The 288358-nt window shown below is 40.4% G+C and overlaps 2 protein-coding genes and 10 long non-coding RNA genes across 22 annotated transcripts; 5 read left to right on the top strand and 7 right to left on the bottom strand.

The window, feature by feature from the left end:
* Positions 1 to 22916: 22916 nt before the first annotated feature.
* LOC135279485 (uncharacterized) lies at positions 22917 to 23682 on the bottom strand. Its single transcript, XR_010346717.1, has 3 exons — positions 23587 to 23682; positions 23165 to 23226; positions 22917 to 23072 (listed from the first exon to the last, which is right to left on the bottom strand). It is a non-coding gene; the product is annotated as an uncharacterized LOC135279485 (long non-coding RNA).
* A 928-nt stretch (positions 23683 to 24610) lies between these two features.
* On the top strand, positions 24611 to 27026 carry LOC135279678 (uncharacterized). The gene is made up of 3 exons (XR_010346899.1): positions 24611 to 25215; positions 26156 to 26279; positions 26967 to 27026. It is a non-coding gene; the product is annotated as an uncharacterized LOC135279678 (long non-coding RNA).
* LOC135279677 (uncharacterized) lies at positions 25278 to 34804 on the bottom strand. The gene is made up of 3 exons (XR_010346898.1): positions 34409 to 34804; positions 28131 to 29801; positions 25278 to 27065 (listed from the first exon to the last, which is right to left on the bottom strand). It is a non-coding gene; the product is annotated as an uncharacterized LOC135279677 (long non-coding RNA).
* LOC135279676 (uncharacterized) lies at positions 28220 to 30542 on the top strand. Its single transcript, XR_010346897.1, has 3 exons — positions 28220 to 28373; positions 29766 to 30112; positions 30379 to 30542. It is a non-coding gene; the product is annotated as an uncharacterized LOC135279676 (long non-coding RNA).
* Positions 34805 to 43594: 8790 nt separating the features above from the next.
* Positions 43595 to 57124, bottom strand: LOC135279432 (uncharacterized). Of its 2 annotated transcripts, none has more exons than XR_010346673.1 (4): positions 56950 to 57124; positions 52458 to 52633; positions 46966 to 47073; positions 43595 to 43747 (listed from the first exon to the last, which is right to left on the bottom strand). It is a non-coding gene; the product is annotated as an uncharacterized LOC135279432 (long non-coding RNA). The 2 variants fall into 2 exon arrangements; XR_010346674.1 differs by having other exon boundaries at positions 52497 to 52633.
* A 14872-nt stretch (positions 57125 to 71996) lies between these two features.
* Positions 71997 to 88230, bottom strand: LOC135279429 (uncharacterized). Of its 2 annotated transcripts, none has more exons than XR_010346669.1 (3): positions 88112 to 88230; positions 74968 to 79225; positions 71997 to 73750 (listed from the first exon to the last, which is right to left on the bottom strand). It is a non-coding gene; the product is annotated as an uncharacterized LOC135279429 (long non-coding RNA). The 2 variants fall into 2 exon arrangements; XR_010346668.1 differs by lacking the exon at positions 88112 to 88230 and adding an exon at positions 86748 to 86874.
* Positions 86194 to 91246, top strand: LOC135279431 (uncharacterized). Of its 2 annotated transcripts, XR_010346672.1 has the most exons (3): positions 86194 to 86290; positions 88274 to 88404; positions 89448 to 91246. It is a non-coding gene; the product is annotated as an uncharacterized LOC135279431 (long non-coding RNA). The 2 variants fall into 2 exon arrangements; XR_010346671.1 differs by lacking the exon at positions 86194 to 86290 and having other exon boundaries at positions 87004 to 88404.
* Positions 91247 to 94276: 3030 nt separating this feature from the next.
* Positions 94277 to 97507, bottom strand: LOC135279430 (uncharacterized). Its single transcript, XR_010346670.1, has 2 exons — positions 96967 to 97507; positions 94277 to 95186 (listed from the first exon to the last, which is right to left on the bottom strand). It is a non-coding gene; the product is annotated as an uncharacterized LOC135279430 (long non-coding RNA).
* Positions 97508 to 99443: 1936 nt separating this feature from the next.
* LOC135279428 (uncharacterized) lies at positions 99444 to 114530 on the top strand. Its single transcript, XR_010346667.1, has 3 exons — positions 99444 to 99576; positions 113303 to 113395; positions 113923 to 114530. It is a non-coding gene; the product is annotated as an uncharacterized LOC135279428 (long non-coding RNA).
* Positions 104528 to 106299, bottom strand: LOC135279426 (peptidyl-prolyl cis-trans isomerase-like 4). The gene is given in 7 exon segments (XM_064386822.1): positions 104528 to 105179; positions 105181 to 105251; positions 105253 to 105298; positions 105300 to 105475; positions 105477 to 105631; positions 105634 to 106215; positions 106218 to 106299. Coding segments are annotated over 7 exon segments (1185 nt in total). The 5' UTR covers positions 106276 to 106299; the 3' UTR covers positions 104528 to 105082.
* Positions 114531 to 121078: 6548 nt separating the features above from the next.
* LOC135279427 (uncharacterized) lies at positions 121079 to 126710 on the bottom strand. 4 transcript variants are annotated; one of them, XR_010346666.1, is made up of 3 exons: positions 126583 to 126710; positions 125367 to 125461; positions 121079 to 125055 (listed from the first exon to the last, which is right to left on the bottom strand). It is a non-coding gene; the product is annotated as an uncharacterized LOC135279427 (long non-coding RNA). The 4 variants fall into 4 exon arrangements; XR_010346664.1 differs by lacking the exon at positions 126583 to 126710 and adding an exon at positions 126013 to 126417; XR_010346663.1 differs by having other exon boundaries at positions 121079 to 125461.
* CDH8 (cadherin 8) lies at positions 126657 to 282803 on the top strand. 5 transcript variants are annotated; one of them, XM_064386817.1, is made up of 12 exons: positions 126659 to 127005; positions 142265 to 142711; positions 183028 to 183322; positions 200197 to 200316; positions 214661 to 214828; positions 218561 to 218748; positions 221444 to 221697; positions 229119 to 229255; positions 247548 to 247669; positions 254639 to 254756; positions 278580 to 278831; positions 280742 to 282803. In XM_064386817.1, exons 2-12 carry the CDS (start codon positions 142460 to 142462, stop codon positions 281233 to 281235), a joined length of 2400 nt encoding a protein of 799 aa, XP_064242887.1. In that variant the 5' UTR covers positions 126659 to 127005; positions 142265 to 142459; the 3' UTR covers positions 281236 to 282803. The 5 variants fall into 5 exon arrangements, with proteins under 5 accessions (XP_064242888.1, XP_064242890.1, XP_064242889.1 ...); XM_064386818.1 differs by lacking the exon at positions 200197 to 200316 and having other exon boundaries at positions 126657 to 127005; XM_064386820.1 differs by lacking the exons at positions 278580 to 278831; positions 280742 to 282803 and adding an exon at positions 262602 to 263728 and having other exon boundaries at positions 126657 to 127005.
* Positions 282804 to 288358: the final 5555 nt, after the last annotated feature.

The following is a 288358-nucleotide window of genomic DNA, read 5'->3' as shown; positions in this document are numbered from 1 at the left end:
ATTATATCCAATCTTTTAAGCTGTCAATATTCCTTAAGAGAAGTTTCTCCTTTATCTATTGCTATGTCAGTTCTCTGCTGAGCTTTTGGAAATGGATCATGTGAAGGAAAACTTTAAAATAATCCTCTGAATCTGCCTGGCCCTGCAGTTCCTTTAAAAATGGATCCATACAGTTGAGTTCCCTTTGTGCAAATTTATTTGATTTATCAATTTGGTTATATTTTTTGCTCCTCATTTAGATTTATGCAAATTTACTTAGCAAAGGGGTCAGCATTTCTCATTTGTCCTCATGAAATCACTGTCCCATCACTGTCCCATTTTAAACATAGATATTGTACTTACCACCCTCTGCTCAGTTGGTGAAGAAGATTATTCAACAGATTACACATCATCCTCAGAGTCCAGCAAATTCGTATTTAATTACACTAGAACTTTTAGGTGAATAATTTCTTCAATTGTCAACTTGTGATGACTGGTTTTCACTTCCTGAAACCTTTTTTTTTAAATTAGCATTTAAAACTGAGGCATCTCCAGAACTCGTAATTTTTAAAGAATTATTTAATTGCTGCATATAGGTAAAACCTTAAAAAGGGAAGGCCTTGTAAAATCATGGCCCAGGCCAGCTACTCTGGTTAAGGAGGAAAGGACTGTGGGGAAGTGAGTCAGCTGAATCAGAGGTAGAAAAACAAGTTATGTCACCATTACATGTTCACATGGTGGTGTGTGGTTGAATTCTGTTTGTGTCTCAGGTTGCAAATGCAAGATGTGGCTGGGTGTGTGCTCTGTCACCATCTGTCAGAGCTGGGGCAGTTCTCTCCTGTTCATGGGGCAGTTTTTTCCATCTCTCCCACAGCCAATCCTCCCTCCAGGAGATCTCTGCTGTCCATGGCCACTGAGTGTCCCTGCAGGGCTGATCAAATTCCAGCATCCCATGGGGAGATGCTCCGCCCAGGGCAGGAGCCAAGCATTCCTACCTGGATCCAATCTGAGCCTGGAACAGCACAGCAGCCTTTGCCCCCTGCATTCCCAGAGGAGCAGCTTTCTCCTGCCCTGCATTCCCAGAGGAAGAGCAGGCCCATCTCCAGCAGCCCTGGAGCTGCAGAGGAAAACTGCAGCCTTGTGCAGGATCCCTGCTCCAGCAGAAGCACAGCTAGCACTGCAGGAGGGCTGAGCCCCCATGGGATGGGACTGTGCCACCACCCTGACCCACAGGGGGCCAGGGCAGGTTCTGACTCTGGCTGTGGTTTGTTTTTGCACTACTGCATTTGTATTTTTAATTTTCCTAATAAAGAATTGTCATTCCTATTCCCATATCTTTGCCTGAGAGCCCCTTAATTTCAGAATTATAATAATTCAGAGGGAGGGGTTTACATTTTGCATTTCAGGGCAGGCTTCTGCCTTCCTTAGCAGACACCTGTCTTTCCAAACCAAGACCGTTTGTCATGATTCAAAACTTTGTAATTGATAAAGGCCTAGCTGTTTATTAAGGCCTGTTTTTTGCAATGAAGCAGCTCTCCTTTGCACTGCCTAGGGACTCTGCATTGTTCTGCTACCTACATTTAATGAATCTCCCAAACCTTCACAGGAAGCACTGGTGAAAGGAGTCTGTTTAGCTTTTTTGTTGTGCTCTGAATTTCCTTGAATTCTCTTTTCATTCCTTGATAATCTGTCAGCCCTACGAACTCTGGCATGGCTTTAAGGTCCCTTCCAACCCAAAACACTCTAGGATTCTGATTCTCTGGTTGATTACAGGATCTCTTCCAGCTTATGGCTGCTGAGACATAGTCGCTTCTTTTTATTCCACTTGCAGATGTTCTATAGGGACTGGAAAGCATTCATATGATAATTAAGTAAGTTGAGATTGTTGGAATATGAATAAACAAGTTTGTAAATACCAATTATATGCATTTATTGAGCGTGAGATGAACAAATGTTTCTAAATGCTGTATTTGAGAAAGGAAGTTCAGTTACAAACCAAGCCTTAGAAACCTCTGCCTTGGGACTTTGTAAGTAAAAGAGAAAGAAATAGTTCATACATTGCATCCACACAATCTCCTTTTCTCATAGCTTTCTGTGTCCCAGAAATCATATTTGGAGTGCCACTATTGCAGAGATACAGCTCCTTTTGGGTGGAATAAGCTTTCATGCATCACAGCAGCAACAAAACTAAAATTTGATTTTTTCCAGATACATTTTTTATGATATGTCAAGCACTGCTGAAAACTTTGGGGATGCTTCATGTGACAAGGTGAACTGTAACATCAAAATATTCTGAGCTTTCAAGCTGAACCTCGCAGTCCTTTGTTCACTGCTCAGTTCAGAGCTGCACATCTGTGCACGTTGTCACTCTGAGGTACACAACATGCAGCTGGTAGGGCTTGGGGAAATGGAAGTGCCCAGGCTGCCAAACTGATCCTTCCTCCACAGGGAAGGGTCTCCATCACTCATTCATCACTTTGTCTCTCCCAGTTTTTCATGTGGTTCCAAGTCCATTTGTATTCATCCAAGAGGAGGAGTCAGGAAATGCGAGGCACTGTCAGATTTGTGTGCAGTCCCACTTGGTCCTTCTAATGTCCTGCTGTGTTTCACTGAAGCTCTTCATCATGAGACAAGCAGCTGTTGTCTTCTGCAGGTGGATTTTTCAGATTCTTAGAACTGATCCATGGGTCTGATGAGTATGGGAGTTTCTTGGAGAAATTCTGTTAAAGAAAACTACCAAAAACAAGTACTTTTTTTCATCACAAATTTTCTGCATTTAGAACGGGCATCAAGTTTATTTCTGACTAAAAAGTTAATATGAAAAACTTCCTGACATCTAGAAAGAATTAAGGAAATCATACCAAGCACTTTCTTATTCAGGTAGTTCCCACGTAAGATATTTTAATTTTGAAGTCTTATTATCTCATAAATGCCAATTCCTCAAATGAAGCCAAAGCGTTCACAAACCCTTTTCCTTCCAGGGATTCCCATACTGGTATCCCACATCTCCTGAGTATTTCAGGAGTCATTGTGCTTCACTGCCTTTTACTGGAAACTGAGTTGGAGGAGTATGATTGGTACTGAATAAGTAGCTAAGACGTACACAGTGAAGGTGAACACTTGATCCAGCAGCCAATCTCATGTTCTAGACCAGATCTTTTAATTTATGAAAAAGAAACTTAACCTTGAAAAACAAAACCAAACAAACATAAGCAAAAAACCCCAACCTGAAACCTGTGCAGTTGACACTGCAGTTTTGTAATCATCTGCTGAAAAAAGGAGTGCCAAAAGTACACAAATTTCAGATTATGTTTAATTTCCTTGGTTTAGGACTTTAACTGTCAGGTCACAAAGTTTAAGAGAAGTTTAACAATCATCTTTTTGGATGATTCAGAAGTGCATTGGGTTAATCATCTTTATCTTGTAATTTTTCAAGAAATATGCACACATAGATTATGATTATTAACAAAGAGAAATTTGATTATAATCAAAAAAGTGGTTAGTAACGAAGAGAATACTGAGTTTCTGTAAAAAACAAGTAAATCCATATAACTTCTTTTACTTCAATCTGATTATATACAGAGTGCTAAGACCATCTAATGTAAGAAAAAGCTGTTTTGTTGTTTTTTTTTTTTTTTTTTTTCCCTGTGGTTATGAATGCTTTAAATGCTGCCATTTTTAGGATGCTTTTTGCTTCAAAAGTGGCAGAAAAACTATTTTAAGAATTTGGAACTGAGCACATAGATCTCTAGTGGGGAAGAAATCAACATAAGACATTGCAAAAGTTTAATTTCTGAGCCAGTATATATAAAATCCCAAATTTTTTGGATTTTAGTCTTTTTTCTTTTTCCTCCCTCTTTCCCCCTTTCAAGAGAGTTTGGACACATGTGCTCAGATCATAAATGAGTCCTTTAAAAATCTAAACTTACTGCAGCCTGTCATTCCAGCGTGTCTGGCATCTTCAGATCTCTGGCAGGAAGAAGGTGACATTAATCTGCCAGTCCTCCTTCACAAGTTTGTGACTTTTTCGAGGGCCTGAGGCAAACACATGTGCCCAGTCACTAAAGCATTTGCTAATGCTCCTGCAGAGCAGCGAGTCTCTACCCCAGCAGCTGTTGTTTAGTGATAGATCACTGAAGCAAAAAATTATGCTGGTATAAAAAATAGATCTTGAACCACAGCTCTCATTCTTATGCCTTTGTTGTGCATTAGTGGCAAACCTCTGGGATTTATTTAGCTGTAATCATTCGTTACTGAGGGGCAGAGTGTCTTTCAGACACTGTGATGGAGTCACCTTTGAAACAAGTGCAAATGAGTCCAAATCATTCAGCAATCCATCCTCCCCGGGTTACATTTTAGAACTGGCACATCCTTCAAGAGCCTGTTCAGCATGTATAACACTAACAGCAGTATAAAGAAAGACATTTTACTTTTTTATCCTATATTTCTGAGACAGTCTAATTAGTTTACCGTCTGGATTTGTACTCTTTAATTGAACAATGGCAGCTATGCACAGCAAGCACCAGGGGGCAAATGCTGCTCCTGTTTACACTGAGGGTGAAAAAAACCTGTGGAGTGTCTGGTCAAAGCTCAGTGGGGCCAAGAATAGTGGTCAGTAATTTGGGATTAACAGCAGAATTGTCACCAGAGTATTGGTTTTTTGAGGTTGGGATTGAAGGCACTTGATATGGTAGTTCATGTTCGGACTTAGGCATTTATTATTTATTAGTGAAACAGTCTCACAACTATGAGTTAGGCAGCTTTTCTTCAGTAAGGCACAAAATGGCTAACTATCTCTTGTTATAAGGTATTTTAAGACTAAACTATCTAATTAGGAAAGGACACTTAGATTGTTTTCTCTTTTAACTCAATAACTGATTTCTTGAAGCCCGCAATGTGAATTTTTGTCTAATTACAAAACATTGCCTAAACTTATGAAGAAGAAGGAAGAAGAAGGTGAAGAAGAACAATTTGTTTTCACCCTAAAACTTCTATTTTGCTTCATATTTATTTTTATATTTTAAAACTCTAAACTCTAAGTTTTCTACTTGGTGATATTACACACTTCTAACTAACTATACATCTGTAATCCCAGTGCTGTCAATCAATTTTGGAAGTCTTCTCTACAGCTTTAGGTCAAATGTAGTGTTCTCTTGTGGGTCTGTGCTTTTAAGCACAGAAAGTTGAAAATTCTTAGCATCTAGGATTCCAACACCAGAGGACGCTCAGAGCTGCTTGGGTTGGGGTTGTTACTTCAACTGCCTTTTCATGCTCATTCATTCCCAAAATCAAGGGAGAAAATTCAAGTTTTAACATAGAATTTAGTTTGCAGTTCAGAGATGAAGATGAGAAAGCTCCTAAGACAGCTGTGAGAGCACTTGAGGCACTACCTGTCCCAAATATCTCATCAGAGTGGGGAATTGAATGCATAGGTTTTGAAGTTTTCATACTGAATAAAAACATTTCCACTTGTGTATAAAAAATTAAACCATCCCCAAAAAGTTGTTGGTTTTCGTTTTAAGTTTTTGTTCTGTTTTGTTTTCAGAAAATTATTTGATGCACTCCGAATAATTCAGATAATGTTTATAGTTTGGGAATGATAGCTAATATATGGATCCTTGCAACTACCAATCTCATACTATAGTTACTAATTTAAAAAAAACAAAACAAAAAAATCCCCTAAAACCAGGATAAACTGCACATGAAAAACAGATCTGTTTTTAAGGAGACAAAGACAGCTTCTGAAATTTTCAATTTTAATCTCTCTATATCCTATTTTTTCCCTTTTGGTTGTAGATTCTCAGCTTTCTTTTTAAAGTCCAAAGTGTTGTCACTGTGCACTAGCCTGAAAACACCCTGTTCTGAGCAGAATCACAGCTTTTCCCCTCTGATTTTCTTGGGAGGGCTTGATCCTGCCTCACTTTTTGAGCAGTTTTCTAAATAACATTTATGAGTGAACAAGTTTTTCTGTTGAATTAAAAGAGCTAAAAAGAAAATATAGGGATGCTTTCATTTAGCAGTCGAATAATTAAAACAGTCCCAGGAAACTTTTCACTTCTGTTTCCACCTGAAGTAAATCATGGCCAATTTCCACAAAGCAGGTTCCAATGACTATTCCAAGGCAGGAATTCTCAATTCCTTCACCTTGGGTGCAAAGGAGCTGACTGCTTCAGCCACACAGGACTTTCTGGTTCCATTTTTACTGCTTGGATCATTTTTCCCAGTACTAGTTTCAAGTGAAATACAGTCAGTAGTAAGTGGGAAAGCATCTTTTATATTCTCACTTAGCTAATATTTAACTTAACCAAACTGAGCTTAACAATTATGCCTCTGTCACTCTCCCTCACACACACATATATATATATAACTGTTATATATAGTACCTTCCTCAAGCTTAAATATATCAGCACTTTGCATAATTATCATAATAGACAACTCACATTTAGTCTGTCATTTAACACAAAATAACCTAGCAAAATCTGTGAACACTGAGTTCTATTTATTGTCAATAATTCCCCCAGAACTGCTGCATTTGAAACACCGGAGCTGCTTGGTAACATCTAAATATCAAAGTGCAAGCCAACTTTTCCTGTGATTTTAAGGATCAGTGAAAGGCAGGTGTGTATCCTACACTATTGTCTTGGTTTGGAAAGACAGGTGTCTGCTAAGGAAGGCAGCAGCCTCCCCTGAACTGCAAAATGTAAACTCCCTCCCTCTGAATTATTATAACTTTGAAATTAAGGGGCAAAGATATGGGAGTAAAAATAACAGTTCTTTATTAGGAGAAAAAAGTAAAAGAAAATATATTTAAAAACATGCAGTAATAGTAAACAACACTGTCAGAGTCAGAACATGCCCTGGCCCCCTGTGGGTCAGGGTGGTGGCACAGCCCCATCCCATGGGGGCTCAGCCCTCCTGCAGTGCCAGCTGTGCTTCTGCTGGAGCAGGGATCCTGCACAAGGCTGGAGTTTTCCTCTGCAGCTCCAGGGCTGCTGGAGATGGGCCTGCTCTTCCCCTGGGAATGCAGGGCAGGAGAAAGCTGCTCCTCTGGGAATGCAGTGGCAAAGGCTGCTGTGCTGTTCCAGGCTCAGATTGTATCCAGGTAGGAATGCTTGGCTCCTGCCCTGGGCGGAGCATCTCCCCATGGGATGCTGGAATTGGATCAGCCCTGCAGGGACACTCAGTGGCCATGGACAGCAGAGATCTCCTGGAGGGAGGATTGGCTGTGGGAGATAAAGAAAACTACCAATGAACAGGAGAGAACTGCCCCAGCTCTGTCAGATGGTGACAGAGCACACAGCCAGCCACATCTTGCATTTGCAATCTATGACAACCATGGAAATGCTTATCCAGTGTCATTCCAAGCACTGATGGAGACACTTTATTTATGTGAATGAGCTGGGATTTCCTGAGGTAAAGACACTTTTCCTTGCAGGCTGTATTTTGGATTTTTCCTGAGCACAGGGTTGATGACTCAGGGGTGTTTTTGTTATTGCTGAGCAGGGCTCACACAGAGCCCAGGCATTTCCTGCCTCTCTGCCCTCCCCAGCAGCCCGGGGGCTGAGGGGTCACAAGCAGCTGGGAGGGGACACAGCCTGGACAGCTGACAACTGACCCAAGGGCTGTTCCACACCATGAAATGTCAGGCTCAAGGTTTAAAACTAGGGAAAATAAGGAGGAGGGGCATTTGGAATGATGATGTTTGTTTGTCAAAGTCACTGCTCTGAGTGATGGAGTCCTGTTCTCCTGGAGATGGTGAACACCTACCTGCCCATGAGAAATGTGGAATTAATTCCTTTTGCTTTGCTTGACTGTGAGAATTTTGCTTTACTAATTAAACTTTCTTTATTTCAGCCCACAAGTTTTAGAATCATGGAACCATAGAGTGCTTTGGGCTGAAAGGGATGTTAAAGCTCATCCAGTGCCACCCCTGCCATGTGCAGGGACTCCTTCCATTGTCCCAGGGTGCTCCAAGCCCTGTCCAACCTGGCCTTGGGCACTGCCAGGGAAGGAGCTTTTCCCACTTTTACATTTCAGTTCTCTCTCCTATATTGGTGGTAGAGAAGTGAGTGAGTGGCTCTGTGGGGCTTGGTTCCCATCTGGGGTTAAACCATGATGCCAATCATGAGCTTTTAACCCATTTTTCTCCTTCCTCACATCTCTTAAATTCAGTTCTGGTATGTTTATGTCAGTTGGTTGTTGTGAAAACTGTAACCTTACCAAGGCAGTAATTTAAAATTCTTTGGCTTTTTCCTTTTAGACGTAGAGTAACAGATTTTAATGAGTTGCTAGTGGTTTTAACTTAAGGGTTTAGAACTGCATTTATGAAGCTGCCTCCTTTTTAAACATGACTGATAATGAACCAGGCAAGGTAGGAAACAACAAATAATTTGAACATGTAGTGGAATCAAGCTTTGCTATTTGACTGTATGATTTCTCCCAGAAAGAAACACACTTCTCATCTCTTAAAAATATCATTAAAGAGAGAGAAAATTTAATTCTACCAAGAACATGAAAAGAGACTGAGAATAAAATTAATGCTTTATATGAAACTTACTATTATTCATCATGTAGTACTGAGAAGATTGCTAATAATCAAATTACAAATAAACACCAGCATCAGTAACTGTTACCATGTGAATAAAGGTAATTTTCTAAATCCTGTTTTTTTTGGTTTTTTTTTTGTCCCTGGGCTAAACTAAATAATGACTTACAGAATTGTAACTTCTCTTCTCCTGTAGTATAGCAGCATAATCTTTCAGCTGACTGTTTGCCAGAGTCAAGTGAGAAATACTGTTTTACTAGGAAGCACTGAGCCCTGGAAAAAGGTGTGACCTGGCTCCTTCCTCCAATTTCTCTCTTGTATCATGAGGCAAAATGTTGTCTTAAAAATTCCCTTTCTAAACTTAGGGAAGTGGGGAAAAATCTCAAGCGTATTCCAGGTACTTCCCATCTTCTGCTTGAAAGCAGGGAAAGGAGAGGACACAATGCATTTGTGTACCTCAGTGCTTTACCTTGTTAGTCTGAGACACCAAGAATAACACATTTTTCACTGTACTGAGCATATTTTTCCTGGGCTTGAGCAAGCCTTAAGCAGCTGCCTGTTGGGGAGTGCATGTCCCATTTACTCTTTGAAGCTTTCCTACTTCAGAAGGAAGTGAATACACATCCTGCTGTCTGGAGGAGCAGGGCTGAGGCAAGGAGGCTTGACCTGTGAAGTGTTTGTTAGTTTGGGGTCTGCTCTAACTGTTAGCCAGGCCTGCTTTCATTTGGAATAGACAAAAATCTTAACAACTGTTGTCAGGAGAGGTTGAATGAATCTGCAGGAGTACCTGCACAAGGAAAAAATGTTATAGATTTTGTGAGCGGGAAGGATCTTGAAGCCACAGTTCTTTGTGGGAACAACAAATGCAGAGTTCTGGTACCAGATTGATTCAGTGGTCACGCAAAAGTCCAACAATGGGGAGAATTGTTCCATCCCAGCCCTGGAGTGCACAGACCAGTGATTTCCAGGAACTGGGAGAGTAAAAGCAGCTTTTATACCAGGCATAAACACCCTTCAAACATGGGCAACATTACATTTTATATAGCATTAAATGTTATATGTCTGGAACATTAAAACATCACATTTCACTGAACATTTATAATATTAAAGATATGTTTTATCAGCTTCGTAATTCATAATACTCATCACCATTTTTAAGTGTGCAGAATTCATGAAAATTTTATTTCCTAAGAGTATTAACTGCTGTCTATATTTTGTTGTTGAAATATAAAGAAAAATTGTGAACACAATTCCTTGTTTTGCATGGTTATTTCTTTTATTAGTCCAAGTGAGAAAATTCTTCCATGTTCCATTAATCTTATTTGATTTTTTTTTACTCTTTGCATTAATGCTCAATTATAACATTTTGTGTTTCCTTTGACTCTTTGCTATCTAGTACAGAATCAAAAAAACACTATTAATAGTGGGTTCAATCAATTTCTAAGTGCACACATTTCCTCTAGGTACTGATCTAATTGCAATCATAGGAGACATTAAAGAAACATGCTCTAAAAATGGGAAAATTGTCTAAGTACCAGTGCTGTATACAATGAGTAAACATGTACATGATTCTTCTAAGTGCTTCTGGAGTGAAACTTTATTAATTCACATAAATAATCAAATACATAATTCAAGCTGCCTCCCAAACTGTGATTTATACACTTGACCTAAAAGACAGCAAACACTTGAGCAACCATTTCTGTATTTCAGAGAGGATGGCTCAATTTTACCCCAGCTCTGCCTCTTTCCAGGTGGATTTTTTGTGTCGGGATCTCAAGTGCTCAAAGGTGACCCTGAAGAGCTGCACTGGGGCTCTCACCCAGTGTGCCCTGTGGGGTTTGGGCTCTGTGTAAGCTCAGCCCCCAGTCTTTAGTCCTCACTTGAGGCACCTCTCAGGTGTCCTTGTCCTGTCTCTGGTGGTGTACATCTGATTTCCCATTTGCTTGGAGGGTGGCTCAATGACTCCTCACAAGCACATTTGTACCTGGAGCTGCCTTTGGCCACATCTGCCCAGTCACTTGGACCTGTGTCACAGCCCTGCTGTCACTTGTCTCAGCCCCAAACACTTGTGCTTCTGTCTGGACTTTCTGTTTGGGCCCTGTTCCTGTTTCACCACTTGAATTATCTGAGACAGCCTTGGGACCTTGCCCCAGCAGCAGCCCTTGTGTGCTGTGCTCAGACCCAGCACATCACCCTGGCTCCCTCCCCATCCCCAGGGAGCAGCTGGCCCTGGCTGATTCCTCACGTGGAAAATACTGTGTCTGCCTTGGATGGTGTGGTTTCCATCCTGGGAAAGCTATTGCATCTCCCCAGAAGCAATCTCAGCAGGGCAATGACAGAAACAAAAGGCAGGTTGTTGGGAGCACCCAAATTACAGCTCCTGGGGATGGAATGGCAGGTGAATACTATTCAATGTCAAGCTAAAACAAAGAGACTTGAACTTCTGAGCTGGAAACTCTGCATTTTTCCCTATCACACAAGAGCTTTGCATTTCAGTTTCAATTTTAGTGCAGTTTCAATTCTAGTGCTCTGCAATACATCATTTTCTAGTGAAAAGAAATATAATATGAAATAGTTTGGGTTTTTTTTTTCCTGTATCAGCCTTGATCTCTGAATTATGAACTATATTTCAACCAAACAACTTGGTATTGAAGAGGTCTAATTTCTTGCAATTTGAAATCACTGATTCATATGCCAGTACTAATTAAAATTGGGAACATGATACCCTGTCCTTACCACCTGTCTGCTCTCCAAGTGATAGAAGGCTGGGAGAAATACTCCAGTAAGAACCAGAACAGAAATTTTTGCTATAAAAATAAGTAATATTTAGATGAGATAGTATTCTTCAGCTCTGGCACCATTCTAGATCACAGTATTTATGTATACAGACCTCAGGCAATTGCATTAGAAGGGATTGCTGTAGTGCTGAAAATAGTATTTCATGCAAAATAAAGAAATGTAGGGAGGGGAAACTGGCTTTCTATCTTACCAGATTTTAGTGATCTAATTAGAAAGATCCAACTGCACTTCTAGATAAATATAAAATTATATAATGCTTACTTATGTCCTAATGCTTACTTTTAAACTGGTAGAAATGAGCTTTGGTGTTTGACAGGATCTCATGAATGCAGCTAAAGTAGAAATAGCAAATTTTCGTAGAAGATTTTTCTTCCTGTGAGCTGTTTTCCATGGTTTTAACCTCAATCAAAGTACCCTGATGTTGACTTTCAAGGTCTGTGTAGTAGCTGTTTAATGTTTTATTCTCCTAATGATACCTGGGTTTGTACTGAAGTTTATCAAATGTATTGTTTAGGCATGTATTTTCAGTTTGGCTCTTTTATGCTTGCTCAGGGTAAAATATTTCTCCAAGACAGGAGTGAACTGTAGCTTCTAGTCTGGGGTGAGATCTGTGTGTAGCACAGAGAGGTGTTTGTGTGTGGTTCTGTAAAGTAAATACTGAGGAGGTAAAGTGTCAGTGGTGGCTGAAGACACAGTCCACCCAAACACAGTGCAGAAAGAAAAAAGGTCCATATTCACAGAATCACAGAACTGTCAGGGTTGGAAGGGAGCTTTGGAGATCATCCCCCTGCCAGGGCAGGTCACCTGGAGCAGGTGGCACAGGGACATGCCCAGCTGGGCTGGGATGTGTCCAGAGAGGGAGAGTCCAGGCCCTCCCTGGGCACCTGATCCAGGCTCTGCCACCCTCCATGGAAAGGAATTCTCCCCCACTCTGGTGTGGAACTCGGTGGGGCTTTGTTTGTGTCCACGGCTCCTTGTCCTGTCACTGGGCACCCCTGGGAGGAGGCTGGCACCATCCTCTGCCAGCCCTTGGGATATTGGTGAGGATTAATGACATCCCTCTCAGGCTGTTCTCCTGCAGGCTGAGCACGCCCAGCTCCCACAGCCTCTGCTCATCCCAGAGATGCTGCAGACCCCCGATCACCCCTGTGCTCTCTGCTGGACCCGCTCCAGCAGCTCCTTGTCTTGATCCCTTGAGCCCAGAATTGAACCCAGCACTCCAGCTGTGCCTCAGTGGCTGAGTATTGTGGAAAATTTAGGATTCTTGTATAACTGATGAATATGATTAACTAGAAGTTGTTTATTGTTTATATTACACACACTTTTATAGATTTTACAAACTGTTGAGTACACTTTTCTTGATTGGTGTTTTTGTCTTGCTCTCTCGATTTCTGCTTTTATTTCTTAGTATCTGTGATCAGTTACAGTTTAGATGTTTTACAGTCTTTTGTTACTTAATTTTTGTGGTTCTGATATTTGGTTTTTCAGTTTCTTCATTCTTATCTTAGGACAGTTTATGTCTTAGTAACCTTGATGAATTCCACAGCACCCTGAGACAATCTGATAAGAGCAGTTACCAGCGGTGTGCCCTGAGTTGTTCAGATGCATTGCTACAGCTGGGCAGAGGGGCAGGCTCCCCTGCCCAGCCTGCTGGAAAAGTTCTTCCTGCTACTCCCAGGGTCCCTTTGGCCCTCCTGGCTGCAAGGACCATGAGTCCACTTGAGTCCAAGTCTAACACTTGTCCCCACTCCACCAGGAGCCCGGGTCTTTCCCCAGAGAGCTGCTCCAGCAGGGCAGTCCAGCCTGGGCCTTGTGGGGCAGCTCCTCCCAGGCTCTCTCATCCCTCTGACTGGCTTTGGAGCTCTGAGCTGGCATCTCCTTGCCTTCCGACCTGCTGCTCAGGAGAACTGGTGGTGAAGAGGGGGATCATTCAGCCCTCACACTAATACAGTTTAATCCCATCAGCACTCAAGTGAAAGCCAAGGGCTCTGGGCTCCAGCTGTGTGAATTTATCAGAGCAGGGAGCCCTGGGCAGAGCTTGACTAAGCAACTCTTTCCAACCTGTGGCATGGCTGACCTTGAAATTCCTGTCAATCTTTATTTATGTGGAAGAACAGCTCATTGTGGGAACAATATACATGACACAAGACTGGAAATAATTTTAAATCTTAAAATATTATTTCTCAATTGACATACCTTCATTTTTTTTCCAGCAACAAGGCTCTGGTAATGTAAACCTTTGGTTACGTGGTGTATTTGTGCACTATTAATTATGCCAAAATTAAGAGGTTTAAACAGAGCAGTTCTTCATTGTAGTTGTCAGTATTTTATATAAAATCTGAGCAGGATTAGTCAGCAACAGAATAAATCAAGCCTCTGTATCAGAACTATATTAGTGTTCATGGTGTTGCTGCTGTTGACTAAATGCTGGAAAGTGTTCAGCAGACCAATAGAAACCATTTGATATCCTCAGAATGATAGTGCAAAATTAACTACAATTAAAATGGCTTTAAATAGTTTTAAAAAACATTTTAAATAATAATACATTACTTCTTGTGTATTAATAGAATGTATGAATGTAAGTGTTCTGCATTTACTTATTCCTTTAAAAAGATAGTACTACTACTACCAAAAAAAAAAAAATTGCTTATTATACATTTGAACTCATATCTAACTCTCTACTAGCCAGGAATAAGTTTACAGAAACCCACACAAAATATCCAGAAATATTCTGACCTTTCTGAATAATTGAAGATGGCTTTGCATTTTTACCAGCATCTCCATAAACTCAGTATGGCATCAATGAGAGTTCACCACAACCTCAGCCATAGAGTAGCATTTACAAACATATTTAGAGAGCTTTACTGTAAGTAATGAAGTTATTAGAGAGCAACTAGGACAAATATATCTGAATGTTAAAACGTGCTTTATGAGCTCAATAATTCTCATGGTAAACATATTTATTGTGAAGCCCTGGTGGCTAAGAGCTAGACTTTGTGCAATTGTGAAGTGGGTGGGTGACGAAATTGCTGTTTTTCTGTTTTTTTCCTGCCTGAGATTGTAGTCTACATAAAGAAAAACTGATAATATATTTCTGGGAAATGTTTTAGTCGTGGCTATTTTCTTTCTTTCTTTTTTTTTTAATAGAATCATAGACGCCTTGTCTTCACCCACTGAACTTCTGCATTTTCCTCAACTGTTGTTGCTATTCATATTGAAAAGCATTTTCATTGTCTGAACCTGACCTAGTAGAGGAGGAGTAAACTCTCAGAACTTGAAATATGTGACTCAATGGAGAACATCCATTTTTATGAGTTAATTGGGAGCTGAGGCAGGTCTAAGGCAAAATTACTGCAAGATTTTCTTTTGTGAGTCAACCCTTCTGATTTGTCATTTAGTTTTTTTATTGTTCTCACACCCATCCTCCAAAAAACTAAAACCAAAAACCCAGATACACTTCTACCTTTTCTAAATTTAGTTTTGCTGTTATCAGAGGAGAAAAAACTGCAAAAATCTGCTCTTCCACCTCTTCAGCTGGAAGCGAGGTGGTCACCTTTCTTCTTGGAAGAGAACCTAAATTTTATGTGTGAAGAAGCATTTGTGATATTGAAAATTGTTAGTTAATCACAGCCCTTTTTGGGAACAGAACTAAACATAATGCAAGTATCAATAGGGGTCGAGCTAAAAAATGAATGTTAAATATCAATACCAACAACTGAACTGTTCCAGGGTTAGAGCAATTAGCATCTAAGTTAGTTGTCTCCAAGTACTCCTAAGTGCTTAATTTGGAAAACCACCACTCTCCTTGTGGTTTAGACTCTTTTATATTCACATATAATCCCCATTTTTTCAGCACTCAGATGCCAAAGCTCCTGAAATTTTATGTTCATCAACATAGGATGAGCTGCTTGGAAATCCCTGTAATATCTGAATTTTCTGACAAGAGGTGTCTGTGTGTCACAGTACCCAAAAAGCTTCAGATTGGTCTCAGGACTGAGGCACTGCTCAGTTAGATTGAAATGAACTCTGCACTTCTGGATGTCCAGCACCCCTCTGTGAGTGGATGCTGATTATGACATTTTCCATTCTTTATCATAACTCTGGGATGCAGGAGAGTGTTCTCATCTTCACGGAAGTGTCAGCACCTGTGCAGTTCCTGTGTGTGGAGAAACAGTTATTGGCTTAGACAATTAACAAAGTAATTGAGATACTTTCCTTGCTGCCAGTGCAGTGGCACAAGACTGGAAATCAGGAGATATTGTGCTCAAGATTCCCTCCCAAGAAGCTGATTTTCCTGCCTCTATGAACACATCATTTGTTTAAAGTCAGCAAATATGTTTTCCCCTCTTGTTTTTTTCTTTCTTTTCCCACATCATTGATGAAACAGTTAACACACTGAGGGCAGAAAATGCTTGGAGAACACAAATACGACTTCAAGAACTCTCTTGGTTTTATTTTAGGAGTGGGTTGTGCAAAGGAGTGTCAGGATAAGGTTATTTAAAACACTCACTTGTCCTTGATTTCTTCAATGGCCATATTTAAACAATCCAAGTGGAATTTCTAAATTGTATTCAAAATCTCAAATTACTTAAATGTTTAGGCAACTGCTTTATATTTTTTGATTCTGGTCGTTATATCACAACAAAGCTGGACCAGTACAGACCATGTGTAGATGTGGGAAGATCTACTTTACTCAGGGAGACTAAACTGTTTACAAAATAGAGAAAAATTAATTCTTTCATTTCCTTTTGTACTCATTGAGAAATTGTATAAATTCAAGGTACCATTGATTTCTGATTCATACTGCAATAATTTAATTTTTACTTTTACTTGTCACATCAGTAGAAGTTTAAAAAAATTGCCATTTACATTTATCACATCAGATGAAATACTTTTAGTCTGAAAACTTTTCTACTTTAAATTTAGTTTGAATTTGAGAGTGAGAAATTCTTTTTACTATTGTAACAGTGCAAAGCAGGCAATACCTTTCTGATTAAGCCCTTTGAATTGAGCACATGGAGATGAATCCCCATGGTTTGTCTCAGTGTAAAGTGCTCTTTATTCCATATGGAATGGCTTCCAATAATCATTCTTCTGGAACACAGAAATCCTTTTGTTCCCCTTTCAAACGTGCTTATCTTTCTTTCTTAGAAAACTGTGAAACAGAAGTGATCAAGAGAGAGCATTGATTCCAGAGAGGGTGATCTGAACCCAAACTGGGACACCATAAAGGGGTAGGAGGATTTTGATGCCTGTTTCCCTGGGCCATGGGAGAGATTGTGGGTTTTGTATCATATTGCATATGTATCATATTCAGGTGGATGAAGAGAACATTGCTCTAGGAATGAAAGGAGTGAGAGCCAAGAGAGTGAAACTTCCTCTGGTGGAATGAGATACAGAGTCTACTCCAAATATCAACAGAAAGGAATCTACTGTATGTGACATATTTCCATGAATTCAGCCTAGAGAACAGATGGTTGTGATCCCCTCCTGGTGAACTCTGCCCTGCTGCCACTGCAGATGTGTCTCCTGTTAAGTGTGTAGCAACAAAAAAAGGAAAAAGGGTCACCAATTTTCCTTGCTGGGGTATGGCCTTAGTCTGAGGTGCATTCTTTATAACTGAGGCCTTGCAGGGCCTGAAGGAGCTGCAGCAAAGATGGAGAGAGACAATTGCCAAGGGCTGGAGGGACAGGACACAGGGAATGGCTCCCAGTGCCAGAGGGCAGGGCTGGATGGGAGATTGGGAATGAGGAATTGTTCCCTGTGAGGGTGGGCAGGCCCTGGCACAGGGTGCCCAGAGCAGCTGTGGCTGCCCCTGGATCCCTGGCAGTGGCCAAGGCCAGGCTGGACACTGGGGCTGGGAGCAGCCTGGGACAGTGCAAGGTGTCCCTGCCATGGCTGGGGTGGGATGGGATGAGCTTTATGTTCCCTCCCAGCCTAAACCATTCCATGATTCTACAATGTAGAAAGGCTTGGAAACACAAGAACTCTTTTGCAAGGCCTGGGAATAAGTGTTCTACTGCAATTTGGAAGTAAAAGGCACTCCAGTACTCTGTGCCATTTTTTTCATGTCACATGACCCAGCTGCAGCCTGTATTCCTAAATCTTTCATGATAGCAAAATCTAAGGCAAGCCCTGTCTTTATAAAATTATATAAACACCCCCAAATACTTCTAAAATAATTGTTTTTATAGATCCCCTGCACTTTTTCATTCCCTCTGCATTATTGTGGATGCTGTGAGGATGTATTTTCTTGTGCACTCAGTAGCCTGGATGTGTGAAGTCTTGCAGAATTTCCTTGGTGGGCTCTGCCATCTGCTGTGGATCAAAGGTCAGCAAGTCTCTGAATAGTAAACACCACACAGCAAAATTTCATAGGAAGAAGCTTCAAATTAAATTAGTTTGAAGATTTAATTTAAATACATTAATGAAATAAGCAAAAAGAAAATGTGTCTGTCACAATAGTTCTGAATGCCAACTCTGCTGCTTATGAAAAGTACTTTATTACCAAGCTTGAAAGAGAATATTATCTCTTAGTTATTCCATTGTTTAGAAGTTAAAAGTTCACACAGTTAGAATGCTCAGGTCAGATTTGGATCATCTTCCTGCCACATTCATGAGTTCAACAGTAATTCGATAAACAGCTTAATTTTTTGCTCATAAGCTGGGATTCCAGTTAGAGGATTTAATTACAAAGCCTATTTTAGGCTCTTTTTTAATACTGTGGTGTGGTGGCAGGACACTAATGCTATGTTTTGTGATCCAACATGTGCAGAATAAAGTGTGTCTAGTATGTAGGAGTGGGATACTAATCAGAAGAAATGACAAAAAAAGACATAATTCATTTATACATTGTTTCAATGAAAAATTGTGCTGCATTGCAAAAATGTAGAAAGGCAGGATGCAGACTTGTTTAATGCAGTTTATACACGTATACTCTTTTCAGCTTTCTAAACAGGAAATTAAAATTTACAGGAATGTGATTTCTATGTTTTGAAAGGTATTCTTTCTGAAGGAAAGCAGACTGTCAGTGCAGGTAGCTGTATATTGATTTTTAGGTTTTGGTTGAGAAGCCAAACTAAGAACATAAAAGGCATATTTGATATTATGATAAAGAAATGTGAATTCTGCCTCCTATGCAGAACAGACCAGGAGTGTCTGTCAGTTCTGTGCCTCCTGTGCTGGAATCTCATAACTAAGCAAAGATTTCAACTGGAGAAATGTTTTCAAAGTGTGTTCTAATTAACCAGGCTTTACTCCCACTGATATTATTGAGCATCCTGGGAATGCTACCTAGGCAATTTTCCTACCCAGGAAAACTGAAGACACTTGGTTCCAACTCTTCCCATGGTCAGCTGGAAGATGGATAGACATTTCTTGGTCTTTTTGAAAAAAACAGCTGCAGTTTAATTGGAGATGTCTAAATTTAGTCTTACAAACTGGTTTTCCTGATGCAGGAGAAGATTGAGGTCAGATAATTTTGTTTCCTTGTAGAGTTTCCTTGGGCGATATAATTCCTAATGAACACAACATGTCCAGGCTGAGTCCACCTATGGCAAGGGTGTGTCAGACCCAGGGGCTGAATTTAATAAATGGAGTAGTAATTAAGGGAGTTACTCTTTTTAATCTGTATTATGTAAGTGTGGTTTTGTGTTTTGCCATTTTAAAATTTTTGTCTTGTGTATAAAAGGATAATTTTTCCCCCTCTGTCAAAATATCATTGTAAGGATTATATGACATTGACTATTCTGACCATAAGGACTTCTTTCTGTATTTTCCTGCTTCAGAAATCAGTAAAATAATAGTACTATGACAATTGACAAAGACAGCTTTCCATTCAAAATGATGGTGAGTCCTGTTACAATAATCAAGGCTACCCTATATTCACTGCCTGCTGCCATCTTGTTGCAAAGCTTTCATACCTTCTTGGTGATTTTTCATGAGCAGCTCCTCACAGGACCAACCCCTTCTCCCCAGCACAGCCAACAAACTCCATCTTACTTATAGCACTCTTCTTGGTTACAGCTGTGGCTTGTTCTTAATCGTTGGTACAGCTGCAACTTCTCAGGGGTAAGATTACCTTATAGTCTATCGCCCCACAATTCCCCCTTTTTCTTTTAATTACAGAGTTGCAGCCTCTCACATTACATATTATCAGAAACCCTTATATTTATACTTCTGAAATATTTACCCAGACCTACATTACATATCATTACTCAAATTTACATTATATATAATCAGTAACCTTTACTTTTTCACACTATAACTTCCCTCTGAACACCCCTTCTAACTTTTCATTTTGGGCTGGGAAGATGTCAGAGAAATGAGTCAACGAATGTGACAGATCATCAGAGTACATATAATAATATTGGATTTGTATTTCCTTTTCCCCACCCAGTGAACCTTTTCATAGTTTCATGCAGAAAAATGAAGCCCCACCCTGCCCAGTCAGGATCTGATTTTAGTGTCACCTGCTGGAGCGTGGAGGTGGCACCACATGATCCATTGCTGTCCCCTCCAGCCTGACCCATTCTGGATTCTCTGATTCCTCTGTGATCCCACTGATTCCATTTCTTGTTCTGCTTTTGTGTTTTTGCTGTGATTCTTGTCCTACTCAAGCTATTGAATTCCTTTGAGGAAGTTGTGACCAGTGTGTTTCTCATTGGACAAACTTGGGTCAATAGTTGCTGTGGTGCAGGAAGTAATTAAAGAATGCTGCAAAATGTTAATTTATATTAAAAAAAATAGTTTTAAAGATGCTGTATTTATTTTAACATTAAAATAGGATTTTCCTTGATTTAAGTGAATATGTTTAAGTGAATATATTTGATTGCTGCAATAACTATATTGGTTTCTCTGAGATTTTTCTGTTCCACTTTTTTGAACTCTTTCTTTTTCACTAAATGAGCTCTTTTAGTTCATTTTTCCACATGGTCTTGCTGTCTTTGGGAATTTATGCCCATACAGCAAGCAATTTCCAGATATCAAACTCATTTTTACTATTTCTTCTGTCCTTCTCCTTTAAGAAAATGTATCACTCAACTTTATTAGTGATTCGTGTTGGTTTTCTAATTTTCAAATTTTTCAGAGTAAATCTGTGTCTTTATTTGCATGATTCTTCTCATTGAGGTAATAGTGCTATTTGCAAAATAAATTTAATTTGAAAGCAAAACCCCCCAGTTTTAAAACAAATGCTTTCAAAATTTTATGTCAATGGATTTTCAGAAAATGCAGTTTAGAGGTTTTCTCTTTCTCCTTTCAGAATTTATCTGCTTCACCTCTCCAATTTTGTGTAGTCCACTTCTGACTAAGCAGGTAAAGGCAGAGGATATTCTTGCAATTCCTAACACAATGTGCCTGGTTCTGAAACTTAAAATAAATTTTAAATGTTGTTTGTTTCAATAATGCATCTCAGATTTTCATGAATACTTGTTAGGAAAAAAAAAGTAAATATTTTCACAGCTACAGATCATTACATATTCACTGCAAAATGTGCAGAAATTATTTATGGAAGCACAAGTTTTCATTATTTATGTTCATTTGTTGTGTGAACAAAATAGTTCACAGAAGAACACAGATCTGGAAAAGCCATTTCTAGAGTCTGTTTCAGGAAAATACCATTTTAGTGCTCTTAATTTACATCATTTAGCTCAGACACTGCGTTCTGATACCTGGAGGGGAAGGAAATGTAAGAAATGTTCAAAATGAGTGCTGGGATATTTTGGTGTGTTCTGTCTGAGAGATTTGGCACTGCTGGCTTTTATGATTCCTCTTAAATGACTGTACATGCATTTCAAGCACAGATTGCTTTCTCTCATCCTGGATATTTTGCTTATAATTAAAATCAGTTCAATGGGCATAAAACTAATGTTGCACCAACAATGCAATGTTGTAGTCTCCTTGATTCTTTTAGTGCTTCATTTGTAGACATTTCATTTCCCCACTAAGATGATTTTGTTCAGTGCTTCCTATACCCTTTTAAACTGAAATTATCAGCTATTATTCTCAACTAGAAAATAGTACTTTAAAACAAATTTTATGGGGAAGATCAGAGGAAGAGAAATGAAGCAGAGCAGCTTGACATGATGGTAGAAGCAAACAGGAATAGCCAGAGTGATTAACTCTTCCTTTGAGCAACAGCAGAAGCACTGAGAAGATTAAGAGCCTCTTCTAGAAAAGGGATGAGTTTGGATTCAGAGGAGAGAAATGTGTGATAACCCCCACCTCTCTTCTTGGATTTGAATCAGTAGAGATTACATGAAATTCCTTGTGGCTGAAACACTATTGCAGAGTGGCTGTGCTTGCTTTTCCCAGACTGCAGAGGGGAATGCAAAAAAGTAATATCCAACTTTAGGAGCAGAATTAGGAGCAGGTAGAAACAACAGAACTCCTAAAAAATACCAGATGCCATGAACCTGAATTATTTTTCATTCGTGTCTAGAGTTTGTCTAATATGTGTATATATACACAAATATATATTTAATTGGTTATTTTCAGAAATTAATACAAGATTTAGGCAAAATCCTTGCTTTCTTCTTAGTGCTACCTGAAAGAACTTTTAGCCTTCAAAAATACATTCAATATCCCAGCAATTATGGGAAAATTAAAGCTCAGTGGTCAACATGGTGGAAGAGGATGATTTGATTTTGATAACTGAAGAAGTGCAAAATAAACATAGAACTTGGGAACAAGAATCCAAACTAATAAAAGTTTGAAAGTACATGAGGAAAAGCATGAAAATTAATGTAAAAGGAAAGAATTAGTAGCTGGGTTTATACTGTCTCATTCTGTCTTCTTTTAATACCATTAATTAATTTAACTCATTTTAGTATATGTGTATTTTTATGAAATTATAAGTCAAGGTCAATGAGCAGGTCTGAATGGAGAAGTGTCTCTGAATGCTAACTTGGATTTTAAGGCTTTACTGAGCTTGAGGAAGTGCTATAAAAGTTTTTGGTATTTCTACTTATGGTAATTCAGCTTTCTGAGCCTTGGTTACAAGGAAGCCGAGTTGAATTTGGTGGCAAATTCAAGAAATACTTTTTGTATAAAACATTACATGGCTTCTGCAGCCCTTTGGGACTCTTCTGTTTTCCCTGTCTACTTTTTTGGGCTTGGTTTTAGAGCAGGGTTAAACCATTGGAATTCCAGGCTCCAACACCAGGCATTTCATATTTCTATTATCATAAGAGGCTGTGTGGCATCATGAGAGAAATTACTGTTTTATGGACAATGGCACAGGTGAGAACAGCTCTGGCACTGCAGGCTGGGAGCTGAGGATACACAGAAACCCTCGGAGCTCTGGTGCCCAAAGCAGGACAGCAGGTTACACAAACAGCAGCTCTGCAGCCCTGGGCTGTTCCTTAAAGAAAACTGGAGGTGTAACATTCCTTTTGGGGTTTGAAGGACTTGCAGTGACTGGGAAGAGATAGTGAAGGACAGGAGGTGAAGAATGAGTCACACAACAGCTCCAGCTGAGAGCAAAAGTCTGAGTAGAGGGAAGAAGGAGACAGATCAAAGCTTAACAAGTGAATCACTTCTTAATTAAATTTAAAAAAAACCCCAAAACATTGGACATCTGAACTGATTGTAAAAGTGCCAGGACAAAAGTGGCTGTTGTAGCCACAAAATGGATTCTATTTTAACATTTCTGTTTATCTTCAGAACATTGCACAGGAGCATCATAAGTGATGGGAATGAAGGTTGTTTAGTGCTGCTGACATCTGTTCCAAACCAACAATGAATCTCCCTGAGAGAGAAATGAATGAAAGAAATGGAGAGGCAATATAAGACAGGGCATTAGCAGTCAGCATCAGGTTACTCATATTGATTTTTACTTACAATTTACTTTGTTATGAAGGCAAGTTTGGAAATTTCTTCCACATGAGAAATGATTTCATTCACTGTGAAGTCAGTAAAACAAACCATTGATTTCCATATGACAAATACTAAAAAAATTCTAGCAGTGCATTTACTATGAAGATATTTCAACCAATATTACCTAAAATACTTTACTTTAGCAGATACAGGAGCTGCTTCCTAGAAGAAAAGATATGCTGATATTCCTTTAGTTTTCATTATGATAATCATTAACATTGTTAAAAATCACCTAAATTCCAGTGCTTGGTATTTACACAATGCTTTTCCTATATGTATATGTTAAAAAATATTAACTAATGGATATTTAAATCAAAGGCTAATGCTGTAAAGTTTCTGATACAGCTGCAGGGATTCCCTTAAATTAGATATTCCAAAATACTCACTGCAATTTGACAGCTTTATGTCCTTGGCTGATAGCTGCTTGGACTGGAACATCAGTGAGTTAATCAGATTCTCCTCACTGGTGCACATTTGCTTTAATTACCCTGTCAGCCGAGCCCTGGTTAGATAATGTACAGATTATATAGATGTGTGTGACCCAAGGAGGTTCTACAGAGCAGCCCTTTGGGGTGGGAATGGCAGAGAGCAAACCCTGCAGTTTGCAGTCCTGGATTTGTGAGGAAATGAGTCTCTGATTCAGCCAGCACTTGGAGGATTCCCCCTCTTCTCCAGCTTCTGTGCTTGCAGCTTTTGAAATACACAGCAGAGGGATTAAAAAGCCCCATAATATGAATAGTGGTGAGATTTTTCTGACCAAGAAGATCTTCAGAGCATTTTGCCTTTCCCTGCTGGCACAGTCCCAGCTGGCAGAGATTGCCTGCTGGGTTTGTCTGTGGCAAGCAGGTCACATCTGCTGGGAGCCACCGAGAGAAACGTCACCTCTTGCCTGGAAAGCATCTCAGCAATTCCACATATCCCCGTGTGTTTATTTCTGCAGGAAATTCCCCTATCCCAGAAGCACCATGAGTGCTATGGTTTGCAGAGATAGCCACGTGAAATGCAGAGTTTTCAGAGAACAAATGAAGCAGCAGCTGCTTCTAGCAAAGGATTGTTATATTTTTGTTGCTGCACTTCTGCCTTAGGACTTCAATTTACATATATATTAATACATATATATATACACACACACAGACTATATAAAAATATATTCATATATACACACACACATATATTTTAATAAACACTTCAAACATAAAATATGCATAAATATGCATGCACTTATATGCATATATATTTATATGCATATTATCTACTGAGGTAAACTAGCTGTAAAAAATACAAAATAAATGGTTTTGGTTTTTGGGTTTTTTTTTAAAGTGTCTTTGGGCCTGCATTTTCCATCTCTGAAAGTCTGAGTTCCCTATTTGTGAACATAAAGGAAATATTGGCTCCCCTGAGTCACACAAAGTCATGTTTGAAGCTAAAATTCTGCCTCATAAATGAGCCTAAGGAGGGTTTACACCAGTTTGGTAGAAGTGTTGGTGGAGTACTGCAGTAACTACAGCTGAGGGGGATAATCACTGTACAGCTGGAGGGGATGGTAGCCTGGTGTGCACCTGAGGGAGAGTTATTCATGCAAGAACAAAGAGAATTTGAACCCATTCTTGTCTTACTCATGGTAGGGAGATTATGAATATTCGAGCTCAACATTCAGAGCCACAATAAAAATTAATTCAACAATAATTACAGCAACCACAGAAGGAATTCAAACCACAGGAATGGTGTATTTCCAATACCCCCAAAGACTGCACTCTAAGCCACAGCTTCTTTTTCTTTAGGAAAACGAGGAATTGGATTGCAGCTGGCTTGGCAGAACCTTAGATGTTTTCAACAGCCATAAACATACCCACTACTGCTCTCCTACAGAAATGAGTACTTCATTCTGCTCCTTCTGCCATTAAAGGAGCACTTGAATACAATTTTCTGTCACAATCACACTGCTCAGTCAAGCTAGTGCTTGTAAAATGTCAGTGTTTGCAATAACTCTCATTTTGCTAATTAATCTTACCCTGGTAAGGAAACTGAGACAAAGATTCAAGTTAAAATTTTCTGATACTTTTATTTGCAGTGTAGTTATCGAACTTCACTATTTTTCTGGAGTTTAATGTGACACCCAGACTGGATTTTTTTTTTCCAAAAACCTCAGAATCCAATTTCACCAACATGACAAGCAGAAGTTCTACTCATGAAAAGAAATACTCAGCAGCAAGATATCTGCCTGTTCTTAAAAATTATTCTATGCAAAAGCATCAAATATTTTATGAATCTGTGGGCTTTTGATATACTTATAACCCTGGATTAATTTTTTTCCCCTTTTTTCCCTATTACTTTGTTACCTGAATAACAAGATATTATGTTACTGGTTTTTCTGGTGTGATTGAATAGGTCAGTCTATTTTTCTACAAAATCAGATTTAGAAAATATTTAGCTGTGATAAAACTAAAGAAGCTGCTTTCTCTCACTCTGCTCAAAACTTGATTTTTGAAGGAAGGTGGAAATAAAAGCAAGTACTAATTGAATTTTGGCTGATATTACATCTGATTCCAATTTAGCTGATCTTAATTTCAGGAAGGTTTCATACACAAAAAAAATGACTGATGGCTGTTTATGCTGTCACTTTATACTCAGGGCTGCATAATGATGCATCTAACTGTGAATATTCATGCTCAGGTATAACAGGTATTAGGTGTAATATTGCACTGCTCAGTAGAATTCATGATACTTCAGACAAACATGATACTTAAGGAATGACTATTTTTCATAGGGACTGTCATCTTTTTTTCCTGTTAATGTCATAGAATTAGAACAAAAATTCTGAATTGCAATAGCAGCTTCTAACTATCTGTTTAATACCAGAATTTTATCATACTTCCTTCATAGAAGAAAATATTTCATAAGAAGAAAAAGTAGAATTCATTTTCATTTCTGCTCTTATCTATTCTGTACTTTCAGCACCTTACACTGAAAGGACATGTTCATTGAAAAAGAAGCAAGCAGAGAGGAAACCTGGGAAAACAAAGAAAGAGAAATTATGTTTGGTGCATATTATGCCACAGAAGACACAAAACAGACAGAGGTTTGGTGTCCAACAATTGAACAGTTTGTTACTCATACTCTACATTGCACAAACAATTATCTCCACTACTCTAAGCTCTTCAGTACTCTTGGATCTTCTTTATTCAGAGGGGTAACTTGAACAACAGGTTTCCTTCTTCATGTCTTCTCTGAGGAATATCTCAGCTTTGGAACAATTTCTGAAGGCATTAGACAAAGACTATTTGAACAGAACGAGTACAAAGAATGCTGGTGTCCTTGCAATCAGGAGCTGCTGTAAATACCTGGTGTAAACCAAAGCTTTTATGACCAAGATGTTGATTGATAAGTTTATAGAAATTAAGTTTGTAGGACTGACTCTAATAAATTAACTTGGGAGTGGAGATTTATCTGTTACATCATTTTCAATGAAAATAACTAAAGAGTGTTTTTCACATGCTAATAAAGCAGGTGAAGCCTGGGGATGGTGAACTATTTACTCCCCAAGAAATGGAGTTTTAGGGTATCTGGGACTCCTCACATTTTTGTAAAAGTGTCACACCAAGGTGCTTGGGAGCTTTCTGTTCACCTCCCAACTTACAGATGCAAGAAATTCCACTCATGTCTTTTGAACTTCCCTTTCCTCTTGGCAGCATGTCCTCATCATCTGCTAATTTTCCTGTCATAGGCCTTTGGGTGAATAATTTCTGCTCTGTTCTGCTCATTCCAGTGTCAAAGTGAGACATTGGCTCCATCACCAGGTGGTTGGGACAACTTCCTTAGAACTGGGACCAAGGTGAGAGGTTTTGGCTTCCAATCTGCTTTTTTCCTGATACAAAACAAAATTTTCAGATGGGTGGTTTATACACACGTGACCTCTGTTATAGTAATATTGTATACAGGTGATGGGGAAGAAAAAATAGAATTGAGGAATTTTATCTAGAAGTTTTTTGTCCCGAAACAAAACACACCCTTTAGAGCCCATGTTTATTAGATGTTACACAAATGTACTGATGGAAAAAAAACCCCAAGATTTATTGGGACCTAACTTGGTCCAACTAATTTCCTTTTTGTTCCCTTTGTTCAGCTATCAAACTAAAGAGCAGTCTTCATTCAGCTCTGGAAACTACTGTGTTTTGACAAAGTCCAAAATTTTCTTTTATTTTTCAGATTGACTACAGTTTCTTCTTTTGCAACAGCTGGAAGTAATTATGTTTTATCATTTAGCTGGATAAATGGTTATTGTTCAAGCAGTCTCTAAAGGAAGTAAAGTTTTAATGGAACAAACTAAAAACCCCAACAATATATGAATATATATTAGGTTTAACTTGTTCCCAGTGTTTGCATAGTCATGGAAGGAAGTAGAAAAAAATTGAGGATATCTCATTTCCATGATACAACAGAGTTTGAGGCTCCCTTTGAGCTTGGAGTGTGCTGATCCTTAATTGCTTGAAATTTAAGTCAGTTTGAGGGTTTAGGAACACACCAAGAAAGGGAGCACAAAGCTCATCCATCCCACCCCTGCCATGGCAGGGACACCTTGCACTGACCCAGGCTGCTCCCAGCCCCAGTGTCCAGCCTGGCCTTGGCCACTGCCAGGGATCCAGGGGCAGCCACAGCTGCTCTGGGCACCCTGGGCCAGGGCCTGCCCACCCTCACAGGGAACAATTCCTCATTCCCAATCTCCCATCTATTTTGAGGCCATCACTCCTTGTCCTGTCCCTGCAGTTCCTGAGGAATTGTCCCTCTCTGGGTTCCCTGCAGCCCCTCAGACCCTGGAAGGTTCTGTGATGTCTCCACACAGCTTCTCCTCTCCAGGCTGAGCTGTCCCAGCTCTCACCAACTCCAGCAGAAGGCCACTACATAAAGTAGCATTAAAGAGTGAGTCATTTACCTTTTTCTCCTAATGAGATGAATCATGAGGAAAAAGCCAGGTTAATGTTCCAAGGAGCTTAATTAGAATCAGGTGAGAGCTTGAAAAGGCAACTAAGGTGCTTTCAGGCAGTGCTTAGAGGAAAAGGCTTAATTAAGAAGACTGATGGCCTTTTACTTAAGTCTCTTCAAGAGTGTAGAGAGTCTTGTTTAACTCCTCCAGATCTAGCAGCAAACCAGATTTGAAATTCCAACATTTTTCTTAGTAAGTAAAGCAAAACTGTATCTTTGTGGCTGCAGTGGGCTGTGCTGCAGTCTCTTTTCCCTGGGGTGCTAACAGAAGTGCAGTGTCATGAGGGGCACAGGGGAAAGTACAATTAAATAGGAATTAAATAAAAAGTTTACTGGTAATTGAAGCATTCATACAATTGCAAATATTTCAGTACAACTGCAGTGCAAACAATTGAATGGTAGATTACAAAAGTATTTTATAGCTAAGACTGCTGTGATTTTTTTTTGCTTGCAATACACAGATCTCACACAGAATTCATTTAGTCATCTTAAAATTCACACAAGCTTTAAATTTATCACTTTAGTCAAGGGTTTTTTTCTTTCCTTTTTTTTTACTCTGAAAGAACAATAAGGTATATGAGGTATTTTAGCTGCAGGGTGCATATTTGGAGAAAGTGCTTCCTGCAGAGTTCTTCTGCCTTTCTTGTAAATTAGCTGCAGAAACCCCGGTCATGTTACAGTATGACATTTAGTTTTCTAATCTGTTTAATGCCATGGTTTGCACATGATGTGTTCTGATGTGCTTTTATGTTTTTGATAGTAAAAAACCACATTAGAGTTGCAGTAGGGATTCTTTGCACAGACAATATAACTTGTAACAAATTGCATATTTCAGAAGAAATATAACAAAAGGCCTAACCTTTTATCATGTTCATTATTCTAGAAATACAGCCCACATCTTATCTCTCTGTTCCTTGGTATAATTTAAGAGCACCGTGTTGGACACATATCAATGCTGCAACCATATCAGTTCCATTCATGCATATTTCAGTGACTTCAGACTGAAAAAACCCCAAACTTAGCATTTGGCTGGGCTCAAATAGTCACTTGAGATAATTTGTAATCAATAATTACATGCTTTTGTGTACCTGTGAGTTTACACACAAACATACACACACTGCAACTCTTCCAGGGTGGAAGAATTGTCTTATATTTCAGGTGTACTAAGTTACAAGTTAATTATCATCTTTTTGCAGTTATTCATACAAAAGAGTTTGTAAAAGGAAAATAATGACTTGTACTCATTCAAGCTTTCACACTGCTCTTACTTCAGTTTGGTTGAAGCTGCACCAGAAATACACCATTTGTATTTCAGAATAGTGCTAAAGATTATTTTTCCAAAGGAAATAGGCATTTTCCCTGCAAAGATTGTTATCTTCTTTCCCTTTACTTAGCAGAATTTCAAAATATAAATATATGTAATGGGAAAGAGTCTGAGGTTAAGAGGGGAGCAAGATAGGAGAACTGAAAGACTTGAAATTATTCAGAACAAAAGCTAAAGGCTTTTTCTTTTAATGTGACCTTCACCTTCTCTCTTCTCTTCCTCCTCCCTTACTTTTGTTTCAATCTATTTCTGTAATCGCAGCCTTGGAAATTCTCCGTTCTTTAACTTCAGTGAGTCCTGTAAGCACAAGGAAAAAAAGAATCCAGATGAATGTGCAGGAGGATCCAATCCCAGCAATTTGTTGGGAAAATGAGCTACAAGAGTACTGTCATCATCAAATGAATTATTCACTGAAGAATACTCAGCTGGAAGTTTTACTTTTGTGTTCCTATCCAGAACAAAATGATTCAGATTGTTATCCCAGTTCCCAAAATCTCCATGCACAACAAACCACCATCATCTTGACACCTACTAATTACTCTGCACAACAGTTGCACCTAATTGTGTGTTCACCAGTAGATGATGAAGAGCTATGCCTAAATTCCAAGGTTTGTTTGTCTACTTGAGGCTCCGTAAATTAAAATGTTCTGCATGAGGTGGATGGGGTTTGTCAAAAAGCCACAGGAAGCTACAGATGTGGACTGTTCATTTTTATATCCTGTGTTGAGAAAAATAGACAGTGGAAGGAGACTCCTCCAGATCAGTGTTAGACAAACTGATTTCTAAGGGAGAAATACTAAGGAAAAATGTTGATGTTCTTTTTTTGGGTGTGGTTTTTTTTTTTTTTTTTTTTTCTTTTTTTTTTTTTTCTTAGCTTGCAAGAGTCCATCATGTGTGAAAGGTGCCTAATGACTGGAAAATTGTAAACATGCCAGGCAAGGATGGGGATGTGGGAAATACAGGCTGGGCAGACTGGAAATATAACTTAGAGAGGAATGCAAAGCCTTGGGACAAAATGAGCCCAGGTGTAGGCACACAGTTTGGGGTCACTGGGATGGGGCTGTGTGTGGCACACACAGTTTGGGGTCACTGGGATGGGGCTGTGTGTGGCACACACAGTTTGGGGTCGCTGGGATGGGGCTGTGCTGTAGGCACACACAGTTTGGGGTCGCTGGGATGGGGCTGTGCTGTAGGCACACACAGTTTGGGGTCGCTGGGATGGGGCTGTGCTGTAGGCACACACAGTTTGGGGTCACTGGGTTGGGGCTGTGTGTGGCACACACAGTTTGGGGTCGCTGGGATGGGGCTGTGCTGTAGGCACACACAGTTTGGGGTCGCTGGGATGGGGCTGTGCTGTAGGCACACACAGTTTGGGGTCACTGGGTTGGGGCTGTGTGTGGCACACACAGTTTGGGGCCATTGGGATGGGGCTGTGCTGTAGGCACACACAGTTTGGGGTCGCTGGGATGGGGCTGTGCTGTAGGCACACACAGTTTGGGGTCACTGGGTTGGGGCTGTGTGTGGCACACACAGTTTGGAGCCATTGGGATGGGGCTGTGCTGTAGGCACACACAGTTTGGGGTCACTGGGATGGGGCTGTGCTGTAGGCACACACAGTTTGGGGTCATTGGGATGGGGCTGTGCTGTAGGCACACACAGTTTGGGGTCACTGGGATGAGGCTGTGTGTGGCACACACAGTTTGGGGTCACTGGGATGGGGCTGTGCTGTAGGCACACACAGTTTGGGGTCATTGGGATGGGGCTGTGCTGTAGGCACACACAGTTTGGGGTCATTGGGATGGGGCTGTGCTGTAGGCACACACAGTTTGGGGTCACTGGGATGGGGCTGTGCTGTAGGCACACACAGTTTGGGGTCACTGGGATGGGGCTGTGTGTGGCACACACAGTTTGGGGTCACTGGGATGGGGCTGGCCCAGCCTCATCCCCAGTGGGTGCAGCTGTGAGCAGCACTGGCAGCAAGGAGCCATGGAGTGCCCAGGGGCACTGACCAGCCACAAAGGGGACAGAGGGACACAGGTGCAGGGCATCAACATGAGGGGATAAAAGGTTGGGCTGAAGAAGCAGAAGGGAGCTGCTTGCAGCCTCCTGAAGTGCCCTGGTGTTATCTGTGTGGGCAGTGCTTGAGGCCTCCTGAGGAGGTAAGGTGTCACTCTGTGTGGGAATGCTTAGAGCCTGCTGGGGTTGTGTGGTGATGCTCTGTGTTTTGTGAATGTTTAAAGCCAGCTGGGATTGTGTGGTGATGCTCTGTGTGTCGTGGCTGCCTCAGCTGTGACATGTGCTGAGACACCCAGGGACCTGAGCTGCTCCTGCCTGGTGAGGGGTTTACTATCTCACCATCCGTAGGGATCAACGTGGGGTGAAGGGTCAGCAGTGAAGGCTTCTCTCTCCCAGGCACTTCATGGACAGGTTTACTGTCCTAGAGAAAAGGGGGTTGCCCTGTTCCTATCAATTTTAGGGAACCCTCTTGAGTTCTAGTTTTGGGCTCATGTGGTTATGAGCAATCCCCAAGGTGTGGAGGGGCTGAGGGAGGAGGAGGGAGCTGTGTTTGTGCAGCTGGGAGAAGAGGATGCTGAGAAGAAGGGAATCTCATTGCAGTATTCCAGGTCAACAGACACACAGTTTATTCAATTATTTTTACTATTGTTATATGAAGTGGTTTGGGATTTATTTGTTGTATAAATATGGAGCTTTCCTTACAGTATAAACTATATACTGATATTCTCTTGACAGTATAAGTTTAGGATTGAAACCTTTAGATTTCTTAATACTTTGTCTACTGCACATTCTTTCTATCCCTGCCAGTTGCTTTTCATGTGTCTGGAGTATTCAAGGTAAATTCTGTGTTGTCTTTGCAATCTACTATCTCAAGATAAAAATAGTATATCTCCTTAATCTATAACTTCCACAATTGTAATCTGAGTCAGTGTGGGACAATTCCAAGAGAGAAGCTTAAATTAGAAGCAGTGGACTAAATTTAGAGGTGTTAGGCAGCAGAAGTCCTGGTTTAGGGCACAGTGAAGCCCTGGGTGTGTACCTGAGGTGCTGAGCCCTGCACAGACTCGCTCAGGCACTGCTGGGTTGCAGAGTCCTTCCCCAGGGCCCCTGGCAGCTCACCCAGGTGTCAAGAGCACCTTCACAGCATTTCCTCTGGAAGTTTTCTACATTCATTTGTCCTATGGTGTTTCAAAGAAACGCAAAAAAAATGTAGCACTTGGAGAACATTGTTTGGGGAAAGAAAATGTCAGTTCTGATGCTTTTTTCCTGTTATCATAAAAAAATTGTGGAAGCGGCATAGACAATAGAAATAGAGTAAACAAAATCTGAACTGTTGGAGGAAAGCACTATGTGTGCAAGCTCTCCCAAAATTCCTGACAGGAAAAACAATTTAAATCCAGCAGTTCCTACTGGGATGCACAGACTCCTTCTAATGAGCAGAACTGCAACATTAAGAGCCCTGACATTAAAAGCAAAAAGCATATTGAGGCAGCTAAGGTTTAACTTAATTATTATTTACTGAGCAAAGAATGACTGGTTTTGTAGGACAATGGGGATTAAAGCCAATACTGTGTGAAATGGTCATTTTGCAGGGTTTTTTTTCTATATGTAAAGAATTTTCCATAACTTTTCAGTTCCTAAATCACTGCTCAGCAAAACTCTTTCTCCAAGAGTCCCCCTAAATCAAGATAAATATTAGTCAGCTCTCACTTAGTGTAAAAACCCTGTTCTGTGTGTGCCTTTTGAAATTTGTCATGGCTGTGTCTTACCTTGGCACTGCCCTTTTCCAAGGGGCTGGCCAAAGTGCTGCTTGTGCCAGAGGCACAGCCTTGTCCAGACTAATTCTGGATAACTGAAAGGTCAGAGCCACAAAGAAACAGCAGGTGCAATTACTGCCAGGATGGAAGGGTGCAGCAAATACAGAGTTCACTATTGTCTCTTGCACTGGTGTTCACAGAGTCCTGGTCTTGGGAACGGAATGGAAAGCAATAATTAAGGTCTTTGATTTATCCCTGAAATGTTAAAAGAAGTCTGACAGAGTAAACATCAGTTGTGACAAAAAGAGCAGGAGTCGTGTGTTTATGGAAAAGATGGAGGTTTACAGGGAGTTATTCTTTCACTGCTGGGCAGAAGTCCCGTTGACAACTCCAAGGGATATTATTATTTCCTCCCTTTTTGTCTCAGACTTGTGGGAGAAATAAACACATGTTCTTTGGGTGACTGATTCTGGTAATTAGCAGAGAACCTGAGTCTGCTAATAAAGCATTAGCAGAATGTGATCTTTTTTCCAGCAGTTTCATTTTTAATTCTCTATGAAGAGACATAACTGGCTGTACTGATTTAATTCAGATAGCTTTTTTCTTTTCCTGACCTGCCATGTCACATAGGGTGTAAAAATGTGCCCAAAGAAAATGTAATGCTGGGTTGCAGAACAAGGTTTTTCTTCAAACAAAGTTTCAAAACCTCAGAAGTGGAAAAATTTATGCTTGTACCATTAAGGTCTTTTTTTTTTTCCAAAATATCTCATCACCATCTTGTTAGAGTAAAAATAACCTCATCTCCTTTACCAGCAGAGTTCAGAGAATATTTCAGTTTAGAAGAAGCTTTTGAAATTTTGCCAGTTTATTTTTCTATGTAAGACAAAGAATTTGATTGTTTTTGCAAAAACAATCCAAATCGTTTTTGCAAAAACAAAATTGCCAAAGTGTCAGTGTTCTATTTAAAGCCTGATATTTGATTTGAGAAGATTTGTCACGTTTGAAAATGGTGACAGTAGGACACAGTATGTCCTTTCTAAAATTTGGGCTGGTTGTGAGTAATTGCTCATCTGTGGAAAGCTGAAGAATTGGATCCAGGTTTTTCCATCCATTCCAGTGGGACACTCCTACCTTTTGCACAAAACTTCCTCTGGGATGTTCATTCTGCATTCTGTTGACTCTGTTCACCTTACTAAAGGATAAATCAGATGCCTTAATTTCTTTACACATTAAGCACAATGACATTGAGAAAGTCAATTATCTCTGTTACGTGTTTTCTTAACAAGGATTTGCTCTTGTCTCCTTGATCAGGACAGGCTGCAGCTATCTCCTGTGTCTGGGGGTTTTGGGTTAATTTTGGCTGGCCCCAGCTCAGGGTGGCACAGATCAGCATGGGGGGCACTCCCTGCTCAGGGGGTCCCAGGGCATGGGATTCACATTCTCTGAACCTGAGAGAAGCAGAGACAAGAATGATCAATTCTTATCTCAGTTGCTGCTCCTGTGTTGAGCCAAAGTAGAATGCAGTATGGAGATTGTTTACCCTGAGTGAGGGTGCTTTGTTTCCTTGGCCTGGCAGGCCCAAGCGCGTGTCCAGACTGTCGGTCAGCACACAGGCACCAGATTTTGTGCAGCTGAGTGCTTGTGGAGTTTCAGTTTAGATGTAGTAGTAATATAGTATAGAATAATATAGTACAGTAATTAATTAGCCTTCTGGTATCATGGAGTCAGATGCATCATTCCTCCCAGATAAGGGGTCACTGCTTTTACAATACCAGGGCCTGCAGTGTCTCAGAAGGGCTCAGGATGGGTCTTCTGTGACATTTTCACTCCTGGGAAAGACCCAGGAGGGGCTGAGGCAGCTGGAAAGGGGCTCAGCCTGGAGAAATGGAGGCTCGGGGGGCCCTTCTGGCTCTGCACAACTCCCTGCCAGGAGGGGACAGCCGGGGGTCGGGCTGTGCTCCCAGGAACAGGCACAGGAGCAGAGGGAACGGCCTCAGGCTGGGCCAGGGCAGGCTCAGGGTGGGCTCCAGCAGGAATTTCCCCATGGAAAGGCTGCTCAGGCCTTGGCAGGGGCTGCCCAGGGAGCTTGGCAGTGCCCATCCCTGCAGGTGTCCCAGGAAGGGCTGGAGGTGGCACTCAGGGCTCTGGGCTGGGGACAAGGTGGGCATCGAGCACAGCTGGGACTCCATGGGCTGGGAGGGATTTTCCAACCTTAATGACTGTGGGATTCTGTGATATGAATACTGTTATAGTCAGTGCCTGAGTCGTCATAAAGTCTTCCTTAGAAAATAGAATATTCTTAGGGTGCTGTAAGGAACCAAACTAAAATCCAAGGAAAGATTGACTTGTAAAACAAAATTTCACTGCTTTTTCTTGCTTTTCATTCCAACTGTGCAGTGTTTCCTTAGTATATAAAAATACAAGAAAAAGCAATTTAAAATTTTTAGGATTTTTTTTTTTTGCAAGGTGCATGACTGGAAAATTACTATAACAATTTATGATTTTTTTCTCTCCTTCACCTCAGTGTAACAGGGAAGAAGGAGCTGAATGAAACCTTTGAAGATTAGGTTTTTGTTGTTTAAAATTTAAAGAGAAAAAAAAAATCAGGACTGCTTTTGAGAAATCCTGTTAAAATAAATAGTAGTTTGGATCTTCTTAATGTTGGACTTCTTTTTGTTCTAATTGGCTTGCCAAAAAAAAAATCCAAAAAAAACAAACCCAAAAAAACCGCACAAACCAAAAACCAAACCCTAAAAGCCCAAACCAAAACCAGCTTTCCATTATAAACTTCAGAAAAAGGCAAAATTTTACCTGTACTTGTCTACAGAAACTTGGTTGAGATGACAGAATAATTAGAATTAATTAGTTTAAACTGATGTAGCAAACAATATATAATCCCTAATTGTGAGATAAAAGTGGCTACTTGTGACACTTAATGTATTCCAGGCTCCTAAAGTGGAGCTATAATGGCTCTTTTTAATGTTGCTGTGTTTTCACTATGCTGGATATGTCACTTTATGGCCTCCTTGCAGCTTTTAGACAATGAAAGCCCCAGTGTTAATGTAGCCAGCAGCCCTTGCAGACTAGTTAAGCTCAATATGCAATTGTTGGTCTTAATGTGGCCTAAGAGAAGGTGCCTATTGAGACCTGCCCCAGCTGCAGTGCCAGTCAAAGGGAAACACTGCAATTTACAGATTTTGCATATCCACACCTTCCAAACTTGGTACAGTGGCTTTCCAAGGTGGAAAATAACAAAATGCTGCAAGTTAAGGCATTGTTTAGAAATCAGGTCACTAAAAGTGGAATGCAAACCAGCCAGGAGATTGGTGCTGTCTCTGAACCCCTGCCCTGTGGGATGGATTCACTGCCAGCAGTGTATTTGTTAATTGCTGCTGTTGTGATCCAAGAAGCTTCTCAGAGCTTGACACTAATATTGAACATCTAAATTAAATTCCCTCTTGATGATGCAAAGGTACCTCGGAACAGCTTTCTGCATTACCTCATGGAAATTTTCCGTTCCAAAGGTCTGCAGCAAATTTTCTCCTCCTGCCATTAATCTCTCTGCAATGTACTGTCTATCCAGCTAGCAATAACATTTTACTAACTATCAAACTGCTTTCCAAATTAATTTCTGTCATTATTAGAACATGGTGGTTTATAAATTTGTCTGTTAGTATAGAGTAAGTCAATTTTTATTCACTTAAAAAATAGCAAGTCGAATGTTAAGATATATTTTGGATATCAATAAGTTAACTTACATCCAGGGTTTTATTTCAGCTGAATGAGATAATATTTTCCTTTAATATTTAATTGTGTTAGCTATGTGAAAACTCACTAGGTCTCTCTGGACATGGCTTAATAAATCACACAAGGTTGAGAGTAACGACCTACAAACATGACCCAGCTGAGGTTGCTTGGAGTCACAGCACCTGCTTCTCCCCACTGTGTTAATGTGTGTTTATTACTGTGTTTAAAGCCATGAGGTGAAAGCAAAACACCTAGAGAAGGGTCCAGATTGAATTTCTGCCAGATAGATAAGCTTTACAACAGAGAGAAATCTGCCTTTTCTGTTCCACATCTGTCTGCAGGGCGTTGAGCAGGGTTAGCTTAGCTGACAGCAGTCAGGTCCAATGTCATTCCATGCCTGGAGAGGAAATACCTGGAGTTGGTGTCACCTAGACTTTGTAGGAACATCCTAAACTTGAGTTACAGTGTTGTATGCCTCAAGCACAAATGAGGTGTGCTGGTAGAGTTTACAAGAAATGCCTCTCAGACATTTTTGGGAGCTCCAGATGTCAAGATGACATGGGCACATGGTAATGGCTCACAGTTGCTCACACAAAAGGCAGTACAAATCCAAACTTTCATCCTGGCACTGCTGGATTTGCCTCAAACCATTCACCAGCGTGGTTTTATATTTTAGGTAGAAAATCTTTATTTAGGAGGTGATTCCTGGCTGTGAGGGTGGTGAGGAGCTGTGGCTGCCCCTCAGCTCAGAGGAGTGAGCAGGGCACTGGGATCAGCTGTGCTCCCCCAGCGAGGGTTTTACAGCTTTTCCTCACAGCCTCCCTTTTCCCACAGCTCCAATCCAAGATTAGGAGCAGCACTGCACCACAGCTGGTTCTGGAGACAGGCAGTGAAAGTTCTCCAGGGGGAGGAGGTGCTGCAGAATCCCCGCACCTCGTTCCAAGCCCTGACAGCAATGGCTGTGGACACTAATGAGGATTCAGTTGTAATTAGTATAATCTGATCGGAACATTTTTTATGTAATTGAGACTATTGGCTTCAGGTGTAATAATTTTCAAGCTCTTATGAGAAAGGCTATCACCTTGTCTGGCAAAAGGTAGTTTTAGTTTCCCACTTTTCAGAGATAAAACAATTCATTCCATAAAATTTGTTATTTTAACCTTTTAATTTCAAACTACTGCTTTTGAAGTAATGAATGCTAGGAATCTTGTGAGGACTCAGAGTTAGTGTCTATTGCTCAATAATAAGTGCAGTTAGATTTTTAAGATTTTTCAATTGCTATATAAAATGTGATTTTTTTTCTTCTAGAGAAATTAAGTTTGCTACTATAAAAGGCTTTCACAAAAAAACCTCCGATATCTAGTGGGCTCCTGTACCCATCAAACTGAACGAGTTTCTTCAATATGGCTTATGGGGGAGAAATTACATTTTTTTATCCTGTTCTTTCCATATTTATATACCTTTTTGTCCTCCTTGTATCAGGTTTTCCATTCAGATCAGAGTAGTAGAAAAGTATTTCACTACAACTTACTTGTTGTGTTATGATTCTCAACTTTTACCATACCAAGCAAATTTATTATTTATGTGAATTATTTAAACGTGTGACTGGACTTTGTCATCATGAATCAGTTCTCTCACATGAGAACTGAAATTGTTTTCTGAACATCACATTTTTTAAAATTTGCTTCCATCTCTGGTTTAGCACCACTTCTGAACATTCATGTGTTTTAGCCATGCTGTTCCCATTCTGTTCCAGCTGGAAACTGGTAGAGGACAAGGGGGAATGGCTCCCAGTGCCAGAGGGCAGGGCTGGATGGGAGATTGGGAATGAGGAATTGTTCCCTGTGAGGGTGGGCAGGCCCTGGCACAGGGTGCCCAGAGCAGCTGTGGCTGCCCCTGGATCCCTGGCAGTGGCCAAGGCCAGGCTGGACACTGGGGCTGGGAGCAGCCTGGGACAGTGCAAGGTGTCCCTGCCATGGCAGGGGTGGCACTGGATGGGCTTTGAGGCTTCTCCCCACCCAAACCATTCTGGGATTCCATGATTAAATTTGAATGATACTTAATCCTGTGTATTTCCCCAGTTTCACACCACCTTACGAACAAAACAGGAATTTCTGGTAATTCAAGGAGACTTCCACCCTGCCCCACAGTTATTGCCAGGTACCCAGGGCTCCCAGAGCTTGGACCCTTGGCCAGAACATTTCAGGAATTCTTCCTTTCCAGATCCTAGTGGAGTTTGTAGAATCATGAAGTTTAGGTTGGAAAAGACCTTTTGCATCATGGAGTACAACCATTAGCTCAGCACTGCCAACCCCACCACTCGCCAAGGTCCCCAGTGCCATGTCTACACATTTTTAAATCCCTCCAGGAATGGTGACTCTACCACGCCCCTGTGCCAGGCCTGGGCTGTGATGGTTGTAATCAGCCAGTACACTGATAAACCTGGAGATTTCTTCAACTGGAATCCTTCTGTATCTTGAGGATTCATTTAAGACAGCACTGAAACTAGACTTAGGAATGTCTTCAGATAGGTAGGAGTAGTACTGAGAAAAATAATTATCTTATCCATCAAAATTACATGGGAAACTTACGTTGCTTTCCATTATTTTCACTGTCATTCCAAATGCCAAATTTTCTGTGAAATTTGGAGATTACTTTCTTGAACAAGTCACAGAGAACTCCAACATCACAAGTCAAATAAATAGGAAAATCAATTCTTATAACTGAGGCAAATGCTATGAACAAGTAATTGTAATAGCATTTTTTCTTGCAGCCTCACATCAACATATTGTACACTGACATAAAAATAGATTACAGTATCTCTGAAATTAAAAATGGATCTGTGTATCTATATTTCCCAAGACATTCTCATATTGTGTAGTATTTGATCAATTCTCACCCTCTTTCATAACTATTGATGGAACAACAAATTATTCAGAAATAACTGATCAGTGTTGGAATCCATTCCTGGACGTCTTATTGTATCCATATATTATTTTCTAATTTATGATTGTGTTTTCTTATTTATTGTTTCAAAGCATAGGCATATTTATATCTCAAACTCATCAAGAAGTTCTGTAGACAGAATTTTTCTGTAAAACCCTGAAGTGAACTTATATCAACAGGTTATTTTTCCCTAAATGCAACTCAATGGTTTAGTATAGAATTTGTAGAGAAAGGCTCTGTTGAAAAACATTCTGTGTCATCTGTAAAAGTATGCCCTGGTGGAGGTTTGTGCTTATCAAAAGGTTCGTTTTGCTCTTTTTAAGTAAATAAAAATTCTTTTTCTCATTTTACCGCAGATGTTTTTTGCAGGCTTAATAAACTTTACCATAGAATACCAGTAATTGCTAGATGGACCTAAATCAGCTAGTTTAAGCTTCTGCTAACTGGTCTGGGGAGCAAAATAGGCAAGATATTGGCCATTATTCCAATCACTGAGATCTGTTCAGAACTGCAGATGTCTTTTGACAAATCTGCTCTACCATGAGTTTTTGCAGTTGAGAAAATATTTGCAACTTTGAGTTCTTCAGGCTGCTCTGCATCAATACTTCCTCTAAATTTCTGTTACTACCCCCAAACAGTTTCCAGGCTGATGAATTTGCATGCATTAAATCCTAGTTAAAATTCTGGTTTGGTGTTCATGTAGATTCACTTGCCTGATTTTTGATAATCCTGCAACAATTTAAATCCAGAATATGCATGAAAGCAACAAAGACTGTTGAACAGAAAAGCTGTATCTATCTTAGGAAGAGTTAAGCTGAGACCTAAATTTACAGTTTATTATGTCAGTTTATAAGGCCAGACCAAGTGGCAAGGCCATAATGAAATGGGTCCAAAAGAAATAAAATAGAAGAATAAAAGAAATAGGTGATGAAAGAAACACAGAGCACAGCAGAAAAATTAGCAAAAGCATGAAACAAAGTCTGTGATAAGAAAATATTACTACAAGTGTTACATTATCAGTCAGAGAGTGGGATAAAATTTACTTAGACATTCAGGACCTCCTGACTGCATTGAAAATGTCAGTCAGAGCAACTAATTCTGCGCTTTACAGGAAATTTCCCGAAGAACTGACAAGGGTGTCTCTGAACAGTACGCCAGAAAGAATAGGAGCAGATGAAAAACTGGAATACAGATGGCTCTCTTTAGCAAGAGCAGAAAAATCACAATAATCCATATTAAGATAGCATAATACGTGTGCTACACAGGGCTGGAAAGCACTGGGGAAATTGGATTCAACTCCTTTTTGCTTCAGTAGAGAAATAATAGTGAGTCATTCTATTAATTCTAATGACAGGTTTAGGAAGTGAGGTTCAATATCTGCAGGTACTGCCAGGAGGGCTGTTGGGGTTGCCTGTTCTGGGCTGGGTGGTGGATGCCAGGCACTGATCCCAGTGGGCTGCACGAGCGTTTCCTGCAAGCCAGAGGCTTCTGGGGCTCCTGGAGTCCAGAGAACAAACAATATTTAACCACAGGAATACAATGAAATACAACTTTGGGAATTGCAAGTATTACACGCAGACATGCTAAACTCATTAAGTGATCAAGAAGCAAAGCATGCTAAATTACCACGGCTTATTAGCAAATATTTAGAGGCAAATACATTCATTCATACAAATTTCAAACTGGGTAAGACTGTCAGCTTAAAATTGCACAACAATTTCAGAAATAGAGCAGTCAGTTGTTTACACTTTGGAAGACAATGCTGAGCTTTTTAATTACCTTCAGCGACATTTTCTAGCATGCCTATTAACATTTTAATCTATACATTCCTAAATCATCATATTAATTGATTTAGTTAATTATGAGGATATGATATTCATATAGAGTCCACAAAAATGTTACAGTTATATCTATGATTATTTTTTATCTGTGTCATTTTAAAAGAGGATGTTAAAGATTACTTACTTGAAACTTTGAGATCCTTTTGCCACACTGTCATGCTCAGCCTCATAGAAGGTTTTCTAGCAAAAAAATGCAAAAGCATCATCAGTGATCTCAAGTCACCATTCACAGTTGAGGCTTGTCTTGGGTAGAAACCATCATTTTGTTCTTTTAAATCATTCTCAGCTGTGGTTTATGATTCTCTGGCTTTAGTTCTGTGCCAGGCAGAAGAACTTTTCTATCATAGGGAGGAAAGATAAACCTTTCCAAGACTTTTCACTGTGATCTACACCAACAAAGAGATTCCATCACTTGAACTGTGCTCAGATTGTTTTCCTAACTCAGCAGTAGAGCTCTGGCTAATTTTACTTATTATGCCTTAGAACTTTTGGAAATGCAGCAATGAGTGGAGCATCATAAATGTTAAAAGATATTGTTCATAAAGATTTATCCATTTCCAAGTGGAGTTTAATTCAAACCAGATTGTTGATATTAACATTAATGTTTTCTTTGGATTTATGCTAAAGAAAATCCATTAATTTGAATATTGACCAAAACAGGCTTTTGCTGTAATTACAACAGTCATGAAAAAAAAATTGCTTTGGGCATCATAAAAATGATTTGGCTTAAATTTCTTAAACTATCAAGTATTTTATTAAGTCCCAAGATAAAAGAATGCAGTGTGACTCAGCTGCTTATACAGCTCAATTTGAATTGTGAATATTCTCAGTGAAGAAATTTGAGTCAGCTGGGATGGAAGTTATGTCTACAAAATATTCCTCACATGATAAACAAAATCCTTCAGTGAAGACCTGAAATATGTCTACAGACAGAACTCTGAAGGGCATTCTCTGCTGAAAACACTTTTCCTATCAGTATTTAGTCCATATCTGCCCGTGAGCAGCTTGAACTTGTATATTCCAATGAAGTCATCAGTCTATAGGGGTAAGAGTTATGTTTGACCAGCCAAATTTGGATATTCTGCACTGAAATCAATTTGACCCAGGCTTGTAAGTGCCTCATATTTTGTATTATTTTCTGCTGTCTTAGTTACACGGTGAGAGAGAAGAGCAAAAGGACAAACAAACATGCCAATAAAAGGAGACAAGTAAGCTATTATCCATCCTTTGACTGTTTACACTGAATAAAATGGGAATTAGTATTCCAGGCTTGTGGCTCTACCTCTTGGCTTTCAGACTTTTAAATGCAGTTGCTAATAATCCCCATGCATTCCTGCTGCTGACAGATATGCCACAATACTTTAATCAGCACTGGCTACAAGGCTAATAAAGGTTACTAATAAAATAAAATTCTGTAGGGGCTTCCTCTTTACAGGCAATATCAAGCCCTATGAACTTTTAATGCCTCTTCTCTCCATTTAGATAGTCATGGCTCAAAGCCCATATTAAAAATAGCAAGGAATGCTTATTCTGAAGTGTTTGAAAATATTGCAAATTACACTGCAGGATTGGCTTACTCCAACTAATCTTATCCCTTACTGACCTTTGCAGAAACATTTCTCTTTCCTTTGGCAGCTTCATTTCCCTCCTTTCCTTCTGTCTTATTCCCCTGTCCTTTTACCTGTGGTTTATTTAGTCATCAGGAATTGGGGAGATGGGGCTGCTGATTTTAACTATGTAGCTGATAGGTTTGTTGCGCTCACCCAGAAGCAAATACCTATTTCTCATTCCATTTCCATTGCAGCTTCATTTTCATCTCAATATTGTATTCCACAGCAGCTGCACAATACATTTCTTCTGAGGAAAGCAATGAATGTATTTACTCTTTTCTTTGCCTCTGAATGGGGTACTGTGGATTTTTCCATCCTTTATATTCCTGTTCATTTTATTAAAAAAAAAAAAAAAAAATTTATTAGCAGGATGCTAAAAAATGCAACAGAAATAAGCATTTGAAATAAAGGTCTTGTTTTTAGCATTATTTATTAAAAAAGAGTAGAATACAATACAAAAAGTGCAAAAATTAATAAGCCCAGTGGAAAGCTAAAATCTTCTTACAGTGAAAAATGGATATATCTCATACTTTTTAAGATCACAAAGCTTCTATCAGGTCTAATTCTACCCTGATAGTTGATATAATTTTCCAGACTTCATAGTGGAAATTGGATCTTTTTACAGTCATGAAGGAAAAATTGAAGCTGGAGTGGTCTTGACAGAATGAGTACATTTAACTATGGAGCCCCTATTTCTTTTCAAACCACATAAAGTAAAATACCCAGACACTGATCTGCACCTTGGAGTTGTTTCAGTTCAGTCTCTGCTCACAGCACGGGAGATATTGGATTTTTGTTTCCAGGCTCCATCCCAATCCAGCAGTCAATGGGCTTCCCATAATAGTAGATCCTATAAATCTGTGGCAGAAGCAGCCTGGCACTGAGGTGCCCATCACAGCCACGGCTGTTGAGGTGGCCTGTGGGCTTGTAGATCATCAGGAGTGGCATTGTCATTGTGTTCTGAACACAGTGAGATGTTCCAGTTGAGCCAGAGCCATTGCCAGCACACACAGATTTTGCCAGTGCTCTTCAGAAGGAATCTCATAATCCTGTAGTGTTGGAAGCCTGGTTGGTGAGAATTTTAGACTTTCTGTGCTGAGAGGCACTGACCCCCCAAGAGAACACTGCATTTGACCTGAGGCCATGGAGAAGGCTTCCAAAATTGAGTGCTAGAACTGGGATTGTGGGTGTGGAGTTTGAATAGAGGTGTGTAATATCACATGGTGGAAAACATAGAGTTTAAGGGTTTAGCATATATATATATATAAAGCAAGATGAAGGTTTTAGGATGGAGACTGGTCCTTCTTCTTCACCTTCTTCTTTTTCACCATCTTCTTCGCACATTTGCATTGTTTTGTGTAATTGGATAAAAAGTCCCCATTGTGGAGCACAGGTAGTTATTGGGTTTAAGGTGAAAATAACTGAGGTGTCATTTCTTAACTGGACAGTTTATCCTTGAAAGGCCTTGTAGAGAGAGAGAGATGGGGCTCCATTTTTTAGTTTGTTGGAGTGAGGTGCTATAGAACTCACAGCTGGTGGGACTGTAACATGGACAAGAACTAACAAACATTGTTTGAGTCTGAACATGAAATACCGTGCATTCATTCCTGACCTTGGCAGAAAAGAAGCAGAGACTCCATTACTGTAGCACATCATTCTTTTGTGCTCCAGGCATGTCCAGTTTCTAGGGATGAGCTCTCCATGCTGGCAGAGTCCTGGCTGTATTGACTGCCAGTGTGTTTTGGGAGCTCCTCCTTTGCCTGGACCGTGCTCAGCAAGGTGGTTTAGGGGGCTGAGGCTCATTGATGGTCTCATCCATACCCACAGCTTGCCTGGATCACCCTCCATCCTCAAGGATGACATTCAAGGAGCCTGGGAACAGAGTTCCCAAGTGGCTCTGTGGCACAGGTACCCCCAGGAGTTGGGTGGGATCAAAAAAGAGATGATTGATCTGTTCCTGCTCATGAGGTGAGGATGGAGAGGGGCCCAGAGTCACCCCAGGAGCACAGAACTAAGGAAGGCACTCCTGCTTCCTTTTCAGGAGCCCATAGGTCTCAGATAAAGTTTTAGAGCTTGCTGGAAGATTTCACTCAGGCTCAGAGGCAGGGAGGATTCTGTACCCACTGAAATGTCTGACAAAGCTTCTTCTCTTTCTGATGAGTTCTCTCTTCCCTCACATGACACAAAATACAGTACAGGGGCGTGCTGCTCCACTGGAGCCTTCTTCAAACTGCTCTCACATCCTGAACTTCCCCCTTGGCATTTCAGACAGGGTTTTCTGAAAATGTGCCAGAGATGCTCTGGGGGTCAGGGAGCCCAGAGCACCCTGGGCTGACCATCCTGCAGGGCTGGACACCCTGCCCTGGTAGCCAGGGAGATCTGTGCCTTCGCCATGCTGACAAGGATCAAACAGTTCCAGGAATGTCAGCACTGTAAGCTGGAAGACTAAACACTAAAAAAACCCCTAAAAAACAAACAAAAAAACCCCCCAACCAAACAAATCCCTGAACAAAACCAGCAGAAAAAAAATTACAAATCAGGTCTTAATTTGCTATGTACTTGGGATCTACTTCTTGCTCTTTCTGCATGCATCTTAATTTTCACCCCTTCAGCCACTGTGCTTTCCTATAGGCCAGAGGTAATGGATAATCACATCTAAGCAATACATCTCAAAATTATAAAGCCAAAACAAGACTAACAAGCCACAAACCAAATACTTATGTTAAGTATGTCATCAAGATGCTTTAAAGTTTAAATCTATGCTGTATTCAAAGATTTCTGAGAGAAAAACAAGACAAAATTTCTTGATTACAGTATTTTTTCAGACTTTGTGTAAGTTAAAAACTAATTCTCTTCCTTTCATTTAAGATAAGGAACAAAAAATTGGAATAAATGATTTTTTGTGAGGAGGACCAACAAAGTGACTATTCTGCTTATTTTCAGGGCTAAAGAAGGAATAAAATGGTGTTTAAGTTTTTTGTGAAATTAATAACAGAGGTATGAGGATTTTTTTGGCAAAATAGGACAATTAAAAAAAATGTTATTTCCATATCCATGTATTACAGATGTTTAAAGATATTTCTGGAAGGACTACTTGCAAAAACAAGGTTAAATACTTTTTTCCCCCCATTTCTGGCTGTTTTTAAAATGCTTCATTTTTTTTTTTCCTAATAGCTTTTACATTCTGTTCATAAAAGAAAGTCAAATACAATCAGTTAGCTGTACAGAGAAAACCTTATATTTTGTAATAATATGCCCAATTTGCTGTACTATTTTTGTAATCCTGCCAGTGTTTAAGACTTCACTATTCATCACAAAGTCAAAGCCAATTTTTTCAGTGCTTGATTTCTTCACTAGTACTACAATTAGCATGTCCTCTGTCCTGTTCTTCCTTTTTATCAACAACTGGCCAGCCTACAGCATTTGTGGTACTCCAGTGCTGCAAACATTTACAGCAAAGGATTTTAGGCACACACAGGTGAAAATTCTGGATGCAGAAATAGAACAATTCCTCCTTACTGCAACACTGGCCTTTTGTTCTTACTTGACTTCAACACAGGTTTTTCCACTGAGGAATCTTGTTTGGAATTCCTGCTTTCCCAGCTGCTGGTGCAAAGTGCAAGAGTTCTGCTTGGGCCTCTTCTGAAGTGACCTGTGAGGTTTGCAGAGTAAATATAAAACTAGATTATATCAGTCCTGGAATGCAATATTTGTTAAAAAACAAAGCTATCATTTTTTCCTTGCTTGTATTGTAAAAAGCAGCATTTTCACCATCTAGTTACCAATGATTTTCTATTCTGGATCCAGTGGCATCATTCTCAACAAGCTTTATGATTAAAATTTGGTCACAGTTCAACAAACAACTTCACCTTCTTTCTGAAAAGACAATGTTGGTGTGTGGACTGACCTATATATCCTACTTTTCCATTTAGGACATGTCTGTGGCCCATCATCCCATGTGAATTCACATTTGGGATTTGCAATGAGTTGACCTGGAACTCTCTGCCACTGAATACCCTATGGCATGGGGGTTGTGTGGTGTTTCTAAAATAGTCTTGTATCTTCTTTTTTATGGTCTCCAGGTACTAGTGAACTACAACTAAGCAACAAAAACAAAGCAGTTACAGTTCTAGGTCTGAAAAAAAACTTTGCCATTTTCCAGCTGTCAGGAAGCTCATGGACGGTTTCTGTGCAGCAGCTGTGTGGTTGCTCAAACAGCAAAAAAATGAATGTTTTGCATATTTCTAAAAGTTAATATAGTTTCAAAGTCATAGCTGATCCTACTCATGTAAGTTAGTCATCAAGAAAAGTGTTAAAGTCCTTGACTGTTATGTTAAAAAATATGTAGTAATTTATTTCTCATCTTTTTTCCCCTCAGTGTCCATTGCTTGAAAATTATTTTGATGCAATGTAACAGTATATCTTTTATTACAACCCTTTTATTTTTTCTGTACTTTTGCTCCTGCTTTCAGATTTGCTTTCCCTTTTTGATGCACAGGAGTAGCCACATGTTTTCTATACCTACAATGTCAAGTGGTGTGACATAAGACCATGTCTGTAAAGCCAAATGGTTGGTGTTAAGCCCTTACCTACATTAGGGGAATTTCAAGGCTTATTTCAGACCAGTTTTCATTTGGTCTTATGGAATAAATATTCATTAGTGGCTGCATCTAACGCAGTGCAGTGATGCCTCAGGTTTTAGCTTTTATATTTTTCAGATTTTGTGCTGCTTTAGTGTGTGGGTCTGGGCTTCGTATTAGGGGATGGTGAGCTCTCTGCACAGAGCAGGGAGACAATAATTCCTTCTCTAACTGGGGACCAAGGACAAATGATCCAAATCTCAGGCCCAAGAGCATAAACAACGTGGACTGAAGAGAGAAAAACAAGAAGGATGGAACTGCATAACCTAAAGCTGTAATTGGACAATGAACTGCAAGATGCAAATGGAGCAGAACTGATCACAGTGAGAGACCCCGTGAGCGGTTGTGCATTTTGTGACCATTTTGGTTCATCTTGGGTGCAGCCCTGGCTGGGCTCTTGTGCTGCCCAAGGTGGATCCATTGAGGCCTTTTAGTAAATCTCTACTTTGTTCTTTGGCTCTGTCTAGCCTCTGTTCTAGGGCAGCCTCTCAAGGCATCAGCAGGAGCTCAGCTGCAAGGAATCCAGTGTGTGCTGTGCCGTGGTGGGTGGCAGAGCCAGAGCTGGGTTTGGCAGAGGTGCTGTGATGGAAACCAGAGCAGGGGGGCAGTGACACAGAGTACTGAGCACACAGGGTGGTGCTTGGGGGTTGCTGGGCAGGTTTGGAATGCAGTTTGAGCTTTCTGTGCCTCTACAAATTTACCCCTCTGCACCCTAAGGCACTGAGAGGAGCCAGCTCTCCAGTCAGGCTCTGGGGTAGCAGAGGAGCACCCAGGAGGGTTGGAAGAGAAGGAACAGCTCCCTAAATGTTTTTCCTTCCATTACCCTGAGCAGATGCTGCCAAGTCCATGCCTTCACTGATCCCCTCAGCCTGGCAGGGGGGTGATCAGGCTCTAACAGGATGGGCTCTGTCAGGCTGCTGGTACCAGGCCAGGGGCTCCAAGCTCTGTCTCATGCAGAGAAGCTCAAAAGAGGCAGAAGAAAAGGCAGCAGCAATCATGTCAGCCTGTCAGAGCCCAGCCTTCACACAAAACAACAAGATCCAAGATGGTCAAAGCTGAGTGACCCAAAAAACTCTGCCTGAAATTGTTGTACAGAGCCTGACAGTTATGGACAAGGCCTGCTTTAATGGAATAAAACCACTACAGAGGGGAGAATGAAATGAAGAGAAAATTACCATGTGAAGAACTTATATCTGATTCTGACACTTTCTTTTTCCATGTAATTATTAACATGTTTTTTAAAAGTCCATTAAAATTCCATTCAGATTAAGATGAACGATAAGAACAGGAATAAGGGTAATGCATTGAAAGAGCCTGTGTTGACAATCAGTTTTAGGCAGTAACCTTAATCAAGGTTAATGCCATTTCAGTGCCTCATCTTGGGTCCTCATTTTGTGCCTTAGGCAAGCCTGGAAATTTTTATTTTTATTTTTTTTTTTTTCTCCAAGTAATCTGTTTATTTGTGATATGTGCTCCAGACTAATTATTCAGGCTTATCCAATGTTTAAATAACTTCTCTGGTGAAACTTCATAAAATATTTATTGAAAAATGTGAAGTACCCAAGATCTAAAAATATTTTTGCATGGTTTTATTTCAAAGCAACAACTATTTATGTGGGCCTTCATATCAAGTTCTCAGTAATTTAAGTACTTGATTGTTTTCTTCTTGCTATAGAAAAGTCTAAGGGAAGTTAATTCTATTTCTGGGAATCACAACAATTGTTCAATTTTATTTTTTTTAAAAATCTCTGCAAGCTCCCATTATGCTGTGCATGTGTACATTACCCTGTATTAATTCTGGCTCATTAAATGGAGTTTATTACAGCATGGTTTCCACCATAAGCCCCCTGGTTCAGCTGCATAATACATCCTGCTTAGATAATCCATTTGCCTGTACCACTGCTGTGCCCTCCTGACATTATTTAGCCTCATATCTTTAGTATTTTTAGCTGGCCACTGATACTCCCCCAAATGCAGACATAACCCCAATATTTGTGGTTGAATCTTTTGGAGGGGGAGGAAGGAGAGGGTGGATGGGAGAGTTCTCAAAGTTTGGAGCTGTCAAAGATTAGGGTGTGAAATCTGCAAAGTCCTTCCTTTTCTGGCAAAAATTCAAATCCTGCCTTCAAAATGCTGATCTGACAAACTTTGTTAGATGATTCATCCTAATTAGGTAAGTGACCTCACCGGCTGTGTTACATTGCTTTGCAATTTAAGGAAAGATTAAAAGATTTGGTCATTAGGAGGGGGGATAAAAATTGCTGCACTTAATTGAAAATGCAGAGAACACCAGAATGATAGAATGGTGTAGCTTTTGTACCTAAAGCAGACCCTGAGAAAATTAATGTGTTATTCACCATATTTTCTATGAGTAAAGTTTGGATTTCATATACTCATGTTCACAATGTCATTTTTATTTTAGTAACAGCACCGTCAATTGGATGGAAAGACAGAGTTAGGTCACTTTTAACTCCATTTCCAGAGCTAGTCAAAATAAAAGAAATGGTTGTCTTTGCTTTAATATAGGCAAAAGATTATTCTCAGCCAGAAGAATAAACAATGAGTCTTCTGTACAAATACAATTAACATTAATATATATATATAATTAGCATTATACTTCCATGTCACTCTGAATTTACAGCAATTTCCCAGGTTCTGTGTTGGATAGGAAGGCCTGGGGACTGGCCAGGTTTTATCAGCTGTGCTTGACCTGACCAGGGCAGTGAGTTCCAGGGGGACTCTCAGGGAACTGTAGGAAGGTTTCCCCTGGTGCAAGACGGGATTTTCCAAGGTGAGGTGCTGTGGGTGAAAGGCACCTTCCATCTCCCTTTAGTGATTCCTTTTATGCCTGGCTGTTAGTACTGATCAGCCTCCTTGGAGCTGCATGTTCTGTGGAATGGAAGTCACCCCTCCAGGCTGACAGGGGATGTGTTCCTAGGTTGGGAATAAGATTTTTTGGGGGCCTCAAGCCAGTGTGGGAGTGATGTGCGAGGCAAAAATATACAGATGGTCATAATCTCCTACATCCATCTGATTCATTCTTTTTTTAATCACAGTACATTCTGATTATAGCTTTGACTTTGCTCTGCCTTTGCTACTGTTTTCCACTGCATATCAAAAAACTTTTGTCTGCTCTAAAAAATATTAAGCAATGGTCTAAGCTGCTCATCTGCTAAAAGCTACCCATATTTATCCACCTCTGTTGTTTACTGTCATTAATAGCAATTGCATTTCACAACCTGACCTTGAAATGACAGTTTATGTGCATAAATTCTCTCTCCCTCTAACACACATAAACACAGAGTATTCATGAACACAAACATTACATCAAAAATCTCTAATTTCAAACTAGAAAAATGCAAGTGTGAAGAAAGAATACCTAACAGTATTTGAAACATTAATATAAAAATGTTTTTCATTAAATATATTTTTTTAAAATATCTGCATCCTTTCAATCCTTCCCAGCAGAAAAAACATCAAAAGCAACTGAACAGTTGGAATAGAGGTTGTGGTGCTGTTCCAGAAAGGAGTAATAGCATAAACACCAGGAATTCTGTTTTCTAATAAAAGTGAATAAGCAGTTGGCTCGCTGTAAAAAATTATTTGATGTACCCATAGGAAATATCTGGAGACCATTTGATGCAAAACTGTTGTGCCTGCCACTTGGTAGTTAATTTTAGGAATATCTTCTCTGTGTTCAGCTGAGAACCTGCTCTCTGTTTTCCTTCTCCCCTGTGAGCATAGAGAGAGTCACAGCCCTGAGGATGGAAAAAGGAAGCTTTGTCCATCCTGCAGGTAGCTATGATTTTAGGGATGAGAGAGTGTTGCCCAGGGACACTTATTAAAACACCTAGGGATCCTTCAAGGGAAAAGGCACCATAGATTAACTTCTGTTAGAATTCTGTCCCACACCTAAATGTTCATTTTCTGGGGAGGATTGATAGTGTTTCTCATTACAGTAATCACATTAGATCTCCCTGCCTTATATCCAGGCACTGATGGAAAGGAAACACAGCTTAGAAGTGCTTAGAATCTCTTTTGGCAGCTCTCTCTAGGGGGACATGGATTTTCCTTACCATAATGAGGACCATAAAGAAGAGAAATGGTGTGGCCTGGTATAGATAGGGAGTCACATTACAGTAACTTTTCACCAGAATTACAGTAGTTAGAGACTACTATATCACAGCAGTGCTTGGTAACTCTTCTACTCTTAAGAGCCAACTGTCAACATTTCTGTTATAAACCCCATTTTTCAGGAGTTTACAACTCCTCTGAAAATTCCACTCATGGTGAAGCTTACTTTGGAAAGACTAAGTAAAGGACTGATCCTTTGAAAATGAAATAGAAGGGAAAATGAAACCTGAAATCCATGCATTTCCCATTCTGTTTCTTTTACCTTAGTCCAGTTGCTTTGGGTTTAGTAGAAGGGACTTACAAATAGAGTTTTCAAAAGCAGTTCAGTGCTGACACAGAAGTTATTACTGTACAGTCAGAATCCAACCTCAGCTCCAATGAACAGCTTCCAAAGAGCCTCTAAATGTGTGCAGAAAGGGCTGACTCCTCTGGGACAGTCTGGGAACAAGAAAAAAACAAAATACAATCAAAGCAGTGCAAAATGAGATGATGGATTGTTCCCTGTGAGGGTGGGCAGGCCCTGGCACAGGGGGCCCAGAGCAGCTGTGGCTGCCCCTGGATCCCTGGCAGTGCCCAAGGCCAGGCTGGACACTGGGGCTGGGAGCAGCCTGGGACAGTGCAAGGTGTCCCTGCCATGGCAGGGCATTGGAATAAGGTGATCCTTCAGGTCCCTTCAAACCCAGACCAGTCTTTTGTGATTTAGTGATTTTTAAGTCTGAAGAAGGTCCTGCTTTTCCAACAGGGTGTTAAACTAATAACCTCCTTTAGGCACTGGAGTTTTTGTGGATCTTCCAAGTAGCCTCAGTGGCACAGCCAAATTTCCTAAGTTGTTAGTACTTAGAGTGAGTGAACAGGGCAAAAATAATGCTGAGTTTTAATTCAAATTTGTAAGAAAATTTATGGCTGTTTTTCATGACCTTTTTGAATACATCTCTAGAATCATCCTTGTATTCAAACTTTATTAGAATGCCCCTTAAATATCAAACTTTAATGTTTTGCAAGATTTCATTTCTACTTGCAGTGCATCTTCTGGTGTAATTTGCAGAATATCAGAATAGTTTTGGTTGGAAAGATCCTTAAAGATCATCTAGTTCCAACCCTGTGTCATGGGCAGTGAAAATGATCCACTATTGGTAACTTCATGATCTTAGAGGTCTTTTCCAATGATAATGATTCTATGGTTCTGTGATTCAAGGGTGTTGTAATGTAGTATGACACCTTTAAGTAATCAGCAGGGTAATTATAAAAGAAATATAGAAATCAAGAAATGTAGGGGGAAAGGCTACATATTTAATCCATGTGCAAAATTAAAATTATGGGAAAGGTACCTCCAGGCTGTTTGTCTCTCTTGTGCTATTGAGCATTCCTGATCCATTGCTTTTGAATTTGGATTTCTGTCTTCTTAATAGTAACATGTCTTTATCACCAGCAGTGTTGGTGAATATTGGGATCACGTGTGATTCACTGAATCAAGCTGCTGGTGCCTTTCACTGAGGCTGAAACGGCTGATTGGATTTTGTGTCTGTACTTCTGACTGCTGCAGATGAGAGCTTCCAGTGCAGGATGATGAAAGTCCCTGACAGGAGCTGGTAGCCAGGTGGGGGTCAGGCTCTTCTCCCAGTAACAACTGTGATAGGACAAGAGGAAATGGACTCAGGCTGGCCAGGAGGTTTAGTTTGGGTATCTGGAAAAACTCCTTCACCAAAAGACACCAAGGACTGGCAGAGGTTGCCCAGGAATTGTTGGAGTCCATGGAGGGATTCAAAGACACGTAGGTGTGGCTCCTGGGGGCATGGGAAGTGATGGGGAACAGCTGGACTTGACCTCAGAGGTTTTCAGCCTGAAGGGTTCTGTAATTCTTTAACATTACATATTGATATTTTACATACACATGTATATACACACTACACACACACACCCCCCAAGAATAGCAAGGTCTCATAAAAGATTTCCATTTCTTCTATAATCTTCCATCTTCTGGAACAGGATGATGTTCCTGCAGCCTGGCTTCCCACAATCTCTGCCTCATGTCAGACATTTTCTTGTGGGCCCATCTGTTTCTCTCAGTGTGTAAAAGCCATACCTACAACACCTTCCTTTTGCAGCCATTTCTCTGCCATTCCTGCAAATGAACTTTCCTCATTCCACTGTATGAACCAGAAAATTTTTATGCATTTTATATTTAATTAAATTACAGGGAAAATTAATGCAAGGCAAAAAAGAACATGCACCAACAAGAAGAGCAATAATTCTCCTTGTGCTGTTTTACTCATATTTTATATTGTTGCCTGGCACTCATTGATTGTGCCTTGAGTCAAGAAACAGATGAATCCTCATCTCACGTTTTTCCTCTCCTTATTTTTTATGATTCTCTGTTCTTTCCAGGACAATAAGTAGGAATAATTAATTGCTCAATTTCTTTGCTGGATATTCAAATAATTACTCACTGTATATGTGGCAGAACAAATACCTCATCATTAGTACATTTTTTAAACTTGCTTTTGGGGTGTGTGTGCTCATTGTCAAGATAGACATGAAAGGTCAAAGGGTTTATTTTATTTTATTTTTTACCCCCATCTTGACTTTCATACAAAAAAAAAAAGATTGTGAAAAACAGGGGCAGATTATTTTCTCTGAGAGCTAGGGAGCTAATGACATTTTATGATTTTCAAAGTCAAATTTTCTTGCTTCCATGGTGTTATGACAACACAAGATAATTGTGACTTGTTATTCAAGGGCCAGAATGCACTTACAATCTCTTCCCTGCATTTCCTCCATAAACTAAAACTCTTCTTTTCTGAAACAGCCACTTGAGAATTTTGATTATTGCTGATACCTTACCAATTGAACCAGAATAAAAATCAAAATTGCCATTAGTACAGTAATTTCAGCCTCTTTTACAATAAGCATTTTTAGTGCTCCAGTTCTGACAAATAAAAACAGCAGCACAGGTGGATAAAAGCTTTTGCTACAACTCGTCTCACAAAGGGAGATGTTTTTGAACACACTTTTAATCAAACCAGAATCAACAATAATTGTTTTAATGACTTTGTGGTTTGAGTATATATCAAAGTACGTAAAACAATACTAATCTCTGACATGAGTAATAACAGTCACTTTAGGGAGGATAATTTACATTCTTTTGGGGAATGTGTAAATCCAGGTGGAAAAATCTACAGAAAAATTAACCAAACAGGTTGTTCTAGCATGTTAGAAAGTCTGTATGAATGAAGTGCCTGCTTTCAAAGATAATCATGTCTATAAAGAAAAAAAAAGCTTTTTTTAAAATTTATGATAGAGTGATACTCCTTGTTGAATGCTAAGAGCAGACTTATGTCTGTGAGAACATGTTTAAATGCATACTACAATTCCAGGCTGAAACCTTGTATTTTTCAGTTGGGAGCCTGAGACACTGGCAAACAAAAGGATTGAAATAAGTTTTATTTTCTATTTCTGCTACTCCTGAATGGGGTAACGTTGTCAGCAGAGATAATAGCACCTTTAAATGAGTTGGAATTTATTTGGTTCACAAAATCAGACGGGAAGATTGACAGCATCTCAAACAGTAGCAGTCAGGGAGGATGTGGCTGCAGTATTGACAGAAGTGATTTTTCAAGTAATGACTTCTGTGATTAAGTTCCCTGAAGCACACCCTGCCTGCCATGGGCACTTACTGGATATTGTCACCCTTCTGTGGCACACAAGAGATTCCCTTTTTCCAGAAGCAGGATCAATAGGATTAGGGGATTTGTGCTCAAAGCTCGCCTGTGGCTCCTTGTTAAGCAGGTCGTGTGCTTTATAGCTGCCTTTGACTGGCTCCCTGCACTGTGCCATGGTATTAATCACCTCAATCATATTCCTCCAGCCTGCTGGCTTGGGCAGGGTTTTTAGTAGTCTAAAAAATATCGTATTTAAAAAAGAGTCAGAAGTCAGACTCTGAAACTCATGTTTAGAATTTTAAATAGCCTGCTCCTCAGGATTTCTGAGCCCTCTCAACTTTCCTGGAAGCTGGAGATGCTCACAATTACTTATTTTCTTATTAGAAATAAATTGATTGTCAGAGTTCTGCAGAGGAGCTGCTGCCTCTGTGTGTCAGTCAGGGCCAGAGGGTGTCCCAGCCAGGCAGAGCCCTCCAGGAATGTCCTGGCAGCTCCTCCAGCACCCATCCCACCCAACACTCCTTGGGCAAGCCAGGTCTGCTTTGCAAGACACGATTTGCATGAGCTGGTAAAGCCTGACTTGTGTGCTCCAGTTTAATGGGCTTCCACTGAAGTGTGGAGCTTGGAATTTTATCCCTGCTCGTTGTTCTTGCTGGTCCCATGGGCTGGGATGAAGCCACACAAAAAAAAGTGATTATGGAGGGAGCTGAGGAATCAAGTCCTCTGCAGAGCCCTCCACGAGGCACATAAAATGCCAGCTTTGAATGATGGCACATAACATTTCACTGCCCCATTCAACAGCTAGCAAAGAATACTGCTGTTTATCCTGCCCACTGAAATCTAATTTATAACTCCTGTTCCATGTGTGCCCCTGTTTGGAGAGAGAGACACACAGCTCCATCATCCTACACATGGAGGATGTGGAAGGGCAGGGCAGGGGACCAGCTACACCTGGGTGTGACACACCAGGACAGCCCCATCCCTATGGAAGGGAAAAGAGGGGGAAAAGGTCATTTTGTTACTTGTGAGGGAAATTTTTCAAAGGTTTCCTGTTGAGGAGTTACAAAAAAAAGAAAAAAGAAAAAAGCAGCTTACCTGTAGCTTTGCAATTGAGTAGTTCATTACAGAGCTAATTAGATTAAGTGCTTGATCAGTGATGGGTAAAATATGTCAGAACTTATCTGAGCACTGGTTTAAGAATAGGCTTATCCTTCTCCTCCAGTGGAACAGAAATAGACTCCAAAGCAGAATGAGCTGTTTCTCAGGAGAATTTGGCTTCAGAAGCTCGCTATTAAGGAAAGAAATTGAACTCAAGTTTATTGTTTTGGAGCTGCATTAGTGGACATGAATTAAGCTTTGCCATGCTACCCATGGAAAGGAAAAGGCACATAAAGGAGCCCAGGAGGACAAAACTGCAGAGGACAGTTTTGTTGGAACCCAGGGTGTGTAGATTTGAATAGCTGGGACTTGAACAGAGTCAGGTAATAGTGGCTGAAATTGCAATAGGAATGGACATTGGTGCTAGCTCAGTGAAAATAAATGTACTGGAAAAACTGGGCATGAGAAAAATCCTGGGTATATATACATCCTCAGCTATTTTATAGAGGACAAAAGGACAGAGGAGCCATTGAGAGCAGTGAGTTATCTGTCTGCTAAAGGATTAAACTTTCCCTGATGTTCCTTGTCCAGCAAACTGCAATGACTTTTGCAGTGATACTGTTCAACTGCAAAAATGGTCAGCTGAAGAGAGGAAAAACATTTTTCCTAAAATTGTCATGGGGATATTTAATGAGAATCTGTAAGGTTACTTTCTAAAGGACACCATCAACCATTTTGGAAATGCGAGACCATTTTGGGAAAAAATTAAAGAATTTTATATTCACAATTGAGTACAGATATTCATCCAGGAAATTACACAGAATAGATTACAGATTGCAAATACTTGTCTAATTAATTCTTTATTAATTACCTGATGCCCAAGTTGACTGGATGACTTCAGTTGTGCTACAATACCAGCAGTGATGGTCAAATTAAAATTTAGCACCATGAAATAAATAGTATTGATTGGAACATGTAAACAGGCAGTAACACTGATAATAATCAAGTATTTTTAAAGTGATTATTATCTTTGATTGGGGAAAAAATATTGGTATAAATATTGGAGAAAAAGAAAAACTTGTGGAGCACATGTATGGCTTGACCTGATTCAAAAGCTATTCCTAGATCCAGATGTGAATGAATAGAGATATAAAATTTCACTGCATAAATTAGGAGGAAAAATAAGGAGAATATTCATTTTTTTAATATAAGAGTATTAACTAAGAAAGCTTAAACTTGGATGCAGCAAAGAAATTTTGAGTTTGGATACAAAAAGTCATAGCCATGTTTATCAGCTATGATAATAAGAAAATCTGTGGAACTTATTATTTGATTATGGATCATCTGGATCCATATATCAAAGAGAAATCACTGCAAAATATTTTATAAATTCTTCTTTTGAAGAGCATTGAGTGGGAAATCCCTCACTGAAATTTACCAGGGCATTTATGAAATCACTTTCTATACACAATGAAAATATTTGAAAGATTACTCTCATTCAGCCCAAAAATACAGAGGACAAATCAGTGAGTTATAAATTGTGAGCAGCTCTGGATCCCAGTGACAGAGGGCAAATATGTGCAGGAATACTTTGGGAATTAGAGGTGTAAATGCAGGTGCAGGGAAGTTCAGGTTCCCTGATTTCCATGAGGAACTATTTGAAAGCAGAAATGTGCTGTGAGGCAAAGAAATACAGTGAGGAAAAAAATCCCAGGCAGGGTGGTCAATGCCGAGGGCAGGACGGGAACAACAACCTTCCAGAGAGAAGGTCATGTCCCACTTTATTCATAAATAATGTTGAAAAAGTCAATGTTTTAGTTGAGAGAAGCCTGGAAAAGTTCAGGTGATAGGGCAAAAAGGAACCTAAATATGAATGTCTGCAAAACTTCTCTGGAAATGTAAAAAGCAAACCTTCCTGTGAATTTAATGGGCATTTTTATTTTCTGCCATAAAGGGTTTTTTAGCTCATAACTAGAAAATAACTCTTCTTTTTGAAATATAATATCTGTCTAAAATAGGGAAATGTTTGAAGGGTGTGAATCAAAACCAGGAATTTTTATTCTTTAAACTTGAAAACCCATTCTCTGAGTTATGGTTGTTGCATTAAAGTATAAGTAACAAAACTAATTCAGAGAAGAAAAATAGATCTCATCTGAGTATAGATTTTTGCCTATCATTAATCTTTATTTAGTTTATTAATATATTTTTACAGAAATAAACATCATTACACTTCTGAGAAGTACTATTTATGTTATTGGGGAAAAGGAGTTAAAAGTAATAAATCGATAGAAGATAAACTAAAGTAAAAAATGAAAAGTCCTCCTGAAAGTGAACGTAAAATGTAGTAGCACCAACTTTTTTTTACTCTCAGATTTTTTCTGTGGGTTGAAGTCACTGATCATTACACACATGTAACAAAAGGGACAGATGTGGTTCAAATCCCTATTTGAAGCCAATAATTTACAAATGTATTCAGTGCCACTTTCTTGGTAAATCCAAACACAAAGAGCATGAGGGAAGGTTAATATTGATTTGCCATTTATTGTTCTCAGATGAACTTCCTCTCTCTTTCCTTAGAAAGTCCCATTCCTGTGAAGTTTGTTTTTTTTTAAAACTGGAATTTTTCCCCCATAGTGTCCTGACAGACGTGTAGGGAAGCAAAAAAGAAATTTCACCTGAGACCCTTCTGTCTCCTGTGTTGAGGAGCAGAAATACAGCCCTGAAAAGGTTTTCTCCCATTGTTGCACCATTTAATGAAAAATTTTAATACATAAACAGAGAGATTAACAAAAGAAAAGAAACCTTGTGATGAGTCTTCTTAGAGTAATAATCTTCTGAGTTTCCAGGTCTTTTCTATTTAACATTTGAACAGGGACACTCCAAACTGCTTTTTTGTTACTTCCCTACATTTTGCATTTATTTTCCATAGCTGTCACCATTTCTTCCACTAGTTCTACTACATTCTCACATGTGCTAATGCTTGTGTCCATGGAAATGGCTGTAAAATATTAAAGGTGGTTTTCTCCTAACAAAATAAGATTATATTTTTTCTTAGAAGAATATTGTCTCTCTGTCAATTTCATTTACTTATCTTAATGACTCCAGAATGTTCTAAAATCTCAGACACCATTTCACATTGCAAAAGCAATTTGTGCTCCTCAGAGACCATCCTGAAGGAACTTGAGGAATGGAAAACAACCAACTCAAGCATTAATTCAGTTCCTTCAAAATCCAGTCTTGAAATTCCAGATATTTTTCTCCATCCTTTCATTAGCAAACAGAGTTCACACAACAGTTGAGTAGGCAGCTTTTGCCTGTAGACATTTTACAGCTTTAAATGTGCATGTTATGAAAGCTCCTTCAATTAATTACTATATTAATTAATTAATTAATTATTAGGATGTTCAAGCTAGATTTTAGTATCCAAATCATTTAAGAACTTTTTCATCCACTTCCACTTAAAGGTTTTTAAATCTAGGACTTGTCAGCTTTGTCCCCAGTCATTTTACTAAAATTCCTTATCTAAATCTTATTATTAATATTTCTACAGGTTGTTTTCTGTCATCCTAAATACATTTTCTCAACATAGTCATCACTTTTTTCAGCATTGCTGGGACACATCTTAAGCACTGAGGATGTACCACTGTGAAGGTTTTGCTCACATTTTCCCGGGAAGTTGTGCTCAACATCAAACAGGAAAAAAAATATTTCTAATTACCAAGGAAGAGTTGTATGTACTTTGCTTATAAATTGCAATTCCATGCTTTTAAGGACTTCTGGTTCTAGGTGGGGATGGGAGCCTTAGAACTTGTAAAATCATAATTTTATTAGAAATTCTGAAAGTTACTTCTGTTTGATAAGACACCCTTATATTGGATTTGAATTGCTTTTTGTGGAGGTTAGTACTAAAAATATGCAAACAAACAAGCAATATCTCCTACCTTTCATATTATTTTGTAATTATTTTTGGAGCAACAACAAATAACAGGCTTTATTTTTTTTCCCCTCACAAAAAATCATTGCATTAATCATGGTGTAGAAATTCCTACAAGGTGTAGCAATTGTGAGGAAGATGGGAAATGCAGCAGCAGCTGTGCACAAACCCCCAAAGCCTGTAGGAATTATGCTCTGTTATAAAATACATAAATCTTTGAGTACATAAACACCATTTTTTCTCAGACAAAAGCATTTCTGTGATCCTGCATTTGCCATACACCTGAGTTTCAGAGTAGCAGTGGAAGAGAAGAAATAAATCACCACAACAACCTTTTGCTGAGACAATTAGCAGGCTGGGCATGACTCATTGAATAGTGTGAGATAATTAATTTTTATTAGAGGCAGGGGACTTCATACAAAATAAGAATAACATTGCAGCTGAATGGATGGACTCAGGGTGTTTCTATAGCTCATACAAAAGTGATTTTTAAATACTTTTAAAAATGTATATAAGGAAAAGGAGCACAGGCAGAGGGAAGAACATGGAATTGTGGAGTTTGGAATGAACCTCTTTGATCACACCCTTCCAGTCCCCTGTTGTGGGCAGGGACAATTTTCCCTGCATCAGGTTGCTCAGAGCTTCATCCAGCCTGCCCTTGAACCCTTCCAGGAGTCCATGGTACTTCTTCATTTTATACACATCCAAATATGTATAAATAAATAAATATATATATATATATATATATATATGGGGAGAGAGAGAGAGAAATATATATATATATATATGTACACATAGACACACACACACATATATCTATATCTATATCTATATATATGTGCATGTGCAAAAGCATTAACAGATACCTGTGGAATTAAATATCACAGGGTTCATGGCCTGACTGACCCCCGGGCAGAAATCCCCTGAGGTTTTTTGGGTTTTTTTTTGAGCTACAGGATTTCACTGCAGCAATATAATTCTTTCAAATTGCATTTGATTTTTACTTTTGTGCTTTGCCTCCTTACTCAACGCAGTAAAAGTGCAACAGAAAGATGAAGCACCAAAAATCACCTTTTGCTCTAACATCAGAGAGTCAGAGATTTTGTTCAGATGTGTCACAAAAAACAAATTCCATCCCCTCCCAGGTCTCAGAAATGGTTCTGGAAGAGCACACACAGTGTTTTGGAGCTTTCCCACACTTTCCAAGTGGGCCTGGCCCTAGTAAAATACACAGCATTTTAGCAGAACTTAAAAGAATTTTAGTTTGAAGCAGACTCCATTAATGTTACCTACTAGTTTGAAAGATATGCTTTTAGTCTTATCATCAAGGGCTCTTCCCAACTGGTTTTGTATTTCTACCAGGGAAAATGTGATTGTCATAGTAATTATGGCATAAAATCTTTAAAATAGATGTATTTTTACTACTTTTATAATCATCTAAAAGGACATTTTCTTCAAGCCAAAGCAGAGTCAAATCTTACCATGTAAATATTCTGGGATAGACCTTTATGCTCCAGGGTTGTGGGGTTTGTTTGTTAGTTTGTTTTTTGTTTGTTTGTTTGTGGTTTTGTGGTTTTTTTCATAGTTACTTTAATATAAAAAAATTAAAATAATGCTCTTTGGGATATGTCAAAAAATAATTTAAAAGCCCTACTGAAATTGAACAGAGTTATAGAATAATTTATGGGAAAGGGAGTAGCTACCAGGCTCTTATGCATCTGAGTAGTTAATTACTAGTTATCTGTAAAATTGGGAAACACTTTTTTATTTGAAATTATTTAACTTTATGAAATTATGTTCTTAAATAACATCAAAAGTAGAACTTGTCCATGTTTTTTCACTGTATTTAATCTCTGCATATCTGTGCAGTGGTCAGAGCTACAGATAAGACTTTCCTGTAGGGAATTAATGCAGCTTCACAAACAGACATTTATCTATACCATATGTTAGACAAATAGGAAAATGCTGCTATATTTCCATTTCTTTCCCAAGGGTAGCCATTTTAAAGATTTATTCCCCACCACCTACTTATTTTATTGTGTTCATGCTAAAAAGAAAAACTTCTTGCTTCTTCTTCTGACTGTGTTCAACCCAATCAGTGGTAGTACATCCATACAATAAGATCTCAAAAACTGTATGGGATGGACAGAATATAATTTATATCTTAGTTAAGATAATAGAAAAACTTAAATATTCAAACATTAATATCAAGTCTTAATTATTTAGAGGGAGAAGTTTGAAAAATACCTCTTTACTTCCATCTAAATATTCCCCCCTTGAATATGACAAAGGATTCTGAAAGCTTTATAAATAATAACAAAGGAAATGGAATATACAGGGCTTGTGCATGGTTTACACGCAGTAATTGCTACAGCTAATTAATCAAATCACATTAGCAGAACAGTTGCATATTTCCTCCTAAGGTTGTGGTGAGTGTTCCCCTGGCTGCAGGAGTGCATTTGGCAGGGCACTCAGCAGCCAGGGAATGCAGCTCCTGTGTCACAGCTCATCCCTCTGATGCTGTGGAGGGTGACCTGGGGAAGCTGCTCTCAATTCTCACAAGGAGAAGAGGGAAACACCCCCCAGAAAATCTAAAGCCAGAGAGATCCCTGATCATTACCTTCACAGGCAAAGCAGCCTCACAGAGTGTTAATTTATTATTAATTAAAGGAGATTTAGGTGGTGAGAAACAGAGGCAAACCCAAAACCAGCTCCCCCCACCTTCTTTTCCCAGGTTCTATTTCAGTCCTTCATTCCCAGCTCCTCCAGGCCATTGCCTCAGAGGGGTCTGGTCTCTCCATGGCTGCTGCTGCTTCCTCCTGTGCCTTCCCCAGCTCCAGCACAGATCCTTCTGTGTGCTGCAGTCCTCCAGGACAAACCTGCTCTGGTTTGGGGCTGCAGCTCCTCCAGGACACATCACTTCCCTGGGATGCAGTGTGGGGGAATCTCCAGTGACCCTTTCCACAGGCAGCAGGTAAATGTTGTGCCACGACAATCCTCTGCCCAGGCTGCAGGAATGTCCACTCCAGCACTGGGAGCATTCCCTCCTGCACCCAACTCCCACCTCAGTGCCCACAAGATTGTTTATTTCCTTGCTTTTCAACTGCTTTTTCACTTTTCCTGGCTGGATTTTCCCAGAGACATCACTGCCTTTGTTCCTGTCCCATCTGTGACACCTCTCTGGTGTCATCAGATGGATGCCATAGATGGTGTCATTTCTCCTGAGAATACTGGGGGGTTTAAATATTTTGGGGAAGCTTAAAATTCCTCTGGTACATCAGATCAAATCACCTGGAGCTCCGAGGTTTTTGAAGGCTATAACTTGTGGTTTAAAAAGGAAAAAAATGATCTTTGATTCTTGTGTAATTGTAGTGATTTGAGTCTGTGTTGGTGCTGGTCTTTCCTGCTGTAGATTTGATTAACAGGAAGAAGTAGGGTTTATTTTATAAGTGGTACTTCATGATTTTATCAATTCACATCTTTTCAATTTCCAAAGGCTTGAAAGCAACACTGTATTGTAGCCTCTTATTAAATTGTAGTCCCTTAGCAATGCTTTTATACGAATGTTGATTTCACCTAAGAGCTAAAGGCAGGACCGGTAGCCAGGAGTCAGTAATGAGTAGATTCAGGGGTGGGAAAGCTTTGTTACACAACTTCTCACTTGAGGAGGGGTCTGGGCTGCCAAGTAACATCATGGTTGAAGCATTTGCTTATCTGGTTTTAAGAGAGAATATACTTTCTTGGGACCAAAAATGATTTTTAAAAAATTATTTTTATTCTTCATTGGCTGTTTCAGTAATAATGCTGTTTTCCACATAACATTTGCCTTGCTATTCTCTTCCCCCCTCACAAAATTTCCCAGCAGTGTCCCTAATTGCCTCCTGACTTTCCTGGTGTGGCCCTTCACACACTCCTATAGACAGCATGGCTCATGGAGCTTAATGAGACTAAGTTCATTGAATTAATCCTAGTAATTAACAAACTTGCTGCTTACTTCTCAGTTGTCTCATTTGTGACACTCTTGGCAATTGGTTTCCACTGGAAGCAGAATTGCATCGAAAAAACCAATAAAAGTGAAAAATAAATTCATCTTCATTAGATTTATAGCATTGAATTTAAAGCCTTTTGCTGATGCCTATTGACTTAGAAATGTGGGGGTTTTTTCCCCCCAAGGAAAAGAAACCAATAAGGAGAGAGTTCACTACAGGAGCTTTTCTTCCTATACATCTGTGTCTGGAATAGGTTTTGGATTTTCTCCAGCTCCCTGAGTCCTTCTGAGCCATTAGAATACACCTTGGGCTCTGTGGGAAGTCCAAGTGAAGAGGGTGGGAACCAATCCATAACTGCATCAGCAGCCTGGTCACTCCTGAAGGTAGCAGTGAATCTCAATCCTGTCACATCCAGAGCTGAACTGAACTTGTCCCGGACTGAGCTTTCTCCTCAAAGTAAATGCTGGGAAAACACCTGAAAAAATTCCCCATTTTCTTTCTCCTCTCACACCATACATGTAATATTGCAGTGGTGGGGCTGGCTGTTGCTAAAGCCAATTTTTGCTGCTAAACTGCAGCTCCTGACCCTGAAATATCCAAATGTCTGTTCTGTGAGCTGTGGACCCCACCTACAATCACCTGGGGTGCTCTGACCAGCTGCTTCTGAAAAGCTGGGACTGTGCAGCAGGGATAAATCCACGGAATAGGAAAGCAGTGGGGACCAGGAGTGCACTGCTGAAGGAGCTGATGATGCAGGAACAGGATGGCCTGTCCAGGGCACCAGGCAGGATGAGCAGTTGTGATAATTGCACTTTCTATGGACACCTAGCACTAAAAAATCCCCAAAACAAAAACAACAACAACAACAACCCCCCCAGAAAAAAACAAACCCCAACAAACAAACAAAAATACCCAAAAACCAACAACAAAAAAACCAAAAAAAACACAAAAAAGAGAGAAACATAAAAAAACCCAAAACCAACAAAAACCCACAAAAAAACCCAAACAAAAACCAACCAACCAACCAAAAAAAACCAAACACAAAAAAACCAAAAACAAAAACCTCAAAAAACCCCACAAAAACCAAAAACCCAACCCACTATGTTGTTAAATGAAGTTCAGCTTATAATAACTTCTCTAAAGTTTAGGTTGTTTAAGTGTAAGGTGTTTTTGTCCAATGTCCTGCTCCCAAAATAAAATATAGTTTTAACTGCAGAATAAGCAAAGCTAAGGAGATTTGTCTGATTATACAATGGCAGAGAAGTTAGGGTGATATCTACTCTTGCAGATGAGAATTTAGTTTTAATTTTCCTGTTGGGTGAATGAATGATTAACCATTTTGAATGTCCTAGCATTATTACAATTAGTGTTTGTCCATGGAAGAGATTCATGGTGCTTTTAGGCAGGTGGTCTAAATCACCTGATCTAAAATCTTTAGAAGTGGCCATATCTGCCTGGGTTTTCAGCTTTATGGGTTTGCAAATCACTGGCCTGCACGTGAAGGGAGAGAGTGGTTTTGCTTTTTGGGTTTTTTTTTTGAACCTGATTTAATTCAGCTTTCCCAGGGGATTGTGCTAATGATGATCTAATTCAAACCAGGATGCCTGGCTCTAAGGCAGGCTGTATTTCTTCTTAAAAACCAGCAGAAGGGAATGCTCTAAGAGAGGCAGAGAGAGGCTGCATGCAGCATAGATCACACTTAAAACAGAAAACTTCTAGAAGGAAACATTTCTTCCTAAGATCATTGAAAAACTATATTTAATCACAAGATCATTTGGGTGGAAGAGACCTCCAAGGTCATCCAGCCCGATGCCCACCTTGTGCCCAGCCCAGAGCCCTGAGTGCCACCTCCAGCCCTTCCTGGGACACCTGCAGGGATGGGCACTGCAAACCTCCCTGGGCAGCCCCTGCCAAGGCCTGAGCAGCCTTTCCATACAGAAATTTTTCCTGAAATTAAAAAAAAAAATTAAATAAATTTCTAAAAAAAAGTTTGTTTTTTTTTTTTTTTAAATCTGAAACATGTAACCAGCTGCCTCCTTTTTCTCAAATAAAGTTTGTAAAGTCCCACAACCTCACTTGTTTGTGCTGCCTGGAGCTGCTGGTCTGTGAGAACTCAAAATGTGGTTCAGACTGTTGTATTATGGGATCTTCTGCTTCCATCTGGTTTTTATGGCTTTTGATTTCACTAGTTGAGAGGCATCACACCTTTCCAATTTCCTTGATTAGCTGCAGTTAGAAGGTTCTGAATGTGTGTCTATTTGTAATCTTCTATGATTGACTTCAGGCAAAATGTTTATTTTTAGTGTGCGAGTAACTGAGATCAAAATTATTCTTCCATTGTTTGCACTCATCCAGGTGCTTTCTTTAATTTAAAATAATGAAGTGGTTCAAAAAAAGAACTCAGACCCTTTGTGTGTGAGCATGTGCTGCATTTCTGATTTCCTACTTTAGAAAAATCCAGAAGCAATCCTCACATTTAAAGACTTTGAAACACCTGTTGAAATTTTGCAGCTAGAAAAATCCAGAAGGAATCCTCTCATTTAAAGATTTGGAAACCCCTGTTGAAATTTTGCAGCTAAGATTTACCTAAGTAGTTTTGAGAATGTTCCTAGGCATTAAACTTTGCAAATTTGCAATTTCTAGGATTCACAATTCTTTTTTTTTAAATTTGTTTCTTTCTAAATTTATAAGTGCTGAGGAAAAGCAGTAAATAGAGGGGTAAATGTAAGGGGAATTGAGAAGTAATGGTAATGGAAGCATTTCAGACCCAACTTCAGTTATGTCAGTAGTAGAAATTGATAAAAGTTTGTGTAAGTTTTCTAGGCAATTTTGCAAGGAAGTGTTGTAATTTAAATGGTCTGGATCTGCTTGGTACAAACTCTGTTTATGAATCAAAATTCAGATTTTCTATGCAAAGTAAAGAAATCACTGCAGGGACAATAGAAAAGTTAATACTTAATGGTATTTGGTGAAACGTGGTTTCAGTTTTGAGTGATATTTGGAAGCAAATAAAAAATGTTTGGGGAGCAAATAAATGAGAATAAAATTACAAATAAAGGAAATTATAATATCCTTGGCAAACTGTGAAGTATCTAGTCCAGGTGGATAAATGCCTTTCTGCAGGGTGGCTGGATGGAGACACCAAGAGTGGGAAGGGCAGTCTCTGTGCTCTCCTGGACAATCTGGTTTGCAGTGCAGGGACTGGGCTCAGCTCTGCACAGTGGCAATGCAAACCCGTGCTGACAGCAGCACAGCCAGGGAAAGGACGAGCTTGAAATGCTTTTAATTAGAATGCAAGAATTAATTTGCCAGTAGAGGGTCTGTGGAATTTTGCTGTGATCACTGTGCAAGAAAGAAAGAACTGCTGAGGGAGGCTCCTATTTAGGAAAGCAGAGCAATGTTGGATCTGCTCTGAAAAGTGAAGTGTCTGTGTTTCCTTTTACCCTATTTTTGTGGCTATTATGTTTTGATAGAACTGATATCTTAATAACTGGTGAATAAACCATGATAACTGTTAAATAGAAGAGTGAAATTAGCATCAGCCTTTTAATCTGGATGATTGGTTTAAGACTAAGTCATTAAAATCATAGTTGGTAAAAGTAATTTATTCTGTAGTGACTTATGTAATCAATAACAATAAGGGATTTTGTGAAGTCATTATTTTCCTGAGTAAAAGGTGTTTAAATCCATTTTTAAAAATTATTATTTAAGATCTATTTATTGCTATTCATGTTCCTTATCCTTGTACCAAGTCCCCACTTTGTGCAAGCTCACAAACAAGAATCCTGTCCTCAGTTAAGTGGCAGATTTAGTAGTCAGGGGAATAAAGCTTGTGACTCCAGAATCACATTTCCTTTAATAATTTACTCATCATTCTGAACAACTTATTTTAAAAAAACCAACAAAAAACCCAAAACACACTACCTCTTATGTTGCAATTAATTTGCCTTCTATGAAGCAAAAATATATGGATTGTATTTTCAAGATGAAAGGATTACTTACTGAAATAATTGGGCATATTACTCTCAATTTAAAATAAGTATGTGTTCAATAAGCCTGAAATGCAACAGGTTCTTGTTCTAGAGAATATGGAACAGAGCCAGGAATTTCCTGAAGGCTGTGTTGGAATATGATTGGGTAATGATGATCAGTATTGATCTAAATGCCGAAACAGCTTTATATTTTTTTTTTCAGTGACATGAAGACAGTTTTGATACTGAGGAGAAGGAAGAATTGGAACTGTACAGGTGATATGGTGTCTTCTCAGTAAATTAGCAGATAGTTTTGAGTTTTCTATTAGCAGAGCTGTACATATCCTGAAAGCTCTTTCAGGTGGGAAGAAAATAATTCAGCTGAGTCTTTTTTCTGTTACGTGTTTGTCCCACAAGACCTTTGGCTTCATGTAAAATGAGAGCTGCAGGTCATGCACAGAGCTGCAGGTCATGCACAGAGCTGCATGCTGACCTGAGATAATTGTCCCTGCCATGCTTGATATTTGCTGCTATCAAATGCAAAAAATATAAGCCAACTTGGTGTAGACAGAGTAGTTCACTTCAGACCAAACTGAGCTGATTTCGTGTTTGCTTGGTGTAGGTCAAGAGCAGAGACACAGCTGTCCTGGTGGTGAGAAGCATATCATCCATGGTCCTGGAGCACATTTCAGTGCAGTATCATTTGGCACTTTATGAATTGCAGAGTTCCACAGGTCTTGGCATTTTGAAGTCATTGCTTTGATGGCCAAACAAAAAGAAATAGTGAAAGATGGATGTTGTATTTTGTGGTAAAGGTCTGGTAGCAGCTTGTGTGCTGCCGTGGTGCAAGGGGTGATGAGAAACACAGAACCAAAAAACAACCATTGCTGACCCTTTCCTTTTGGGTAGAGCTCACAGAATCATAGAATGGGTTGGGCAGCAAAGGACCTTAAAGCTCATCCAGTGCCACCCCTGCCATGGCAGGGACACCTTGCACTGTCCCAGGTCCTCCCAGCCCCAGTGTCCAGCCTGGCCTTGGGCACTGCCAGGGATCCAGGGGCAGCCACAGCTGCTCTGGGCACCCTGTGCCAGGGCCTGCCCACCCTCACAGGGAACAATTCCCAATTCCCAATCCCCATCCAGCCCTGCCCTCTGGCACTGGGAGCCATTCCCTGTGTGCTGTCCCTCCAGCCCTTGTCCCAGGTTCCTCTCCAGCTCTCTTGGAGCCCCTTTAGGCCCTGCAAAGCAACTCTGAGGTCTCCCAGGAGCCTTCTCTTGTCCAGATTGTCTTTTCCAGTTGTAAATTTGGAGTAATGCATGAAGTTATCATACACTTTCTTAGTGGTTGAGAAGCAGGAATTTATTTCCTATCTCTTATATATCTAACCACTTTCCAAGATACCCCTTTATACTATGTGTGTTTTTTCAGTGCCATGATTCCTAAATCCTGATATTTTTTTGTACAGTGACCAAGTCACATATACTGGGAGTTCCACTTCTCTCAGTTTAGTACTACAAAACACAGTCTCTTTTATGCTTTAAAGCAACAGAACCTGGAAATTTTCTCTTTGTGTTTAAAGTTTTTCTTGCTCCTTTAAAGAAAAGAAATGTTGGTCACAATACTGTAATGTCTTGGTAGCCTTTGTGTTTTCTGTTGTATCTTGAAACCTCACATGCTCAGCTTTTCCTAGGAAAATTAAACGATGCCTCAGGTTTAGCTTTTCTATTTTTCAGATTCTGTGATGCTTAACTGTATAATTCTGAGCTTAATATTAGGGGATGGTGAGCTCTCTGCACAGAGAAGGGAGACAAAACAATTCCTGCTCCAGCTGGGGACCAAGGACAAATGATCCAAATCTCAGGCCCAAGAGCATAAACAATGTGGGATGAAGAGAGAAAAACAAGAAGGATGGGACTGCATGGGCTAAAGCTGGAACTGGACAATGAACTGCAATCTGCACATGGAGCAGAACTGATCACAGTGAGAGACCCCGTGAGCAGTCGTGCATTTTGGGACCATTTTGGTTCATCTTGGGTGCAGCCCTGGCTGGGCTCTTGTGCTGCCCAAGCTGGATCCATTGAGGCCTTTTAGTAAATCCCTACTTTATTCTTTATCTCTGTCCAGCCTCTGTTCTAGGTCAGCCTTCAAAGGCATCAATAATAATACTGCAATGTTCCCCAGTTGTCAAACCCAGACATTTTTTCATTATTCAGATTTTGTGCATGTGTGGACATTGAAAATATGATCTGTCATTCCACACCTTTGTTTATACTGATCCTGTCTTGAAACATGTTAAGCCTTGTTGGTTTAATCCTGTGTTCTTCTTTTCCAATGGACTTAGATAAAACATGAAAGGTAAAATGGTGATGAGAAGTGACAAAAAGCCTGAATTTCTCCTGATTTCTATATTTGTGCTTTTTTCTGTGCCAAATTTCAGGTTAAGGCATGTTGTACCAGCCTTTCATCCCTCTGAGTGTTAAATGGAAGATCTCCATTATGTGCTGTCATAAAAACTTTTTTTAAAGGCAAATCTTTCAACATATTTGAGATGGGGAAGAGGATAAAACAGTACAAAAAACTCTCCAAGTCGTAAATGAACCTACCTGCCAAAACAAAGCTGATGACAAAACGGAAGCATTTAAAAAGACAAGGAGCATTGAAAATAACATAAAGCTTCCTCAGAAGGTGAAGGTATTTTTAGTTTGGCATGGTGGGGTAGAGACAGCCTTTGGGAAAAGGTTCCAATCTGTGGAAAATATTCTACTGAGTTTTGTGCATATTAAACAGCTGCTTACAGGAAATGGACAACATGAGCATGTGCTTTTCTTTTCTGCTTGTGGATATTTTCAAGATTTGTTGGGATTTTTGGGTTTTATGATCACTTGGGAGTGATTGAGTTCATGGTTTGATTTCCACCCTCTGCCAGCAGACTAGTTTGTACAGGTTTTGAATCTCCAAACAACTTTCTGTAGCTACTCCATGGGGCTCAGAGTAATTTACCTCATGGCTCAGTCTTGACATATGAATGCTCATGTGATTTGCTGACCTTTATCTCATACCTCAGTGACAGACCCTTTTTTCCCCCTTATCTTGCTTCATGTCTCTGTGGAGTGAATATTTTTTGGTAAGGTGAATAAGGCTCTGTAGTGCTAAAACACAGTAAGATTGCAGTGTGTTCTCTTTTCCCAATAATGTTTTCTCTTTGTATATATTTGTATTTTTATATGAAAAAGGCACATAGAGAAAGTATCTTTTATTTTTTGCATTAAAGAATGAACAAAGCAAACAAGTGGAAAAGAAAGTGAGATATAGCCAAGCATTTTGTTACTCCTTTCTCTTGTTTACTGAATTGGTGTTTGCTCTGAGAGAAGATGTTTCCCTGCAGAGTCCAGTGCCTGTCTCCAAGTTTGAAAAGTTTGAGGAAAATGAGTGGGTTTTTCTTTTGCTTTTGCTTCTTACACAAAGGCAATAACTAATTTAGTTAATCAATGTGTGCTAGCCTTTCAGAAGGGCTAGGAGATGACATTTTTAGATACATTTTAATGTAAAGGTTTGCACAATTCTTTCTTTATTTTTTTTTTATTTTAATAATGAAAATAGTGCAGGTGAGTTTAAGCAGACTTCATAAGTGCATGGTGAGGCTAGAGGTGTTCCAGGTAGATCTCAGCTTTTGGAGATACTCTTTTCAAAATTAGCTTTCACATACTTGAAACCTTTGATTGTGAACATTTAGTAGTGATACAATTATTTCAGAATGAGGTTCACAAGGTGCTTGTACATAAGCTTCGGTTTGGAAGATGACCTTGCAATGTGACATAAGAATAGAATATCTCTGTTCTGCGCTCTGAAGCTCAGAAGATTGCAGATACTTTTAAATGGTTGTTACTTAATGATAGCTGTTGACTTACAGGAACAATAGACTTACAGTCAGCTGTAGAATTAAATATAAGTTCCTGCATCCTGGAACGCTGTAACTTGTACACTAAGGAGTTGTTGCCTCTGTCGTTTTTAGCTGCTCATTTGTTTGAATGGTCTCTCGCTGGTCTGTAACCAATTTCTTCATCTCTTAATGCAGAATGGAAGCAGTAACAGTAATGTTCATGTGATACTTGGGGATAAATTGAAAGAGTAGTGCCAGCAGGAGCTACTCTCTAATCCACTGGTACTCTTTCAGACCCAGAATGTGACAATTTCTTTGTCCTAGATTGCATTTCCAGCAAGAGAGATTACTCCAGCTCTGTGGTATCGTTTCCTCTCTCCGAAGAATGTGTGTCCTACCCTGTTTGTGTCTGAGGGGGATGTGATTTATGCAACCAGCAGTTGGTTTCAGCACCACAGAACAACTCTTTTAGAGTGAGTCAGATTATTTACGTGTTGTGGTAGCATTGCTTATATCTCTGCCTGGTGACTTCTGCTTCGATTTATGTCACTGCAGAAAGCATCTGGTTGTTCTTTCAGTTCCCTGACAGTTCAGGTTTGGGTTTCACACTCTGCTTGCACTGTTTTCACATTTCTGCTTTCTCTGGCTGACTGTTGTTATAAATCAACGTTTGGTCAATTTGTCTCCCACTCTGTCTCAGGGCTCCCCTAGATGCATGTTGACAGTCCAAAATGGTTTCTTCAGGCTGACCCAAATGGTTGCTGCTTGCATGTAAAACAAATTAACTTCTGCCTCCCCAGGATGAGAAAGGATTGAATGGACAAATTAAACCCAGGCTATATTTAGCAAATAAGCGCTGCAGGAATTTCCTGCTTTCCTTGCAGTGGTTTAGTAGCTCCCTGTGCTTCACTGAACCCCAAAGTCCCTGGTGGCTGTCACAGTGGAAAGTGTCACCACGATGGTTTTGCCAAAGGAATGGTTGCTTCATTTAAAAGTTTTGGATCAGGAAACAAAGTCAGCTCTCTGGAGAAGAACAAATAAGGTACAAATGTCAGAATGACCATTTCTTAGAGAATAACAGGTTGTGCAACTCCAGAACTACTTGGGAATTTGAGACTTCCCCTATGGAGCCAGGCTGGAAGAACTGGGTCTGCTCAGCCTGGAGAAGAGAAGTTGTGTGCAGACATCACAGCACCTTCTAGGGTCTGAGAGGCTGCAGGGAAACCAGAGAGGGACAATTCCTCAGGAACTTCAGTGACAGGACACAGGGAATGGCTCCCAGTGCCAGAGGGCAGGGCTGGATGGGAGATTGGGAATGAGGAATTGTTCCCTGTGAGGGTGGGCAGGCCCTGGCACAGGGTGCCCAGAACAGCTGTGGCTGTCCCTGGATCCCTGGCAGTGGCCAAGGCCAGGCTGGACACTGGGGCTGGGAGCAGCCTGGGACACTGCAAGGTGTCCCTGCCATGGCTAGGGTGGCACTGGATGATCTCTAAGGTCCTCTCCAACCCACACCATTCCATGATTCTATGACAGATTTTTAATAATGGTGAAATGGTTTGTGAGTTCTTATTTTAAGGAAAAAGGTGCAGAAACACTTTTGAGCCCTACAACCTCTCATGAAGAAAATAAAGCCTGTGAATGCAATTTGCAAGCAAGTGAATTCCCTGCTTTGCCAAAAGATGTGCTCTCAGTCAAGTGTTGTGTATTTACTCTCAAGTAAAACCAATGCTTTCATCTGGCATGTTGAACCTATTTTCACTGCTCTGGCAGTACAAACTCTGTAAGTTGTTTTTAAGTCTGCATAGGGAAAAGTGGGCAAAATTCACCACAGTTTTGATGAAATCAAATTAAAAATTCATGGAAGTAAAGCACTGTTCTGCCTGATCCAGTAAGAGACAAGTTTGGGAAATAAAAAAGCATTAGGAGATGCAGAAGCCTCTGGTGCGTTATTTTATTTAATTTTAAATGTAACTTGTCTATTTTGCGGTGATATTATCACTTGCCTCTTGAATACAGTAATTCTCAGAGGAATAATCTTCCCTCCTACGCTGCTGATGTAGGAATGTGCTGTATTTGATGATCAACAAGAGTATATTCCATAAAGGGCTTTAAGCCAGTAGTGCTTGGAGGAAAGAGAGCTTGTATCAGTAGCAAATCAATACCTTCCTTTTATATTTGTGGAACATACATATTTGTGCTAGATAAATACAGCACTGCCTAGCTCTCTTTAGTTTGCTTACCTGCACAAATTCCAGAGACCACATCTGCATTTTTGTCATTATCATCTCACAAGTCTATTCACAGCAGACAGCCACAATACTAGGGTGGGGGTTTTAACATTCACTTTTGCATGTTGCAAAAAGGCATGGTCTGGAAAAGAATTGAGAACTAACAGTAAAACTTGGTTAAATTAGCAGTGGAATTAGCAAGGAAAGTTAAATATCCCTCGCAGAAAGAATTTAGCTTTTTCAGTGGGATACCTCATGTATGTCTGCTTTAAGCCAGAACAAGGCAGGAGCACTATGAGACTAATTTGCAGCATAGGAACTCAATTAAAATGAGAAAAAATACAACAGTATGAAAATGGAATGGTGTGATGAACAAGTGCAAATTGTATCTCCAGTTTCATGCATTTTGATAATTACAGTTTCTTGACAAAGTCTCTGTACTTCCAGCAGTGTGTCAGGCAATTTACAGCAGGAGAGAAGGTCAAGTTCACTGAAAGTCCAAGTGTGGTCTCACATCATTCCAGCAGAAATAAATCAAGCTCCCAAGAAGTTTGGGTCTGCCCAAAGGCATACTGAAGTTTGCAAATGAGAACTGCTCATTAGATGGGCAATATTTTGGGAACTGGGCACCTTGGTATGAGATTTGCAAGCAGCAGATGCCCTGAGCAGGGAGCTGGGGGGGCAGGAACGTGACCAGGAGTGCTGGGCATGGAGGACTGGCCCTGGCTCAGTCCCAGTTCAGGGCCCCTGGGCTGCAGGGAGGAGAGGAGAGGTTTTGGTCACACAGCACAGGGGTCCAGGGTCTGGTGCTTTGCTCTGTCCGTGCTCAGCAGTGCCAACATTTTCATAAAACACACCTGGGATCCGGGACTCCTCTCTTGGAGTGGCTGTCTAAGCAACAGGAGACTTGCAAACTTTGAATTAAAACAGTAACCACCACTCCAAAGAGCCATCAGTGGGGAGAGGGGATTCACTGCTGCTGCAGAAGGGCACAGAAGGAGGGTGCTGTGGCCTTCTGTGAGTGCAGATTGTTTCAGTTGATTCAGTTCTATGTCCCACGTTAAATATTAATGATCTCCATGCAAATGCTTGATATGGCTGTAATTCCTAGGATGTAAATGGTAGCCTAAAGGAATAGATTTTATAAAGTACTGGGAAATTGCTCTGCTTTATGTTCAGAGGAGCATTATGTAATGGAAGCAGTACTTTAAAAATTGTGCTTTCCTCTCAAGACAGAGAAATGTTGGGAAACCTTTATTGTCTAAAGTGTTTAGTGCCTGAGAATTCCACAGAATATCCATTCTAGATCTTGTAATAAACATTGTCCTAGTCTGCCATGGGAATGTGGCAACTTCAGCTATAGTAAATGAAGAGCATTGTCTGAGTGCTGTAAGTGGATTGGATTTAAAATGGTTAGATTGTGGCTTTGTCAGGGAGAGAAAAAGGACAGCTTCTCACTGAGATAGCTGTTGAACTGAATAGTCCTTTAGAGATAAGGCATCAATAACTTTCTCCTAATCTTAGTTGAGCTTAATCAAACACCTCACTTATCAGACTTAGCTGCTCTCAGGTAAAAGCCTCCTTATCTGGCATTCACAGGGTTTTATAGGAAGTTAGTTAACATCAAAAAGCGCAGATTTTGAGCATGACAAAGTCACCTCTACTCCCCAGAATACAAGCAATCACACTGCTCCCCACCAGGAAAAGCAGCTCAATCTAAAATCTTAAAAGGTTCCAGTCACAATTGGAAAATTTTTCTTTATTAATAATGATAATGGCTGGGATTTTTGTTCTTTGGACTGTTGTGCTCCTGAACAGAATAGCACCAGGTTATATGAGCAAAGAGGGTTGTAAGCCTTCTTGCTTGGGAAAATAAAAATTCTACAGGACAGGGAAAAAGACATAAATTTACATTGTTGAAGATGTAAATGTACATATTACATTATATTTATAATAATGCAGTACACCAGTGGGTGATACTAGAGGGCCTGCATTGCCAAGTTAAGTTCTATGTAGCAAACAAGCTGTTAATTGTGTTTGATGTACTTCTATCTCTGTATTTTCACTTATTGCACATGCCAGCCCATGAAGCAGATGAGAGCTGCCTTTGTTCTGATTCTGCTAATTTTGGTTAGAACAGTGTCCTTTTTTTTGTGAGTAAATACCCTGAGAAGATCCAGAGACAGGATGTTGTTTGCTAAATGGCAAAAGAGATATGAGAGGAAAGATGAAATCCAGAAGGGGAATTGACTTGGCACTGATGTAAAGTAATAGGGGTGATATGAAAGTCTAAGGGAAATGTTTCATTTCAAAAGATAAAAAGCATTATGAAGATTTCAAAGGCCTAGACTGCTACTGAACTCTATCTGGTGCGAGAAGAGTGTGAAATATTAAGCATTTGAAATGTTTTGTTCATATGGGAATTCATTTGAAATTGTTGTTGATTTTATTATGCAGTTCATGTTAATGGATATTTGACTGTAAGGTTGATTATTAATGAAGGACAAATGAAATCTATGCTTAATGTTATGCCATAGTATGTCACCTTGAAACTTTAATTGTAAAAATTCAGTAGGGCCAGACTTGATCAGTATTTCAATTGAGAGCCACGAGACAGATGCAGTAGTGCTGTGACAGGGCCCTGAACAGTTCATTGCAATTCCTGCCACCTTTAGAGACAGGGGTAGAATGGCTACAGCCATTAATAGATGAGAGTATATTATATTAATATGAAGAAGAAAGTAACCAAACCAACCCACAAACCACTTTGGAAGGCTTTGGTTGGCCACCAATCAACAAAACCTGTGTGACACTTTCTAGAATAAATGGGTTTTTTGCAGTCCTGCTGGCTGCAATATTTATTTCAGACCATTCTGAGAATGCTGAATGGTTGTTTTGTTTCATTCCATGATCTACAAGTACAAATTCTTCAGAATTCGAAGGGTCTCAGAAAATATTTTGCAGTGGTACAGAAATACTCATTGGAGTGGGCCAGGATTTTGTGTATGTCCATGGGGCTGTTGAGGGTGGAGCTCTTTGAAAATTTGTTTTTTATTTTCAGATAGAAAGTATTGGTTTGTCAGAAGCGTTTCACTGAATACAAAATATTAGCTCTAGGATGGGGTTATTTTAAGAGCCAAGGAAAAGCAGCCATTATTCCCTTTCCACAGTCCCAAAGCACAGCTGCTGTCAGTCACCCAGCACTGGGATTGCCCCCTTGTTCCCACAGGCATTCCTGCAAAGTGGGAGCCCAGGAGCCTCTGGAGTGGGATCCACGCTTGGAGGGGATGGGGATGGGGCGTTCTGCAGAGCTGCAGAACGCCCCAGCTGCTTTAGGGGCCCCGTCCCCCAGCCCGGGTGCTGTTTGGGGGCTGTGTCCGGAGCCTGGCTGCAGGGAAATAAACCCAGGTTTGCAGCTGGAATGTCACAGTGCCACGCTGTGGTGGTTTGCAAGATCGATCATAGGCAGGAAACTCAGCTGAGGAGCCCTAAAACCAGGGGACAGGGCTCTGGACCTCGCTAATCGCTGCTGCGACAGCTCTCTGCACAAGGCTGATACCTGGGAATTTTACCAGCATGGCTCTTTGCCTCCTGCTTTTCTTCTGCATTTCACTGAAACCAGCACTTGGCTTTGGGAGGGTTTTATAGTGAGTAACTTGCTCTCAAGTCAGCAGAGGGGAATATCAGGAGAAACAACATAAACTCAGTAGTCTTCAGTTTGGTTTTAATTTTTTTCTAAAGAAAAATAACTGTTAGTATCCAGTTGCTTTAGTCAGGCTTTAGATGCAACCTGTATATTTAATATAATCTAGTATTCATTAAACAATTCTTCAGGTTGATTGTTCAAAAATGTGTCTGTCATTAGGGCATCAGATGGATTCTCCTAGGTGATCCCTGTGTTCATCCTAGAAATCCCTTTCTGATCTCATCTGCCTCTCCTCTCAATGGGCTTGTGAAATTAAAACCCTGCACAAAATCAAAGAAATAAGCAGGGAGGGAAGGACAAACCACTCCCTTAAAGCTTCTGCTTTCCTCCTCTGTGCCTCTGAAACAGCACAGGGCTCACCCTGGAAAAAGCAAGAGAAGTCATACTAAAGCAATTATCAATCGATTTCAACTTCTGTATCTCCAGTCTGATTTCTTCAGATGCACGTAGGGAGCAGTGGGAAGCAAGTGCAGCCACTTGCATCTTATGTTGTTTCTGCAACAGGTCCTTGGATGCTGGGCACACAAATTTCAAATCTTTTGAATTATGGCAGTTTGCAGAGTTCTAAAAGGTAGAAAGCAAAAGAAACACAGTCAGGAGTATACAGTGGCTAAAGCAGAGCTAGAAAGAGAATTAGGAGTTTAGTCTTCCACTCCTACACGTGAGAAGAGATTTCTTTAATGATGTCAGGTCTCAATATTTTTCCATGAGTTGAGAAGAACAATTTAAATTCATTGAAATTTTAAATAAGTTTTTTAATGAACAAATCAATGCTCCTTTGTGACACGGGCTAATACTACAACCTTCAGAGCTGAGATATATGGCCTTAACACAGGTTAGACAACCTGCTTATAATTGAGATCATAGAAGCCTTCTCAAGTTGTAATTACAGCGCAGTGTTTCAGGCACTGTTGTTTTTCTTGCATTCCCTGCTACCAGCAGCACATATGTGACTTGCCATTTAACCATGTGCATTGTTCACATTATATCACATTAATAAGGTCAATGCACCTGAGGTGGAAGGAGCTCTTGCACAGATTTCCCCCTCTCTGCTCCTGCCCGTGTCACAGCAAAGGCTCCACAGGTCTCTGTGCTGGTGTCTCTGGGCTTTCTTCTGCCAGATGGTTGGGTTGTAAGTGTGAGGTCTCGTTTCTCATTCTTTTATTTTTTCCCCCTACTTTGGTACATCTTTAATTCTGGAGAGTTTGTTAAATCTGAGTGCAGCAGGTATAATTTTCTCATTAAATCAAAGGACAAGGTCATTATATGTTAAAAGGAGGAAATAACTAGTTCACACATGTTATCTTCACAAAAATATGAGCTGAGCAATTCTGTACTGACCTTTCAATATCATTCAAAATTAAACTCCATATGCACTCTGCTGCAGTCTTCTGCTGCTATGATGCTGGAATGGCTTTTAGAAAAAATAGAAATGGGAACTGTTTCTTTATAACTATTCCATTGCAGTCACTTGGCCCTGATTTTTATTTGTCCATATTTAGCATTTTAATGCAACTCACACATGGTCTCACTGTACCGATCATGGCAGCATCAGGTATTTTCTAACTGCAATACAAAACACTGTGATCTTATGCATGCACTTCTGTCTCCAGAAATACAGCCTTGATATGCTTAAGAGTAACAAGTGGAAGGACTTGCATCATTAAATACTGTAGAAAAGACATTAATATAGATTTGTAGTCATAAAATGAATTGGTCTGTCTCGGTGGCAGGAAGCAATTTCTGCAGGGTGTAATTCCAAACACAAAAGAACATTGCTACAAAGGTGCTGTGAAGACACAGAGCAGTAACAGATAAGCCCCCAGAGTACACATTTACTAGAGGAATATTAGAGTGATTTGAGAATGAAGAAATGGAATAGTAACACTCAGGGCTGCAGTGTTCACATTTGTGAATATGCTTAATTGTTTTATTGCAGCACTTTGAATGTGGTGCCTGACAAATAGGTCTCTGTAAGACGCCTCCCTATCCTGAGGCCTTAGGATGGAGGTGTTTCTGTTTGCTAGCAGGAGTGTCCTGTGTGAGCCATTAATTTATGAAAAGGCTTGGAAACTGCTAAGGGAGGCAGGTACTTTGTGAGGAAAGCTTTGTCTGGCTCTGCTTTCAGAACCCGGCAGAGCTGGCTTGTAATAGCTCCTGTGGTCCTGGAAAACAGCAGAGCATTGATAAATATTTGGGGTTTGAGTAGGGATAATGATGACTATAAACTTTCTGTGCCTAAAATGGAAGCATTGAGGCCAGAGAGTGTGTTGGATAAGTGGGTAATATTTTATTGAAGCTTCTTGACCGAGACTTGTTCTGATGGTGATGAAATTAGAGATGGGTAAAAAAGTGTTTCATCTTAATGTGGGTTGGCTTTGGAAATTCCAAACAAAAGGTCTTTACAGGAGGAGAACAAACTTTGCTAAGGTTGAGGGCAAAATATTAAAGAGCAACAGGAGTGCCATGTTCAGATGGTTTTGCTCTGTTCCAGATTAATGTCCTGACCTTTGTATTTTATTAGTCTGGGATATCACCATATCTTTCTGGGTTTGACCAGAGACCTTTTCCAGCACAGTGCTGTAGTTGATCTGTTCTCAGCCTTTTGTCTATTGTGGCTAAAAATAGTTGAGTTGAGCTAGTCAGGAGTTTGGCTCTTTCAAATACAGACAGAGAGGGTGACTTGCCAAACTGGAGGGAGCACAATGAAATGGTTTCAGTTTGAAGTTGAGTTCATCCCTTTGCTTTAAGATAAGAAATTCCTGAACTGAGAAGGCAAATACAACTTCCACTTTAAGAAAGGACACAAGGAAAGGTCAAAACAATTTAGAAGAGATTTGTCTCTTCAAATAAGGCAAGTAGTTATGTTGTTTTAAAAAAGGAAATGAAACCGTCATTGTGGAGGACTTATTCATGTAAAACAGATTAAAATATGCATTCATAATATGTAAATATAGAGTCAATTAATATGGAGCTTTTTTACAGTATAAGTGATTGTAACCTGCCAGCGTCCTCTGGGACGACTTTGAAACTGAAATGCTTCTTCTCTATAGTCCCAGTTAACAACAATCAATAAACAGTAAACATAAAGCAGTCTGTTGCCAAGTGAGAGTGTCTGAATAGGGCAGTTTAATTTTCAACAGATGAGCAGAATTCACCAGGAGCAGATAGACTCAGGAGCCTGGTATGCATTCCAGGACCAATTCCAGTAGGCAACAGAAAGAGTAAAATTCAGAAAGGATTAAAATTTCTGGGTTCGGGCTAACTCCTGTCTGGTTTCTCTCAGATTTCATCACTTACACCCCTGTGAAGTCAAGATGAAGAGGGCATAAAAACTCTGAAGCATTTATTTCCCACTTCCAGTTTGATCTTTTCTTTGATCCTTGAAAGATTCTGTCAAAGCAGGACAGCTGGAATCTGTCAGGAGGCCTATTGGTGAAGGAGGTCGTGGTGTGTCAATTTAGCAAAGGTGACATCTCTCCCCTGCAAAAGATGGTTCTGCTCACAGCCTGGGAGAGAGGTGCAAAGGGAAGAGGCCAAATTCATTGTAGCTCTCACTGTTGCCACAGCTCCCTGTAAGCCTGGTGCTGTCAGGAATGCTCAAGTCATAGAGGTAACATTATTTACACTTCAAATTATACAAGGGGATGTCTGAATATTTTTCCCTTGAACAGGTGCAGTAGTTACTTGATAATTAAATGATGCCATGTGACAGTGTTTTAAGCTGTCATGCTCTACTCCCCTTTCTAAAATTTAGCCTTTTGGAAGTCATAGAATCATAGAATAGCCTCAGTTTGGAGGCACCACAGGGATCACTGACCCAGCTCCTGTCCCTGCAGACCCTCCAGCAATCCCCCTGTGCATCCCTGGCAGTGCTGTCCAAAGGCTCCTGGAGCTCTGGCAGCCTCGGGGCTGTGCCCATCCCTGGGAGCCTGGGCAGTGCCAGCACCTCTGGGGAAGCAGAACCTTTCCCTGCTCTCCAGCCTGAGCCTTCTCTGCCCAGCTCCAGCTGTTCCCTCTGGCCCTGTTTCCAGTGACAGGATCCAAGGGAACAGCACAAAGCTGTGTCTCCCATATGAAGTCTCCTAATAGGAACACAGGTAAGAAGGTATTTGGCCATTTTCACCTGTGGTCTGGTTGTGTACAATGCTCTGTTCATTTCTCTGATTTTCACTTGGCACATGCTCCTTGGGGTATTCATTGCTGCATCTTTAATTGCATTAATCCAAGTTGCAAATGGATGCACGTTTCTGGTGGTGCAGAGGTTGGCTCAACTAAGTACAAAACTCTTAATTTTAAGTAGATTGCAAAGGGTTTTGCACATTTGGTATGTTCAGCTTTTGAAAGCAGTTTCTGCTGAAAGTCTGGCTACTTAAAATTCAAGCACTCTGCAACTAAGGAACTCCAAAAAGAGGTAATGAACCATAAATTATTGCCGTTAGATATTTAATACTCAATCAGTATGTGCTCTCTCATGCATATCCCACTGGCATTGCATTTATTCTGACAGTGTGGTACTGGTTCAATTACTTTGCTCATTTACAATAAAAGATTAATGAAAAGAGGTATATTTTAGTTCACAGAGATTAATTGCATCCCTTACTTTCCCTACTCTAGAAATATTCAACACATAATCCTGATAGCTTTTTCGTCAACAAGTACATGGAAAATTAATAGACTTCCTTCTGCTGGAATCCTCAGTAGGCTTGCAGATACAAACATCCAGGGAAAAGCTGACTGAAAGTTGGCTTTCTGGTATGGAGGAATTAATTTACTTCCTCTCCCTCATTCTTTCTCTTTCGTTTGCTCTTTAATCCATTCTGATGACACTTTGAATTAGCCAGAAGAAAAACAGGTTTGTGCAGTAAGTGTTGAAAGCAGCATGTCCTTTGTCTTCTGCCATCCAACTAGAACTTGTGGTGTCATTCATTTCTGATGTGTGCCCGAAGACCATTGTGAGGGGAGATGGACGTTCCAAGAACTTACTAGGGTGTTAATGCCTTTTAAAATTTAACAGCCTCTATATTTGCAGAGCACCAGCCAAGGTTACTAGTAAAATTGATTTTTAATCTTGCTATGAATGTAATTGGTACTTGTTTAAAAAAAAAGTGTGCTGTTGACATGTAGGAAGAGGAAAATATTTTGCTTTATTTTAGAGGACTTTTGTTTACATTAAGAAGAAAGGGAATCTAAGAAAAGGCAGTAAGTGCAATAGCACAAAAAAAATACACCAGTGGCTATCATTTACAAAATGTGATTTACATGCAAGCTTCAGAACCTTAAGGTAGATCTTCAGCACTAAAATTATAGCAGGGCAGGTTTTAGAAGGGATTGCTTTGAGTTCAGCTTAGATAACCATCCAGAAGTTCAGAACTTATCACAAATTTCTAAACCCGCTAACCTTACAAAATTAAAGGGGAAATCTGATTAAAGGAATAATTCTTGCAATGTTATGGCAATTGTGGATCTACCCTTTACTGGAAACTATTGGTGGGGGGAAAAGGGATAAAATAAATATTTTAAACCTTAGACAGTGGTATAAAAATAGATGTACAGTTTGAATTTGTATTTAGCACATGCACATATTTGTCTCTCCATGGTCATATAGAAAAGGCTCTTGGAACTACTTTTGAAAATTCTTCCTGGATATCCTTCTCTAAAGCTACAGTAAAATATGTAACAGCTAGCTAAAAGTCTACATCCAGCTCAACCTCAAAATGCAGTTTTATGTATTATGATCCTTTTTAATCTGTACTATTTTCCATCTTATTAAAGTTCAGCATTAATTCAGAGTGAGCCCCACAGAATTAGGGAGTAGAACAGAAGCTGAACTGGTTTTTGATGGGGTAGCACAACTTCTGGGGCAGTTTGGGCTGAGGTGAATGAAGAAGCACAACTTCAGGGAGTCCACATCCTCTGTGGTCACTGCACAGCCAGACTTGCCTCTTCCAAGGGCTGAACAAAGACATGGATAAAATACTCAGCTTTGAATTGTTCTTATCTTACTAATGAGGACTTCAGAGGTCTGTAGAATCCATCTGGAGTGGGGCCTACCTTTTCAACCTTGTCTCACTAGCACTGGGCAGGATCAGGAATTCTGAGTCCTGAGCTTGAAAAGGAGGGTTAAACCACACACATGTGCAAGTTCTGAAGAACTGAGTGGAGACAATATTGCTTAATCCACTGTGCTCTCATTCTATAGATGCTATTGTCAATTTTTCTCCTATTGCTAGGCATGGGGATCTTTCTAGAAATGGCTTCACTGGGAGATAAATGTTCTTTGGCTGCTCTTCAGGCCAGGCTGGGTTTATCTCTTAGTTTGTTTTAATGAGAGCTGAATAGTTTGCTAGTGGCTAGATCTGATTTAGAAAGCTGCAGCAAAACACTACTGTTGTATATAATTCTTCCTGTGTGAAAACTGTTTTAAATCTGAATAATTTAGCTTATTACATGTCTGTCTATGCACACTTTTTCTTTGAATGTTGGATGATTCTATATTTAATTTCTGATCTTTCTACTAGCAGATTTTTTAATTTAATAATACAATAATGTGCTTTAGAGCTGCCTGTAATTACTTGGAAGATATGAGTTCTCTTTGTGTAAGTTATATGTCTGTAATTAAAAGAAGATCTGGCACATATATCTCCAGTTAATAATACTCATGATAATAGAAAACTTGTGTCGATTTTAATAGGAAACAACTTTTTAATTTGCTTTTATTGAATCCCGTGTAAATTGACACAAAACTATTTCCCTCCCATTGCACAGTATTTCTTAAGGAGAAAATTTGATAAAAAAAGACAGTTTTAAGTTCTGCATAGTCCTACTTTAAGCACCTTCACAGAATGTCCCAGCGAGCTATGCCCAGCCATTGGATTTCTCTGCAGGAAGATAATACAGCGTCTGAAATCAGAAGCTGGTTGAGTGTTTCTGCTCAAGTCAAAACTTGTAATGCTGAAGAATCACTTGTTGCTTAACCTTGTAGACACTAGAGCTGCACATACAGCTCAAATTTTGACCTGCAACCTTTTGCACAGAGGTGGAATTTCAGATGTTTGTTATCAGTGTGTCCCTCTCCACAGCCTGAGCAATGAGCTGGGAGCCTGAGAGTAAGAGCCAGTGGATTTAAATCTCCTGTGGCAGAGAACAGACCTGAGATAAGGACAGAGTTCCGAGTCCAGTGTGACAGCAGAAACTGCAAGAGGGAAAGCAGATTGTAGAGACTTTTCTACAGCATCATTCATTTTCCCAACAACTATCATAAAATCATAGAGTGGCCTTGCTTGGAAGAGACTGTATACATCAACTTCCAATCCCCTGCCATGGCAGGGACACCCTGCACTGTCCCAGGCTGCTCCCAGCCCCAGTGTCCAGCCTGGCCTTGGCCACTGCCAGGGATCCAGGGGCAGCCACAGCTCCTCTGGGCACCCTGTGCCAGGGCCTGCCCACCCTCACAGGGAACAATTCCTCATTCCCAATCTCCCATCCAGCCCTGCCCTCTGGCACTGGGAGCCATTCCCTGTGTCCTGTCCCTCCAGCCCTTGGCAATTGTCTCTCTCCATCTTTGCTGCAGCTCCTTCAGGCCCTGCAGGGCCACCCTGAGCTCAGCCCAAAGCTTCTCCTGTGCAGGTGAACAATCCCAGCTGTGCCAGCCTTTCCTGCCAGCAGAGCTGCTCCATCCTCTGCTGATGCTGGAGCCTCCTCTGGGCTCTCTGAGCAGCTCCAGGTCCCTCCTGTGCTGCCCGGGCTGGGGCAGCTCTGCAGCTGGGCTCTGGCTGAGGGCCAGGGGGGCAGAATCCCCTCCCCTGCTGCCCACGCTGGGCCCAGCCCAGGGCAGGGCTTGGGGCTCGCAGCTCTCGGGGCCGGGCAGGGCCAGCTCTGCCCCACAGCTCCCCCAGGGCTCTCCCGGGGCTGCCCCGGCTGCTCAGCCCGCCCCGGATGGATCCGGGGCTGCCTCGGCCTAGGTGCACCCCCGGCACTCGGCCTTGTCCGACCTCAGCAGATTCCCAGGGAATTCCCACTCCTGGAGCTTGGCCAGGTCCCTCAGGAGTGTCCCTGCCCCCTCAGCTCTGTGTCACCTGCAAACCTGCTGAGAGTGCCCTTGATCTCCTCATCTTTTCTGCCTTTAAGCCTGCAGGACCATGAGAAGAGAATATTTTGATGAAAATCCTTTTTGTGGCTCCTGCACTACCAGACAGTGAGGAGTTCCCCACAGCAGTGTCTCCAGTGAAACTCCAGCTCCTTTGGCTGTAGTTGCCCCTTTCTCACTGCTGGAGAGTGGAATGAGTGCACCTTGGACTGGTCTAACTCTGCACTTCTGTTCTGCTGCCTCAGTCTGATCCCCAGCTGGTTGTTAATATTCTGTGTGAATATTTATATCTCTGTGCCTCTGTTTCATACCAGAGAAGGACTTGGTGGTCTCTAATTTGCAAATGTATTCTTCAAGCAGTGGTCTTGCAGAGACACCCCTTAAACTAAATTTATCAAGTCTTACATGCTTGTACAGTTGCACCCCAAGTCCCGAACCAATTAATTCAGTGTGGTATTAAAAGACAAGAACAAAGGATATTTGAGGGTGCAAGACATGTTTTTTCACTGGGTTTGGTGATCTTTTCTCACTTTTTCTCTACTCTGTCTTTTGCCTTCTATCAGAGACCACATCTTAAATGGTAATATTTTATATCTCCTTGAAACTCTTCCAAAACTGCTGCAAAACTCTGTATTTTTCTTCATCTTAAATCTTAACTAAGTCTTTATCTAAAATTTTGGGCAGATAATTTTCCACAGTGCTCATAGAATAAATCAAAGCATCTGTTTCTTTAGCATTTGATTTTCTTTCTGTTGCAGTCAGGGATGGACCAGCCAAGGGAGAATAGAAGAGCATTGATCTCTTTTCTTCCCCTTGGCTGAGTAAGATCTCTGGTGATGTTTGTTTCTAGGACATAATTCAAAAGTTCAGGAAAATCAAAAGTCTTCCCATTTGCTTCAGAAACCTTTGAATATGGCTTATAAAAGACAATCACATTTATTTTTTGTGCATGTATATAAATATTAAAGCCAGGATAATATCTGTATGGAACCACCTTGCTTAATTAAAATTTGGCTTATACAGATATTGATTCTTTAGCTCAGCAAAAGCAAAAACAATGCCAAGAGTGAAATGATGACAGGTCTTGGGGGTGAATATTCTAGCAGAGCACGTTAATATCAAGCAAGTAAAAAGTAATGTGGAATAAGAAAAAGGGCCTGATGTGCTGAGTTCTTTTAATGAACTAGAATGCTGACTCAGATCGTACAGAATCTTAATTATTTTTTAGAGGGGGAGGAAGATCAGCTTAGTACTACAATGTGTAATCATATGCAGCTCTGCTCTACCTTTAAGAAAGTAAGACAAGATAAATTTTAGTCATATTACTTAAAATTGAATTCTGTTGAAACTTAGTGTCTTACCTTTATTAGTGTAATATTTTAAGTCAGAGGCACTCTCTGAATGACTTTGTGAGGCAGAACAAGCAGAAATCAATCACTGAATTAATAGTTGTGTATAAGAGTGGTTCTTGGTGTCTTAGAACTGTCCTCCTTTAACAATGTCTTTTTTTTTTTCTCCTGGAGTGAACAAGGAAAGACTTGCTTGAGTACATCTGCATCAAATATATTTGAACATTTTACTAAATCTGTCAGATCCTCATCCTGCTCCCTCCATACTCTGACACTGTCCAACTCCATGACAATAAATGAACTAGGTAAGGTTATAGAAGGGTTTTATGATGGAGGCTGTTGGATCCTCAGGAAATTCTGTCCTGAGAGGGAAGTGCAGGCACAGTCTGAGCTGTAAAGCTTAAATTACTTATGCGTTATAAATCATACAGGGGTGAGGAAAAGATCTAGAAGCTTAAAAGGTAATATGGGTTAAGCTTAGGTAGCTTGTTCTAAAATCGGGCTGCAGTGCTTCCATGATCAGCCTTTCCATGGATGCAATCCTGGAGTTCTCAAAATTGGTCTTATTTGGATTTTATCCAGTTTCTTGACTTTTTACTATTGTTTTTTATCCTCCAAAACTAATAGCTAAGGATGGTAAAATTGATTACCATTGGGAAATTCACAGATGCTTCATTAAATGGATTCTCTTTTACACACAAACAATGCATCTGAATCTCCATATCTTTAGAGATTTTCTTGTGTTCTGTTTCAACTCCTTGTGAGGAAAAGATGGAGTTTCGCTGCCTGAATCTTCTGTATAAAAATGTTACTGGAAAAGCAGCATGTACTGATACTGGCTGTTCAACTACCTGTTGTGTATTGCTTTTTATTACCAAAACTGTTGGAAACCATGAGCTTAAAAAACTTACATGAGACAAAATCCCAAAAATATCCCCAAAACAAACAAAAAACCTCCAAATTTTTGTGAGATAATGTTTATTAGCTGAAGAGTAGGCATGGTTACTGAGATACTAAGCAAGTTGTTATTGGTCATAATCTTAACAAAAATATAATCAGGTGAGAAAGATGATCAGGGTTCAATATCTTTTGCCTTTTATCACAAATTATTTAGTATTTAATTCTATTTGATTATGTGAAAAAAGCTTAACATCATTTATTAGCTGAACCTTCTGGAAAGAAAGCCGAACCCAACAATACTGTTTGGATAACTTTCTCTACAGAATAGCAATTCTTTGTGGATAAATTTAATTATATCTAAAGAGCTGTCATTAACTAGGTGATGATTTCAAGGAAAAGTACATAGCCATCCATGGGGACTTATATATTTTGTTTGTTTTTCTTGCAGCAATAAGAAACACCAAAATATATTAAATCAAGCTCTACAAGCAGTTCTTTGTGGTATGCTTTGCCCTGCTATTGCTCTCAAGCTCTGGCATGTCTGAGAGCCCAAACACTGACTCAAATGCTCATTTGGGAACATTTTCCTTATGAAGCTAACATGGATATGATTAGCAGTTCAGCTGGACCCCTCGTTTGTTGTTCAAATAAATAAAAGGACAAAGAAGAGTGTGTTTGAGGGGACCCTTTTATAAAAGGTGTCTTTTGTGTACCCCACTGCAGCTAAGGCCAATGTTGGTGCTGCAAAGGTGACTTGAATGGAACTTCGTTTGAATAATAAGGACTAAACAAAACAATTTACTGTAAACCCAAGGTATTTGGTAAAAGTGGTGGTTCTGTTAGGTGAACAGGAGAAAAGCAAAGCTCTTGGAGCTCCTTTTTTTTGGTTTGGTCTTTGTCAGAATATTATTTAACTCAATATCTGTTAAATGGCCATTAAATAGCCATCAGGTTTTGCACTTAGTCAGCTGCTCAGGTGTCCTACTCAGTCTCTGTCCCCACTGACTCTCTTCTTGATCTTCTCAGCACCTATGTGTGGAAGACAATGCTTTGGAAAACTTGTTGTGTCTTCCTCTAAAGGAGTTCTGTACTGTAATTTATAGTCATTAGGATTACACTTAGAGGGTAAAACCCCCCAAAGTTCCTGAAGTAACACTCGCATGAATTTGTTCTGTGGCTCTGGGGAGGAGTTAACTGCCAGACTAGCTAGTCCTGCTTTGAAGCACGAGAATAAAAGCAGCCCGGAGGTGCAGAGGCTTTCTCCTAAAAAATAAATAAATAAAAAAAAAAGCTGGGGAGTACACAAGAGAGTAGGGGGGTCTGGAGAGAGGAGAGTCAGGTCATTGTAAATGGGGGATGTGCTTCTGGGCAGTGGTCAGAGTCACACCTGGACAGAGACAAGACAATTCTATGAAAGCTAATGACACTACTGAGTTACCAAATGTATTTCAGCATAGGACTTGATGTGAATACAGCTGAAATGATCAGCTGGTGCATTTATAATCTCTGAACCTTTTGGGTTTATCCTCTTCCAAACTCTAGTGATTTCCCTTCTCTGAATTGTTTTTTCTTTGCAATCTCTATCTCACTCTAGGGTTCTCTATTCAAAGCATAAAATGAAAGAGTGGAAAAAAGGAAACTGAACCATTTCACAAGAAATTTATTGCAGATAGCAATTTAGTAGACTCATTATCCCAGTGTGAGGAAAATATAGTAGAATCCTAAGAAAACCAACACAATAGAAATGCAGTGAATATACCCAGGGATTGAATAGACAATTTCATAATTTCTCAGTTCAGGTTAATAAAGATCGTAATTCATTTTGCTCTAACAGAATGTATTAAGTAAATGTTAAGTGCTAATTAGTATCCTGCTATCGAAAAAGCAAGAAATATATCACAAGAGATAAGTTCAAACTGGTAGAAATTGTTAAGTTTCTGGGTAATTGGGAATGGTATAATGAAGGTCTTGGCAGAAGCCTCAGTAGGAAAAAGGTTAAAAATGCTTGCAAGAATTTTTCAAGCAAGTCTAGTTACAAAATATATCCATTGCTGAGAGAAAGATGGAGAAAGGATGGTTTTACATTTTCAATATATATTTTAAGACAGCAGCAAACAAACAAGAAAGGCAGTTTCAGCATTGCCAGTGCTATTAACACAGCTTTCTTGATTGCAGCAGTTTAATGTATGCTGTTTCCTGATGGGTCCTTCCCTATATCCCCAATAAACACTTGTTTTGAAATGCAAAGACACTCTTGTAAGTGGAGTCAACAGAGCTGGTCAAAACCAGTGAAAAGAGAGTCATTTTGTTGGACATATTCTGAGGCTATGAAATCAATAACACTTCAGAGAGTGCATTTATATATTTGCTTATCTCTGTGGTATATCTCAGGTTTTGGCTCAATGGGAGGGATTTCTGCCATGGATGTGCAGGTCATGCAGTAAACTCTGGTGTCCTGAAGTGGATTGTGTTTGTCAGGCAGCTTTGACAGCCTAAACTGTGCTCTCCCAAATCTGTGCTCTTTCCCCATTGCAGAAGCAGCAATTCTAATTTACCAGGTGAAGGGATCAGCACAGCATCAATTTATTCTTAAAGGACACTTTTCACAGAATCATAGAATGGTTTGGTTTGAAAGAGATCTTAAAATAAGCTCATTCCATCCCCTGCCATGGCAGGGACACCTTGCAGTGTCCCAGGCTGCTCCAGCCCCAGTGTCCAGCCTGGCCTTGGGCACTGCCAGGGATCCAGGGGCAGCCACAGCTGCTCTGGGCACCCTGTGCCAGGGCCTGCCCACCCTCACAGGGAACAATTCCTCATTCCCAATCTCCCATCCAGCCCTGCCCTCTGGCACTGGGAGCCATTCCCTGTGTCCTGTCCCTCCAGCCCTTGGCAATTGTCTCTCTCCATCTTTGCTGCAGCTCCTTCAGGCCCTGCAGGGCCGCCCTGAGCTCAGCCCAAAGCTTCTCCTGTGCAGGTGAACAATCCCAGCTGTGCCAGCCTTTCCTGCCAGCAGAGCTGCTCCATCTCTCTGATCACCATTTCAAGCTGCTATCCATGCTACAGCAATTATGAACTGTATGTGCTTTTAAATTTACCTTTTACTTTAGGAGTTTCTGTTCACCAAAGTAAAATATCTTCATTTCTAGTTCCCCAGCTCCTCTGCCACTGTTCCATGTTCATGTGATCATTGCCCTAAACCCTTTCCTGTCACTTATTCTGACTTATAGCCTAAAAACGTGGGCATTTGATGTTTCCTGATGGTTACTACCTGCAAATCTAATTTCAGGCTTCTAGTGAGCAAGGGACTCTTCCGATTCCTTCAAGGATTTCACTTTAGTGCTTGGCAGGCTACATCCATGCAATTGTTTGCTTAAACTCTGGGTTTGACTGACCTTTTTCAGCCTGTGGATGGTCTGGAGAGTGTTGAATAGAAAACTTAGTGACACAGAAAGCAAACTGTAGGAGTGCAGTCTGATGTCTCATAAAACTGACAAAATAGGCAAAAAGCAGATGCTCTTCCTCAGTTCATTCTCAAAAAAAAAAAAAAGAATAGATGGCCTTAATCCTTCCTCTGTCTAGAAGAAAAATGTGTTCTTATAGTTAGTTATGTTAACTACTTACCAGAGTCACTTTGTACCATCCAAAGACCTTGTAAACCTTTTCTAAACTGAGCTATTGAAATAGACTTTTAGATAGACTTCCTGTAAATGGATTTGTATTTGTACTGCTGATGCATTCAAGAGAAGTTATTGAGTCCTTCAGTGCCTCTTTACCCATTCACTCAAACGCTGCCATAGAATGGGTTTTCCAGGGCTAATGCTGTATTTTCTGTGAATAAATTTTTATAAACTCATTAAAATTACTTTTTATGTAAAGAGTGCTCCTCTTTGGGGATGAGATTTTAAAAAGTCTTCTGCTTGAGAACAGTAGGGAAAAAATAAAGACCATTTAACATTGCACCAGATTTGGCTCTTTTCTGTAAAATAAAGCATTACAGCAATGAGGAAAACTTGTACCAAATCAGGTGCTTCAGCATGTGAGATGGGGTTCTGTATGTGACACAAATGTGGGGAAACTTACTGTTGTTGCTGTGCTGCTGCAGAATTAAGGATCTAATTTTAATTGAGTTTCCATGTAATGATGACTTCAACAGTAATTTACTAACTTTAATTAAAATACTTTCCAGCTAATCTTTGGACATTATCCCTTTAATTATAAAAGGCATCTGTTATATTAATAGCCTTGGAGACTGCCTTATTTGCTTTAAAATGTAGGTGCATGTACAATTAAACTTTTGCCATGTTTCACTGTGTTCTGGGCAGGATCAGTGACCATTATGCATTACAAGGTTTACAGAGCTGTGATAATGAAGCAAATTTGTGCTGAAAACCTGTACTTCAAGGGAGTATTAAAGCTCATTAATTTCATTAGCTGAATGTATCTTTTTCAACATAATTTTAAAGAAATCTTGCAACCCATGTGAGAATACCCTGGCACTGCAGAATGGACCAATTTGTTTAATAGCTCTGACTTCATGGCAAATAAACATTTTCACATGATTAGTCTAATAGCGTGCTAAGATGGAATTTTCTTTCAAAGTTTGGCATTTTCTCTTTTGCATATTTCTTAACTGCATTCAGCAGTGACATGTTATATTCCACATCATTAGGAACCAGTAGAATCTCAAGAAATGATATTGCTTGGTACAGAACAAATGAAGCTCAGAGTTGCACAGAGCAGACTGGAGCACAGCTGTAATCCAGGATGGGAGGAGAAATCAAACTGATGGCCGAGGAGACTGGAGTTGGCTGCTTCCAGCTCAGCTCCTGTGTTACCCCTGCAGCTTCAGTTGTTGCATTTACCATGGATATGAATTGGAAAACTAGTCTCATGGAACTGCTGTTCTAGTCCAACATCTTTCTTCTGACCTCTGGTGTTTCTTATAAAGACCACAGATCTTTACACGATTTTTTGGTTGTGTTTTTTTTTTCTTCCTGCAGCTGGGAAGGATATACAGCATGGAGAAAAGAAAGCAAAGCTGTTTCTTTTGCAGAGAGTGTTGGTTGAAGAGAATTTGAAGGTGCACAATCATAGGCCAGGGGATATTGAGGGTGTCAGAGGATTTTGTGATCAGGGAGGGGAATTTCAGGAGTGAAGTGAACTGAGCAAGGATGGCCTGAGGTGTCTCTGCCTCTGTTCAGTGTGAGGTGATGCAAACAGTATAGTAAAAACAGGATGCCCCTCACAAAGGAAATTATTGTCATCTGACTCCATTGATTCAGATGTTGAACAATTGCTTTATTAAACTATACTATGTACTATGTACATTAATGCTATACTGTAACTATATGACAAAGAATACTAAAGAATACTAAAGAAAAACTCATGACTGTCTCCCGACAGTCAGGACACAGCTTCAAGTGATTGGCTAAGGAAACAAAACAATCCTCAGCAGAATCCAATTGACAAATCCCTTCAGGTAAACATTCTTCCTAACACATTCCACATGTGCAAAGACAACAGGAGCAGCAGCAGCAAGTAGAGATAAGAACTGTTTTCTCTTCTTCTCTCTGTGCTTTTCCAGGAAGAAACCCTCAGAGAGAGATTTATGTCTCTCTCTGTTCAGAGAATGTGAATGCCACAAACAGGACCCAGAGTCCTTGGAAGGAGAAGGATCTTCCCTTCCACTGTTGGGGTGGGTAGAGGACAGGGTCACTCATACCTCTTTGGGTCAGCTCTAAGTACCTTTCTGAGCATTGTTTTGGGAGACCACCTACTAGATACCCACTCAAAAGACAAATTTCTCTTTTTCTAATGAACCCATTTCCACACAAGTACAATGGAATTCCTAGAATGCCAGTTTAGAAGAGATTTCAAGGATCATCTGGTCCAACCTTTCCTGGCAAAAGTTGCTTTGTGTTTTTGAGGGTGCTGTCTTCTGTACTATGGGGGTGGCTTTGTCCAGCTGCCACACGGGAGGATCTCAGAGCTGACTCCTCTTGAAGGTTGTCTCCAGATTTAGGTGGGTGTCTGTTAGGCTTTCCTTTATCTTCTCAAGAGTTTTGTGTCAACAATGAAAGATGGTTTTCTAAAGGATGAGGTTCTGGCATCTGCTCTGGAAGGAGCAGCAGCCCAGTCTCCAGTGCTGGGTTCAGCATCCCACTGAAGGTGTGGTATCGTCAGGAAGCTGAGAAAAGATATCAGAATTCACCCTGCGTCAGTCTCCCAGAGATTGTACAGCCTTAGCCACTTAAGAAGTTCTGTTTCTTTACTGTTATTCCAAGAAATACTTGTTTTACTAAAATAACATTCTATTGGTGAGATTAAGTGCTGCAATTAAGGACTGAAAGTGTCTAAATATCCTTTCTTTGACAATGCACTATTACATAAATATTTTCCCTTCTTTTTTTCTTTAATGCAAGTGAGATCTAAGTGTTTGGTGCTCTAAATTAAAAAAAATCTTTATAACCCAGCTGTGTAGCTGAAAGTACTTATTAGAAATTGTTGCCTTCATATCTCCCACATCTTAATTGTTTATTTACATTAAGAGCTAAAACCAAAGAAACCCCTCCTGTTAAAGTCATGACAGATTAGTCTGAAATAGATGAATCTTGCAGTGATAATATAGTCCAAATAAGAAGTGCTTTGCTGTGAGCTGAAGAACTCTATCCACTCACTTACTAAAAATGTACTCCCCACAAATAAATACAACTCTTTACTTTTAGACAAGTCCCATATTTGTTTCGGTATTTGAGGAAGCAATTTAAATAACAACTTGATCATTATAATGATCATAATTCATCCTAAGATTGGTTTAGCTAATATTAACTCTAAGCCTCCTTCCATAGCTGTTCATCTGGAGTAAGACCCTTCTGTACTGTCTGAATTCTGGTTCAGTTTCTGACAGATCATTCTCCCTGCTGGCTCTGAGGTTTGGTACTTTGGATTGCCAGAGAAGTCCCTTTCTTTTCTGCATAGTCTTTCTTTTTTTCTCAATAGGCAGAAGATACAACAAAAAATCATGACAGCTTAAAAGTTTCAATTGTTTCTAAAACAGGGTAAAAGTTTGGTTTGCAAGTATGAAAAATAAGTTTAAACTTGATCCCAAATTTAATCCTATCAAATAATGGCAGTATATTTTCTCATAAAAATATAGAACTGTTACTGCTTTTATCTTAAGAGGACAACTGAAGGAGTTAGGCTTGGGAAACTGCGGCCCATAATATTTCCCTTAGTGTTGATAATTTCCAAGATCTTTGCATTCATCCCACACACACAGCAGAGCACCAGTTACAGAAAAGACAAACACCTTGACACAAGGTGTAAGGAGCAGCCAAAACTGAGATGAGTGAGGAAAGCCTTAATCCAGAGCTGCACTGGCATCTCCTGGTGCTCACCCAGAAGACTTCTGAAATTTTGCTTCTTTTCTTAATGGGTATCTTGTGACTCCAAGGGTTTTGTGTAAATCCTGTATCCTGGCTGAGAAAGGTTTGCATTCCAACATCTTTTCCCTGAACTGCATTGTTTACCTGTTTTTGTCGGAATGTAGGTGTGGTTGGGTTTTTTTCTCTTCTTTTCCGAATTTGTCTGCTGTAAGCTACAACACAGCATTTCCCCTGATTTACACGGCCAGGAGAAATCCTCAACCAGAAAGCAATTGTTGTTAATTAGTATCACACTGCCTTAAAGAAGAGTTGTTGAGTCTTTTAATTTTGCATAGTTGATTTTATTTTAATGTCCCTGCAGACTGCTTTCTCCATGAAGTTTAATGATGTTAATGATAATAAAGTCATTTGCAATTACTGTGATACAACTTTGGTTAAGACAAGCTAAAAGGAGAATTGAACTAGAAATTGGTGATCTTCTCCTTATTCAGTAGTTGCTTTTATTAACTAATTTAGTTGCAGGGTATTTATGAATGAGATGGGGTGGTAAGTTTGGATGTTTACCTAAAATTAATCAATCACCTGAACTTTCTGACACAGACAATATTTCACAGTGGTAAAGCTGTGGGCCAGGCTCTCTGCTTCACTTAACTTCATTTGACCTCACTAGAGTCCATTAGTTCTGCTGCTTCAAAGTGACTTCAAGTCCAATTATCTTCCATGGAAACATTCATCCACGTCCTGATCTGTTTGGAATAGAAACCCATTTGGCAGAAGAAAGATCATGTGCCACCCTCTCCTTCATGTTTTCTTAATTTTGTTTTTGAAAATCTTAACATTGCTTCTATTGCAGTATTCCAAATTTTTTATTATGAATAGTCTGTACTTTGAAAGGGGGTAAAGGTGAAAATACAAGGCAGCATGTTATATTTGCATTTTTTTAATATTCAGTTTTTTTCTGGCTACAAAATGAAATGACAGGCTTTCAGCACACTGTGGATATTTGTAGAAGTAATGTTGTCTACACTTACTATGATAGAAAACCAGATAAAACAGCTCTCTGGAGTTGTTGAAGACTAAAATAGAAGATTTTTTCAATCTAACTGCAAGGTCTTGCTGATGTCCTTACCCATGATTATACTGTTTCTTCTACAATGCTGATATTAAACTTGGAGTTGTGTGGTATCTCACTAACTTCTAATTGCTGTATCTTTAATGGAGTGTTACTTATTAGGTCTTCCTCTTGATCTTTTCAAAATTATCTGTTTAAACCATCTCAAATGCAGTTCTTTTCAAGACTGAAATAGAAGAGGACAGATTTATCCTATTAATGCTTAACTCTTGCACACTACCTCCAGTTGGTGACACGGCTGATTAAACATCATGCATTTTCTAGTGGGAATGACTCCTCAATCTCTGAATGTCTTGTTCTCCCTGTCACCACCTCCAACTTGCTGATACTCAGCACTGTGAAGCTGCTTTTTTCTACCTCTTTTTTAATTTTTTTTTTTTTGTTTAAACCATAGTCTAACCAGAGGTAACAATGAAGCAGTGTTATTTGTGTAAAAGGCTCATGCCCATAAGAATTCAGAAATTCTGACTGTTTCTGATATATAAATGTGTTTTGTGATAGTCATCTTGTCTTCAGTATTTCCAGAGGTTTTGGTTTTATAAAAATCAATCATGTAGTAGACATTTTTATATCAGACTTAGCTGAATTATCATTCGTTGTTTCAAAAATCATGGAATCATATGAGGATTTGGGTTGGAAGCATCCTTAAAATCATCAAGTTTCATTCCCCTGCCTTAGGCAGGGACACCTTCCACTATCCCGGGCTGCTGCAAGCCCCATCTAACCTGGCCTTGGACATTTCCAGGGATGGAGAAACCACAGAGCACTTCCTGTGAATTTGGTGTAGTCTGGCCTGGACCAAGGGATTCGTAAAAAGGCCCATTCATTCAACAGCTGACTGAATAAAGTATGGAATTTATTTTATTTTTAGCCTGCATGTATCTTAATTTGAAAATCTTTCTGGTTCTTTCAGCCTTGGCAAGGTTAAAGAGTTTTGAACAAACTGCATTGGTATCTTCCTAATTTAGAAATATTATACACCACATATTTTTGAATTACTGTGGGTTTTGATAGGCAATCCTGCAGTGTCTTTTAATTAAAAAAAAAAGTTTTTATTTTGTCACTGGGGGCCACTTTGATAATCCACACCCATCGGATGGGATCAGCTGGACAGCACAGCACTTTTGTATTCTGCTGCAGGTATATGTGGGATGGAGGCCTAAAGCAGAAAAAACAAATGCTGGATATTCAAGGAACAGGTCATAGCATGGGAAGTGAGAAGGGGACACTGGACGCTTAGAATTAGGTGAGATTTTAGGAGAAATAAACCCAGAAGCTAAAGGACCTTGATTAAGAACAAGCAGTGTGAAGAGATTTCAAGATTATTCTAAGACAAATATCTCTTGAATATCCTGTGACACTTCTATATGATGCTTTTTCTTTGAATTAGCTTCCTGATCCAACCACTTTTTCCTTCCAAAGGTCCAGCAAGGCATCTGAAATCATTTGCACTCAACTATTCTGAGTTGTATAAATATTTGATGACATGAGCTCCTGTGGGCACTGCAATAATTATACAAATTGTAATGCTAATCCGTGGTATCAATAATGCCTTTGGAGAAAATAGCATTATATACTTCAGTCCCAGAGAATAATAACAATATTAACGCAGCACTGACACTTGGCAGCACTGCCTCTCCAGCCTGTGTTCACTTGGCAATTGGAATTGCAAAGAAGCAGGGAAAGCAGACATTTCTGGCTGCAGTTCTGCTTCCAGAGTGGCAGAAAGAATTTGGCATTTAATGATATGCAAAGTGTTGTTCCTGTTTTATTGTAGTATACTATACATGCCTTGGAGCATGACTTAGAGTAATTTAACAACTGGAATAACAGGCATTTGGGAAGAAACTAATTTCATAGGAAGGCAGATCACAGACACTAGGCTTGTTCATAAAAATGTTGCCTTGTCATGCTTTGTGACGTTGCACCTCAAGCTAGCATGAGGATGTGGGGAGCAGCATCCCTCAGTTCAGACTGGATGATCCACATGAGAAAACACCATCATTAGTGGATGTAAACATGGTCCCTAACCTTTACAGACCGATATCAAGGATCAAAAGGTTGCATTTTTTCTTAATTTTTCTCTGGCTGTCAGTTTGGATTGCTGCACAGGCTTCCCTGTGGCTGCCCCATCCCTGGGGGTGCCCGAGGCCAGGCTAGGTGGACTCTGAGTGACCCAAGATACTGGAAGGTGTCCCTGCACATGGCAGGGGGTGGGATGGGGTGGCTTTGAGGAGGTCCCTTCCAACCCAAACCCTTCTGTGAGATCCCAGGATGGGGGAGGCTGGAGGGGCCCACGGGGCTGCTCTGGTGCCACCTCCCTGCTCCAGCAGGGCCATCCCAGAGCACAGGGCACAGCAGAGTGTCCCTGTGGCTCTGCAATGTCCCCAGGGAGGAGCCTGCACAGCCTCTCTGCCCCATATGCTCAGGGCTGGCACTGCCCAGGGCAGCAGTTCTGCCTCCTGGGCAGGGGCAGCTCCTGGGCTCAGGCCCTGCCCATGGCTCTGGGGCCGTGGCTGGGCCCGGAGCAGAGCCTGGGCCTGCTCTGCCCCTCCTGCAGGATGGACACTGCCAGGGGAATCCCATCTGGCCCTGTGGGTGTCTAACTGGTCATTAACCATTGTGCCCTGTGTTATGGGGGCTGGAACAAGACAATTTTTAACAAATTTAAACAACCCTGGCTGTTCTGTGATTCCACGGGGGCTTCACTCAGTCACCAAGTTCCAGCTCTGGGATCTGGGATCCTGAGTTTTGGCATTAAAGAGTGAGGCAAGCAAGGCATGAAGCAGCTCAGCCTTTCCCTCATCCCATGACACTGTCCTGCCCTCTGCATTCAGCAAAGGATGGAGTCTCTCCCGAGCCTTCCTTTATACAAATCTTTGTTCATTACCTTTACCTGTAGTGGCCAAATTAAGACCCAGTTTGGCTTTGGCCCTTTCAGTTTTCTCCTTCCATAACCTCTCAACATTCTTTTAATCCCTCCAAGGTACTTCCCCTCCTCCAAAGATGATAGATCCTCTTTTCTTTCCCCGAGTTCCAGCCTGAATTTTCTGTTTAAGGAGTTTCCAGTCCTGCAATCACAGGCAGTCTTTTTCCTTGACAAAATTTAGAGCTCCATAATATTATGGAGCTCTAAATGATCATATAAAATGCCTTTCTGTGAGATGTTTTTGTATCCTTATTTAATGAATAGGATGACCATATAATATAAGGGGAAAATAATTTGGAAGAAATCTATATAACCAGCCTTCAATCATTGGATTTAGTAATGTCTTGATATGAATATCTGGCTTTAAAAAAACCCTACATATTTCCTAAATCAAGTAAGAAATCAAGACTGAAAGTGGTATATTCTTGCCATTTCTGTGTTACTACGAAGACTTCAGGGTGTCTGACAATGTAATAGAAAAAATGCAGTAGGAGATGGGTGTTATATCCTATTCTGAATTTTGTTACAGTTGCCATTTTTAGTGAATATTAATTCAGTTCTATGTGACACCTCTCCTGAAACATTAGATATAATGAAATTCAGAGTAGAACATGCCAATGCTCATTTGAGGCCTGTTTATCATATTCCAGTCAGTTGAATAAAAGAGATCACTTAGGAGATGTTTTAGGTGAAAGTATGGATTAGTTTTCTATGTGTTCATGCTAAAAGTTGGGTTCAATTTCAGCTGTGGTGGCCTACAAATTTGGTATTTTAGAGGCTTTTTTCCACTGTAGTTCTTAAATTTTATTGTGTATTATTAAGTGATCCTTTTTGCTGCATTTTTAGCAAGTAATCTCTGATCAAAGGAATATAAAAACCGAAACATCAAAAGTGCTTCTTAAGGGTTTACAAATCTCTGCATTCTTCTATATCACAGAATGTGGTGGATAGTTTGGAGTATGCTGCATATGCTTTTGGGGATGGAAGCCTTCAATCACTTAAAGAGTAGAATCTACTGGTGATTTTCATTATTCTGTGTGATATTAGCTTTTCCATTTTTTCATCAGAGCCATCTGGAAGGTAGAAAGCAATAAAGACATTGACTAGAATGATAGTAATTCAGACCCAAAAAAAGAAAAAAAAAACATTGTTAAAAATTCTAGTATACTAGAAAAAAATTCTAGCAACTTTCAATTTCTGAAAAAGAAAAGCAGGACAACTGACTTAAAAAAACAAGTGGAGCAGAGAAGTCAGATAAACATCAGTGCTGGATGCTGGGCATCTCTCTGGTCCTGGCAGTAACTGAACATATCCATGCAGCAAAATTTTACACAATTTATTTTTCAATAAATCACACATAGATATTTTATATCCATTAGTGTTCCTCTCTTTGGAAATTTTACTGTAGTGAGAAAATCTGAACATCCCCAAATGATGGAACATTTATTAAAGCTGTAGGTGTGAAGGAGCATGGCAGCAGTCTGGGGTTGTGTGTTTGAATGTGTGGCTTCATGGGGAAAGCACTGGGATCCTCAGGAGTGCTGCCCTACCAATGAGGGAGTGTTTGTCAGGGCAAAACCTGGCTAAATCATAGAAACATGGAATCTCAGAAGGGTTTGGTTGGAAGGAACCTTAAAAATCATCCAGTGCCACCCCTGCCATGGCAGGGACGCCTTCCACTGTCCCAGGCTGCGCCAAATCCCAATGTCCAACCTGGCCTTGGGCACTGCCAGGGATCCAGGGGCAGCCTCAGCCAGGGAACAACTCACACAGAATCACTGGGTTGGAAGAGACCTTCAAGATCATGGAGTCCAACCCAGCCCCAACACCCCAACTAAACCCTGGCACCCAGTGCCACATCCAGGCTTTGTTAAACACACCCAGGGATGGTGACTGCACCACCTCCCCGGGCAGCCATTCCAGAACTTTATCACTCTTTCTGTAAAAAACTTTTTCCTGATATCCAACCTATATTTCCCTTGGTGCAGCTTGAGAATGTGTCCTCTGGTTCTGTCAGTGCTGCCTGGAGAAAGAGCCCAACCCCAGCTGAGCACAGGCACCTTTCAGGAGCTGTAGAGAGTGATAAGGATTCCAATTCCTTCCCAATATCCCATCTAACCCTGCCCTCTGGCAGTGGGGAACCATTCCCCCTTGCCCTGGTACTGCATCCCTTCCAAATAGCCTCTGTCCATCTTTCCTGTAGCTCCTTCAGGTAAATCCTAGGGTCAGTTGTTTATTGTACATGCACTGCTTTCACTGTTATAATCTCCAACAGATCTCAAAAGAGTTTTCAGTCAGCTCTGCTTTCTGAAGTTTTTCAATGAAAATCCCCTAAAATCCTCCATTTGCTGCCAAATTTACTGTATTATGATGATTTCTCATGTACTTTGCCATGACACTGCTTCTCTGAAAGCATATCTAATCAAAAAGCTACCATGCATGGAAAAGAACACCTACTTTACAGGCCAGGTGAGATCTCAAGGTCTGTTAGACCTCTGATCTCCTCTCCCTTTTGACAAAATTCAGGTGTGGTCTCTGTACTGATTCCTTTGACTTTTCTGCTCTTTTTAACTCTTTCCTTGCTTGCTTCCCACTGGACACAATCCATCATGTCATCCTATTATTAACCACTGCTGGTCCTTTCAGATTGTCATAAAATCATAGAGTATCCTGAGTTGGAAGGAACCCAGAAGGATCATTGAGTACAACTCCTGACCCTGCACAGGACATGTCATTTTTCTTCCTTTCTCACCTAATTTACAAGATTTCCACTTTTTTTCCCTTTTCCCCTCTTCCTGCTAGAGATTCATCCTAGTGTCGTGGTTACTGAGTTTTTAATTTACTCTGTATTTGTCAATTTTAACTTTTGGATGCCTTTTTTTCCCCTCTGCTCTCCTGCCATAGTGACACAAGCATAGGGAAGAGTGAGCTGCACCCCTGGGGGTTTGCAAAGCTTTGGTAAGTGGTGGGAGAGCTGTGTTGTCTCCACTTGCAGTAACATTTCGTTCAGGAGAAACATGGTTTAAACCAAACTGTGACAGGCCATCACTTCACACTCATGGTGAAATATCAGGTTTTCTGCTGGGCTGTTGGGGTCCAGTCTGGCTAGGACCCTTGCCCACACGATATTTCATAGACAAAGGTAAAAGATTGAGAAGTGCTCTTCTCCACATGGGAAACATTGTCCTTTATTCCAAGAGACACATCAGGTGGACAAATCCATGGGAGAGAGAGGGCGTTCCCTCATGGAAGGGGACTTTTATACCCCAGGATGGGGACAGAGGGAGAGGTCCACAGCCATTGAGATGCCAGTGAGGAGTGTGAGGGGAGGGGTAACCCAGGGGAGAGAGCACCAGGGGGCATTGGGATGGGTGAGGGAAAGACCATGAGATGGGGGAAAGGGATAAGAAACCACATAACATAAGCTATACAGTGCAATATAAAACTATTCTGTGCCAATTTCCAATCACCCAGTGCAAGAGAACAACTAAAACTAGTGCACCACAACATCATGGGAAAATAAAGGAGATAGCAACAATGTCTGGGGAGAGGATCTGCTGCCAAGCCCTTCTGAGGAAGGTTTGTGACCCTTCTGAGGTGGTCTGTGACCACCTGCCATCAGCTCCTGTGAAACACAGGGGTCCCACACTGTGTGGGGTGGCCCAGATGTACCAGGTACAGATTTTCAGGAGGTCTGTGGTTTCCCCATAATTATCCAAGGTCATGGCATGGAATTCTGCACAAAGTAACTACATGGCTTTTCCCTTCCGGTTGCTCCTGTCCTGGAAAATGATGTTAAACTCCTCATTGATCTGTGTGGGAGCTCAGCTGGACTAGCTCCAAAATGCTTTTGAAAGTCCGACTGGTTCTCCCCACGCTTTGATTTATCCAGTCTATTCTAAAGGGCAATTTCAATCCCTAATGGAAGCCATCGGTATTTTCAAATGAGGCACCTTTTAAAATGTGGAAATAGCTTGGAGAATAATTCCTGGTAAAGTAAATGTTGAGTGTTAGCTTTTTGTTGTTGCTGTGCAGAAAAATACAGTTTTGCTTGGGGTCGATAAGAGATTGAAAAGTGTGGGTAATAATAAAAGCTGAAGTGGGAGTTACTTTAATAATGGGATGTCATGTGTAAGCCTATAAAATAAACAGTAATTATCACATTTGAGAAACGACTCTGTTAGAATTCACATTGCTCTTGACAGCTTCATCTGTACATCAAGCCTTTCTGGAATATGCACTTTCTTGTTCCTAATGAGCAAACAAATGAAACAGCAATTCTTACCCTGATAGAAGGTGTTGATTTCAACAAAACCTAAACAAAAAACTAGATAAAAGAGAGCAGGAGCAGCAGACTGGAGGATTAGTTCTTGCTAACACATTTTGCTTTTACAGAGCAAGATAAAAAACAGAGCTGTAGTTTTATTATTTATGGTTTTCCTCCATCTTTTATATGGCACATGTTGAAGGAAATGGGCTTTATGTATTGCAGCAGAAAATCAGACATTTAAAGAGCAGTAGTGAATTCAGAATAAACTTTGTAGATTTTGCAAAGACACGGTAACATCTCTTGATTGTGAATCATAAACTTGGGTGCCATAGACAGGTAAAAGAATTATGAAAGAAAGTTAAATTTATTATTTTAGCTCCTCTCTGTCTTTTCCTTGTCCTTCATCTGTACTTATCTTTTTGTTTGCAGTGTAATCTCTCTCCTGAGAATGGCTACGGCTCTGTGTCTTTCTTCTCATCCTTGGTTCTCTCCCTACAGCATTCTTCATGGTTTTGGTCAGAATCCCTAGATTTTTTTGGTTCTCTTGTCATCATCTTCAGAGTGGTGGTGCTTTTTCTTCTGTTTTTTTAGCCAAGTGCGACTGACTTGTGTGAGACTCTTCTACATCCTCATCCAGCACAAGGTCATATTTGGCATCTTGCTTTGGTTTTACCTTTTCTTTCAGAGCAAATTTTGAAAGTTTGTCACATTCCTTCTCATAGTCCTTGAAATCTTCCTTGGTACATGTCCTTCCATCCACATTTTCCCTTCCATTTAATCTTTGCAACAGACTGGCTAAAATCCACATATATCCATCTGTCATCTACCAGTACATTGACTATTTTGAGGTAGGCTTTCTCACAATCTTCCTCTTTTTCAAACTCAGTGAAAGTATAGCAAAAAGATTCACCAGACTCCAGTCTTCACAACTTTTAATGGAACCATATCATGAAAGTATTATCTGCAGGTCTTCACCTGTGGTCACAGGATTCAGTTTACGAACAAACAGCACATTTTCTGGTGGTTTGATGTCTGCCTCTGGTAAGTCTCCCATTTCTAGAAGAATGACACAAATTTTTGCTTCTTTTTCTGCCTGAACTTCTTCTATTTCATCTGCAGACCATCCTTTCATGTCATCAATTTCTTCATCTGCTCCTATTCTGCCACTGTTGAGCTGTTACTTTGTAGGTTCTGGTAAGTGATAAGGAACACACAAGGCAGATGGATCATCAAAGGGATCATCTAAAATTGCTGTATGATTTATCCTGATATCTTGATATGGGATAAAATCCTTATCTGCAAAGGTTTCATTAATTGTCTTCAGTACATCCATGCCTTCTGCCACTTCTCCAAATACTGTATGTACACCACCAAGGTAATCCAGGTTTTCTCCTGTGATAATGAGGAACTGTGATCCATGCTGATCCCTGTCATTGTTCACCATTGACACAGTTCCCTTCTTCTTGTGCTTGATTCTGGGCACCTTTCTTGCCTCAAAAACCTGGCTTGATCACCATACAGCTGACAAAATATGGATTCCCTTCCACGGCCAGTTCCCATGCAGTCACCAGTTTGTGTAATAAAATCCCTCTGTACATTATAAATAAGACAATAGTTGTAGTCCTTTACTTTGCAGAGCTTCAGGAAATTCAGACGAGTGCAGGGGTGCTCCTCCATGTAGAGGTTGCCCACCATGGTCTCCAGCAGCACCACCACGGCCACATGCACCCAGCCCATGGCTCTCTCCTTCTCCCAAGATTATTTGATTGTTATAAATTTTGAGTTCTTAGCTAAGTCTATAACCTTGAATTTTATCTGCAGCAGTTCTTGAAAGTTTAGAAATAATTAGCTCATGAGAAAAAATATTACTGCTCAAGCAAAGTTGTTTTAATCATGCACCTGGTTTATTGCCACAGCTCTAGAAATTTATATATCTATAAGTGTTTGCACTGAGTAATCTTTAATCATTTGTTACACCTGAATCTACATTGCATAAATTTATAATGGATTTGTCACACCCTTTTTAATCCCTCCAGAAAAATAATGCTGTTCACAGATTGTCTGCAGTTTTGTTGTTAATAAGATTAAGCAAAGGTCCAGTATTGGAAGATTTGAGTAATACTAAGATATGTTTTGTTAATTTGATTAAGGATGAGTTCTATTCAGTTGATTTGGTTAAGTTGATCTCTGTTAAGTTTGAGTGTTACTGAGTTCAGACAATGTCCCGTTTAATTGTTCTTCTCTTTAAGCTATTTCCTGCTCTATTCCAGTTTTACTGAGATTTATTTTCAGTTCTGTTCTGTTTTTATTTAGTGCAAATTAAGTGTTGGTAAAATTATGTTAAGCATCAGTATTGTTAGATTTGAAGTAATGTTAAATTAAATTCTATTAATTTGATATCCTTTTAGGGCTGAGTCCTATTAAGTACATTTTGTTCTGTCAAAATTAATTTCTACCAAGTTTGAGTGTTGTTTAATCTGAGTTATTGTAGATTTTGTTAATGTTTTGTTTTGAAAGACTAAGGAAGAGCAGGTAGGGCACACACACACGGATGGAGTCACTACGCCAGGTGTTCTTAATTGTTTTTGTTTGTTGAGGAAATATATCTTCAATAAAAGTGAGTTCAGTGCACTGACTTCACTCACAGGGATGTTAATGGCAAAGCCATTGATTTGGACATCAGCAGGATTACAGACTTCTCTGCAGTTTGTCTGAATTCAGCCCTGGGCATGCCCTGGTGCCAAGGAAAAGGGGAGATGTGCTGTCCAACAGGCAGAAAAGGGGCTCAGTGTTCAGAGAGCAGAAAAAAGCAGGAGCAGCACTGGCTGAGCCCTGCACGGTGCTGGGGGCAGAGGGCAGCCCTGGCACACCCCGAGTGCCACCCATGGCAGGGCTGATACCGATGTCCTGCCACAGTACCTGGGGATGTGGCAGCAGCACACCTTGGTTCCCAAGCCTGTTTGTCACCCTGCTCAGCACAAAAGGATGTCAAATTAGTCCCAGCGACAGCCTGGTGGTGGCAGGCTGGGCTGTTCCTGGTGTCACCCCCGGGCAGGGGTCTCAGAGCCTCCAGGAAGCCCTAGGGCTGCTCTGGCAGCACTGAGGGAGCAGCAATATTGCAAAGACTCCTCAATTCCCTGGCAATTGTCACCCTGATGTTTTAAGATTTTCTGAGCCTTCTGATGTTTACATTCTTGTAACAAACTTTCTCACACACTTTCTGTAAATAACTTATTGTTTTGCATTCTTTTATGGAGGAGGAGAAATTTGATGAACAGTTGGTTCATCCAGTGTCATTGGAGAGGTGGCATTTCCACCTTCCAATCCAGTGTCACTGTTGGAAATCTATAAATGTTGGAGTCAGAAAATAAACTATCCTTTTTTACCTCGAGAACAGCAGCATGTTCACATCGTGTTTTTTTGTGTTTTATAATGACAATTACACCACAGACTGAAGCCTTGCCACAGTAGGGATCCTTTTTGGATAAGGATAGTGTTTGAGCTAAACTCTGACGTGGAACTGGCACAAGAGGTGTTTCCTTGAAGCAGCAGGGCACAGGTGCCAGCAGGGCAGGCTGCAGCTCCACCAGCTGCAATCTGAGTGCAGCACCTCAGACCTTCATTCCCCAGTTCCAGAGAGGGAGGTGCAGTCAGGTGTTCCCACTCCTGGAATGTGGCACTGAGTGCTGAGGGAGGGGACCAGGGCCAAGCAGTGCAGATGGCACGAGGGGCTGTAAAACCCCAGGGGCATCTTGCTGGGCAGGGTTTGAGCAATAGGTCTCAGGAGGGAAGAGCCATATCTGAAATCTCAGGAATCTGGGAAGTTTATCTTCAGCTGTGCTTGGCTATTCAGTGAGCAGCCAGGGAATGTGCAGCTGGAGCACTGTGGCAGGTGACTGGTTCGGGTTTTCTGCTGGTGCTGACACAGCTCCCAGGCACTGGAACGTGGTCTGCAGCTCCCTGGGTGTGTTTCCCCCAGTGAAGAGTTTGAACCGCTTTGATGGTGCCTTCATACAGCATTATTTTTTAATGGAGGTTTTCTTTGTGATGATGATGCAAAAGAAAAACACCTTAAAGCCAGGGCAGGTTACACACACAAGGAATACGTGGCTGTAGGAGATTGATGTGCTGTGGAAGCTTGGAAGGAAAAATCACACAGGACTAAAACACTCTCTTGAACCTATTGAGCTCATGGATTTTTTTTTTGGTGGTTTTTGTCAACCTCCATCCCTACTCAAAGCTGTTTTATGTTCCAGAGAGCTAAATACAAAGGCAGAAAGGAGAAGAAAATCAAGGGGACAAATTAGGTGTGGTTTTGAAAGGGTGAAATGAGGAAACAGAACGAATGCTAGGCCCGTATGATACACCAGGAATTGTGTCCAATTCTTGCGTCCAAGTTCAACTCTCTTAGCCTCAAAAATCTTCATAAAGGCAGAAATCTCACCTGACTGTGGGCTGGAAGGAGCCTGTAATTTGTGTTCACTTTGTGCTGATTCATTGTTGCACATAAGTGTTTGCACTTTAGCCATGAAACAAAATCTCATCAAAAATAGTTGCGATAAATCAGTAGCAGAAGACAGGACAGCACTAAACCCTAAGATTAGGAATATCTTGGCTACTCCACACCATGTCAGGCAGTCAGGCCTGGGCTCTGGTTGTGCATTCTTTTCACAGGTTCCATTCTCACTCCAGTCTAGAGTTAACTGGATCACAAAATTGGGGAAACTCTGGTATTTTCTGTAGGAAATATCGAAGGCACATCTACAGGTGGGGTTGCGAAGTGACTGAGAGCAGTCCTGGGGAGAAAAGAACAGGGAGCATGGGAGATTGGGAATGAGGAATTGTTCCCTGTGAGGGTGGGCAGGCCCTGGCACAGGGTGCCCAGAGCAGCTGTGGCTGCCCCTGGATCCCTGGCAGTGGCCAAGACCAGGCTGGACACTGGGGCTGGGAGCAGCCTGGCACAGTGCAAGGTGTCCCTGCCATGGCTGGGGTGGGATGGTCTCTTCCAAACCATTCTGAGATTCTGTGATTGTAATTCCAGTGGAAGACATTTATTTTCCAAATGTCTTCTTTTCAGCTGTTCACAGATAATGAAAGCAACTGTCTCTGGTGTTTGCATTTCTTTTCAGTCAATGTAATACCAATTATTTGCTTCCTCCTTTTTTAAAGCAAGGATCATCCCATATGTGGTGGTGCTATAGCTCTGCGCAAATTTTACCAGAATTCACAAACCCATGGGTGTTAGTTTGCATTTGAGGGAGAGATGCTAGTTTTTCCTTTTAAAAATTAACATTCAGAGCTGTAAATCTTATTTACCAGTGTCCTGCTGTGTTGAGAATAACATTAATATATGACATAGCTTTAACTAAGCCAAGATTTCTATCTGGTAATTATTTTTTTCCCACCTGAATTTTTCTGTCCCTCACAGAGAAAATGCTTTGTATTATACAATGGAGTTTTAAAAGCCACAAACCGATTTAGATTTGTGGTGCATAATTTCTAGTAATTTTTATGTATATTAATGTTAAATCATGTTCTTTATTTCCATAAATGACCCACATAACATGCCAAATTTCTTCCACGTTTTAAACAGCCCTGGGTTTTGATGAACAAAAATTGATAGGTATGAGATGAACAAAAGAATACTGATGACACATAATATAAGCCTTGATCTAAAGTTGTGAACTTGTCAGATGATCTGCCAAAAATGGATTATTTTCTAAAAGTTTGAAATATGGCTGAGAAGCCTGCTGGCCATTATTCAAAGCCTTTAATTTATTACATTGATGCTGTTAGACAAGTGATAATCATAGGCTTTAATTTCCTGCAGAATTGGGCATAGGTGTAGAATGCTTTATACCATTTAATATGCAAAAAAACCCTCAGATCAGAGAATGGAATTTCTATCTGTGTCACTACAGGTTGTCTAAGCTGACACAGATTGGTATTAATACGCTACATAAAACTGGAATTTTCCTAGACCTCTGGTATTTCTTTGCATTCTTGATGTTCACACTTTTAAAAAATGTGCAAGTTCACGTCCATCCTCAGTATTATACAAACTGTAGTCATTTGCTGCATTAAATGCCCTATAATTTTCCTCTGCATTCAAAATTCTCTTGTTATTTACTCGAGCTGGATTGTTGAGATCTGTGGTGGGTTGCACCAATCATAAACTTGTTGATTCTCTTGTCTCTTTCTGCAGTTAATGGTAACCCAGAGCACTGTTCCCAACGTGACACTCATCCAGCACAGATAATTGGTTTTTTGCTATAGGATTTTAGATTCTGTTTGTGCAGTTTTGTCTTCTTTTTCAAGAGATAAAAAGACACTTGGTCCCCAGGGCATGGCTCCCCTGGCCCTGTTGAGTGCCTGAGCAGCTGAATGGAACTGATAATCTTTGGCATTTAGCAATAGGTTAATTTTACTCAGCTACATATGGGGCTCCAAGAACAATAAGTTTCCAAACATTTGAATTTTTTGAAGGCTTTTGTGAAAAGTATTTAATGCAAATTGTTTTAAGCTTAGCAGCTTACTTCAAAGCATCTTTTCCCCTCTGCAGGTTTACAGAAAACTTTCCATTTCCTTTCTGTGTGCTTTTTCTCTTTTTAAAATTTATTATTTTTATTAAATACTCTTCAAAACATGGAGAACATACTAAAAGTATTTAACAAAAAGTGTCAATTCAGCCTGGAAAAGAGGTGGTTTCTTAATTGTGGTCCCTGAAGAACCTACAGGAAAGATGGAGAGAGACAATTGACAAGGGATGGAGTGCCAAGACAAGGGGGAATGGCTCCCACTGCCAGAGGGCAGGGTTACGTTGGATTTTGGGAAGGAATTCCTCCCTGTGAGAGATTCCATGATCGTAACAATTTCATTGTCTTTAATTTATATTACTCAAGAATCTAAAGAATCTAACACAGTATCCTAGCAAGGGAAACATTTTTCTATTTGATGTGTTTTTTGGTGGACTAAGAGTATAAAAGGATCTGACTTCACGTTGTAGCATAGAACAGGCTATGTCTGTTTGTAAGTAAAAGCTAATGTTTTGCATTTTAACAGGGAAGGAAATGAACAGTGGCACTAAAACCACATCTGCCAGAGCAGAGCCTAGTGGCAAAAGTTACCTCTTGTTACAGTGATGACAGTATCCAGATGTCACACAGTTAGGGGCATTTGCTAAAATCTTTTTGAAGTAGGAACACCTGTGACCGTCAAAAGTGATAAATATTAGATAATAAAATGCATTCCTGGTAGGTGCACAGTGTAACCAACACAGTCAGGGATAGAGCAATCACATTTCCTCCACCTCCCTTCAAAAAGCTTGCCTGCCTCTGTTTCTATTCTATTTACATTGTGCTGAATCTTTCAGGGCCTCCTACTTTGGTTTTTTTGCAGCTGTTTTATATATAACATGCACTATTGCATAGTTTCTCATGTGCTTTCCTGGGGCATTTTGGGGGGCCTTGGGGGGGAGTTTTGCATCTGGATTTTTTTGTTGTTGTTGTTTGGTTGTTTCTATTGTTCTTAGACTGATATTCTGCAGGAATAAAGTTCAAATGTCTGGAGTTTCAGATTGGGGTAACCACTGGGAACTGAGGGTGTGTTTTTCTGTGCAGCTGCACGTTTGCTTGGGGCCTGCTGGGTGTTGCCCCATTAAAAGTAATGAAATGGGATGCACACATTGCCATGAGCTACATTTAAGCACTTTAAACACTTGAAATGTCATTTTGAGAGCGGCTTTGCTCTCCTCACTTTCAGTGAATCTGAAGCAGTTTGAGGCTATTGTGGAAACAGAGCCTACAGCATGCCTGAGTTCTTTATTCATTTGAAGGTGGCCTCACCTACAGCAAAAAAATCCCAAAACAGCACAACAAATCCCTTTGTTTTGCAGTGGCCCATAAAAGCTTGCCCTGTTGCAATCCCTCCTTCTGGAGAGTTAACTGGAGCCATTCCTAGCTCGGATTTGCTTTGCTCCCTCCTTACAGCTTTGAAGCTGCTGGTAACTCCCTCTGTTCTCCAAAACGACAAAGAGGGCAGTACAACACTGTCCTCTTGCATGGAGGAGCATGTTGTCTGCTATAACTGCACTGCTTTTAAACATGCATGTTCAATTCCAAGAGAATATTTAAGGTATCCTCTGAGTATCTGTGTTTAAATGGAAATGGATGCAATCCTGCATTTCAGGGGAAAAAAATATGATTACACTTTTAGTTTTTGAATAAAAATGAAATTACTTAAGTCCTTGCAGTATCAAAATCCACTGTTTCTGTTTGATGCATCGATAGTGACCTCTGGGGTTGCTGTTCTGCTTCTCAAGGGGATTTTGTCTCTGCTCTTTTGGCTGGACTCCAGGTTTGGATGACAATTTCAAGGTTACAGTTTGTTTATTTTTTTATCCAGAGACGGGAGATCAATCCTAATCTATAGAGAGACTGAATCTCAAATGCCACAGTGCCAGAGGCTTGACCCTCAGAAGTGCTGAGCACTCGGAGCTGGCGGGCTGTGTGGCACCTCAGGGGTCACTCCTGCCCCTGCCACCCTCTGCTGTGCCCTGGGAACTGAATTAGTCTCACTTTGCTTTCAGAGCAGAGGATTTTCTTCCAATAGACTCAGTTGAATCCTGTCTTTCCAAGTAAAGTGGATACTGGCATTCATGAGTTTCTCTTCATTCTCAAAGGTAATGTTTGAGACTTACTGGCTGTTTTCCTTTTATTCTTAGACTGTTTGCCACTAGTCTGTTCTGCTCTTGCATGCTGTGATCCTTTGTTTTCTATGTTAGCTCTGAAATATAGGAAAACCAGGCTACTGGTTCAGGCAGCAGCTCCTTTTTTAGGAACTAACCTTTGGTCTTTGGTGGACTTGAGGCAGTGCTGAAGAGCAGAAGGCACTGCTGCTCTGGGTGTTGTCAGCACCAGTAAAGAGAAACACAGACAAACTGATTCATTTCTTCCTGCTTCAGATTAATCCTGGAAACATTTTCCTGTGGTCACCCAAGTGGGGTCTCCCTCCACCTCCCTGGTGCTCGGTGACCTTTAGCAGTCCCAAAAGGAGGCTCAGTACTGGTGACAGTTGGGAGATGCCAGCAGAACCTGAGTGAAAATATCCCAGCACAGCACTTCTCCAGGATGACTGAAATCCTATTTTTGGAGACGATAACATCATAACCTTTTAATTTTCCTTTCTATTTTTTTTTCTGGGTGACAGATTGACAAGCCTAGAGGATGAGGCTGTCTATTCATAGAGCAGGTTTGGCGTGGGCAGCAGCCCCCACTGTTCCCCTCGCTGTCCTGCTGGTGTCAGCCCTGACCTCGGGAGCTGCTCGGAGCCCAGGGCTGCAGCCCTTCCAGAGCCCTTCTCCAGGTGACTGATGCTCAGTGCCAGAGCAGAAGTGGCTCTGCAGAGCCAACAGCTCCTCCCAGACATTGCATTCATCACTCACCAGCCGAGCTGCTCTGAGCTTGCACTTCCAAACAACCATCTGAATTCCTGCCCCAGCCAATCTTTTTCATTCTGTCTCGTCTTTCATTCTCTTAACCACTGCTCACTTCAGATGGCATAATTAAAATCTAGGAGCAAAATATGGGTCTTCTCTCGTGCAAAATTATTTTAAGTATTACTAGTATAGTCAAAGAAATAAGAAAATAAAATTTTACAAGTTGTTGTTTATTTAATGTTTCCTTAATATAGACAGCAGGTTAACACAGGGTAAAAAAAGGAAGTGCCATAAATTAACCTTTGCAGTTTATTTTTCTCTTACAGAATCACAGAATAATGAGGTTGGAGGAGACCTCTAAGGTCATCGAGTCCAACCTATGCCCTAACACCTCAACTGGATTATAGCACCAAGTGCCATGTCCAGTCTTTTTTTAAACACATCCAGAGATGGTGGTTCTACCACCTCCCTGGGAAGAGCTTTCCAGCACTTTATTATTCTTTTGGTGAAATTTTTTTTCCTAATATCTAACCTATACCTTCCCTGATGTAGCTTGAGACTGTGTCCTCTTGTTCTGTCAGTCGCTGCCTGGTGGAAGAGACTGACCCCACCTGTCTACAACCTCCCTTCAGGAAGTTGTAGAGAGCAATAGGGTCATCTCTAAGCCCCCTCTTCTCCAGACTGAACACCCCCAGCTCCCTCAGTCATTCCTCACAGGATTTGTGTTCCCAGCCCCTCTCCAGCCTCGTTGCCTCCTCTGGATGTGCTCAAGCATCCCAAGGTCCTTCCCAAACTGAGGGGCCAGAGCTGGACACAGCACTCGAGGTGTGGCCTCACCAGTGCCCAGTGCAGGGGCAGGATGGCCTCCCTGCTCCTGCTGGCCACACCATTCCTAATGCAGGCCTGGAATTGCACTGCCTTCTTGGCCACCAGGGCACACTGGTGGCTCATGTTCAGTCAGCTGTCAACCAGCACCCCCAGGTCAATTTCTGCCTGAACACTGTCCAGCCACACTGTCCCCAGCTTGTAACGTTGTAGGGGATTTTTGTGGCCAAAAACTACTACTTTGATCAGTAGTTCCCCTTCTCTAATCCTTATTTTCAGTGCTGATGTTTGCACCATCTCCATTTGTTGTATGTGAAAGATAACGCTTCTTGATAATGAAGATATTAGTCAGACAATTACCAGAATTGCTGCTTCTGAGTGTTTTATAATGGAAGTGTCGGGGAGGGGGGCTTGCAGCAAGAGATTGTGCACAAGGAGAGTGATTCTGCTGTCCCTGCTCTTGCTGGTGGGGATTCTCATCCGCTGCCTCTGAGAATGAACAGCAATAAAGAATATCCAGAATCAAGACAGGATAATATCTAATCATTTCCTGAATGGACAAAGAAAGTTTTAGGGCGAATTTAGAAGGGTATTACTATCTCAGCTTTAATGACACAATACTTTATATTAATTTTAAATTCCTCAACTTCAAAATATTCTTGTGGCCTCCACTCTCAGCCCACACAAAGCTGCTAAGACAAGGTACCTTTCCAGGCTAGAAAGAGCCATCAGTCAGCAGCACACAATAGATATCAAAGACATCCCACTTCTGAAGGTATCATTAATACCAGTGCAGAACAAAGTGCACTGCAGCTTTTCATACCTCATCTGAAAGAAAACCACAGTCAATCCCACCTTGCCTAGCTGAGAAGGAGGAAGGGATGTATGCTTTCTAAGGTTTCTCAAGGATGAGCACAAATTATGTCTGTTCAGGCAGTGCTACTTGGCTTTCTATTTGCTTATGGATCACTCCAGTTATTCCTTTAGGAAATAAAGCATTATACTGTCAGTCTTCAAAAATATGTATTGTTAACATTAGCTTCACTTTACATTAAACATTTAAATTATATATGAGACAGCTCAGGGTAAGGGTGTGCAGTGAGCTGTGGCGTGGAGACTGAAAGTCTGTGTGAAGGCACTTTCAGAGAGCTTTGTGTGAAGGCCCTACACCTGGCTGAGCACGGCTGGGCTCAAGCACAAAGGAAATGATAAACCCTGTCTTAGTCCCAGTGACAGCAGAAGGAAGGTTTGCAAACCTCCCACTGAGCCCTCTGTGGGTATGGTTTGGGAGGACAGAGCCTGGGATGGTGCTGGGAGCCACCCAGCCACCCTGAAGTGAGAAGGAAAGGCAGAGCTGCCATGGGGAAGCTCCCTCAGCTGGGTGCTCCAGCCCTCCTGTCCCTGCTGGCAGCATCTTCACATTTTCCCTGTCAGCCCAAACACACAGAGGGTAAGGCAGGGGCCCTCAGAACTGGCTGAGGTAGATCCCTGAAGCACACCCTGCTGAAATCTTGGTGGGGGCACAGCTGGAAGTGGTTGCCACAGAATTTTCCCCATTCCCTTCCCCTTGCTGGGCTGTAGCTGTGCCCAGGCAGACTGCTTTACTCCACATTTCAGTGGTGAGCCATTTGGACCCACAGTATGTCTTTTAGTCCTCCTTTGTTCTGCAGATTAAGCTTTTTATTTGTGAGCATAGTGTCACTTTTCACTATTCTGTACCCTGCCTGCCAGGCAGAAACAGGTGCCTTATTTGTGGAAACTTTAAAGCACAGTAATACATAACACTAGTGGAAGCTCTCATGTTATTCCTACAGCCTCTTGAGCCTTAGTTAAGTGAAGTGATAGGATATGACACTGCTTTTTGTTTGTTTGGTAGGTTGTTTTTTGGTAACTTTCCCAAATAAATTTCCTGGAAATAAGGCATGACATTATTAGGCAGGTACTGAAGTGAAAGCTCAGTGCTTGTTTGCTTTGTAGCATTGTTTTACTTGTGCAGAGAAAAGAAAAGAATACTGTGGCAATGTGAGTGGCAGCTACACATAATGGAATATGTGTTTATCCCTGTTTATGTTTGCAGCATCAGGAGTGTTAATTAGAAGATTCTATCTCCTGTGCAGTCCTAGCTGCCATATGTAAATAAATGTTACCTAGTTTGAGGTGAGTTATCCCATGTGTAAACAAGCAAACCAGACTTAGTTCAAACTTTTTGATAATTCACAAGATTATTCTTTCACTAAGACTTGATTTGTATGATTCTTTAATATTCAGCACAGTATTTGGACTGCATAATGGCAGCACTCCTGCCAGCAACCCTATGCATCTGTCTATCAAAAAATAACATTTCTGTAATTACAGGATGGGTGATGATGGGTACAGGGGAGGGAAATGCTGAGGGACAGCAGGAAGACAAACACAGCAACAAAACACACAATCTACAGAAATCAGGGGAATATTACAAAAAAAAAAACCAAAAAAAACAACTTGTGGGAATTAGATCAGAGTGAGTATTACTGTGGTAAACAGAGAGAATTGTTTAACTGCAAAAAGCACAGTAACTAAACAGAGAGGGCCTCAGAATTTTGTGTGCTTGCAAATGAAGAGAATTTCCACTAAAGCATCATTAAACTGTAGCTTCTGATAAATCTGAAACGCTGATGAGTTGGATTTGATTTGTCACTGTTTGCCATTTGATTTTAATCAGTGTTTGTGCCAGTGCATGCGAAACCTGGCTTTTTAGGGAAAAGCTGAGACAGGCAGACTCCCTGGCTGTGGGGTTTGTGTGCACAGCCAAGGCAGAAATGGGGATGGGAACACACTGAAGGAACAGAAATGCTGCTTTGAAGTGCCAGATCTAGAGGGGAATATTAACAGTTTTGGAGGTGTGCTAGGAAAAGAAACTGCTTTCTGGTAGGAGTGTAACGTTGTGGGATGAATTTGGGTCAATTCAGAAGCTTTTTGCTTTAACTCTTCTGCTGTTTGTAGAAGAATTGGAAAACTCTAGAGACATGAGGTGAACTGAATTAATGTTGAGAAAAGAATCTGTGACATCTCCAGTGGGATGATGGAGGGATTGTACCCCTTGTACCCCCCAATCCTTTGCTATCCAATTGACCCTTTCTGCTTGCAAGGTGTGGATTTCCTGAGGATTCCCTGGAAGTTCCCAAGTGCTGCTTTCACCCCTGTGTCCTGTCAGGGATGAGTTAGATGCTCAATGGAACAAACACGGACAGAGACAAGGTTTATTTGTGCTGGATTAACTCAAGTTCATCAGCATAGCAAGAGCCAAGCTAGACCTAAAAAAGAGGAGAATAATTGAAGAAAAATGCTTAACAAAGACACAGCCCCTTACCAGTCCATTCAGGGAGCTGAGGCTCGTGGAAGTTCTCTTGTTCTCTCCTGAAAGCTGACCTTGAGCTGAAGAGGTAACATGGCTCTTTTCTCACTTTCTCCGTATTTTCATGGCTAAAAAAAAAAAAAAAATAAGCCCTTCCTTTTTTTCCCCCCATTATCTTAAAGGCATTTTACTAATGTAATAGATAGAAAAGAAATATTTTAAATAAAAACATTTATTAGAGGACATAATTTTAAATATTTAATGATATAATTAAGTCTTATTAATGTAATGGTCTTTATTCTTCAGTTTAAAAATTCACAAGGTTAATTTCCCTTTCATCTTTATTATGCAATGTTTGCCACAATTATTTGTTATATATTCTTATAAATATTTGATGAATATTAGAGATTTTAATTTAAATAAAAATATAGGTCATGTTTTACCATAGTGTTATTCTGGTGTTAGGCTGGAATTAGAGAAATTAGCAAAATTAGCACAGGAGTGAGTCAGGCCCTGCTATTCCTCCCTATTATTCCAGAGTTGGCTTCTTTGGCTGGAGTGATCCATGGAAAACACAGCTTTTATTACTCTCTCCTCACTTTTAAAGGCTTGCAAAGAAGCTGAGGGTCACCAAGCTGTGGATCGGTCACATCATTCCCATGTTGTCTCCTCTGGGGGACATTATTTGTATCATCTCAGTCTCAGATACTTATTCACTTGATTTTACTGCATTTGACAATAAAAACCACCTGTCACCATTGGTAAATTAATTTAGAATATATTTCAGTATATATTTGCTTGATTCATTAAATTACTGGCATTAAAACCAGTTGTTTTGAGTAACATGATTCTCCCTCTATATGCTCTGCCTGTTTAGCTCCTTATGAAGAAGGAAAGTCCTTCAGCATGGAGTCCTGTGCATTTAAATGATTGATATTCTCCTTCATTAGCAGTATTTCTTCCATATGCACCAGAAATATTTTTAGGGGAAATGGATGCTTTATTTTACCACAGCATTACGATTTTTTTTTAAGATCAGTCTGCCAAACTACAATGTCAGCAGCTGCTGAAAAAATCACTTTATGGGCAATATGTTGACTTACCTTCTTAATTAAATAAAAAAAAACAAAGCAGAACTCTCAAAGGAGAAAAGTACTTTGAAATAAGCATATACTCCTAATCTGTCACTGCATTCAGAATGGAAAACTACCATTTGAGGTAGCAGCCAAATTTCAGCTTGTGCTGCTATTAGTTTTGGGTCATGAGGTGTGCAAAGTACCTTTTGGTGAATTTCTTCAGGTGGCCCATGCTGGGAATCTGGGCTTGTGCTACTTTTGTGTTTGTGCTTGTGCTACTTTCCCTAGTGTTAGTAACCACGGCTCCCTTTGGATCACTTGCCTGCTGTAATTGTCACCTCTCAGGGAGCCAAGGTCTGCTGGTCTCCTCCAGACAGGGGAGGCACTTCATGGAGAGCTGGGCTGACCTGAAGGGATTTATTGTCTTCAGGACAGGGGTGGCAGAGTGCTGTCCATTTTTAAGGTATCATTTTAGAAGCTGCCCTTGCCACTGACTGGCTTTTCCCTTCCCTGCTGCTCTCCAGGTGTATTTGCTGCTACTGTTCCCTCTCATCCCTGTAGTGATGAGGGCTGGACACACCTGGGGAAGTTGACTCAAATCTGATGGAAATGAAGGTAGTTTATTGGCCTAGATCCCGGCCAAGACCTGTCTGACCCTGATGTACTTTAGCTTTCAGTTATGAGAGCATCTATTCCAGTTATTCTGGAGTAACTCTTGTTGCGTTGCTGGCAGCACGGTGCCTGGGTGCAGTGGGGCTGTTAAAACAGGCCATTGTGTGTTAGAAAACCATGTATTGGCCAAGTGTGGTGCTTTGCTCTGTCCTGTCTGCCTCCTATGGATGCTAAACTGCACCAGAACTGTGTGTTCTCTGCAGAATGCACAAGCCACAGTCAAGGAACAAAAATTAACCTTCAGCAGAGCCAAGCTGGCAAACGGGAAACAATCCTGTGGGCTTCTCTCAGCACCTCACTTGGAAACCACAACTCTGCCACCACAGCCCAGCTCAGAGGTAGTGATGATGACTCTTTCCACTTATAGGAAGTCCTACTGATTTTACAACTCATAAAAGATTCAATTCTCTCACCCTGTGCAGCATATCCCTATTATAGGCAACCATTTCAGCTCTCCTGGGATCCACCCATCCCTCTTACCTCAGCTTTCAGAAGTCCATTAAAAATCTGTTTTGTTTAGAGTATGCTTAGGCTTGCTATTATCTTGGAATTTTATGGTAAATCCTGCCTGAAAGTGAATATTTGGCTTTGAGGTCAGGGCACAGTGAAATGAACAATGAGGAAACACTCTTCAATGGTTTCCCCCAAAATGAACTCATTTGTGCAGTGGAGAAAGTTATGTGGGGACCTTAAGTGTTAAGCCTGCATTTTAAATGCAGGGGAACCCTTAGAAATAAGCTTAAATAAGTTAAACTTATTTAAAGTTATTGTTAAAACTTATTTACAAGTTAAAATCCCCCTTGCTTCCTCCGAGTTTTTAATTCTTTGTTCTTGGAGCTGCAGCTGGTAATTTTACCTCTCCACACTTTTCTCTCCCAACATTTTCTCACTTCTCCTCCTGTCACTGTTTGGTGTCAGGCAGCTGCTGCACAGAGCCTGCTCTCACTGACATCCACCACTGGGTTTGTCCAAACAGGAGATGTCAGAATTTTGAGGGAGAACCTCAGCATCACAGGACAGATGAGAACGCACAGAACTTGTTACATGTGTGCCCCAGTAATTATTCTGTTTATATTCATGTAGGCTTGCCTGTTTTCTAAACTGCAGACAAAGAGTACTTTTAAAAGACCCTGGAAGCATAATTAGTGGGTTTGTTAGTCGTGTTCTAGGGTCATGTTTTGTTGATGAATATGGTAATTTCCTTTTGCAGATAGAAAACTATTGGTTTGGATCTGATAACACCAAAAACTGTTTGTACTTTGACATTTTCATAACGCCCAAAAGAATTATCAGGCTTTATTTAACTTATACCTCTGAGAATAAAAATCTGACAGCAACAGAAGTGATTTGATTTTGCAAGGAGGAGATAATTCATTTATAGCCACACAATTAATGCAGTGAACATTGAATTTCTCTTTCTCCTCGAAGAAAAGCAGTGTTACATATTACGTTGGGATTTAGGAGAGTAGCTATTAGGAAAAAAAAGGAGAAAAAACTTATTTTAACCTGCTTAATTACTGCACACTAGAGGGCACTTGAGGTAGAGCAAACAATATTTGCACAGCTCCTGCGACTGAGCCAGCTCCTGATGCTCACAAGGCAGAGTGAAAACCCAAAGCAAAAGATTAACTTCCCAAATTGCATCCTGTACAACTTGCACTAAAAAAAAAAAAGTAATGGTTGAATGCCTTGCTGGATATAATTTCCTTTCGTCTTTCTCCTAGTGTTTGATGTACTAAAGGAATAATTGTTTTTCTAACAGCCAACCTGACAGCAACTAGTCAAAATTGCAAACAGTGCCTGAGGAATAATAAAACCTGATAATGCATTGTTATTTTTATGTACTCCCTAATATCACTGGTGCAAAAGGTACACAAATTAGTAGTTGGGGGGTTATATTTTATAATCTCTGGAGAGTGGAAGTGGCTCAGGGCTAGTTGTGTTTTATAGTGCTAAATGAAGTGCTTGGGGATGGCAAAGGATGTTCTGAGTGCCCACGAGCCCAGGGCTGCTGCTGGGTTAAACTTTTGTTTCTGTCTGACAGAACAGACTTTTCCTTGGGCTGGAGGAGGAATTTAAATGGTTATAGGAATATGTTTGTCCAGTCAAACTTCAAAATCAATGCATTTTCCCCTCACATCTCAAGTAACAAAGGAATGGTGTTGGATTAGATGCCATTCTCAGAAGGCCCAGAGTCAAAAGCAAGGATTTTGGGGTGGTTGAGAATCACTTCTGTCACTTATGGCTGCTGCTGCTGCTCATTTTTCAGTAGGGCCTTCCAAGCTCTCTGTTCCAGTGCTGGATATTGAATTTTAACCATGTGTGATCTCTGAAGGAATCTGGCATTCCTTTGCAAATCCCTCACTTCAGTCCCTCAGGGTTTCTAGCCTTGCCTGTTAAAATATAAACACGAATTTCTTTCAGAGGGAAAAAAAGTGAAACCAAACCTACCTCAACACTTTACCTTTATCTCAGAGGCTGCTTGTATCATTCCCCTTGTTTTAATCTATAGGATCACTTGTAAGCATTATATAATGGATTTTTTTTTTCAAGTTACAGATGTCTTCAGTGACTTCCCAAACACAGGAGATCATTATTTTTCCTGATAACCAACTTGTGATAACTGTATGCAAGCAGGTTTTAAAGGTTGCAAGACAGTGATAAGAACCTATGTTCTAAAGGTAATTATGTTTGTGTGCTGGCACAGGGAGCTGATAAAAGTGCATATTTTATTCAGAAATGTCCTGGACTTAAGATAAACCTTCTTGTTTCTTCTTACTTTATGGAATGTCAATCCTAGCATACAAAGAAAATTAAATTAAGGAATAATCCCTCATGTAATTGGAGCAAGAGGTGCCAATGATGTAGAGTGGACACTGCCTAGGAAAACTACATTTAATGCTGCTACTTAAAGCTTTAATGCAACAATGGCAGGTGATGCCACTAGTCCATAAACTTGCTCTAGTAACTTTCAAATCAGTTATTAATTTCTTATTACTTTGAAGTGGCATTTTAGTGGCAATCCCTGTAAGCAAGAGTAGCTTGCAGTAAAGTCATTTATCTTGATCAAGCAATTCACTCTGGACTCATTAATTGCATGTAATTTTGGATCCATTTTACGTATTAAAAACTGAAATCAGCTACTGATGCTTTGAGGGAAATATCTCACTGGTAGGTGATCTGATGGGAATAAAATGTGAATATGAGGAATTAGCACAGTAGTTTCTTTTCCCCTCTCAAGCCCTGATTTTGGCATTTTTATTTAAATGACATGACCCCAAACACTGACTGCAGCAGTAACCCTGGCAAGGCTGTGCTGTGACTGAGTTGCCCCTGAAGAGCTCATTTCGAGCCACTCCTACTGGATATTTGTAAGCAGTAAGGTCTAAACCCTCCGTCTTCAGGAAACAGTTGATTGCACTGCTGAGGAACAAAGAATTAAATGATAATCAACAACTGTTTCCACAAAAACGTGAAAGTGAGAGAAGATGGTGGAATTCCATTATGCCACATATTTTAGGTGACAGATACTTCCTGTCTGTATGTGTATGGGAACTCACATTGGGGTTTTAATCCTTCTTACTCATAAAAGAAAAGCAATATAGAAGTAAATCTCACAGTTCTCTTCCAAGCTGAGGTTAATTTTTTCTCAATTCTCCATCATGACCAGTCAAAAAACCAAATAAAAAAACCTCCAAAAAATGAAAACCCATCTAAAAGAAAAAAACAAACACCGCCCCCCCCCAAAAAAAAAACCCAAACAAACAACCAAGCAAAAAAAGTAACCAAAAGATACTGCAAATCCAAGATGAAAAATAACCCCACAATAACAAAACCAACAACCAACTCATACCACAAGCCAATATGTTTTGTAAGTAGTCTGGTTTGTTGTTTGGTTTTTTTTTTCCACTGATCCCAAAATTTAATATGAAAAATTGCATTCCAGTTTGATCCAGGGTGGGATTCAATCACATGCATTTTGCAGATGACTTCCTTCTTCAGTAGTCATTAAACTAAAAATCCTCATCCCATTGCAACTGGAGGCAGAGCTGCTTTTTGCTTAAAAAATGAAATGGCCATTTAGAAGATAGAGGAATAATCTTCCTTATAATATTTATTTAAGAGGAAACAATTTCTAGCAGCATATTCATCAGTGTAATGCAGTAGTGTGTATATATATATCTCACTCTGATAAATATCATTAAATCATTTCATCTGGATAGGATACAGAAAGCTGCAAATGTTCCTTTGCTATTCCAAGCTTATTTTTACATTAATTTTAATCTATACACTTCTTCCTGTCAAGATTTACTCCATCATCTGAAAGACTTTCCAGCAGGGGAATCCATGGATGGCATAATCCATTTTAACAAGACACTTACCATCCTCTCCCACAACCTGAAGATGAAAGAGCACAGCTTTTGCCCTGATAATTTCCAATTGCAAGAAAGGTCACGTAGAACAAATGGCACAAGTCAAAGGTTGAAATCAAAACAAAAAACTCAACTTTTAAGCTGCACTTGGAGGTACAACCTCTACCATTAGCTTTCTTCCCACACACAGCTGTGCTGCCTATTTAAAGCAAGGACACGAGGGCTCGTTTTAGAAAGAACTTTTATTCTTGGTTGCTTCCTTTAGGTGTTTTTAATAGAAATTAAAACAAGGTGTGCAACCACTCTTACTGAAACCTAAAAGAAGTTTGAAAACTGGCATTAATTCCCAAGAGTAAAGCCAGGTTGAGCATCCTCACGCTTTCCTTGTGACAAGATCTGTATTTGCACTGCATCGCTGGTAGAACGATGGGGGAGAAAAATTCTCTTTGCCTCAACAGAACCCCAGGTAAAAGGAAACCACATTTCTGATCTTATCTATTGCACTGCCAAGTGTTTTGTATTTCCCTCAAGGCTCTCTGCCTGCTTCAAGTATTGGGTATTTTCATATCCATCCTCCTCCAAGCAATCCTCCCAGGCTCACAGCTCAGAAAGTAAGTGCTTGGGCTGAGGGAAACAAAGCGATAGTTAGATGTTTCTTCATTGACCTTGAAAAATGGCACATTCTGGGTGCATTTTGCTACATCCCCATGAGTCTGAGACTTTTCAGGAGGATTTGTGCAAGCAGAAATGCACTAGCTTGCATTTAGTCAAGATAAAGTCGAGCAGGTAAGAGCTACACATGGAGGGTCTCATGCACGGTCATGAACTCATAGGGTCAGCAGGGAAAATAAGATTAACAATCATGGAACTAAATTATATGGTATTCTTACTAAATTATATGATATTCTTACTATATAGCAGAATATCAGGCTCACCTTTCTGCAATCCTAAGTAGATCTTCAACAGAGTAGTCATCTTTTACTTAAGGTGGAGAGGTTTGCAGGTGCTCTGGAGGTTCAGATGACCAGCCCTTTATAAAGGAAGTTGAGCAATGAACCTGCTTTGTTAATGTAGAACCACAGAGCACGTTCATTTCAACCACACCATTCTACTGGTCATGGAGAGCAGGGGAAGGATGGAATTGAGGGTGATCAAACTTCCCCAACAGCAGCAGCCCAGTGTGGAGCCAGCCCTCCATTTCGAGAGTCCCTGCCTGCACCTGGCCACGTCTACACCTTGTGCTCTCACCCCTTCCCCTCCGGCAAGCATCACACTTGGGGAGGATTCAGAGCTAGGATGTATTATTAAAAATAATACATTTAATCTGCTAACAGATAATCCATGCAACACGACAAGGAGGATAAGGAAGGTGGGCAGGGGATGGCAGTGGCCTGTCCCTCGCGGGGTGCTGCCCGCGCTGTTTGTCCGCCTCGGGTGGGACGAGCCCCCTCCAGCTCCGCAAAGCCAAAGGCGGTAGCGATGCCCAGTGCTGCGCCCCTGAGCCCGCAGGCAGCGCTCCAGCAGCCGGGGCTGTGCGGTCACAAAGAGGATTTGGGGACGGGCCGAGGGTCAAGGACTTACTGCGCGGTGCTGCCTCCATCCAGCTGCGCGGAGCTCGCCTGGGCCCGAGGCCACCGAGGCCGCGGAGAGCCTCGAACCGCCCGCAGCTCCCCGGGGCGCGTTGGGAAAAGCCTTTTTAAAGGATGTGTCCTGTGCCCAGGGCGCCCGCCCGCAGCGCCGTCGCACGGAGACGAGCGGCTGCCCGCGGCCCATCGGGGCGCTGCCGCAGCCACCCCCGTCCCTCTCCCGGCGGCCTCCCCTCAAAGCACGGGGGCGGGACGGGACAGGACAGGACAGGACAGGGGGCCTCCTCCTCGCCGGCGCCCCGGGCACGTCCCGGCCCCGGCGGGCGCGTCCCCGGTGGCCCCGCTCCGGGCCCGCCCGGTGCCCACCCCCGCTCGCCCTCAGCCCTCCCTCCGTCCCTCCCTCGGTGGCTCCCGGGCGGCCGGAGGACATGCCCCGGCGCGGAGTTGGCGGCCCGGGCGCCCGGCAGGAGCGAGCGGCGCCGCCGCCCCTGGAAAAGTTGTGTGCCTGCCGGGGGGAAGGCGGGCAGCGGAGGGAGGGGGAAAACCACCACCCCAAAGTGCTTACACGAATTTCCCAGCGCTAGACCTGCCTCCGAGATCAGCCCAATAAGAGCTGTCAGGGGAGGCTCCCGGCTCACTTTTCCACATCGCTTCACAGTTACGTTTGGCAGGCAGGCAGGCACGGCAGCGCGCTCAGCCCCGGAATTAGCGGATTTATTTGGAATATCCCTGCTTTCCTGGAGACGTGCGGCTGCCGCTGGCTCGTGCGAAGGGAGAAATTAATAACTGCACTCCAGCATGCAGGCACAGAGACCCGGGAAGCCCAGCAACCAGCGGCTCCGCCAGCATCGGCAGCCTCGGAAAGCATGAGGAGAAAATCTGGAGCACCCTGCCTGTTCCCAGGGACCGGCTGATGGTTTTTTACCTCGCCCTTTCAATCCGTGCGTGAAGTGGCTGTGGGCGAGCGGCTCCCTTGCTCCTTGAAAGAGTGAGTATTCATTTTATTCAGACAATTTGTGGCTGGCTGGCAGAGGGCTCTCGCTCCGTGGGTTTCTGGCTGACTTGGGCTCTGTGTGCGTGCGAGGTGCGCTGGGCGAGCGCTTCCCTCGTCCGTAGGTGCGGTATTAGACTGAACTGGGGTCCCTCATTAAGTCGGATGTTTCCGAATTGCCGATAATTGAAATGTCGTGGGATGCTTGTTAGTATTTTTTATTATCATTTTTATTCTCCCGGGAGAAGAGGTGGTGGTAATTGTATTTGTCTTCCCGCTTGTTGGTGGTTTTTTTGGGGAGGTTTATTTTTCCTTCAGTTCTACAACCCTCCTTGAAAGAATCAGGAGGACTTTGGATCACAGAGGGTTGCTTCTAAGGCTGGCGAATCCGTTTCTTCTCCTTGTTTTCTTATTTAGTACAATAAGTCTCTGGGCTATTTCACTGTGTTGAATAGATGCAGGGCTGCATTCATGCATTGAAATAGATTGCAGTTTTCGTGCTGAGAATAAAAATCACCCACCAGCCAGATATGTAAATGAGGGAGGAGGAGGCTGGAAGAACCTTGAGGGGGGGAAATCCCCCCAATTTATTATCACCTTCCCTCACCACAAAGCTTTGCACCCCTAAGTAAGTAAATAAATAGGAATGGCTTCATAGCTTCCTTTCCTACTTTGCGAAGGAAAAGCATCGCAGAAATACTGCTCTTGAAAGCTGCGATGGCAATGAATCTGTAGCCATAACTAGCCAGGAGTGATCCCTGTCCCACAAGTTGTTTTCCTTCCCATCCTTTGGCTGACTAAACAGAGGATGCACCCAGCCGAAACTTGGGAGCGGGAGCAAGCCGCTTAGCCCCAGCCGCTCGATTGCTGCCAAGGCTCCCAGAGCAGAAACGCAGGAGCCTGCAGCCCCCTGAAGCTGCTGTGCCACCAAACGCTTCGTCTTCTCTTTGAGGACGGCAGAGGAGGAGCACATCCTTCTGTTCTGCTGGGTGGCAGCAGCCCAGCCGGAGCCCCGAGCCGCCAGGCAGCATCCCCGCTCGGCAGCGCCAGCGCCGGGGGCACCGCAGGGCTTCGGCACGGGAGCCTGTGGCAGCCTCTGGGTGGGTAACAGAAAAGGGATTAATTCAGATCCTTATTTAGGCTCTGCCTACCGCCATGAAGGTGACACTACTTAACACAGGCAGGAATTCCTTCGCGGTTCGTCGCCGTTGAGTCGTGTCTTGAATTTGTCTCAATTCAAACAGTTTGCGTTTAGTAGCAGACTAAATAGAGTGGAATCAATCCAACCTGGCATTTAACGGCGCTACGCAGACCCGCTGGCGTTGCCAACAGGTATCAAACTGTAGCCTGGCTCGCCTCCCTTTCAGACAGGCACAAACACTCTGTGTTTCACGCAAGCGAGTCTGTCTCTTCTCTCCGAGAGGGGAGGAAACACTCATACAACTTTTATAAAGGCTGACACCTCGGAACAGCCAACTTGAGCACATAGACGGCTCGTATCGCGGACAGGTGTTTTTTGGGAGGTGCTGATGGCAAGGACTCAAACAGCGACAACTGTTTATTGTTCCAAATGGAACGTGTTAGCGCTTAATGGCAGGGAAGTTAACAGCTGCTCACTTCAGTTTCAATTAAAGAATAGAGCTGATAATACCAAAGCTATAGATAAAGAATCCTCTTAACTTCACTCATCCTCTTTTGGAAATTCTTCAAGAGTTTCTCTGCACCAAGGATAAGGAGAAATACGCCCTTTTCTTGTATATTTCCCCTCTATGTTCAATACTAGACTGCTGTGAACAGTAGAGACTTCACAATAGGCTTCTCAGTATATATAAGTAAATAATAAATAAATTCAGAAGAGTGGGAAATTACTCTCGGGTGCATTTTAGCTGTCTTAAACAAGATGGTGAATCTTCTGGAAGAAGTTGGTATTTGACATACCCATTTGGCATACCCATAAAATCTGATACCATCAGAACCCAAAAGCTCTCTCTAGTGTTACCTCCCAGCCTAATTGTATGGATTGTGATATGGTTGTGACAGAAGAACCCTAGGAAGGGAAGTAGTTATTACATGATATTTTCATCCTTTAAGCCTTATTGTTCCACCTCACTGCTTACAGAAGGAGCACAGCTTTCTGGTAGCTTCCTCTAAGCTATTTATTAGCTCCCTTCTTTTTCCAAACTTGCATCCTGGCTGTGGAGGACTTTGATTTCCATGCTTAGTTGTAAGCTGAGGGCCTTCAGTGCCCTTGGAGATTGAGGTATTTCATGTAAGTTGGTTCTTAAATTATCCAGGTGAGCAATTTGTTAACTGGGTGGGCTGCTAGCCAAGAAACTAACTTTGGACATTTTCTTCAATATTAAAAAATCAATACCACTCCGTGCGCCTGCTTAACAAATGCAGCTGGTTTTAATAAGAAGTATGGCTGTATATGACAGCTACTCCTTTTATGCCTTTCCTTAATAAAACAAGTCTTAATCTCTGTGAGGTGAGGTAGAATCCTTCTTAGATGAAGTCTCTCAGTGCTTTTTGAATGTTATTTAGTCATTCCCATCAGCTCCTGCTACAGAAGTCCAAAAAAGAGCTGTAAAGGGGGAAGTAGTCCCACAATCAGATTTAAATTCACCTTTTTTGTGAAATTTGTTATCTTTTTTTATATTTTTGTCATTTGTGATCTTCAGGATTTTTCCAATAACATTGCACCTTTGTCAAATCAATGTATTGATCTCTGGGCACTTTATTTGCACCACTGTTAACATATGAGTCATTGTCTTCTCTAAAAAAAAAATCCTCCCTTATTCAGGATGTAGAACCATTTCAAGTGAGAAATCACAGTCAGCCATGGACATAAATTTAGGTCTGTTAGCCCCCAAAACTCTTCTTGAATTTTCTTTCTATTTCCTCTCACAGAGTTGCAGATTTAATCTTTTAAATCTTGGCTCAGGAAGACCATTCCCACGGACTTTAGCTGGGACCTTTTTGGACATTTATTGAAAATAGGGGCCTGGAGCCCTCCCACTTGACCCTTCGTACATACAGATGATTTGATTTCCAAAACCTGAGGGATGTTAAAGAGAGAGAAACACTGATCTCTGAGATTATGGACAAGTAGGGATGTGAACATGCCCTGTAATTTCTCGGAGCTGTGTATTTCCAAGTGATGATTGTGCATGTTTTGTGACAGAAAGCGACTGCTCATGCAGGTATTTTTATAAATCCTCTATACCTATCAGGTATCCCACATCTCAGCAATATTCCCTTTTCATCTCAATATTATTAAAGCCTGACCTACTATTAATACAATTGTGTGCTTGTAGTATACACTAAAGTGGTATCATAAGAGTCTTTCATCTATGAGTATAAAATAATAAAACCTAAATTCTTTCAGTGGGAGGCAAATGCTACAGCAATTTGAGCTTGGAGCATTTTAAGCATCATTGCTACCGTAAGATCACATCAATAGAATTAAATTAGATCATGGAAACTCAACATTTTTCTTAGTGTTGTTGCCATAGAAAAGGTGGCTCACTTCAGAGCTTTCGGAACATAACTATTTGAGCAGTAGACAGACAGAGAACAAAATAAAGTCCAATTTGAGATTACAAATGTGTGTCTATATATATACACACACATTTATTTTCCTCTCCTTTGTTCTAGAATCTGTCCAGCATGTTTCTCATTTTGTCAACCATGTAAATAACATCAACTTAGTGGCATTTCAACTGCATTAATAAAATTTTGTTCCCAAAATATATTGGGTACTGATGGTAGCTGGAGTAGTAAGTAAAAGCTGAAAAGAAAAAAAAAAAAATCTGTGAACCAGTTCAGTTACCAACAGATAGTGTTTTACCTGGAGTCAGATGCTAAAAAATCTGATTTCCACCTGCCTTAGCCATGAGAGCAGCCTTTATCCACGGGTTGGTTGCAGTGATAGCACTCACAGAATTGATTTGCCAAGGTGTTGATCGTGATGTGTCTTGTGGAAATCGTTTGAAATTGAGAATGATGAACACCCTTTACACACCCTGGCTCAGATTTGAGATCAGCAGTGTCTCCCAGTCCCAGATCTGGGAAGGGGAAGCTCCCATGGGAAGTGTCTCCTGTATCCTGTGGTGCCCAAGCCCTAGACAAGCTCACGGAGGCGTTTCTCAGTGTGTCTTTGCAACAGATATGGAAGTTGAAAACATTATGAAAACAGTCTTGGCAGTCCCTAGTTCACAGCTTCAGCTTTCGTGTACATTCACCCAAAGTGGCTTTTTCCAGGGAAGCAATGCTCAGCCTCGTTTGAGAACTTCCATTTACACTAATTTCCTTTGCAGTCGCTGATGATCAGAATTATATGCACATATTTTACGTTTTATAAAAATATAAATATAAACCATATATTTTTGTACATATATATATTATTTCAAAGCCCTAAATACTACAGCAAACGGAGAGCAGGCGCTCAAGAGGAAGTGCAATTCTCTAATTGAATTTTGCAACACTTCAGATGTGAGTTTCTCTTTTGGATTAAATGTAACAGCTATGATTGCCCCTTAAGTAATATAGTATCAAAACTTAATGTCACTGAAATTTAGATTGTGTCCTGTGTTTTGGTCTCTGACCTTTACTTTTGTGTTTCCCAAAGTTAGAAAACAAATGAATGGGGGGAAAAACCCCACAAAATCTCAGCTTGGCAACTCCAGAAGAAATAAGTTTAATGTTGGAGAGTCCTAATTCTTTCCAAACAACTCATCAAATTGATGGTAGAAGTGCCATCAAATTCAGTGATGCAAAATTAGAAACCTTCACTTCTAATTTCACATATCTCAGCAGAGATTTGAGGTTTCCTGAAGCCATACTGTACACAGTTAGAAAAGTCCAGATATGTTCAGAATTTTCCTCTTTAAAGATTTTTTAATGCACACACACGCTCATGCATATGGCTGGAGAGTTTATGTAGCTTTCACTAAGTCATGATATCCAGTCATAATTTATAATCTTAATTTAATTGGAATACATAGCAGGAAAACATGTGGGTTTTTCCTTAAGTATTATATTTTGTTTAATTCTGTAAAGAATAGACAATATTCATTAAACAAGGACATGAAACTTCTGTTGTACATGTTTAGATATTTTTTAAAAGGCTGAAAAAGAAGCCCAGAAAGCAAGATATTTATGTCCTCCATTAATATTTAAAGATTTTTTTTCAGGAAGTGCAGGATAAGCACATCCCAGCTGCTGAAAGTCTCCTGATAAACAATGCCCCAGGCAGAGCGCGGTGAACACCTCAGTCTCAGTCGCAGGCCAATCTGTTTGCCTTTTTATGAGCTCTGCATGTTTGAGCACAAGTTGCCTCTTGTCCCTTCTCTGGTGGCAGTGCCAGAGGTCCCCAGTGATGGAGTTCACCTTCCGAGGAGGGAGCAGGGCTCTGGCAGCCCCAGCCCAGGGCTTGGTGCAGCGCGCTTCTGCTTCGGTCACGGCAAAACCGCTCTAAGCACTGGACTGGAGAGAACAAAAATTACTCCAGATCGTTTCTTCCTCTTCCTATAGCATGAAAACAGTGCTGGTGCAACTGTTTTTCTTCTGTTTAAGTTTTTGGACCACTCTGGAAGCCTTGTCTGTCTCTCCTCTCCGTTTTGAACCTGCTCATGAGATGATGTTCTGACACGCATCAGTGGAGTGTCTGCCTCCCAGAAAGCCAAACCTTTCTTTTTGTCTAAGTATAAGGAGTTGAAAGGGAAGGCTGCAGTTTCCTTTTGTTCCTCTGTAGAGCTAAAACAGCTGTATTGCCATTTTAACACCTATGGCTTTAGTATCAGCTGTCATGGAAAAATAAATCCACACCAAAAAAAACCCCCAATCCAATCAAACAAAAAACCCACCCAAGCAACCAAAACCAAAATGACCTTAAATTATTTTAAATACTTATTTCATTAGGGAGGAAATGTCACCTTCAGCTGCAAACTTCATAGCACTTGCTGTTTCTTTGTCCTGTACCTGAGCATGTGTAGCACACTGGAAGTCCAGAGCACTGCACAGAGCAAGAAATAATAAAGAATAAAAATAGTTTGAAGGTTCTGATGACACACTTGGTGGGTTTCTTTAAAAGCATTCTGGTTCCATAAAGTAGTGGCTGCTTCTGGAAAGACTGACAGCTTTATATATAAAAAGCCTGAGTCTTGACAGCTTTAAAGTTGTCCCATATTGATTTTACTATCGAAGAGTAACGAAAATAAGAAATTCTATAGATACCAAGAGAAGCTGTACAAAAAGCATATCACTTGGTCAAGATACTCTTATGTGGTTTGGTTTTTTTAAGAAAGAATTACCCGATAGTAAATATTTGTCAAAAATTATATTAAAAAAATTAGCTAGTCACATAAAAGAGACTTTGTAGATATGATAAAGTACCATGTTAAGCACACACAATAACAAATAATTTATTATAATAATAATTGAGATATATTTCAGTGTGATGGATGTTGTCATTTTCTCTCTATCCCAAAGCCTCAGTGAAGCTGTGACAAATAAACACCTATATCCTAAAACAGCCTTATCTCCACTCCAGAGCACCAGGTTATGATGTTTCCCAGTTAAAGCACCAAAGTAAGGGAAAGAAGGCAAAGGAATTTATCTTGGAAAGGCTTTTCTAAACCTTCCTTCTCTCTGCCTCTGAAACAGACCCCTAAAACTCAAGTAACCTGCTTTCGGTAATGCTCATCTTCTAGACAGATTAATAAATCCTTCAGTAATTATTAGAGCCCTAAATGTTGAAGAAACTGTTGCATTTCTGTAGCTGCATGTCCATATTTTCCCAGTGCATGGATTCCCTCAGCTACCTCTGATGCAGAGGTTAACACTGTGCCTAAACCAGTCCTTTAGCATTTGACACAAGCTCAGGAACTCAATAACCTACAGAACTGTGCAGAAGACTTTAAAGAGTAGTAGAGCATGACTAAGCTTAAAAAGATAAAGTGACATATCTTTGCTCACTGAATTACTCCGTGTGTGGGTAGGGCAGAGCACCTAAGACAAAAGCAGGAGAAAGGTGGTGCTTGTTGCCATTGCTGCTGAAATAAATAATGCTTTAGGAATCTGCTTTTGATTTCCCAGGCAGCCATAAGCAAATTGCCACGAGTTGTACATCAAGATGAGCTCGGACAATGGATTTGCACTGGGACTGGCAGGGAGCTCTGACAGCACCAAGGATTTCGTGTAACATTTCCCAGCTCATTTCCCTCCCTGTGCAATTTCACGTGTGTGGCCGAGGGAAAGGATGTGTGGATAATGCTTTAATGCTTTTCTGTGTTACAGCTAACTCCAGGTGACATAACAGTCCCTTAAAATCACTGTTAGTGAAATCTGCTGCAGCTACCTGGGGTAACTGTGCTTTGCAGCAGTGCCTGGGCCGTGCCTGGCCCGGGGTGTGGCTGCTGGCTCTGTGCTGTGTCCAGCCCCTCTCCAGGGCACTGGGCTGTGCTCCCTCCTGATGGAGTCTGCTCTCACACCAGCACATCTGGGGGAGAGGTTTCTGTCCCTAAAACCAATAAATAAAATAATGGCAGGTTACCTTGATGGGATAGCACGAGTCCACCAGACATTTATTTAAGTAGTTTGCTGTCCCTAATTGCCTGTTTCTCCTCTTCTCCAGAAGTTTTCCTCCACTCAATTTTGTTGATTCAACTATTTCTCAGCTCTCTGAAGTATATAGTGAAACTTCATATGCTTTTTGTCAGCACAGTTGTTCTCAAAACTTCCTGTTGTTGTCCTATAGTTGATGGGTTCTTTAGTTCTGCAATGATCTGGGTTAGAGTCTTGAGAGAAAAGACTTTTTGGAACAACATTTTGTTGCAAATTGTGTTTGTTAACCCACATTTCACTGGCCTGTCTTACAGTGTTGATTGCAAATAGCACAACTGCAGGGACAGTAAACTGCAGTGGAGAAGGAATGGGAATGAAGACCAATTATTGGGAATGTGTAAGCTTGCATGTTGTGGGGGCTGAGGCGGGGTAAGAGCCTCTTAAATGAAAATTGCTCTTGGTGGAATTATGGCATGAGCAATGGTCTAGCCCAGCTCTGTCAGAATGATTTGGTTTTAAAAACACCTTACTATTAAAGGCGTTTAAGTTAACAAGATCATTTTGACAGAACTGGGTTAGGGAGTGCCTGCACACAGTCCTGCTGGCAGAGAAGAGGCAGGAGAGCCTAGCCAGGGCATGCAAGTGGCACTTTGCAGTGGGCACTGCGAGCAGAATCTGAGCCACTGCTGTGGCAGCGTGGCTGATTGCAGCCTCACTCCCTCTTCATCTTGCTCTTGAGTGGAGAACTGCCTCTCATTTGACTGTTTTGTGAGTAAGTGAGTAATCTTTACACAAACAAATAATCCTCTGAGGAATAAGTGTTATTATTTATGGCAAGAAGTATTAATTCCTTTGCAGAGGAAAACATGAGCCTGCTGGCTTATCCAAGGTGATTTAAGTCAAGTTCAGGTACAATTTAATAGAGATGTACTGGAAACAGGATGAGCATGGAGCTAAGTTATGCAGGTGAGGATGACACTCTTATTTGTTGGATATGGTGTTTTGATAGTTCTTTTCTGACAGAATTTAGGCTTGTTCTGCTTTAATGGCAAATTAAACACCACAGTTCTCTTGTAAGTGAGAGGGATAGAGCAGCTCTGCTGGGAGCAAAGGCTGGCACAGCTGGGATTGTTCACCTGCACAGGAGAAGCTTTGGGCTGAGCTCAGGGTGGCCCTGCAGAGCCTGAAGGAGCTGCAGGAAAGATGGAGAGAGACAATTGCCAAGGGCTGGAGGGACAGCACACAGGGAATGGCTCCCAGTGCCAGAGGGCAGGGCTGGATGGGAGATTGGGAATGAGGAATTGTTCCCTGTGAGGGTGGGCAGGCCCTGGCCCAGGGTGCCCAGAGCAGCTGTGGCTGCCCCTGGATCCCTGGCAGTGGCCAAGGCCAGGCTGGACACTGGGGCTGGGAGCAGCCTGGGACACTGCAAGGTGTTCCTGCCATGGCAGAGGGGGAGCTGGATGGGTTTAAAGGTCCTTTCCAACCCAACCCTTTCTATAATTCTATGAAGAAGAGTAAGAAGAATTCCTATAAGTGGGACTGGAGCATTAAGACCTTTAATTTCTGTTAGTGAAAAGGTAAGGCTCTGTTTCCCAGTTAAAGCAGGGATGAGTGAGGCCAAGATAATCACTCACTGTGAGAAAGCTTTGCATCATTTTGATGCTTTTTGTGGGAAAGAACCTCCTCTGAATCCTTGAGAAAGTGGACAAGGAAGCAAAAGATGTAGTGTAGCCAATACCTAGAGAGGTAAAAACAAACCTAAAAATTTTAAGAAACAAGAAGAGTGTGTAGAAAAAAAAAAAAAAGAAATCAAGAGATATTGCAAATCTGTGGGGACAAAAAAAAAAAGGTAAGGAATGGCACTGGCTGGCACTCTCTAGGTGGTCATCAAATGAAGGCCTATCATCAATTATTTGAGGTTTCCTGTATTGTAATGAGGATTTGCTTTTCTTAAATCAGCATCTAAGACAGAACCGAAATATTTAATGTACAAAATATAGTGGATCCTAAAAATTCTACCAAAAAAACTCTTTTGGGCAAAAATTATCAGGTTTTCTTTTGGTATCTCTGGAGTAACTAATTTAAAGAAAGCAGTACCCAAGGGTTTTATTTTACCTTAACAGCAGTTATTTAGTAACTCATAAAATCCATCGCAATGAAATAGTGAGGTCAAAGGGCTGAGATGCTGCATATCATCATTGCAAATGAAATAATGAAAAAATGTTACTGCAGTTCTTAAGACAACCCTCCATGTCTCTAGTGTGGAGAAACACTGGAGGGGCTCTAAAACCTTTTAAACTGAGATCATGGTGTAAATCTATGCAATGGCATTGTGATAAAGTGATTTATTTGATCAGATGAATATTCTGTGCTTTCAAAATGAAAAACAATTTTTTTTGGTACAGCTTTTTATTGATCTTACTTTGCTTCTTTTTCAATGGGAAGTTTATACCTTCAATTACTTTTATCAACTTAATTAATCTTTTTAACAAATTACTGCATTCTAGCAGTCACCTTTTAAAGCGACAAGATGATTTAAAAATTATTGCAGTGAAATAAACTCTATTTATTAAAGAAGTGCTTTCCTCCACTCATGCACAAAATGAGCTTTATATCTCTGTAAGTGTCCACTGCCACACCTGGCTCTAACTCTGTGCAAGGGATGAACTCCCAGCTGAGACTGCGTAGGTCTGAGCTCCAGAAGAGGTCCCAGTGTGTATGGCAGTGTTTTCTGAAGCCGTGTGCTGATTCTGTCCTCCTGTTAGCTTATAAACCTCTTGGTAATCACTTTGTGTTGTACTAGTACAAGACTTACACACTCCATGGCTGAGTTTTATGAGTAGAGTTCAAAGATGCAAGTTCCTGTGAACAGAATAATATTTTTCTAAAACTCCATCAGGACAAAGAGTGCAAAACAAACCACTCAGCTTTATCTGTACTTCTCTATAGGCTGTGCATAGAGAACAACATTTATGAATACAGTTTTAAGTTTTTTAGGACATAAGGCAGTTCTTTGAATCTCTGCTCCATGACATAGTGGAGCATTTTCTTTCATCTATTTGCTACATTAAAGACATTCTTTATATTTTAAATATCACTTTCCCCTCTCAGGCATGAATGGAGAACTAAAGCTGTTTTGTAAACAGCTTTGCTGGATTAGAGTTGATCTGGAGTTGTATATACCCAACAGTGTGCAGGGAAACCACTCAGAAGATCGCTAAAGTTTTGTTTAAGGCAACAGCCCAAGGCCACCTGAACATGTAGAGATTAAAAGCAAAAATTATACTTTTAGCAACACCAGCAAAATCTTGATGAAGGTGGAGCACTGCCTCCAGCCCTGAGCCCAGCACAGGAGGGACCTGGAGCTGCTCAGAGAGCCCAGAGGAGGCTCCAGGACGAGCAGAGGATGGAGCAGCTCTGCTGGCAGGAAAGGCTGGCACAGCTGGGATTGTTCACCTGCACAGGAGAAGCTTTGGGCTGAGCTCAGGGTGACCCTGCAGGGCCTGAAGGAGCTGCAGCAAAGATGGAGAGAGACAATTGCCAAGGGCTGCAGGGACAGCACACAGGGAATGGCTCCCAGTGCCAGAGGGCAGGGCTGGGTGGGAGATTGGGAATGAGGAATTGTTCCCGGTGAGGGTGGGCAGGCCCTGGCACAGGGTGCCCAGAGCAGCTGTGGCTGCCCCTGGATCCCTGGCAGTGGCCAAGGCCAGGCTGGACACTGGGGCTGGGAGCAGCCTGGGACACTGCAAGGTGTCCCTGCCATGGCAGGGGTGGAATAAGATGGGCTTTATGGTCCCTCCCAACCCAACCCATTCTATGATTCTGTGAAATACACTCCTGAAGGGCCACGTGCTTCTCTTCTTTTTGTTGCTTAGAAAAATGTCATTCTGGCTTCACTGGAATAATTTTGCTGTCATCCCATACTCACCATTGCTTTAGACTGTGGCATAACATAAGACGGGAAAGTGTTACTGTGCCTCAGCTTCTGGTCTTCCTTGATTTCCAAGTCTGCCTTTACATATGGCTTTCAATATGTTTTGGCTTTTAATATGTTGTCATAGCCTTGTTCTAGAGCCCTGTGATCTCCTCCTAATCCAGAGGATTACAATTTAACTGCTTGTTACTTCTCAATTTTCCTATTAGCCAATGTGTAAATTGCTGGGCCACATATTTAAAATGGCTTCCATCAGCTCCCAGCCACACACATGGTGTTCTGCTCCCAGGAATGGGGCAGAAAAGTAATTTCCAGATTTGGTAAAGAAACCTGGGGGCAATGCCACTTCCATGCATTGCATAAAGTGTATGCCCTGAATCACTGACAGAGCCTGAATGAGAGTCTGTTTCTCAAATAACTCTTAAAAGGCTCCTGCAGTCCAGGTTGACCTGTGGAGTATAGAATGCAGGGAGCCCTGACACAGGGAATGACTGACATCTGATTCCATGATTCAGAATGCTGAACAATTGCTTTATTAAAACTATACTATATGACATTAATACTTATTATAACTATACTAAAGAGATACTATACTACCAAGAATACTAAAGAATACTAAAGGAAAACCCATGACTGTTTGAGACAGCCAGGACACAGCTTTGACCCAACTGGCCAAGGAAACAAAACAATCCTCAGCAGAATCCAATTGACAAATCACTTCAGGTAAACAATCTCCATAACACATTCCACATGTGCAAAAACAACAGGAGCAGCAAGTAGAGATAAGAATTGTTTTCTCTTCTTCTCTCAGTGCTTCTCCAGGAAAAACCCTGGGAGAGAAAATTATGTCTCTCTCTGTTCAGAGAATGTGAATACCACAGTGGAGAACTTTATCCAGCTCAATAGTTCCACACTGATCACATTCCTCTGCACAACTGGGATGTGCCAAAGTCCCTTTGGGATTTTTCCCTTTGCCCTGCACTGCCCAACTTTGCTGCCAGTGCTCAGAATCTCCCAGCTGTGAGTGCTCTGAGCTTGTGTCACTGTGCTGCTCTCAGGGCTGTCTTACTGAGGGGGGTTAATGGCACGGTGTGTGCATTGCTAATATTTCTGATGTGCTTTGGACTCGTTTGCCTTAAGGTATTGCTGAACACACAGCTTCCGTGAGGACAGCCCAGTCACAGTGAATCTTCTGTATTAGTGTGAGTGGATAGGACCTAAATTTGATTGGAGTAAATGAAGAGTAACAAGCAGGAAATCTGGGGGAGGAACTGAGGAGGGATGCACTGAAATGAACTTAATGCTTTCTAAGGATTGAGAGTGGCAGTGTGAAAACCAAATATCCTGTTCTTTCTTCAACCAAAAATGGTTCTGGGAGTGCCATATTGTTTTATGTCATTTATTTAATTTCTTTTAGAAGGCAGGCTGTGGGGATTAATTAGTAATTCCATTCAAAAAGCTTCTTGAATATGAAAGGAAGTGTTTTATTATTATTTGGTTGTGTTGATAAAATAACTATACCAACTTGTGCTGCAAGTGTAAGGAAGTCAGTCATGCCCACTTGGGTCCTTTTCTCTGAGGGGTTTTTGGGGTTTATATACCAAGTGGTTTTTCACCCAGAAACAGTCACTCGAAAAAGAGAAGAGTACATCACATCTTGCTCTGTTCAAGCCCTAAAAAGGACCCTCAAGTTGTGTTTTCATTTCTGCCCCCCATTTTGAATTTAATCCTGGGTGTTTTTGAAGATGCTGTCTCTTCCACTTTTTTACAGTGGTTCTATTTCTCCTGTGTTTTGATTCTGGCTCCATTGAAGAAATCAGAAAAACCTGTCTCCTGGCAGGCACAGGCACCCACTCATCCATTCAGATATAAAGAGGATCCCATCTGAGCAAAACCAATCACTTTGACTGAAATTTGGCTGTTTCTCTCTTTCCATACCTTCTACCCCCAAACATGCCCCTGGAAATCTCTGCTTAACATGTGCCAGAAAGCAGCAGCAGTAAACTCCATTTAATTCTCTGGACTGAAGAGGCTTTTCAGAGGGTGACTGATGCATCCCATCATTAGACTGTTGCTCTTCATTTTCTGGGATTAAGAGAATGTCAAGACATTTAAAGCCTCTCACTTCTCTCACATTTTCCCCAAAACTTCCTCTCAAGAGCTTGCTGTATTATCTGATTCCTTTATTTCCACCCCAGTTGGCAGTGAGGCCTATAAAGCTCCAGGTTCTCCTGTAATGGATATTCCCTCATTCTGGATGCATTGTCAAAGCACTGCACTATTAGCTCACCATTCTTCCATGCTGCTTGAGAGATTGAGTTTCACTTTGCTAGCAGCTCCTGTCCCCTTCTAACAAGACAAGTTTCTCACAGTTTCAGGTTTTCATGCAACAGATTTCACAGTTGCTTTGGCAATTACTGAAGTTTAAAAAAAATACTTTCTACATTATTTGCTTTTAAAAGAACAGCTGACTTTTACTGGTCATGTAAAAGGTGTTCTGCATGTTTTATGCCATAAGTGTGTATGAACCTTAAAAAAGAACAACAAACCACCCCTACCCTCCCCCCACCCCAAAAAAACCAACCCAACTAAGCTCTCAGGATTTTCATAAATGTGCAACACTGTGAATCAATCTTAAAGTAGAAAAAAACCAGCTTAAAACACAGTGTAAGCTTAAGAATTGGCGTTGCTACTCTCTTGTATATAGTGGTTTCTCCTGAGATTGTTTGGATATGAATCAAAGAAAATTTATCAAGATAACTCCATAACCCTGTAATTGCAGCCCTTCTCTCTGAGCCCCATCCCATCTAGTTTTCCATGTGATCTATGGCTGCATTTCTGCATTTGCCCATCCCTCTGGCATCAGCCCTGCTATGTTAACTTGCCTTTCCATTTCAAGGAATATTTGCTCTGAGATGAAACGTGGTGTGACCTTTTAGTACATCAAAGGGTGGGCAAGGAAAGAAAGACAAAATGCTCCCAAGTGTCCATCTAGGGAAAATGTCTTTGAAATGAAACATGACTGTGTGCTTTCTCCGAAAGCGAAGGAGAGACAGTGACACCTGTAGTGCAGAGGTGCATAAATGAGTTTCCTGATGTCCTGGTAGTGGTCTGGTTTGGCAGTCATGGATTTCACAGAGGATTTAGCAGTGCTGTTTCTCTGCTGGGCTGTGAGGAGTTTTCTGGGCAGCAGTGCTGCTGCAGAGAGGTGATGGCTAACGAGACAATGGGCTGCTGGAGACTTGTACACTCAGGAGAAGTTTTTTTTTTTTTCTGTGGTGGAGGAAAGGAGCATAAGAATGCAAGAACACAATTTTGATTTTCTTACATGACAGAATAGGTGTTTGTAATTGACCACATTAACAGTGCAGGGTAGTGAGAAGTTGGCAGCTTCTTCAGACCCTCAGATGAGCTGCAAGATCCCAGAATGGTCTGGGTTGGGAGGGACCTTCAAGATCCTCCATTTCCACCTTCCTGCCACAGGCAGGGACACCTTTCACTAGACCAGGTTTCTGCAAACCCCATCCAATTCTTAGGCCTACATATTTTCCTAATTGTGTGTAATCATTTATCTTGGTGTTTCAGGCAATGAAAGAATACACAGAGTCAATTTAACTATGCAATAATATTATGAACTACAAATTTAAAACCTAACATGGCTTATTTATGATGTAAAAGTAAATAAGATATTTCAGAATGCTTTCCTAAGCTCTTTAGTCACTGATTTGAACTTTCTTTTCTTCTTTCCCCCACCAGGAATCTTTAATGACTGGAAAACTCAATGGATCATGTTTTTCTCATCTAAGCTATTTTTACATTGACTGTGCTGTAAACACATGGAGGAGCTGTAAGTAAATGTTCTGTACTGCGTGATGAATTGGATTGCTACAGTCTGGAGGAAAGCAAAATAATAATTTCATTTCTGCGGTGATTTGCGTAGCGTGTGGTACGATGCCAGAAAGACTAACGGAAATGCTTACGGATACATGGACTCCATTAATAATATTATGGATTACAGTCCTTCCTTCCATTTATATGGCTCCAATGAATCAATCTCAAGTACTACCAAGTGGATCCAGTACAGGACTAAAAAGGCTAAATGAAGAACAAAGAGTTTTGCACCGTTCCAAGAGAGGCTGGGTTTGGAATCAAATGTTTGTATTGGAAGAATTTTCTGGACCTGAACCAATCCTAGTTGGCCGGGTAAGGCAAGATTTGGGTTTTTTTCTCTGAATGTATAAATGTGTGACATGAGAAGGTCCTCGGTCATTCAGGCTCTTCTAAGGAATTTCAGACTGAGGTGCTTTGTGATTCCAAAATAGTTCTCTAATATCCATAGATTTGTGCTTTAAATGTTCCTGATTGTAAGGACACAATTTCCTAGTTAGCTAACCTGCTACTTCCAACAAAAATATGCATATTTCATTTGTCAAAAAACCCCACAAGCATGTTCACATCCTTTCTTTTGTATCATTAGTCACCACTCCTCACCTCTGTCAGCTGAAGATATTTTACCCAAGCAGCTCTTTGCAATATGTTCCTGTGCATTCCTAAAGGTTGTTACACCTATAGGTCATGTTCTATCTCCAGTCTGATGAATCAAGTTGTTTATGCTCTGAGGATTTTTAAAAAAAACAAGAACCAAAAAAAGAAAGTGTGGACTGTACAGCAAATTATGAGGTCCTAGTTTATATGGAGGTCTATGCACACATATGAAACAACATTATTGTCATGGATTTTTTAATTTAATGTCAGTGTTAGGAAGATAACACAAGGCAAATCATCATATTTTTCAGTGTCACAGCTTTTCTGCTGCCCTAAAGCTTTGCTTGTTGCCATGCATTAGTTTATTCTGTAGCCTGTAAAACTCAGGGTGTTACCTCCAGTCAGTGAATCAGCCTTGCACTTGTATGAGCCATCTGTATCCATCAGGGATGAATTATCCTCAGAATTATTCTTAGAAAAGAATGATCTGTTCATAAATGCATGTTTGCAGTGAGCAGGTATAAATACCTTAATTGTTTATCACTAAAGTTCAATTCCTTCTGAACAACCAAGTGCACTATTGTCTTACTAGGTGGCTACTGAGGTTGAGTAAAAAAACAATCTAGACAAAATGATGGATAACAGTTAATTTCATGGTAATCTTGGAATTTCTATGGATAAATGAATAGCATATAGTATAATATAGGGACTGTCAATAGCTCTATTCTATTATTGAAGAGAACATAGATCAAGTGCATTCCCAAATCTTCCCTAGTGTAGCCACTTTCCAGGTGAGACAGGGTCAGAAGGTGTTATGAGCTTTCTATCCAGTGACTTTTGGTGCTGTGTCAATTTACATTTATATCAGCTGTTTGGTATCTGTTCTCATTTGTTTTTTTGGGCTTAGTAACGTATCGCAATTTCACAGAGACAGCAATGTGCATATTTCACATCTTAAAATGTTTTATTCAACCCATTCTTTCTGGAATATTTTAGTCGAGCTTTTAAAATTATTTTGAGTAGCTGAGGAGAATCCTGGGTTTGTACTTTGTGGTATTTTGATTTTACAGGGTATATCCAGGTCTAAATATTTCTACTATTTTAAGGGGTTTTTAGGTGGTTATAATATCCTGAATTGTTTGAGTCATTGGTGAATAGAAGTGGGTAGGTTAAACTAAGCCAAACCAAGGAAGACATTATCCCATCTTCTGCTGGCATTTTAAATAGAATTAGCTAAAATGCTGTGACACTCTATTTGTTGAGACTGCTGCATAATTAAAACACTGCATGTTATAGACGGAAATGAGCAAGAAGCAAAGTTTGTTCCCATAGGGAGGAATTTTTGGTTTATTCATTAGAACGACATAGAATATTTTTGGAATTCTTCTCTCTATTTTTTCTCCCTCTCCAGAAAAATCATCCATATTTCTGAGTTATTTTTCTTTCCTAAGGCTTGTGAGTATTGAGAGTGCTTTCAGGCTGGTGTGCAGCCAGTGGGAGCAGAGGTACTCCACAGCTTTCAGAGCTGCTCTTAATCCTTCCTGACTGGAAAGCAGAGACTCCCTCAATTATACTTCTTGACAATCCTTCCCAAAACTTAAGGGTGTACAGAATGTCACAAGCAAAATGCTTTCCTTTTCCGTGAAGTTGGGCTGTGGTTTGTCCTCTGTCACCCTCATTGGTTTCTTATGCACTGCAATTTAAAAATAACCTCCTTTTCAGAACTCGCAGTGGATTTGCACTTACCTGGTTCCTCCTCCTGCCTTTTCCACTCGCACTCTTCCTAAAGCCTTCTGAGCTTCTCCCCTGCCAAAGGATTTGCACACCTGGGGTACCTCCTTTGTTCCAGGACTTTATTAACTATTTTTTCTGCCCTATGACTTACCTTGATTTTCTTTTTTCTTTTTTTTTTTTTTTTTTTTTGCCAGACTTTGAATGAAGGACACACAGTAAAAGAGGATATAGTGAGTGCAGAGAGGCTTAACATTGTGGAGAGAGTCATATCAAATGTCTGCCCCATTTTTGCTGCATTTTCTGGATATGAATGTGCTTTTGTCCTGTTACATAGTCAGTATTGATTGCTATGTGCTTTTTACATGTAGAAAGTTCTAGTATAATCTTCAAACAAATCTTTTATTTGGTGGTTAATTGCTTCAAAGAAAACATTCTAGAAGCAAATGTAATTATGTAGATCTTGGTTGCATTTTTTGTCTCTACACTGTTGTAGAGTGAACCTGGTGCTTTTCATGTATGTTTTGTACAAATATTTAATTAGGGGCTTTTTTAGAATACATACAGAAATAAGTTTTGCACAAACAGAAACAATACACACACAAGCAGAATTTGTTCTCAAATGTACTATTAAAACCCCCTGAAAATTCAGCTCTCAAGAACTGCTCAGAATAGCACTGATACTTAAATAATGGTTTTCATATTATTGGATGGAAGGCACTGAGTAGAAGCATTTGGTCCTAATGGAATTGATGGAATATATCAGAAAAATAAAATTGAAAACTGAGATTAATTTTATAGGATACAAACAGAACACAAATCACTTTGCAAATAAAAGCCTGAATGCAGAGAGTGAGTGTTCCTCCTGTTGGTTAAAAGGGTTTCATACCAAAGTTTGTGAAGTGCAGGGAAATGTAGCAAGACAGGATTACAGAGGTCTGTAGTATCTTTTATTAAACTGCTCAGTTTGAGCAGGGGAAACAGCTTCCAGACATAAAGAGTCCTCTCCAGAGTTTTAAGCGTTGCAATGCAACTGCACACACTTCAAAGGTGCTTGTTCATTGCTGTTCTGCATGGATATAGAGTAATAAATGCATTCCCAGTGTATTTGCTCTAATAAATGAAGTAAACTGGGGTGAGACTAATAGGAGGAATTAATGTGAACACCTTTTAAAGTGTGGTGTCTTTCTTCAATGACTCGAGTAAAGGACCGGAGCAAATCTTTCGCTTTCATTCTTGAACCTCTTAGAATGAATTTGAGCTATATGCACTTTTAATGCCAGTTTTTGTCATTATGTTTGGTAGGATCAAGCTCAAAATGAGCAACTCTACTCGAGTTCAAACATCTATAAAGAAGTGCTTTCTGAATTTATGAGATTTCGTATAAAAAGCCACAAATATTCTAGTTTTTAACTTAATTTTTTTGGGCTTTATTCATATGGTATTTATTTTGCCACATGGTATTTTCATAGAATCATGGAATAGAATATCCTGTGTTGGAAGGGATCCATCAGGATCACCCAGTGTAGCCCCTGTCCCTGCCCAGACCTCCACCATCCCCCCAGGCATCCCTGGTGTCCAAAACCCCAGGAGCTCTGGCAGCCTCGAGGCTGTGCCCCTTCCCTGGGGAGTCTGGGCAGTGCCAGCAGCCTCTGGAGGAAGAACCTTTCCCTGATTTTCAGCATAACCATTCCCTGGCACAGCTTCATGCTCTGCGTCCCTCCTTGGGACATTCTCTTTATGATTTATATCATTCTTATTAAATCCTATATGTTCTGATTCCTTCTATATTATTCTGATTTATACAATTCTTATTAAGACCCATACCCATACTATTTTGATCTGCATCTGTAGAAATGCATATGTGCATTTGGAGAAACCTGCACAGTTACCTTTTTTGTGTTCATTCAACACACGTCAAATGAGTTTGGGTTTATTCCCAGCAATGGATCACCAAGTGACAGATTTGCAAATACCCTTTTGTACTTCATTTCTTTTTTCCCCCTTCACCCACAGAAGCAGGTACACACTTTACAAAGCTTCTGTGTCTCCTTTAGAAGCCTCCCCGTCCTGCACAGTGCTGTCAGCAGCTTGCAGCCTCCCCGTGGCTGACAACCTCATTCAAGTGTAGAGTGATATGTCTTGTGACACTGCATGCTGTCCCTGTGGACTTGATTAGTTAGGTAGAACTTCCACTTGCTATACACTGCTGCATCTTCTCCATCTCCTCTGCATGCTCTTACAGCACCACAGCAGATGTGCTGTGAAATCTGTGCTCTAGCAAATGCCACTGTTCTTTCACAGGAGACAGCCTCTGAATCCACAATGACAGAGGTAATAAAGTGAAAAAGCATTAGGAAGCTGCATTTGGGGTTCTGCAGCTCCTGTTTTATGGAACATGTGTTGTTCGTGATGCTTTAAACGGGTTAGGACTGGGTTTAATAGATGTTTTTAAGCAAAAATCTGGGATAGTTAATGTAATAGCAGTTGTTTTTAATTAGAATTATACAATCTCCTCAGTTAGAAGGGATGCACAAAGATCATCCAGTCCAGCTCCTGTCTTTGCCCAGACGCCCCAGCAATGCCCCCTGGGCATCCCTGCCAGTGCTGTCCAAATGTTCCTGGAGCTCTGGCAGCCTCGGGGCTGTGTCCGTTCCCTGGGAGCCTGGGCAGTGCCAGCACCCTTCCTGTGTCATGTCTCCAGCTCCTTGTTCCAGCCTGTCTGTACACCCAGGGTGCTCCATCCATGGTGCAGAATCTGGCACTTGTTTGTCTTTGTTAAACCTCACAAAGCATGGAGAGAACAACGGCAATGAAGGCCACAAAAGTTTTGTTTGTGTTTATGTTCTCTGGCTTACAAATAAATGAATCCAAATTTACGTCCAGACACAAAAATCCAACAGCAGTCACTCAGGTTGATGCTGTCTGTGTCACACCCCTCCACTGGCAATACTTCCCAAGTTGTCCAAGAACCTCCCCCAGACTTATTTGATTTCCCTGTTTCCAGTCCCAAAGAAATAGATTGCCTGTTTTGTCTTTGAGGAGAGATTTGGGAAGTGAGTGTGGCAGGGAAGAGCGGCCCCTGTGGCACACCTATGCCTGCTCCAGGGCTCTGGATAAGGTGCTCTGAAAACCCTGGATGGGAGGAAACCAGTGAGACTCTTGGTGAGGCTCAGAAAGCACGGCCAGGTTGTGGTGAGCTCAGGGAGGTTTTCCACCTTGACTGCTTCTGAATCCCTGGTTTGTCTCTTTTCACTCCGTTCAATGCAGATTTTCTTGTATGGTTTGTGGGATGAGGGAGCTGGGCCACTTTTGCTGTTTGGAGCAACAGAGATTTTTCCCTTGATGTTTGGGCTTGGGTTGAGGGCTGTAGAGGAGAAACAATTTTCCTGTAGGAGGAGCAGTGGAGAGGCATCCTGGTTTCACATCAAGTGCTTCAGGCTGAGCTACTGTAGAACCTGAACCTGGAAATGCAGAGAGCACTTATAAATAGCTTGGAGCTGTATGTTCTACATTATCCATGCTCTGTGCAATCCTCGATTTCTTTGCTAACATGCATTTTCTGTCTCCACCAGGAAATGGTAAAATGTTGCTTTTTAAAAATCATGACTAGTTCTGTTGAAGCACAAGTGGTGCAAACAGGCAAAATAAACAAGGTTTTAATTAAACAAGTTCCTTCCTCACATTTGGCTTTTCATTCCTGCCCTGAGCTTGTGATTATGATGGCTGCCTGAAAATACTGTGTACTCAAGTGATGCAAACCAGAAATGTGTATAACTAAGGGTAGCAGTATTTTGAGGGATGAATTACACGCTGTTTCCCTGAGTGAAAAAAATCCTTGGGACATGTAGGAGTAGCAAAGTCCTAGCATCAGTTTCATAGGATATAGCATAATCCTACATTAATTGCATTAATTACATTAGAGCATAATCCTACATTGGTAAAGTTTTCACAGCAATCACAACACCATATTAAATAGATTCTACTCTTTTTTTTGTAATACATACTTGTATGTTTTTCTATGATTTAAATGCATGCCATAAAATATTCAGTATCTGAAATGTTGCAAAGTCAACATTGCCTTCTGAGCCTTAGATTTTTGTTGTTATTTTGCAACCATAATTACACACTAAGTTTTCTACTTAAGTTTAATAAATTCCCAGAAGCTGCAATGTATCAATTATTTTGTTACTGCATTCTTTATGAAATATACGAATTCCCCCTGCCTTTTGTGTTTTTGAAAGGGAAGAGGTGACTGTGTACTGCACAGAATGCTCCAGTTTGCATAGTCTCAATCAGCTTAGTAAACAGGAATACAACTAGCTGAGAAAAACTCTCTGTAATTAAATGTTACTGCAAAGAAAATAAATATAGCAGACAACATTTTATAGAAATCTGATAAAAGTATTGTTGTTTTTTTTTAAAAAAAGTATTCCTGAGCCTGCACAAATTTCATTTGTTTCTTTTTTAACTGAGAGCAAGTTCCAAGAAGAAATTTCAATATAAAGCATACATTTAAGCAATAACAGTTTGACTGACCCAACAGTGTCTACATTTTCTACTACAGTGTAAAAAGTATTTTACTGATTTCTCTAAGATTTAATAAACAAGGCATATCTCCAGACACTGAAAATCTCATTTCTGTATATTTCTGGGAGTATTACTGAATACAGTTGAACACTTTCATGCTCCTTCATCTCCAGCCTGGGGCGTGATATAACCACAATTTAAGCAGAGAAACAAGTTAAACGCCTTGAACATCAGCTATAGAACAGGACTGGTAATAACTTCAAAGAGGCATTTTATCAGTTACTTATGAATCCAGCATCTTAAAGGGTCAAACTGCAAAACACCAAGCACCTCCTCAGCTGCCTGTGTTTTCTTTCATGGAGTAGGAAAAGGTCTATGACGTGAAGAATAACTTAAAAGTTGGGCAGGGGTTTTGGTTGATTGTTTTTTCTTTTTTTCTGTTTGGGATTGGTGGTTATTTTAAATTTCCTTTTTTTTTTTTTTAATAAAAAGGGATGGTATAAGCTATTTTAACATTATTCACTTAAGCTTCTTGGTCATGTTGTTCAAGAGCCACAAAAATCTCTGATATTCTGAAAAAAGAGTGGCTAATATTGAGCAGTTTGTTTGTTTGTTTGTAAAGAATTAGAAGCTTGTGTGCTTTTCAATATATTGATCTGAAAACTTTATCTTCCTCTGAGTGAAATGTTGTCCAAGCATACATGCAAAATGGTGAAGTGACACTATGAAAAATTGAGTTGAGCTCTCCCCATGATATTCTGAGATGCCCTATGATTGTTTAATCTTTCCAACATTGCTTCAGTAAATGGTTTTCAATTTCTACCTGTAGGGCCCACCCCTCGTGCTGTCAGGATGCTTCAGTTCCAGTTGTCAATTTAACTACCAATTAGTGCCAATTGTGAGGGGAGTTTTTTGCTAAAAGTTTGTCCTTGCTGAACTTGACAAGCATATTTCCCATCCATCCATGAGCTCTCAGGTAGTTGTGATTTCCCAAAAGTGCCAGGATGTGTCTTTCAACCCATGAAGTGAAAGGGAAATTTTATTCTTCTCAGATCCAGACAGGATATTCTTCAATGTGCCATGGATCTGTGTGACAGAAACCTTAATTTTGTATTAAAATGAGAAATGCTTTGGGACCAATTCCTTTGGTGGCTGTAGGCTTCCAGTAGGAGCTGTGGAGCTCTGGTGGGTGATACCTCATGAAGTGAGCTACACCTGAGAAAGGCTTTGTAGCTGCTGGACAGAATTGTATTTTTAGGATGTAATAAATATACAATCACAGGAATCACAAGAAAAATAAGTTTTCAAGTGAAAATAATGAGTTTGCATAAATTACATGTCTTGAAAGTTCTGTTTTTAAAAGTTGTGTTTTCTTCCTATTCTGATAAACTCAAAGAAGAAAAAGGGAGCCACATTGTGTGTGGTGCAACAGACCAAGGAATTCACAGCTGAGGGTCTTTTGTTTGGCTTTTGGTTTTGGTTGTGGGGTTTTTTTGACAAAGCCATGGATGTTGATGTTGGGCAGTTTACGGTGTCAGTTTCATTACAGAAATAATTTGCTGCAATAAATATTTTAGGCAGTGTTTAAAGGTAACTATTATTTGCAAGCAATGTGTGAGGCATGTAGGATTGTAAAATAAATGCAGATAATTTTCCTAAAGATATTTAGGCAAATATTAATATGATTGAATAGCCTCTCAGTGATCCCCGAGGAACACATGTAGTGATACAGAGTACTTCATAACTTTCCTTTTTTCCCGAGGACTCCCTGTTAGTGTAAAAATTCCCCTGCAAGGATTTCTTTTAAAGCCTTTATTTTACAGCAGTCATGCCAGCAGCTAAGCAAAAGTAAGTGTAGCTCTCCCTGGAGACTGTCAATGGCATTCCCGAATTAACCGCAGGAATCATTAGGAGCCACAGAAGACATCTCTTTCCTTGCTCCGGGCTCTGAGCTCAGCAACTGCTTCCCACCCAGCCCCTGGTGAGCAGAGGCAAAGCTGAGGTTTGCTCCAGCCTGGGAATGTGCTGGAATAAAAGGCTGGCTCACAGAGCATCACTGGAGGAGAGCAGCAGCGCTGCAGGCACAGCCGGCAAAAGGGATTTCAGGGCGGTTCAGGGGCCCGGGGCGTTTGCTGGTTCCTATCCAGAAGCCACATTAGCTAATTCTCCTTTCCCTGGCTGAGGGAACTGCGTGTGTGCAGTAGGGGTACTGCTGCCAGGGAGAAAAGGGGATTTGGGTATGGGCAGAAGCAGTGGTGGGCGCCCAGCTGTGCAGCGCAGGGAGGACAGAGGAGCTGTCCAAAGCACACCTCTCCCAGCCCGATGTTCCTGAGGTCATCGTGCCTCAAGCATCATCATCAGGATCTATTTAGCATTTTATTTGACATGTTGTACACCCAACCCACACAGTCAGGATTTTAAAGCGAATGGGCAAAACCACTGTATGATTTTTTTGAATTAGCGTGGAATAATTGGCAGCAGAATTGGTGCAGCATGAACCTGTGTATTAAAGCATGATGCAAAAAGCTCAGAATCTCCTAGTGCTCACCTCAGAGAGCTTATTAAAAATCTGCTGTATTTTGGCAGAATAAAGTAGTTAAAGAATACAGAAAACAGAATGCAGAATAAAGTTCTAAGTGGAATTACTGACATACCTGATATCTTGCTATTCCCTTCTCAGTCTTACAGTCTTATTTCCTTTTTTTGTTTTTTTAATTGTAAATTGCCTCCTTTTCAGGCCACCTGTTCTCTAATTATTATTCAGTCTAAAGCATTTCCACAGACCACTGGCACGCTGCAATTTCTGGTGTTGTCCTGCCATACCTACAAGAAAATACAGTGTCCAGAGGCAAAGGGAAAATGCTTGTACTTCTTTCTTCGCATAAAGTAATTTAAAACAAGACTTAGTGCCAACACAGTATTTCCAACTTGTTCATTTATTTCTGCTAATTAATGGGTCTTGATTATGCTTTTGTCTATCCCACATGAACTGAGAACTTTAGTGCTCTAAATGTACAAGGACTTTTTATTGAGTTTTCATATGAGCAAATGGAAGTTATTTTAATATTTTAAATAATATACCAGGATTTTACTTGGTCTGTAAGACCAAACAGATATTTAAACTATGGGTTTTTTTAAAAGAAAGCTCAATGTAAAATTGTTTCTTGGGCAAATTTTTAAAATATTGTCCATACCCTCAAAGCACCCTCGCCATGAGGACTGGTGCACCAAGTAGCAGGAAATGTGAAAACTCTTAATGCTGCCATTTATATCAAGAAGCCTTGGCTAAAATTTTGATCCATTTTGTTGAGTAGGAAACAATTCCTGCCTCAAAGCTGTTGTTGTCTAATTGAGATATTTAATTTATTAATCACTGAAATGAGATATAATAGGAAATATGTGCATACTTCAATATGTTGAATATACTGGCCAGTGGAGTTATCATAGCTCAAAAATAAATAAAGAAAATGGACAACACTAAATTGTCAGGCAACATTAGTCTTCTCTTTCTGTGTAGAAAGCAATGGCACTGATCATTCCATTAAATAATTATTTTGTAATTGATCTAAATTCTGCCCTTCCAAAAGACCACCTGCTTGTTCCTGCCTATCACTGATAAGCCAAGGACTGCATGGAACTGAGCAGTCTGTATGCAAAACCAAATATTTGGATTTTTAAGGGAATTTTTCAGTAAGTGTTTCTATCTAAATGCATTCTGCACAGATCCTGTAGCAGACAATTCTCTGTGGGGGACAGACTGATGGATAGTAAAGCAAAACTTTGCTCTGTCAGGCTGGAGGTCATCCCTGAGAAAGGAGGTTCATTGCAGAATGGGGAATGAAATGCATGTGTTTTATACTCACAGAGTGAGAAAAGCCATAGCATGGCTGAGGCAGTATTTATCCCTCAGACATCTATTCAGAATCAGGAATACATCTGTAATTCTTGCTGAATAACTGGATAAGACAGGAGATACTTTTCCAACTCTAAACCAGGCTCTGTTTGCCACTTTCACTAGGCATCCAGTCCATCCTAATGTATTTATTGTAAAGTCAAAAATGAAGTTTATGCAGGGTCTGGTGGAGCCAGGGAGGTGAAACAAAGAGTAGTGACTACACTGAGATGAAAACTGGTGTGTGTGTGATGTGTGAACAAGTTGGTAGGTGTGTGAGGGAATATTGAAGGGATTTCTGTTAAGGGGGACCACAATAACCCGTAGGGCAGGGGTTTAATTAGGGAAACTGTTGCTCTTTCTGGCATGAAAGTGTAGGAGCACAAGAAAACCACAGCACTTGGGTGGCTTCCTTGTCAGGTAGAATGGCCACCCTGAGCTCAGCCCAAAGCTTCTCCTGTGCAGGTGAACAATCCCAGCTGTGCCAGCCTTTCCTGCCAGCAGAGCTGCTCCATCCTCTGCTCCTCCTGGAGCCTCCTCTGGGCTCTCTGAGCAGCTCCAGGTCCCTCCTGTGCTGCCCAGGCTGGGGCAGCTCTGCAGCTGGGCTCTGGCTGAGGGCCAGAGGGGCAGAATGCCCACGCTGGGCTCAGCCCAGGGCAAGTTTCATAGAATGGTTTGGGTTGGAAGAAACCTTAAAAATCATCCAGTTCCACCCCTCCCATGGCAGGGACACCTTGCACTGTCCCAGGCTGCTCCCAGCCCCAGTGTCCAGCCTGGCCTTGGGCACTGCCAGGGATCCAGGGGCAGCCACAGCTGCTCTGGGCACCCTGTGCCAGGGCCTGCCCACCCTCACAGGGAATAATTTTTTTCCTAATATGCAATCTAAACCTAAATACATCAGTTTGAAGTCATTCCCCCTTGTCCTGTCTCTCCAGGATCCTGTAAATAGTCTCTCCCCATCCTTCTTGTTGGCTCCTTCAGGCACTGCAAGTCCACATAGATTGACCCCTGTAATATTCATGACCTTTCCCATTCTTTTAGAAATGCTGCTGAACTTTTCTCTAGTGTCTGTGCCTTCATCCTCAGTGCAGCAGGATTGGGAGCTGAAAGGGAAAGAGGAAAAATAAAAAGAGAATGCACTGAAGGTAATTTTGCACGTGGTACCATGTTCTGCTTTGCAATAAGAAAAGATTTGCAGCCACTCAGAAATCCTTTATTTTATAATCACCCCTATTGATCACACCTGTATTGAAATCCTGAATGTGGGAGCTCAAACATTCTTTACTGGGCTTCTCAGAAATAATTGGGTTATCATTTATTTCATCAGAGTATCAAAAAGGGGTAATGAGACATCCTTTAAAGTGTTTTGTCATTCTGTGCATTACCAACAGAGCACTGGTCTGGATCCTTTGGAAGTGCAGATTGCTCATTAGGAATGCGTGCAATGAAATCATTTAAGAGAGAGAACGTTCATCCTGTGTATTTCTAAATCTCCACTGTTTTCAATTGACTCTTCATATGAAACATTTCTTGTTAAGGATGTTTGGAGAGGTATAAAGTGTATTGTCTGCTAAATCAAAGCTGCTATGGTTTCACTTATAGGAATTAATGATGGGCCACGTAAGTAGAAAAGGTATTGTTGTGTATAACCTGTCACAGCCAAACTGGGGAAAGGTTTGTCCTTGCTACTGTTCTGGCCTTTTATTACAAAGAGCAGGAAGAACAGTCAATAACTACTTATTAATGATTTTCTCTGTCCTTTATTGTAGCTTTAGGTACATTAGGCTCTCAGTAATTATCTCATTCATAATCCTCCATAACAAGTAATACTTTCTGTATCTTGTGAAGCATAATTGGAAAATATTTTCTTTGGATGTACACTATTTCTATCCTCTTTTTAATATAACTTTCCCCAAGAGTATCTTGCCAAGGAAAAATGAGCAAGCATAATTTTATACAGGTAATCAAATCTCTCAAATGTTGGCACATTTTCCTTTATCTCCATGGGACCAAAAGCTAACCTTCAAATAGACCTAGGCATTAAAGGGGAGAATTTCAGCACACAATTAGAACTCAAACAAGCTTGTACAAGGCAGCTTGAACAGAAGTGCTATTTTGAGTTATTAGTACTGTATTTCTACTACAGAATATTTCATTTGATTAATACAGAACTGCAAGGGAACACACACACACACTGTATATTAGTCTAAGTGCATGTGTTGTGTCTTTGTGTATATATAGATATGTCTAATACATTATTTAAACACTGGCTTATAGCAGGAGTTTACAGCCTTTCTAAATAGTTTTATTTTTACCCACTTAGAACTCCAAACCACATCTTGATGCAGGTTTTATCTTACTGTGCTGAGCAAAATAAATGTGAGGGGGAGGAAAATAAAGAAAGAAATCAGAATGTCTTTAGATTCCTCTCAGTTGCAATACCCAGCAGAACAGTTAATTTATTCCAAACTTTCTGACATAAATCACACTGAAGGGGAGACAAGGAAGCCCTAAGGGACTGCAGATACAAAGCTCAGGACTGGTTTCAGGCTGAGCAGACACTTTAATCTGTGCTGGACCTACACTGAAACCTTTCAGCCTCCATTTTTGTTGTGGAATTGAACATTCTCATTTCTATTCTCATTTCAGTATCAAGGGCTCTGGTGAGTACAGAACCCAGGGAAAGATGATACTGAGAGAGCATTTGAGTCCCCAGCTGTAAATAATTCACCAGGACTCTGTAGTGTAGTGTATAACCCAGCAAGATAGCTGCCATGTTCACTGTGCTTAAGCTAAAGGAGACTCTAGATGGCTCAGGGAAGATTTTTTTTTCTATTCTAACTTAAAAGTTCTTCTTGACTTTAGTTGCATATTTAAATGCAGCATTTCATAATTCAGAATTTTATGGTGTGAATATGCTCATTCTTCATGACTAGCTTTTGGATCATTTAAAATTCCATTTTCAGTAAGCTAGTTTATTCCATGGCTGCCCTATGTAAAGTCTGATGATTGAGGTCAGAATTTGTTTTTTTATGTGCTTTGGTCAAGATTTTTCTATTTTGCATTACCATGAATATATCCACTGAGTTCTTCCAGTTATAACACTTGAATTCTAAGATAATATGCTTAGTGAATCTTTTGTTAATTATAGCCTTAATTCACTGTGAAAACATTGGTAAAAATGGGATATTCAGTAATTGGCTTTTTAAATCTGGTGCAAGTATGATTTTACAAACCCCAAAAACCCCAAGAAAGAACAAAAGCCCTCAGTGCAGAAGTTATATTTTTAGGCTGAGTTAAAACAGCAATGGAGATGAGGTAATAGTTTTGATAATCTGCTGGATTTATTTGCTGATGGGACAAGCTCAGATCACCTCTCTCTGTGTGGAATTTAGGTGAAGGTAGAAAGCAGGTGTAACACAACTTTGGTTTTTGAGCCTCTCCTGAGTCAGGCTCGTAGCTCAGGCCAGTATTCCTTCTCCAGAGGAGCAAGGACCTTCTTCCAAGGGCTCCTGACAGTCTGAGGTGGCTCTGTTCTGAAAGTTCTTACCTTTGCACAGCAAAATTGAATGTCATGAGCACAACGAAGACCAGGAATAAAGAGAAAGGTGTAACTGGGGAGGGAATTGAGAAGGGTGGGAGCTGCTGTTCAGCTTTCTGTCCTGGGGAGAGGAATTGAAATACCTGCCTAATTGTGAAAAACACCAATCACTTGTTTTAAAATTTTAAAAGTTTAATAGTAATGCAATGGTTATAAAATAGTACTACAAATCAGAGCAATAAGAATTTGGGCAATCAGAGTTAGGACAATAAAGGACAGTAAAAGCAAAGAGTTACAAATGTTTGGATGCCTTCCTCTTGAAAGCATGGCTCACTAATGAAGGATTAACCCTTAAAAGCAATATCTTGTTGCATATTCATATATCTCATACATGATTCAAAAATTCTTTTTAAACAAAGGGTGTTTTCTGGTTATTGTCAGCCTCCCCTCCTCATCTTGTAAATCAGCCATCTTGGTCCCCACTAAGTCTGGTCCTCCCCAGTAAGGAGGCAATAATTCTTCCCTAGGTGATTTTGGTGTCTTGTTGCTGTTATCTCTGTGCAAAGAATTTATTCAGCTAGTTAGAAAAAGTATTTTACATCGCATAGTTTCTATTTTAATATTATGTTATAGCCTAAAACTATATTTAACACACTACTGAAAAGGAGTAATACAGTATAACTTTCTAACATAACACATATAATATTCATTTTAATATTTGTGAAAAGCCAATCGTATAATACGCATTTTTCACATTAATCACATGGGTAAAACATGGGGTGAGGACACTATCAACATGTTTCCTATTTCTCTGAAGGCTGCCTGTGGAACCCTGTCCCTTATGATCTTTGTGAGAGAGTGTGGCTGGTTTTACACCCCAGTGATGTGGAAGCTCACATTGGTGAAAACTGATGGCTGGTAGCTCTTTTCCAGCCTGGACAAAGGCATTTCGTTGTTTCAGAGCTAGAGAGAATTCAGGTAGAGTTGCTGAAGCTGCTGGTGGATTTCTCGGTCTTTGTGACTCTCAGAAGCCATGTGCCAATGTCCAGATTAGTGCTAGAGCTGACCTCACCTGCACCTGTGAGCTCAATAACTTGGGCATTGCTTAGGAAATCAAATTTTGTCATCCCCTGATGGCACTTCTTTGTAGGTGAGATGACCTCTAGCATTCCTTATTTCCTCTCAATATTCTTTGAACTATATCTCAGACTATTTTATATATAGATGGTCTTAACATTAGTCAGTGTTTCCTGTGAAGCTTGCACAGGCTTTGAGCCTGTCTGCAAACCAGGCCTTGCAGATTACCTACAAAATGCGTATTTGCACATCTTGTCAAGTGTTGGGGCTGATAATGTGTTCAGTTTTTAAAATAGAAATTTAAAATAATGAAAAGATCCCCCTTAGAGGGCAGATAGTGCAAAGGCCACAGCAGGGAAGTCAGAGGGGTGGCACAAGTCAGAGCCTATGTAGTGACATCTCTCTAAAGAGCTGCTGGGTGAGCTTGTACAAGTTCTGCATTATTTGCTGAGCTAGAAACGGTACCATGCACCTTTCCCAGCTGCATTGTGCCTCCCTGCTACTGAAATGAGCTTCCACAAACTTCACTTCAGTGCATTTGACATTTTTGTTGTGTTTTGTGTCCTTTTGTCCTGTAAAACAGTGTCCTTTGCACATTCAATTCGTTGCTCAGGGTCAGCTTCAAAAGGTTCAAGAACTTAGTGGAGCACTTCTCTTGTAAGATGAGGAAACCTTTGCTCCTCATACTTATTTTTCTCCTTCTCTGCATTGCTTTATGCTGATAAGGAAACTGAAGTTTGAGAGAGATAATTTTTTTTTTAAATCCTTTGCCATTTACTTTCAATATGTCCAAGTGCAGCATATCTGTGCTGACTCCATGTTCAGTATTATCATTAGGACAAGTTAGGAAGTGGGGAGAAAGGATTGTGGGAATAGCAAAAAGGAAGATTTCAAAGGAATTAATATTTATTTTTACTTAAAAAAACCCCCAAAATATCCATTGTTATTTAACATACTGGTCAGCCTCACAAATGGATGAGACTTTCTCTGTTGGAAATAGGACTTTCAGAAAATTAGTTTCTTTCTAAATTTAGGAGATTAATAAGCTGAATAGAGACTCTGTGCTGCTGTGCTTGTTTGTTTGAGACATCCATTGTTCTTGGAATTCTCTTGGAGCTCAGTGAACATTTGCATTACAACAAACACACCTTTTATTACCAAGACTTTGACACAGCTGGGCAGGTCTGGAGGAGGGAACTTGCTTCTCTGTTCCTCTTAGTATTCATCTTAATTCATCACACTGGGTTCATGTGGCATAAAAATGGGATGCACTTCACTGAAACTATGTGAATTTATCCTCAGAAATATGCAGTTGTGTGTACCCTGAGATGAGAGAGTTACTTTTAGTATCTATATTGGCTTTTCAAGCAGCAATAAAGGAAACTCTGCAATAATAACTGAGCACTTGTGACTGGCAAACACACTCCTGCAGCTCAGAACTGGAATATGAATGGGCTCCACAGGAGGTTTGCCCATTTCTGATGAAAACAGTTTTAACAGCATGAATTTATGAATATACTCAGTGCAAATGAGAGTTTATTATGCTGAGAGTCCAAAAATGATGCTTCATTTATTAAATTAATACAAAAATGGTATTCAGATAGTATTGGAGAGTTTTGTAGACCTTCCTGAATATGAGAGCTGAGGCTGAAACCATTGACTTGGGTTATGGGAGGTAATGGAAAACAGGACAAGCTGCCAAAAATTACCTATTCTTTGCTTGATTGAAATGAATGTGTATTTGGAACAGCACCTGTCACAGTTTCCCAATCTGTGCACTAGAGAAAATGGTGCTTGCCCATTTTGAAATTTCTGGGTTTGTTTAATGAAAGCTTGCTGTAATTTTTTTGCTCTATAAAAAAACTTTTGCCCTTTTCAGATTATTCTTCCACCACATGGGTCAGCTGCAGTTATTGCTGCAAGATTTGAAGCATTGACGTCTATTGTAGTACAGTCTGAAGTAGCTTCAAATTTCCATGGTTATGGCAGCATTCATAACATAAAATTCAGGCAAATTTGATACCTAGTGCCACATAACTGTGAGTCTTATTGCCAGATTTGGATATCTAGTCTGCCAGCTGCAATGTGCACTGCCCAGCTCATTCAAACCATATGCCTTGAGCAAACAATCAGCAAAGTGTGTTAAAAGCTCTGAGAAGTACTACATTAGCCATACGTCAGCCAGCTGCATGTCCTGCCCTATTAATTTCAATAAAAGCTTACCCCTTCAAAGCTGATTTTTTGACTTCTTTGTTCTAAAAATACGGCTTAAATAAAATCTGTGCATCTGGAGTTAGGTTTACAGCAACAAATTTATTCTATCTGCAAAATAATATTGAAATTTTGGTACAGTTATAAAAGTTTCCCTGGAGACAGAAGAATCCATTGCAAGCTTTTCCTGTAGCTGGAAAGGAAACAGTCACTCATGAGCACCCTAAAGCCATTTGTAGCACATATTCTTCATACTCTTGAGGGACTCTTGCCCAGAGTAGAGTGCTCAGTCTTGTGCCATGAGAAAAATGAAAAATGTATGTATTGTTTTTCTCCCTTTTGCTGGATTTAGCTGATGCTCACCCTGCTGTAGTCACTACCCTGAGGCTGTTTGCAAGAGTAAGTCAAGAATACACTGGTAGTAATAAACATGTAAACTGTGTATTTGTATGGCTTCCTACATCTGTAAGGCGCTGCTTTGCCTCTACACCTCTGTATATTTGTTTTATGTGCCCTGGTTAAAATGGATTCTCTGGTGTTTACGTTTATATAGCCACAGATTGTTATTATCTGCATGTTAGAAGAAGGGGTGAATATGAAAAAAAAAAGATATAGCAGTGCCATTGTGACAGGTACAGAATACTTTCTCAGGGTCCAGGGTAGTATTATTTTAGATTCAGTTTTGTGGGGTTTCAAAACCACAAGAACAATGCATATTAATACAGATGTTACAGCATCTCTGAGCAGGAAGGAATTATTTTGTTCCAAGCTGTCTTAGCTTAAAAAAAAAAAAAAAGGGTAACAAGTATGTTGTGAATGAAACATTTTCATTGCTGATTTTTACCTACATAGTCTTCTTCTTTGATCCTCTGAAATATTTTATCAAGAGAAACCAATGTTGCAAGCGCTAAGGCAGAACAGCAGAGCAGCCTACTGGGGTTAGTTGTCTGTTCTCCACAGTGCTCACAGTTAAGCCAAAGTGAGGCATAATTAGGCCGGTAAATTCAATATACTTTCTATCAGTCATACTGATTTATACCATTATTAATATCACCCTGCAATGGTAGGGGGAAAAAAAACCTTTAAATATTAGGGGTAGTAGGGAATCTGACAGACTTTTATTGTTTCTTTTGACTGGAGCATCTCGGTGCCCAGGAAAGGTTGAGGGAGCTGGGGCTGCTTAGCCTGGAGAGGAGCTCCAGCTGAGAGGGCCTCAGCCTGGGGTGTCCCTGGGTGTCCCTGTCTGTCTGTGTGTCCCTGTGTGTCCCCGTCTGTGTGTCCCTGTCTGTCTGTCTGTTCCTGTCTGTCCCAGTGTGTCCCTGTGTGCAGAGGGCAGAGCAGGCCCAGGCTCTGCCCCGGGCCCAGCCACGGCCCCAGAGCCACGGGCAGGGCCTGAGCCCAGGAGCTGCCCCTGCCCAGGAGGCAGAACTGCTGCCCTGGGCAGTGCCAGCCCTGAGCAGATGGGGCAGAGAGGCTGTGCAGTCTCCTCCCTGGGGACATTGCAGAGCCACAGGGACACACTGCTGTGCCCTGTGCTCTGGGATGGCCCTGCTGGAGCAGGGAGAGCAGCCCCCGTGGGCCCCTCCATCCTCTCCCATCCTGGGATTGTGTTTTATTTCTCTCTTGATCTCTAAATTCTCACCGTAAACTCAAATGACAAGGACACAGCTCTACTCTACAGGCCTTAGACTGTGTGCAGTAGATGTTAACATTCCGTTGTTTATCGTTTGTTTCTGCTCATCTCATCTCGTCACAGACCTTTAATGACTTTGTTGGGTAGTTTATTGACTCAGCTTCCAGTTTCCTTTTTCCTTCCATCCGAGGTCATTGCAGAGAGAATACATCTTGAATTGGCACATGGTATATCACTGTTCTACATAGCTTAAAATTACTAAAGCTCCTCCTTTGCACAGTAGTTCTGGATAGTTGGTCTCCTCCAAATTCTGGTCCTCAGTTTTAACAATGTCAAACATAATTTAAGACACTGACAAATTCTTGGAGCTATACTTGTGGTGGAAGTGACTGAAAATCCAACAGTCCTTTACCAGGTCTTGACTGTGGCTATGAAGTCTTAAGACAGGTCTGTAGAGACATAATAACTGATAAAAATACGTGTTTATAAAGGTTGCTTCAAGGCTGGGGATGTGGCTCCCTGAAGAAGAATTCCTCCAGTGTTAAACTGATACTACACTGGATGAGAGCCAACAAGCTCTGAACTTGCTCTTAAAAACCTGGAGCTGGAGATCTTTTCAGAGAATACATCTGTATTGCTAATTTACACCTTGAAGGAGGAAATTGGCTGGAGAGTTGGTGAGAATGAATAAATTGATTCACAGTGGGTTGACAACTCCCTGTGTCTGACTTTCTGTGAAACATCTGTGGGTGATGCCACCACAAAATTTGACTGCTGGCTCGCAAGCTGGTCTACTATCAATATGTGATTAAAAACCTGTTGCTCACATATATGAACTGCATTTGTGGCACTGTTTTCCAGATTACTTTGTCTAGCTTTGAATGGGTGATAAAGGGGCTGGAGCAGAGCAAGGAAAAACCTGCTTCTTCAAAAAATGTCATCTCTGCTGACTCTCATAGATGTGCAGGCAGAATAATGCAGCAGAAAATCAAGCCCAGATCTGAAAGTAATGATTTATCCAGAAAATATTTTTCTTTAGAAAAAGTTTTGTTTTTACAGTTTTAGAGAGAAAAAATAATGAAGATGAGTAAGTTTTAGCAAGTATTACAAGGTGAAATTTCTAACAGCTAAATCATTAAATGCACTCATTTGTAAACAGCAGTGATGGAGATGACAAGTTGTATAGATCACAATTCTTCTCTTCTTGTCATGAGGAACAGTGATTTATTATTTGAGTAATCATGCAGCACAACACAGGATTTAGATCCCCAAGAAAAAGATTTGCAATGTTTATGAATGTATGGATGCATTAGTATTTCATTAGAAAATTATGAACTCAGAAAAAAAATTATTAGTTTCTAAAATGTGATGCTTGTACACTGAATAAAGCTATAATGTAAACCAGACAGGCAGGCCTGTGAATCAAATGCTCCTGCACATCATATATTAAAGATTTTCCTGATTTGTGTCTGCTGTAGACAAAGAATACTCATGTTTGTGCCACTTTAATCCATGATGAAGGTGCAGCATGTACTCAGAAAAATGTCCTTATGTTGAGCACACTTAGTAAGTTTTTTTTCATCCTGAGAATTGTACAGTTTCATACAAAGATTAAATGAGACAAGAGACTCAGATGTCCTGGCAGTCTGCACGTGGTGCTGAAGAATGAACAGATTAAATATATGAAATTCTTAGTTAGTATCCTTCTGCAAAGGAAAACATAACATTATGCAATTACACAGTATGGGCATTTAAATTTATTCAGCCCTTGTAGAATCTGCCCATGGCATCTTTTTCTCCCCAAACAGACGTTATTGTAGCTTTATTCTGAGAAGCAATTTGCCATATCACAGCTGGTCATCAGTGAGGCATTGTAGCCCTGATTCCATGGCTGGCCCTCAGTGAGGAGCTGTGCTTCCCTCGTGCTGCTCTGTGCCAGGACACACTCGATTCTTAACGCAGTGAGGAGTGTTGGATGTGGATTTGTTGGGAGCACAAGCTGCAAGTTTGTTTTTTCAGGCTAAAGGGAAGGACTATTAACCACAAACTCTAGAGCCTCTGATTTTATAATTGGAAATCAATTGGGCAAAGCCTAGTTTTGCATATGCAACCTCTTCCTGTGACTGTATCCCAGAATGGCTTTCTCCTGAAATGATTTGCTTAACAATTTTACATTAACAGCTAATCTATTTGCAAAATCAGTTTGAAATACTAAATTACCTGTGTGCTTTTGGCGACAACGTAGAAAAAATTTTAACCAGCATGGAATTATCTGAATGGTGTTTTTTTGGTAATTTACATTTTAATCTCATTGTTCATTTGCTTTAATTAAAAGCCATCACAAAAGTTATTGGCACTATGGAGTTGCAGTGACTTTGGTAAGGGCACAGTGGGGCCGATTACATCTGGAGCTTATATTGTTCTCTGGTGTCCGAGGAGGGTAAAATGCAGCTCGAGTGTGTTAGGCCAGGCATTGCTAAAAGTCTTTTACTCAACGGGTTTGGCCACCATGGGCCTGTGTGGTGGCATGGACTCATTTCTGTCCTGATTACCCTGGTGTTTGGGAATGCTCGGGTGGCAGGAATATAGCATTTCCTATTATTATATTTCCTATTATTATTTCTCTGCTATTGTGCATAGAGAGCTGTTTAGCTCTGTGAAAAGAAGGTGCCTGGCCAGTGTATTTAATACCAATGACCTTCAGATGCAGGGCTGGACTAAAAGGACCCCAAACCTACTTTGTTTCCTGGAAAGTGAGCTGTGCAAGCTGTTATCAGTGACAAGTTCCTCAGGGGCCAGTGTGGGGCCAGTGTTATTTAATATCTTCATTAAGGACACAGGTGAATGGATGGGAGGGGTGGATTAAATCAGAGGTTAGGAAGAAGTGAGGGTGGGCAGACCCTGGCACAGGGTGCCCAGAGCAGCTGTGGCTGCCCCTGGATCCCTGGCAGTGGCCAAGGCCAGGCTGGACACTGGGGCTGGGACAGTGCAAGGTGTCCCTGCCACTATTGCTTTTTCCTGTATTTGCAGTGCTTGATCTTATACAAACATATTGACATGGCAATGTAAAAAATATGTTGCTGGTCTGATTAATTTTATGTTGGAAATATAAAGCTCTTTTCATGTCAAAGGGGAAATTCCTAATTATTAACTCAGTATTTTTTTTATTATTTTTATGTTGCAATAATTAATATATTGTGGTGGTAGCAATTTATATTCTGGGAAGCAGGAATGAAGAAATAATCTATTGGGTTTTCTCTTTCTGTCTGAGGTCTCATTATCTGTGCAAGTTTATTATTTACTACCTGAGAGTAGTGCTGTTGTAAAATGTGCAAGAATATTTGAGATTTGTAGTGTGATAGGGCTGAATTGAATTGAATTGGATCTAAGTAAGTGCAGATGTGGCTGGTTTCATCTTTATCAGCTTATCTAAGCTTCTGCACTTAAAGGCTTCTGTCAGTTCAAAACACAGGCACTGCTTGGTTGAACAGAGCTAAACTATGGTAGCACTTCTTAGCCTTTCAAAAATAATTCTAATTTTAATTCAAACATATGTACTACAGAACTTGGAGGAGTTTAGATATACATCAATTAAAAATTAGTTTCTGTTTTTATAATATAAGGAGGCATAAAAAAAGGAAACATATCAAAGCTCTTGAAGTTTAATTTTAGTTTTCTCAAAAAATGTGTCTTCTTTCCATGTGAACAAATGTAATTGAGTTCTTTCCCCATTCCCTTGCTTAAAAAAATCACTAAAATATAAATCAAGATTTAGCATCAAAGAGCAATTTTGTCAATACAGGCATTTGGGGAGATTCTTAGAATGTTGGAATAATTATAATATTGGATTTCTGTTCAGCTTAGGGATAGACAAAATTTTGCTACTTCAGAGCATGCTGAGACATCTAAGTGTATTTCTGCTTTTGAAATGATGGCAGAGCCTACAAGTGCAGCAGGGTTAAAATGGCTATTTTTTATTTTTTTATTTTTGTCTTGGGTTTTGGTTTGTTTGCATCTCCAATTTTAATAATTTTTACTCCAGCAGGACACCATGGCACGTTCAGAAGAGAGCTGAATCCTTTCTTTTGATTGTGTTTTTCTCAAAGGGCAGAAATATGGGGCAGATATGGATTGCAAGTAGATCTCTCCAAAAAGAACATCAAATTTATGGCTGGAGATTTCCACAGCGAGAGCAAATTCAGCCTAATTAATTTGCTAGTGAATTATGTTCAAAGCAATCCCAGAAAGGGCTTTGCACAGCATGGCTGGGTTTGTGCATCAAGACTTGTAATCCAAAATCCTTTGGTCAAGGTAGGGTCTGTGAAAGATAAGCAGGAAGAAATTGTTAGGAGGAGACTGTTAAAGAACTAAGGAGATCTCAGGTCTAATAATTTCTTTTCTCTTCCCAAAACTCAGTCCATCGTCTTTCACACTCCCGTGTGATATTTGCCATTTATGAAAACTTGACCCTTAATGACCTCCTATATAAGGTTAAAATATGTTTTGAAAATGCAATATTCCCATCTCTGGAAAATAACAAGCAGTTGGATCCCCTGTAGTGTTCGTGCACTCAGCCTGGAGTGATGAGAGCCAAGGGATTATGTTCTGGAGGCTGCCTGTGGTGCCTTGAGATCCATGCTTGACCCTGAGGAAGGGATCCTTCATCCGTGGTGGCCCTGTCCCCCTCCCTGTGGTGCAGCACCATCCTCATCACAAATCCCAGATGAGTCTCGGAGAAGGCAGCAGGATGTTCCCTTATGCACAGTGCCCCAGATGATGGGGGAAAAAAGGGAGAAAACAAAACTTGAGAGATTTGTTTGAGCATGTGAGGCCTTGACACCGTGGGGTGACCCTGTCACTTGGCAATCTCCGAGCATAGGAATCAATTGTGCCATCCTCCCCTGAGCCTCCTGCACTGTGCTCCATGTTCCTTGGCACCTGACAGCATGTTTATTGATTTCCAAAGATGTTTTCTGGGGGAAAATTGTTGCCTTCACAGGTGAGAGTTCTCTGTGCTCATTGTGGATTGCTGAGGAACTGGAAGGGACTCCTGTCACTGGGAATGATGTAATGTAATTTAGGAGGGGACAGTATGGGGATGTTTGTCATCCTGTGATGCTGCTCAAAGATTTTCATTACAAACTACAAAAAAAGGTAATAATTTAAAGGTCTTTCTAAATCCTACACAAGAAGGAGTTTCAGTAGGTATTCTACATGTGGAATTTACTCCAGTCTTGCCTCTTCCTGCTGGGATTATTTATTCAAATTGTGCAGAAAGATGCCGAGTCATAGTTGTGATGTCCTTTATCACAGACACACAATACACAATTCTGTTTGTTAAGGTGTGCTAACAGGAGAAACCTTGATCTGTATAACTCAGGAGGAAAATCTAAGAAGTTATTTTAGAGATAAATTAGTATCTACTGGATAAATTATTAGGATGTGGTTACTTAGCTTCTGTTAATTTGAAGCCAGGTGACAACAGGCTCAATGTGAGTGACCAGTGGTGCTGCAGCAAAGAAAGCCAACAGGCTGCTGGGTGACACCAACAAGGGCATTACCAGCAGAGACAGAGTCATTTTCCCTCTCCTGGATAATGTTGGGAGTGTTGGGCTCAGTTTTCGTCCCTGCTATGCAAAAAAGAGCTGGACAGGTTGGAGAGGGCCCAGAGAAGAGACACAAAGGCAATGCAAGGGCTGGGAAGGTGCCATACAGGGAAAGGCTGGGGGGGATTGAGTTCAGCCTTCAGAGAGGAAGAGTTAGGGGAGAATTTATCACTGTGTTCCAGTATTTAAATGGCAGCTGCAAGGAAGGTCTTAGAACCATGGATCAGCCTGAGTTGAAAGGGACCACAAAGCCCATCCAGTGCCACCCCTGCCATGGCAGGGACACCTTGCAGTGTCCCAGGCTGCTCCCAGCCCCAGTGTCCAACCTGGCCTTGGGCACTGCCAGGGATCCAGGGGCAGCCACAGCTGCTCTGGGCACCCTGTGCCAGGGCCTGCCCACCCTCACAGGGAACATTTCCTTTCTAATCTCTAATCCAAACCTGTCAGAGTGAAGCCATTCCCCTTTTTCACCAGGAGTCACATGGAAAAGACAAGGGGTAATGGGAGATTTCAAGTGAACATGAGGGGGGTTAATTTTCACAATGTGAACAACCAGCCACTGGAATATCTCCCCAGGGAAGTGGTGGATTCCCCAACATGGGATGTTTCTCAGATTCAGCTGCTCAGGCTGCTGGGCCACCTTGTCTAGACCATGTTTTCACCATGCTCTGGCCAGTCAAGATGGAACCAGATATCTTTGAGGTCCCTTCCATCCTGGCGTTCTATGATTCCATGAAGTGTTTAAAGCACTCAATAAAATGAATATTTGCTGTCCACTCCCGAGTCGAATGCCAATTCTTGTTTATAACATTATAAAGTATAAAAAGCAAGTCTGATAATTGTCTCCAGCAGACTCATTTGCATTATTTCCTCCTAGTAATTACATGAACAATGGGGATTCTCTACCTAAGAGCAAAATACATGTTGATCTGTATGTGCTGAAATATAATCACAGCAAATGTGTTTTAATTATGTGCAGAAGTAAAGGCATGGCAGAAAGCTGCTCTAATATCTACAGAATGAGTCATCACCTAAAAGGACTAAAACATTAAAATAAAGCTGGTTCTAATAAGGAAAATAATTAAATTATGATAAACAAATGAAATGAAATTGCTTTATTTTTGTTGGAAGGAAAGGTTTAATTGGAGGATTTGTGTAGGCAGTAGGGATGGCTTTGCTTTTAAAGGAAATAAAAATTTAATTCTCCTAGAACTTGAGTGCTGTTTCTGAGATGAATGACAGACTTTCATTTCATGTGCAGTTGAAAAGTTGAGGAGAAAAGATACTTTTGTGTCACTCAAAATACAAACTCCAAAAATACCAAAAAATGTTTTGGGGTAAGCATAGCATTTTAATTAGATGAAAATGAGACCCCTCACACAATAACAAATAAAATTAATTTAAAAGGACACATTCTCTTTACATTTTAAACATACTAAGAAAAATAAACACTTTAGAAGAATAAAATTAATGCATATACAGGTATAAAAATAATCTCAATGAAAATACCATTGCTTCTCAATGAAAAATAACATTGAAGAAAACAGCATGTTGAGAAAATACTGCCTTGGTCCTTCTCTAAACTCTTTTTTTCCTAAATCAACTTTTTATCAGTATGAATGGTTGGTGTCACGGAATCATTATTAAAAAAAAAAGAAAAAAGAAAAAAATGTATGCAGCTCCAAGGGTAAGGCTGGTATTTTGGGGGTGTCTTCTTGGTGGTCTGAGCATCCATCCTCAGGATCTTGAAGTGCTCAGGTTTTTCTGTGTTGGGTTTCCATTTCTGTGAGAGTTTCCCCAGCAGTGGAATGGGCAGATTTTTGCTTAGCAGTGGAGATGCTCTCTCGGTTACTGTGGTGACACATTTGGCATGTGGAGTGAAGTGCCTGTATTCAGATGTGGATGTTGATAACGTCCCCCTGATTGCAGGAAGCCAAATAAAAGGGTTGTTCTGGTCTGGGAAGCTGGGAGTGAATTGCTGCTGTTCAGGATGTGTGATCACTCAGCTCTGCACCCCAGGGCTGGATGACACGGCCACTCTGATGATGACTCTCTTTGCTTGGACTATCAATATAAAGTGTCACTTCTAGAAGAGAATCAAGCCAGAAGAGAGCTTTAGCCATAGGCAGGGAGAAGAAACTGGCTTGGCAGTAAGATTCAAGGCAGAATAAATAAAGTCTGGGAGTATTCTTAGCAAAAAAACACAGGCACTATTGAATAGAATGTTATCCAAGTCAGGTATTATTTCTGGGGGGAAGAAAACAACTCAGAGGCTCCATATCCATCTCTTCTGCAGTCAGAGAAGGTATTGAAATCCATGTTATCTCTGCAAACTTGTGGCCTGCCCTACAGAATGTAACTCTTTGTGTTCTCCTTGGTTTCAACCAGCTGCTATCCTGATTTTCTTTCATGCAGATTTCCTGGAAAAGCTTCTTCCCATCACGCAACTCCCCCATCCCTCTGATGGGGAGGGATTGCTTCTCCACTGCTTCCCCACAGGCCTAAAAATTCAGTAATTGTCAAATCTCTTGTAGGCAAGAGCAGGAAATGGAAAGAAATGTAATTATCACATGTAAAACTCTCCAGGTAACCCTTAGAGTGAATATTTTCACAAGCATTCCTGGATTGTTGGGGCTTTTTCCCTCTTTGCTGAAGACTGTGGTTTGTTTGGCTTTTATTAAAAAAAAAAAAAAAAGGAAAAAGGAACAAGAAAAGCTCCAACCATCTTGTAGTCAATAAACTGGCATCTGGAAGTTAAATATTCTCAGCTTCATTTTCTGTGGCAAGATTTAAATTGCCTAACATTCCTGTAACTTTTTTCTCCATATATTTTAGGAGCCATATGCTTGGTATTTATTTTCTTTTGTTTCTTCCTGCTTTGCCATGTATTTACCCCAGATATTTCTATTTCTTAGTTGTTTTCAGCACCAAACTGGCTGATATTTTGCCTTTGAGTTTCACTACCCATGTCCCTTTGGAACTACATTTCAGCAGATAGAAGAAGGCTGAGATATGAGGATTATTTTTTTCTTGTGACAATATAGCATAATTTAGCTGGAGGCTTTTTACATTTTTCTCTATTATCCATCACCTAATCTGCATAACCTCTTTCCTTTTTATTAGTAAGGGACAGATGTTAGACTTGTAACTATTTAACTCTTACATAAAAGTTATTTTTGAGGCATGAAAAGTAAGTACACTGCACAGAATACAATTTCACTATGATTTTTCATTTTGCCTTAAAAATTCTTTTTAGATCTAGAGAATGGTTATAATTAATGTGATGTTCCTCTAAACTGTTAGAATTGGACTGCATGGAGACCAGAGTGGCAAACAGCGAGAGAGGTTTAAAAAGTTCCAGGTCAGCTGTAAGAAATCCCAGGTATTCATGGATCTGGTGGCGCTGGTTCTTTAAATAGGGATTTCCATCCATCCTTATGGACACTACAGTCTCCACAAATGGGGTCCTGTAAGGGGCTGCTCGTGTAACAACTGAATCATAACAATTTTTTTGTCTTTCTGGATTCTTTCACAGACCTGGACCTGTTTGTTAAACTTGTACATCAATAATATATGAAACCAAAGCAGAATATATAACTGGCCCAGGAACTCTGCTTTTCTTATGGATTTCTCTCCTGTTATTGGGAATGTCAGTGCTGCAGTCCCACAGAATTGCTGTGTGTTTTCTCTTGGGTTTTGTGCTGGTTAGAAGCGCAGGGTTTCATTCAACCTAATTATTTTGTCTTGAAAATAATGCTTGAGCTTGTTGTAGCACTGCATTCACACTTCCTCATCACACAGTCAGGAAAGGAGAGGAGACTGGGGAACCCAGGGGGTTTCCCTGCTCAGCCCCCTTGCCAGCACTGCTGCTGTATAATCAGCAGCAGTTATGCACCAGACTGGAGAAAATGATGGCTCCAAGCGTTCCCGTCCTTCTGCCTTTTCTGAGAGCTGCTACCAGTTAGTGCAGTTGGCACAGCTGAGACAGGCAGCTCTGGGCCAGCTGGTAAACACACACCAAGCCACAGACCACTGCTGAGGTATTTAAATAGCCTGGCATTTTTAGTGTGGGTGGAAAAAGACTTTGGTTTCATGCTGGTGTGATTGTGATTTCTGACTGGCCGTGGTTCCAGCACGTCTCAAAACAGTTAACCTTTGATGAGCCAAGATATATTTGTTAACTCGATCACTTTTTGTGTCAGAATATTCCTGACAAGACTCACCAACAGTACATTTGACACTGCTGATATTTTGTTGAAGAACTTCATGCAGCATGCATACTCATAGTGAGTATCCTTTCAGTTAACTTTGCCATCAATGCCCATTTACATACCCAATAATCCCATCTCCATAGGCAAACAAAACATTCCATCTCCTATATCCTGAGTAAATGTAAAAAGGCAGCTTTACTGACTTGATAAATAATCTCAAACATTTTACTTCAGGTTCTTGCTATTTTCAACACTTTATTATCTACCAGTCAGATAATTGTTAATCTCATTATTTATCTCGTTTGTATGGAAGCCAGTTACACCTCTGTTAGTTATCAGAAATAGTATAAAAAGTAAACCTGTAGGCCAGAGGTAAACTCTGACTTTAATTAGGCTATAAATTGTAGAGTCATAATATGAATTAATAACTAGATGTTAGTTGTGAAAGGGTTTTTTTGAGGGGTTGTCTTTGCTTCTGTATCATTCTTATAAGTCTCATAGAGTTTTGTCCCTTCAAATTTGAGACAGACACTCCTACTGAGGTGTTCACATCAGGACCTAAAACCATTAAAATAAAAAAAAACAAAACATCATCTCAGGACTAGAAATTTGTGAAAGCATTCAGCTCTATTTTTCTGATGAGTTAGACTCATACTGAATCCATAGATGGCAATTGTATAAATTAGCCAATGTCTTAGAAAGTTTTTTGGTTTTTTTCCCCCCAAATTATGTATTTTGGGTTCATTCTTCCTTGACTCTGGTTTGGAAACAGGGAAGGGGAAAAAACCCATTTGCTATTTCCCCATCAACAGAGGAGAGTGAGGTAAGCTGGTGAAGTCTATAGCACACAATATAAGAGTCCTTGTTACATCAAGGACCTCTATGTGTTCTTGCAGTACAGGTAATTAATAACCATTATTTACAGCTCGGTACTGACTGCACTTGTCCCCTGCCCGGCTGCCGTTTGGTGCTCTCAGCAGATGTCTCTCAGGAACTTCAGCAGAAATAGCAGGAACCTTCATAAGATATTTAGATTTTGTTTCTTTCTTATATCCAGGGTATTATTTGGATCATTTAAGAACTGAACTTTACTTCTTAATATTGTACCTCTTCCTCATCTTTTTAAAGGTGGCTTTTTTGTAGGCTTTTTATCCTGAGCACACATTTTAGTAGAGAAACCTCAGCAAAGTCCTTGGAGATCTTCAAAGTTCTCCCTCATGCAGTTGTTTCCCTCTTTTGTTGTTCCTTTTATGGAATTTATGTTCTCCAGTGGGCAGCCTGACGATCAGTTCTTTGCAGGAGGGGGAATACACGCCCTGTGTACTTGAAAGGTCCTCAGAAATCATTATTTAGCCCTATATACCTCAAGTTTGTGAGAAATTCCCAGGGCCCAGCCCTGGGCAGTACAGGAGGGACCTGGAGCTGCTCAGCGAGCCCAGAGGAGGCTCCAGCATCAGCAGAGGATGGAGCAGCTCTGCTGGCAGGAAAGGCTGGCACAGCTGGGATTGTTCACCTGCACAGGAGAAGCTTTGGGCTGAGCTCAGGCTGGCCCTGCAGGGCTTGAAGGAGCTGCAGCAAAGATGGAGAGAGACAATTGCCAAGGGCTGGAGGGACAGGAGCCAGGGAATGGCTCCCAGTGCCAGAGGGCAGGGCTGGATGGGAGATTGGGAATGAGGAATTGTTCCCTGTGAGGGTGGGCAGGCCCTGGCACAGGGTGCCCAGAGCAGCTGTGGCTGCCCCTGGATCCCTGGCAGTGGCCAAGGCCAGGCTGGACCCTGGGGCTGGGAGCATCCTGGCACAGTGCAAGGTGTCCCTGTGATGGCACTAGATGGGCTTTAAGGTTTCTTCCAACCCAACCCCACCCATTCTGTGATTCTTTGCCTGCTGTCTTTAGCATAGTGAGTATCCTCTCCTTCCTCCCCAGCAGAGGGGAATGCAGGACAGCTGCTCCTTCCTGTGAGGAGCATTAGGGACAGCAGGGAACAGCTGAATGGGGACAGGGCCATATGGGGTTTGGGCTGTTCCATGCTCACAGGGTGCTATGAGCTCCCCCCAGCTTGTGTGGGCAGAGCAAACCGACAGTGATTCAGCCATCATTAAATTAGTACAGATGTCTCCTGCTGCCTCCCACAGGAGTCTTTCCATGAGCTCAGACAATTTGGATAAAGGTCTAGACTAAATCATTGCTAAGTCTATATGGATTCTGGCTGCTTTGAGATTGACATATGTTACACACTTCCAGCTCCTGGGATACTGATTTGTGTACAAGTTGGCTGTATCCAGAGCTGTAGCCAGAGCTTCTTTTTTGATGGGATGCTGACCCCAGATTTTGGATGTTTGCAATCACAGGTAGCTCAGGTGCTTATAGCAAATGACATAAATACTCTGAACAGTTCCCACACTTATAGCACTGCTAATTTTGCTTCCTTTGAAACAAATTAGGTTATCTGATACGTCAGAAAAAGGTGATAATTGTCCCTGAGACTTGAGTCTCCAAATGTCCTGGGCAGGGGACTGCAGGGCTCAATATAAGTAGCTAGAGGATCAGAGGTAATACATCACTAGGAATGAAGCCCTGCTGGAGCAGGCGCAGTGGTTTATTTCTGCATATTTAATACTGTCGATGTGTAATGGTTTATGCATCCTCTCCCTGTTCAATTCTTCCAGAAAAGCATTAACAAAGGCAGAAGCAATGATCTTTCTCTAGTGGTTTAAGGAATATTTCAAATTTAATGGTGTTGCAAATTGATCGCATTATGAGAGACATAACCTTTGCGAGTGAGTTTGTAAGAAATTCACAGGAATGCATGACTTAGTGGAAATGCATGGGAAATTACATTAGGAAGCTTTGGAAACCACACAAGTGATGAGGCAAATAACTCCTTGTGAAACTGCATGAAATGATAATAACTAGTTTCAGCCAGGTTCCTCCAAATAACTTACAATTCTGCATGAGTTATCCCTAATAAACATCTAACTGCAAGAAAAGAGGGAAAAATAATCAAATTATCCTCATGTTACATCTATTCATTCTGATGTATGACACTCTGATGTTGCTATGTAATTGCAAACAGAGCAGCTCTGAGGAGCTGGTTCTGGTTTGTTTGACATCTCATAAGGAGTTTGTTTTGTAGCATTTCCTAGTTGTTTTTATTTTCACATTCTAAGTAATTTGAAAGATATTTCAAGTAAGAAAAAATTGCTACTGCACCCCTGTGAACAGTTCACAGGTTAGTGTAAGTGCACTAGAAATCAGTCATATTGTCACCTGTAAGCAGATAGTTTATAAGAGAAGCAATATATAAGTACCCACAATTTAATTTTTCAGCTCTCTTTATTTCACTGTTACCTTCTCAACAGCTTTCAATTTTAGCTCGAGCTGGCTGCAGAGCTGATGTTTATATTTCTGTACTGTAGCTGTGTTTGACAGCCAATTGCTAGAGAAGAGCTTTCTATTTGCACTGCCAGCTTTACACATTATGTGGTTTTAGACAGTACTTACTTGCTTGTTCAGACACTGAAGGATGTTAAGCAGTAATCTTAAATTTAAAAAATTACCTTCCAAAAAAAGGTATTTTACTGCTTTCAGGCTGGTTTTATTAAATATTATTAGCAGAAGACATCCTGCATGGATTTGAAATTCTTTTATTAAAAAGGAAGACAGGTTAAATATATTATCTCTGGGACCCTCCCAATCATTTTGAGCAAAACATGAGAATAAGCTGGGCTGGTGAAAGCAGCTGAAAGCAGGGCCTTGAAGGATTTTAAAATCATGACAGCTAAATATGCTCAAATAAATAGAAATATCTTCTCTGCTTTGACCACTCTGGCCTGTTGTACTTTTTTGTGCCTTGGCTGATCTAGACTCTAAGCTTGTCTAGTTTGGCAGATTTTGTAAGCAGCCTTCAAATTACTGCTGTGCCTAGGTAGTGATTAACTTTTTTATTTGCCTTCTGCAATCCAAAGACTGCTCTGAGATATGGCTTTGACATTCACTTGAGGAAATCATGTCAACAACACAAAGAAGTCTTGGTGCTCAACTTCGGGGAACTCTGAGCCTGAGAAAGAAACCTGGCAAGTTCTAATAAGCTGTTAAGGAGGAAAGGAAAAAAAAACAGCTCAAGCACCATGGCAGAAAAGCTCAGAACATGGTGAATAAGATGATGATGATTAAATGGACAACAGAGTAGGATTTGGGATGTGGGAACTGCTGAGCTTCTGGCTAGCCTGTGGAATGGGAATTCCTATAGCTTATGGTTTTGTACAGCCAACTCAGACATATTTTATCTGTATTGAGGATGGATCATCAAGTTAGCCTCTGCTGGCAATAAAATTGACAGCCCAAAGGGAAGAGCCCTCTGAAGTCATTCCTGGAGGCTTTGCAAGCCTTACATGTAGAAAAAAACTGCAGCATAGTTTGTGTCCGAGACTGACAAGCTGGAGGAGGGAGCAATGGCTTTGCTGCTCTTTCTCTGGGTTGGGAAAACAGTGACAAGTGCAGGAGGAGGCACTGTTAATTATAATGCCTGAAGCACTGGAATTGTTAATGTAAGAGCTTGACCCCAGACAGTGGGAGATGACAGACACTTTTTTCCCCCCATAAAGACACAAAAGAGGGAATGTGTTTTACAAGACTAAAGCTGCATGCAATTTTTGAGGCTCTCTATGCCCAGCTCTCAGATCTCCTGTGGTGAGCCACTGTTCACTGTAGATGAAATAATAGGGAAGTAAATGAGATGGGAAAGGATTCCTCTTTGGCAGCGTGACACAACTTCATCTCATGCTTCCAAGTGTCAGGAGCAGTTGGGTTAAGAAAAATCCAGAGCTGCTTACAGGAGCGCTGTGTGCTGGAACAGGGGAAAGGAACAGCAGTCTGGGCTCCGAAATAGTTGCATGAACTCCCGGCTGGGCAGAGAGCCAGCTACAAAAAGGTGCCAGCCATCTGAGGCCACTTGACACGGGACACTTGGGCGTTAAGGAGCAGTGGGAAGCGGGGACTGGAGGCGTCAGGCCGGGCTGCGGTGGGACAGGGTCAGGTGTGGCACGGCGTTCTCAGGACAGAAGGGAAGACAGATGGTATTCCCAAATGGAAATGGCCAAGGCCAGAGCTAGGGAAACAGAAAGCTTTAGCTATCATCTGGCTTAACATAAGGACTCAGAAACAGCAAGGTATGTAAGCAATGCGTGCAGGAAAAATCAGCCTGAGAGTGGGGTTTGGGTGGGAACAAAGCACCTTGTCCTTGTCACCATCACAGCCACAGGTGGGGCTGGGGAGCTGGGGAAGGCTTTGCATCTGGGGAGGTGGTTTCCTCAATCCTAGGCTGTTCCCCTGGCAGGGGGAACACAACAGTGAAACAGCACCAGAAATACCTAAAAATTCTAATTGCAAATTCATATAGAGACTAACTGGAGATAAATGCATGAAGCTGTCTAAGAATGGCTTGAGTAGTCCCACGGTCTGGATGGTTTTTCCTAATATGAATCTTTGTGAGACTGAATGTGGGTTTATCTCTTCCTCTGTTCCTCCCATCTGTAAAAACAAGTAGAGCTGTATTTTTTTTCCTCCCAAGACAGTAAACAAAATTAGATATTAAAGAATGTTAATTCAGCCTGGTCAGGAAGGCAATAAATGATACAGAAAGGACCAATGGCCCTGTGACCAGGAAGGATTTAGATCAAGATTCAGGCAGGTTCCTGAGCTCTTTCCTTACATCAGCTGGTCATAATCAGTGGATTAAAATAACCTGCCTGTTAGAACCCAGGCTTGTCTGCAGTTTTCAAGAAGCAGTTCACTCCAGTGTACTGTGGGATGATACCAAAAGGTAAGCAATGAAAAGTCATTTGTGCACAGTTGCAGCATAAATATAGACAGAGACAAAATTAGCAAATCAAATAGAATAAAAAAGCAGTAGCAAAGAATAAACAGAAACATAAAAGAAGCCATCTGGAATCAAAGATACTCAAATGACACAGTAGGAAACTGAGGCAGACAAAAGTAGAGATTACACTCTTAAATGAAATTGTTAGGGATATTATTGCTTTAATTCCCTTTGAATCTGGTTATGAAACTGCAGCTGAGAAGTGTGAGCAGTAATGTTTTTTGACAGTTACTCCAGAGGCTTCAACGTACATGGTTCCTGGATCTTAAATGGAACCTTTGTCATCCATGGACATGTCTGTTTCCCTTCTGAAGGTGTTCCAAGGACTGACATTATGTCAAGAGCATCAGCTCTGTGCCCCAATTTGTCATTACCCTGAATAATAATGCAGAATATTTGATTCTCCTCTTCCCCATTGTGCACTTATAGTTCCCATAACTAAAGATAGGACCAGCTTATCCACTGAGAAAATGAAAGATTGAAATTTTAAACTGAAATTAAATTCACTTTATTAATTCTGTGTTGTGGGCAAGTGAATCAAATCTATTTATAATAGTTTAATTAGGAATGACTCTTTAAACAGTGGGTCAACAATAAACATGTTCATTGTCCATGATGTGTCAGAGCCCATCAGCAATACACAGCAAAACTTCCTGTAACTCCTAAAGAGGTTCATGTCTTCAGGAAAAAACCATCCCTGCAAAGCCATGTACAGAATGAAACACCCGAAGAGCAAGGTGCATTACAGTTTTTGAAAGCATTTTGAAGCCCAGCATACAGTTTTTGCTATATATATAAAATGGTTGTAAAAGTCACTAAAACCCTTCCATACTTTCACAGAGTGAGTGAGAGCTTCTTAGAAGCCAGCAGTTTCAGAAAAGAGTCATAAAAAGCTGAAAATTCCATCTCAAAGTCCATTAAATGGGGTCTGCCTCATAAATGAGGAATTTTATTGCAAGGCAAAGGTAAAAAATAGAAGAAGAAACTGAAGCATTAGGACAGTGCTGGTGTCTGTGAAACATCAGGTGAAAATCAGCAAGGCACCCTTAAAAGAAAAGATTCCAGAGTTAGGACAGGGAAGGATGATGCAAATTTTAAAATGAAGTTTTAAGGGCAGATGATTCCTTTTCCCTTGAAACGAGTACAGGGTAATTCCCTTGTAATTACATGAGGATGAATTAATTACTTTCTAACAAACTCAAATAAAAACGTGACTACATAATACTGCCTTCTCTTGCCTTAATTAAAAATGTCCAGGAGCATTTTCGTAATGTGTAGATGCTTCCCCACATGAAATATCTCTATATTTATGCTTTTTTTACTGATACAAGGAAATTGGGATTACAGCTCCTCCCACTGATGAGGGATCTATTACGGGCTGTTGTGTATCACGTTGTGCATGAGCACCACACACCTGAGAGGGCTGGAAGTGCCCAATCCTCCTGCAGAGGAAAACCAACAGCTTTCTGCTCATCTGGGCATGGCCCAGCCCCAAGTGCAGGGTGCACTCTCCTGATGGTGAACACGTGGAATTCTTTGTGCTGAGCAACCTGCTGTTTTGGCTGCCGTGGGTTTGCCAGGTAGCTGAGGAGAGCAGGTGAGACAGCTCCCATCTGCAGAGGAGGCTCGTGAATCTGCTCAGAATTGCAAAGGAGCTTCACCCACCTCGCTCCCAGCCTTTGTCCATGCATTAAATCCCTGGCTGCAAATGCAGTTTGGAGCCAAGGACTTGCTAAGGAAACCTTGTTTGAAATATGCTGAACAAAGGGTTATGGAATAGGAAAATTTAATAACAGTACCACACTCCTGGAGTTGTGTTTTACTGTGGAATAAGACTTTTGCATCTGCAGAATATAGAGGCTCTTAGAATAAGTTTAATCTCTGCAGTTTCTCTGGCGTGGATTTTAATTATACATGTTTGCAATGTATATACATGAAAGACTATAAATGCATTTTATACCCTTGGATGGTGTGTTGGGAAGACTTTTAGATGTGCATTAGTGAAAACAATGTTAATTTTGTTGCAGCACCATGTGTGTGCTCTTCCTTTAGTCCTGGCTTCATTGATTACCATCTGTATTATCAGATAGAACAGCAAAGGAATTAATAAAGACTAGAAATTGCTTTAGTCTGAGGGTTCATTTGGAATGAAGGTAATTTTTTAGGGAAAAAAAATGATCTGTGCTGAGGCTACAGGGGAGCTATTAGTAAGGTATTAATACAGGGCATCTGCATCACCATTAGTACTCAGAGCTGGTCCAAAGTCATTCCTGTCTCCATAAATCCAGGCATGAACTGGGTGATGGACTTGCATCTGCTGCTTTAAGAGAGAGAGGTGTGTGGATTTATAGTCCCCCAGGCAGGGCAGTGATGGAGGAAGATGATTTCACTTCCTTTGAAGTCTAATGAAATGAATCTCACGTAATGGGAGTGATTTTACCTCTCTCTGAACAAGATGAGGTTCTCCAGTAAATGTGTTTGTTTGTTTTGGGGGGCGCTCTGGCAGTGGGACGTTGGGGCAGATACAGACATTTTCTGTTTCAAGCAGAAATTCTTGTTGCATGTGGATGTTGCTGTGAAAAAGGTCAGCTTTCAAGTATAGGTACAACAAATAAAGCTGCAGATGTGGAAAGCAGTTTCTTATTTACATTTGTGAGGCTTTTTGAGCAGAAAGCACTATTCATTTCTCATATTCATTATGCCCTCCTATCATTCACCTAGATCCTATATAATTATGTGTTTAATGATCTTCACCCTTCACACGAACGCAGCTTGCTGAAGCTTGACTCTTGCAGTAAATTATCATTCATGTCTGGTAGGAGAGAGGAAATATTACTTGGGAAAAATGCTGTGCTATCTGACTTAAGATTTCAGTCTGTGATATAACTTTGTAGTAGGTGATGATGGCTTCATCTAAAATCTAAACAATAAAATTATTTTGGAGAAGTGGCTCTTCCATAAGTAATTTGTTATTATATTTTGATATTAGAGTAAGGACTTCAAAACCTAGAAAAATTATCTTAATTATTTAAGTCAGCTTGGATGCTCCCCACAGATTGTAGTAAATGCCACATTTATGTCTTTTTTATTTATTAAAGAACTTTAAAAAAAGAAAAAAAATTGCCACTATAAATCTTTGGGTAAAAAACTGATCTTCCACTCATCAGACTTAGTTTCAACTTCAATATTATAAAATGCTCATATCTCTTATACTTTGTTTAATGTTTAGCCCTTCACCTTGTAGTGTTTCAAGTAGCAATACTTGAATAACAAATAGCAATTCTTGCTTTTGATACAATGGGATTTAACTTATTAGAGGAAATGATTAATGGTAATCATAGACATTTTTATCATTTTAACTGTTGGTATATCACTAGAACTGCAAAGGTTTTATAGCTCTGCATTAATATCTACCAGAACTGATTTATGAACTATAACTGCTGTTGGATATTATGGGTAAAACCTGAGATTATACAGACAGCCTCTCTTACTTATTAGCAAATAGCAAATTCTAGAATGTTTAAGGCTTCTCAAATGTCCATGGGGGATATCTGGTTTATCCTTAAAAGTTCAGATTTTAGCTTTTTATTGTGTGGCTGGGTGAGCTGAGATGTTCCCAGTTCCTCTGCTGAGCTGTGGGTGTCCAGACAATGCTGTGATATTACATCACTCCAACTCAGCTCTGAATATGCTGCCAAAACCTTCATATGCAATGTTAATGCCATATAGATTTGATTCAGGGAGCAAACAGATGCTTACATTATAAACAATCTGTTTAAAACACAGATTCTGGATTGATCTCTACAGGCTCTGGGGCCCTGGAATCAAGGGTCATAAGGACAATAATCTCAAAGTCAGAAGGAGTTGTGTTAACTCTCTGAGCAGACCAAACGTGACACCAACCAAGGGGAGAGGGCACTGCCTCAGTAAATGGGGCTGATTGTTCTTGAGCAGGAGCTGATGGCAGGTGCAAAAAGAAAACCAGATTGAACTTTTGGAAAAGGGACTCAGCTGTCACTTGACATCTCTGTGTACATTCCTGTAGGAAGAGTGAACTGTTTTGAGTCATACATATTCACAGCTAAAGTGCTCTGAAAAAGTTGTTAAAACAATGGTGGTGTAATAAAATGCTGCCCAGCGAAACAGAGAGGATGAGTTTACACCTCGTGTGGTTCGTGGGAGTTGTGCCATTATTGCAGAGCTGGGAATGCACTGGTGGCCAGGATTTTGTGTCTGTAACAAACCAGATCAACAGGGAAATCAGCCCTGGCTGCTGCTGTCCACTGTGCTCATTGCAACAGACAGGGCTTTGTGTTTCCTGAGCTCTTGAACAGCTGAATTCCTGAACAGATGAGCCGTAAATACAACTGTTTGTGACCAATTGTGGACAGAAGGACCTGCAGAGCCACTTGTGCCATAAGAATCTCCTGTGGTTTGGCTGTAGCTGGTGTTACAAGGCTTTTTTCCACACCTATTTTAATATCCTAATGCCAGCTCTTATTCTAAACGATGCTGCTGCCTGGCCCTGGCAACCCCTGCTATCAATTGAGAGTAAAATGCATAACCAGCAACAACTTCTGTTGAGCTGTCTGCACAGAATGAGCAAGGAGGAAAAAGTCTTTAGTGCTGGTTGTAACTCATGCTGCAACCTAAGCAAGTTGTGCATATTTCCTTCAGACTGTCTTTTGTGAGGCAGAGATAAATAATAATAGACACGTTACATTTTTAATGATGTTATTCACTACTTATTGATCATATTGAGTGTGTTAGACCTAACAGTAAACAGAATTTAAACCCCTATTACTGTGCATTCAAGTTATTATCCTGTATTTTTGATGTGTTGACAGTGATACATATGATCCAACCATTTCACACTCTCACAACTTAAAAATTAGTGGAGATAATCTGCTATTCAGTATTTGGCTCTGAGCCTACCAAAAAATCAATGGAAGTCCTTTATCCCCTGGTTTTTAATTAATAAAAGCATTACAAATAATTAATATATTTCTCATACTGCTTCAATTTGTTATACTTCTCTCTTGTTTTTGAAAAGCCAAATACAAATTTAATACAATATTTTTTTCCTGGTGGGGGCTTTGAAGAGAATGGGAAGATGTGTGCAAGGGTTCTTCTACCAGAGCACGTACTTTTGGAATAAAGATCTTAGAACCTTTTAAGTTCTGCAAAGATCTGAGCTGTGATAGAGTTCTTAATTTTTCTGACTGCTGTCTGTGACAAGATTCCACAGATGCCAGTGTTCAACCATTTCCAGTCACCTGGAAATAAGTTGAAAGTAATAACTAAAAATAAGAAGTTAGATTAAAACAAATGTTATCGTTAACTCATCCCTCACCCTTTGATCTAATGGGTTAAGGACATTTTGTACTTGTTCATTTGGGCTGATAATAGTTCTGAAGGCATTTACATTTTAGAATGGGGATTTAAAATATATATAACAGCTGCTTTTTAAATAGAAAGTCTAATTATACCTATGATTGCATCAATTTTTGATTAGCATGCATACAAATCCCTGCTCTCCATGTGTATTCAAGCTGAGCTGTGGATCACTGGTGCTGGGATTGAAGCACAAAGGATCAGCTGACAAAATGTATAGTTAGACCAAAGCAAAAAAAAAAAAAAAAAAAAGACTAAAATTCCGTGTGTACATTGTTTTTTGTTTCTAAAATGCCTTTTTTTTCTTTTCCCCCTTTTCTCCCTTTTAGCTACACACAGACCTGGACCCTGGCAGCAGCAAAATCAAGTATATTCTGTCAGGAGATGGAGCTGGAACCATCTTTGTGATCAACGACAAGACCGGAGACATCCACGCCATGAAAAGGCTGGACCGGGAGGAGAAGGCTGAGTACACCCTCACAGCCCAGGCAGTGGACAGGGACACAAACCAGCCCCTGGAGCCCCCCTCAGAATTCATCATCAAGGTTCAGGACATCAATGACAACGCTCCTGAGTTTGTAGAGGGCCCCTACCACGCCACGGTGCCGGAGATGTCTGTTGTGGGTACGTATGTGTGAGCAGCCCAGCCTCTCCCTGCTCACAGCCTGGGCTGTGCCAGGAGGCTGTTGAGTTGGTGATGAATAATAAGGTATTTATTATGTTGTTAGCATTCATTTGCATATTTTCAAATCTTTTCTTGGCCGAAGCTTTCATCTGCAGCACAATAGTTGAGTCCCTCAGTAGTGAGGAAATGATTAACAGCTGTATTAATGTCTCTTTGTCCAACAACACTTTAATGGGCTAAATTTATATTTCCCTTCTGACACTGCAGTTAGAGAATTGTTATTGAGAAGGATTTATCAAGATTTGCTCCAGCATGATGCTTTAATCCTATTGATATTTTGTTGATGTTTAATTATCTGTTTGTTGTTTTCCTACACTTGCAGGGCATTGATACATACTTATTTGTTTTCCTCTAAGTGCAACTGTAATCAGGCAAAAACATTGAAATGAAAGATGCTGTGTCTGGGAATTGATGGTTAGGCTGTAGAGTGGACTTAACCAATTAGCCACAGGATTTGCATGGATGATGGAAGGGAAAAGCAGAGAAAGCTGTGGAAAAGGATGGTGAAAAGGGAAATTAACTGTGTGAAAGCAGAAAAGAGAAAGGAGAAGAACATAATCTTCTTAATATATTTTACTTATATTTATTCATTTTGTCAGATTAGTGTGAGTCTATTTCTTCATGGATTAATATATTAGAATCTTTTCTGCATAGTTTGTCCCTGTGTGTGCAAGTGAGCATCCTAACAGAGGCAGATATTGACACTCCCCAGGACACACATTGAGTGCAGCTCATCTTCAGCTGTCACTGAAGCCAAGGGAAGCAAACCCACCAAACCAAGAGGATCCATTTCAGGGCAATACAAGAATTCAGCACAAGGAAAGGCATCAAAATCTGGCCACGAAATGCAGAGGAAATTCTAATGCATTTGAGTGTTAGGTTGAGGATAATGTGCTTTTCAGTGATTTGTCTGCATCTGTCAAAGCAAGGTAATTGAAGGAGTGCCAAGGCACTTTGTGGAATAAAGCAACATCCTATCACAAAGTTTCAAAAACACTCTCTCTGGTTTGGAGAGTTTATTTAGCTAAAAGGAGGAGGAATGTGAGGAGCCAGAACCATCCTCACTCACAGCACAGAGAGTTCCAACGAGTCATTGTCAAATACAGGCTTGAGTGCTGACTGCATGGTCAAACCTCTGGCTTCACCTTTCAAATCAACTCTGCTCCAACAGATTTTCATATCTTCCTTGTACCAATTTACTTGTGCCAAAAAGATATATGAATTTTTGAGCCTGCATTTCAATTCTTTTATTAAACCATAGCTTTTATATGTTGAGTTACTTTTAATTATACAGCAGAACAACCATAATATGGAGCTGCTTTCAGAAGATATTTCAGCCAAGCTCTAGGTGAGCAAATGACTTAATTAAATAAAATGAGAATAGAAAACCAAAACCAAAACAAAGCAGTGTGGAGAAGGAGGAAGGAAAATTGAATGCTCTCACTCCTTATGTAAATGGGATTTATGTAGTATTCTAGGAGAAGAAAAGAGAAAGATATATGCAAGAAAAGAAAAGATGGTTTCTGATCACAAAGCCTATATAAAAATAATTTATACCTGTGCATATTTATAATTTGTGATAAAGACATGTCCCCTATGTAAGCATTATTCACTGTAAAGAGAGGAGAAAAAAAAACCAACCAAAACTGAAAACTTTGAGAGAAAAGTAATGAGGAGATGAAGAAAAATTGAATAAATTGTTAACATGAGATTTAAAGATTGTAAATGCAATGAGAGTAAAGGAATAAGAGAGAATAAAAGCTGAAATATTAGTGGAAGAGAGGTAAAGTAAGAATGGAGAAAGAGTGAAAGAAGAGGGGAACATGTGAAAGAAGGTAATGAGAGATGAATTATAAGTTAAAACTTCATCTAGGAAAACTATTATAGAGGATTGTAGCAGAAATGACCAATGGCTGGATGTAGTTTAGGGAATAGCAAAAGGAGCTGGCTCCACAGGAAAATGTTTCATCTGTTCCCCAAGCATGGTGGGAAAAGAGAGGCAGACTGAAATTACTCTGAAATTACAAAGTTCCACATTCTTGTGCTTTGTTAGGCTGCATGAAAGAGTTTTGTCCAGAAGCAAGTGTGTTCTAACAACAGAAATGGTTGTCACCGTTACTAAAACCACATATGTGGCAGAGATTTGCAATAGATCTGACAGGTCTGGGGTTTATTACTCAGAGACTTTTGCACATTTACCCCTTAGGATCCCTGGCCCTTACAGGTGTTTTACAGGACATTCCATGGGGTGCAGGCTTCCAAGCTGCTGCTCTACAGAAGCACCAACGTGCGTTCCTGCTCTTTTGTTGAGAAACAAAATCTATTTCTCTGCTCTTGCTTCAAAACTCAGAGAATGTTCCTGATTGCATCACATGGGACATGAGTGAGTGTGAAGTCTCTGAAGTAGAGGCAGTGGAGTCTGTGTCTAAATCTCTGGTGGAACCAAATATCAAGGCTGGAAAGTGGAATATGAGAGTGTTACCCTTCATTAATGTTACTGTTCCTATTTCCTTCTGCTTGCTTCTTTTCACCCACAGGTAGCAACATCAAGAGATGAAAGAAAAGATTCTCTATAAATTATTTCAGGTTTTTTGAAGTATTTTTTTAGTCCTCTTAAAATTAGATTAGCTCTTCTGTAATGTTTACCAAAAAAAATTGTCTTCTTTCAGAGTTCAAGGAATTTTTACTTTCCCCTTGCTAAGAGTATTTCACTTCCATTATCCACTTACTTAATTCCCTTAAAGAGATCTCCACCCACTGCCAATTTCTTGCCTTGACTTTTGTACAACACAGGCATCACAAGGCAGTGTTCTTACTCAGGATAAAACAAAGTTCTGCTGAACCTTTTCTTTCCTCAAAATGCTTATATCAATTTTCTGCTCTAAAACAGAAGAGGAACTCATATGCTCTCTATATATAGTGCTTATGTAATAAGGATGCAGTACAAGGCACTTTATTTTTGGGCCTCAGGGGAAGGCAATGCATGAAATACAGATGAAGGCTTTAACCTTTCATTGTTCTAAGGCTCTAACACGATGCAGGTTTTCTGATAGGTGCCTTAGACCAGGTCTTATGTTCCTGGCTAGAGGAGATGTATTATAGAAATGTCAGGTGTTATTTTGACTCTAGAACTGGAATGAAACACTGTGGGGATGTGAAAACCGGCTTCAAACTGACAGAGAGCAGGTTTAGATTAGAGATGAGGAAGGAATTGTTCCCTGTGAATGTGGGCAGGCCCTGGCACAGGGTGCCCAGAGCAGCTGTGGCTGCCCCTGGATCCCTGGCAGTGGCCAAGGCCAGGCTGGACACTGGGGCTGGGAGCAGCCTGGGGCAGTGCAAGGTGTCCCTGCCATGGCAGGGGTGGCACTGGATGGGCTTTAGGGCCCCTTCCAGCCCACGTCTGGGATTCTGTCCCTACCTGCAGTGTGTGGCAGCCCACGTGGGGCTCTGTGTGTGTGTCAGTGTCCAAGAGCCGCACGTGGCCACGGCGTCCCCTGCTTGGTTTTTATTCCATGTTTCGGTGCTCTCTGGAAAATCCTGCTTCCCTGCTGAAACAAAAGGATTTGCATGGCTCTCCTCCCACTCCCGGTGCAAAGAGGATCAGTATTACCCGGAGCTCTCTCTGGGAGGAGTGCTGCTCACTTCTCAGCTGTCTGTGCAGAGCACACTCCCACACACGCGCTCGCTGCCGGCCACGTCACTGCGCTCAGTTATTCTGAAATAATTTATTTCTCTCTTTGAGTAAAGACATTCCAGGAAAAAAAATAGTTTTGAGAACTAAATTGAATTTTTTACTATAATTCCCATATAATCTACTATAGTAAGCCCTGCTCCCCACCTCCAAAAATGATGAATTTGCTTGTGAAAGCTAATAGTGTATATGGAGAATATGTTCGTTGCTGAAAATGTGCACTTTAATCTTTTAATTATGATATTAATTTTCTTAAAGAATTAAAGATCAAAAAGTGAAATCTGTGGAATTACCTCGTTATGGCAAGTATTACAAATAGGAAATAATTTAATTTTTTCTGTAAATCTTGTTTAATCACTTTTAAACATAAAAGGGCACACTGGGGTAGAAACTTAGTTAAAACCTTAAAAAAAAAAAGGATTTATCTGTGCTTCCGGGAGTAAGAACCCCAAGACTCTATTTTTTGTCTTCCCCATTTGTCTGTGAGCTCAGTATCTATGCCTGCAACGAAGACAGAATATTATGTAAATGAGTGAGCAAGCTTAGAAGATCCATAAGGGTAATTGGAACGAGTTCTGTAGCTTATTTAAAGAAAAAAGAAAAAAAAGAAAGAAAAGAGGAAAAAACCATCCCACACCTTCCCTTGAGCGTGTTCTGTTTCTGTGTTACCTTCTTAGCTATACACAGATTCACAAACTCCCCAAAACACGTGCAGAGGTGGTAATGGGAGCCAAAGTGGATATTGTCTCCTGACAGCAAAGTTTTGGGATCCCTTTTTTCAGGAGAGGGATGTGGAGTGCAATCTCTTGATTTCGCTCTCAGCGAAGCCGGGAGTGTTTAGACAGCGAGTGTCATGTTGAAAGACAGGAGACGACTGAAGCACAGTGACAAACGTGTTGGTGAAATAAAAAAGGACACAGATGGAAAAAGAACAAAAGCCATAAGGGAAGAGAATTCTCTCATAGTTTTCCTGAATTAAGGTAAAGAGGAAAACTTTAATAATTTCCAAATATTCCGGCTTCTTCTGACAGTCATAAAAAAAAAAAATAGACGCAGTGGCATTCAGTCTGACATTGCTCTAGAAATGCTTTTGCCTTTGCCCCTTGAAAATAGTAACAATATGAAAAAAGCTTAGAATAATAATATTTTTTGTCCTTAAATGCTTCCATGAAAGGTCTTTACTGGAAAAGGTTTAGGCTTTCAGTTGAGTCAGAATATCAATTTTCAATTTTGGCACAAGCACATCTCCTCAGGAATGTTTTTCCTTGAATCAAGGTTTGCCCTTGATTACACCACTGCAGATAAGAAATTCTATCATCTTTTTTTTTTTTTTTTTAGGGAGAGCAGAGTTCTTTAGTCCTGCCAGGTGCATTAGGACCTCTCTACATAGTGCAGCTTTGCTTTCCAGTTCTCCCAAAGATATTTATTCTCTTCTACTTACAAATTGTTTGCAGAAGGACAAAATCTGCCCCATACGAAGTCGACATGCAACATCTGACATGAATAGTGATAAAATAACTTGACAAATCAGAAAGTTGTGATAAAAACCTGACCTGAAATGTCATCAAGATCAACCACACTGTCTTGCTGGGGTTTTTATCATTGATTTTTAAGGCACTGAGCATGACTGTTAAATCAATGATAGTTTGTCACAAAATTGTGGACTAAGGGGTCAAGTACACATTAGCCCAAAGGGTAAATGCAAAGGCAGTGCAAAAGCTAAGGGAAAAACCAGCAGATGTTGTAAAATATAGCAACGGTGTAACAGCTGTTAAAAAATATTTTCATGTTGTCGTGTTCCTCTTGTGCATAATCACACACAGGAGCTGTGGCACCAAGGAGTTTTATGTGAGAATTCTTTGATGAGTGTGTGTGTGTTTAAAATGATCACACACAACCTTCAGGAAGGGCTCAGAACGTTCAGCACCAGGGCTGGCTGGCTGTTCCTTAACCTGACTGGCTGTTCCTTAACCTGACTGGCTGTTGAGCCTTGAGAAAACACAGTTCTGGGCACCTGCTGCTATTTTTGTACTTTTGTGCTTTTATTTCTCAGGGGGTCTGACCAAAAATGTCATTATCTTTCGTACTGTTCTTACGTGCTCATTATGAGCTCAAGGACAATGATGAAATTAATATTCTTTAGGGGTTTGTCGGCTGATTCCTTAGTTATCCCCCTCTATATTGTCCTATTGTACTAAACCAGTTAATTGACAATACAGAATTACCAAAATCTGTGAGATTGCTCCAAGTAGTTTGTGCCAATGGCAGGAAGTACAAGTACTTGAGTGTTGAGGTTCTGAGGGCACTGTCTGGTCCTTAGGAGCAAGGCCTGATTTTCCTGTGCAAGGTGTGGGGCTACTGATGTGTGCTGGTTTCTGAGACAAACACTGCCTTTCTCCCTCTCCATTCACTGGCAGCAATTTGTCACAAATTGTCCATTTTTTGCACACATGCATTCCCTTGGCACGAAGGGAAATTGTGCAGATGACACATAGAGAAGATAAACTCTGCAGGAAAAATCTGCTGGGATCAGAACTGAGGACACAGTTCCTTATGGAATTCTTCCAAATAGAGAAATTCATCTTTCGATGACTTTCCAGTTTTGGGATGAGGACAGACAGAGCTGTCACATGTTGATAGTGTGATGGCAGAGCAGAGGAAATTTTGGCAGTCTTAGGTGAATGTCCTGTGTACCTACAAGGATCTGTCCTACTGTGGTTCTTCCTCTTGACTCCTAGTCACAAACATCTTGTGCTTGTTGCAGATATTCTGCTTCTGAAATCCTTTGTGGTTGCCTCCATTTGTACATATCAAATGTGTCATCGTGTTTGTGTTCTGTGACTGTGTGAAAATAAGTCTCTGACTCAGGTTTCTGATGCATTCTCTTCTGGTTACAAGTTTAAATCTATTCTCAGCATGGATTTTTCACAATTTCCCCAAATGTAAAATTTTGAAGGGAAAAAAAAAGCTTCAAAGTGTGGGATGGTTTGGTTTTGCAGGCTTTGAAGTTGTGTTATCTCCTTTTTCTAAGCAGCTTGGCTGGTGACATGAGTCCATTTGCTGGCCAGGGGATGATGCCTAAGAAAACAGAGGGATGAAGGAAGTGGAGCAGCATAGGTTCCTGCCAGACTGATGCTCTGTGAAATGCCACAGAGCATAAATTCACTTTCTCCATCACAGAAAATACAGACAAGTTCTCACCACAAAAGGTAGAAAGTTCTAGGTCAGAAAATTAAGTTCAGTGTGGTAATATTTTCACAGAAACTTTCATTACTGTAATTTCTATTCCTCTGCTAGCACGAAGATTTGGCTTTGGAACATCAGGGACCAATACTCCTGAAATTTTTCATTCAGTGGCCTGTGTTAGACATCTCTCTGATGGACACACTTGATATTTGTCAAAATGAGATGCAATTCAGAATCCTTTTTTTTTCTCTGGAATTGGTCATTCCCCACCCTGCCCTGAGCTGACACCTCTGTCTTTGGTTAAGTGCTGAATCTGCAGCTCTTGTTTTTCTGTGAGAACAGCTCACAACTGCCTGTGGAGCTGCTGTCAGCAGGGCTTCCTGGGGAGCCAGCCCTGGAGCTGCTGGGCAGCTGATTCAGCTGTGCCCCTCCTGGGGCCCAGAAGGGCTCTGCTGCCATTTGCTGGCCCTGCAGTTCTTGGGGGGACAATATTTCAGACCCTGCTTCTGCACCCTGGGTTACAGCTGCTGGCACTCCAGGCTTCACTCTCCCAAACAAAGCCAGCAGAGCATCAAAGCTGTGAGATGATATCAGCCACTTTCTGTTCTCACCACACAAAGTTATAAATGAAAGAATTTCTGCAGTAAACAGCCTAGGCTGCTTTATTATTTATTTCTATTTTTTTTGCAATACACCTGAGCATAACCTGAAACTTCCATTGGAATCAACAAGACTTACAGTTCCTTTTTTTTCTGCTTGGTAATACAGTGTACAGTGATCATCCAATTTTACTGCCTTTGCCTGGGGACCTCGCAGAATGAATGCTGATGAAATAGTCAATTGATTAGAGACAAGCAGTCTTTCAAAAAGTCCTGAAAAGAAGAGGAGCTATTTCCCACTTCTCTCACAAATATCAATTAATATTCTATAGTGAGGGTGATATCTAAAGGGAGAATTTAAAAAATAGCATGAAAGGAAAACATAATTCTTTAAGCCAAACATAAAATATATTTTACCCTTCTGCTGTTGCCTGTGATGTTTCAAACCGTGTACTAATCCTAACAAACAGCCACCCAGGGGAATTTGCAAAGGAATACCTGCAGGCTCTCTAATGGCACCATCTCATAAGTTGTAGCAAGAAAGAGCTGCCAGCCTTAAAGCTGAAAAGGAAGAAGGTCCCTTCTTGTTAGATCCACACAGGTAAACCCAGGTAACATCAGCCAGGATAATTGCCAGGGAGGAATCCATATCCCTAAATCTGAATATGTATTTCCGTTGCAAACTATTTCTGATTCCAAAATGTTACGTTAAACAGGCAGCATCAGAGCTCCAAAACAATTAGTTTATGCAGACAAGAAATGGTGAAATATGCAGTTGATTAGATTTCCCAGGCACGCTTCCCCCAGCCTCATTATACAGCTGCGAGGTGCGGGGCTGCCAGCTCGCTCCGCTCCCTGCGTGCTCACACTGCCTCTTTCTCCAGGCATAGCCAGCTCCTCTCGTACTTCTGCAATCACACATTTGCATACAATATGTTTTTCCCATTTCTCTCACATGATAAGAAGCCCTTCAAACGGCACACGAGCAACCTGCACAAACATTGTTGTGTTACATGCGGCAGGTCATGCGTTTGTGCAGAGGTTTTTACTCAGGCATGTACTGCATGACATTAACATTCTTTCAAGGTTTCATTAGCCTCCTAAAGGATCTACTCCAGCATTGAGAAATATGTAACATTTGGGAGAAACAGTCTGGACACCTCTTCTTCTTATGGAGCTAAGCATCACTTAGTGTATCAAAGGTATGAAAGGATTATTTTTCTGTTGGAACCAAGAAACAGCTTCTTGCATTTTCCTGCATGTTACTTAATAATAATTTATTATGGACCAAGCTGTTAGATTCTTCCAGATTCTTTTAGTGAGCCAGATTTTCAGGTGATAAAATCCTTTGTTTAGATTACCAATTCTTTAGGGCAGCATCTGCCATTTCATATAGGTCTGTAAAGTACTGAAAAATCTCTCGGTGCATTTCAGTGAGATTACAGTCAACTACTTATATAAAACAAAGTGACAAAATAAGCAAGTAATGTTTTGTCACTCATGTTTAATATCAAAAACAAAATATGAACTGTATCAGTGGCAGTTTATTTCAGAAAGAGTTTATAAGTGTCTATAAGAGTATGTAAGTGCACACAGGTGTTTAGACAGAAATATATACAAGAGGAAAGGGCCTTAAAGTGCTCTAGAGGAGGTTCAGGGTGGACACCAGCAGGAATTTCCCCATGGAAAGGCTGCTCAGGCCTTGGCAGGGGCTGCCCAGGGAGCTTTGCAGTGCCCATCCCTGCAGGTGTCCCAGGAAGGGCTGGAGGTGGCACTCAGGGCTCTGGGCTGGGGACAAGGTGGGCATCGGGCACAGCTGGGACTCCATGGGCTGGGAGGGATTTTCCAGCATTAATGGTTCTATGATTCTGGGATTCTATGATGGAATTTAATGTAAACAAACCAGAAATTCTTGCAAGGTTCTCCTTGTCCTGTTTGGTGGAGTGTCAGCTCCACATGCTTGCAGTTCCTGGAGGGCTGGAATGGGAGCCTGAGGTGGCCTGTGTTGGGTACAGCCACAAAAGAGAGGAGTCACAGGACTGAAGTTTGGTCATTCACATTAGCTGGCCAATTTAATTTCTGTTCCTCTCCAGTCAGCCAAAAAAGGAGGATTCCAGGAGAAGATGATTCTGTCTTCCTCCCTCAGGTAGAGCAGGCAGCTGGTGCAGCAAGATATCTAATTTAGCCAGTTGAGCCTAAAACTGAGTTGTGTGAATAACCCTCCTTTCCTTCTTCCTTACCTTAATCATCATAAACAAGATCATGACAGCATCACACTATTTCACTACTTAGAGTCAAATAAATTACAGCTGGGAAAGACAAATTACCCTATTAGTTAATCTTCCTGTCTTTCTAGGGTTTTCCCTTAGAATACATTATTCCAGCATCCTGTGCAAGAGAGTGAACTCTTCACTGAGGAAGATTCTGTTATTTCCCTTGGGAAGCTATTCCTCCTTGTGCAATTTCTCATTGCAAGGAAGCTTTTGTTGTTGTTTTTCTCTTTGCAGAAGATAAAGAGAAGTCTTGTATCTGGGTATTTATGTGGTTCTCGTCACCAACATACCTGTATTACACCTGTACCGTACACAAATTTTCTTTCTCATTTCTGCCTCTAGAAATGATTGCATATTGGATTCTGCCGTGGAAGCAGCAGAATGCATGCTGGCCTTCCTGTTTCTCCAGCATGGCAAGCACAAGTTGCCCATTTTTCCCCTCAGTGGGGTGCTCTGACCTGTATCTCTATGCTTTTCTTCTGCTTAGGATATCATGTGTTGCCTCATTCATGTTCATTAATCGTCTACTGGACACTTAAAAACCAGAATTTTTTATTTTTTCATGCTTTCCTCTAAGTGTGGGAAGATGTGAAACACTCCCCCAAGCCCTCTGTCATCTGTCCCCAAAGCAGTCCTTGACATTTCCGTGGTTCTGAGCTCCTGTGGGCTCTGTAGGTCAGGCAGCAGCAGCACCATGTGCTGGCAGCATTGCTTCCAGGGGGATTGACATCCTCTCCTCAGAATCATGAAATCGTGGAATTCCTGGCTTGGGAAGGAACCTCAAGGATCATTGAGTCCAACAAGCTCCTTGTCTCTCCTCTGTTTGTGTTTGTCTTTCCTGGTGCTTGGGGTCTCTGGGGGAGAACCTTCCTGCCCTGTGGGACCTGATCCACACATTGGACCCCCAGAGCTTTGGCAGTGAAGTAGCTGTTAATAATAATAATAAAATTACATTCAAATATGGGTGCAGACATAACATATGATCTGCAAAAGAACCCTTAAACACTCGTGCAACATTCCCACAATTTGTGTGTGTATGTACTTATATATCTGCATGAACACCAAGATATGCAATGATATTTTATGTGGGTAATTTGCATATGTTAACAAGTTCTGTAGTGCTTTAAGCAGATTCCTGTTTCATATACATTTTCTTTATTTGGTTAGTGAAACCTCTAATTCATAGGTTTTGTGTTTAGAAATGGTCTCATGCAATAAAGCAGGATGATAAGGCTTAAAACTATGTTTTTGCATTTTAAAAAATGAGCAACAATGGAAAACAAATAAGAATAAGTTCCTTCAGCTTCGAGGCAGTCATAATTTACATGTCAAGAAGTTATGCAGGTTTTTATGAGATTATTGCAGTTTTATTCAATAAAAAATTGTTACCATGACAACAACTGTCATGCTACCTGTGAGATTATAGCAAAGAAGGACAGTGAAGAAAAGGCTTCATTTTGGAAAGAATGCTTATCTGACCTGCTGGCTACAAACAATGCTTTGTGTGACCACCCCTGGCTGCAGGGCTTCCATCAACCCAACTCCAAAGCCAGCTGAAGGATTGAAGTTTAGGATGTTCTTAGGGAAACAAAAGAGTTGGCAAATAATGGTGAGGCTTTGTCATGCAAATCCTCTCCTAATACCCCATCAGGCTGGTAATCAGATCTTCGGAATGAAATGGAAAATTCACCCTGTCAAGATTTAGGAAGATTAGGGGAGAAAGAGTAAATGAGACCGAAAAGGGCACTAGGAAAGAAAAAAAAATAATTTAAAAAAAAATCCCCAGAGGTCCTTGGGAAGATGAGACAACATGGTCCCACCAGGTTTCATTATGGTCATGTTATTTATTTTTCCCAGCCATTACAATTTTTCAACAAAATGGTTGCTCACTGAATATGGATTCATGTAAATTCTTGGCACCAACTATGCATTACCTCCTCTAGAACATTCAAATTTGATTTTTTGGACTTTTTTTCCCCAGTGCGCACATTTCACTGCCACACCAAAAGAATTTGCTTTCCTACTCCCTGTGGCAGCATATGCATTTTTCTTTCTGACTAATGTGTAGAATCTGTACCCTGACTTGCGCATAAAACCACAGCCAAAACAACAGAAAAGCACTAGCTGAGCACACACATCTTATTTTTTATGATGGTTTTTAATCTTAGTTTGCCAACAAACACAGGTTTTCTCACCTAGCCATATAAAAACAGTCCTGTTGTTAATTGTGTCTCTGATTGCTGGCCTGTTGTAACGACAGAGGAAAACAACCTGACACTGACAGAGTAAAACAATCAGCTATGGCTAATGGTTAAAGCGTATTAGAAGTGGTCATTAATTAAAATCTGTTGAATCTCTGTGCCGTCTATATTTATGGTGGGTAAATCCATATTTAAGAGTCATTAGCATTGCAAAAGTGTACCTGAGGGAAAAACACACAAAGTTTTTTAACAGAATATCTTAAAATTTGCCTCATCTCTCAAGAAAAAAAAGAGTTTGGTTTACCTAAGGCAACATTAGGTACATAAAGCAAAAAGAAACAGTGATTATGTTGTTGGGCCAGATTATATAAAACTGCAATATTATTGTAATTAGGACAACAGTGACTTGGACTACAATAGTGGCTTTCTTATAAAAATGGCACCATTTCAAATTTATAGTCTCTGGCTAAATGAGTTTGTTGTAGCATTGACAAAGCAACAAACACAAGCCAAATGCAGTCAAAATTAAACACAAACAGAAACCTTAGCAGTTTATTTGCTGAGCAGAACCCAGAATGTTGTTTTTCCAAGAGCACTTAATAAATGCCCTTCCCTGCATTCTTACAGCTTTTTCAATGCAAATTCTTATCTTTAAAACTTTAAGCACATTATGCTTGTAAAAAATATTTATGTACATGTAGTTTATAACTGCAGTGTCAGTAATAGAGTAAAATCCTGCTTAAATATTGGTAATCCAAAGCTTGAACAGTTCTGGCATGGAGGTAGGTTAAAAAACAGCCATGGTGACTGAGAGTTCCTATTTTTCTGCGTTGCTTTTCACCATCAGGAATCTCTCAGTTCTCCAAACCTTATTTTTGCACAGGTTCTGTCACCTGTGGGAGTGGGATTGGTGAACTCTCAGCACATTGCAGGGGAACCAGGGCAGCAACATCACCTGCAGCTGTAGAGGACACGGGGTTTATTCCTAAATATGCTGATTATTGCCAGTGTGAGCAACATAAGTGGTGTGTTTCACACCTGCAGAAAATTTGACTCAAGGCATAAAGCAAAGAAAAAAAAAATCAAATTAAAGGTGATAAAATTTAAACTATGCCAAAGCTTTGCTAATTTCAACAGTGGAAGCAATTTCTTTAATTTCTGTTTCATGATCGCTCACATCTTCCCTAAACAATTTTCATCAGTAAGATTGTTGGGAGCAAATTACTGGATTTGACAGGCCTAGAAGTGTGTGATGGTTGGAAATGAAGTGCTGAGTGGCAGAAACTGGCTGGGGAAGAAATGGATTTCTAGGAGGCAGGAGAGTATTTCAGTTGTCCATTCCCTTCATTAATTTTATTAGGTGAGATTATGATCACACTTCAAGTGACCTGTAAGGGAAAGAAAAAGAAGATTATGCCTTTCCCCTTGCCTTATGTGTACTGTAACTGGAAATACTGACACACATATTACTCATGTATTTTTAATACATTTATAAACTTCAGTTGAACTTGGGGTCTCAATAAGTGATTGAATTATTTTGTATCACAAGAAGAAAACCTTGGTAGCTTAGCATCAGGATTGGAAGCAGTGTTAGACACCGATTAACTCTTTTTATTAGGGTGTATTCAACTTTAGTATCTAATGAGCACTTAGTGCTTATCAAAGAATCAGCACATCCATTCAAGTCTGGGAATCTTGAAATAAATATCTATAGAAAGTCTTCAGGAATCCTCAAGTGAAGTAAGATAAGAATAGAAATTATATATCAAATCTTTCTAAACAAGCAATGTAATTATTTCTGAAGGCCTTTGAAATGAGAACCAGCTAGGAAAATCAAACACAATCTCCAAGAAGTCAACAGTTTTATTTCTTTATTTTCCTTTGTGTATAAAATATATAATGGAAACAAAATGAAACAGTCTTGATAAAATACTCCAACTAAAATCTTCACTTTGTGATGGGCCTTATCTTTTTCCAGTCCTGTCCCACTGTATGATGTTCTACACAAACCTCTTCTGTCTTAGGAGATTACAAACCACCAGTTTTATGATAGCAGCCACAGAAATGAGCATGTCACCTGCCACATCAGCCTGAATCCAGCTGAAGGAAGCTCTGAGCCTGCATTCATGGCTGGTGTCACCCTGGGACAGCAGCCCTGGGCCGCAGGGAGCCTGGGGGATGTGCTGGGCTGTGCTGGGATGGGGCTCAGCTCCAGAGAGGGGAGTACAGCTGGGCTGAGGGATGGTTGTGTGTGGGAGCAGCAGGAAGAGCCCTGCTAATGGGTGTGAGTACAAAAGGTGAGCCAACAGAAATTTAGCGGGGAAATGATGCCTCAGGTTTAGCTTTTATATTTTTCAGGTTCTGTGCTGCTTTACTGTGTAGTTCTGAGCTTCATATTAGGGGATGGTGAGCTCTCTGCACAGAGCAGGGAGACAAAACAATTCCAGCTCTAGCTGGGGACCAAGGACAGACGATCCAAATCTCAGGCCCAAGAGCACAAACAACGTGGGCTGGAGAGAGAAAAACAAGAAGGACGGGACTGCATGGGCTAAAGCTGTAAGTGGACAATGAACTCCAATCTGCAAATGGAGCAGAACTTATAAAAGTGAGAGACCCTGTGAGCAGTGGTGCATTTTGTGACCATTTTGGTTCGTCTTGGGTGCAGCCCTGGCTGGGCTCTTGTGCTGCCCAAGGTGGATCTATTGAGGCCTTTTAGTAAATCCCTACATTGTTCTTTATCTCTGTCCAGCCTCTGTTCTAGGGCAGCCTCTCAAGGCATCAAACATGTGAGACAATCCCATCAGCTACAGCTCCTCAAGCCTTGTAACTCCTGTGGCCAAGCCACCACTGGGCCTTCTGTCCCTCTCTTCCTGACACATCCCCACTCAAGCTTCCTGCAAATTCCCTCGTTGCTGTTCCCTGTTTTCTGCAGCCTATGCCAGGGCCTCTTGGTGTGCCCAGGGCTGCTTCTCTCTTCCTCCCTCTATTGAAGGAGGGCATTGAGGGTATCTCCTATAGGCTGAGGCTGCTGGACCTGCCACAGGGCTGGGCACCACAAGTGTCACCTGTCCCCTTAATCATTTCCACTCACAGCTTTCAGGAGTTGTCTGTTACTGTCTGGTTGCTGTCACTGGGCAGACAATAAATTTCTGATGTTAATTCCTCACAAACTAACCACCAAGCTGAGGACAAACTCCATTTCTCAGGCCCCATGACGGGTTAAAAACTATTCTGTTAAAGGTTAGGTGTTAAGATCACCTTTCAGCATCAAATACAGTTAAGCTTCAAACATGAACAGTTTGCATATTTATAAAACAGGTTCAGCAAGCATCTGTCAAAGAGAGATGTGACATAATATTCCTTTTCCATGGGATGTGCACAGCTGCAGGACTCCTCTGGCTCCTGCTGAGCCCAGCAGAGATGCTGGGGGAACACTTATCCTCTGCCTCCTTTTGCTGATATTCTCCCCTGTAAGAATGGATACATTTACACCAAAAATAAATGACCAATACCAGCCAAAGCCATATTTTTCCTCTGGTGAGATGTATTTCTGCAATCCACATTCCCTTCACTGAGAATTATCCCATTAGTTCCACGTGGCAAACCTGCCACAGCTTCAGTCCCTGCAGAACCTGTGCTCCCTGAGAGAGGAGCTCTCCATCCTCCCAAAGCCTGCCCTCCCAAAGCCAGCCCCACAGCTTGCCCTTGTGTTTGAAGGAGTGGAATGGCAGCTCTTGGGTCATATGCAAATTGCATCTGGATATGCAAACATTTCTCTAAATAATTTACGTGTGCTGTAACCCCCAAAACTGCCATGCAGGGAGAGAGGAGAAGGGAGCACAGGGCAAGGAGCAAGGCTGTGCAAGGGGATCTCCTTCCCTCTGCTCTGCTGTCCTGAAGGGCCATGGGATCAGAATTCACAGCACACACAGAGAAGGAGCAGGAGGCTATTTTTATTAGCATATCCAGAAAGGGTGATTTTTAGTGGGTGCTGTAATTATTTCCCTTTCTGAACATAATTCAGCCCTTAACCTTTCTTCTTCTCTTGCTTTCTCTCTCTCTCTGTAGATATTGTCTTTATTGTCAGCCTAATTAACGCCATCATACTTTAATGTCAGCCAAAAAAAACCCTCTCTGCAGCAACCTTAATGCAACAAACTGAATTTCATTCCATTTTGCTTCTTACAGAAATGGCAAGTGCTATGTTGTCTAAGAAATAAAAAGGGTAATTTCCTTTTTTTTTTCCCCTATTTATTTTTGTCAGAGTATGGAATTTATAACTCTGGCTGAACAATGGCCCCCTGAGTGGCAGAGACTCATTTCAGAGACAATCGTTGTTGTCCCAACTCTGTCACTGTGGCCACATCAAATCATTATCATGGCTGCAAGCCAAGGGAAGAAAAAAGAACCCTTTTTATTATTGTTTTTCTATCTGGTCTCTGTAACTTGGCAAAGTTCTTTTGAAAGTGAATTTGCAAGTCTTAAATGCAACATATTATACTGTATTATTAACCTGGTGTTTTGTATCCCTTTGATATGATTCCTTTGCAAATGCTTGAAAACTACACAGATCTATTGGGTAGCTTTAAATGCATTCTACAAAGAAACTTTAAATAATACAGAAGCTAAAAGGGCTTTTACTTTACCCAGAAATTCAGGCTGCTGGCACACATCAGCTTGAAGGAAAATGTTTTGTTTCTGTTCCACAAGCAATATTTTAACTCGTTACTGATATTTTTCCTTCTTTTATTATTGTTATACAGCTCCCAAGGAAATGAATTTTTGTTTCAAATTAGTTTTTGAATAAGATATGCAAATTTCTAGTGAGTGTAAACATTAATTGTGTGTATTCTTTCTATTTAGGCACCTTTGTTACTAAAGTAACAGCTACAGATGCAGATGATCCAGTGTATGGAAATAGTGCCAAGCTGGTTTATAGCATTCTGGAAGGACAGCCTTACTTTTCTATTGAGCCCCATACAGGTAGGTGACTCTGCACAGCAACCCCTGGCTTGGGAAATCACCTCAGCTTGCTCCAGGGGATGCTTAGATTGGGAATTGGGGAAAATGTCTTCATGGGAAGAGTTGTGCAGCGCTGGCACAGCTGCCCAGGCAGTGCTGGGAGTGCCCATCCTGGAGGGATTTAAAGCTCTGTGGATGTGGCACCTGGGACCGTGGACAAGGTGGGCTTGGCTCTGCTGGGGAATGCTTGGGCTTGATGTTACAGAGACTTTTTCCAACCTGGAGTAATTCTCTGGTTGTATTTGCAGAGGGGACCATCCCGGGCCTCCTGTACCAGGAACGGTGTGGCCAGCAGGAGCAGGGAGGTCATTCTGCCCCTTGCTTGGCTCTGGTGAGGGCACACCCTGAGTGCTGTGTCCAGCTCTGGCCCCTCAGTTTGGGAAGGACCTTGGGATGCTTGAGCACATCCAGAGGAGGCAACGAGGCTGGAGAGGGGCTGGGAACACAAATCCTGTGAAGAATGACTGAGGGAGCTGGGGGTGCTCAGCCTGGAGAAAAGGAGGCTCAGGGGTGACCTCATCACTCTCTGCAGCTCCCTGAAGGGTGGCTGTGCTCAGCTGGGGTTGAGGCAGGTCTGGTCAGGTTGAGGCAGCACTGACAGAACCAGAGGACACATTCTCAAGCTGCACCAAGGGAGATATAGGTTGGACATTAGGAAAAAGTTTTTACAGAAAGAGTGATAAAGCTCTGGAATGGCTGCCCAGGGAGGTGGTGCAGTCACCATCCCTGGGTGTGTTTAACAAAGCCTGGATGTGGCACTGGGTGCCAGGGTTGAGTTGAGGTGTTGGGGCTGGGCTGGACTTGGTGATCTTGAAGGTCTCTTCCAACCTATTGATTCTGTGAATTCTGTGATTCTGTGAATTCTGTGTATCTCATCCCCAGTTGCAACACAGGTTGCACAACTCGTGTTCCTCAGAGTCTGATCTCAGAGAAAAACACAGGGAGAACAGGGATTAAAGATGGTGGGGTGATGGTGGTGGCAATGTCACAGAAGTTACTGGGGCACTGAAGGCAGAGGAGGAGCTGTGTGACAAAACTGCTCAGGGAATGCAGGGCTTGGCCTGAGGGGTTTGAGGAGCATAATGTAATGTTCAGTATGAGTCTGCAGCATACAGTGTAGCTTGGGAATTTCAGTGAATATATTTTATGCTTTCATTGAAAATTCTTTTTCTTTCTTGATTTGTTGGATCAATTTGGGGAGAGAAAGAGTATCAATCATGAGTGTTGGTGTGAAGTTTTATTAGCATGCATTTAGGGTGACTTTATTTCTCTGTGGTTTTGTAGTCTTGAAAGTCATCTGAAAGAAGTGCCAATAAATCCATTCCCTCTTGTTTTCTATACATTGGTTGTCCATACAGCAAATTAATTTAGTTATTTCTAAAAAGCAAGTTTTAAGGTGATTTGATAATTTCTAATATTCTGTCATCTGTTACTAGAAATCCTTTTAAATCACAGTGAGTGAAGCAGCTGTGATCTCCTAAGGAGAAGGAAATGAAAATTCTTTTCAAAACATACAAATATCCACCTGAATTTATACAGCTGCAAAGCAGTAAAACAGGAGTACAAATTCTTGTCCTTGTGCAGAGTAACAAAACTATAAAATAAATGCTCAGAGAAGTTATTAAAGGATGATTTTGATAGATTAAGTGAACTATGTTTTCTCATCAACATTAAACACAGTGCTCCTGTAATCTTTAAAAGCTGGAATTTCTTGAAATCTTTCTGATGAAATTGCATGGAAAAATTATTTCCCATTCCTAGAAATTCCCTAGCTTTATGGGACTTTATGTAAATAGTGTGCATCAATAAATATTAATGGATTAGTCTGAAGCAGATTTTTTCTTGTTGAAGGACAGCTATCCTGAATGTGAAAGGGATCTCTGGAATGTGATTCAGCCTTTTATTTTTACACTGCATGTAAAATAGAGTTTTACAGAGAAAAATTCTAGCACAGTACAATGGAAAAAGAGCAGCTTGTTCTAAAAATAAGTGTGTTAAGAGAGGGTTTATTAGTGAAGGCCCTTAGTTCCTGTGGCTCATTTGTCACAATCAAATGGAAATACAACTCTGACCATCAAAATATACTGTTTTGTTTCTTAAATATTACAAATGATTGCATGCAGTAATGACTTGTGTGAGCTGTCATAATTAGAGGGGAATTGAGTGTAGGGTTTTTCTCAGTTTCTTCTTGGGAAAGTTAGTGCCTTAGCATGGGAACACGTCAGCTTTCCTAAAGGAGCTGAGAAGTACATTCTCCACCTACACAGAAGATTTTCTTTCACAGAAAAATGGCCTGAAAGAAGTATTCCAAATGTAAAAAAAATACTTCATTTTACTTAGTTTTCTTATTTGTATTGTATTAAGCTCTAATGCTCAATCCAGAGAAGTAACTATTCCTCACCTAGGAAAGTGATTCCTGTTATCATGAAAGCCAGAGAGAGCTCCAAAACCTCTTGGTGAACCTGAAAATCAGGGTTTTTCTCCTGTTTCAGTGGCATTAATTCCCCCCTCCTCCCTTCATTTCCAGCTACAACTATTCCTTTGCAGAGCACTTCAGTTACCATGAAAATGACATGTTGGTGTCTAAGGGGAATTCATTGACAAAGAATTCAACTGTGGCCACAGTCCCCACGTGGCTTCATCTTATGGAGCTGCTTCTGAGTGAATCAATGTTTTCATGTCCCCCATTTTTCTAGATCTGTGAAGGACATCAATTATGTTCTTTAATTCACTGCAACTGGCTGGGTTTCTGTGCTGAGGCTGTTGCCTGTTTCTTTCCCATCCCATTCCACGTCATCTGCAGTGGAATCACCATCCTGCTCTCACCAAACAGCACACATTGGTTTGTTTAGGGTATATAAAATATAAATCTCATTAAAGTTTAATCATTAATCCAACCAGATGCAGGTAGTTATGTAGAAACTGCAGCCACATATACAGGGTGAAAAAGATTGTTCTCAATCAAAATGTCCAAGCAAAGCAAATACGAAGTGTGCAGATGTTTGTTTCTTTCTGTTTGTCCAATCTTTGCAATGTGAACCATCACAACTCTCAGCAGCCAAGCCAGGAAAGCACATTATCTTGTAGTCCTCAGGAGAGGTTTTTGTGTGGGCAGGTGTTTGGATACTGTTGTGACCATGTAGGAATTAAAGCAGAGCAGGTATTGTAGTGTATCACCCCAAAGAAATCAAACCTGAGGATGATCCTCCACGTGTGGTACATATTTTAGGGTCTGAGGGTTGTCTGGGGGTGTGAGAGGGAATGTGGGTGTGTGTATAGCTGCATTTTCTCTGTGGTTACACTTCATTAGTGCCCTGATAAGTTGAAAGCCTTTTCAGTTAATTTGAAGCAGAATTGTTTCTGAGCACAGATATTGTGTCTTCCCCTAAATGGAATCAGCATTTCAAGAAATGGGCTGTGTGAGAGTGATCCACTTCAGAAAGTAAATATTTTCTGTCATTCATAGGAGTGTATCAAGTGTTATCAAGACAATAGCCATTGAGAGCTGATCTGTTTACAGTTTTTCTAGATTACTGACCTTTTATCATGTTTCTTAGTAACCAAGAGTAAATGTAGATCTCTGCAGCTACCAACACCAGGGCAGTACTGTCTGTAATTTTTGATTTTCCTGGCTCAGAGTGAAGACTGTCTGACCTTCCTTCTTGGTTTTAATGGCACATGGAGAGTGAACCACGAGGAATGATCCCAGCCATGCCTCCTGATTCCTCTGCACCCCTCAGAGCAAAAAGGGAGAGCAGAGGAGCAGGGTGTGGCTTTGTGCCTGTGCTAAGGAAGGGCTGTCACACCTGAGGGTAAATGGCAGGAAATCAGGTGTTCACTCTCCTGCATTTGGTTCCTCCTGCCTTGGCAGGAGCTGGCAGTGCCCATCTCTGAATCACTCTCAGCTGGAAGTCACATTACTCAATCTCCCCACTGAAACAATTCTATAATGCTGGGCACAAAGAAACAAGTGCTGGTGAGTGACCCATAAAACAATAATTTTCCATTACCTGAGATGAAAAATGCATATATTGCTGCAGTTCTAGTTTGCAATTTCTTCTGTAAGAGTTATAGACACATGAAAGGAGGTTATTTGGAAGTTATTTTACACTGAGTGCTCTGAATGTGGCTTAGGGTAAATGCTTCTTTGATGGCTTGTTCTGAATATTTTTCACTTTTTGTAGGTGAATTTTATTATGACCACTGGTTTGTTGGATAGAAGGTATATAATTAGAATATGATTAATACATGACAAAGATACAGATTTAGATTTTTTTTTCTGTGAGAGCCAAAACTTGCAATGTGATGGCATCAGATGAGTAACAAAACTCATGGTGGGCAGAAATATATCCCTTATATCATTGTGGTTCCATCTCAGTGAGTGATGCCAGGCTCCCTGCCTAGTGTGTTTTATTTATAAAGGCACAGGAGCTGTATGGATTCTATCATAATCTGAATGATGACAATACAAATGCTGGGAAAGGGGGTTCCTTAAGACTGCTAAAAGTAGCTGGAGCACACTTCTCACTTTTAAGCTTTTCCAAGGATATTAAATCATGACTGTCAGCTTTAAAATAAGATTATCATAATGAAAAGTAATATGAAGTGACACTGTGTTCTACAATACAGGGATGGCAGAGGAAACACATTTTCAGCTGTGTCTGACTTATTTACATTTCACATGAACTTAAATAATGTCACTCCTACACATACCTGAAATATAGTTACATGAAGAAGGCAAATTACAGCAAAGCCCTACTGGCACTGGAAGGCTCGTGGGATCAGTGGAGCACAAACATTTAATTTGGCTGAAAAATAACAGCTTTTAAGCACTGCCATCTTGGAGATGGGCAATGGTACAAAGCCAAGGCTCAAGGAGGTAAAACTGAGATGGGTGGAAAAGTCAGCAGACCCAGAAAGATGAAGACTCTCCTAACAGAACGTGGATATCTTTGGAGAGTGGATAATTGTGGGGTTTTCTCCTATACCTGGTTTAACTTTCAGCTGGAAGAGCCCCTGCTTTAAACAGCAGAGTTTTTAATTTAGTGTGTGGCCCTCTCTGGTCCACAGTGTTGAATCCCTGAAATCAGACCATAAATGAATAGGCCTAGGAGGAATGAAAACTTCACTCAACAGAAGCCAGGTTTGAATATTTTATTTTAATTTGCAGTCTTGCCTCCATTACAACCTTATAATAGAGTCCAGCAGAATGCAAACAGGTAAGGGAGCAAGAGGGAATAAACCAGCACCTTTTCAGTTACAGATATGGTTGTGATGTTCAGGCTATTCCTTCTATCTGGTTGTTAATGTCCAGTTCATTCCAGTGGTACAAGGTGCCCCCAGAATATTGTGTGTAGGGCTGATAAGTGCTGTCATCATTAAAAAAAACCCAAAAAACACTGCTGAGATACTGAGAAAGTTCAAAGCAGGGTAGCTAAGGTCAGGAGAATATTACTTATAATGAAAGATTGATTGAAATAAAATTGTATAAACTGGATCAGAGGTGATTAAAGAAGGATATGAAATCACTGCACAAATATTTGAGAGGTGTTAATAAAAGAGAGACATGGGGACTGTTTTTGTAATTACTCATGGTACAATGACAAGGAAGGAAGCACTTCAAGCTGGAGAGAAATGGGGAAACAGTTTTGGTCCAGGAAGGAATCTACTACTGTAAGGGGAAAGTAATGAGCTGCTAGGAGCAGAACTCACTTGTGTTCAACAGAGCCTTCCTAAATAGTTCAGCTTCTAAATACTTTAGATCTAAACCCTCATGGGATTAGTGTAGAGAAAGTACTTGTTAGACCTGAGTCAGAGCATGGATTGAGCTGCTGCTTTCCAGCTCATTTTATTGACTGCTGCTGCTGCTATGGCTGTGCCAGTTACTGCAGATTTAAAGTGAAGTAAACTCCTAAGTGAAATAATAAAAAGAGGCATGAACTGGGATGGGTGGGTGTTGTGCTTTAGCAAGAGGTGTGTAGAAGCTCCTTTCCATAGAATGGTAGTACCACAGAATCAGAGTGGTTTGGGCTGGAAGGAACCTTGAAGCTCACGTCATTCCAGCCTTGCCATGGCAGGGACCCTAGAGGAAGGCAGGAGTATGCAGGTCCATGGAGCCCAGAGAGCAGCATTCCCAGGGCAGCAGTGTGGTTCTAGGAGCATTCCCAGAGCAGCAGTGTGGTTCTAGCAGCATTCCCAGGGCAGCAGTGTGGCTCAGGAGCATTCCCAGGGCAGCAGTGTGGTTCTAGGAGCATTCCCAGAGCAGCAGTGTGGTTCTAGCTGCATTCCCAGGGCAGCAGTGTGGCTCAGGATCATTCCCAGGGCAGCAGTGTGGTTCTAGCAGCATTCCCAGGGCAGCAGTGTGGTTCTAGCAGCATTCCCAGGGCAGCAGTGTGGTTCTAGCAGCATTCCCAGGGCAGCAGTGTGGTTCTAGCAGCATTCCCAGGGCAGCAGTGTGGCTCAGGATCATTCCCAGAGCAGCAGTGTGGTTCTAGCTGCATTCCCAGGGCAGCAGTGTGGCTCAGGATCATTCCCAGGGCAGCAGTGTGGTTCTAGGAGCATTCCCAGAGCAGCAGTGTGGTTCTAGCAGCATTCCCAGGGCAGCAGTGTGGCTCAGGATCATTCCCAGAGCAGCAGTGTGGTTCTAGCAGCATTCCCAGAGCAGCAGTGTGGTTCTAGGAGCATTCCCAGGGCAGCAGTGTGGTTCTAGGAGCATTCCCAGAGCAGCAGTGTGGTTCTAGCAGCATTCCCAGGGCAGCAGTGTGGTTCTAGCAGCATTCCCAGGGCAGCAGTGTGGTTCTAGCAGCATTCCCAGGGCAGCAGTGTGGCTCAGGATCATTCCCAGAGCAGCAGTGTGGTTCTAGCTGCATTCCCAGGGCAGCAGTGTGGCTCAGGAGCATTCCCAGGGCAGCAGTGTGGCTCAGGATCATTCCCAGAGCAGCAGTGTGGTTCCAGGAGCATTCCCAGGGCAGCAGTGTGGTTCTAGGAGCATTCCCAGGGCAGCAGTGTGGCTCAGGATCATTCCCAGGGCAGCAGTGTGGTTCCAGGAGCATTCCCAGGGCAGCAGTGTGGTTCTAGGAGCATTCCCAGGGCAGCAGTGTGGCTCAGGATCATTCCCAGAGCAGCAGTGTGGTTCCAGGAGCATTCCCAGGGCAGCAGTGTGGTTCTAGGAGCATTCCCAGGGCAGCAGTGTGGTTCCAGGAGCATTCCCAGGGCAGCAGTGTGGTTCTAGGAGCATTCCCAGAGCAGCAGTGTGGTTCCAGGAGCATTCCCAGGGCAGCAGTGTGGTTCTAGCAGCATTCCCAGGGCAGCAGTGTGGCTCAGGATCATTCCCAGGGCAGCAGTGTGGTTCTAGCAGCATTCCCAGGGCAGCAGTGTGGTTCCAGGAGCATTCCCAGGGCAGCAGTGTGGCTCAGGAGCATTCCCAGAGCAGCAGTGTGGTTCTAGGAGCATTCCCAGGGCAGCAGTGTGGTTCTAGGAGCATTCCCAGGGCAGCAGTGTGGCTCAGGAGCATTCCCAGAGCAGCAGTGTGGTTCTAGGAGCATTCCCAGGGCAGCAGTGTGGCTCAGGAGCATTCCCAGAGCAGCAGTGTGGTTCCAGGAGCATTCCCAGGGCAGCAGTGTGGCTCAGGAGCATTCCCAGGGGTTCCTGCAGCTCTCTGCTGCTCACTGCTGTGGCAGCGCGCGGGCGCAGCGCTGGAACCAGTCTGGTCTCGCACTGCTGGGAGTCCTTTCGTGTCTTTGTGTACTAAACAGTCTGTGCAACCCGAGGAGATGTGTCAAGGTGTTTGCACCGAGGTGTTTGGAGGCCCTGTGAGTTGTCTTGGTGACAGCCCATTAGGAGAGGGCTGGTCTGGCAGAGCCGAGCTGAGCCCTGTCAGTGCCGCAGCTCTCGCTCGTTAGCTCCGAGTACAAAGTGCAGCTATTACGGATCAGGGATTTAGGATTGGGCCCCTCAGTAGCACCAAGAGCTGTCCTTGCTGATTAATAAAGTAAGTGTAAAATCACTGCAGAGACGTTTGAAAACAGTTCTGCTGGTCTGCAGCTGGTAGAGCTGAGTGGCTTAAGATCAAGGCAGATTGGCATTTGGAAAGAAGCGATTTCTGCTTCTTGAGTTTATCAAATAATAGCAGTAACAAAAAAAGCTGATCCCACATATATTTCTTGCATTTCAGAGCAATAGCTCTATCATTTTAGAAAGCTTGTGAGGTACTTTGAACTTGACTGTTCCTCATGCTGGGTAGGAAAACGGGCAACATATCTAAATAATGTGCTTCAAGGGCCTGAATTAGAGAGAGGAATTTGAACTACACAGCTGGAGCTAGAAAGCACCTGAAAAAGAATCCGAGGCTACTTTCTGTAAAGTGTCTGGTGTAATCACAGCTATTAGATTGCTACAAATAAAATCCTAAGGAAACGAGGTCGTAAATGCAGTGCCAAATGTTTATTTACTGAGTTTGTTCTCAGCTGGTGGGAGAGTGATCCTTTCACCATGCCATGAAAGGGTCCCAGGGAAAGGGAACAGCTGGTAAGTAGAGCTGAAAGATTTAAACCCATCCTCTAAAACCCAGAGACAAGTTCACCTGAATTAAAAAGGCAACATTATAATAGGTGTTATCCAGTCATGTCCTATAGGATGTACTTCTAGCAGAGTGCACACAGACAAAGGCAGGTAATTTCACTTGCAGTAAGAAACTTCAGGGTCTATTTCAGAATGGAAACAAGGGCAGAAACTGCAAAGATTGTAGTAATATGGGTTAGAAGAAAAAAGACAATAAATCCTATGTTAAAAACCCCAAATTAATAAAACCATATTCAAACTTGAGCTCTCTGTTTACCTAAAAAGTGCCATCTTCCCATACACTTTCTAAAAATAAGCATTGGAATAAAATGTGTACACTTAGATTCTCTATTGAAAATACAAAAATGGCACAGAAATAGAAAATGTAATATAGCATTTGATTCTTTAGCTAGTCATTATTTTTGCTGAGTTTAATGTCTTTGATTTGAAATATATCTAGATCTGAATGTAGTTCACACAACTCCTGTAATTAGTAACTTTTATAGAAAGTTAGGCAGCCTTGCTAGTGATTGCAGAGATGTTTCCTGTCTTGCTTAGAAACAAAGCAAGAAATTAGAAGACTTGATGATAAGTCTTATTAAGGAGATTATGATAAATGTAAATAAAATTAAAAATAATGCATCAGTGTTCTTGTATCACATAATCAAACAACATTTTTTTAAACTTTGAGTAAAGGTGGTTATGATCTACTAATTTTAAAAAAATTGTGGCACAGGTTTTCTACAGATCTACAAGTAAACCTTTTTTATGGACTGCTAAAACATCACTGAGGTCACTGTTCTTCACAGGAATACAAAGAATGCCACTCATGGCTCTGAAGAAATTGCAGGATTGATTTTCAGGAGTTTGGGTCCTAAATGACTGTTATATTTAATAAGAATCTCCACCAAGATTCTAGCACGGGAAGAAGATCAAAGCAATTACTTAGCTCTTGCAAAATGAAGTAGGGAAAGTTCCAAAGTATCAAAGTATTCAAGCTGAAATACCAGGAAGTCTTCCACAAAGCATGTGTGAGATGAATGGGATGCTTGAGAAAGGGTTTTTCAGGGCCAGGTTCCAATTTTGCATAGTGCTTGCTTGGTTTTGTTCCATGTGCTCAATTATTATTATGTGTAGTTTTATAGCATTATCATAAAGAGATCTTAAAAAAAAAAAAAACAGAGACAAAATTGAAAGCCAGGTCCTTCTTACTGTTGCTTTTTTTGCTTCTTTCTTTTCATGAGCTGCAGCCTCTGCCACTTTGCCTCCTTTCTCCTGGACTTTTTCAGTGACACAGTGGATATTCTGCCAAATGGGTTTTTGAATGTAGTCCCCAGGGGTGCATTTTAACTGATTCAAGTTGTGAGGCAGATTGTGCAAATTGCTCAGTGTGTGCAGTCAGGACCACTGCAAAAGTAAATCCCCTTCTGCAGCTGCTGTATTTGCAGTGGGACTGTTCAGGAAAAGCAAATCAGCCAAAAAAAAAAAAAAAAGGCACTTCAATATTTGGAGGTTTCATCCTTGGAAGGAATAGTTTGCTTCTTGACTTCTTTACCTTCCAAGCTGTTTCCTGATCTTCCCAGCCTGAGGGAGAGGATCTGTAGGGAAATTCTGGGGTTGCATGTTCGGTGGTTGTACCATGTCTGTAAATGTTTTCATGGCAGCAGGGTTTGGGAATTATTTCAGGCTACAAGGAGACAAAGCCTTGACTTGGACATTATGGAGGGAAGGAACCTCGAGTGAGAATGCAGTGAGTGCCATTGGCCCCAAAAAGGATCAGATTTTCCCTTCCCATTCTTGGCAGATGGTTGACTGACACATTCTTAAAAACTTGCAGGAATGGGAACGCTGCAAGTTCTACAGGCAGCCTCTGTGGGTACTCCCCTAATGTTCCACTGAAATCTCTCTTGGGGTAGCTGAAACCCATTTTGGAGTTATATTTTAGGTCCATTATTTATTCTCTTATCCCCAGTGGAAAAGGAGAGTAGTTCCCAGTAATTTTTACATATTTGGCTGTAAAAGTTCTCCTTATACTTCCCTGACTATATAAATCAATATTTTTCAAAACTGGACCCACTGTTCCAGCTACAGCCTTACCTGTGTGAGTGCACTGGAAAGATTATTCCACTTCTTGCACATAACATACTAACTAATATACCAGGAAACGCTTGAGCACTTTTATCAGCAAGTTGCTGTTGTCTCACATTCAGCTCATTTTGACTCCACATTCTCTTCTGTCTTGTGAGTCATCTGCTCTATTGTAATTGGGAAGTTAATTGTTTCCCTCACACAAAATGCTTTTTGCTTGCCAAATTGAGTTGCATCCTGCTATTTTAGACTCTCCAAATTGTGAAAATTGTTTTGAACGCTAATCCTGTTCTTCCTGTACTTGCAATGGCTCCCAACTTTGTGTCATCTGAAAGGCTTGATAAGTTCTCCCTGCCTTCTGGCTTTCAGGAAATATTGAATGATTCTAGAAGCAGAACAAACCCCATGAAACACGTCATCCATCTCTCCACTTGACAGTAAGGCATTGATAACTGTTCTGAATACAATCTTTCAGCAGGCATCTACCTGCCTTACATTAGTTTATGGTAATTCTCTTGCTTTTGAACTACTCCTGTTTGGCACATCTCCTTCTCATCCATCACCGCATGCTGAAAGTGATTATGATTTTATTCTCCATTTGTTTCTGGGTTGAACTGAAGCAGAGCAGGTTGAATGCTCAGTGAGTTAATGTTCTGTGTGCTGGGTGTGTGTTGGTATTTGGTGAGCCTGGATTGTGTTCTAAAAATAAACAGATGGTTCCAGTGCTTCCTGCAAGCCTGGCCTGAGGACTGGTGAATAAAGCAAAAGAACAAATAAACATCCTTGAGATTCTCCATGCAGAACTCTCCTAGCCTGTATTTTTCTTCATCATGATAGATGAGGATGGAGCTTTTGGGTGTTTATAAATTTGCCTCCTAAGAGGTATCAACACTTGCCTCTTGCTGACCACATTTCTACAGATTCTGAATGTAGTGGCAACAATCAGCCTGTGTAATTTGGATAGATTTGGTTCTTAAAAATCTGCAGTTCCTCTTATAGTAATTTAAATAGTAAACTTCTTTTTAGCCTTTTATTGCATTTGAAATGGAAACTTGACTTTGACTCAGCTTCTGGCAGGTGGTTTATGGTCTCTGACAGTGGATATGTATAAAACTGTTGAAACAACAGCTTATGTTAGTACCTTTATACAGAAAAAAAGAACCCCAACATTTTTATGTCTTAAAAGCCAAAATTTATATTTCTATTTTGGCACTTCTGAAGGTATTCAATCTGCTTGATATATTTCAAACCATAGGCAGGGGCTAAACTGTTCAATACATCAAGAGACAAATTAAAATACCTGTCTGGGAAAAACCATCAATTTAGTGAAATAATTGACTTTTCTCAGTGGAAACTGCAGAGTACAAAATATGGCATCTCATACAACTCATCTGTAGGCTAGAGCTAACTATGTAAATTAGGTTAAAAAACCCAAACAAACATAGAAACTCTGCCTAAAAAAATAATGGAGATAAAGTACAGTACACTTAATGTAAGCCCTATTGAAATAAGGTTCATTGATATTTGGATCTGCTGTATTAGCGAAAAAAATGAATGTGAACCAAATTCTGATAGCCAACTTTGCATTAGAATGCATTTTATGAGTCATTTCACTTATAACAATAGACTTATTTGCAGAATGCATCATTATTATTCGTCAGTAGTAACCCAGTCAGTCCAAACCAGCCACAACTGTCAGATGCTTTTAGAATTAAGCATCATTTACTTTCCTTATCCAGGCTGCCATGGAGGAAATGACCCTACTCTTTCACTGACTGTATTTTGCACCTATCAAATCTGATAAATGGGGTTTATTGTTCCCCTGTTTTCACTCAGAAAACTTAACACAAGCATTTTCTTCAGTGTGTGGCAGAATAATGTGGGCTCCCTCCTGAGGCACTTTTACCTGCTGGGCCATTGGCCTTGAAGCTCCAAACCCTCTAACTGTGGGTTTTTATTACCTGCGCTGGAATAAAAACTCACTAATTGAGAGTTTTCCTGTCCCTCTCTCATGTTCCTGTGCCACCTGCTGCAGGTGACCCTTCCTTGGCAGAGGGGCTGGACCTGCTGATCTCCAGAGGTCCCTTCCAAACCCAGCCCTCCTGTGGCTCTGAGTTCCTTGGGAATAAAAGATTTCTCTGCCTTGGCTGCTGCAGACATTTCATTTTCCTGCAGAATTATAAAATATGTGAGGCAACAACCAAAAATATTGCATGGAAAAAAACTTACAAGAGTGTAGGTTCCAAGCCTGCTCTCATGTTATATTTGGTGGTTTATGGAGGAAGTGTATTGCTTTATTATAAATGCCTTACACCCCCTTGCTCTTAGCGTGGTCCTCAGCCATGAAAAGAAGGTCTGATCAGATTCTTAGCATTAGATTGTTACAAATAAAGGGATATTCCATAAATGTTAGCATTTTCTTTATAATTTGTAAATTTTAGAATTTACTAAAAGACATCTCTGCAAAAAGACAATTTCTTTATTCTATATGAATAGGTGATCTCAGCATTTCAGCCAGAGTGTCATTTCTAAAATCTTGGCTGGTACAGCCTGTGCCAGACAAAAGAGTAAGAGATGGATGAAGTCTCCACAGCTATTCCAATGCCAACAAAGAAAACAAAACTAAAAGATTTGTTGTGTTACTGTCAGTGTCTGCAAGAAAACACTATTTTAAAATGGAATTTTAAAAAATGGATTAAAAAAGCGCCATATTACAATTAAACATTTGGAATTGTTTTCCTAGGTTTAGTTGGGCTTCTTTAGTCTCTTATGATCTTATGATTATGGTGGACTTTACTAAACTGCAATGAGCACTATTTAAATTTATCTTTAAACATTTAGTATTACACTTTCAATACATATTGTGAATGTATTAACATATTACAGGTGGAAAGATTTTGGAAAAAAAATAATTATTTCTTCTACTACATGTCCATGAAATGTATAGGAGTTTACAGTGGATCTGGCCCCAGAATTAGCTAAACTCTCCATTGTTGTTATTTCCTTCAGCCCACTGACATTTTATATTTTGGTGTACAGCAGATCATTGAACTTATCTAGGTGTAAAAGCTTCTAACCTGGTAAAATAGGCGATGGCAGCTTCCTGTTCCACAGGTGACCCCCTTGAGCAGTGAGTGGAGTCTGTCTTTCTCCTGTTCAAGTTTAGGCACTCAGTTTCAGACTTAAGAGTACAACTGTGGCCTGCAATATGCACAGGAGCAGATGAAATAATGGGTTTGGGTTTAAATTATTTTAAACAATATGAACAGATGTGTTTAACAGTGTTCACAAAGTCAGCTTTCTATGTGGTTGACTTCTGTTTGGGAATTCTGTGGGGAAAAGATGGATTTCTGTGGGAGGTAGGGCAGACACCAAGAAGTTTGTCAGGAATAAAATGAAAAAGAAATATGTATCACAGCTATGATTAATTCTTGGGTTTTGAACCACAGTTTCAGTGCACTTCTAATTAAATCAAGGTAAGTGGCCTCCAATACAATTTTTTCAAAATCTCAAATTATTTTTCATCCTTTGTATTATGAGGCAAGCTAACTGGACCTTTAACATTTTTTGTATACCAATATTTGCATATATCCATAAAAACAGCTGAAAATTGAATTTGTGTCTGTACCTGATTGTTTCCTCCCCCCCATTATTGTAGCTATAATTAAAACAGCTCTTCCCAACATGGACAGAGAAGCCAAAGAAGAATATTTTGTGGTCATCCAAGCAAAGGACATGGGAGGACATATGGGTGGACTCTCTGGAACCACAACAGTGACAATTACCCTCAGTGATGTGAATGACAATCCTCCCAAGTTTGCACAGAGTAAGTGCCATATGTGTGTGCTCCTATATGAGAAGCTATTATTGTTATTTTGGGTTTTTTTAATCAAGGTGGTTTTTTTTTTTTTAATCTTGATATTGCCTGGGTTTTTAATGTAATTTAAAAGATGTAGTTGTGACTAGAGAAAGGATAATTGTCCTCTGCCTGATTAAGAGCTTAGGAAGGAGGGAGTTATGTCCACAACAGTGTACAGATCTCTGCCTTCCTTGTTACCCCTTTTACATCCATCTAAAAGGGCCTGGACACTGCAGAAAATATATTTATTTCCTCTCAGTGCAGTTGTTTCTGTATGCTTTGTTGCTTGCATCTCATGCAGACAAGTGACACCACCAGTAAAAGACACATATAACAGATAAAAGGAATAAAAGCCTTGACTAATTAGGCAATACTGAAGAAAACAAAGAAGATAAGTCTGAATCTAGATAATTGTTGATCTTTAATTCAAAATCCATATTTTCTACTGTGGTTCCAATGGGTATCTTGCTGAGCTAGGTTAAAATGATTTGGCATCCTGCTGAGATTCTCTGCAAGCTTTGTAGTCTATTTCCAAGATGAAGACAAAAAAGAAAAAAAGAGGAAGAAAAGCATAATGGCTGGATTGATTTTATTTGGAGCGGGTGCAACCTAATACACTATTAGAAACATAGCATTTTATCCAGCTTGTTCTGGAAAATTAAAGTTAAATGGTTTTTGAGGCTGCATCTAGATTTTGCATCATTTTTGTTTTCCTAGAAGTATGTTTTTCTAACAAGGTGCTCAGGGACCCAGCATAAAGTTAATTTTTTTCCATCTATGGATGACTTCAACTCCACTTTTGCCTTGTTCTGAGACATAGAGTAAAATGGGTTTGTCCTACTGCTCAGCAAATGATAAATTTGCTTCTGTAGCCTGTAGAAAATGTACGTAGTGATGGAGAGAGAGAGAGAGAGAAATCTAATACAAAAGCTTACTTTCAAAATATATATTTTATTACCTCATCTTAGTGGTTTTTAACAGATAAGCACTCTGCACAATAAAAGGTTTTCTCTCATAAAGCAGGAAATGCATAGATTTTTTACTTTATGTCCTGTTGCATTGCCTTTCCCCGTGCTAGTGTTTTCCAACAATTTCCCTAACAATGCAATGTCTACAGCTGAACTCTATCACCAGCCTGCAGAGGGATGTCTCTTTTATACCTGCAGTGTCCTGTGCCTCCAACTCAGGAGCACAGACCTGCCTTTGCCAGCCTGCCTGGCTTTTATGTTGTACAGCACTGCCTCAGGAAGCCTTTGGCTGCCAGTATGGCAAAAGTGTGACCTGGAAATCAGCAGCACACTGGTCCAAACTGGGGGCAGCCCAGGAGCACAGCATGTGGGGCTGAAACTGCCCTTTCCCAGTGCTTTTGGGTACAGTGGCACGCTGACTGGGGGCACCAGCAAGGCTGAATCCTTATCCCTGGAATACATTTGCTCCTGGATGAGTTTTCCTGCAGCAATGAGGAAGGTGCTGCCTCTGAAGCTGTTACAGCCCTTGCAGGATTTGAGTTTCCCCTAGGAATAACCACTGACCATTATGCAAATTATGCAGGAAAAAATTGCTGCCTGTTTTATCACTGGGTGTTCTGTATTTATTGCTTTAATGATGAGCCACAGTAACATTAGAGCTGGGTGTTATTACAAATTCTGCCTTTTGAAAGGCAGCATCCTGAGCTGGCTGCCCAGCACCACAGATTAGCCACAACTCTGCCCTTGGACAAGAGCTGAGGCAATCTGGCTTTTTTTTTTTTTTTTTTTTAAACACTGTTGAAGCACAGTTTGCATTTGCCTGGAAAGGAAAATAAGAAAGGATCAAACTTACAATAAGCCCAACCAGAATGAAATCGAAATTCATAAGATGTAATACATGCTGCTTGCACAATAAATGGTAATGAGCTCAGGAAACAGGGTGTTATATCAGGTTATTGTTTCCAGGCAGGACAGAAATGTATATTTATGGTTTGATTTCAGAGCGTTAGCCTCCTGGGTTTTAGAAATGAAAAAGATGAACTTTCACTACTTCTGTGATCTCTCTGAAATAATTTTAGAGGCGTTTTATAAGTCACTGAAGTTTTTAACCTGGCAGTTTAGCAGAGAATTGTAATGAGGGGAACTGTGTGCTGCTGTGGAAACCCAGGGCTTTCAAAGATGCCCAGAGTGGATATTTTGGTCAGTGCAGCACTATGACACAATTCATAATTCTGGAGAGGAATTTGTGTAAAAGAGTAAGCTGCATCCTAATTTTTAATTTCTTCTTAATATTTTGTAAACTATTTTAATAAATCTGAGAGCAAAATTTCAACTTAACAATGCAATCAGCTGTGCCTGGAGATTTAAACCACAAAGTGTGGACAGCAGAGTAAATGATGAATGCATAATTTAATCTCCCAAGGCACTTCATTGCTTTGGCTGCTCATTGTTTTTGAGCCATTATGGATATTCTGAGCAATCTTGATGATCACCAAATTATCTCTAATAATTTAGCCTAGGAACATTAAAAACAAGTCACTTTGGGACTTCATTGTGTAGCTAATACATGTATTTGTGATTTCCTCAGTTTCTGTTCTATTTTCAACTGTTGCTACTGCAATCACCTACAGCAGGTGAAGCAACAACTCCGGAACATTGTTTTTGGAAAATTGTTACCTGCACTTAACAGATTATCTTAGAACAACAGGGAGGACAGAGAAGAACAAGGCAAGAATCCTGTGTCAAAACCTTTTTTAATAGTCTCTTCTATTATCCTTGAATTCTTTTTGCCTATTTTAACTCCTGAGCAGCATTTTGTTTGATTAGCTCATGTATTCTTAACTTCAAGAAGAGTCAATTATAAAGAGGTAGAAATAGAAGGACTCTAGAAGGAATTTTGGGTATAAAATGTTTATCTTCTGGGTTTTTAGAGTACTGTTAAGAGCAGGGAGATACAAAAGAAAATAGGTATTTTGTGTTTTGCCTTAAAAAATTTTCTGCCGAAAATAATATATCTAAATAGATGTTTAATGCTTTTTAGCTTAAAAGGTTTGAAGCAGGTGTGACAAAAAATAAAATGTTGACAATTTGAATAGAAATTTCAAACATATTTTAGAGTAACTCTGCAACAAATAGTAAACACAGTAATGATTGGTATGAAAAGTTATTGTTTCCAGTAAAGGAAAAAAAAATAAATTGGGAGTTTCTTTGAATGTTTCCTGATTAATTTCTTACCACAAAAGAGAGGTGGAAGGGTTTAAACAAACAAAATCAAATTACATTTTCAAAAGTAGTAAATATTTAAAGAAACGTAGAAAATATTTGAAGTTATGTAAGTATTTACACAAAAGATTTTTAAAGAATTAGACCAGTTTTTTTTGTGGAGTAAAAGCCAGAGTTTCTTGGCTGAATTGTAACTCCTTGTCAATAAGATATCTGTATAAAAAGGAAAGTTCTGCAGTGTTGAAAGGAGCTCAATATTTGTGTTTGCCAACACAAAACATCCCTGCAAGGCAGAAGCAGGAGACTGCTGGAATGGAAAGGATGCTCACCTACAGTGAAGTGAATATTCTTGTGTGAGGACCACACTGTGCTGCTTTCAGTCAATAACTTGTGTAAATGGGGCTTGGATCATCTCAAGAGTTGGCACTGGGGACATGTAAACATTGAAGGGCACACAGGGGACATCCGGAGGAGCTGTAATGTTTAGTCTTTTCCTCTTATTTGTAAGGTCTCTATCACTTCTCAGTAATGGAAGATGTTGCTCTTGGTGAACCAATAGGAAGGGTGAAAGCAAATGACCTGGATATTGGAGAAAATGCTAAATCATCCTATGATATTATTGAAGGAGATGGAATGGATGTGTTTGAGATCACTACGGATGCCCAAACTCAGGACGGCATTATTAGAGTGAGAAAGGTAAATCATATCTCTGTTAAAAACATAAATGTTTATTGTACACGCAACTGCCCAGCCAGACTCGGCTCTGTCAGAAGATGCTGGATTTCCAGGGATTCTTTCATCTGTGGATGAGGTGTCCAGCCAGTGGAGTGATGAAAAGGGGTCTACTGGCCATGTTCCTCTGGATTTTCATAGAGAAGATTGACCACTGGGGAGACATCCATGGGTGCTGGAAATGTTAATCTTATCCAGGCTCCCATGTGGTCACATGATGCAGGTTTTGCTTCCTTGGATCCAAAGGAGAAGAGTAGATTAAATTCCACTTTGGTGGTGGTTTAAACTTCTGTCAAGTCTTGTCTGAGTATTCATCAAACAACTTCTCTCAATTATTTGATTTCTTGTGTAGCTGTTCAGAGAAAAATAAATCACAGTGCATTAATTAAATTACCTGATAAGTGAGAGCTTAGTCTTTTACCTTTTTCTCATGTTTTACTGTCTTCACTCAATGAACAGGGATTTCAGTGAATTTTGTTAAGGAGATTGGTAGTTGCACATGAGAAGTGTCAAATTTGGGCCCTCAAGAAAACCATGTTGCCTTTTCAATGCTTTTACAGTCTTGAAGTGTGCAAGGTGAGGTATTTGCATGTACACAACAAAAACACCACCCAATTATCTACAGAAATATGAGGAGAGGCACATAAAAGAAAACTCCTCTAGTAAAGCCAGGGAAACATTAATTGCAGATTTAATTGTCACTATTTTCTGGGGAAGGACAAAAAGCTGTTCCTCATGTTGTGTTCTGAAAATAGGGAATTAATAGAATTTATAGCAGTGGCAGAGGGTTTTAACTGCATAGTACAGATTACTCTAAATGAATCCTTATTTATAAAAAACAAAAGTAAACAAAACCCAAACCATGATACTCCAGTGAGAAAAGGTGAATCCAATGAGCACAGGTAATTAATATTCCACTTGTACCTGTCATTAAAGAGGTCAGGCACACTGCCTGTCAAAACTTTGTGTTTTCTCTTTCTCAGTGAGTAGGTCAGCACTGTAGCTTTATAATAAACTGATGTATATTTATCTAAATTTACATTTGTTTTTCTAAAGAGAAAATTATGATATACATCCCAGCTCTCCTTACTGTTATTTATTGTATGCTGTGGCCTCTCCTGTAAGCTGAAGCAATTAGCCTTTTGCCCCAGTTCCCTTGGCTTTATTTCATAACTGAATCTCAACCATAATGTTGTTTCATATTTTCATTTTGACAGCAATAATAATTTTGGTTCTACTCCAGTAGATGATGTATGGAGGGTACTGCTCACCAACAGATTTTCTTCAGCATAAAATCATGGGCTTTAGACAATGCTGAGTAAATTTTCAATATGATATTCTGATTAGGCATGACTGAATGTATTGGGGTGCTGTCATTTCTGTAAAGCATATGAAAAGCAATTGAAAAAGTGCTACAGGAGCCATGATTGGCAAATTGTGAATATGCTGATTTATAAATCCCCATTCATAATTTCAAAAGGGTACTAATTTAAGAGCTGCAAAAGAAGCAAGATTTTCTTGTGTTTACTAGAATTTGTGAGAAAGAGCAAATCCCATTAGAGCTTGATTCATACCTGAAAAAAAACCACAGAATTTGGAGATATACATATTGAAGGCTTTGACAGACTTCCTGAAGATTCCTGTTTGTGCTCTTGCTGGTATTTGCATTACAGATTCAGAGTGTCTATGTCCTCTTCTTTTTATCCCTGAGACATTATAATGCAAATCTTAATATCTTTCCAATGCTTGGCAATTTGCATCTTTGAAATTTGAATCGTTGTGAGACACAAGAGAATTATGAAGTGAATATACTGATGTGCTTCAAGACACAAACTTGAATCTCCCATAATGAAAAAGTCTACCACTCAAAAGTGTCACAGATTTGGGGTTTATTTGGTATTTCAGTCCCTTAAATCCACTGAGTTTTCATCTTTTATGAGTTAATATAGGACTGTAAAATAGTAAAAACAGTGGTAACATGGCAGGCATATTGATAGAATAAAGTAATTTGTTTTGTGATTCTGTCTGCGGAAAAAAAAAAAGATAAAAGATACAGAAGTAGAAATTGCTACAGTTTTAAGAAATTCCTGAGAGATGTCTACCTAATTTACTCCTATAAACGGAAATACAGAGATACTTGCAGTGCAAGAATATTGAAGTACCTTCTCATATGATTAGCTCTACATTTTGCCTCTCCTGTCCAACAAAAAATAATTTCTAGTTCTTTGCATTTCTCACATTGTTCTGGAAGTAATAAAATATTTATTCTTTGTGGAACCAGTTGAATTTATTTTCTTATCTCCAGCCAGTAAAGCACTGATGAAGTGAATTATTGGTATGCAACTCGTGTCATCCCAAACAAATTTGTAGTATTTGTCTGATATGTAATTGTAATGGTATAATTCATGAGAGGGAATATTTCAGTAAATTTCTTGTGAAAAACAAGGAAACAGTGCTGTTTTCTCTGAAGCTGGTAAATACACAGATATCTTGATGTGCCTAGAAAATCTGGAGGTTGGGCTTCTGAGAGAGGGAAGTGACTGCATTAAAACTCATTCCATGTGCTTAAAAATGCACATAACTCCAATCCATCAGCATTACAACGACTTGCTCTCTGTGGCCATCAGTGAATGACATTTATCTTTGTCCTTCTCAACAGCCACTGGACTTTGAGACCAAAAAGTCCTACACCCTGAAGGTGGAGGCAGCCAACATTCACATCGACCCTCGCTTCCTCAGCGGGGGCCCCTTCAAGGACACAGCAACCGTGAAGATCGTGGTGGAGGATGCTGATGAGCCCCCAGTCTTCTCCTCACCCACTTACCTCCTGGAAGTGCATGAAAATGCTGCTCTCAACTCTGTGCTGGGGCAGGTGACAGCCCACGACCCTGACGTGTCTTCCAGCCCTATAAGGTAGGGCTGCTTTAAAGGGTTCTTTGGGAATGCTGCTGGCTGATCCCAAGTGTATTTCTCCACTCACTCTGTGGCTGTTTTCATGCTGTTCTGTTTCTGTGAAAATGCCTGGATAGGATTTAGTTTATGATGTTAGATTTATCAGTTCAGATCATTTTCAAAGTCCCCAAAATGCTCCTTGCCATAGGAGTAGTCTTACGAAACAGAGGAATGCAGTGAAAATAAGAAATGTGAGTGGTTCTTATGAGAAATGAGATTGGATGGGGTTGAATCATCAGAGTGTATCTCTGCAGTGAATTTAAATAATCCAGTAGTGTCTGCACTAACAATACTGAGTTTGTGCTGTGCAGTTGTAAGGTTGTCAAAACATATTTTGTATTCCTTTGTCTAAACCCATTCCTGGTTTAAAGATAGAAAGTCAGAGATGATTATGCCCATATGACTTCTGCATCTTCAGTTTATAATATTTTCCTCTTTTGATCTAATTTGAACAAAATCTTTTATTCCAGTTGGATCAGATCAGTGAGTTTTATCTAATTTGATGAGTACATGTTCCCCTCCCTCTTGGTAGTGATTCCATGGTGTGGTGAGTGCTCCAAAGCACATTCTGCTCTGTGTAGTACTGCCTGCTAAAAGCATTAGGAAAACCAACACCAAAACGTGGAATTCATAGCAAAAGTATGTGTGGAGACAGTCTATTTAATAGTAATCATCACTGTGCATTGCTGCCTCAGGGAATTTAAGCCAGGCAAGTAGTCAGCAGCGTCAGGAGGATGATGTTAGCTGTTATAATCCATCATTTTCTATCACTATAATTTTCTAATCATTGTCACTTCCATCAGGTTTGTTGCAGAGCTGGACTTTAAACCTTTATGCAGAGGTCCTGCATGATGCATATCATAGCATAGTATCTTCAGAATTAGAAATTCAGAATTGCCAACATGTTTGGATGCTTTGGGTCTTGTGTGTGAGGATGTTGGAGAGTATGTTTGAGTTTAACACAACTTCCTCCTGAGGGACAGCTCTGATCTCTGCTCCCTGGGCCAGGGACAGCACCCAGAGAATAGCTGGAGATCAGGGAAAGGTTCTGCTTCCCCAGAGGTGCTGGCACTGCCAGGGAATGGGCACAGCCCTGAGGCTGCCAGAGCTGCAGGAGCGTTTGGACAGTGCTGCCAGGGATGCACAGGGGGATTGCTGGGGGGTCTGTGCAGGGACAGGAGTCAGACTCAATTATGGGGTTTTTTGAAGGAGTTTTGAATGAGTTAGAGGTGGGACCTCTGAGTTTTCTAAATAAAGTGATTTATTTTTGTTATCTTCTAGATAGGCAGGAAGGGTGAGTTCAGCTTACATCTTCACCACATGGTTCAGAAGGTCACAAGACCTTTAGATACAAGACCTTTTAAGGAGTTATTGACCAGTAAAACACTGCCAACAAGGATATTTATGTTTTTGACCCAATCCTTAAATATTTCATCTTATGGACCCATGCTACAGTGTAGGCTTTCTAAGCCAGTCATGCTATAATACACAAACCTACAGTACTGCATTCTAAACTCCTTGTTTACCTTTGTAGCTACTTTTATTTTTTCTGTATCTTAAAGTCTAAAACTCTAAACTTTACTTAGCTTAACATGTCTCTGGTCTAAACTATAAATCCACATTCTCGCTTCTGTCACCTAAGTTTGGAAGCCTTTTCCAAGGTCTCAGATCAAATCCTGTATTTAATTCTAAGCTTTGGTTTACAGGTCCAAAGTTCTGAGAATTCCCTGCATTTCAGATGCCAACACTCAATAATCCTTGTGGGTCCCTTCCTACTGAGGACATCCTCTATGACTCTCATTTCTAAATCAGGCTTTCAAAAGCAGATAAACACAGGATCAGCTGTTTCATAAAATCATCATAGATTCCTAAACAAAAATACCATAGAACAGCAGGGTTCAATCTGTCACAGTTGAAGCAGTGGCTCCATCCCTTATTTTTTTGCTGCTGCCCACTGTGAAAAAGACAAAAAAAATCTGTGAGGAATGTGAGACCAGCCATGGTGACAGCAAGTCTCTTCCCTGTGTTCCAGCTCCACAGTGATCTCTCTCTCAATGGAAGCTCAGCTCCTTCCCTCTGCCCTGCTCTGCTTTGCTCTTGCCTTGCTCCTGGCTCCTCTCCCTCTGCCCCATCCCCTCTGTTCCTCACCCCAGCCTGAGCCTCCAGCCCTGCTTCACTCTTACCTTGGCTGCTTTTCCACTCTTGTTCTGCTTCCTGGAATTTTTTTCTCACCTGCCTCAAACTCTTAATAATTCAGACCTGTTACAAACCTATCTGTGTTCTAAAACTTAGCCTTTTTATTCTGTCCAAGCCCAAAACATGGATCTGAGTAAAAGACTTATCTACTTTCTACTTTTTCATCATTTTATAAATCAAGAGACCTTCAAACTTCTAAAAAGAAAAATACTTTGTGTTTGGAAACTGAATTAGAATGTTATTGCTCATCAGGTCATATGAAAACACTTAGCATACATGAAACAGAACTGGCCAAAATTAATTACATTTTTTAAAAGGGTAATTTATTAGTATGATTTATATATTTTCTTTAAATAATAGATTCAGTACTTAAGATTTTATGTTTTCTAAAATATTGGCTTCATAACCAATTAAGAAATATACAGAGCCCAATTTTCTGTGCAACTTTTTTGCTCTTGCTTGCTTACCTGATTAATTTGGATTTATCTGGGGGAGTTCTAGAAAGCTCAAATTCTTCTTCTTTTTTTTTTTTCTTTTTTTTCTTTCTTTTTTTTTTTTTTTGCATTTTTTGCATTAAAAAAATATTTTAAGGACAGGAAAAATTTCAAGTTACTAATTCTGCTACTAAAAGAGGGAAAATAGTAGTTGGAGATAAGTAGGGAGCAGAAATACAATTCCTTTCTCTCCAGTTTGGAACAAACTAGAAAGCTGGCAGGTTCTAACAGAAACATATTCAAGCACTGGTTTTATTGGTTGGAATGTACATTTCAGGTGTTTCTTCTGTTACTGTATCATGTATATGATGCAGATTTTATGCATATTTTCTATGATACCAAAAATATCAAACTTTAGTTAAAAATCTGAAAAATTACAACAAGCTGTTCTAAAATGGATGGACTGCTTAATGTTAGTGTTGCCTGGCCTTTTTTAAATCCTTTTTTTTTTCCTTCAGAACAGAATTTTAGCAGGCAACAATGAATTGTACTTCAAGGAAATTACATTTTTTCAATAGATATCTGTTCTATCAATATTTAGCTTAGACAGAGCTACTGTGTACATTTGTTATAAAAACCCAGGCAGCACAAACAAAATATGAATCACCTTCTGTGCTCCCAATAGCAGTCTGCTTTGCATTAGTCTGATACACAAAGGCACCACACATTCAGAGGATTGCAGTGCCACAAATGAAATCAAACTTGGATATCTCTGAACATGGGAAGAGTCTGATAATTGAGTCAAAGGATAAAATGTTAAAGAATTTAGAAAAGTTGTTATCAAACACAGCCTGGAAAGAAGCTTGTGGTCTTAGGGGAAGATGTCCCTGCCCAAGGCAGAGTTTGGAACAAGATGATCTTTAGGATCCTTTCTAACCCAGACTATTCTTTCTTTCTTCTTTTTTTTTTTTTAAGGAAAAAAAAATTTATCCTAATTCCTAGCCAATTCACCAGTAGTTTGCTTTTAATGCTTGCTTAGAAAATATAAAGCATTGTCTGAACTTTCTCTCACTTGACCTAAAGGCACAAAGCCTCTCACAGGTTTACAAGCAGGTGTATAGATGGATTTTTGGGGCTGTCTTGTGCAGAGCCAGGTGTTGGAATTCAATTATCCTTGTGGGTTAGGATAGTCTGTGATTCTATGATATCTTTTTCTAATCCATCAGCTTTAAAATAAGCATCACAAGCTCTTTTTGGTCCTTAGTTGCATGCTGCTTAAGGGTTTCATATTTTTTAAGGCTGATGGTGAAAAGGCTTTACAGAGTTGGGTAATAATTGCAAATAATTGCAGTTTGTTGTGGTGCCCACTCCATGCTCCTGCTGTTACTTTATAAGGATGCTCTCTTCATCTGCAGTGAGTTATGTTGGATAAAGCATGATCCAGGCACACAGCAAAACACATGAGCAATAATGTTCTTCCTATACTGTGAGTGCCCTCCTATAAATTACTGCCCTTCAGTGGCTTTCTCTGTGCAGAGAGAAACTGGAGCTGGTTTTCCCCATTCCTTTTGGCAGAGATTTCATCTTTGGCAGCAGTTGATCATTTTCTTAATTCACAGCAGGCCTTAAAAACCCAGATCCAATATTTTGTGCCTCCCCAATGGTGCAGTTGTTTATCTGTCACTAAGTACCCTGTCCAATCTGCCTGGCATTAATAAAAATGGAGATTTACCACTCCTGGGTAAGTGCTGGGGTTCAAATCTCAGCAGGAGCAGCAAAAAAAAAAGGTTTTTGTTCCTATTTACATTAGTGCAAATAAGGAGTAGATCAAATAAGTCATAACAGCAACAGTGCAAGAGCAGGACTGAGAATCCTTTCCAGACTTCTGTTAAACCACTGTGGGGTTGTTCCTATAATTGCCATGGCAGACTCATAAACTAACCCAAACTTCCCAATAACCTGTGCTGGCTTTATGGCAATTTCAAAAGATATTATTTCCCAAGATATTATTTTCTCATTTTTAGAGAAATATATGTTTTATGTATGTTTTATGGATCTGACAATGCATTCCCATTAAAAAGAGTTACAACACCATTATCATGAAAAGGAAACTGCAAATGTATCGTTAGTTTTTCCAGGTTTATGACACTGCAGATTTTATTTTTTGGTTTTGTAACAAATATTTATCACATTAAAATCAGGAGAGGGTTTTACCTCTTTGTTGTCTTGCAAAGACACACAACTTATGTTAAAAATGTTTCCTCTTGAATTGCTGGGTTTGTCTTGTGAGTAAATACTGCTGGGATGAGATGAGATGTGGTATAATAAACTCACAAATGTGTCACTCCCTCTTTTATAACTTCAAAACATTCATGGCAGGAAGGCCGTGAGTGGAAGTTTAAGGAAGGGTTGATCCTTAGAGAAAAACTGTCTTTCCTCAGTGGAATTTATGTCAAGCCCAGGTCAACTAAACACTGAATACCATATGAGCATTTCACATTTTATTTTGTTTGTGGATTGGGAAAATTTCTTATATGTTTGGTATCAGCAGAGTGCTTTCAGCATCATTGCATAAAACTTGAAAATGAAAAGACAGTTTTAAGTGATGACTTCTTACAAAGAGCTGATTGCTGTCTTTTCTTGTATTTTCTTGAGTGAAATTTTAAACCTGTGAAAGGCTGTAAGGTATTTTTTACTAACTTCACTAGTACCAGAATTTTACTTCTAATACTTTAATTGGAACTTGGGAGACATCAAAATACAGTTGAGATCCATTTTCAAAAATGATTGCCTGAAGTTAAGTACCTGCAGCTTTATTCTTCCACACAAGTGACCTGATTTTCAGAAATGCTGAGTTTAGTGCAGCTCCCATTAAACCATTGAGAAGTGAGTACGTGGAGCTCATGAGAAAATCAGTTTACTTCAATGTCCAAATACACATGCATGTGCCCAGCTCGAGGCACAGATATTTGGAATTTGACTTCATATTTTTGTGGTACTCTTCTTACCAAAGTAGTAATTTTTTTAATGAGTAGAACTAGTTCTTCTTTCAAATAAAACAAGTAAATATCTAAGAAATCCCATTTTGTAGTTAAGCTGGGATTTTCCCTCTTAAATCCAGTACTTGTGAAGTACCTTACCAGTGTGACCAGGTTATCCTTGAACTCTGGCAATGCAGTATTTAAACACTTAAACTTTGAGATTTTGATAAGTTTTCATTACTTAGAGCTCTTTTTGAACGTGAGCTGTATCTTTCAGAATGCATTGCACAAATAATCTAATTGCAATGTAACTTTCATTCTGAATATGAAAATATCTGATACTGAAATAAATAAATAAAAAAAGATGAACACAATAATCCTGAGCTTTGAAATCAGATGCTAATGCTGTGTCTATTAAAATCGATTGTGTTAGGCTGGAATGAGTTTGAGTTCATTGGAATATATTTATTGCAGTGTATAAAGGGACCTCCAAATCAGAATATTTTGTGGAAATTGCTTCTGCTAAAGCACAAACCAGAATGGAATAGCTGATTTTCAGATAACTATGCCATTCTCACAGTAGTAAAATACGTTCTTTTACTTTTATTGGGGTATTTTAACAATGTGTTTGAAAAAGGTAGAAAAGTGATGAGAAAGTGACAGTCTGGAGTCACTTTTCTGGCCACTCCATAAGGTAATTGAGTGTGATACCTTATCCCAACTCTCCTAACTATTGTGTCTTGCTGTAATGCAGAACAGATGTAAAAACTGCCAGTGCATGCTGTTAGCTTCTGTAATACACAGACACAAAGGCTTAAAAGGCTTTTGTATAAATCCACAATCAGGATTCAGCAAAACCCCTTGAAGTCAATTGCTGTTAAACCATATCAATAGTTTATCACTCAACTCCCTCTTTCCCCACCTTTCCTGTCAAGAAACTGAAGGCTCAATTTTGTCATTTAGTTTCTTTTCACGAACAATTCATTAATAAAATAACTCTGTGCAAATGGACAAACATAAAAGCTTTCTGGAGATCTGGACCTGAGCTTTAAATCATCATCCTGCTTAATGCACCGTTGGAGCAATCCACTACAGCTCTGGCTCCCTGCTTGGGCTGCAGAATTTACCTGGACATTCGCATTTGCAAACTCTGACTGCCTGTCAGATGGAACTTGTTTGGCTAAAAATCAGTGATGTCAACCCAGAAAAGAATCAAGCCTCCAGCATTTGCATTGTTTTACAGGAAAAAATGGTGATTCACTGTGCTCTGCCCATGGAGCTGCTAGAACCATAAGCAAATAATGTGCTTGGTGAATCGTTCATGCTTCGTTAATCTGAAATTTATTGGTAAAATAATATTATTCAGTCCTTTTTTAAAATAACCACAAAGCCCACCACTTTTGCGACTTAATACATTACTGTTGAAATTATCATCAGTTACTGTGAAATACCATAGAAGCTGTCCAATAAATGTGATGGATTGTGTAATTAACTCTTGATCAGCACCGTTTTTCAGAGATGCTACCCAGTGAACCTGAGGGCACTTTACGACCTTCACACTGGGTATACAGCTAATTACTCCTTGGGCAATAATTATTAAGTTTTTTTAGCCTCAGTTTGTCATTTTGTCTACTAAATTATTATGCTATTGAGCTTCTCAATCCATTTGGCTATAAAACTGCAGCTCTCAGAGGGCTCCCTAAATTGTCTCTGTGACTGTATGGATTACACCAACTTCATTAAGTAGATTACAGGGATGTCTGTTTTGCAGGTTTTCCATTGATCGCCACACTGACCTTGAGAGACAGTTCAACATCAATGCAGAGGATGGGAAAATAACTCTGGCAACACCCCTGGACAGAGAAACCAGCACATGGCACAACATCACTATTGTAGCCACTGAAACCAGTAAGTGTTTGAGTGTTCTGTTGGGTTTATAATTGATTTTGACAGGCTGTGCAGTGGAAATGTTGCGTAATTCAGTAAAATAAAATGTACTGGGTGTTCAAGTTAGAGAATTTTGGAAAGAAAGCTTAATTTTTGTGCAAGCTCCATTTCTTTTAGTTTTAACAACAGAAATTTTTTTTCCCAGTGAAAATGGCAATAGATATTCTGAAGTGACAGATCAGTACATATGTACAGAGTATGCAGGGTAAACGGTAAAAAATGGTTTAAAAAGCCCAGACCTAAGCCTTTTAATTAGCTCTATTAGGACAGAAAAAATTAAAGCTTTGCTATTGTAGAAGTAAATTGAAGGCTCAACCCAGACGTTCTTAATTCTGAGTGCTATTATGTTTCAGAGCCATAAATGATTAAGCACAGGGGTAATGTTGCATGAAAGTAGTGCTGTTGGATACATATGGATGAGTTTACTCACACCCAGCTCTCAACAAGAACCTGCATTGTTCAGGTCCACAGAGCCCTGGTGGCTGCTCTGCACACCTGAGTCAGGAGAGCTGCCCTGCCAGGCAATAGGGGTCAGAGGTTTTAATCAAGGAGAATTCTTAATTAATTTGGAGCTGCTGACAGGATCACACATGACAGCGTAATTTATTATTCATATTAGCACTGTATTTTAGACAATGCATGTGACACAAGAGTACTGAGGCAAAGGAGCAGGTGGGGAAGGTGGGGCTGGCACCCTGTGTCGTGTCCTGAACTGGAACACAGGCCCTGGATCCCTCTCTGTTCTGCACTCAGTGTGCAGCAGAACCCAACTGTGCACACACTGGAGCCAGCACTGGAGGAATATCTGTCTGCAGAGCCGGGTGACCAGGGCTGCTCACTCCTGCACAGGGACAACTGCCTGATGCCATGTTTGCTCTTCCCCAAATCTCTGCTTTGAAGGATACAGCATTATGGTAGAGAGCATTTGAAGCTCAGTTTCATGGTACTACAGCCATGTACATAAGCATATTTTATCCCCCAATTTATTATTTGCCCTTTTTTGTTGTCTAATATCTTTCCAGTGGTACTTGTCAGTGATGAAGAGAGATGGGGAAGACTGATTTGGTTATCAGAACCTGAATTTATTGTGGGCTACCAATGTTTATATACTTTTATGTTTTAGGAAGACTAGTAATGTTTACTATAATGATTAGGTTAAAATCACATACACAAACTTATGCATATTACAACATCTCTTGCTTGCAGAGTTTAATTAAATTTTCTTTTTCTGATAAACCAGTCTGATTGAATCTTCTTTTAATTCTCAAAGTTCTCTTTGCTCTTGCCAAGGCATCCTGTTATCAAGTCTCTTATGCTAACCAGGTCCAAAATCCATCATCTGTCTTGTGTCCCTATATCTCAACAGTACTTGATTTCAAAACCAAACTTGTTAGGAATCCATGACACACATGAGTGGGAAATGTGGGTCTGGGTGTGAGCTGAGCTCCCAACTTCCAGTCATTGTACCCTGCATTGTTCTGACACACTTCAGGAATTTGGGGATTTCATTGCCAGCAGTGCCAACAGTGCCCTGTCACTGTGCCATCTTGCAGCCAAACAATACTTTGATAAATTAGCAGAAATGCTTCTGCTTGCAGGGAAGCCAAGCCACAGGGAAACACATGAGGAGAGAAAGAAAGTTGTGGTTTAGCAGGCATGCTTTTTCTGCTTAATATCTAACCAGCTAATAATTTTAATGTTTTTAAAGGAAAAATATACAAAATGTCCATGCTAATTTTCTTAGATCATGAGATTTACCAACGGCATGGAAAGCAGAACTATTAGTTTGTGATCCAATACTCTCAGATGTTGGAAATAGTAAGATGTAAAGTGAAGTCATTTTACAAGTTGTTTCCTCCAAAAAGTTAAAAAGAACAAGATAAATAATTTTGCAAGACACTCCTCGAGTTCGTTTTTATATCTCCTTTACATGTGTGTGTCAGAGCAAAGTTGCCAGAAGTGCACTTTACTAAGCCACACAAGCATGAAGTCTGCCTGTTGCATTTTCAGTTTTTTGAAACATAATTATACTCAAGAATTTTGCAAGAAATCAGCCTTGTCATTAGACTTCATGGGAGCCTCAGCATCTACTGATATTGTAAAATTGCCTCTTATCAGACTGGCTATGAAAATAATAATGCCAATCTTGTTCTAAGCATTTGTGTTCCTGCTGATGGCTCATTTTTGCATTTCTAATATAATTATTTGACATTTACATAAAACAAGGGCTTAATTTCATAGACTACTGTCTTTGCTTATTTAAGTGAGATTATTTTTAAGCTCCTCAAGCAGAAATTAAATTTGCTTATAGAACTGTCAAACAGGGGAAAATGGGCATTTTTAGATTTTTTTTCCAAGACAGTAATAGACAAAATCTCTGTAGTAAAATAACAGAAATCTGTTGGAGGCAGGCACAAGCAGCAAATACAAATACAAAGTGTGTCATTACAATGCCTTCACTGACAGCCTTATTAATGGACTGCTGATCTCTTGCAGGAAAATAAATATGTGGGAATTGTTCGTGCAGGACCATTTCCTCTTCCTGGGCTGGCTGCTTCCCAGGGCTTGTGCAAGGCTCTCCTCTCCATCTGCAGGGCAATGACCAGGCCATTTAACTGCCATTAAATTTGCTTACTACTCATAAGCCATCATACTGTATTTTTATTTCTTTATTCCAAACATGGTAGATCCTAAATGATATGAATATGCCCTAATTTAGCAACACTTTCATAGATAAACGCCAGCTTTTAACAAACCATAATTCACTATTTCAGAGCTTGGTGATGGTAAGGTACCTGCATCTAAATTTGTGCTTTGAGCTGATTTAATTTTTTTGCAGTGTCCTGCTTGTCATCATGACAAAGTTATTTATTTGCATCATCCCTTAGCCACTGTCTCAGGTAGGAATCTTCCAAGGCAGGATTGGTGTGGCTGAATGGAGCATTACTGCTTCTGCATTTTCACTTGAAATGGGGGTGAAGCTCCTCAGGCTCAGACTGGCTGATCTTTTTAAAAGTGACCAGATTTAAAATGTGTGTAGATAATTTTAAACATTTTTAATCTTAATGCTCCAAAATATGAATTTAACCCTTTCCTGTATAGCAAAACAAGGAGGAGGAAAGTGTGAGCCAGTGGGGAATGTGATTCTTCTACGTGTACTTGATAGGTGAAAGATGAAAGACCAGTTTGGGGTTTTTTTGTGTGGCTTTTCATTTGGTTGGATTTTTATTTAGAAGAAAAACATTTTTTGTTCTCATTCATAGGCAAGTGTCTGGCCAGTGCTTGTTCAGATGAAATTCATGCTATTGGTGACAAATAGTATTATCATTGTATTCTGAGACCTGTGCAAAGCGAGACATTTTGGATGGTGCTGTTCCCTCCTTTACTTTCTCACTGCTGACAGACTCTTTTGAAGGAGTTTCTAGTTTTCTGCAGCCTTTGTTTTCAGGGAGTTAAACTGGCCAGCCAGCCTGAAGGACAGCTGCCTTCAGTGGCTCTCCCTCAGACCTTTGCCCAGATTTTGTATTGCCTTTACATTCTGGTTCCCAAAATGCGTGGCCAGTGCACAGGGTTTTGCCTCCTGCTAAAATCCCAGTAACCATGGTGCATTCTGCTTGTGTTGAGGGACACACCTGGTGCAGGTAGCTTGGTTTGCAAGCTGCAGGTTGAGCTTTGGGTGGGAGCTCGGAGATGATGTGACCTGTGACCCTTTGCATGCCAAGGGATCCGATGCCCTGTGGCACAGCTGGGTGAGGGACACTCAGAGTCAGGGCAGGAACCCAGGACTCAGGAAGAAGAGCCAAAACTTTCCTGGGCTTAAGCTGTGATGGGATAAAAGTCCAGAGATAAAAGTCTTTGTGGGGGCCCTCAGAGGCACAGGCTCAGGCTGTGGCTGTGTTACTGTGCTGGGAATAAACAGCTTTATGGAATGAGAGATCTGAGACTCTGCTGAAGGAAACCTGGGCTGGAACCAGTGAGGAAATCTGCTCTGGCTGTGAGCAGGATGTGGGGAGTCAGGAGAGGGCCTGGAGCTGCTGCTGGCTCCCAGTGACAGTGTGCCTGACAGGGAGTCCCATGAATGGTCACACTGGGAGGTTCCCCTTAATAGTTACATGCCCACAAGAGCGAATTCTTTAATCTCTTTGTGGTTACTAGAGGTTAAACCAAGCAAAGAGCCATCTGTGGAAAAGAATGAACTGAATGAGATTATTGCAGTACAGGTGATGTTTAGGTGATATAGGTGATATTTATGTGCTGGTTTCAGTATTTCAGATTTAGCTATACATTTAGTTATACGTTTTCCTTTAAACTCCTTCTGCAACTCTGGTCCACTCAACTGTCACCCTTAAATTTGTCTACTCCTATAAATATCTTTTGCACATTTTTCCTACTGTGTGATTTCTTGCATCTCTTTCTTATGGGATCAAATTAATTTTTGCTTCTTTGTTGCTTAACTTTTTTTCTTGCTCATCTCCTCTGTGCTGATGATTTCAGCCATACGGATTTTCAAGAGAAGATAATATTAGAAAGAGCCTTGACATCTTTGAAAGATGCCTCTGAAACGCAGGCTTAGGGTGTGCAGAAGAAATACACTCATGGCAAGGGCAAGACTCAAAGCTATTGAACCTGTGAATGGATTCTTAAATTTTCTTTCTGTGTTGCCATTCACCAAGTTTACCCTGCTGAATGGAAAGGAGCAGGAATATCAAGGTGATGACAGACTGGAGGAAGCAGGTCCACTGGCAAAATGATTTCCTGAGAATGAACCTTTGTGCTCTGTGGATATAAAGGGTGAACATTGTCACTGACTCTGGACTTTAAACACTGACCTAATGAGATTTCTCATTAGTTTGAGGTGTAGCTGAGACTTCCATGATCTTAAAGTCGTAGCCAAGGTTGGGAGATTTATTTTAAATTTAAATGCTTGAGAGAGGGGTGAATGTAGACTTGCTCTGTAAATCAGGGTTGATAGTGCTGCTTATGTGTTTGAGCTCTCTGGAGCTGTATCCTGAACAGGAAAGGAATCTGGGGGCATGTGGAAGGGTTTTTTGACAGCCTGAATTGCAGTGCAGTAAGAATGAATGATTAAATTATAGACGTCTCTTTTGGTGCATCTTTTTTATGTGTACAAAGGCTCATCACATCCTTGGTTCTTTGCTACTTGCTAGAAATGAATTTTCTACCATTCAGTAAAATCTGGTGAAGTCAGGATCCTAACAGTCAGATGTGATCCTGTTCTCCTGAACCCACAAATACATTTTTTCATTGTGTAGATTACAATTATAGCTGTAACTCCTGCTCCCATTGACATGCTTGTGCTGCTGGCATTAACTGGCTGCCAATTTTGCTGGGCAGTGAAGCAGAGCAGGGTTCAGGCTGGGCTTAACCTCCTCAGTATTCTCCCAGTTTCTTGCACAGGTTTTGCAGCACTTACCACGTTACGTGTTGTCAATGCTAGTCAGAGGAAAAGAAAATCAAATAGCCATGACTTATTTATTAGACCATTTTTTCCTACAGATTCTGAATGGAGCTCAAAATCACTGATCATTCAAGAGATCAGATTGCCAGACATGGATAAGACATGTAATAACTAAACTCTTTCCTCTTTCTGCCTCCAGCTCCATGGATTTGCATTTCCTTTTTCTAATGCCTGGAACAGCCACCTTGCAGATATTTCCTAGCACACTCACAATGTGGGCCTTTAATACTAGGGAAATGTTATATCAGTTAACCATTATTGCTGGTTAACTGATATAACAACAGCAGTAATAAATGGAGAACTAGTGTAGTTTGAAACTGAAGCAAAGACTTATGTAAGAGAAGCTAGTTTAACTTAGGCTAGAAAGAAATTTATTAGCAGTAGAATTTGACTGCACAACATTCCTCTGATTTAAATATGAATATCCTGATATTTGCATATTCATCCCTCCAAAACTGAAGCTGAGATCTGCTTGAGATACAGGATTCTAGTGAGTTCTTTGGAAACAAAATATACTGCAATGGCTTCATTATTAGCAATGCTTATCTGAAATTCTCTTTTTTAAAAGTGAAGTAATCTTTTTCCCCGGAATATTTGTATTACATAGTTTAGCTTCCTTGAATGATACCACAGATTTCAACAAGTAAAGACTTCTAAATATATTCCACTTGGCTAGCTCAGATTTGTGACAAACACATCAATAAATAACAAAAAGCCTGGCTCGTTATCTCTAAAGACAGCTAAATGATGATCCCTTTAAAGTCCCCTAGCTGGCTTTCACTACATGTAGCACTGAGTGGACTATTCAAGGTTTATATTTTCCTCTGAGCTGTGTTATGATTATTTTTCTCCCTCTTAGGCTGGATATTAGGAAGGAATGGTTCCCTGTGAGGGTGGGCAGGCCCTGGCACAGGGTGCCCAGAGCAGCTGGGGCTGCCCCTGGATCCCTGGCAGTGGCCAAGGCCAGGTTGGACACTGGGCTGGGAGCAGCCTGGGACAGTGCAAGGTGTCCCTGCCATGGCAGGGAGTGGAAGATTATTTTTAGGTCGTTCCAGCCCAAACCACTCTGGGATCCTGTGATCCTCACCCTCTGCACATCACACCCACAGACAGAATAGAGCAGTCCACTAGGGAATCCCAAAGCCAGTGCCTGGGACAGGATATTTCTTGTAGCCTTGAGCTGTGCTTTCAGCCAAGGTTTAAATCTCTGAATGAAGGGTTTAATGGAATTTCTGCTGTCCTTATTCTGCAGGCACTGCAGTCACAGAGATGTAATTTTCAGTGGGATTGACTGCTTGATCAAAGGGTTCTTGGCACTCAGCCCCACGTGCCAAGCAAGCAGCACTCCCATGGCAGCCTCAGCCCCCTGCCCAAGAGCTGGGCAAAGCACCAGAACTGCCACAACAAGTAGAAATTATCCTGAATAATTATTCAAAGCAAGAGGTGAAAATCTATACAAGATCTTGAAACATAAATGGTGATTTGACAACAATAAATACTTTCCAGGCCCAGAGCAGAGGCATCTCAAGGACAAAGCTGTGGGCTCTGACACAGGTAATTACCCACACCAATGGCATTCTTTGGAAATGAAGAAGTATGAGGCAATTTTGTCACCTAATGGGAAAGGGCATAAAGCCAGAAAGGCTCTATATGGTTTACCGAGAACATAAATAGAGTAATTGAATCATCACCCAGCACATGCACTGCTAAAGTTATCTATAATGTGTATTCCTTTAAAAAATGCAAGGACACTAATTAAAAAGGAAGAGAGACATATTTCTTCAGAACAAGCCTTCAGCTACAATGTACTTTTTAATGCCACGAATACCTTTGCTTTCATTATGCTTTCATTTATTTAATTTAATTTAGCCTTTTATGGTAAAAATGACTATAGGCATTATTAGCAATAATTCTAACATTTTAGAGAGTTACTTTGGTACATCATATAATTATCTCTAACTTAGGGCTGAGTAAATTTTGGTAAGTTTGTGAAAGAGAAGGAAATAAGCCTTTATGAAGGTTTAAACAAGAGAAGCTCAGGAATATTAACCTTTTCTGCTTGACCCTTTTTGCTTTGGTTTAGTGGATCTCAAACTGTATAATCCATCATTTTTACACTAAAACACAGAATTTGCTAAGGTGTTTTCTTTATTCTTTTGCACATGACTAGAAGGTTACACAGAGCTCCTCAGATCCTGAGGGGTCACAGAAGGTTTGCATTGGGCAGTGGAGGGCTGGTGCACCTTGTCAAGGCAGTTTGCAGTTCTCAGCTGTGAAAGTCTGCTCAAACATAGCACAGATTTTCCCATTAGTGTTTCACACAGCTCAAGAATAGCAGGAGAGGTGATCCACACAGCTAATAGCATGGGAGTGGCCATATTGTGAGGAAATACAAATGAGAAAGGAGTGTGCTTGTGAAACAATCTCTGTGTGAAATGGCTTCAGTAGTTCAGGAGCAGGCACTAAAATTCAGGTATTGGGTGCTGAGTAGAAGCTGGAGACCTCTGATTCCAGAGGGAGGTATGGAAGGCAGCTGTGAATAAAGCATCTGAATAATTCAGTAAAAAAAAAAAAAAAAAAGCCAAAGAAAGTAGTGAACATCATTATGACAAGGAAAAGGGGAGATTTGCAGTAACAGTCTGAGTTATACTTCTGTTTTCTGGGCATTATAAATCCAGGCTGGACATCTGAGTTCTAGATTGGCAAATATTCATTTTGTAAATTCATTATACAAGAGTTCTGTATAAAGCTCAAAATACAAAAGATTGGGGCATTGGGTGGTGTTTTAGAAGGAAATAAGGTTTCCTGGGGCATAAAGCAGGGAAGAATTCAAGTAACAAATGCAAGCAGAAATGCATGTGAATAATTAGCACACAGAATATTTATTAGTTATTTTGAGGAAATTTGTAGGTATATAGCTGATATATAGATATAAGTTATATTAGCCAAGTGCATCTTTACCCTGACCAGCTACCAACTGGCCATCCTCACTTTGAACATTTGAATTAGAAGTTCAAAAGAAAATAAGATTAATGTTAGAAGTACTGTGTGGAATTCACCTCATTTGAGAACCTGAGTTCATCAGCTCTGAGCAGATTGGGACTATCTGAAATCTCCACTGGTTTTTCTGCATGAGGGCAGGTCAGAGTAGGGGTTTGCAACTCAGTATAATTTCAGTCAATCTTCTTGAGGCACATTTCTGTCTGCAATAAAGACTGAGCAGCATGGTATGAGCTTCTGGCAAAGGTGCAGGGCAGGAAAGAATGGAACTATTTTCTCTCTGAAAAACAAAGGAGATGGCATTTTTAAAGGTGCATCCTGATGTGCTGGGGAGGTCTTTTCTGCTCATTGCTGAAGGTATGCAAGTAAGAAGGTTTGGTGCTGAACTCCTAGAGCCTGATTCATATCCAGGATACCTAACAATATTTTATCTGTGAAGGAAACATAAGATTAATTAAATTGCAGTGTTAAGAAAAATCAGTCTCAGAAAGAAATATGAGCTCTAAAAGTAATGACATTTAAATGCTTCTACAATAAATGCTGCTTTAATAAAAATCTTTATTAAAGCATTTTGATGTTTTGTCTATGAGTAAGGGAGGGATTTCATTTGAGCTATAAATTATTTTACTTCAATCATGAAATCATTTTAAATAAAAACCCCCAAATATTCCAGACAACTTGTCCTCAATCAGTCTGCTTATTGTTATTATTATTGCTGCTAGTCATTAGAAAATTTCATCGCTAATTATAATTGACAATAAGACCTTGCATATCTAAGTCAATATTTTTATAAGATTTTAATATGTATGAGGTATTAGCATATTAATAATATAATTGCTCTAAAGTGTGGGACAGATTCCTGACTCTTTTACGGCAGCACAACTCCCTTGGTTAAGCTGGAACTGAGAAACACAGCAGCAAATCATGTCCTGGTACATTTGTTTTGTCTTAAATTTTTTTTCAGTCAATTTCTTTTCCTGCCTTTCTGCTGTCTTATTTTTAAGTCAAATTCTTTTCTGTCATGCAAGGAGACCATGTTATTTTCTGGAATTTTTTTTCTCATTGTTATATTTAGAAATTAAAACCTGTTACTTCCTCACAACCATTTAAGTCATTACATTGCCTCAGAAAATCTGGAATCCTAATTAGGCTTGTGGTGCTTTGATCCACAAAAGTACAAATCCAGTGGCATTTCATCACACTCTTATTATTCTAGAGTGTATAATGAAAGTATCCAAAAGATGATTCTGAGGTTCTTTGTTTTCCTAACTTTTTTCCTTCCTAGTGGTGCTTGCCACAAGGAAATGGAAAACCTTCACTCAAAACCTTTTAGTAACTTCTTTTGCTGAAATGCTGTAGATCTGTAGGTCTGTAGATCATGCTTCCTTCTTGGAGATGCTTCCAGAGATCACAAATATTGGTTTTATATTGCTCAGTCTTGACATTACGTATCATTTTCCCATTTGTTTCATGTTTGTTTGATTTGCATTGGCCTTTTGCACAAAAACCTAACTGTAAAACTTCAAATATTTCTAGGTAGCCACTTCTTGTAGCTGTTAATAAGTGTACTGCTAGTAAGTGCTAAAACTTTTGCTGTATTTTTAATTTTGCAGTTGAAATGATTCCCTACTTCAGTACATAGCACAGCTAATTTACTGAGTGTGACATAACTGCAAACTTACTCCTGACTTGTGTCCTCGTTAGAGATAAATAAGGCTCAATTAGACAGTGCTTTATCACAAATACAGGTTGTTTTCTGTCAGAAGTTTTCAGTTTGGTCTCTGCATAGATGTGTGGGTGGAAGGATATCGGTAGTGTTGGTTTTTTTTATTGTTTTCCCTTAAGGATTTACTTAGAATCAGTGAACAAACTGGATTGCTTCATTGTCATAAACCTGGTATGACTTCAGCAGCTTCCAATACAGCCCTCTCAAGCAGCTCTACTAATACTTTATTTTGAATTATGTATTTGTTTACTCATATTGATGTGTCACATATATCTTTATTATGTGTCACTGTGAATATAAACCTCACTGTGGTCAGAATTAGATATGCAGAGCAGCCTCTAAGAACATGCTGTTTGTATCCAGAGCATCTGTCAAGAGACAAGGACCCGTAATTCTTACTCAAATATTACAAAGATGTTACAATTTCTGATTAGGATACTTATTCCAACACTTTCCAAGTCTCATCCCATCCATTTGTTCCAATTGCTTTCAGCCCTGAGTGCCACCTCCAGCCCTTCCTGGGACACCTGCAGGGATGGGCACTGCCAAGCTCCCTGGGCAGCCCCTGCCAAGGCCTGAGCAGCCTTTCCATGGGGAAATTCCTGCTGGAGCCCACCCTGAGCCTGCCCTGGCCCAGCCTGAGGCCGTTCCCTCTGCTCCTGTGCCTGTTCCTGGGAGCACAGCCCGACCCCCGGCTGTCCCCTCCTGGCAGGGAGTTGTGCAGAGCCAGAAGGGCCCCCGAGCCTCCATTTCTCCAGGCTGAGCCCCTTTCCAGGTGCCTCAGCCCCTCCTGGGGCTCCAGCCCCTTCCCAGCTCCGTTCCCTGCCCTGGACACGCTCCAGCCCCTCCAGGGCTCTCTGGCCATGACAGGCCCAGCCCTGGCCACAGCCCTCGAGGTGCCTCAGCAGGGCCAGCCCAGGGGCCGGGCCCTGCCCTGGGCCTGCTGCCACCCCAGGGCTGGCACAGCCCAGGTGCCACCGGCCTCTGGCACACCTGGCTTTGTGTCCAGCCCCTGTCACCAGCACCCCCAGGGCCTTTGCCACCAGCAGCTTTCCATCCCCTCTGCCCCAGCCCAGCTCCATGGGGTTGGGGTGACCCCAGGGCAGGACCTGGCACTTGGCCCTGTTGTCCCTTGGGTCATTCATCCAGCCTGTCCAGATCCCTCTGCAGAGCATTCCTGCCCTCCCACCCAACATGATGTTATCTGCAAACTGCCTGAGGTGCCTCCAGTTCCCTCATCCAGATCATCCATAAAGACGCTGAACAGGACTGGGCCCAACACCGAGCTCTGGGGGACACCCGGCACCAGCTGGATGTGGCACCATTCCCCATTTCTGGGTGGGCTGTCAGCCAGTTTCTCATCCAGACAAGGTGCACCTGTCCAAGCCAGGGGCTGCAGCCTCTCCAGGGGAATGCCATTGCAGCCTCCAAATCCCTCTCTGATGCAGTAGATGTGTTCCATGTAATCAGCACTCGTGTTATCCAGTACATGGAGCATCTCCTGCCTCTTCTAACATTTGCTCTTTGGAGCCCAATGCCACTGAATAGGAAGTGATCACACCAAAGTGGAGTTTTCAAAATGTACACATTGGGATTAAAGACAAACCACCATTCAAAGTCATTTGGAATAACCAGAAAGCCTCAAGTTTTGGGGTTGTTGAGTTTTTGGAAGGATGGCACAAGGGGTGGGGATTGTCTTTGCTTCCCAATCCCCTCCAGCCCCAAGGTGGATATGAATTTCTTTCAGAATCCTCTGCTTCCTCCAGGACAAACTTAGAGCTCACTCAGTGTGGCCTATGTTCTCATTCTCATTGCAGCAGAGGAAAACTTCTCCTCTCTCATCATGCACAGCTAAATCTAAATAGAACAGGATCTTCTGATTTTCCCTTGTAGCCAGGGTTGTGGTAGAAGAGGCCCTTTCCACACTTGTGAACTACATTTGAGGGGATGTTTTGCTTTTCTGATCTAGTCTCTTCTTTCCAAGCCCTTTTGATCTGTCTGTGCACTCAGACAAGGCAATATCATGCAAATACACCGAGTGAAATAAGATACTTCTGCAGAAAATTGCAAACCTTTCCTGGTTTTGCAAATGGATCTCACAATTCACAGAGTATCAGAGGTAATTACAGAGTAACTATTTGTGAAGCTGCTGAATAACTGCGCGTCTTCATGGCATGAAAAACAGCAGAGAGGTTGCATTGGAATGTCAAATTACAGCCTGACCTGAGATAAGCAAAATGAGGGCTAACTGATTCTATCGGTATGCATTGTACCTGTAAGAAAGGAATAGGCTCCCTTTTTAAAATTCATTATCAAGTTTTAGAAATCAGTGTTGATCCTTTGAAGTTAACAAAGTACCTGGTTGAAATCCCTGGTTTAATTTAAAGTATATTTTTATTTGGAATCCTAAATTATTTCAAATATAGTAAATAATTTAGTATTGCTACTTACAGCGACAAGTAAAGAGCTGAGTGCAGGGCTAGGTGGAATATCACTTATTAAAAAATTGGTCTTTTTTCAGGCATGTCTCCATTTTCTGCATAATTTAGATAATTGATTCAGGATCTGTTTGGTGCTGGGTTATATGAAATAATTTTAATGTCTTATGTGCACTTATGTACCAAAAAAAAAAAAATCCCACAGAAAAAGAGAGTGAAATCAGGACCTGAAGGATATGGTGTATTCAATTAACATTTTCTGGCATGGTGTATGCATGTATCAAAGAAATTTTAATTTTTATTTTTTGTTTTGGTATTGTCAGCAACCTGAAAGTAAAATCAGTCTGTTAGTCCCAAGTGATATATCTCATATATTGAATAAAGATAGGTGAGTGTGACCTTCCTGAGTCACCTCTTTACAGATGGAGTTGCTGAGCTTTGGGAACCTCTTTACTCCAAATCCAGCTTTGAAGAGCTGGATGATATTAAGCCACTTCTTGGTTAAACCTGTGACAGTCTCTCAGTGAGGAAATAGAAACAGAGTGTGACAAAGCTTTGCTCTTGCCTCATTCATCCTTCTGGAGCCCACAACAAAATACACCCAGGGAGCTACTGAAAGGAGACAAAGCTTCTCAACTCTGTTATTATTTTTCTCCCAAAGAATGACTGAAGGAACAAACCTGAGAAATATGTTCCACATCCTTTCCTTTCCGCGCCCCTCCCACACATGTACACACAGACACTCGCCACAATCTGTGCTGCTCCGGCGAGTTCCATGCGCTAAAGAAATACAAATTGAATAATAATTAGGAGGCCATGCTTGTTTCTTGTCTTAACACCTCGTACAGGAGCCTTCCTGCTAAGTACTGGTATGTTTATATTGCTATTTCAATAATCCACGACTTCTCATCCTTTAAAAAGACAATCATTTCAATGGGGAGTCAAAATCCTCCTGGTGAACAGTTCTGTCTGGGTTTTTCGTTTGTTGTTTGAATTTTGTCCTAGCTCAGAAATAGCTTGTGTTCTGGTATTTTTAAGAGAAATGCTGGCAATTACTGCTGTCTTCCTGACAATTTTGGAGTGGGTTTCAGGCACTCAGCCTCTCTTGAATCAGATCATTACCCAAGTGCAGACAAACGAGCCCAGTATTTGCTGCACTATGTGATTTCTGGAGTTAAGCTTCAACATAAATAAAACTTCTGTTTCACAACAGCATCTATGTATCTAAGGATTCTTTAAGTCAGATTTGTCAGTTTTATATGACAGAAAGATTGTTATAAGCTGTGGCATTCTAGAAGTAAAGGATTGCCTAAAGAAAACAACAACATAAACTGTAACAGGAGAAATAAACTTGTTCTGAGCATTATCTTAATAAAGTCATCAGATAAAACTTTGATAAAGTCATGGGGATTTGATCTGTTAAAATACAACTTAATAAGTTTGAAACATAAGGGATGTAAACCAAGCACTGTTGCTTTTATTAAGTCAGTGATTCAGATTTTGTTTTGATATCTTTGTTAGAGCTAGGTCTTCCTCTGCTTCTAATGTAAAATGTTATTATTGTAGAAATTTCCTTGAATCAGAGAAGCATGAAATAACCATTTCCAAACCATGTTGTGGTGATGATGATAATGTTATTATTATTGATGTTATTATTATTATTAATAATGATTTTTTTTTAAGCATTATTTAATTTATTTATTTATTTATTTTCTAGGTATCTACTTTCTATTCAAGTAAATTTTAGGTAAAATGCAAGACAGCTAATGACTTTTTAATAGAAAATGTTGAAGTGATTTTGGATTATTTGATTATCTAAAGAAAAACTGAACTAAACTGGATTTATTTGGGTTAAATAAATTATAAATTTAATTTTGGGCCACAATAAACTCTTTATCTAAAAAAGCATTTCATCAGTCCAGGGAAGACAGGGGGAAGTGTTTTAAGCAAGTGTATGAAGTCTTTACGTGTTTATGGGAGTAGAAAACCTGCATTTTATTTTGTTAGTTGTGGTACAAAACCAAAAATTATATTTATAAGCTCTAGTTACTCCTAGAAGCTCTTGCTGTATGCAGTAACAATGTTGACAACACTCAGTGCTTTGTAATACAAATTTCCTACAATACAGGCACATCTCAGTTTTGTAGGATTATTTCCAGGAAGGATGAAAAGTGTTGATCCCAATAAGAAGTGGTAAAACATGGGGTTGTAGCATCCAAAAGTTCGGGTTTGGATACACTTAAGTTGCTTGATAATGTTTGTTTGGGGTTTTTTTGTTTGTTTGTTTGCTTTAATTTCACTTTGGTTATTTGATCTGCCTCATCATTTAGCTATCAAACTCTACAACGTTTTTAAACCCTGAGTTGGTTTCAGTGTGTTACTCAGAGGAATACCAGCACGTTGGGTATTCCAAACATTTAATGTTCCAGTAGAGTCTCGTGAACTGGGGAGAAAACAGAAGAGCTTTTTAGGTCCTTATAACCCTTGGGAAACTTTCAATATGCATTTCTAAACCCAGGTGGATTTGCCATAAATTTTGGAAGTTTATTTATCAACCCAAACTACGTTCCACTAATTATTTTTGCATTGAGTCTTCCTTTCCTTGGATCTGTCCAGTGTGTTCTGTGCTCATCTGGATCTCACTGCTGGAGTTCAGAAATATTCTATGCTCATCTAGACACAGAATGGTGTCTTCAGATTACTAAGTCCTTCTGGGCAGCCCTAGCTTGAAAAGACATTTGGTTAACTAGACTAGTGGAAATTTTGTCAATATTTTTCAGTCTTGCATCTCACAGCATTCAATTTTCAAACAAAGCTAATGTTTCTCAAGTGACAGTCCTAATGATACTTTTATATTGCAAAATTCAAGGTAGGTCTTTTTAAACTGTACATCACAATAAATACAGGTTTTAGAGCTTTAAAAATCTGGTGAGTTCCTTAGAGAGTCTCTAACTTTACAGTTTTTTTATGATTTTGCATAAAATAACAGATTGGAAGTTAAGCAGTCAGTCTAGCTGTCTACCTGCTGCATGCAAGAAGATTCTGTCTCCATTAAATCTACTGACTGAGGGGTTTGTTGGGCAGAAACCCAAACTAAACAAAAACCCACGCAGTAATTAATCTCAGTTTTGTTCCTAGTTTAGGAAGAACTGACTGTCCATTCATATAAATGAGGAAAAGTTCTGAACATTGAATACTAACGAGTGAGACACCCAAGGGCCTGAAGGGCAGTGACCATGTAAATGGGGCAGGCTGTGACCAGCCTGGATCCACTCCAATCCCTTCCTACTCCCAGTTCAAGCCTTTGGGGCACTGCCAGCAGATCTGGGTTTAGGCTTGGACATCCTCTGTGCGTGTTTCAGCACCGAGAGTCTGCAGACATGAAACGTATGGAGATGAACAGATGGAACTGTTCCATCCTGATGGCGTTTTCAACCTGGGTTTGCTTAGTGAGGACTCACTTGTGTTTGAATAGGTGTGCTCAGGGTGGAGGAAAACACTCAGCACAAGGTGGAATGATGAAATAATGCAGTGCATTCAGGGTGGTGGGCAGTACAAGCTGTAGATACATTTCCCTCTCCCATCTCTCTCTCTTTCTCAACAATAAATTTCACCACAGTCACAGGAACCCTAAAAGGCAGTGGATATCCCCTTGTTTGGAGATTTCCAAACCAGCTGGGTCTCTCTTGTGTTTAGTAAATTAATTTTTTTAATGAATTCTCATCAAGTTTCTAATTATAATATCTTTAAATTTAATGTTTGTATTTCTGATGAAAGACAAACATTTTGGGGGCAGTCACAAGGGACATGAATAATTTCTTTAGAAGCTTATCTAATTAATTACATTTCTCTGTAATGTCTTTAAAATTTGAACTGCCATCATTTCATTAATTTAGATAAAAGTAAATCTTTAGTATTTAAATATGACACTAGTGCTGAGAATTCTGATAAGCTTGAGATTCATTGTCTGTATTTTTATTAAGTGATGATTTTAAAAGTGTTAAAAATATTTGGAATTCATGATGTGCATGTTAGGTTTTATTTGGTTTCAAATACACTATTATTTCATGACAAAACTGTTCCTCTCACCTGTTAGTAAGTAAGATCATAAGATGCAAAGTGACATAAATATTGCTCATATAATATTTTGGTGAGTGTTTCTTTTTCTTCTGTAATATTCTTTCTGTATTAAAACATTCGGCTCCTTAAGATGGAAAACATTGAAATCCTGATGTGTGGTGATCCTCCATGTCCTATCCAGGAGGAATTTTGATATTTCAGATGATCCCAGAGATATAATGCCTTTTATGGCATTGGTATATTTGAGTTTGCATTTTTTAAATTTTTATTTTTATGCCATTTCAATGTCAGATTTATGGGTGGAGCCTTCCATCTTGTGGAAGTCTTTAGCACACAAGGGGGAAACAGGGCTGTAAGATATCAGGTTTGATTAGGTCACAACAGCATTAACCCTGATGGAAACCACAAAACCCACAGTCTATATGGTGATTCTGCCTTTATTCATCTCTGTCACTTGTAGAGCTGCCACCAATTGGTCCCTGACCACTAGTAGAGCTTGATCTTCTTGTATTTTGTAGTCATTTGTACTGAGAAGTGCACTGAATATTGAGATTTGTCATTGCTGATGATACAAACGAGGTACAATGCCACGGTTGGAAAATAATGTTCACCAGGAGATGAACTTTGACACTGGGGTTGAGGTACCTGTGGAGGTGTGCATGTGCTGTGGAACAGTTTATCAAACTCTCCAAATCAGCTGGTGACCTCAGTTTAAACTGAATTCATGAGCTTGCTCCTGGAAAAGTAATTTAAAATATTTATAATAGTCTCTAAGCAAATTAACAATGCTGAATTGAGGGAAAGACACAGGCAGCTGCCTCTGAAAGCTATTCAAAGCTATTCAAAAACTGTTGGTTTAGCTTTTCTTGCCTTACAGCTCATGCTACTCTTCACAGTGATAAGCAATTTTATGCAAAGTAGCTCTATATTATAAATAATGAGTTGTTACTTCAGTGAAAAAAGAAGTTCACAGGTCACAGTTTTGGTCACTGGTAGATGATCAAAGTGCTTTAATAGTCCAAATTACTGTCTAGTTTCCCCCCTGTCAGTCTCCCATCCATCTTTTTCCCAATGTGGGTCAGTACTTTAACTGTGTTTGCAATGAAGAAATAATAGATGTGCAGTCAGAACAATTAATGGAGTAAAATGTGCTGTTCTCTGCCAAAGATAAACAAAGAAATAAATCTCTGCTGTTTGCAGCCTTCCCTTTTCCATATATAATGGACTTTATCAATAAAACAATACAAACTTCATCAAAGAAAAATCTTACCAATTTAGACCAAGAAAGGTCTTCATTGAGCTAATCTCCAACAAATGCTGTTTGCAGCAGGGATCTATTTATTCTTTTCAGCCACAAAGCCCTGGCCATCCTTCTTCAGCTGGCACTCCAACTCCACGATCCATTGCAGATGAGGCAGCCCAATTAAGCAAGGGTGGGAGACAGGAAGAGCATGGTCACAGTGCCAGCACTGCTGTATTTAATTCCCAATTAAATATGCTTACCTTGGGTGCTTTGGTTTCTCTCCTCAGGGAACCACAGCCAGGTGTCCCGGGTGCCTGTTGCTATCAAAGTTCTCGACGTGAACGACAATGCCCCTGAGTTTGCATCAGAGCACGAGGCCTTCCTGTGTGAGAATGGCAAGCCTGGACAAGTGAGTATCCCAGGTTTTTGTGGTGTGAGACAGGGCTGGAGTTTCTCCCTGTCACCTTATGTCGTCTTTATTCCCACAATGGGTGCCCATGTGTTAGTGCTAACAGCTCTTAGCATTAACTGAAGATGAACCCATGACCACTTTCATGGAATGTCTTCTGTAATTTTACTTTGGTGGGATGTCTTCTATAATTAAACAAACTTTTTTTCCCTTAAGGCATAGTTTTAAATTAAAGGTGAGTACTTTGGGACAATATTCTGAAAAAATCCTAAGTGTCTTTAAGCTCCCAATGTCACACTCTGTATGATGGAGCTCAGCACTTTGTAAATTCATGTGTGTTAGTAGCTGAAAGTATAATCAACCTGAATTCCAGTTCAATTATTGACCTACATTGCAGCTGCTCCCAGGTATAATTTAGAATAAACAGTTAAAACAATAAACCCACTTCCCCTTGACCTTATCTCAGTTATAATCTCTATTCAGTTCTTACTTTTCTATGACAGTTGGGAAAAAATAAGACAGCACACCAGAACTTGATGGAAAGTGAAGTAAATTGTAATTGTGTTTGAAGATGATGTTGGAGAAGGGAAGTTCAAGTTTTCATTATATTAAAAAATATATAAAAAATGTTATTACCTTCTTCATTTAATGAAAAAAAAGCTTGGTGAAGAAACTCACACAACACTCTCCAAGGTGAAGTAAACAGCAACATGTCAGAAGCAGGATTTAAGCTGTTTAGTCTTTTTCAAAGAAATGAAGCAGATTTGTTAAAAGGTATTCACTTTGAAGGACAAATGTACAGAAATAGGGAAGAATATCTCATATGCCACCTAAATGACAAGGTGAAGATTCAAGAATATGCACAGACATTTAGAAAGTAATGCAGTGTAAATGAGATGTAACTTTTGTCCAGCAACAGAAACACTGGGTGTTACAACAATTCAATGTTTTTAATCTTTGCAATTTATTTCTAGATTGTGACATTTTATGTAAATAAACAGCAGCTGACAGCATGACATGGCTTGTTAAGCCAACTATTCCTGTCTCATGTGGGTGTTAGACATTAAATTTCACTGTTCTCCAAAGAAGGTTACCTGACAATAGAGTTAGAAGTTATTTTCTTTTTAGTAGTATTAAATGACAACCTATATAGCAGTGTATGACAACCCAGTTCTGCACACAGGATTGTATTGTTACAGAGGATCATTTGACTTCTAGCACCCCTTTTTGTTTAGTAAAAAAGGTGTCACAAATGTGCCACTAAGGAATGAGACTTCTCTCTATCCACTGAAGAGGAGATGTGCCTTCATGGGCAGACAGTCCTGTTACTGTTGGCAATTCAGTTCTTGTAGCTCAGAGTGGATTTCTGTTTAGCTCAGGGTGGATTTCTGATGCTGAGTAGTTGCATTTTCCAGGATAGATTAAATCCTAAAGACTGTGCCTTTATCCAGGACTCAGTGAGCCTCCCTAAAATCAGAATGTTCTGTTGTACAGTGTTTTCTGACTGTATTTATCTAGGTATTCCTATCAAATTTCAGGTGGTTTAAGGGATAGTGAAAAATGTTCACATTTCATTTTGGAATAAAACAATAAATGAGATGATTAAGAGTCAGCAGGTAAAAGAGGCTTTTGTTTAAGCACTTACAGAAAACTTTCATTAAAGCATGATATTCTTTATCTACCATTGCCTCTTACAGTCTTGATCTGATGGCAGATGTCACTCTTGAGCATGAATCCTCGTGTGAACTTTACAGATGGTTATTAAATATTTGGCTGCCAGCATGGATGAGGTGGCACTGATCCTGTAATTTATTCTGTGTTTAAACAAATAGCACTACTGGAACAGTAACCAGGCCAGAATAATCACCAAGGTTAGGTTCTGAATTGAAGTCGTCATTCAAAAATCATCAGCTCCTGTAAAGATTTTAGTAACTCCACTGCCTTATTGTATTTTCTTATGCTTAATTCTATATTCAAGTTTTTAAAAAAAAGTCCTATCAATAAGTTAGGATGTAGAATTCAAGAAACTACATCTATCTCAGTTATGAAATAGGTGATATGAAAAAGATACTACTAGTAGCAAAAGCCTAATTTGGATGGCTGTCCAAAGCTTAAACTCAACTGTTACATGTGCAGGAAAGGTGCAATTGTCTTAAGGTATTTCTGTCTGTTGACATTTGCAGTTCCATTTAAATCTAAGTTTAAATCAAATTTAATTTACCATAAATGAGATTATATTTGAACCATTGGTAAAACCTTATGTGCAGCCACTAAATACATTGCACATTTATCCCAGTTCACTTTCTAAGTGTTCTGTTTTGGGTTGTGATATAATCGCAGTAGCAAGTACAGCTGCTAGTGAGGTGACACAATGCATTAAAAGCTCTTGATGTATTACACTGCCAGATGCATTTTTGTTGCCTTGACCTACCTCTGAGTAAAGGTACCACAGACTGATAGGAGAGGAAAGGGAGGAAGAAGGAAATCTATTTTTTATGCATGTATTTGTGTGCTCCTCGCACATTTTTACACACGACAGAGAGTTGCCAGAAATGTTTTTTGTCAGTTTTAGGGGGAAAAAACAACAAACCCCAAAAATTTGAATGTAAGTAATATTACAGTACCTCAAAATTAGCCACAAATCACCTCTTGTATTTTCCTATTACACCTTATTTTTGCATAATTGCAATTACTAAAACCAGAGCATTCATGCTTTGCTGACTATAGCTGTGCTGTTGGTTGCTCTCCAGCACAGTAAAATTTTCCTGTGGACCTAGAACAAAACTTCTGTAATGTTCAATGAGAAAAGTACCTCACTTGCTATTTCCCTAGTCCATACTCAGACTTTTCTAGGGAAGTTCTGTTTGCTGGAAACAAGGCTACAAAATGTTCACTTGAGTAGTGCAGACAGCGATATATGAGAGCTGAAGCCACCTTTAAACTGGAGCAATATAAAACTGAGCACAGTGCTCCTCCAGACTCCCACAATTTCTCTCTATTTTATTCACTTCTCCTATTAGATTGTTTTTCTTTCTATTGGGTGAAATCTTCGGGTAGATTTTTGCCTTTTCAGCTGGAGCCATCCCTTTACTGCCAGAACCTGTATTTGACTCTTCAGGCAAAGTCAAAATTGCTCTGTAGTGACTCTAGTCTTACTGTATTTTGAGTCTGCAAATAATGCAGAAATAACCATGAAGAGCAATGGGACTGCAAAAGCTTTTCCAGAGTTGGAAGATCAGTCTGGTTAAAATTAGAAAAGTGTTTATTAGTGATAAAGAACCATTCTTAGTGAGGTTAACAAGTTGCATCACAGGAAAAGTCTTTTAAACAGTACCGTATACTAAAATTGCACGTAGATAGTTATGATGTGTTGAAAATAACTTTGTTTTTCTATTTATCCTTGTGTATATTATTTCAGGCACATGTGGCTTTGTAGAACTGCAATACAAACCTACAAATTAGAAAGTCAAGCTGTCCTAGGGGACCATTTAACTATTCATTACAATCCAGTGCTGTCTGCTAAACAAAATATGCTGATTTGCTAAGTTTCTGCTAAATGTATGTACAGAATCAAATGCATGCATGAAGTATTAATACAACATCAAAGTTGGAATTTTTCATGTAAGAATTTCAGAAGTTTCAAGACTGAACAGCCAAAGGGTTATTAACTTCCACTGATATGTAGTGAAAAAGAAAAAAATCAGTTCTTGTCTTCCTTATTGACCACTTTCTCTGTTGTGGAACACCTTTGGGGTGCCTGTTACCAGAAATGAAAAGACATCTGTAGTGGGCAAGAGGACAAAGGCACCTGGGCTGGCCCTGCTGAGGGACCTCCAGCACTGGGGGCAGTTTTGGGACCCTCACAAGAGAGCCCTGGAGGGGCTGGAGCGTGTCCAGGGCAGGGAACGCAGCTGGGAAGGGGCTGGGAGCCCCAGAAGAGGCTGAGGCAGCTGGAAAGGGGCTCAGCCTGGAGAAATGGAGGCTCGGGGGCCCTTCTGGCTCTGCACAACTCCCTGCCAGGAGGGGACAGCCGGGGGTCGGGCTGTGCTCCCAGGAACAGGCACAGGAGCAGAGGGAACGGCCTCAGGCTGGGCCAGGGCAGGCTCAGGGTGGGCTCCAGCAGGAATTTCCCCATGGAAAGGCTGCTCAGGCCTTGGCAGGGGCTGCCCAGGGAGCTTTGCAGTGCCCATCCCTGCAGGTGTCCCAGGAAGGGCTGGAGGTGGCACTCAGGGCTCTGGGCTGGGGACAAGGTGGGCATCGGGCACAGCTGGGACTCCATGGGCTGGGAGGGATTTTCCAACCTCAGTGATTCTGCGACTCTGTGATTTTGTGATTCTCAGCCATTTTGTGAACCACAAATTAAGAGTTGGAGAATTACCTCAGTAATATTCCATTGCATGAGCACACAACACAGAGTAGTAAAGTATGCCTATCTGCACACTAATAAAAACTTGGAAATGAGAATTACTGGACTTCTCTGACCCCTGTGGAGTAAAAGATACCACAGTTTAATATCACCGCATATATATTATATTTTCTGGTTTTCTGTTGTGGGTTTTTTGGTTTTTTTTTTAAGAACTTATCTTAATGCAAACCCACAAAGAAATAAGGTTGCTATGGGAACTCTAACTCTTAATTCTGTGATGTGTGCGTGTAACACAACAAATGTAGAATTGCACTAAGCCTGTCTTTTGCGTATAATTTTTGGTGCATTTTCAGAAAAAGAAGCATTTTATGAACAATGTAGGGAATGGATGGAATACCAGTACGTACAAAATATTATAACAATCTGATAAACTGCACCTGTTATGTGCACTTGCCCTTCCAGATTTCATTGTGCCATTATCCTTTTTCCCTATTGCTTTCCCATTCCATCAATGTTTGAAAAATTGAACAGCCATAAAATATATCTGTCTAAATATATCTGTCTTGTTCAGGATCCCAGCCCAAGCTGCACTTCCCTATGATAATGGATTACTGATACCTGCTCCAGCCCTGGGCAAATCACAGTGGGTGCTTTAGTGCCTGACACCTCTGCAAAGAGAAAGATGAAAATCCTTCCCATCTGCAAATGGCTCCAGCTTTGCACTGGGGCAGACAGAGGATACTTAGATATTTTTCCACTGTTTATATTTTTCCCACTTTAGGATCCATTATTCAGCTATTAAATTGAAGATCTCATAAAGTAAAAAAAGCAAAAATTGAGCTAGGCCTATTTTTTTTGTCCATCTCTTCTAATACATTTGTTTGAAATCCTGTTGAGATTTCCACCTTGATAGATGCAGCTATCAAAAAGAAAAAAACAAACAAACAACCCTATTAATGTGCTATGTAAGCAATCTATTTTTTTTTCAGCAGATTTTTGATAATAATAATGATAAAGTTGACCTATCCAGAATATGATTAGGCTAGGAATTAATTGTCTCACATTCCTTCCTAAGTTGGGCTGTCCTGCAAATATCACTACTTGCTCAAACATTTTTTTTGCATACATAATTTCAGATATTTATGTTTTGGCATTGATCCCTGTGGTTATCTAGTAAGGTTTTGTTCTTTCCTTGACTCTTGAAGAACATAAATATGATTTTGACTATTGTCATACATATAGCACATACAGACTAATAGTCCTTGTGGTTGAACCAGAACAAAATGTTATTGGCATTTTCTTAGGGAAACAAGGAAATTTTAAAATAAAAGCCTATGAATTTGGAAAGCATCAAACCCAGATTCTATTTTTCATTCTATACTTTAAATTTTTTTGTGATTCCTACTTTGAATTTAATTGTGCAAGAAATTATTGGTGCATTGCTTTAGACATTGCAAATAAATACATAAGACAATTGTTATTGGATTCAATGGACATGGAAAAGGTCAATAATTCTAATTAAATTTCTTATTAACCTCATCTAACATGAGCTAACTAGCTCTGAAAGCCAGATCTGAGGGTAGGATCTGGATCCATGGCTGGTTTTGTTTCTGTTTCTCTGGAAAACCTTTGGAATCAAAAGTAAGTACGCCAAATATTTTAAAATTCCCAATGAAACAAAACAATCACAAAGAAACCCAAAAATATCAAACAAAAACCCCAAATCTTCTGGTTATTTTAAAATAATGTCTATTCCTTTCATAGTCCTGTGCAACTTGGTATGATTTGCAGATGATCAGCTGCAGTACCTGAATAGTGTAAGAGGTAAAAATTGTAAATGGAGGTAAATCCACTTCAGACACTGCAGTTGGTCATGTAAATCATATGAAGTACTTCGTACAAAGTTACTTGATTATTCAAAGTTATCCAAACTACCCAAAGCACTCTTCTCACCTAATTATCTTGCATATTTCTAGGAATCATTAATATAAAATGATGTTATTAAAAAACAAACAGCATATCTTCCTAGTATGGGAATAGCTGAGGTTTTATTAGAATTAAGGGGAAAAATACAACCCTCAATAATTTCTTTTTTTTCTTTTTTTCATTTTTGATTTTTTCCTCATCTAAACTTTCACATCGAAATTAATTTAAAAAATAATTATTATTCTATGAAGTGAAATGTGGGGTGGGGAAGGGAGAAAGGATTAAAGGTATATTATGTATCCAAGTCCAGTGAGAAGTGTGGTTGTGTAAATGAAAGCTTGCCATAGGCAATATCAGTGTTTCTGAAGCCCAATTTTCCTTTTTTTGTTTAATAATAATTTATTACTTGTCTAAATCATGAGCAGTTTCTGCTAGCCTCTCTTACCTGTCTCTCCTTAATTGCTGGCTCTTTGTTCTGGAAACATTTTAAAAGGGGCAGATACAGTTCCTCTTCCCAAGGTTTTCAGCCTAAGGTCTATAAAAGCCTTGTAGAGTTATAAATTATCTTTTTAAATCTGGCATGGAGAGAAATGAAATGTGTCCAATAAAGACATTTTTTTTCAGCACTGTCTGTTTATCAGGAGCGTGAAAACTTAATGAGCCCATTTATGTTGCAGGTAATTCAGATTGTCAGTGCTGTTGACAAGGATGATCCTAAAAATGGGCATTATTTCCTGTACAGCCTTCTTCCTGAAATGGTCAACAACCCAAATTTCACCATCAAGAAAAATGAAGGTAAATAGAACAAATATAAAATATGTATCTCAACAAGTTACTTTCAAATTGTTTTGTTGATTTCCAGTTACTTTACCAGTGTGTCCTTTGTGCAATTAAAGTGTAAATAATCTGCTGAATTGTACCTTCATTATATCACTTAAGCTATTTCCAATAACTTTAAAGTAGATAAGAAGCAAGTAAAATGAAATGGAATTTAGATCCACAAGACAGCTCACTGTCTTAGATAAAATGAAAGCATGGATTTACTGCCTGTATTATTCCTATTAATTTGAAGGTTCAGAGATATGGTGCAAGATGAAAATCTGAAACTGTGTTGATAAATAAATGTTGATTCCTACATTGACTGTTTATGGATGGGAACATAAAATTAAGTATCTATTAAATCTCCCAGAGAAAGCACCTTTCAGCCTGTTGTGTGTATAAAGGTTCCAAAGTATTTTGGTGAGGAACTTTTGCTAGAAAGGAAAATCCCTTAGGTCAGCAATGCCCAGAAGGGCACTTTGAGTCCCTGTGCTTTGGAGCACTTCTGGAAGGGTGATGGCAAAATGCCATTTTGCAGGGCTGTAGAAGGGACCATTCATGTGTGATGGAAAACAAAGACCCATTTAATATTGTTGGGCAATAAATTTATACTGATCCTATTCTTTGGCACACAGATCTGTTTGAAGGTCAGGTGAGAGAAGGAGCTAGGACTGATCCCAAGAATGCTATAAGGAGTGCTCCATGAGTTTGTACTTGAATATTCAGCAAAGTTGTTCTATCTTGGCTCTTTTTAATAAAGCACACGCTGCCAGGAATTGTAGTCAAATTCAGTTTCTTATTTGAAATTGTAAGAAAGTAAAGCCCTGTTTAGTCCATTACTAATAAGAAGATGAATGTGTGTGCTGTATGTGCAGGGGTGTAAAAGCAATACATGAAATGTCAGTTAAAGAGGAAATGCTGTTTGCATTTTTTTATTCTATCTGTTCCAACCTAGAAGCATGATGACACTGTTTTGCTAAATGACACTGCATTTAAATTCTTAAATCTGCTTAAATATATCCTATATTTTCCTTTTCTTTAGATGTGTTTTTCTCTTCTAGCATTCACAAAGTGTGTCTACTTATATCTCTATTTTCTTGTAAATTAGTCTCTGTGTGTTTTCTGGAGAAGATAAAACAAATCTCTTCAAAATACATTTCATAATCATCAGCAGTGTAACACAAATTGAATTAAGCATCCTAAATGTGAGGTGGTTTGCTTGGCACAGCATGACAAAGTAAAAAAGATCTTAGCATTTCTCTTCATGTTTAAATACTGAGCTCACGTTGCTAATTACCCTTGTCCTTCCAATCTGTTACCTATTTAAGACCCACTCCTGCTCCTACTCACAGACAATGGCAAAATGAGTCCTGAGCTGAGTGGGAGTGAGGAAACTTTCTATGTAACAAGGTTTAAAAAAATAAATCCAATTTTGTTACATCATTGCCACTCAGTTTTATGCAGTTTCAAATGTGTTTGAATCAGTTAAACGTGAAAATCCTCTTAAAACAACCACCTGAAATCTCTTGAAATTCAAAATCTGCTTGAAGAGACTTTTCTGATTTAATCCTCCAGTATCCAATAATAAAATTCCAACTATGCATGCCATCCTTGTCTATCAAGGTTGCTCAGTCAGGGGTGCAGTGCATGGTTGATGCTAGAACATGATCTCCCACAGGAAGCAAATACTCCTGTCAGAGCCAAAATCAGAGTTTAATTTGGCTGAGGTGAGTTTTATGTCCTTTAAACATCATAGATCTTCACTAAGTCTTTATTTAGCTATGCCACTTAAACAATGAACTTGACCGTGACTTTGTCTTGTATATATCTACCAGATAAGCATGAGTGATTATTCATGTTGAAAGCTACCAATATCCCTAAAATAACCTGAATTCACAAGTGAAATTTCTCCTTTTTTTGTATTACTGAGTGTCTGGGCAGTCCATAACCAAGGTAGTGTGGTGTGGAACTGTAAGGTAATGCCTGTAACAAACCCTCCTCTCCTTTCTGGAGATCAGTGCTCAACACAGTAAAGCGTGGAACAGAAAAACTTTTCATCACACTGGTGGCCAAAATCTTTGACATCTTCCTGACTGTGTCCTCAGCCTCAATTTCCTCCCAGGTTAATTAATTCCTGCCAAATTAATTCTTCAAGGCAGCAGAAACTTTATGGCTGCTGAAGAAATGCTGTCTACTTGTGAATACCACACAGGGACTGCATTTTCTCAGGAAGCATCCCGTAGAAAGCAAATTTTTACTTGCTAGAATTAGCACATCTCTTTATCTAAATAATTTTTAATTCCCTGTCTTTCTTCAAAATTCTCTTGAGGGTTGAGATAAGCAGAAGTACTTCTCCTCAAGAAATGGTATTGCCCTTTTGGGTTCTCTGGTGCTTTAGCTAACTGTGTGGCATTTGGCCACACATGTAATGATGACATTGAATGTGGTGACATTGGTGTGCCAACAGTGCAGTTTGGCTCCTGCCAGGAGAAGAAGCTGCAGTGCCCTCTCTCTGTCCCTCCTGCCAAAGAATACATAAGATGCCTGTGATTTGGAATGTTGCCTTCCTGTGTAGAACATAAGCACAACCATTAATCAATTTAGCTTGTTGCACACAGGCTGATTCTGTTGTTCAAACCTTCCAGATCAGCCTAAGGCAACTTCCCCTGATAGTCAGTAATTAACTGTGCTGCTGACATGCACTGCAAATATTATGATTGGCCACGTTGTTGAGAAATGTGTTTAACTAAGTGACACAACAGGTGTCTTCATCAGGAACCACACAAAAAACCCTCAAACCAACCCAAAACACTTCTCAGAAGATTTTGTTACATATATCGAAGTTATGCTGTGTTCCCAGCAGAATCTGTGCCTTGAAATAGTGCACTGGTGTTCTTCATTTGCTTGGTTTGTTGAATTTCCATATTAATTTACTAATTTTTATATTGTTTTCCCATATTAATTTCCATGTTATGAATTTCCATATTCCTTCTGTAGACAAGATACCCAAAACTGTAGAGAATGTGGTGCCTTTCTGATGTAAATAATGTAAAAAATGTAAATTTAAATGCCATCATGCATCTCACTGAATATCTGTAGATCACCTCTTAGCCATCTGTATTTTCTATATCTCCTGATGCTCTTCTTCTGTCCTTTTCTGAGCTGATGTCCATTACTGGTGGGCTTTGTAGGTTTAGTGCCTTGGGTTCCTGGGCAATGAGTGATAATCCAAATCCAGGCAATCATGCCCTCTCAAGCTGTAATCAAGGCATGCTGAGCACTTGGATTGCCAGGTGCAAAAACCTTTATCCCCTCTCAAGAGAAATAATAGAGTTATATAAAAGAAAATATATAAGAAGTTAGTGCTAAATGAAAATCATGTCATGTTTTCTGTGTTAGACCTGTGACTAAACCTGTGACTCTGTGACATAACAAGTCCCTGACTGCACAAACTCCTGACTGAATCTCTGGGCATTTTCACATGCTTTTGTGCTGGGTTTTCTGCATAGGAGCAGAAACAGGGAAAAAAAATGAAAATCCATGTTTTGTGTGGTGTGTCTGAGAAACTTCTAACCAGAAAAACCTCAAATTTTAGATGAAAATATCTCATGTTTAGACAAGTGTTGATACACTCTAGCAATGTGTTATAGACTGCCTGGAATTAACCCTTCCAAAAAAACTGTAGGCTCACAATAAATGACAAAAAACTGACAGGAATCTAGACAACTGATGAGGATTTTGTACTGTCATGGCATCAGAAACCTGCAATGAGACCTCTGGAAATGGAATTAGAATCTGTGGACAGCCTTTTTTTTCAGGTGAATGGTCTTCACAGAGCGTTACCTAAAGTCTTCTGCTGCATCCCAAACAATCCTCTCACAGCAGTACCTGTTTTCAGCATTGACTCCTTCAGGTTCCCTTAGAGTGTTCAAGTGAGAATGGAACTCTGTGATAGGAGCATTTTCACACATGCAAACATTTTGATATGCTGCCAGTGCAATTTTTACTGTCAAAAACTACCAAACACATCTTTGCCATAAAGAGACCTAAAGTTTTTCCCACAAGAAGTTGGCATTGCTATTCCATTTTTCTGATGCCAGAATCTGTTTCCTAGTGGAATAAACCCCAAATTGAACATTCCACATTGCCTTTGGATGCAGTAATTCTTCTGACAGGATAGATGGGATATTCCATACTTCTTGTAGGGCTTATGTAGCACAGCAGTCCTGGGGTTGCCTGGCCCATGGGCAGGGCTTACCTTTGGGTTAAGGACCTTACTGGCATGAGCTCATATTCCTGCAGAAATCCAATAGCTGATTTGGCTTGCAATAGGCTGATTATCAGTGACCAGCCTCCTTCTCCTCAAATATTCAGCATCCATCTGGCAAATCGAGCTCTGAGTTTGGTCTTGACTCTATTGAATGCATAATAAAATATATTTTTTTAATTGAAGGATTATATGTGATTATATCATTATGAGTGATGAACTGTTCTGTTGGTTCTCTCTAAGAAACTTAATATTTCTTCTCAGCCACGCTTAGTCTTTTACATTTACGGTACATATAACAGCTCCAAGAGTGATCATGTTTTAATGTGAATTTCTTTTGTTCTTTCCTTCAAGTTAAATCTTGCTTATGTCCTCCCTGTGCTGCCTTGAAAGTGCAGGCACTCTGTCAGGTGTTTTAAAGGAAATGGCGTGGTATTATCACTTCAATCACTGCCTTGCATGCCTTTGTGTATTATGGATTATTTTATATTTCATCACCTCTTTACCATTAGAAACCAAATATTTCCAAACTTTCACAATAGTTGAGGAAAACAATTACATGCAAGCACTTTTAGATATCCCAAATAATAAGACAAATTATTATAACTTTTTTTTTGTTAAAGTACTTCTCTGTCACTGTGATTTTAATACAATAAAACCTGGATTTTTCCCCAACTTTTTTCATCAAAGTATTTTTAGCAGCATCTGTCAAATACATACCTGGAGGGTGAGTCTTTTGTTCCCACCAGAGTAACTCTCATGAGTTAAAATAAGTCTTTCCCTGAAACAGTTTCTTTTGGCATTTCTGGATAAGTCTCTCTGCCATTGTCCCAGCTGCCAGCTGAAGCTCCTTCTGTGTTTTTGATTGACTTTTCTCTCCAAATGCATCCCTCAGAGAGCTCTGAGGTGACTCCTCTGTTTCATTGCCCTCCTTTCACTTTGCCCAATTTCAAAGTTAACCCCCTGACCCCAGGTACAAATTGCCAGAGCAAGGACATCATTAAACCCATCATTTCTGGGTGGATGTGCGGTGAACATCCAGAATCACAGCACCCAAACAGCGCCTTGGATGTGAGCAGCACATCCTCACACATTGCTGCAGTTTCAGGCAGTTTTGGGAAGCTTTGTGGCCCAGCTGCCACGTGCCAGAGGGTGTTCCACAATGGCACTGCTCGAGGGAAAGCACATGCTTATGTATTTCTAATGGGTTTAATTATCATCCTCATTTCTTTTATATATCAGTAATTAGACTTTCAAACTCCAAAACATTCCAAATCACATCCTTGTTAGTGGTTTTCTTCAAATTAAGTGATGTGCTCAGCCTTGCATCTTATAAGTTATTATTTTTCTACCATCTGTCAATATTAGTGGTATGGAATAACATCCAGAAGATGTAACGGAATATGAGGCATAATCCAAGGAAAAGCATTGATCATCATTTCTCTTAATAGAAGTGGTTTTGTCACCAGAAATCACAAGGAATAGTGGCATAACAAGGTGCAAATAGTGTGAAAGGAGCAGAGTTAAAAATAAAGCATTGCAGTGTATTAAAAAAATAACAAACACAAAGTATCCTATTATCTGGCACTTGTGTGTCAGGATCTGCCATCCACAGGCACACATCATGTTGCTCCAGAAGTGCTCATAGTGTGAAAAATGTATTATAAATATCATACTATCAATCTTTTCTCAGCATGGCATTTAAACTGGAGTTGTTAAATAGCAAAGTTCAACATTTTTATAACCTGTGCATGCCAGAAGAACCTCAGTTTATTGATTTTGTAATGAATAATAGAGTTAATAATGAAATTGCTAATACAAAATTATTGAAATGTTTTTTTTGTAGCGTGATTGAAAAATTTTTTTCAATAAGTTCCTTTTTTGTTTCTATTAGAAATTTTAAGTTAAATAAATTAAAACAAAGGATAAAAATGTTATTTTGCTGAGTAGGAAGACCTAAATATTACCAAAACAAATCATGTGGTAGTTAAGTTCTATGAAACATTGTAATTCTGTGAATTAAGAATAATTTGGCATTGTTGTTTGTTTTTTTTCCTAAAAATACTTAATTATATTTTGGATGCATACTTGCCTTTCTCAGCTAAAAACAAAATGTGATTTACAGGCCCAAAGTAACACAGTCTACTGATATCCTGCAAGTTACCCTAAACTGCTGAGCACCCTTTTAAGAATTCTGTCTCTGTGTGCCTTGTTCTACTGCTGGAAAGTGTGCCAGGACCACAGTGGGGCTGGGAGGGGCCCTGGGGACACTGTGCTGCCACACTCCCTTGCTGTGGCAGCAGGCTGGGACACCGTGGAAAGGACAGGACTGATTCAAGCTTGCACTCCATTCATATGCAAAAAGTGATGTTCAGCCAGTGCAAACAGCTTTTCTGGAGTGAGTGGTTGTGCATTGGTTGGCAAGTGGCAAGTCCCTGAAATAATTCATGCAGCTCCTTATTTATTATACTCAGGTTCCTTTACCCTTGGTCCTAAGACAATTCACCTGCCTGAAACTGCTTTGGATCAGAAAACATGCTAGATCATCCTCTGTGAGAAAAGTAATCAATTTTCTTATTTGCATATCTGACAAGTCTAAGATGTAATGTCATCCTGTGAAGTAGGACTGTGCCTAAGAACTGAAAGAGAGGAGCCCTTTTTCAGTGACAAGTGATGAGCTACGTGAGGAGGAAATCAGTGTTATACATCTTTAGATTATTCTTAAATTCTAGAAGACTTGGTAGAATTGCAAGGTAATGATAATATTCCCAAGGGACCCAAATACATTCCAGTAGTGCTCAGAGGTTCTGTCTTGCCAGGCAGTGGATGAATTTCCATTTTCACTGTATGATTTTACATTGCAGTTGAAGTGATATATCTGACTCCTGTCTACTATTCCTAGCAAGGCTACACCTTTCCCTGGTACTGCAGTGTTAGTCCCACCTAGCTGGGAATGCTGGTGACAATATTCTCAGTGTCTTTCTGCTGATAACTTTCTGCTTCCTTTCTCCCTTCTTTCTTTACTATAATCACTATCAGCTGTGTTCTGTTATTGCCTCAAGTTCTGTTTTTCCTTGATGTCGACTATCAGTTGAGTGAGATTTGAAAGAACTTCCCTGGCAAGGATGGCTGTGGTGTTGTTTTCTGAAGTGATTGCATTAATGTAGATGGGAAGCCAGCATTTTTCCACTCCAATCCTTTGTCCTTCACTGACACCTGCTTCTGCTGTCTTTCCCAGCTTTCTTCTTGCATGCAGATCACTGCTCTTTCCAGACTCCTTTCTGATTAGAACCACAAACCAGGTGAAGAGTCAGTACAGTTCTTCTGCAAACACTTTTCATCCCTGTCTGGGTGATTTAAGCTTCTTACAATGGTTATGTGCTTTTCACCACTTCAATAGGCTAAAGAGGTGACTCCTTCTTGGTGCACACAGCTGAAACAGAGAACTAGGATCAACTCTTCAAAGTCTAACTCAGCTGCCAGCTCCTCCACCCTGCGAGCCTTCTGTCTGTTCTGTCCACCTGAATCCTTATTCACTCCTCTCCTGTATTCAGGATGCAGGACTCCAGACAGATTCCCTCTCTCCTCCGCCCTAAGCCAGAGGTGATCCATCAAGTCTTCACTGGACTGGACAGGCCAAGCTGATGGATGAACCAGCAAGGAGGGGGCCATCTGGTAAGCTGATTGTCCTCTTGCAGGCATCTCCAGCTCCTCTTCAGCCCTGCTGTGCTCCTCAGCACGTCTGTACTTTTTACAGTTTTGCACTGGCAAAATGTTTCCTGGGAGCTTCTGTTCCAAATGCTGTTTAACCTTTCCCTCCTGGTTCAGTTCAGCTCTACGGTGACAACTTCTTTTCAAGCCTCCCAAATGCAAACTTTCAGACAGCTACAGAGGAGTTGTTTTAGCACATTGGAAAATCAGACTGATTCCCACAGCATCCCATCCTTTCAGAGACTGCCTTTTTTGGCCATTTGAATCAAGCACAATTACAGAGCATTAGTGCAAACATGACCCAGTCCCAAACAGCTTCCAATGGGAGTGATGAGACCCAGCTAATCCCAAATACATGCAGCCTGCCATTATGCATACATGACTAAAGAGACTTTTACTTCACTCGTTCTTAATTTATTATTTGTGCTGCTAGCAACAGAATGTTGCCAAGACGTCAATTATGTTTCATTTTATAAATCAAACTAATTGAGAACCAGATGCAATCTGAGTGAAAAAGATCTGAGGTCAGTGTTGTGCACCATATGCACGACAGTGCTTACTCATGATGAGGGAATGGATTGGACAGCTGTGAATTTTCCTGCTGTAGGAGTCTCATCAAGCTCAGTAGTGTAACGTCCTTAGATCTCTTTTCCAGTTTACTGCATTAATTTCATAATAAATCTGAAGAAGAGTGAGTAAGGGATAAAAGGTTGTGAAAACAAAACAGGAGAGCAAAAGAATTTGGTCAGTAAGTTAGCTTGAAAATCTGTCTGGTTTAGTAATAACGTGGAAGGTGGATGAAAGAAATAGCAGAGAAGAACAAATTGAATCTCCAGTGTGACTTAATTTCAGACATATAATGGGAAAATAGACATTAAATCAAGGTCTCAGGACTGAACTGCTTAGCAGGCAGAAGGGTGGTGTTCTTACTGAGTGCACTAACAGCAGTAAGATCTGCAGTACCAGCTCCTTGGAATTTATCCACAGGTAGGGCCTGAGCCCAGGAGCTGCCCCTGCCCAGGAGGCAGAACTGCTGCCCTGGGCAGTGCCAGCCCTGAGCAGATGGGGCAGAGAGGCTGTGCAGTCTCCTCCCTGGGGACATTGCAGAGCCATAGGGACACTCTGCTGTGCCCTGTGCTCTGGGATGGCCCTGCTGGAGCAGGGAGGTGGCACCAGAGCAGCCCCGTGGGCCCCTCCAGCCTCTCCCATCCTGGGATTGTATGAAACATTCTTCCAACAGCCTTTAATCAAGGGTTCCCTGAGTGCACCAACTCCTTAAAAACTCCCAGCACCCATGATTATGATATTCTAGAACTTTGGAAGTATTTCATAGTAGTATTTATAGATAAGTGAATATATAATATTTGGAGATAAATTTCCAGGATTTTAATCAGCTACCTTCTGAAAGAGTTCAGAGATTTCTAAGTACCACTTCTGGCTTGATGGGTACATCTGATTCCTCCAGGTTTTCTGCAAAAAGCAGTTTCTGTGGTGGAAATGTTCATGGACATTTGCACTGACTATGTTTGATTTCCTGGAAATGGGTTTAATTCTGAGTAGGAGGAATGATGTCTTCAGGCCAAAGGTTCTGGTATACCGTCTGTCCCTTCACCACCTCAATATATTGCCCAGCAGACTCATAGAAGTTCTTCTGTGTTCACCCCATGGTTAGCTTTTGTTTTGGTTTGAATATTTGGATTTTATACCTAGGTACCTGATCCTTCCTTCCTTCCTTCCTTCCTTCCTTCCTTCCTTCCTTCCTTCCTTCCTTCCTTCCTTCCTTCCTTCCTTCCTTCCTTCCTTCCTTCCTTCCTTCCTTCCTTCCTTCCTTCCTTCCTTCCTTCCTTCCTTCCTTCCTTCCTTCCTTCCTTCCTTCCTTCCTTCCTTCCTTCCTTCCTTCCTTCCTTCCTTCCTTCCTTCCTTCCTTCCTTCCTTCCTTCCTTCCTTCCTTCCTTCCTTCCTTCCTTCCTTCCTTCCTTCCTTCCTTCCTTCCTTCCTTCCTTCCTTCCTTCCTTCCTTCCTTCCTTCCTTCCTTCCTTCCTTCCTTCCTTCCTTCCTTCCTTCCTTCCTTCCTTCCTTCCTTCCTTCCTTCCTTCCTTCCTTCCTTCCTTCCTTCCTTCCTTCCTTCCTTCCTTCCTTCCTTCCTTCCTTCCTTCCTTCCTTCCTTCCTTCCTTCCTTCCTTCCTTCCTTCCTTCCTTCCTTCCTTCCTTCCTTCCTTCCTTCCTTCCTTCCTTCCTTCCTTCCTTCCTTCCTTCCTTCCTTCCTTCCTCCCTCCCTCCCTCCCTCCCTCCCTCCCTCCCTCCCTCCCTTCCTTCCTTCCTTCCTTCCTTCCTTCCTTCCTTCCTTCCTTCCTTCCTTCCTTCCTTTCTTTTTTTTTCCCTTCCTCCCTCTGTAAATTTATTGGCTGCTCTCATTATGGAATATCTCTTTGTTTTATCGTATCCTAAATGCAGACTGTTGAGGAGGAATTAATTTAGTAGTTACTCTAATTGCAATTTTGTCAATTAATGAGAAACTAGATAGGAGTCTCATTTTAAAATTTCAGTTGCAGTAAAGATTAAAAGACCACCAACACTGTTCTACTAGAGGAAGAATAAAAAGGCTAAAAGTGAAAAAAAAAATAAGCAGGAATCATCACCCATTAACTGTTAATTTTTCCTTTGATTAAGAAAAATCAAATTTTGTCATTATATTTGCACATGGATGCTCCATTAAAAATATAAGGTATTGATTTTTCACACTTAGCCTTAAGGATTATCTGATTAATTATTACACAACTGACATTATAATGTGAGTTTAAAAGGCTCAGATCGTGTTCTAATTTGTATCTTGTTTTGAACAAATCCAGCAAGTGTTTAACACAAGGAAGGAGTTACTGTTGGAATCACAGTCATTGTTCCTGCAGGTTGACCACAACATTGATTATTATGTGAATTCTGTGTCTCTGCATTCTCCTGAACCTGTCTGGGGTGCTCAAATAAGTTTATATTTTATATTTTACGTACCCTTTTTATATTTTACATACCCTCCTCCTTACTCATTTTGAGGAGGTGACTGTTTAAGAACTGGTTGTATTTCTCTGTCACAGCAAGAACAGCAGTGACACACTGAAGGAAACAGGAGATTTTTTTAATGATTTTTTTACTACAGCTTCTGACATCAACCTTTAGAGAATAAGGGAGACAAAACTTTTTTTGGGGGGTGGTTTTGTGTCACTTAGGTTATTTTCCCATCAACTCCTGATTTTGTAATTTTTATGGGTGATCTTGTTGTAAAATATGTCACTTTGTTGGTCTTCGTTTAATTGTCTAATTAGGACGTACTTTATTTGGCAAGCAGCCAGTAATTAGCGACATATTTATCTAATTATTAGCATGTAATATTTATATAATAAATCTGCCTAGAAGGCAATGCATTCAGAGGGCAGGGAAGAGGTAGAATACATGATTTGACTGAACACAGGGATCTTACACACTGAGCCAAACACAGCAAAGAAATGAAATGCATCAGTTGACCTGTCTAGTCTGGGGAGAGAGTTTGCATATCCTAAAATGATAGGATGTGCACACTTGGTAATCAGCACTGATTAGAGAGGGAGTGAAGATGGGCCCCTGTTTGAAGTGAGATAATAAGGCAGCTTGTTAGGGAGAGATAAATAGAACTTGAAGAAAAGGACCAGATGTCTGCTTGATGGCACTGAAGAGGAAGAACTCGTGGGGTCCTCCAAAGGTAACTGATGGATGCTGCAGGAATCAGGGAAGCAGTGGGAGCTCTCTGCCTGTGTTCAGAGAGCAAAGGCTGAGCCCCCAACCTGGCCTGACTAACTCTGGGCTCAGACTAGCACACTCCACTCTGGCTGTAGGCAAAGGACTGTGTTCATGCCTAAACAGTAACTCTGCAGGATTGGGATTTTTTGTAATCTGACTCTAAGAGATAAATCAGGAATGAAGGCCTCTTGGTGGAGTTTGGAGTAGAGTTTGGTGTTAAAGTCATAAACCTTAAAAGGAGCACCAACAGTAATGTCTGAATGCTGATGAAAGTTCTCTGTTCTGTTCTAAGAATATTGGGCTGTCTTGAATACGAACACTGAATTTTTTCTTCTCTTTAATGACATAACAATTTCACATCACTTTTTGTAAACACAGGTAAAACTTTCTGGCTTTGTCCTGTGTTATGAAACTCTCATTCAGTCTAACCTAAAACTGAAGCTAAAATAGAGCTTGTTGGAAATAATACAAAATAAAAGTAATTCGTGTAGGCTTTTCCAACTTGTTGCTCCCTAACCTTGCTTAGCTGGGTCCTGTCACTTTCTATAACCTTTTCATCCATTACATGTGACTCTTCTGTAAACTATGCAGTGTTCCCCCAGCGAAGATTAAGACCTTGTGATCTCAGAGCACTCTACAGGAGTGATGGATTTTTGATTGAGGAATTGTTCTGGAGTTTGGAACACTTCTGTTTAGCTTGGCTATGTTTCCTGTATGAATTTGGATAAAACATTTAATCACTGCGCTGCTGTTGTGCTGTACAAACACTGCAGAGCTGTGAGCAGTGGGGCTGGTAAAGGCTGAGAGTTTCAGAGTGCTCTAAGAGAGGGACATTTTGGATTCTTCTGGAAGTCCCAGAGAGGAAACATGAGGAATGTGCTTGTTAGGGGAAGAGATGGTGGAGCCCAGTCTGATGGCAGCTGGTATCTTTGATATGAACTGCAATACTGAATACAGAGGGAGGTAGTTTAGACTCAGTTCTACCCCTGACATCTCCTTCTGCATCATCTTTATCTAATCCACATTGTTATGGCTTCTTTGTACTAATATTTTCTATTTTTAAATGAGAAAAAAATTATAACAAATCTACTTTTTCTTGTTTTGTGCCTTTTTTGTGCTAACAGACAAGATCAAAAGATATAGTTGCTAAAAACTTCATAGAGTTCTAATACAGTCTGTCTAGCAAAACCACTTGCTTCAAAAATTCATTTGTAGACTGTAGCTTTTTCTAAATGAAAATTATTTTTCTTACATATTTTCCTTTGTTTTTTTTTTTTCCCAGTAAGGAAACATAACTTTCTCAAAGTATCTACTAGGTTTTTTCTGGTCACCTTTTTGACTTTATATGTTTTTTCTTCATGATCACAGAGATCTTTTTGGCATATTGAGATGTATTTTCCTCTGCCAGTAGAATCCCCATCTCTTCTAATATTTTTATGTGATCATGCTTTGTATTTTTATTGCAGCTTCTGCCTAAACACTTCACTTGTACTTTATCAGACTCTTCAACACAAATTAGACAACAACAAGGAACCATTTGCAAGGTGCTCTCTCAGCTTACAGATTCTTTATATATTTATACTTCATCACTTCTCTTCATGGGATGAAGAGAAACACTGAATAAGATGTCTTTTGTTTTGTCACAGCTATATTTCTATTGTAAATACAAATGTTTTACTATTTTTAGAACTCCCATCTTTGGAGATATTCAGAAGGCAGCTGGACAAGGTCCTGGGCTCTGGGTAGCTGTGGTGAGCAGGGTTGGACAGGTGACCTCTGGAGGTCCCTTCCAACCTCACTCAACCTGTGATTCCATGAGAACTCTAAACAACTTCTGAACTCGTGCTGTAGTTTCATATATTCATAATATATGAACATATATATTCATAATATTCACCCATATTAGCACTGACTTTGTCACATCTCTGCGTTGAGGCAGAATTCAAGTGCTGACATCTTTCCCTGGCTGCTTCTTTCCAAGTTCTGTGTTGTGTCACACCATGTACAGAGCAAAGGCACGGTCTTGCAGTATGTCCTGGGCTTGTAATCTAAATTCAGATGTGTGTGTCTCCTGCTGTGATTCTCCATGATCCAGCTGTGTATCCCAGTCTGGAACTCGTGCCTATTCCAGGTTTTTTCTATGTAATGTTTGCATGCTGTCCAGAAACATTCCAGAGTATCTGGGATGTTTAATCTGAAAACTTTTTCAAGCTATATATTTTCCACTCTATAGATGGGTAATTAGGTTTTTTTCACTCACTGGAATTCCTTCTCTGGATGCCTTTTTCTCTTCCCTGCTTTTCAAAAGGCCATGAGTTTTCCCCATGGGAATCACGGTGAGGGGTGTGCATGTAATAAGGCGTGTGTGAATCCTTTGGGTGTGAGACTGGGGCCTGAATTACTGCCATTAATGGTCTGATGGTAACAAATTGTTATTGTTATATGTAATCTGCATATCAGAATGTCTTCCCAAAGTCATTATCATGCTGCCTGTGTGCCCAAGGGCAATGTTACACCATAACATTTCAGTTCTTCAAATTACAAAAAGCTAATACAACTCTTGATGACATTTACAAAAATGTATAATGGCACTCCTTTCAGGCCTCTCACAGAAATTGTTCTCAGGGAACTTCAAGGGAGTTCTGCGTGTATAAGAACTGCAGGATCTGGCACTTTTTACTATCAAATCCACATTTTTTTCTTCAGTGGCACCAGCTCAAGAAAATGTTAAGTCAGAATTGTTTTTAATTTATTTTTCTGACTTAAAATGCCCCGGCCAACATAAGCTGTATTTAACTTTCAATGCTCTTTGGCAGAGAGTCCACATTCTAAATTTCTTTTCATAGGAAGTAGTTATGTCAGAGTTATAAACCTCTGAAAATTGGCATTTTGTAATGGAAGTGCTGACAAGACCTTTATTACACCAGTACAAAAAGGCAGCATTCCAATAAATGCTGGTTGCTGTTTTTATAGTCTGCTGGTTGCTTTCTGCTGCTATATTTCAAAGTGGACATTATGTAAAAAGTAAGTGGTGTAATAGAAATACACTAGGGCTGGAATTTGGCTTTTACTGTTACAACAAAACTTCAATATGGTTGATAGGTCTGATTACAGATTTAGTTTTTAAGGGCTGGTGTATGATTTACTGGTAAATTGCTTTAAATCCCTACCAAGCCCCTGTGTATATTCAGCACAGAATTGGAATGGAAAAGGTGATAATCATGGCATGGAGAAGTGGATGTTAAATTACTTAAATGGCAAGAACACATCACATCTTACACTCAAAAGGTTGCTACTTGAGTTTTATGTTTTTTACTGTGATATTGAGAGTTTACATTGTAGAAAGAAAAATTCACTTTAAACATCCATGATTGTCTTCGTAGTCCCCAGGTCTGTGAACTTTTCCAGACCTGGAAGTCATTGACGTAAGAATTTGAGGATGTGTGTGAAGTGAGGAAGGTGAAGAACATGGCTGGGAATTCTTGGAACTTTTCCATCACCTACCAAAATCACTCTGAATTTCACTGAACCTGGTGGAGATTTAGCTCTACTCAGAAGAGAACAGCAGGCAGTGTAATGTTTAAAGCTGTACCTGTCCCTGTGGCCTGAGGGGCTCAGATCCCTGTCTGCCACCACCTTCTCCTCCCACACTGCATTTGTTAAGTAGGTATTCATAGAAAGATTGAGAATCCATTATCCCTCCAAAGAAAAGCAGATGGCACAGCCTTGGGATATCTTGGCTTATTTATTTATCCTTGCAGTATTTTTGTTGGAATCTGGTAGTATAGTACTGCAAAATTCTTGGTTCAAATGCAAAATATAGGCATTATTTTATCAAAGTGCTGTAAAACACCGTATCACTTTCTGAAACTTTTTGGTTAAAATAACAACAGAAGAGAATTAACTAGAATATGTAGATTTCAAAAATGATCCATCAGTCTATGCAAATTGCTGTGTTAATAATGTATTTTTAATGCTGAGCACATTTGACAGCCATTTCATCTCTCTTTCTAAACCAGAGCTTGGCAAGCTGCATTAATTCTTACACTTTACAGATGTACCATTCAATGCACGTGCCACGCAGTGATGTGATCTGAATGGAGCAAAGCATGTCAAAGCAGGGGCATTATTAGTAAACAGCTTTGTGACTGGCTGCTGGGATACAGAAGGGAAAGAGGAGGGGCAAAAGCCAGTGCTGGTTTAGCACATCTCACACCTCACTGCCCTGGATTTGCTTCCAATTATGGGAGTGGCAAGCCCAAGTGGCATGAGGGGTTTGGAAGAGATGAATGGACAATCCAGAGTCAGTGAGGTTCAGTCAGATGTGCTGGGTGCAGTTCAGACAAGGTGGAGCTTAAACAGACTCAGAACCCAAAATTTCCTGCTTTGGCTTGCTCTATGTGTCTGTAAATTGAAAAGAGAGAGGGGTACCAGGTCCTAATTATTTCTCTACTCCATTAACAATAAAACTGGTATTATTTCAGACTCAATGTGTTCTACATCATTATTTCTTCAGCGGGAATTTTCTGTCCTATCTTCAATGAGTTAAAAAACCAAGGTACAAAATACAGGAGCTGCTGCTAGACTGCAAGGGACCATATAGTTATGTTTGATTGTAGCTCTGCTGGCCTAAAGGTCAAAGGAAAGTTTTAGAATACTTAAGAGACAATTATCTAAAGTTCAGACTTTTCCAAAGGAATAGAACTAGAAATTATACAGACTATTATCTAAAGTTCACATTTTCAAAGGAAAAAGGTAGGAGGAAATGCTTATTCATCATCACTTTGCTGTTAATTCTTCTGGCTATTTTTTTCCTTCTGTCAAGAATTTATTTACTACAAGTTCTGTATTACACAGTAGTGCTAACATAATTATTCCCCTTTCCAAGAAATTTTAACATATGAGAATGATGTATACACGATTAAATATTACTTTGCTCATGATTCAAAATTCCCAGCAGTACTTTTTATTTCTGCAAAGGACTACATGGAAATGTGTTTAGGGTTTTTTATTCATTAGTTGATTCAGCTGCTCAGTTCTGGCGTAAACTGTTATTATTTAAGCCAACTGGTAAAGAGGAGAAAATAATCAAAGATACAAAATATATGACATTTTCCAATTATTCTTCTACCAATACATTTTCTCACAAGAAATACTTTTTCTTTCTCTGTGTTCTTATTGGTGTTTTAAGAGATTGCAGAAACTTCAGGTCTATAAAAAAACCAAAAACATTCAAGCATTTGTTAATTTGTCATAAGAAAGCTTTGTGAATTGCCATTAAATATGCCAGTAAGGAATGCAGCTTGGTATGGGGCAGGAAAGAGAATTTGATCAATCAGCTGAATTTTTATGACAAAAAGTTTTTTCTTCTGAACCTGATGTCTGCTATCAAATTTGATAGCAATCACCAGTCTGCTTTTTTGAAGACATCACAAATTTTTTACATTTATGAAAAGCAGGTCAGTTTGGAATACCTGTGAAGGTTTCAGTGCCCATATGATTTGGCCATCATAAATCAGCAAAAATATACTGTAAAAAACAGCCTCTCTTCATTTTTAGATGATTTTGTAAGCCTTCTGTTTGAACAGAACATTTATGCCTTTACTATACAGATTAGGCAAAGGGTCCTTTTCTTGTACACTGCTGCTCAAGAGGATTTTGTTTCAGACAGTCATCAAGGAAGGCCTGGTACAGCTGTAAAAATACACATGACACAGTTGTATGTATATATAGATATATCAATATACATACATATATGTATATGTCATCATAAAAATGTATTTTTTATAAATACAGGCATGTTGAAAACACTGAGTTAAATAATGAAACAAAATAGTTATAGCAGTTCAAATGAAAAAATAGTTGGTTTTTTTTTTCAGCTACTAACTATTGCCAAATTTATAACATACAAACTTATAATTGTACCCTTTTAATCAAATATTCCTTTAAAACGTGTTTCAGCCTAAGGCAGAAAAATAAAAAAAAAATTTGCCTTACATGGGTTTCTCATAAAGCATATTAATTTCATTCTTTTGGAAGCAGGAAACTGATGCTTCCAACTTGTACTAAAGTGGAGCCTGAAACAAATAAATCAGTTTTTCGGCTCAGGGCCCATTTGTGAGCAGTGGCTTTTTAAAAGGTGAGCATGGATGAGGGTGTGCTTGGAGTTGTCATTTGTGCTTCTTGTGGTGGATCAGAAAGGAGATCAGGACTATTCTTTCCCAGGGATTTTGTAATTGCAAAAGGAAAAGAAAGACATTTCAAAACAAGAGCACGTGGGACTGTGGGCAGTGACTTGTCAGGGCTGCAGTCACTGGGTTTTTCCTGCAGTGCAGTCCTACCAACCTAAAAAGGTGTTATTTGTAAATCTTTTCATAGAAAGAAAGTATGACTGAGAAATTATTCAAAAAGAATAATTATTAAGATGACTTATGCAGTGACTTTTTGAGACACCTCTGTGTCTCTTGACAGTTTTATTCTCAGGCTCTAAAAAGGGGATTGGAATCTTGCTATCATCCATCCATTTCTCTGTCATTAGGTTTGAATTCTGAAGAAAAAGAAAAATACCAATGTTCAAAATGATCTTTTAAAAATCTGTGTTTGACATTGTAAGGTTTCCACTAGAGAATATTAACTATTACAAGAGGCACATGCATATTAATTATGGTCATTAATGGTTATACAAAGCTGAAATGGCATCAGCATTCTCTTGAATGATCTTTTCTAGTGCCTTTGCAGCTAGTTGCTGAGTGTTCTAGAGCTCACATTCCTTCAAATGTCATGTGCTCTGGTTTTCTGCCTGTATTTTGCTAGTTTCCACTGAAACCTTGATGATAATAATTCAATTGCTTTGTTATTTCAAGTTTGGGGTTTTTATTTAAGAATAGATGCTACTTTTGAACAGAGATTGGAGATGAATGAACTGGCCCTGTCTTTTCCTTATCAGAAAAAGCAGGGAGTGTCACAGTAAGGATATTCCTGCTGCTCTTCTACTTGTGTCAAAGAACTCTATTTTACAGAGAATCCAAGATTTAAAAATGTACACAGAATGATAGCTCTAATAAACAGGAAGAAATATATATTTCTGTCATTCTGCTGTTTCCAGCAGTAGAGTTTCCAATTAAAATTCCTTCTTCACATAAGTAATATATCCAGCATAGATAAGAACTTCTACCACAAAGTCCTTAATACCATTAATTATTTGATCTTTCTGAGGACATTATAAAAGGGATAAAAAAAGAAAGGCAGAATTCTGTAGGTGTAAGGTAGCACAGCAGGGAACTCCACTGATCTCGACATATTAGAGATTGCAGGAGAATTAAAGAATTGCACTAAAGTGTGCAGAAAAAATGACACTTAGATGCAAACTCACTGCTTCTGATTTTTACTTTTGTTCTGTTCTTTTATTGTCTGTCTTACAATTGCAAGATGCATTCTTGCACAAAGTGGGAGATGAAGGGGTTGACTCCCGCCTGCTAATTTCACATCCTGATTGCTGTTGATGCCATTAAAGTCACTCGTGTCCAGAAAATCCTGAAGTAGCTTTGTATTAAAATGATTGCATTTACATTTTCTCAAAATCGTTCATCCATGAGCCTCAAAAGAGATCTGGGAGATTTGAGAACAGTTGGGGAATGTGCAGAAAGCACTTTGCCCTGGGGTAATTGCTGTGGTTATGCAAACTACCTTTGTCTAGAAACCACACTGGACATCTTTTAAAGACCTTCTGCACTGTCATCCTTTGTTCCAGCTGTGAGGGAGATATTCCCAAAACAGTCCCTTTCATGGTTATTTCAAGAATCTGCTTGTAAATTGCAGAGACTGAGAGAGCCAGGGAGCTGAGCCACCAGGTTTTTTTACATGTAAAAGAAGGCAGAAGAGAGCTCCAGCTCTGAGCTGTATTTGTGTGTGCCCAGAGCTGTGTTTCTCTGACCTGACACTGATGCTGTGAGAGTTACTAAGATTTTCCACCATTCCTGAAGGCTGCAGGACAGGATGCAGCTCCTGGTCCATCCTGGGTGGTGGGTCCATCACCAGGGAGAGGGCATTTCACAGGGCTCAGGCATTTCCATGAACTTCTCCAGCCCCTTCCCCACAGAAGGGCACAGAATTCCTGGAGACTCATTCTGGTGGAGAATGTCAAAGCCCCTCCTGGATGTGCCTCCCTGGCTGGAGGAACACTCTCAGTGGCTCTGTGCCTGTGGCAGACAGCTCAGAGCTCTGTGAGCAGAGAGCTTTGGGGCTTTTCTGCACGTGCTTTTCCTTGTTTTGCTAAAAGCACCAGGAATAATTAAACAACCTGAGCAGTGCTGTAATGAAGGATCAATGGGTTAATTGGGAAGATGAGGGAAGGTGATTGTCCCCTCCCCTGCTGAGCACCTGCTGCCAGGTTTGTTCATGCAGCAGTGCTGGAGGCTGTTCCTGGAGGAGATTCCTGATGTTTTGGCAGCTCTGGGAGAGGGGAATGTCCACAGAAAGGAGAAAACAAATCAGATAAATCGAGTTTATTGCTGATCAGCTGCTAGGATTTATCTTCAAGTTCTAGGAACCAACTAAAATGTTGACTCAGGGAATCATTGCTCTTCACTCAAGAGCCACATCTCCAGCTACACCAAGGTATATTTATTTTAAGACATAGCAATGAAGGGGAAAGTATTTATTGCTAAACAAAATTCCTAAGTCAAATGGAAGGCTTGCCACCCATTGGTAAAACAATTTGGTAATTTCATTTTGCTTTTTCTATTTTCTGCTTGTTAGTTTCTTTTCTTTCCAGGCATAACATGTTCATTTTAGTCAAACATGGTTTCTAACAAAAAACAAGCAAACAAACAAAAAACCCCAACCAACAACAAAAAACCCAACTAAACAAGCCATCTGTAAGAAAATAAAGTTGTTCTCTTCTTGTTGTTTGACATCTCTTCTGAATAATTCTGACTGTCCAGCCATTGCAACTTATTTCGCACTTAACTAACAGTTAATATCCCAAATACTTTGCATCTCTTTTGCTTTCTCTCCTTACTTCTGAACTTGAATTGATAACCATTACTGGTACCAGGTGGTTTCTTGGTTTCTTGCACTCAGCAAAACTTCACTGATGAGCACTTTATTTTCTCCATCTCTCCTCCCTCCCACTTTTTCTGCCCCCTTCTATTTGTCTCTTTAGAGTACACCCTTCCTTTTTTTACTCGGTTATGCTCTGGTTTTGGCTTATTAGAATTTTCTGCAGCAGACAGGATGGCAGTGAGCCTCTCAGGAGGAAGGAAGGGATCTGAAGCTGTTCCCAACAAGTGCAGCTTCTCTTTTTTAGTTCCTTCCTAAAGCAGGTGCCTTCCCTCTTTTGCATATCTGTAAAGTGCAGGGCTGTTGGGCTCAGCAATCAATGCTGTGCTCCAGCTTGGACAGAGAAGGACTGCAGCAGGTTCACAGGAAGGAACAGGCTGTATCAGTACAGATTTTAGAGCACTGTGATATAGAACTGTAAAAGTCTCTGGAGTTCCAAATAAACGACTACAGATGTGACACCTCTGAGTGGGATTTGTCTCAAAGAAAGAGCTGGAAATTGAGCATCATAGAGTTATTTTCTCCTTTGAAAGGTTAAAGCAAAAGGATTAAGGATGCAGCTTATGCTGGGATATTTTTAATTTTGCAGGAGAATGACAGCAGACAGATGAATTTATTTTCCAGTATTTGAAAACAGGGAGGGGTGCCGAGGGGGAAAAGAAAGCTATCAGATCAAAAAAGGAAACTTTTGCACATCACGCAGTCACTCTCACTTTGGTAAAATTCTACACACCCATATTCAGGGAAACTGAACTACTGGATTATTTTCCCAACATAACTTTTCCCTTTTTGTCCTGCAGAGAACAAGAATGGCACTGGAAGTGGTTTAACTTTCACATGTGTTAACACCTCTGGCACACCCAGCCAAGGAGGAGTGCAGGTTTTGTTCACTTCCAAATGTGTGGAAGTGAATTGTGTGTTAATTATGTGTGTGTTAATTACTGGCTTCAAACACACGTGGCTTTTCCACTGCAGCACACTGGCACATGTGGCACTGGGTGTCATCAGGGACTTTGCTCCTATTTGAGTTGTCAGAATTCTTAAGAGCTTAGACCTGAAATTTGTCTTCAGTAAACACATATGCTTCCTTTCATTTTAAAAAGGGCACAAGGAAGAACTAGACTATTTATTTAGCTCCAGAGTGCCATCAGTTTTGATGTGACTGTTTCCAACTGGAAAAGATAAAACCTCAGGATTCCTGTGGGGGGAAAAAAATTATTAGGAATACTTTTTGTTCTGCAAAGTGGCCATATTTATTCTGCTTTATGAAGGAGTTAATTTTTAGCTTGACCTTCACATGTTGTATAATCTAAATTTATGAAAAATACTGAAATGGTTACATCATCTGCAATATAAATTATAGGAAGAACTTCTCTAGGCCAAGTAAACGTGATTGGTAGGTGATTCTGCTGTGGAAAATTATAGAATCACAGAATGTTTGTGTGGGAAGGGACCTGATCTTCAGGAGAAGCCTATTGTCATATGAGAACTCCCAGTGTTTTCTTTCCTTACATGGAATGACATTTAGCATTGCATGTGTCCATTTTAGAGCATAAAATATCAGGAGGCTTACTTTTGTTCATGACACATCAGGAAAATGAACCTCAACTCCTCCTTCTAAACAAGAAGTGCAACTTTATTTTTAAATTGTTACTGGATTCCACAGCAACACTCACATGTGCAGACACACACACACACACACACTCTCACATTACTCTTCTTTGTGCCTCTGAATCACTTTTTTTTTAAAAAAACCCCCACAAACAGCAAACTAGTGCAAGTCAACATGCACTCTGTTAGTATAATTCCTAATATTGAACTATTATTTTATTCCACAGAATAAACCAGTTAAAAGTTAGAGATTATTTAAATATACAAAAAAATCAGAATTTTCTGTATTTGACATGCCATGAATCATGGTTTATACCTGAGCACTATGACACATACAAGATTATTGATATCTGATATGTGTGTGTTTATAACTGTCTAGAATCTGTAATTTTTATAACTATGCAAATTAAAATCTGTATGATTGCCCTATGAAAAATCAACTTGTAATAATTTGGTGAACTGAGAACTGAGTGAGTCTGAGAGATTTCACTGTGGAACTCTATGGCTGTGTAGGACGCCATGCAGTCAGATGCCTCTACATATTTCCAAAATTAACTTTCTGCATATGTGTGCAGAGGTAAGACTTTCTAGAGTAATTTCCTGTCTGTCTCCATGGGAGATACAGCCTGGTTTGCTTTCTTGTCTTCATGGATGACAAATAAATATTTGGACCACTTAAAATTAGACCCATAACTTTTAATGCATTTAGCTTTTCTTTTGTCTTTACATAAAAAGGAAAAATCTTTTATAGCAGTGGAAAATGCGTACTTTTGGTTATAAGGCAAGGAAGATTTGTGTTAATTGGTGAATATACTTTAAGTCTGGGTTTCTTTAACATCTCATTTCTCTCTTGTTTTACTGGCTGGATTTTTATGACTTTGTGACTTGAAAAATTGTGGTGAATCTTGATGGGAAGATATTTGCAGTGTTGTATGCAGAGGAGAAGTAAGGGATCAGTATCTTCATACCATGTGACACAAGAAAATGTGTATATTGCACTTCTTAAGGCAGCTGGACAGAAAGGGGAAACATTTCTGTGCCACGTGCTGCTGGCTCGAGGAGATCATGGAATGTTTGCACTGAGGTTCCTGAAGGCACGGAGGAAGAGCTGTGTGCTGAGATGCCGCCATTTTCACAGATTTCACAGAATGACTAAATTGGAAGAGACCTTAAAGATCATCAAGTCCAACCCAGCCCTAACACCTCCACTAAACTATGGCACCAAGTGCCACATCCAGTCTTTTTTTAACACATCCAGGGATGGTGACTCCACCACCTCCCCGGGCAGCCATTCCAGAACTTTATCACTCTTTCCATGAATAAGTTTTTCCTAATTTCCAACCTAAATTTCCCTTGACGCAGCTTGAGATTTTGCCTTGCAGATAACACCCTGAGCATCCTGGCCAAGCACAGCGGCTTCAGCCGGCAGAAGCAGGAGGTGTACCTGCTGCCCATCGTCATCAGCGACAGCGGCACGCCACCCATGAGCAGCACGGGCACGCTGACCATCCGCGTGTGCGGCTGCAGCAGCGACGGCACCGTGCAGTCCTGCAACGCCGAGGCCTACGTGCTGCCCATCGGGCTCAGCATGGGCGCCCTCATCGCCATCCTGGCCTGCATCATCCTGCTGCTCGGTGGGTGCTCGCGGCACGGCCTGTGGCACGGCCTGGCCTGTGGTATGGCCTGTGGCATGGCCTGGCCTGTGGCATAGCCTGTGGTATGACCCAGCCCATGGCATGGCCTGGCCTGTGGCACAGCCTGTGGTACAACCCAGCCCATGGCACAGCCTCGCCCACAGCGTTGCCTGCAGTACAGCCCACGGCATGGCCTGGCCCATGGCATGGGCTGCAGTACAATCCAGCCCATGGAACGGCCTGGCCCATGGCACGGTCTGTGGTATGACCCATCCCATGGCACGGGCTGCAGTACAACCTGGCCCATGGCACGGTCTGTGGTACGACTCAGCCCACAGCACGGCCTGGCCCACGGCACAGCCCACATCACAAATCCCCCCGTGTCTGCCAGCTGAGAGGAGGTGTGGGGTTCAGAAAGGAGGAGGGACAGTCCAGTCCAACACTACGTGCAGCAGCACTGACAGTGCTGCCAGTAGGACTGAATCCCTCATGTCCTAAGAGCTGGACAGCAGCAGTGGGCAAAAGCCTGTTCTGAAGTAATCACACACAGGAGTCACAGAATAAACAGGGGTGGAATGGAAGCTGAAAATCACATTGAGGTGTTGAGCAGCAAGGTGAACAAAGTGTGGGCTACACCTGATGGAAAATGGATCTGTTGTATATTCTAAGACTTGTGTGAATCATGGAATCAGAGAATGTCCTGAGCTGGAAGGGACTCATAGGGATCATTGACCCATCTCCTGTCCCTGCAGACCCCCCAGCAATCCCCCCTGGTCATCCCTGGCAGCGCTGTCCAAACGCTCCTGCAGCTCTGGCAGCCTCGGGGCTGTGCCCATTCCCTGGGAGCCTGGGCAGTGCCAGCACCTCTGGGGAAGCAGAACCTTCCCCTTATGTCCAACCTGACCCTGCCCTGGCCCAGTTCCATCCAGCCATTCCTGGGTGCTGTCCCTGGCCCAGAGCAGAGCTCAGAGCTGTCCCTACAGGCCCAGGGAGCTCTGCCCTCAGCCCTTCTGCTGAAGCTGACCCAGCCCAGTGCCCTCAGGCACTCCTCAGGTGGCCCCTGCAGGCCCTTTTCCAGCCCAGGCTCCCTCCTTTGGATGCCTTCTTATAGCTTTATCTCTTTCCATTATATATATATATTTGTATATTTCTATTAGGAGTTTATTCTGGAGTGTAATGGCACAAGAGACACTAAAGCTTTACAAGATAAGCACTGTGGTATATTTTAATAAAGCATACAACATTTGTATACAACATCAAGCAAGTGAGGGAGAGAACAGTGAAAAAACAGTTCTATTTCTGCACTTTGCAGCTTCACTTTGTGACTGAGATTTACATCAGTAACTGGGGTTTAAGCATTAAACTGCAAAACCAAGCATAACCCATCTCGAGTTTTTTATGCATCTGTCCATGATTCTGAAAGTGAGCTGAACTCTTTCTATCTCACTCTCTTTTTAGTTATATAATAGGAGTCTCTTGCAGCAGGTAGAAAAAACACTGATTTCCTTCTCCCATTAGGGCTATGTTTTCAGAAAAACATTCTCTGATATTTGAAAACACCATCCCTAATGTAGATCATTATAGATTATGTTAATAATGGTAGCCAAACTTCACTTCCAAAGGGAAAAGTCAAGGCTCGAAATTAGAAGTATGGGAAATCTTATTGCTTCTATAAAATTGAGCTTTGGATGTAAATAGGAGCTGATAATCAAAGACTAGATGACTAATCAGAGCTTCTGATCCAATTTCCTTCACGTGAAGTGCATTGAAGTCGTAGGTCTTTCGGCTTTTCACCCTTATTACTCCCAATCCCACAAAAAGCAACCTCTCACCTTCTCCAGCTGCACTCACCATGTGGTGTTCGGGTTGGAAGTGTTTTGCCTAATCAGCTTGTGGTGCTGTCTTTTCAGTCATTGTGGTGCTGTTTGTGACACTAAGAAGACACAAGAATGAGCCTCTGATCATCAAAGATGATGAAGATGTGAGGGAAAATATCATTCGCTACGATGACGAAGGCGGTGGAGAGGAAGACACAGAAGCCTTTGACATTGCAACTTTGCAAAATCCGGATGGAATTAATGGATTTTTGCCTCGTAAGGATATTAAGCCTGATCTTCAGTTTATGCCCAGGCAGGGTCTTGCACCTGTTCCTAATGGTGTTGATGTTGATGAATTTATTAATGTAAGGCTTCATGAAGCTGATAATGATCCCACAGCTCCGCCATATGACTCTATCCAGATTTATGGCTATGAAGGAAAGGGGTCAGCGGCTGGTTCCCTTAGCTCCTTGGAGTCCTCCACATCAGACTCAGACCAGAATTTTGACTACCTCAGTGAATGGGGTCCTCGCTTTAAAAGACTCGGAGAACTTTACTCAGTCGGAGAAAGCGACAAAGAAACTTGACAGTGGATTACAAACTTTTCCCCTGTTGACTTAATGATCATGTAATATTCTAGGGCCACTGCTGTTAGTTAAAACTAATGTGGCTTTTTGTTTTAGAGGCAAGTTTAGCGCCAGTCATCTATAAAATCAACTACATTGTAATGTTGAACCAAAAAAAAAAAGTATATGTTAGGAGGTTAAGTCTTGTGGAGTGTGAAGTAAAGTATGTGGAGTGTCTAGAAGTCTTTGGATATTTGATATTCACTTGACCACTCTGAAGATGGAGATTTGGATCTTTGATTATCTTCAGTGAATTGAAAAGAACAAAAAAGAAATTGGTGCTCTCTTAGGAAATGGACTTGCAGGGATTTGCTGTTGAACAGTAGCTCCTGCCCAGTATGTGTAAAGCTAAAGGTTTGTTTCTGCATTGCCAACAAAGATCCCGCCACAGAAATGTTCAAAGCAATATCTTGGTCTTCTTAGCAATGCTGAGCAGAAATAGCATTGCCAATTCCTACTGGCTCCTACTGTGCAGTGACCATCCATTGTACATACAGTAATTGTTGGCCACGCCACCACAGACTGAATATCATCTTTAAATATTGTGTCAAGCCTTAAAATATTCACATGTTCTTAATCCATTCCAGTGATGGGTAATAAATACTACTAATGTGTAGAGATTCAGAGGCAGGGCTGCAAAACTTTGCTTCACAAAAGGATCTTTTTTTCTAGAAGAAGGATCAACCCTGTGCTTCGTCTTCTGAAAGAAAAAAACTGTGAAATGGGATGGACTTACATAAATGAAAGAATTGCTGATTTTATTGCTAAAGATCGAATTTATTTGTTTAATCTTTGAAATAAATATTTTATTGATGTCCATTACTGCTTTTATTTATTAAGACTGATAATCTATAGAGTAAGATTATGAAGAAAACTAAATTATATCAGTTAGATTTTTTTTTCTATATATAATGAATGTTTCATACATGTACATTTTGAAAAGAAAAATGACAAATTGTTGCAGGTTAAAGCAGTTCCCTGTCCATTTGCAGTAGCTGAATTTTAAGAGAATGCTGGCAGAAATTAAACATTGCCAGAGAAAACTTTTGACAGTTTTATATCTTCTTCATAAATCTAGTACCTGGTGTTTTTAATACAAGCACAAACAGCTGGAAGTAAACTGGTTCATGTGAATATTTAAACTATAGACTTTTAGAAATCCACACATAACACAGTACAGTAAAAAAACCATGCTTATAGTTCTCCACTGTATTAGAGCAGGAACCAGTGTGTACATAATTTTACTGCTTCTGTTATTAGCATTTTTTTTCTATAATATTCATAGTGATGCACCAGGGCTCTTGCACACAGAGAAAGAACACTAGAAGCTGCAAGCATACTCAATTTGTAATGCAAACTTGCCATTTAGAAGTAGCAATTGTATAAGAAAACTACGTATTACATGCAAATCATTTTAATTTTCTACTTTGTTTTGAAGCTATATTATTGTTTGTTTATTTACTCCATGTATTGTATTCAGAGAAACTCCTGTATTGTTTCCTACTTTGTGAAATATATTTTTATAAATACTTTTCTTGTTATTGCTTTTCTTTCAGGTTTACCTGGGCACTGCAGAAATGAATCTGCCGGAATAACTTCAGTTTTTGGAGGAATGTAGTTTCTTCAAAATCATTTATTTATTAGTTGAATACAGACAAAATAAAGAAAAGAAAAAAAGGAGAATATTTGAAATATTTGACAGTGATTGCAGAATTTTGACAGTGATGGGAGCACAAGAGTTATGAGAGTCTGATTCACTGCACCATGCTGAAAAATAACCTCACATGATTTTTGTTAAAGCATTGCTGGTTAAATCAACCCACTGACTTAAAGCTGCTCAATAACACTTATTCTGCAAACAAAGAATTCTTAACACATCACCCCCACTTTTGCCTGTGTTTCAGATGGTAACACTGACTGCTTTAGCTGCAGCACAGCTCGGTTCAATGACTGTAGTCTGTAGGCAACTAATACATTAATACCACTTTGATATATATTATAAAGATTTTATTGAAATTCATGAAGTACCCACTACATTTAAGTTACACTGCAAAACAAAAATGCTTTCGAATAATTGAATCTAAAACTTTTGGCAAAACACTGATCTAAACAGTGAAGTCCTCTAAGGGTAGGAAAGGAGATATCCTGGAGATTTCAATGAAATCAAACATATTTCTGTAACTCACTACAAGAAAAACCAAACACACTCTTACTCATCACTTGCTCTGGCTGCCAGGCTGTTCTGAGAAGATCCAACACCAGTTTAAACAGGAAAGGGACTGGGAACTGAGCCAGTTTCTGTGTACATCCCAGTGCTGGGAGCCAGGGAAGGCGCTGTGAACATGGATCATGGCTTTGGCTGGGGCCACCTCAGTGTTCAGGGCAAGGCACTCTCTGGGTTAGAGGCTGCACTGGAGAATTTAGCAGAGCTCTTTTGTAGGAAAACTCACAAATGGAAAACCTTTTGATTGCCTTTCTGATTGAAAGTTCCATCTGAGACCAGGACAGTGCATTCAGTAATAAGATTTCCAGGAAAAAAAATCCCATCACTGGCCCTGCAGGAGAGGCAAAGCATGACAGAAATCTCATCATTGTCAGTCAAAAAGAGATGGGAGTCACTACTGCTGGGCAGAGCTCAAAATTCGGCATTTCTACAGCTCTTAAATGGGAATAGCTACAATGCAAAGGGGAGAAAAGGAATTAATGAATTTCTGACCTGTCAATAGAGATATGCTGTTTGTGGTGTCATTGCCTCCGCACCAAAAGGAAATTATTAATTCTGCAAAGTAATTCCATGTAATCTGAATATAAAATTTATACCAATACATGTTAAAGGGTTAAATGTCAATCATTCAGTATTCCAGTACTTCTTTTTTGACAATTAACTCAGCATAGAATTATTTTGGATAACAACAGTATTTAGGGGGATTAGATCATATTGTTCTACATTTCACATCTAGATTTAGACATATTAGCAACACTGTTTTTAAGCATGTAAACGTGTAATTCATCTTTTTCAACAACATTTAATTAGCAACTGACTCATTGCAAGTGACAAGGAAAATGCATTAAATTAGAATTATTAATACTGATAAATTTGAGAAGTAAATATTCAAAATCTTTTACAAGTGCCAAGTGCCTTAGAGCCCCATTGATCCTGGCCTGCCTTCACCAGGCTGTGCCTCACATCGTTTGTCACAGCCACTGAAGTAAATCATGGCACCCATGAGAGCTGGAATTCTGTGCACATTGTAAGGACACAAAATTCAGCTCAGGCATTTCAACACGAAAGCACTGTGAAGGGAATGTGTGTACATGTTTATTAAATATAACTCGGATGGCTGGAGGTCCTCAGCATGTCCTGTCCTTTACAGCAGCTGAAAGCAGAGGCTGTTTGTGTGCTCTGACCTTGAAATCAGATCACAGCAAGCTCATTTAAATACATTTTTTACCTGGTATTATTACACCTTTTTGTCTATGATGACTTTGAAATGACTGTGAAACACAGAAGAGAGAAAATGGCTCAAGACTTTCATTTAAATCAGCAGTTGCTGATCACAGGAGAAACATTTAACACTATGGCAACTCCAAATCCCATCAGCTCTGTGGCAGCACAGCAGTGACAATTCTCAGTCTGGAGAACAGACAGGATGTCTGCAAAATAGTCTGCTTTGAATAACTCTATTTGTACAGCTCTGCTAGAGATGGAGCTGCTGATTTTAATAGAAAGAGAAAAATAAATCAGCTTCTCTACACCCATGCAGTTGCATCTACCTACAAATGTGTGTGGCAATTTTTTTTAATAACCTGCATGGTCATGGGATTCTAGAACTGGATAAATGGGTTTAGAAAGCTTCTCCAAGGTCTCTCTAGCAGGAGGAATTTTTGGCAGGTAGCCTTTTCCTGTATCTTTTTTTCTTGGGGTATAATTTCAGTCTGATGGAGCTGTTTGGCTGTTTCTCCTCCTTTGCCTGCTCCTCTCTTCACCACATCTATCCTGAGCTGGAATCTTGGGAGTATAATGTTAGGAAGTTCATTAAGACTATGTAGCTCTTTTTCAGCTGGTCAGTTTTCAGGGACTAGAAAATGCTGCTCACCCAGGAGAGTGAGGTTCACCAAGCTCCCTTCCTCCTCTAGGGAAGACTGAACAGTCTGAGTTACTCATCCAGTATTTAAATTATGCTGAAAAATCTGAAGCTAATGATGGTGCTTTTTAATTAATAGAAAAATATAAATGATAGAAAAAAGAATGTTCATTAGTGGCAGACATTCACAAGTGCTTCTGATCAAGAGAAGTGAAAAGTTCATCAAAAGTTTATCAGAACTGCAGTGCCAGGATGCAGGGAATGGCTCCCAGTGGCAGAGGGCAGGGCTGGATGGGGATTGGGAATGAGGAATTGTTCCCTGTGAGGGTGGGCAGGCCCTGGCCCAGGGTGCCCAGAGCAGCTGTGGCTGCCCCTGGATCCCTGGCAGTGGCCAAGGCCAGGCTGGACACTGGGGCTGGGAGCAGTCTGGGACAGTGCAAGGTGTCCCTGCCATGGCAGGGGTGGCACTGGATGGGCTTTAAGCTCCTTTCCAAAGTGGGCCATTCTGTGATTCTATGTAAAAAGGTTGCTCAAAAAATTATTTTTCAGATTTGGAAAGTCTTTAGCAGCGGCAGGATGTTCTAGTAAATTGAAGCTTAGTAAAGATAAAAATGTAAAAAGTAAAAAGTGAGAGCATTCACTGTTGCTAAAGTTTGCTTTCAGACCACAGATCGTGTCATTAGCAGAAAATAGAAAGTACTGATGGAGTGAGCAATGAAAGCTTTCTGTGCTCTATCATTCAGATAAGTTGGACTTGTATTATTTCTACATTTGTATACTATTTGTGCAAGATAATATTCTGGCTTTGCAGAAGGTGGAAACCAATTTAACTTGCTGTATAATTCACAGTGATGGGTTTTGTAATCACACTGCAAAATGAGTCTAGCTGCTGTATTATACAATACTGATACTGGCTTATGTGCTGCAGAACCAGACCCTCTCCAACTAATGTCACAGTATTCAAAATGAGAAATATAAAAGTCCTGACAATGCTTTTTGTGCAACTGCAACTAAGACATCTTCCAAAATGGCTAATAAAAGCGAGCTGAAGCTCAGCGTTGCTGGCAGAGCCTTGTAAATGTGCTCATTAGCATTGCAACACAACAATAACTTCTTTTTTTGTTCTTCCTCCCCCCCAGATTGCAAACACTACACTAGTGAAATCTCAGCCTTCTCTTCAGAGGGGATATGGAATAACTTGCAAAATTCCCTTTCTTCTCCTGCACTGTTTCTGGTGCCAGTTTGAAGGAGGTTTGTGAGACCACAGGCAGAGGGAAGGGATGAGTAGAGGCTGCCTGTTTTATTCCATGACTGGAGAAAGCATTTCTAGTATGGGAGCAGCAGTACCCTCCCCTGGTATTTTTCTGGACACTCACAAATTAATACTGACAGCTCAAATTCCTGTTCATCAGGAGGCCCCAGGCCAAACATCTTGTGTAGACTCATGGATGGGTGGGATTGGAAAGGACCAAAAAAATCATCATTTTCCACCCCCTGCCATGGGCTGGACATCTCCCACTATCCCAGGGTGCTCTGAGCCCTGTCCAGTCTGGCTTAGGACACTGCCAGGGATGCTCATTCAGTCTAAATACAGACTCATGCCATGGGGCTGAGGAACATAGAGATTTCTTCCTTTCCTCCTATGGAAATGCTCTGATTTGTGAAGCCTGGAAGAAACAGCCAGAAAGGCATCACTGGTAACTGGTGGGGGCAAAATGATGGATGAATCTGGACTGGGTTCTCATTTTGTATCTTGGGTCTTTGTGTTGGCCAGGCTTAGCCTTGATTTTTTTTACCTTCAAAATATTTAACAGCAAAAAAGTAATTTTCCTGTCTTTCATAACAGCTTGCTTTTGAATTATAAAACAGGTCTTGTGGTTGGGGGGCCATTTTTGTCTTTTCTTCCTTTGTTAGTGTAATGTTCCCTGATGGCAATACTGACACAGTTCATTCTGCCAAATTTCACAAGCTGGCAGTTTTACCATTGAATATGAAAACAAAAGATGTGCATTTTTTAAACTAAAATATTATTTATATGATTTGGAGCAACAAAGCCAATTGAATCACCTTTAAAATAAACTCCACTTCCACATTTCCTGCCACAGATGGGATTGCTTTTGGACTCATTTTCAGATACTGACATACCAGTGCTGGGAATTTTATATGCAAGGGAATACCCCTTTATTGCTGAAGAATATTTCCCATATTTTATAAAAGAAGAATATCATTACTTTAACCCAGGAACACAGAAACAGGGTGTTTTATTTAAAATCACATGAACAAGTGGGATTCAGAGCTGAATTCCTAGGGTCTCAGGTGTGAGACAGGGCAGCTGGTTAGAATTAAGCTCCAGATGATTTTGGCAATTTGTGTGACCTCCCCCTTCCCACAGCCCCGGGCTCCTGTGCAGCTCTCAAGGCCAGGGTGATTCTGCAGGGCTCGATCCCAGTCTCTGCCAGGGCAGGGTGGGGAAGGTGGCCAGGAGCCTGTCACCTCCAGAGGGACAGATGGACCTTCTGGTCCTTGTCCCAAAGTTTCACACTTCCTGCAGCTCCTGCAGTGCCAGGTGTGAGCTGGCTGCAGCTGTGGCCACCCAGAATACACCAAAAAAAGGCAGGTTGGGTAAAATGTCATTGCAACACAGAGCAGGAGATACAATTAATCCTCACAAAAAAAAAAAAAAAGGTCAAGCATGAATCATCAAATGATGTAGGGTTTTAATGGATATCTCCCAGGCCTCTTATATTGCATGAAACAGCAGCCATTCATTTTGTTCTATATAATGCTTCTTCCATAAATAAAACAAACAGTGGATGACAAAGGGGCTTTATTTAGACTGTCATAAATGTCTGCTGCTTCTGTTTCCATCATTTACCAAAAAAAAAAAAAAAACTACCTAAAAATCAGGGAATTTTCAGCCCATGATTATACAGACCCAGTCCAATGTTTGACTAAACTAGAAGTCTCCATTACTCTCTTCTTTCTGTCCTATCTTCATG

The sequence above is a fragment of the Passer domesticus genome, chromosome 12 (assembly GCF_036417665.1).
Source record: "Passer domesticus isolate bPasDom1 chromosome 12, bPasDom1.hap1, whole genome shotgun sequence".
Taxonomy (NCBI): domain Eukaryota; kingdom Metazoa; phylum Chordata; class Aves; order Passeriformes; family Passeridae; genus Passer; species Passer domesticus.
The sequence above is the reverse complement of the archived record's forward strand: the minus strand, read 5'-3'. Positions and strand labels throughout refer to the sequence as shown.

Coding starts and splice junctions, on each gene's coding strand:
- CDH8 (XM_064386817.1), top strand. CDS start 142,460: ATGCCAGAAAGACTAACGGAAATGCTTACGGATACATGGACTCCATTA. Junction 214,829..218,560: donor TCCTCCCAAGTTTGCACAGA/GTAAGTGCCATA, acceptor CTTATTTGTAAG/GTCTCTATCACTTCTCAGTA. Junction 254,757..278,579: donor CACCATCAAGAAAAATGAAG/GTAAATAGAACA, acceptor TTTGCCTTGCAG/ATAACACCCTGAGCATCCTG.